The 288,358-nt window shown below is 43.0% G+C and overlaps 6 protein-coding genes, 1 long non-coding RNA gene, 2 other non-coding genes and 4 pseudogenes across 30 annotated transcripts; 6 read left to right on the plus strand and 7 right to left on the minus strand.

The window, feature by feature from the left end:
- Positions 1 to 29,072: 29,072 nt before the first annotated feature.
- Positions 29,073 to 30,074, minus strand: LOC126962652 (signal peptidase complex subunit 2-like; annotated as a pseudogene).
- Positions 30,075 to 35,803: 5,729 nt separating this feature from the next.
- On the minus strand, positions 35,804 to 72,194 carry ERLIN1 (ER lipid raft associated 1). 3 transcript variants are annotated; one of them, XM_050805028.1, is made up of 12 exons: positions 72,125 to 72,194; positions 71,681 to 71,804; positions 69,915 to 69,996; positions 65,159 to 65,205; positions 64,099 to 64,160; positions 61,869 to 61,994; positions 60,142 to 60,215; positions 52,878 to 52,936; positions 49,851 to 49,942; positions 41,640 to 41,729; positions 40,703 to 40,782; positions 35,804 to 38,059 (listed from the first exon to the last, which is right to left on the minus strand). In XM_050805028.1, the coding sequence occupies exons 2-12, from the start codon at positions 71,791 to 71,793 to the stop codon at positions 37,838 to 37,840; spliced, it is 1,047 nt and encodes a 348-aa protein (XP_050660985.1). In that variant the 5' UTR covers positions 71,794 to 71,804; positions 72,125 to 72,194; the 3' UTR covers positions 35,804 to 37,837. The 3 variants fall into 3 exon arrangements, with proteins under 3 accessions (XP_050660985.1, XP_050660986.1, XP_050660987.1); XM_050805029.1 differs by lacking the exon at positions 72,125 to 72,194 and adding an exon at positions 71,966 to 72,056; XM_050805030.1 differs by lacking the exons at positions 69,915 to 69,996; positions 72,125 to 72,194 and having other exon boundaries at positions 71,681 to 71,722.
- Positions 72,195 to 74,527: 2,333 nt separating this feature from the next.
- CHUK (component of inhibitor of nuclear factor kappa B kinase complex) lies at positions 74,528 to 117,635 on the minus strand. 7 transcript variants are annotated; one of them, XM_050804976.1, is made up of 21 exons: positions 117,449 to 117,635; positions 113,952 to 114,046; positions 110,944 to 111,058; positions 110,190 to 110,259; positions 108,346 to 108,434; positions 107,018 to 107,107; positions 106,756 to 106,880; positions 106,461 to 106,568; positions 105,737 to 105,872; positions 97,343 to 97,537; positions 94,967 to 95,069; positions 91,580 to 91,703; positions 91,009 to 91,160; positions 88,308 to 88,369; positions 86,915 to 87,024; positions 86,202 to 86,251; positions 80,593 to 80,689; positions 80,148 to 80,295; positions 79,442 to 79,575; positions 77,026 to 77,125; positions 74,528 to 75,781 (listed from the first exon to the last, which is right to left on the minus strand). In XM_050804976.1, the coding sequence occupies exons 1-21, from the start codon at positions 117,551 to 117,553 to the stop codon at positions 75,752 to 75,754; spliced, it is 2,238 nt and encodes a 745-aa protein (XP_050660933.1). In that variant the 5' UTR covers positions 117,554 to 117,635; the 3' UTR covers positions 74,528 to 75,751. The 7 variants fall into 7 exon arrangements, 4 of the variants coding, with proteins under 4 accessions (XP_050660933.1, XP_050660935.1, XP_050660937.1 ...); XM_050804978.1 differs by lacking the exon at positions 117,449 to 117,635 and adding an exon at positions 116,900 to 117,381; XM_050804980.1 differs by lacking the exon at positions 117,449 to 117,635 and adding an exon at positions 116,280 to 116,299.
- A 2,977-nt stretch (positions 117,636 to 120,612) lies between these two features.
- CWF19L1 (CWF19 like cell cycle control factor 1) lies at positions 120,613 to 206,725 on the minus strand. Of its 9 annotated transcripts, none has more exons than XM_050805006.1 (15): positions 156,573 to 156,663; positions 152,197 to 152,351; positions 150,646 to 150,730; positions 149,649 to 149,727; positions 148,906 to 149,007; positions 145,105 to 145,319; positions 142,283 to 142,401; positions 139,369 to 139,453; positions 135,573 to 135,713; positions 134,542 to 134,653; positions 132,733 to 132,812; positions 126,960 to 127,169; positions 125,459 to 125,578; positions 124,291 to 124,388; positions 120,613 to 122,003 (listed from the first exon to the last, which is right to left on the minus strand). In XM_050805006.1, exons 2-15 carry the CDS (start codon positions 152,262 to 152,264, stop codon positions 121,859 to 121,861), a joined length of 1,659 nt encoding a protein of 552 aa, XP_050660963.1. In that variant the 5' UTR covers positions 152,265 to 152,351; positions 156,573 to 156,663; the 3' UTR covers positions 120,613 to 121,858. The 9 variants fall into 9 exon arrangements, with proteins under 9 accessions (XP_050660963.1, XP_050660967.1, XP_050660970.1 ...); XM_050805010.1 differs by lacking the exon at positions 152,197 to 152,351 and adding an exon at positions 152,935 to 153,028 and having other exon boundaries at positions 149,649 to 149,711; positions 156,573 to 156,645; XM_050805013.1 differs by lacking the exon at positions 152,197 to 152,351 and adding an exon at positions 152,935 to 153,028 and having other exon boundaries at positions 145,236 to 145,319; positions 149,649 to 149,711; positions 156,573 to 156,642.
- LOC126963492 (small nucleolar RNA SNORA12) lies at positions 125,765 to 125,911 on the minus strand. The gene has a single exon (XR_007729121.1). It is a non-coding gene; the product is annotated as a small nucleolar RNA SNORA12 (small nucleolar RNA).
- LOC126963085 (prohibitin 1-like) lies at positions 137,564 to 139,236 on the plus strand (annotated as a pseudogene).
- Positions 147,254 to 147,360, plus strand: LOC126963427 (U6 spliceosomal RNA). The gene has a single exon (XR_007729066.1). It is a non-coding gene; the product is annotated as a U6 spliceosomal RNA (small nuclear RNA).
- On the plus strand, positions 158,291 to 159,140 carry LOC126963082 (40S ribosomal protein S2-like; annotated as a pseudogene). The gene has a single exon (XR_007728923.1). The product of XR_007728923.1 is annotated as a 40S ribosomal protein S2-like (transcript).
- Positions 165,004 to 174,465, minus strand: BLOC1S2 (biogenesis of lysosomal organelles complex 1 subunit 2). Of its 2 annotated transcripts, XM_050805043.1 has the most exons (6): positions 174,354 to 174,465; positions 173,854 to 173,970; positions 168,719 to 168,838; positions 167,910 to 168,014; positions 167,397 to 167,669; positions 165,004 to 165,786 (listed from the first exon to the last, which is right to left on the minus strand). In XM_050805043.1, exons 1-5 carry the CDS (start codon positions 174,406 to 174,408, stop codon positions 167,398 to 167,400), a joined length of 669 nt encoding a protein of 222 aa, XP_050661000.1. In that variant the 5' UTR covers positions 174,409 to 174,465; the 3' UTR covers positions 165,004 to 165,786; position 167,397. The 2 variants fall into 2 exon arrangements, with proteins under 2 accessions (XP_050661000.1, XP_050661001.1); XM_050805044.1 differs by lacking the exon at positions 167,397 to 167,669.
- PKD2L1 (polycystin 2 like 1, transient receptor potential cation channel) lies at positions 175,922 to 220,678 on the minus strand. 2 transcript variants are annotated; one of them, XM_050804971.1, is made up of 16 exons: positions 220,062 to 220,678; positions 219,401 to 219,514; positions 187,229 to 187,356; positions 186,229 to 186,482; positions 185,110 to 185,334; positions 184,711 to 184,939; positions 183,849 to 184,019; positions 182,673 to 182,854; positions 182,256 to 182,376; positions 180,991 to 181,089; positions 180,649 to 180,770; positions 179,073 to 179,199; positions 178,172 to 178,290; positions 177,786 to 177,909; positions 176,751 to 176,835; positions 175,922 to 176,250 (listed from the first exon to the last, which is right to left on the minus strand). In XM_050804971.1, the coding sequence occupies exons 1-16, from the start codon at positions 220,294 to 220,296 to the stop codon at positions 176,219 to 176,221; spliced, it is 2,367 nt and encodes a 788-aa protein (XP_050660928.1). In that variant the 5' UTR covers positions 220,297 to 220,678; the 3' UTR covers positions 175,922 to 176,218. The 2 variants fall into 2 exon arrangements, with proteins under 2 accessions (XP_050660928.1, XP_050660929.1); XM_050804972.1 differs by having other exon boundaries at positions 219,401 to 219,536; positions 220,062 to 220,421.
- Positions 185,526 to 201,173, plus strand: LOC126963094 (uncharacterized). The gene is made up of 3 exons (XR_007728927.1): positions 185,526 to 185,964; positions 199,231 to 199,348; positions 201,028 to 201,173. It is a non-coding gene; the product is annotated as an uncharacterized LOC126963094 (long non-coding RNA).
- A 19,617-nt stretch (positions 220,679 to 240,295) lies between the features above and the next one.
- On the plus strand, positions 240,296 to 258,698 carry SCD (stearoyl-CoA desaturase). 2 transcript variants are annotated; one of them, XM_050805024.1, is made up of 6 exons: positions 240,296 to 240,806; positions 241,330 to 241,612; positions 245,897 to 246,027; positions 247,956 to 248,161; positions 250,373 to 250,605; positions 254,574 to 258,698. In XM_050805024.1, the coding sequence occupies exons 1-6, from the start codon at positions 240,780 to 240,782 to the stop codon at positions 254,771 to 254,773; spliced, it is 1,080 nt and encodes a 359-aa protein (XP_050660981.1). In that variant the 5' UTR covers positions 240,296 to 240,779; the 3' UTR covers positions 254,774 to 258,698. The 2 variants fall into 2 exon arrangements, with proteins under 2 accessions (XP_050660981.1, XP_050660980.1); XM_050805023.1 differs by having other exon boundaries at positions 240,358 to 240,941.
- Positions 256,445 to 258,698, plus strand: LOC126963089 (uncharacterized; annotated as a pseudogene). Its single transcript, XR_007728924.1, has one exon. The product of XR_007728924.1 is annotated as an uncharacterized LOC126963089 (transcript).
- Positions 258,699 to 288,358: the final 29,660 nt, after the last annotated feature.

Consider the following 288,358-nt stretch of genomic DNA (forward strand, 5'->3'; position numbering starts at 1 on the left):
ATACATTTTGACAAATTCTATGTGCTTTACAAAAGTTAACTGTCAGAGGCAGCAATATCCCAAATATCCAAGTACAAGTGATCCTGAGAGGATGGCATTAAGATTAAAGGAGGTGAGAGTTGCCTTGATTACCCTAGAGCTGCAGGTACCATCTCCATCTCTTGCCCCCTTTTTTAGTCCACCATGAAAAATCAGATTTCCGTTCCCATGAGATTCTTATGAATGGAAATCAGGGCTCCCTTCATACATTTGAGATGAGAGTGGGAAGGGACCTTGGAAGCCCCAGGTCAGCCTCCTCCATTCTAGGAAGACAGAGACATGGCCCCAGAGGTGACAGAATGGCCTGAACGTGCACTGCATGACTGTGACAAATTTCAAACTCAGGCACGTCACTCTGGCCTTCTGTTCTTTCTGTGACTCTCAACTGTCTCTCTTGCAGCAACAGAACCGAGAAACTTCCGGACCCCAGCACCTCTTCTATCTCAGTCAGATTTCCCAGACTCATCTCACCTTAGGGATGGTGCACTGTCTGAATAGGACCTGGGCCACAGCATGGGGCAGAGTAGAAGAAAGGAGGGTGATTTATCCTTGTATCTCATGCAGGCTGGCCCAGTTTTGTCTTGTCCTTCATGGAGCGGCTTTGGTTGCATCCAATCACATGATCAATTTCTTTCATGAACTTTGTCTGCAGAGACATGAATCATGAATGTGACCTGGAAATGCTCTGGAAGTGCTCGCAATGTGTGATGGAAAGTGGCCTACAAAGGCTCCCAGGAGGCCGAGGCAGATGGACAACTTGAGCCCAGGAATTCGAGACCAGCCTGTGCAACACAGGGAGACCCCCATATCTACAAAAAACACACAAAAAATTAGCTGGGCATGGTGGCACGCATCTGTAGTCCCAGCTACCAGGGAGACTGAGGTGGGAAGATCACTTGAGCCCAGGGAGGTCAAGGCTGCAGTAAGCCATGATCACGCCACTGCACTCCAGCCTGGGCGAGTGAGACCCCGTCTCAAAATAAAAGACTCCCAAGGTCAAAGACATGTTGTTAAGCAAGCCATTGCTCTGCTCCTGATGGAATTCCTGTTCTCTCTCTTGCTGCAAACACCAAGGACTTTGCTGCAGGAAAAATGAAGGCTGGGTCAGGTGTGTCCTCAGCCTCCTGGCTTAATTGGTTGTTCTCCTGTAGAGGCGAGGAGAGGACCTGGGTAGCGGGGATTCTGACTTATTCCACATTACCTGGCAATGCTGCTGTTGAGGGGAAATGTTTAATCCTCACTCTAGTGGGGCCATCTTCCTTGTCAGCTTCACCCACTCTCCTGCATGTTTTGTGAAAATGGCAAACACCATTTTGTTGAGCAATACAAACACTGGCTTCCTACAGCCGGATCTCTGAGAATGTGCTTGAGATAATCCAGCGACTACAATTTCATTTTTGAATTTCAATTCAAAATTATATCAGAGCTAAAAGTCCCCTTTGGGGAATTTGGTCCATTTTCAAAGTGGGAAAATAGAAGTCTGCAAGATGAAATAACTTGCTTGAGGTCACACAGTCAAGTACTGGCAGGCTGGGGATGAGAAGCCAGCATGGAACCCATGTGTCCTCCATTCCATTAGCGCTCACTCCTGGGCAAGCATCTCATATATAAAATGTGGGGTTCAGAAGCTCCTCTCCATTTTTAAACTGAAATGAAAGCCTTTGAGTTCTTAAAGGCCTCTCTGCTTATCAGCATCATTAGACATAATTCTGACCTATAAAAGCAAAACCACAATGAATGGCCCTTTGCATGATGTTCTACGAAGCAGCCAAGAGAAAACGAAGCATCAGGTGGAAGTTAGACTTGACACGAAACCACATCTATGTCTAACTTTTCCCCCTTCCTGTCCTGTTTCTCTCATCCACATACATACAAGTTTCTCCTGATTGCTTTGCCTTGATAAATCACTCATACAAATGTCTGTTTCAGGCTCTGCAACTAGGAAACTTGCTCTGAATTGACTCCTAGCTGCTCTCTCTGAATCCACAGTTGATGGCTCCAATTCACGTCACAAATATGATCATTATTTACACAAGGCTTAGATCCTGGAAATAATTTACATTGCTACTGGGATAAAAAGGAAACATTGCTATGGCCTCCCAGGTCTTTGGCAGAGGTCTGGCTGCTGACCTCCTGCTGTTCTGGTCTTAGTCACGCTGGCTTTCTTTCTCCCCCTCTTATTCCCAGCTTTCTTCTGCCTTGGGGCCTTTGCACATCTGGTTCCCCTGCTTGGTGTATTTTTCTCTGCCATCTTCACACCACTGATCCCTACTCACTCTTCAGCTCTTAGTTCAATCACTGCCCATGGAGGGATGTACCCAGTGGGCCTTGGGTTAGAAGTCCCTCCTGGCTCACATTAGTTCCTGCCACATCCTTCCATAGCAGCTTGTACTCCCTCTCTTAGCATTTCATTGTTATCGCTTGTTTGAATGATCTTTGCACTAGACTATAAGCTCCATGAAGGCAAGGACTGTATTATCATTAATCTTCTCTTTTATTAGGTTAACATTCTGACGAACTGTATCATTACTAATTAATAAGTAAATTTCTTTTATTGTGCGCCTGTAATGTTCCATGCATGCACTAGTTGTTAGTAATACACACTGTGGGAAATTGACACTGTCCCAGGCCTCTGGGAGTATAGAGTATAGTGGAGAATATAGAAGTAAATTAAATAATATTTCATTGGCTGGGCGCGGTGGCTCAAGCCTGTAATCCCAGCACTTTGGGAGGCCGAGACGGGCGGGTCACGAGGTCAGGAGATCGAGAGACCATCCCGGCTAACACGGTGAAACCCCGTCTCTACTAAAAAATACAAAAAAAACTAGCCAGGCGAGGTGGCGGGCGCCTGTAGTCCCAGCTACTCAGGAGGCTGAGGCAGGAGAATGGCGTAAACCCGGGAGGCGGAGCTTGCAGTGAGCTGAGATCCGGCCACTGCACTCCAGCCTGGGTGACAGAGCAAGACTCCGTCTCAAAAAAAAAAAAAAAAAAAAAAAATAATAATAATAATAATAATAATATTTCATTAAACAGTGACAAGTGCTATGAAAGACAATTGCAAGGTATTATTATTATTATTACTAGTTCTTTTTTGAGACAGAGTCTTGCTCTGTTGCCCAGGCTGGAGTGCAGTGGTGCTGTCATGGCTCACTGTAGCCTCAACCTCCTGGGCTCAAGCAATCCTCCCACCTTAGCCTCCTGTGTAGCTCAGACTACAGGCATGCTCCCCCATGCCTAGATAATTTTTTTTGTACTTTTTGTAGAGACGGGGTTTCGCCATGTTGCCCGGGGTGGTCTCAAACTCCTGGGCTCAAGCAATTTGCCCACCTCAGCTTCCCAAAGTGCTAGGATTACAGGCATGCACCACTGCACCTGGCCAGTATTACTATTTAAAAAAATTTTTTTCATTGCCAGTATTGGGAGATAATTTGTAGGGTATTATCTGACTCATCATTTTATTCCCTTTACCAAGCAAGTCTGATGCACAATGGATGCTAAATAAAAATTGTGAAGGATTAAATAAACAACCTGGCTGTGTTTTGTTTTCTCCTTCCCAGATTCACATCTAGTCTTCTGAGAGTCCATCAGAATGAATAGTACATTTTCATGTACCTCCTCAGTAAGTAGAATGATTTTAAGTGCCTTAACTGATTCCAAGGAAATCTGTGAGAAGTAACTGCAAAATCCTGGCAAGATTCCTGCCTTAGAGTTTCTAAAGGAACCAGCCCTCCGGGAGCTTAAGGTTAAACAGGTTATTATGAATTAAATGTTTGCTATAATTTGCAAATATATGATATAGTTGAGTGGTAGTTTTCTTTCATTTATGTATATTTAGGGGAATTTTATATAAATAATGCTAATTTTACAGAGCTCAAAGTATAATTTTCAGATTCTGAGTTGTTACATGTGTTTATACATTAGCATGTTTTTCTTCTGTCCAGCTGGTGTTTAATGCTCAATTGTATTCTAAGGACCGGTGACTGTGCTATAGTTGTTCGATACATTTAACAACACCTACGATTAATGTATAATGTATTTGCTTTAGAATCCTTTATCCAGGGCCAGTTTCAAACAACAAAATTGTTTCTATGTGAAAACGTAATCAACTTTTTATAATGTATTGATCTATGACATGCTATCTGAGAAGGCATTATGGCTAAAGTGGCTATGGCCTGGCACAGTGGCTCACACCTATAATCCCAGCACTCTGGGAGGCTGAGGTAAAATAATCACTTGTGGCCAGCCTGGGCAACATAGTCAGACCCCATCTCTACAGAAAAATTAGCCAGGTGTAGTTATGTATGCCTATAGTCCCAGCTTCTTCGGAGGCTGAGGTGGGAGGATCGCTTGAGCCCAGGAGTTGAAGGCTAAAGTGAGCTCTAATCATACCACTGCATTCCAGGCTGGGTGCCAGAGCATCACCCTAATTCTAAAAGAAAAGAGAAAAAGAAAAGGAAAAAAATGACTTTTTTTTTTTCTTTTTTTTTTAAGACGGAGTCTCACTCTGTTGCCAGGCTGCTGGAGTGCAGTGGCACCATCTTGGCTCACTGCAACCTCCAACTCCCTGGTTCAAGCTGTTCTCCTGCCTCAGCCTCCTGACTAGCTGGGATTACAGGCACGTGCCACAATGCCCAACTAATTTTTTTTGTATTTTTAGTAGAGACAAGGTTTCACCATGTTGGCCAGGATGGTCTTGATCTCCTGACCTCGTGATCTGCCCACCTCAGCCTCCCAAAGTGCTGGGATTTCAGGCATGAGCCACCGCGCCTGGCAATAAGTGCTATATAAGCGTAAATGATCTATAGAGAAAATGCATGTGTTTTACACACTCCCAGATAAACATATGTTCAGAAACAAATTGTGTATGTGTGTGTGTGTGTATAATATATATCACTCAGCTCATCTGAAATATATATTGAAAATATTTAGGCCAGGCACAGTGGCTCATGCTTGTAATCCTAGCACTTTGGGAGGCCGAGGTGAGTGGATCACCTTAGGTCATGACTTTGAAACCAACCTGGCCAACAAGGTAAAATCTCATCTCTACTAAAAATACAAAAATTAGTTGGGTATGGTGGCGGGCACCTGTAATCCCAACTACTTGGGAGGCTGAGGCAGGAGAATCACTTGAACCCAGGAGGTGGAGGTTGCAGTGAGCCAAGATGGTGCCACTGCACTCCAGCCTGGGTGACAGAGTGAGACCTATCTCAATAAATAAATAAATAAATAAGCAAGCAAGCAAGCCTGGGCATGGTGGCTCTTGCCTATAATCTCAGCACTTTGGGAGGCCAAGGCAGGCAGTGCCTGTAATCCCGGCTACTCAGGAGGCTGAGGAAAGAGAACTGCCTGAAGCCGGGAGGCAGAGGTTGCAGTGAGCTGAGTTCATACACCTGCATTCTAGCCTGGGCAACACAGCAAGACCCCATCTCACACACACACAAAAAAGAGTTTACTTTTTTTTTGGTTGAGATGGAGTCTCGCTCTGTGGCCCAGGTTGGAGTGCAATGTCACGATCTTGGCTCACTGCAACCTCCGCCTCCTGGGTTCAAGTGATTCTCCTGCTTCAGCCTCCCAAGTAGCTGGGATTACAGGCGCCCGGCACTGCGCCTGGCTAATTTTTTGTATTTTTAGTAAAGACTGGGTGTCACTATGTTGGCCAGGCTGGTCTTGAACTCCTGACCTCAGGTGATCCACCCGCCTCGGCTTCCAAAAGTGCTGGGATTATAGGCATGAGCCACCGCGCCTGGCCTTTTTTTTTTTTTTTTTTTTTTTTTTTTTTACACAGCTCCTTGTGGAGCATGGCTAACTCATAAGCAGTATGCCCAGAATTGGCCTTAAAATTTTCATTTAACCCATCAGGGAGAGGAATGTCTCATTCTTGTACTGGAAACACTCCTTGAAGAGGAAGGAGCAGGTAAACTGCAGGGAGCAGAGGCAAGGATGAACGTGGAGTTAAAGGGCTGAGCTGATGTGAGAAAATAGCAGCCCCCACATTTATAATTTAATCATCTTGCATCAGGATTTGAAGACCTGGGCTTCCCTCCTATCAGATTTATATAGAGAGTTCATTTTCCTCTAAACTTCTCCAGTCTAGGATGTAATAATAAATATAGTACTAGTATTATATTATAGCATAGGATATGAATTGCTGTGTAGTATTATACTATACTGCTAATAACATTATTATATGGATGCTATAATCGTAATCATAGCAACAAGTAATATTATGGAGCATTTATGATATGTTGGATACTGTGTAAATGTTTTACATACTGTATTATTTCATCTTCATTCTGAGGTTTGGTTTTTAGCCCCTCATTTTTAGATGAGCAGAATGCATCTTAGAAAAGTTAATTTGGACCGGGCATGGTGGCTCACGCCTGTAATCCCAGTACTTTGGAAGGCCGAGGCAGGGGGATTGCCTGAGGTCAGGAGTTCGAGACCAGCCTGGCTAACATGGTGAAACTCCGTCTCTACTAAAAATATAAAAATTAGCTGGGCATGTTGGCAAGCGCCTGTAGTCCTAGCTACTTGGGAGGCAGGAGAATCGCTTGAACCTGGGAGGCAGAGGTTGTGGTGAGCTGAGATGGCAACACCGCACTCTAGCTTGGTGACAGAGCGAGACTCCACCTCAAAAAAAAAAAAAAAAAAAAAGGAGAGAAGTTAATTTGCCAGGCCGGTTGGCAGTGGCTCACACCTGTAATCCCAGCACTTTGGGAGGGCAAGGCAGGCGGATCACCTGAGGTCAGGAGTCCAAGACCAGCCTGACCAACATGGAGAAACCCCCTCTCTACTAAAAATACAAAATTAGCTGGGTGTGGTGGTGCATGGCAGTAATCCCAGCTACTTGGGAGGCTGAGGCAGGAGAATCGCTTGAACCCGGGAGGCAGAGGTTGTGGTGAGCTGAGATCCCACCATTGCACTCCAGCCTGGGCAACAAGAGTGAAACTCTGTCAAAGAAAGGAAGGGAAAGGAAGGGAAAGGGAGGGGAGGGGAAGAGAGGAGTGGGGAAGGAGGAAGGGAGGGAGGGAGGAAGGAAGGTTAAAATTTGTCCAAAAAAGCAAACAATAAAAATTTTAAAACTTTTAAAAGGTCGAAACAGAAAAGTTAGTTTGTCCAAATTTACACATCTGGTAAGTGCTGAAGTTGGGAAATGAATCCAGACAAAAGGATTCCAGGGTTAGGGTTACGAATAGCTTTGGAGATCATCTTCCTCCCATCCCTTTACTCCTTGCTCCCTCCGTGATTCCGTGATGGAGAGAGCAGATCTTGGGTAATCATAAAGTCACTTCCCAGGGAGGAGTGTGGACGGGGCGGTGTGTGTAATAAGTCCCCGTGTCCCCAAGGGCACGGTCAAGGGAATTCTCCCTCTGCTTTTCTGAGTTCCTCCGCCCGGCCCTGGGCTCCCTCCTGCACCCTCTCCTCTCTCTCTCTCTCTCTCTCTCTCTCTCTCTCTATATATATATATATATATATATTTTTTTTTTTTTTTTTTTTTTTTTTTTTTTTGAGACGAGTCTGGCTCTGTCGCCCAGGCTGGAGTGCAGTGGCGCCTTCTCGGCTCACTGCAAGCTCCGCCTCCCGGGTTCACGCCATTCTCCTGCCTCCAGCCTCCCAAGTAGCTGGGACTACAGGCGCCCACCACTACGCCCGGCTAATTTTTTTTTTTTTTTTTTTTTTTTGTATTTTTAGTAGAGACGGGGTTTCACCGTGTTAGCCAGGATGGTCTCCATCTCTTGACCTTGTGATCCGCCCGCCTTGGCCTCCCAAAGTGCTGGGATTACAAGCTTGAGCCACCGCACCCGGCCTCCTCAATGTTTTTCTTCCCATCCCGGAGTTGCTCAGGATCATAACAGGGAGAAGCGTCGCGATTGTTTCCACTTCTCTCCGTTACTGAAAAGCAGTCCTAGGAGAGAAGCAATGAGCAAAAAAGTACTTTGTATCATAGAACTCAGCTGTCCCTCAAGTTTCCAGTGCCCCTTATCAGGGATTAAGAGCTGGGAATTTAACAGCGGATCTGTGGTTTGGGCTGAAATGTTAGTTATAAAGAAAATAAAATCCAAGTTCTGGTCAAAGGAGGCAGAGAAGGTGGAACTGGACAAGGGGGATGGTTGGCAGGTGGAGAAAATTCCCAAGAATGGAAGGGACCTCTGTCTGGTTTTGTTAAGGAGAAAAAAAAAAAAATGTTGAAAGTGGTATATGATCTCACAAACCCACTTCCTGGGTTTTTTTTTTAACCTTTAATCTCTTTCTAACTTCTGCTTTAGTTCAGTTCTATATGTGATTTTTCTCTATTAGAGGATAAGCAACTTTGAAGCAAATCAATATGGGGTTTTTGTTTCTATAGTCCTCAGAATTTACTATAGCTAATGTTACCCTCATCTGAAAAAGAAGAAACAGTAGAGCAAAGGAATACTTATTTCTTCCTTTGAACAATATATCCTAAATTTCCTATTTCTCTTTTTTTCTTTCTTTTAAAATTGTAAATAAATTTTTTTAAAGTTGTACTTTTTTTGGGAGACAGGGTCTCACTCTGTCACTCAGGCTGGAGTGCAGTGGTGCCATCATGGCTCACTGCAGCCTTGACTTTCTGGGCTCAAATGATCCTCCTGTCTCAGCCTCCCAAGTAACCGGGACTACAGGCACACGCCACCACACCTGGCTAATTTTTGCAGAGACAGGGTCTCACTATTGGCCCATTCTGGTCTCAAAATCCTGGACTCAAGCAATCCTCCTACCTCAGCCTCCCAAAGTGCTGGGATTACAGGTGTGAGCCACTGCAGTGGGGCCTCCTATTTCTCTTAATGCACCATCAATGTCTAGTGCTCCCAAATCCAAATCTTAGGGGCATCTTCTCATCCTTCTTGCCCTTCACCTTACATATCTGCCTTTGCTAAGTTTTATTGATTGATTCCATCTCCAAAATGTCATTCTCATCTTTCCCTTCCTGCCAATCCATACTACACCACTATACTTCAGGTTCTAACATTTTCAGAAATCTAAAAAGTTACACTTGTCTCAGACAGGTTTCCTCTCTCGGCCCTCTAACTCCACAGAGTTGCCAGATTACTCAAAACCAAATTACAGGAACAACACTGATGTCTTTAAAATCTCAGCCTTTCCGCCGTCACTGCATCTCTCTCGACTCCCACTCTGTGCGTGATGGGCCAAGCATAGCTGTTCACTAAACTCATCTGCGCTGTTTTGCGTCCTCATTTTGCTCATTCTTCCCTTGTGCGTACAGTTGTGCTCTTGCTCTTTTTGCTTGAGTTTCTAGCTATCACTTTAAGAGCCATCTCAAAAACCTTCTCTTTGAAGTCTTTCCTGTACTTCTCCACTGGAGGTAATCTCTCCTTTAACTTTACTTTGTAATGCTTTAATGCAATTTATATTTTCTCCCTTGTTTTAATTATTTGTTTACTTGTGCAATTCCTTATTCTAGATTTTGATCTCCTATAACCTAGTATGAGGTTACAGGATTGGCTCACCCCTCCAGATACTTCCTGTGACACATGATAGTCTCTTACCTTCCACATGGAAGATGTTCAATACATAATTTTTAAAATATTCATCCCTAACCCCGTCTCTACTAAAAATAAAAAAAAAAAATTAGCCAGGCATGGTGGTGCATGCCTATAGTGCCAGCTACTCGGGAGGCTGAGGCAGGAGAATTGCTTGAACCTGGGAGGCAGAGGTTGCAGTGAGCTGAGATTGCACCACTGCACTCCAGCCTGGTCAACAGAGTGAGACTCTGTCTCAAAAAAAAAAAAAAAAAAAAAATTCATCCCACATCTACAAAATTGGCAAGCACTTAAAAATTATAGTACCCAGAGAAATCAAGCTTGTGGTAAATTTAATGCATTCATTTGGTCACTTTGCATATCACTATATATTTTGGAAATTAAAGCAACATTTACAGCAAAAACCATTAAAATTATCTTTGATCCATTAATTGCTATCTTAAGAATTTATACAAATAAATAATTCAGGCTGGGCGCAGTGGCTCATGCCTGTAATCCCAGCATTTTGGGAGGCCAAGGTGGGTGGATCACAAGGTCAGGAGATTGAGACCATCCTGGCTAACATGGTGAAACCCCATCTCTACAAAAAATACAAAAAAATTAGGCGGGTGTGGTAGCAGGCATCTGTGGTCCCAGCTACTTGGGAGGCTGAGGCAGGAAAATGGCGTGAACCTGGGAGGCAGAGCTTACAGTGAGTCGAGATTGCGCCTCTGCACACCAGCCTGGGCGACAGAGCAAGACTCCGTCTCAAAAAAAAAAAAAAGAGAAATAATTCAACAAAAGGTATAAGATGTACACTACAATGCTATTATCAATCAAGGAGAATGACTGAGGCAAGTCTCAAATCATTCCAGCAGGTTTATTTGCCCAAGTTAAGGAGGTGTGCGCAGGAGACAGGTCTATGCCTTTCTCCAAAGATGATTTTGAGGGCTTCAGTATTTAAAAGGGAAAGAGCAGTGTATTCGTCTGTTTTCACACTGCTGTAAAGAGCTATCTAAGACTGGGTAATTTATAAAGAAAAGAGATTTAATTGACTCACAGTTCCACACAGCAGGGGAGGCCTCAGGAAACTTACAATCATGGTGGAAGGCAAAGGGGAAGCAAGGCACATCTTACATAGTGGCAGGAGAGAGAGAGCAAAAGCGGAAGTGCCATACTTTTAAACCATCAGTTCTTGTGAGAACTCACTCACTATCACAAGAACAGCAAGGGGGAAATTCGCCCCCGTGATCCAATCACCTCCCATCAGGCCCCTCCCCTGACATGTGTTACAATTTGACATAAGATTTAGGTGGGGACACAGAGCCAAACCATATCAGGTGGGATATTCAGAAATACACAATTTTCATGTGGGGGGAACAGGGGAAAATAGTCATTCATGCCTTCATCTGGCTCAGTGAAACTGTATTTTTATATAAGATAATGTAGACAACAGGTCAGAGGAGACAATCAGATATGCATTTGTCTCAGGTAGGCACAGGGATGTGATGATTTGAGTTCTGTCCTGTGTCTACCATCTGTGAAGATAAGCTATCAGTTTACATTGCCATGGTGAATTTTAACAGAAACGCTTTAGGGTAAAGACCTTGGAACTCATAAGGAATTTCCTCATGGGCAGAATGTGAGGGAGGGATGTAGCTGTTCATCTTTGTAGCCATCTTATTTTAGGAACCAAAATGGGAGGCAGCTCCCAGCTTGACATTTCCCTTTGGCTTAGAGAGTTTGGGGTCCCAGGATTTATTTTCCTTTCACACCATCAATACTAATTTAAGAAATCTGTGAACAATCTAAGTTCTAATAATTGGGTAACAATTTGCATTGTTATAATAAACCAATATTAGGAAAACTTAACCAACTATGAAAATGATAATTATGAAAACTATGTAGAAATATCAGAAATGTTAGTAACATTTTAGAAGAAATCAATATGCAAAAATTTCTGGGCTAGACATGGTGGCTCACACCTATAATTTCAGCAATTTGTGAGGCTGAGGCGGGCAAATTCCTTGAGCCCAGGAGTTTAAGACCAGTCTGAGCAACATAGTGAGACCCTGTCTCTAATCAAAAAACAAAAAAAGGAAGAAAAGAAAAAATGTCTGTATACTATAAATACAACTGTGTAAAATATGCATGTATATGGACAATATCTGGGAGACAGTACATAAAAATAAAAATAAATGTGTTAGTGTGTTGAGGCAATATGCTTAGGGGTATGGGCTCTTGAACTAAGCAAACTACATTCAAATCTTATCTCCAACACTTTCTTCTTTGGGCAAGTTACTTAACTTTTGTTTGTTGGTTTGATTGTTTTTGAGACAGGGTCTCACTCTGTCACCCAGGGTGGAGTGCTACAGTGTGATCTCGGCTCACTGCAGCCTCAACCTCCCGGGTTCAGGTGATTCTCCCATCTCAGCCTCTCAAGTAGCTGAGACTACAGGCACACACCACCACGCCCAGCTATTTATCTATATACTTATTTATTTATTTATTTATTGTAGTTTTTAGTAGAGACAGGGTCTCACCACGTTGACCAGCCTGCCCTCAAACTCCTGGGCTCAAGCCATCTGCCCAAGTCAGCCTCCCAAAGTGCTGGGATTATAGGTGTGAGCCACTGAGCCCGGCCTATTCAACTTTGATTGCCTCAATAACTTCATATGAAGAATGAAAACAAAAAGTAGTATCTTCCTCATGGGACTATTGTGTTGACTAAATATGATAATGCATGCAAAATCCTTAGTAGAATATCTGGCACATAAAAGGTACTCATAAATGTTAGCTGTCATAATAATAATGAGAATTGTTATTTTCTCAAACTCCTGAGATCAAATGATCCCAAATTCCAAAGTGCTGGGATTACAGGTGTGAGCCACCACTCCTGGCCTGAAAATTGTTAGATGTGATTGGAGGAGTATTTTTCTCTTCATTTTCTTTTTTTTTAGAGATGGGGGGCTCACTATCTAGGCCAAGCTAGTCTCGAACTCCTGGCCTCATGTGATCCTTCCACCTCAGCCTGCCAAAGTGCTGGTATTATAGATGTGAGCCACTGTGTAGCCCTACCTCCTTTTTTTTAAGAGATATAGTCTCACTCTGTCGCCCAGGCTGGAGTGCAGTGGTATAACCCTAGCTTACTGCAGCCTTCAGCTCCTGGGCTCAAGCAATCCTCCCACCTTAGCCCCCCGAGTAGCTGGGATACAGGTGCATGGCACCATACCCAGTTATTTTTAAAATGTTTTATAGAGAAAAGGTCTTGCTATGTCACCCAGGCTGGTCTTGAACTCCTGGGGTCAAGCACTCCTCCCATCTCAGCCTCTCAAAGTTCTGAAATTATAGGAGTGAGCCACTGTGCTTGGCCTAAATATTTAAAACCGAGGAAACTCAATCCAGGGAGCTGGCATAAAGGAGATGGAAGCACTGAGAGGCCACATCAGGGGCAGCAAGCCAACCTGGTGATTATTAGCAGCAGAAAGTGGCCACCACCGCCCAGTGGAGGCACGAAAGGAGGAGGTGGCATCCTTGGAGCTCAGGGGCTGGGTTACCTGACAAGAGCTGGAACCAAAGCAGGACAGCCTGAAGGAGCTGGAGCTGCAGGGGATATACAGCCTTGGGGGAGATGCCAGCCCTGGCCTCCTCTCTCCTCCACTCCTCACTCTCTTGCCATTGCCTCCCTTTGGTTGATCCTACCAGAAGACAGCTGTTAAAGGAGTGTAGGAAGTCCAGCCTGCAGCACCCTAAAACTGTTGAAGAAAAAGGGCCCATGTGAGACAGGAGAGAAATGGAGGTCAAGCCCAGAGAAAAATGAATCATCCTTGAGGGAGACGGCATTACCCAAGAGGTCAGATTCTCGGGCAGGTGAGATGCTGCAGGACCTAGGGCACAGATGGAGCTTCTCCCTGTCAGGATAAGGTACACTTTTTCAGTTGCAATTAGAGGAAAAAAGGAGAATATGGGTGTAGAGGCAGCTAGACCTATAAATAAAATGTTGAAGAGGAGAGAAGGTTCCTTGGTGACGCCTCTATTTTTTTTTGAGACAGTCTTTCTCTGTTGCCCAGGTTGGAGTGCAGTGGCGCAATCTTGGCTCACTGCAACATTTGCCTCCCAGGTTCAAGCAGTTTTCCTGCCTCAGCCTCCCGAGTAGCTGGGATTACAGGCATGAGCCACCGTGCCCAGCCCAGACTATAGCTTTCATGCCCTTTGTCCAACCGATTAAGCCTTTTTGCCCCATAGGGCAAGTAGGAGAGACAACTCTGCCTGGAATCGGGGGAGTTCCAGCAGTGGCCACTCTTCTTCCCCAGCAAGCACCACGGCAAGCCTCTCAGGGTTGTCCCTGATCATCCCAGTGGGAGTCTGGTAGTGCGCACAGAGGAAAGGGCTACGAGAGGAGATAAGCCTCTTCCGTTTCCTTAGGTTTGTTCTCCTGCCTAGGGCTTCACATATTCTTGCCAGCCCTCACTTGGCCGTTAGCAATTCATGAAACATTTTTAGCTGAATCACCTTATACTGTGCGAGGGTGCTATTTTTCCCAGGCCAGCACGTGTTCCAGCCCTGTGTCGCCTGTCTTTCCTAGCTTTCAGGTTACACCTTTCCCTGAATCCTCAGTTCTCTGATGAATTCAAGAAAAGTTAATTTACTGTTGAGGTTTTTTTTTTCTTGTATGGGTAGAGCAATGCTCTTCTAGCTTTTTACTTCTCCAAGCTAAAACTGGAAGTCCTCAAATTATATTTATTGTAATACTTATAAATATTAAAGGTTTTCTGCTTGAGCTGGGTGCAGTGGCTCATGCCTGTAATTCCAACACTCTGTGAGGTTGAGGTGGGAGGACAGCCTGAGGCCAGGAGTTTGAGACCAGCCTCAGCAATACAGTGAGACAGCAGCTCTAGAAATAATAATAAAGAATTAGCCAGGTGTGGTGGCACGTGCTTGTAGTCCCAGCTCCTCAGGAGGCTGAGGTGGGAGCATGGCTTGAGGCCAGGAGGCCAGGGCCACAGTGAGCCATGATTGCACCACTGCAGCAGGGGGCAATAAAGCAAGACCCCATCCCAAAAGACAAAAGAAAACAAAGTTTTCTGCCCATGGAAAGAATATTTTATCCAAATGTAATAGTAGTTTCGATGAGAAAGTCATTCCGCCATTCATTGTGCATGGGAGCAGAAGTCCTCCCATTCATTCTTCATCCCACTGCAGCCCAGCTCCGCCCCCGCTCTACTGACATGGCTCCTGCTAAGGATGTGAACACCACCTGCTTGGCCAAATCCACACCTATGGTCCATGAACCCAGCTGACAACTCTTCTTCCTTAGCTTCTGAGTCTCCCCGTCTCCTGGTGTCCTTCCCACCGCTGGGGCTGGTGTTTCCTAGGCTGCTCAGAGGGCCCCTTCATCTGCCTGGCGGCAGTATCCCCTGTCCCTCCTGCTCTCCTGCAGTGTGGACACCACCTACCCATCAAGAGGAGAGGCCTTACTCCTCTCACCGTGAATTTGGGTTGGCTGTTGGGAGTTGCTTGCAATGAATAGACGGTGGCCATACATTCTGAGGTTTGGTAGGCAGAAGCTTCGCAGCCTCTGCCTCGCTCTCTAGATGTCCCCTAGGAGGCTCCCTCCTGGGTTCCAGGCACCAAGCCATGAGGTGGGCAGGCCATGAAAATGCTCGGGTTGATGCTCCCAGCTGACCTCAGCTTTGAGGTCATCCCTGCTCAGAAGCCAGACTTGTAAGTGAAGAAGCCTCAGTAGGATTCCAGCCCTCAGCCATTTGAATCCATGCAGCTGTTCAGGGTGGAAAAAAATTGAATGTCTGCTGAGGCCCCAGGCTTAGTGGATCAGGGAAAAGCCATTTGCAATACCCCGTTTAGACTCCTGATCCACAGAACTTACAAGGACAAAAAATGCCAGTTGCTTTACATCACGGAGTTTGGGGAGGTTTGTCACATAACAAGAGATACCTGGAAGGCTCTCCCGTGTCTCCTCACTCTTTATGGAGAAACTTGTGAATATATATGTATATATTTAAAATATATTTATTTAGCTGGGCTCAGCGGCTCACACCTGTAATCCCAGCACTTTGGGAGGCTGAGGCAGGGGGGCCACTTGAGTCCTGGGGTTCGAGACCAGCGTAGGCAATATGGTGAAACCCCGTCTCTACTAAAAATACAAAAATTTGCTGGGCATGGTGCCTGTAGTCCCAGCTACTCGAGAGTCTGAGGTCGGAGGATCACCTGAGGCATGATGGTGCCACTACACTCCAGCCATGGTGACCCTGTCTCAAAAATAAAATTTATTTATTTATGTAACATATACTTGTATATCCTATATTTATATTATGGTTATTAATATATAATACATATAATATTTATAATATTTATATATTACAAATTGTAAATTTATGCTATATTATGTATTTATGTAAATATATCTATTTTTAAGTATTTTTACTTCTCTCATACCTGCGTCCCTGTAATTCTGGTGCTTTTCGAGGAAGCAATGCCCTCCACACCCCAGTGTGTCTGTGTGAGTCGTGGATGGGATGCATCATTGCATAAAGGGTTGTTCCTATTTATGTAAACCAGATTCTCCCATAGGTCTCTACAATTTATATGTCAATAAATACTACTAGATTCCTTTCCAAAAATGTTATAGTATCTGTGCTCCCTCAGGTAAGGCATGAGGGGCTGTTTATCGGTGCCTCTAAGAACACTAAGTTATTTTAAACTTTGCATTTCAGTGAATGAACAATAGCATTTAATATTGGTATGTGACTCAAATGAATAAAATAAAGTAAGAGTTTGATCTGTTGCCATCTGTCAATGAGATAAAAATGTAAAGATTAAGAAATGAGACCAGGCGCAGTGGCTCACGCCTGAAATCCCAGCATTTTGGGAGGCTGAGGCGGGCGGATCACGAGGTCAGGAGATCGAGACCATCCTGGCTAACATGGTGAAACCCTGTCTCTGCTAAAAATACAAAAAATTAGCCAGGCGTGGTGGCGGGCGCCTGTAGTCCCAGCTACTCCAGAGGCTGAGGCAGGAGAATGGTGTGAACCCAGGAGGCGGAGCTTGCAGTGAGCCAAGATTGCACCACTGCACTCCAGCCTGGGCGACAGAGCGAGACTCCGTCTCAAAAACAAAAAAAAAAAAAAAAAAAAAGAAAAGAAATAAGAGGTCGGGCATAGTGGCTCACACCTGTAATCCCAGCTCTTTGGGAGGCCAAGGTAGGAAGATTGTTTGAGCCCAGGAGTTCAAGACCAGCCTGGGCAACATAGTGAGACCCAATCTCAACTTAAAAAAAAAAGAAATGAGGCAAAATATCGAGTCAATAGTTACCAGGAAAGGTTTCAACAACTTGATTAGTTAGACATACATTCCAGGAATATGGAGCACTATGTTATAGCTGTTTAAAGATGTCAGAAAACAGGGCAGGCATGGTGACTCATGCCTGTAATCCCTGCACTTTGGGAGGCCAAGGCAGCAGGACTGCTTGAGCTCTGGAGTTCAAGAGCAGCCTGGACAACATAGTAAGACCCCATTTCTACAAAAATTAGCCAGGTGTGGTGGCACTTGCCTTTAGTCCCAGCTACTTGGGAGGCTGAGGCAGGAGGATTTCTTGAGCCTAGGACTGTGATACCAGCCTGATCAATATAACAAGAGCCTGTCTCTTAAATAAATAAATAAATAACAAAAAATAATAAAGATCTCAGAAAGCTATTTAGTATTTTAGCAGTTATTCCATTTACTAAGGTATTATTTACTGAATTGTTTCCCCCCAAAATAATGTTGGTGCCCTGACCCCCAGTATCTGTGAATGTGAACTTATTTGGAAACAGGATCTTTACAGAGGTCAGATTGAAACGAGGTCACAGGTGGGCCCTAAGCCAATATGACTGTCCTTATAAAACAGGGACATTTGGGCACAGAGACAGACATGCACACGGAGAGAATGTCACATGAACATGAAAGCAGAGCTCAGGGTGATGCCCCTACAAGCCAAGGAACTCCAAAAATTGCCAGAAAGCCACCAGGAGCTAAGGCAGAGGCATGGAACAGATTCTCCCTCACAGCTCTCAGAAGAAACCAAGGGTGCCGACACCTTGATCTCAGATTTCCAGCCTCCTAAACTGTGACACAATCAGGTTCTGTTGTTCTGAGCTGCCAAATTTTTGATACTTTGTTATGGCTGCCCTAGGGAACTAATAGAGAAGGAAAACTGAAATATCAATGAATGGCACTTTTCTCTGTTATTTTCTAAAATAGAAAGGTTAGTGGAAGGAAGGGCTGAATTATCTATTCCCATTACAGGCTAGTAAGGAGTGGTAACAAGAATTTTATGGAAAGTTTGGAAACCCATTTTTTCAGAGTTACCAAAACTGCAAGTTTTAGACCAACAATTTTCCCCAGCTTCAGCGCAATCCAGCCCCGTGGCCTCCATCTCCAGTTTTAAAATTAATATAAAAGGTCATGCACACCCAATATAATCAACTTGTTTTTCAAAAAGGGAGGTTGTAGAAGGAGAGCTTGGTTACTTCTTCTTTTTTTTATTTCTTTTTCTTTTTTCGTAAACTCAGTGGTAAGAATTGGTTGCTTCTTTAGTAAACAAATGTACCTTGATCTTATGTGAGAGAGACCAAAACTCACTTCTCTTGTAGCACTAAATACACTGCATTGTATTTAACTAATGATTCATAAATATGCTTTGAAAGAATTTAGTTTCTACTTTTCCAGGACTTGCAATTTTATAATTTTAAGTGGTTTGGAGGAGACTTTCAGACTGTCCTAAATTTTTTTTATTGTGTGTTACTTGATACATCTAAAGGAATATATGTAACACATCTAAATTTTGAAGCATAACAACAAAAGGAATTATTTGTAAGCCTATTATCCAACTGAAGAACTAAAACATGGCTGGTACCATTATAGCTCCCTGTGCGTGACACCCCTGATTTGACCCTCCCTCCTCTCCATTCCCCTAGTGCCCAGGCTATCATTGAAAGCACAGTTATTTTTATGTCTAGTCATTGTCTTCTGTTGTGGCCACGATGCCACTGCATCCTGTATGTCGTGGGAAACTATACCCCAAGCATGACTGCTCCAGCTCCCTCAACCCTGAGACCTCTGGGTAACAATTCTTATTTCAAAGGTTATCAGATTGTTTTTATCTCAATTAGATTCACAGCATTAACTTGCAGGATACTTGAGGTCTGTTTCTGATGTTCATCTCAGTGGAGCTACCAGAGCATCTGTTGTCATATAATTAAACAAACAAACATATTATATATATTTTGTTCATAGTTTGTGGGAGCTTCTAAACCCTTGGAATTTCCTGAGTGTTAGAAGTGTCATTGGTAGGCTGGGCGCAGTGGCTCACACCTGTAATCCCAGCACTTTGAGAGGCCAAGGCAGGAGGATCACTTGAGGCCAGGAGTTTGAGACCAGCCTGGCCAACATGGTGAAACTCTGTCTACTAAAAATACAAAAATTAGCATGGGGGCAGATGCCTGTAATCCCAGCTACTTGGGAGGCTGAGGTAGGAGAATCACTTGAACCTGGGAGGTGGAGGTTGCAGTGAGCGAAAGTCCATCTCAAAAAAAAAAGTGTCTTTGGAATATGGTGGATCCCTGGGATCACACCTGAGTATGTGCCAATGAGATGACTCAGGTGGACTCCAGGATAGTTTTAAGATGGAGGCCAGCCATGCCAGAAAGACCAGCCATATGTTTAGAGGGTTTGGGCTTTGAGCCAAGTGATATCAGCCTGAACTCGCAATCTCCATGGAGGAGAGGAGGCTGGAGACTGAGTTCATGAGTTCAATGACATGGCCAATGATTCGATCAATCATGCCCATGTAATGAGGCCCTAGTAAAAACTCTGGGCACTGAGGCTCAGGTGAGCTTCCTGGTTGCTGAATACATTAGTGGGTCACGGGGGTAACACATTATGTTTCCAAGGTGGAGGATACAGAAGCTCTGCATTTGAGAGCCTCCCAGGCCTCACCTTATGGGATTCTTTATTTGTATCCTTTATAGAATAAAACTGTAAGTATAGCACCTTCCTGAGTCCTGTGAGTTGTTCTAGCAAATTATCATACCTGAAAGGGTCATGGGAAACCCTGATTTGTTTTAGTTAGTTGATCAGAAATATGGGTGACCTGGGGACCCTTGAACTTGCAGCTGGCATCTGAGGTGAGGGTAGTCTTTTTGGGGACTGTGTCCTTGATCTGTGGAGTCTATGCTAACTCTGGGTAGTTACTGTCAGAATTGCATTGCAGTATGGTAGCATCTAGTCAGTTGCTTAGTGCAGAACAGACACCGTTGAATTAGTTGATCAAAATTTTTTGCTAAATATTCAGGTGCAAAAGAAAACCTGTATTTTGATTTGAAACATACCGTACCTTTTCTGGGCATCAACAATAATTGGAATATGTCCTCTGCCAAGGGATTTATCACCCTGATCAATCAGAGCTTCCTTCACTGCTTCATATCCATGGAAGACCATGGTGGGCCAGGATCCAAAGTACAGGGTGTAAACAGAGCCGTACTCTGGCCAGCTGGAAAGAGATGCAAGCATCTGTGTAAGTGCTAGTGTGAAATCTGTTGAAGGTTTGGGGAGAAATTAAGTAATAATTATACATGTGGCTTAGCCTTTGCTCCATCAGTTCCATTTTAGGAGTTCAACCTGAGGTATCGACATGCATTCCTTCTTTCCTTCATTCATATATACAATCACTCAGCAAATATTTACTAAGCATCTATGCTATGTCAGACACTGTGCACAGCCCAGGATTCCTCATGGAAAGTCTGGTGAAAGTGACAGGAAATAAACAGCCAAAAAAACTACATTTGCAATACAAATTGAGCATAATTCTATAAAGTGATAAAGAGTATATTGTGTTGGATGACAAAGGGAGAACTTAATAAAATAGAGAGGTAAGAGAAGGCATTCATGAGGAGGTAGTATTTAAGTTAAACCTAAAGATGAGGAGGAAGCAGCCAGGATAAGGGCTTCAGGGAGAGCTCACTATGCAGGTATAAACTCTTTCAAGGATGATATCCATATATTGGCTGGGCACAGTGGCTCACGCCTGTAAACCTAGCGCTTTGGGAGGCCAAGGTGGGAGGACGGCTTGAGCCCAGGAGTTCAAGACCAGCCTGGGTAACATGGTGAGATCTCATCTCTAAAAAAAAGAAAAAAAACCCAACATATATTTATGGTGGTGTTGTTCAAGGAGGAAAATGTAGTATTAAAGTATCCAATAACTAGGGGTTGGTTTTCAAACTTATTTTACATTCATGCAATTAAATTCAAAGCAGCCACTTGAAATTCATTACAGGAGGTTATATAATGTTATGGAAACATGCCCTCCAGCCCAGGTGACAGAGCGAGTCCTTGTCTCAAAAATAAAACATAAAAATGTGCAAAAGATCTGAAGAGACATGTCACCAACAAAAGATCTACAGATGGTACTACAGCTTGAATGTCCCCTCCAAAACTCAGGCTGAAATTTCATTGCTATGGTAATAGTGTTGAGCGGCAGGACCTTTAACACTTGTGATTAGGTCATGAAGGCATTGCCCTCCTGAAGGAATTCATGTTGTTGTGGGCTTGGGTTATCACAGGACTGTACTCCTGATAAAAGGGTGAAGTTCAGTCCTTTTTTGCTGTGTCTCTCATGTGTGCTTCCTGGCTGCGTGTTATGATACAGCAAGAGGCCCTCACCAGATGTGGCCCCTCAATCTTGGATTTCCCAGCCTCCAGAGCCATGAGCCAAAAAAAACCGCTTCATTTCTTTCGAAATTACCCAGTCTGTGGTATTCTATTACCACAGCAGAAAACAGAATAAGACAGATGGCAAATGAGCATATGAAAATATGCTGTACATCATATATCATTAGGAAATTGCAAATCAAAACATCAATGAGATACCACTACACATCTATTAGAATGCCCAAAATCCAAAACATGGACAACTGCAAATGCTGATGAGGATGTGGGGCTACAGGAACTTTCCTTCATTGCTGGTAGGAATACAAAAAATGAAACTGCCATTTTGGAAGACAATTTGGCAGTTTATTTGTTTTGTTTTGTTTTTCAGACAGGGTCTTGCTCTGTTGCCTGGGTTGGAGTGCAGTGACTTGATCACAGCTCACTGCAGCTTCTAACTCCTGGACACAAGTGATCCTCCCGTCTCAGCCTCCCAAGTAGCTGGGACCACAGGCATGTGCCACCACACTTGGCTAATTTTTAAATTTTTTTTGTAGAGATGGGGTTTTACTATATTGCCCAGGCTTTTCTTGAACCTACGGCCTTAAGCAATCCTCCCACCTCGGCCTCCCAAAGTGTTGGGATTACAGGTATAAAGAACCACACCTGGCCCAGTTTGGCATTTCTTACAAAGTAAGCATACTCTCACCATGTGATCTGCAATCACACTCCTACCCAAAAGAGTTGAAAACTTATGTCTGCACAAAAACTTGCACGTGGATGTTCGGAGCAGCTTTTTTACAATTGAAGCAACTAAGATGTTCTTCGGTAAATACATGAATAACTAAACTGTGGTGCATCCAGATAATGGAATAGTATTCAGTGCTAAAAAGAAATGTGCTATCAAATCAAGAAAAGACAGGGAGGAAACTTAAATGCATATTATTAGGTGAAAGAAGCCAATCTGAAAGGGTGATAGATGGTATGATTCCAACTATAGGACATTTTGGAAAAGGCCAAAGTATGGAGACAGCAAAAAAGATCAGTGTTTGCCAGGGCTTGGCAGGAGGGAGGGATAAATAGGCAGAGCACAGGGGATTTTCAAGGCAGGAAACTATTCTGTTTGACACTATAATGGTGGGTACCTGGTCATTACACATTTGTCCAAACTCACAGAATGTACAACATCATGAGAGAACCTAAGTAAACTATTGTCTCTGGATGATGATGACATGTCAATGCAAGTTCATCAGTTGTAACAAATGGACCCTCTGGTGTGAGAGGTCAGTAGTGGGGGACATGTGTACATATGTAGGGGCAGGAGGTACATGAGGACTCTCTGTATTTTCCACTCAGTTTGGGTGTGAACCTCAAACTGCTCTAAAAAGTAAAATCTATTTTTAAAAAAGTTACCTCTGCTCCCCTTCTCTGCATTATTTTTCTATACAGCATTTATAATACTATGATGCTATATATATATATTTATATATATATAACAGGTTGAGTATCCCTAATCCAAAAATCTGAAATCTGAAAAGCTCCAAAAATCAAAACTTTTTGAGTGCCAACATGACGCCACAAGTGGAAATTTCCACACTTTACCTCATGTAATGGATTGCAGTCAAAATGCAATCAAAACTTTGTTTTATGCACAAAATTATTAAAAGCAGTGTATAAAGTTTACCTTCAGGCCCATATAAGATGCATATGAAACATAGATTTCATGTTTAGACCTGGGACCCTTCTCCAAGATATCTCATTATGTAAATGCAAATATTCCAAAATCATGGCCAGGTGCGGTGGCTCACACCTGTAAACCCAGCACTTTGGGAGGCTGAGGCAGGTGGATCACCTGAGGTCAGGAGTTCAAGACCAGCCTGGGCAACATGGTGAAACCCCATCTCTACTAAAAACACAAAAATTAGCCGGATGTGATGGTGCACCTCTGTAATCCCAGCTACTCATGAGGCTGAGGCAGGAGAATCACTTGAACCCAGGAGGCAGAGGTTGCAGTGAGCCAAGATCACATCACTGCACTCCAGCCTGGGTTACAGTGAGACTCTGACACACACACACACACACACACACTCCAAAATCTTAAAAAAATCTGAAATCTGAAACACTTCTGGTCCCAAACATTTTGATAAGGAATACTTAACATGTGTTGACTTGTTTTGGTTTTGTCTGACTCTCCTTATTAGAATTGTTTAAGTTATACAGGGTCAGGGTTTTTTCCCATCTTTTGTTCATGGCAATGCTCCTAGACTCAAAAGGGCACCCTGTCAAACAGTATGGCTCATAGAATGTTTATCTAAGAAATTAGGGCGAAGGCTTACCATCAGATAAATGTCCTATACTGCTTCTTGTGTACTAGATAATATGTTTTTGCAATGAATTTATGGAGATAATATCTTTCCCCCAAACAGCACTTCCAAAGGTATGAATATCAGCCAGGGTAGCCAAGCTGGCTGCATCAGAGCTGGGTGTTGGGGAGAGGAGTGGAGATCACTCTCTAGAGAGGATCACAAAGCCTCCCATGGATCATTTAGTGTAAAATAATAGTAATCATATCCAAGGGCATTTATTACTTTTTTTTTTTTTAAGCAGAGTCTTGCTCTGTTGCCCAGGCTGGAGTGCAGTGGTGCAATCTTGGCTCACTGCAACCTCCACCTCCCAAGTTCAAGCGATTCTCCTGCCTCAGCCTCCTGAGTAGCTAGGACTACAGGCATGTGCCACCACACCCAGTTAATTTTTGTATTTTTAGTAGAGACTGGGTTTTGCCATATTGTCCAGGCTGGTCTCGAACTCCTGACCTCAGGTAATCCAATTTATTGCATTTTTACATTTCCATGTCTTGCTTTTTGGTGTTATATGCTGGGGGCATTGGAAGCCTTCCAATTGAAGTATGTTCTGACCCCAGGATTTTCTCATTCACTAGAATTCAACCAATATCTCAAGTTAGGTCAACATCCTCACTACCTGCTCTGCAGTGCTCCAGTCCTAAAGCAAGAGGATATCTGTCTTGTACGACAGGAATAAACAACCAAAAGTGGCTCCATGATGTGAAGAACTAAGAAAGGCCGAGGAGAGGCTGCTGGCCCGCAGTGGTCTGAGACGCAGAACCTGGCCTAGAGATGGCCAGCCTCGGAATCAAAGCCCCTTATCTTGGAGAGAGATGCAAGGGCGTCCTTGGGGTTTCGTTGCGGCCTATTCCCAATCACGGGAAGGGGAGTTGGGCTGGGAGAAGCCTTCCCCTGTGTGACTTTTCTTCCACACCAAAAAGAAAATCAGGCAAGTGACACATATTGCAAGAGCCAAGCAGCGAGTTCCAGCAACTCCATTTCACTCCTGGGTGTTAGCAACCATCTGGGTCGCTAGTCAGAAAGCAACAGCTGAGAGAGGAGCAGCTGGAACCAGTCTGTCCCTGCCGGACAAAGGCTGCCCCAGGTTCTTGGACTTGGAAAAAAAATGGAAAGAGGTTTTGAGTTTGTTGACTTTGCTGAAACTTGAGATTAAGAAGATTCAGAAGGGTTCATCTCTTTCCTACCTCTTATTCAGAAACTCTGCAACTTTTCTCTTTGAATTTCTAAGCATCCCCATTATATGTACTTTTTCTTTTCAGCATTGATGATTCATTACATTTAAAACTTCATTTTATTCTTCATAGCTGTCTGAAACTGTTCAAATAATTAACTTCACAAATGGGAGAAAACAGGTCATATATTCTGAGATCTGATTTGGAAAGACACAGCTGTCAAAGTCATCCTCCTCAAACATCGTTTTTCTCATTTCTCTCATCAGTTAGAAGTCTACTGTGTTCTTGACAGTGAATTGAGGTATTTGAAAGAAAAGTGCACATGTCCATCAACAGATACATGGATAAATAAAATGTAGTTATATGCACAATGGAATATTATTCACCCTTAAGGAGGGATGACATTGTAACACATGCTACCCATGGATGAACCTTTAAAACACTATACTAAGTGAAATACGCCAGACAAAAAAGGACAAATATTGTATGATCCTGCTTATATGAGGTATCTTCAATAGGCAAATTCACAGAGCCAGAAGGTAGAATAGTGGTAGGTTACTAGGGGCTGGGAGGAGGAGGAAGGTAGGGAGCTATTGTTTAATAGTCACAGAGTTTCCGTTTGGGATGTTGAAAAATTTCTGAAAATTGATAATAGTGATGGTATTTATTGCCACTACTTGTAGAATTTAAACATGGTGGAAATGGTAAATTTTTTTGTTGTTTACATTTTGCCACAGTAAAGACAAAGAAAACATCTACTAACTTGGTAGTTGAGAAATGTTACCTCATTTTTATTTGCATTTAAAATAATGCCGTTATTGATTTATTTTTTGATTTTTAATAATAGCAAATTCTCCAAGATCCTGAGATTTATTCTTTGAGATAAATCTTACTATTAATGTCTCATGGTCTATACATTATTTTATGGGGAATTAAATCGTTACTATAATACATCTTTTAAAAAATCTAAAAAAAAAATCTACTGTGGTTTTCCTACTACTTATTGTAGCAAACACTGAAAATCTCTGCAGCACTAAAATTATTTATTAAATGCTTTCAACTCTGATATTTTTCTCTTATTTCAGAGCCATCCCTCTGTATTTCCCACAGCAGACTATTTACTTCCATTAAGTAGACTTGCTGATTAGCCTGCATTCACGTATCCACTAGCACAAGGACCAGGAGGATTTTTATGTAAAGGGCTTTAGGGCCCATGAGGATAGGGCCAGGGCTGAGGATGAGTTTGTGCATGGAGAAAAACCAAGGTAAAGAGAATCAGCTGGGGACCTCACATATATTTGTCTTACTTTTGGTACCTTCTGTGAAACCAACATCCACTGGTGTTTTTGCTGTTTCTGTGAGTATACACTTGCAGACATTTCAGGGAAGTAAATTATTGACTTTGAAATACTGTGAAAAGTTAGAACTTTAATGTTGATTTGGATGTGGAAAGCAGGTGAATAAATAGAGGGAACTGGTAAACACGTTGGGTAAAGGGTACTTTGACAATGACCAAATCATGTCCATCTTCTGCTCAAAACTCTTGAAAGGTGGTTTTTTTTTTTTTTTTTTTTTCCTTTTTCCCACATCTTCTTTCCTTTTATTGAAAAACATTTTAGAAAATGTCAGTTAATAAAAAGTAGCAATGAATCAACAGGGATATACTAGTGGAAAACACATTATAAAATTAAAAATGCCATTGGCTTCTTCAATTGATTAAGAGCATACAATGTAACAGAAGGTCTGTTTTAAACAAATTTTCTTTTTTGGGGGGGAAATTTGCATTTTTAAAATTATTACACTTTAAGTTCTAGGGTACATGTGCACAACGTGCAGGTTTGTTACATATGTATACATGTGCCATGTTGGTGTGCTGCACCCATTAACTCGTCATTTACATTAGGTATATCTCCTAATGCTATCCGCCCCCCCTGCTCCCGCCACCCCATGACAGGCCCCAGTGTGTGATGTTCCCCTTCCTGTGTCCAAGTGATCTCATTGTTCAAGTCCCACCTATGAGTGAGAACATGCGGTGTTTGGTTTTCTGTCCTTGTGATAGTTTGCTGAGAATGATGGTTTCCAGCTTCATCCATGTCCCTACAAAGGACACGAACTCATCCTTTATTATGGCTGCCTAGTATTCCATGGTGTATATGTGCCACATTTTCTTAATCCAGTCTGTCACTGATGGACATTTGGGTTGGTTCCAAGTCTGCTATTGTGAATAGTGCCACAATAAACATACGTGTGCATGTGTCTTTATAGCAGCATGATTTATAATCCTTTGGGTATATACCCAGTAATGGGATGGCTGGATCAAATGGTATTTCTAGTTCTAGATCCTTGAGGAATCGCCACACTGTTTTCCACAATGGTTGAACTAGTTTACAGTCCCACCAACAGTGTAAAAGTGTTTCTATTTCTCCACATCCTCTCCAGCACCTGTTGTTTCCTGACTTTTTAATGATTGCCATTCTAACTGGTGTGAGATGGTATCTCATTGTGGTTTTGATTTGCATTTCTCTGATGGCCAGTCATGATGAGCATTTTTTCATGTATCTGTTGGCTGCATAAATGTCTTCTTTTGAGAAGTGTCTGTTCATATCCTTTGCCCACTTTTTGATGGGGTTGTTTGATTTTTTCTTGTAAATTTGTTTAAGTTCTTTGTAGATTCTGGATATTAGCCCTTTGTCAGATGGGTAGATTACAAAAATTTTTCTCCCATTCTGTAGGTTGCCTGTTCACTCTGATGGTGGTTTCTTTTGCTGTGCGAAGCTCTTTAGTTTAATTAGATCCCATTTGTCAATTTTGGCTTTTGTTGCCATTGCTTTTGGTGTTTTAGACATGAAGTCCTTGCTCATGCTTATGTCCTGAATGGTACTGCCTAGGTTTTGTTCTAGGGTTTTTATTTTTAGGTCTAACATTTAAGTCTTTAATCCATCTTGAATTAATTTTCGTATAAGGAGTAAGGAAAGGATCCAGTTTCAGCTTTCTGCATATGGTTAGCCAGTTTTCCCAGCACCATTTATTAAATAGAGAATCCTTTCCCCATTTCTTGTTTTTGTCAGGTTTGTCAAAGATCAGATGGTTGTAGATATGTGGTATTATTTCTGAGGGCTCTGTTCTGTTCCATCAGTCTATATCTCTGTTTTGGTACTAGTACCATGCTGTTTTGGTTACTGTAGCCTTGTAGTACAGCGTTTTAAACAAATTTTCTAAAGCGATGTATTTTTAAAATTCTCCCCATCCTCTATGTACACACTCACAAAAACAAAAACAATGTGTGAAGGAAACCTGTCATACACAAGAAGTTGTATCCTGAATTCTTCAGGGAAACAGATATTGAAATAGGAATTAAAAAGAGTCAGCAACAGATTAATTATATATATATAGTATTTATTTATATTTTTATATATTTATATATTTTTATATAAATATATAAAATATATGACTATATTATATACAATGTATATTTATATATAAATATATATTTTGTAATATTTTACAATTATATATTTATATATAATATATTCATATATACATATATTTTTATATATTTATATACATTTATGTATTTATATAATATAAATTTATATACAAATATATAAATATATAAAAATTATATATATTTATGTATTTATATTTATATATAATATATATATTTATATATATATTTTTTTGAGATGGAGTCTCGCTCTGTTGCCCAGGCAGAAGTACAGTGGCACAATCTCAGCTCTGCAGCCTCCGCCTCCTGGATTCAAGCGATTCTCCTGTCTCAGACTCCCAAATAGCTTGGATTACAGGCACCTGCCACCACACCCAGCTAATTTTTGTATTTTTAATAGAGACAGGGTTTCACCATGTTGGCCAGGCTGGTCTTGATCTCCTGACCTTGTGATCCACCCACCTTGGCCTCCCAAAGTGCTGGGATTACAGGCATGAGCCAGCACGCCTAGCCTAATAATATTTTTAAATTGAGTCTTCAAGTGCTGCGTGACACAAAGCTATACTATATACAGTACTGCTAGGTACAAAGGAAAAAATCTGTACCGCTTTTAGCAAAAGTGCTTTTCCAGAAAAGCAAATCAAAACAATGTAATCAGCAGACCAAGGAGGCTACAGCCAGACATCAGGGCTACACCTTCTCATATCTTGCTAGAAGATCCTATTTATCCAGAATAAAATTTCAGGACAAAACAGGGACATTTTAAACATTTCTTACTTCACCCATTTAAAATTTTCTGTATTTTCAGCATGATCCAGCAAAAAGAGGGCTGCTGTGAGAACTGGCTATTTTATTTTCTTTCTGTGGTGAGACTGTCATGGAGCCTGGATATTTTAGGCTCTTATACATCCCTGACCAGTGTCCCACCATGGTCAAAAAACTTAGCGATGAAGTTGGTGAACTCGTATTCCTGCAGCTGCCTTCTTCTCCCATTGAGGAAGGTCAGCTGCCAAATACCAGGATCCACTCCTGCAGGATCCTTCCTGTGCACCACAAGGAAGATGCTCTTCTTATGTGAGCTATAAATGGTCATGGCCGGGCACCGTGGGTCATGCCTGTAATCCCAGTACTTTGGGAGGCCAAGGCGGGCAGATCACTTGAGGCCAGAAGTTCAAGACCAGCCTGGCCAACATGGCGAAACCCCGTCTCTACTAAAAACACAAAAATCAGCCAGGCATGGTGACATGCGCCTATAATCCCAGCTACTCGGGAGGCTGAGGCACAAGAATCACTTGAACCTGGGAGATGGAGGTTGCAGTGAGCCAAGATTGTGGCACTGCACTCCAGCCTGGGTGATACAGCAAGACTCTGACTCAAAAGATAAAAAAAGAACTAAGTGGTCAGAATCCCCATCATCACAAAATAGGATAGGATGCACATGGCCAAAAAGGGCTTGGACTCTGGAAAGGGGTACATAGAATCCCAAATCAAAGCCACTATGGCAAGGAAACAGGAGTACATTCAGATGATGAGGCAAATGTCAATGAGACCAAAATTCTCCCCCTACTGGTATTTTTCCAGAAGTACCTTTCCGGCAGAATCATCCAGAGTTTTTCATAGCGGATCCATCCCACTTGTCAGTTTTTCCACGCTTCTCATCCGTCTTCCACTTAGCCAACAAGCCACTGAGGCTACTGCCTCCGCCACCACTTCTCCTGCCCTGGGCAGCTGCTGCCATCTTGTCACAAAAAGCTTTGTTTGAAAGGTTTTGTTTCCAACCTTTGGGCAAAACCACCAATGGGTAATAAGACTTGGAAGGCCCACCATGCTCTACCTTGCCCTTCCCCTCTTCTCACACCACCTCTTCGGTCTCATGTTTCGGTGCTCCCATTCTCACTAATAATGTTGTGCCTATGTTGAATATTTTTTACCATTTCTGGAAGGTTCTTGAACTGAGGTCTTCATGCTATTACTCAGTCCTTTAAAAAAAAACAACTTGAGATATAATTCATATGCCATACAATTTATAATTTAAAGTATACAGTTCAATAGTTTTTATTATTTTTTTAATTTTTATTTTTTGAGATGGAGTCTTGCTCTGTCGCCCAGGCTGGAGTGCAGTGGCACGATCCTGGCTCACTGTAACCTCTGCTCCTGGGTTCAAATGATTCTCCTGCCTCAGCCTCCCCCAGTAGCTGGAATTACAGGCGGACGCCACCATGCCCAGCTAATTTTTTTGTATTTTCAGTAGAGACAGGATTTCACCATGTTGGCCGGGCTAGCCTCAAGCTCCTGACCTCAAATGATCTGCCCACTTCAGCCTCCCAAAGTGCTGGGATAACAGGCGTGAGCCATCGCACCCAGCCTCAATAGTTTTTAGTGTATACAGAATTATGCAACTACCACCAAAATCAAATTTTAATATCTCTTCAGTACCCCAAGAAGAAACCCCATGCCCAGTAGTAGCCACTCAATTCCCTCTCCTTCCAGCCTCAGGCAACCACCAGTCTTTTTGTCCATATAGATGTGTCTATGATGAACATTTAATATAACTAGGACTTGGCTTCTTCCACTTAGCCTAATGTTTTCAAGGCTTATTCGTGTTGTAGCATGCATCAGTACTTCATTCCTTTTTTATAGAATATTCCATCATATGGATATACCACATTTGATTTATCCATTCATCAGGTGATGGACACTTTGGGGTTGTGTCCACTTTCTGGCTACTATGCATAACACTGCTATGAACATTCATGTGCAAGTCTTCGGGTGGACATGTTCCCATTCTTTTGGGTAGATACCCAGAAGTGAGATTGCTGGATCGTATGTTAACTCTCTGTTTAACATTTTGAGAAACTGTAAAATGTTTTCTAAAGCAGTTCCCTCATTTTACATTCCTACCAGCAAATTATGCAGATTCCAATTGCTTCACTTCCTTGCCCACACTAGTTACTGCCTTATTATAGCCATCCTAGTGGGTGTGAAGTGGCTATCTTGTTGCATTCCGCTAATGACTAAAGATGTTGACCATCTTTTTCATGTTTTTATTGACTATTTGTGTATATTGTCTGGAGAATGTCTGTTGAGATCCTTTGCCCATTTTATTAAGTTGTTATTCCCCGATCTTTAACTGGCTTATTCTCTTTCTCATTCTTTATCTTCTCCCTCTTTTTTCAGACCCTACTAGCACTGCATTCCTCCCACTTTGATAAGTTTCTCAAGTGCTTTGGTTAAGGCCTACTTTCCCACCAGACTGTTTTTTTTTTTTTTTTTTTTTTGAGACAGAGTCTTACTCTGTCCCCCAGGCTGGAGTGCAGTGGCATGATCTCGGCTCACTGCAACTTCCGCCTCCCAGGTTCAAGTGATTCTCCTGCCTCAGCCTGCCAAGTAGCTGGGACTACAGACACACACCACCATGCCCGGCTAATTTTTGTATTTTTAGTAGAGACGGGGTTTCACCATATTGGCCAGGCTGGTCTCAAACTCCTGACCTTGTGATCCGCCCGCCTCTGCCTCTCAAAGTGCTGTGATTACAGGCATGAGCCACCACGTCCAGCCCGAGACTGTTGATTCTAAGAGAGCAGAGACTATGTCTGTCTTACTCACTGTTGTTCATTACTAGCCCATTACTTTATACATTTTAGGTTTCTTGGCACATATCAGGTACTCAACAAACATCTGTCGAATTGTATTTAATGTGATTTTCACAGTTTCTCTTGTGTCAGTAGGGTTGCTGTCTCCATTGAAAAGGTTTTTTTGGGTCACCTCCTCTCTAACCATTTGTGGTCCTGTCTCCTACCAGTGGAAGGTTGTCCCAGAGGCTATTAATTCTTGTGCCTGAGTTGAGCATATGTTTGGACTAACTGCAGCCTCCATAGTGTTGGAGGATCCCTAGGGTGAAAAGCAGTAAGTGCAGCTCATGTGTGAGGTGAGACGCAGTCAGAGGAAAGTGAGTTGATGCCTCATGGAACTGTCTACCATGGCCACAGCTGGAATTAGAGGTGGGGTGGAGCGGAATTGTGATAGGGCGCCAGAGGCATCAGACACACCTAGTGTGTCAGAACCTGCCTTATGTGTCTGAAATCCAGTTACAGTTATTGTGCCTATTAAGATGCACTCTGACAGACTTATATATGGAGAAAACCAAGGCAATTTTGTTTAGGACAAATTGCCTTTCGACCCCTGCATCAACCACTTATGGAATGTGTTTTTAATTCCTGGGAAGGGATGTGACCTTGGCCCGGGGCAGGGGTCTTTAGCTGAGGAAAATTTCTGCAGAGCAACTCTGCTAAAAGCTGTCACCATGAACACTCCCAGCAACTGGGAGAATGAGTGGTTCACATCTGCAAACGGGATCTGGGGGTTGTGCCATCAGCCCTGCACTGTTCACCTCCACTTGCTTTGTAACACAAATAAGGAGAGCTGCTCCCCCAGGCTCCAAAGGGCTGATCTTTCTGGAATCAGCTGTCATACTGCTCAGCTTACTGAGAGCACCTCTGCCAAGCCCTGCAGAGGGCAGAGAAGTCACCCATAGGTCACCACTTCACACATGAACCATCTGATTATCCCTTTTCCTGACCTTGACTGCAGGGCCTACAAATCTCTAAACATCCTCTAAAATCTCCCCTCAATTTAGAGCTTCCATCACCCTAAACGTAATGGCTTCAAAGGCAAATATAAAGGGCTGTGGTAAACTTGGATCTGGAATATGACAGGTTCAAATCCTTTGCCACTCATATTCATGGGATCTTGAGTAATGTAATCTCTCTAGATCTCAGCTACGAAATGAAGTAACAGTAGAGCCTCATAAGGTTTGCAATGGACAGCTCCTCATGCCTCTTGGCACTGCTGAGGCAAGGGGACCCAGTAAACTGCATTTTGAAATGCAATAGTAAGTGCTTCTCCCACTGCCTGGAACATACTCCACCATCACCATTGCTCTCTTCAGCTGGCTGGCTGCCTCCTGTCCATCCTTACAAAAATGTGGCTCTGGTCAGACATTGCTTCCTAGAATCCACAAGGCTGGGCTGATCTTTACCGGTACCCCACAGCACCCAGTGAATACCCTGCTTACTTACCACACTATCACACTTGCCTACTTACTTGCTGTACTGCCCCATCTCTCTCTCTCTCTCTCTCTCTCTCTCACACACACACACACACACACACAAGGCTATATGGCTTTTTGTTTCCTCAGCAACTAGCACACAGTAGATGCTCAATAAATATTTGTAGGAAGACGACTTTTTTTTTTTTTTTTTGGCATTTTTAGTAGAAACAGGGTTTCACCATGTTAGCCAGGCTGGTCTCAAACTCCTGACCTCAGTTGATTCGCCTGCCTCGGCCTCCCAAAGTGCTGGGATTACAGGCGTGAGCCACCAAGCCCCGCCGGAAGGACACTTTTTTTAAAATTAAAAAAAAAAAAAAAAGTAGAAAAACTGATTGGAAAGACAGGTACTAATTCAGAAGAAATATGGTAAGGGAGACAAGTAAAACATTCTGAGTTACGGTCTATGTCAAAATAGACACTAGAAGTGAGTAATGAATGAACAGTAAATTTGTTTGTTTGTTTGTTTTGAGACGGAGTCTTGCTCTTTTGCCCAGGCTGAAGCGCAGTGCCTCGATCTTGGTTCACTACAACCTCCACCTCCCAGGTTCAAGTGATTCTTCTGCCTCAGCCTCCCAAATAGCTGGGATTACAGGCATGTGCCACCACAGCTGGCTAATTTTTGTATTTTTAGTACAGATGAGGTCTCACCATGTTTATCAGGCTGGTCTTGATCTCCTGACCTCACGACCAGCCTGCCACAGCCTCCCAAATGCTGGGATTACAGGCGTGAGCTACTGCGCCTGGCCCAGTAAATTCATTTTAAGTGTTTATACCAGGGCAGAGACCAGGAGAAAGATGAGAAGCTGGCCCAGCTTGTTGGGATGCTCCTGGAGGGCTGTGGTTGGGGTTTAACATCCAGCTAGCTTAGCTCATAGCTGCTGAAGACATTAATCAATGTGTTCTATTATGCAATTGCAGATAGCAGGCACTGTGCTCTCTCCACTATGGGAACTTACAGCTACTCAGAGATAGACACATATATTGACTCCTGTAGACAAGGTGAACTAATGCATCCCAGCAATTACCATGTGCAAATCTTTATGCTAGATGCATCAACATATCCTCCTGAACCCACTGAAGAGTTGCCCTGCAAACATGAGTAAACAGGTTCAGAGATGTTAGGTAACTTCCCATGGTTACACTTAAAGTCCTGACATGGACACTGTAGGCTCACTTCTAAGTTCTTTTTTCCATGACTCACTTGCCTGATTTACCTGCATGTCATATTCAACTTTTTGTTCTTTCATGCAACAAAGCCATCTCATATGGGCCAGACGCCATCTTAGGCATTAGCAACAGAAACAATCCCAAGGGAACAGCACAGCCACAGCCCCCGCCCTCACAGAGATTAGCATTTGTGAAAACAGACATCAAGCACATAATGAGAGACATGACATTATGTGCTTGATGTCTGTTTTCACAAATGCTAATCTCTGTGAGGGCGTAACTATGTGCGCATAACATGTGGGGGGCGGGGGGTGGGGGGGGCATCCAGGATGCTAACCCAGGCCAAGCAGTTCAAAGTGAACTGAAGCTTTTACATCTGAAGAAGTGATGCAGACTCAGGAGTTGGCCAAGGAAAGTCAGCATTACGAGGGAAGGAAAGTGAACCAGGCAGATGGAACAATGTATGAGATGGGACAGAGAGAAGGTGCATTCAGGGACCTTAGAGAAGGGTGGCTGGAGAGGACAGCAGGGGTCAGATCACGAACTTCGTGTGCACACATTTGAGACTTAATCCCAAAGCGATTAGAAGCCAGTTTCCAATTCACAAAATTCTTTTGCCACAGAAGAGGCAGAAATCACTTCATTTTAATACCTACCAATAGCCTATAGGATGGTCAGTTCAAATTATTTTCAGGTCCACAGCAACTGACATAGGATACTATGGGGTTGATCCCATAAGAACAGGAGGAAAGAGCTGCTTTCCCCAAAACTCCCATTACCACTCCCTGCTGGCCCAAGATCACCAGGAAATTGACCCCAGGAGGGAATATAGAACGTTTGGGAAGAGCAGGTCCAACTCTGGCTCTTGCGCCGCTAACATCTTAATAGTGAAGTTGGTTATATTGTGCCATTACACTGCCAGTTATAATTTACACAAATTGTTCTTCCTCTGGCTTGGTCTGTCTCCTCCCCTGCTCGGTGCAGAAGTATTTTTGCTCTCAGGGACGGATCCCAGTAGCCTGATGTTCCATCCTCCCTCCTTGCCCCTCTGTTGCAGGCCCTGTCCCACAAAGAATTAGAAGAACATCCCTTGCTAAATTCCAGGAGTCAGCAAAGAGCGGACACCTTGTTTTAAACATTCTGACAGCAGGTAGGCAGTATTCTGGGAAGAGTATAATAAAAGCCTCTACAGTTAAGTTAAACCAGCAAATAAACTGGCTCCCTAGTTCAAATGTGCAAGACAGCCTTAGGAGCATGTTAAGATGACAGAAAAATGAAGACATGGGAAAAAAAACACAAATCACTGATAGTAAAATAATTTTATTTAGTTTCTTATTTTAAAAAAGGTAGCATTTCAACATATAAATTTAGACTCAAGATTACAGGGTATATTTGCCAAAAGGAACACCCTGAAAGACGGCCAGCCTCAGAGCTGAGAGGGCACAGGGAGGCACACTCCTCACATGTGGAGTTTAAGCAGAAGTGCTTTAAGACTTCACAGCGGCATTTCCCTGTTCCTCAGCCCTGCCTCCAGGGCCATCACTTTGGGGCAACAGCTTTGCTCATGTAACTATAAAACATCTCTAGGAATGAAAGCACAGAGGTCAATGATCCAGATTTTCCACGACAATCATCTGAGGCAACAATTCGACAGGTAAAGAATTTATTTTTATAATTCAAAAGTTCTTTTAAGGAGAACTAAAGAACACAAAATTCATTCATAAAGAGAATTTATAGCATTAAATGAGCAAAAATGAAAAATTATTTTCTCCATATTACAAATGCCTCTATAGGATAAGGCCCAGGGGAATGACCCACTCAAATCTGGGCTTTCCTTTCCCAAATAAAGTGTTTGGCACAACCAACAAGCTGTCATGAGACTGACAGGCCTGACAGCTGAAAGGTTTCTAGAAGTGGTCCCATGACTTTTCTGTGGAGCTTCAATATAGTGTACACAAGAGGTGTCTTAAGCTGCACAAACTCAGGCCAAACTACGCAGCACACTGCTCCAGAGAAGTTAAACTGAAGGAAAAAAAAAAGGTCCACATGAAGTAGGTCTCCTATTGCCACAGGTTAACTCTGTTGTTTCTCATGGAAAATTAAATTCACTGGCTGCCCAGGACGTCAGTGGAATCCTGATCTCCTGGGGGAGGTGAGAGCTGGAGAAACAACTTGGATTTAAGCATCTCTGGGCCAGGTGGGAAGGAGACAATGACCAAGGATGCTTTCCAGGTGACTTTTTGTTCCACACTATGTGGGCTCCAGACAAACAATCTTAGGGAGCATCAGTGTGCTTGTGACCATCGCAGCCCTCGGACTTGGGCCTTTAGACGGAGGTGATGGGGCAAATGAATATACCCCAGATCCAGTTTTAAAAATAAAAACTTCCTGCAATTATGATACACAACTGTGCAGCAAATCACTAGGAATTGTATGCTGCTCCTATTTGTGGTTAAAGCCCTGTCCCACTCTTGGCCAGTCACAGCCGAAAGGTAACACACAAGGAGGTGGCTGTAGCTAAAAACCAGGCACCTTAGTCAAGCATGGCCTGCGGCAGTGATGCTGACAGTCATCACCCAATGGAGGGAATGCAGGGCCCCAGAGCTTTGGTTCAGAGCAAAGGTTTCATCTCACCCCAAACTTCAAACCAAGCCCTCTGTATCTCTGAGCTTATGAATACAAGAAACTAGTGATTAGGAATCTCTATGAGGAATCTCTGGTTGGGTAGCAAAGCTCAGGTCCCTGCAAGCCACCACCATCCTGTAGGAAAACAGAAAGGTGCAAATCGTATCAAGTAAAAGGTTGCTCAAGTGGAAGATCGTTTCCTGGGGAACTTCAGTGGCCTGGATCTTAATCACATGGATGAAGGCTGGAACTGGATCCCAAAGAAAGGGCCTAGGTCCCAAGTGCAATGAGTCTTCTTGAACTTACCATATCCTTCTCAGTCATCTCTTGAATGGCTGAGCACACATTTCCCTGGGGGACCAATGTAAACATTATTCAACTGATCTCCACTTAGGAAAACACAGCTTGTTATATATTTAGTGTTTAACATTCCAGTGCAGGCAGTATCTTAGCATCAGACTTTCCTCACTCATGAGTAGCAGTTTAGAAAGGAACACATATAGGTTACTTGATAAGACTGTGGCTGAAAAGACCATTTGTGTGTCAGACAGCTGGCTCCATCCTCCCATCAGTGGACTACCCAGGACTATCGCAGGAGAGGCAGAACAGATGAAGTGTAAGTTCCGTGTAAATCTGAAGAGTCCGTATAACCATTGTTCCCACTTAACCCCTTGGGCCACATCTTGATATGGAGAACATTTCCACCTCTTGCATCAACCTGTGCTCTCTTTGTTTTGGATGAGGTTCTCTCCAGAGGGTTCAAGAGCCTCCTTAGAGGGGAGTGAGCTTTCTCTTCCAGTCCTAATATCTGAATATTTCAAAGCACATGAGGAGTCCACGAACATGTTAGGGATGTTGCTGCCAAAATAGATCTTACTGTTGGAAGCAATGGCCTGGTACTTTTTGAGCTCCAGATATTCCGGGGTCAATTTGTGCTGTGTGGGAGCAAACAAGAGCAAAGGCATCAGGATACTCTGGTGCAACAGTCTTCTCTCTCTCTACATACATTTCTCCTGTTGCTCTTCTGAGTATCACAAGTCAAGCCTGAATAATTGCCAATGACCCTCTCTCACTTTGGAGAGTGGCTATCACATTAACAGTTGCGTTCCTGACTTAAAATTCCTTCAATAAGCTCTTGACTTAATGCAAGAGAAGCTGTTCACTTTTTAATAAAAGGATGGGGGAGGTTAGAAAACAATTTGTGATAACTAATGATAATAACTAATAATAATAATAATAACTATGGTGACTTTCATTTCATCTAGTTGAATTCAACCTGGAATTGGTCTGGAGTTTCTGTTGATTGTCTTTCTAAAAAACTTATTTTTATTTTTGTAGAGATGGGGTCTATGTTGCCAGGCTGGTCTCAAACTCCTGGCCTCAAGCAATCCTCCTACCTTGGCCTCCCAAAGTGTCGGAATTAAAGATGGGATCCGCTGCACCCAGCCTCTTTTTTTTTGGAGATGAGATCTCACTCTGTTGCCCAGGCTGGAATGCAGTGGTTCAATTATAGCTCACTGCTGCAGCCTCCAACTTCTGGGCTCAAGCGAAACTCTCATCTTAGCCTCCAGGGAGGCTACAGGAATAAGCCATCATGCCTGGTTCTCTGTTGATTCTCTTGAGAGAGATACACAGATCAATGGATGAGAGCAGAACTTCAAAGGAAGGGCTGGTGCTGCTTTTCTTGAACAAATTCTAGAACTAGAATAAAATCTCAAGAGGTCATCTGATCTGGTCTTTTGCCTTTCCCCAGAAGCTGGATGTTTAAGCTGTCTGTGACAGACAGATATTTGTCCACCACCAGATCTCCCTCTGTCACAGAGTTTTGTTTTGTTTACATCAGTGCCAAGATGTATCTATCTAACCAGAATCTCCCTGGGTTTGATTAAAACTCATTGACCACCAGACCTCCCTCTGTCACAGTGTTTTGTCTAAATCAGGATGCCAAGATTATCTAACCAGAATCTATCTGGGTTTGATTAAAACTCGTCGACCACCAGATCTCCCTCGGTCAGAGTTGTTTTTTGTTGTTGTTGTTGTTTTTTTGCCTAAATCAGGATGCCAAGATGTCTATAACCAGAATCTATCTGGGTTTGATTAAAATCCATTTCCACTGTTCCCTGGAACATATGCCTTTCAAAGCCCCTCAGATCCTGCTCTGTGATCCTCTCCTTGAGTCCTGGCCTGTCCCCCAGGCAAAAGTCCATGTTGTCCTTCACAGTCCTACAGCATTTATTTTCTACACTTTGACATCTTTCACTCCCTGGATCTCTATCTTCCCCAGGTGATTCGTATCCTCTGTCAAAACACTCAAATCAAATCTGGTCATAGTGTACAACCACATTTCTTCCTCAAGCCTTTTTAATATAGGTTAGTATATGAGTCACATTTTTCAAAATGGCATAAAACTACTGCCCCTTTCTGAATAAGGTAGACCTCAATGGCAAGATCTTGAAACTTGTGCCGGATGAGCTTCTCCCATTAGATTTGGACTCCTAGCTTCCTCAACTGGAGTTTCCTGTCATGCCTTTCTCTTGGTCAAATTCCATTCTGTGTCTGTAGAATTGTCTTTCAATGTTACGTTCATTTTAAAATGTATATTGGTTTTCAAAGTACTGACAACTCTCATTCTATCATATCTTATCATTTCTTCTAAATACAGATTATGTTGTTCCTTTCTAAATTGAAAGCCCTGTCTATATCTTAAAACTTGACTCTAATCCTTCAAACTGCATCATCCACTTTAGTAATCTCTTTCTCAACCCTTTATCTCTTCCAATCTGCTCCACAATAACCTTCTCAGAATACTAGCAGAGTTCTAGCTGCCTCTTATATAGCCCCTGCTCACTAGCCCTGTACCCGCTAGCCAGCTTACCCCAGTCCTTACACCAAATTATCACCTACAGATCACCCAACCTCCCTTCTCAAGTTATCCCACATGTAATTCCTCATGACTGGAATAGTTTTTTAAATCCAATAAACAAGAAGTACTCAATGAGGGGCATATGGAAATACGTGCATGTGTGTGTGGCAGTTAAAACAACTGGTGACCATTACTGACATTTAGTAGACAAGGGCTAGGGATACAAAATATCCTACAATGCATGAGATGGTCTTCAATGATGAAAAAGTATCTCAACCCCAAATGCCAGGAATGCCTTTGACGAGAAACACTGCTCTAATCAAGCTAAGTATCTACCCAAAAAAACTACCTTATTTGGAAAGCAATTGTAAATAGACTCTACTCTTCTCCTGTCCCTCTTACCTCAGAAGACCTTCAACTTGACTAATTATTGAGCCTTATACAGCAGTACAAATGAATGGATTTATGGCGTTTGGCCTGTGTTTATATACGTTAGCCTTTGTCCTAAGCTTCCCACTTTTATAAGGGACTATATAAAGTTCCCTACCCAATGAATGTGAAATAGTTCTTGCTAACTGACTAATTCTGGAGGATGTCTTGGTCATAACACTTTCTTGACAATGGATAAAATCACTTCTATCATATCAGAGCCCCTGAAAAGAGAAAGCAAAAACCCGACATGCATCATTAGGAAAGTGGCCGGGGAGCCAGTCACCTTGTTTGAGGTGGCATATTTATGTGCAGCATAATATTCAGCATCTGCTTTCGCCTTCTCTCGGGCCAGGAATGCAGCATCTAGCAAATAAAAACAAAGGAAAGGTGTCAATCCATTCCCTCAGCTAGTTAAAAGTCCCTTTCCCCACTGCCTAATATTTTGACTGCTTATTTCACATTGAAAGTTTTAAAAACATATTAGCAGTTTTTGAGTCCCAGTCCCCAGACAGCAACTTCTCCAAGAGGAATACTCTTTTCACTGTCAAAATAACTCTCAGCTCATCTGAGCCCACTTGTTTTCTACTCTAAGTTGCTCCTTCTTTCCTCTACCCACTCTCCCACCTCCTATCACTCAAAGCCTCATACTCCACCCAGGTACTAAGCTTCAAGTAAATTAAGTCCAGACATAAAAGCTCTATTTACTGCATTGTCTCTAGCCCCTCCAAATTTGATCGAGAATCAGTCAACAGAGACAGGAAGCAGTAATATATAAACAAGTGACTTCAAGACTGAGCTAAGAATATCAACATCTCACTATGTGAAATCAAGGAGTGTGAGGCCCTCCATGAAAACTGTTTTTTCCATTTTATTTTTATTTTGGACAGGTGGAAAAGAAACTGGTGGTGATGATGGGGTTTATTATCTTGTATATTCTTTACAGTTGATTATGGGTAATTTTCAGATCTTGTCTGCCTGAAAATAAAGTGGTAGCTAATAAGCCCCAATTTAAGGAAGAAAAGGAAAGCTGAGCTACTCACAGTCACAAACAAACCCAACAGCTGGATATGTGACAGCAATTAAAAAAAACTGATTCATACTATCAGGACAGCTACTTCCTCCAGACCAGATTATTCCATGGCCTTCTCACCCACCACAATCAAAGGCAGAGAGGAGGCAGTTCAGGACAGTCAGAGCTTCATCCTCTCCCCACAATGTACCTTCGATTTCAGAAATGCGCTTTTCAGTTTCTTTTTCCATCACTTTCTGCTGAAACCGAATTTTTGCCACTTGTGCAATCTTCTCTGCTTCTATAATCATATAACATAAGAAGACACATTCAAAACCATTTCTGCAGTACCTGAGGCACTTCGAACCAGCAGCACACAGTCTAACACTTAATTACAGAAAGTTTTATGTGCTAATTGTTTCACTAAGTTTTATCTAATCAGACTGTAAACTACTCAAAGGAAAAAAGGGAATTTATTTCCTAATTTACTGTTCTATTTTGACAGTGCTAGTTTTGTGGGAAGGAGTAAAAAAGGTTAAAGTGCCAGTCCTTCATGCAACTCTGTAGCAATGGTCCACAAGCTAATGGGAAAAAAAGATACTTTATGAAAGTACCAGAGAACAAAAACAGAGCAACATAAATGCATGGCAATACAGGACAATTAACTAATGTGGCAGGAGAAAGAAAGAATGAATGAGATAAGTTAAACCAAGGAAGGCCTTCTGGAAGTAACCTTAAAGGAAATAATGGATATGACCTAAGAAGACATGCCAGGAAGCACAGAGAAAGACAAGAAGCACCAGGCATGGTGATTAACGCCTGTAATCTCAGCACTTTGGGAGGCTGAGGCAGGAGAATTTCTGAAGCCCAAGAGTTCAAGACCAGCTTGAGCAACATAGTGAGACCTCCATCTCTACAAAAAAATTAAAAAATTAGCCAAGCATGATGATGCATGCCTACAGTCCCAGCTACACAGGAGGCTGAGGCATGAGGATCTCTTGAGCCTGGGAGGTCAAGGCTACAGTGAGCCATGATCATGCCACTGCACTCCAGCCAGGGTGACAGAGTGAGGCCCTGCCTTAAAAACAAAAACAAAAACAAAAACAAGAAAGACAAGAAGGCACAAATGAACAAGTCACAATGAAGAAGTGATACGGAGCCAGCCAACAAGACAACAAAAAATAAGAACAGAAAGAGGGCTAGGAGACCTCTGTCGAGTGACAGGCTAAGGAGCTTAGTTTTACTGTACTCAGGATCTACTGTTAAGCTACCATTAGGGAAATGACATGATGAAAATGGTATCAGAAGAGGAGTATTCCAACTGCTGTAGGGAAATAAAGCAGAAAGCAGGGTGATTCATTTGGGAAGGTGAAAACAAGCACTGGGAGTGAACATGTTGGTGCGGCAAGCAAGTACATGCAGGGGAAACTCAACATCTTTAACAAACCTCTGGCCTACCCAAATGACCCAGGACAAGGAAGAAAGACTCAAATTATACTTTACATTCAATCACTGCTATTCGTAAAGAACATTCTCAATTCTCCTTTTCAGTCAAAGAAGATGGGTATTTTAAGACATCTTATCTCTGACCCCTAGAGAAAGTGCATAATGGAAAGAAAACTTCCAAGCGATTTTTTCTTTCCAGAAAACAGTATGCTTTACGAACTACTCCAGGAAATAATTCCCTCTTTCTCCACCAATATAAAATCCATCTATATTACACCATCCAAAAACTAAACTACTGTGTTCAATGGGGCTAGAAATTGAACTGTAAGGAGAAACTCAAGATAAAACATGAATAAAAGGTGAGGGATCTGAAGCCTGCAGCTAGAACCCAGAGAATGCTGCCTCAGCCTAGGGGGACTATTGTGGTAATCTCATTTAACAAAGCTCTCTGTCATGTGGGAATAAAATCAATAAAAAGCACAACCAGACTTCTAGAAAAAATGGTGCAAAAGGCCAGAGAGAAAACCCTTTATATATCTAACAACATCTTAAAATGCTAGATGAAATTTAGCAAATTTGTTTTTCAATGCATGGCTGAGTTGTAAGAAAGAATGAGAGATCCTCAAGTGACTTAAGCCAAGGGGGAGCCAAGAGCCTGTATGGTGGCGTCCCTGGGGTGGTTATTAGACAAGAAGGGAATGGGACCTGGGTTATTACCCACGCAAGACCAGGAGATGAGGCCTTGTGATGGTAGGACTAAGACCCTTGCATAAAACTGAGACCTCTAGAGGGCTGCAACTCTAATGAAAGAGGAACTAAAACACTCTACCAACCAGCCCAGTTAAGAAGTAACCTTTTCTCTACCTAACCGCATCACAGTGAAACTGAAGAACACCCAAATACAGAGAGAAACAAGCTAAAAGCAAAAAGAGAAGAAAGGCTGATTACCCAAAAGGAGCAATTAGACTAACAGCATACGTAGTAAATAGGTACAAGAAGCCAAACAAAATTGAAATAATACTGCCATATTGATAAGGAAAAATTAGCTTGCTTTAGAATTGTAGGCTAAATTACCATTCAAGAATGAAATAAAAGCATTTTCAGACCAAGGAGGACTGAAGATAACTTTCACTCCTTAGTCTTCACTGAAAAACAAATTACTAGAAAAAAAAAAATCACCAGAAGCAATGGAGAGGAAAAAAATTACTCAACACAAGTCCAATCAAAATAAATGTTTACTGCAAGGGTTAATCATAATGATCATAATCAATGGGAGGATAAAGACAACATGAAACTAAAATACTATGCAATAATAAGATGTAAGACTGGAGGACAGTGATAAGAGTTAAAGCATTCTAAGGTACTGTTCAAAAAGAGGACAGAATGATTAACAACCAGTTATACATTCCAGAAATGGAATGTAAAACTTCCAATCAAGTAAAAGGAAGAAAAGAAAAGAAAATTCAATCAATTCAATACCAATCAGAAAAGGGAAAAAGCAGCAGAGAAAAATGCATGGTAAATAGCACATAATCAAATGATACAAACACATCCAAATATAGCAGTAACCACAATAAATATAAAAAGACTAAACTCACCAGTTAAAAGACAGATTCTCACATTGGATAAGATAACAAAATCCAGCTATATGCTGTTTACAAGAGACACACCTAAAACATAATGACATAGAAAAGTTGAAAGTAAAAGAATGGGAAAAGGTACACCAAGAAAATAACTAACCAAGAAAAATCTGGTATAGCTATATTATCAGACAAAATAGCTCTTAAGTTAAAAACATATCTAGGGATAAAGGTTATTACAAAACAGAAGCAATTCTCCATGGAGATATAACAATCCTGAACCAGAATGTTCTTAATGATATAGTCTCAAAATATGTAAAGAAAAAAATTACAAGTCAACAAACCCATGGTCATAGTGGGAGATTTTAACACATCTTTCTCAGTAATTGATAGCTCAAGAAGGCAAAAATTAGAAGAATAGAGAAGATGTGAACAACACAATGCATAAGCCTGACCAAATGGGTGTATAAAGAAACCTGCATCCAACAACCAGAGGACACAGATTCAATCTTTTCAAGCACACAGACATTTACAAAAAAGGACCACGTACAGGTAGGCCACAAAGCAATTTTCAACAAATATTTAAGAATCCATATAACAGGTCTTATTTTCTGACTACAATGTACTAACACTGGAAATCAACAATAAAAAGGTAGCCCCTCAAAACCTGCTAAACCAAAAATTGAAACATATACTTTTAATAATTCATGAGCCAAAGAAGAAATTAGAAGGAAAAGGTTTTTTAAAAAATTAAAACTGAACACCAATAAACAAAGTACATTTCAAAACCTGTGAAACATAGCTAAAGCAGTACTTAGAAGAAAATTTATAATCCTCCATGTTTCCACTAGAAAAGACTGAAACTTAACTATCCAACTCAAGAAGTTAAAAAAGAACAAATGAATAAGCTAAAAAAAAAAAAAAAAGATGGAAGGAAATAATTTTTAAAACGTGTAAATAATTAAAACAAAGTAACAGTCAACAAAACCAAAATCAAAAGCCAATTATCTGAAAAGATGAATGAAATAAAACAGACCTCTGGCAAAACTGATTCAGCAAAAGAAAAGGCACAAGCAAACAGTATTAGCAATGAAAAGGGGCACACAGATTTGGTAGAAGTTTTAAAAATCATGAGAGAATTCTACAAACAAATTTATGCCCCCAAATTTGAAATATCAGATGAAATGAATAATTTTCTATGAAAATATAATTACCAAAACTGGCTTAAAAAGAAACATGTATTTGAATAGACCTATACTCAATACAGAAATTAAATCAATAGGTTAAATATTACCACAAAAACCAAACAAAAATAAAGCAGAAACCTCCCAAGACTAAGATGGCTTTTACAAGTTCCACCAGACCTACAAAGATGAAGTTATACAGATCTGATATATAATGATCTGATTTACAACCGAACACAGAAAAGGAAGCCATGCTCTTCAACTCATCTTGGGGACAGTATAACCATGATACCAAAAAACCTGACACTAAAAGTGTAAGAAAATTATAAGCTGATCTCGTTTATGAAAATAAAGGTAAAAATTCTAAAGAAATTATCAGCAAACTATATAAAAATGTATATAATGACCTATAAAATGACCAAGTGGATGTTTATCCCAGAAACGCAAAGATAAATCTGTTAATATAATTTACCATACTAACAGCTTTAAAAACATCTCAATATATGTAGAAAAAAATTTCAGGCTGGGCACAGTGGCTCACACCTATAATGCCAGCACTTTTGGAAGACTGAGGCAGGTGGATCACTTGAGCTCAGGAATTCAAGACCAGCCTGGGCAACATGGTGAAACCCTGTCTCTACAGAAAATACAAAAATTACCTGGGTGTGGTGGCGTGCACTTGTAGTCCCAGCTACTCGAGAGGCTGAGGTGGGAAGATAACTTAAGCCCAGGAGGCTGAGGCTGCAGTGAACTGTGATTATACCATTGTACTCCAGCCTGGGTGACAAAGCGAGACCCTGCCTCAAAAAAATTCTGAAAGTTTTAACAGCCATTCAAAATAAAAGCTCTCAGCAAGCAACGTACACATTGAAACTTTATTAACCAGTGTTAAATACAGTAAATGCCACTGGGACTATTTAAAGTTAAGGACAAGAATGCTTGTCACTTTCTTTTCTACACTGTACTAGAAGTCATAGCCTAAAGCAGTAAGATAAGAAGAAATAAAAGGTATGTGACTATAAAGAAGAAAAATAAAATTGTACTTCTGTGAAGATAACGACCTATTGTCTGAAGACCATATGATTGTTCATGGGAAATCTAAGTGTCTATTAGAAATAAGAGCATCTTCAGCAATATTGCTAAATAAAAAAATCAACAGCACACTTACACAAAACCAAGTAGAAAATGTGCCTTTAAAAAGTCAATAACAAAAAAACATAAAGGTATATAAGAACAAATCTTTAATAAATGTGCAAGAACTTTAGAAGAAAATTATGACACTTTTTAAAAGACATCTCTCATAAATGGAGAAACAGATTTATAAGACTCAATATCATAATTTTCTCCAAATTGATGTATACATTCAATGCAATTCCAATCAAAATCTCAACACAATATTTCACAAAACTTAAGGAGCTGGTTCTAAAATTCATGTGGATGAATAAAGGGCCTAGAAGAGTCCAGGATAATTTTAAATATAGTTAGGAAGAGTTAACAGGTAAGAGGAATAGTTACACAACTCACTCTCCACATAGCAAGACTTAACATAAAAGCTACAATAATTAAAACAAAGTAGTATTGAGGAAGGAGAGACCAAAAAATTGGAAAATAATAGAGATTCTGGCATCAGAACAAATTATGTATAGTATCTTATTATATGATGGATATGGCATTAGAAATAAGTAGAGGAAATAATAAACTATTCAATAAACAGTCTGAGACAATTGGCTTGCCATTTGAAAAAATTAAACTGAATCCCTATGTCATACTCAACATCAAAATAAATTCCAAATGGGTTAAGACTTAAATATGAAAAGCAAAATTTTAAAACTTTTAGAATAAAAGTATTACTTTGGACTAGGGAAAGAATTCTTAAGATAGGAAAAGCACAAAACATAAAGGAAAAGACTAATGAATTTGCCTATACAAAAACTACACATATATGTATATCGAAGACATTGTAAAGTTCAAAGACAAACCACAAATTGAAAGAAGATGTTGGAAATGCATAAATCTGAAAAAGGATTAGTATCCAGAAGATATAAAAAACTCTTACAAACCAACTCAAAAAAGCAATCAAATAATGGGCTAAGGACAATAGGCAATTCATATAACAACAAAAAAAAGGAAACTTGAATAACCAATAAGCAATATTCAACTTTACTAACAATCAGGGGAATTCAAATTGAAATTATGTGATACCATGTCTTCCATTAAACTGGCATAAATTTTTAAGTCTGATAACTCCAAGGACCGAGAAGGATGTGTGGAAATGGGAATTCAAATATGGCAGCACAGAAACTGGAAATCAAATACTGTTGAAGAGACAGTAAAATCAAAGAAGTACTTGAGAGAGCAATTTGTCAATATGTTGAATGTGAAGACATGCTACTCTATGACCCATCAATTCTACTTTGAGATAGCTATTCCAGAGTAGTGCTTCTCAAACTACCTGTGGAAAAGTACCTTACTTTTTTGTGTGTGTATTTCAATTTATGAGGAACCAATAAATTGTAAACTATAACAAAAACAAATTATAGTACTAGAAAAAAGAAATTAAAAAACAAAAACATAAATATATAAGCTCTGATTTTTTATTTTTGATTCAATAGACATAAAACTGCTGTATTAAAATGCTATAAAAACTTCTAAACACTCATTCTCAATTTCTGTACTCATCTCATTGAGGCTTAGAAACGAAAAGCTGGTGATAGGGCACTGGCCCACAACATACATTGAGTAATGCTACTCTACGGAAACTTGCACATGTACACTGTATCCAGGAGGCACTGGATAAGAATGTTATTGTGAGGCCGGGCGCGGTGGCTCAAGCCTGTAATCCCAGCACTTTGGGAGGCCGAGACGGGCGGATCACGAGGTTAGGAGATCAAGACCATCCTGGCTAACACGGTGAAACCCCGTCTCTACTAAAAAAAAATACAAAAAAAAAACTAGCCGGGCGAGGTGGCGGGCGCCTGTAGTCCCAGCTACTCGGGAGGCTGAGGCAGGAGAATGGCGTGAACCCGGGCGGCGGAGCTTGCAGTGAGCTGAGATCGGGCCACTGCACTCCAGCTTGGGCGACAGAGCGAGACTCCGTCTCAAAAAAAAAAAAAAAAAAAAAAAAAAAAAAAGAATGTTATTGTGGTAGTGTTTGTAATAAGGAAAAACTAGAAGCTACTTTACCCTTCGCTGGTAATTCATTACAATAAAACTAGGTCTGCTCATAGAACGAAAAATATAGCAGCTAAAAAATAAACGATCTACCATCTCACAGAGAATAAGGATAAAATGCCAAAAAAAGAGGAAAAAACCCTAGATCTACATGTATCAATATGGATAAAATTCAAACAATGTTAGTGAAAATAAGGCAAGTTGTAAAATAAGAGTTTGATATCATTTTTGTAGTTTCGAATAGGTAAAACAATTTTACAAACTGTTACACACTTACAGTAAAAGTATAAAAATATGGACAGAAAGGATATACATCAACTTCAGAATAGAAGCTAATCTGAGAAGAAAAGTCAAGGAGTAGGACCAGCGAACATACAAAGGAGGCTTCAAACAGATACTTAATTTTTTTCTTAAAAAAAAAAAAAAGATCTGAAGGGAATAAGGCAAAATCTTAAACTTTCATTATATTGTTCTCTGTACATTCCCGTATAATTGAATTATTTAATTAAAGATGTCTTAAACTTTCAGCATCAACTGAAGGCCAAAGAGGGCAGTCTAATACACAGTGACCTAGAGTGTAAGGGAAGCCATTGTAATCCAAAATGAACTGTAAACAACCCTGCCATGCTTTCATAAACGGCACTATCTATCCAGGTAAAACGAAGTGCACGTCAACAACAAGGATGCATACTACAATCTGAAACTTTGGTCAAAAAACTTCCCTATTCTTAATCTGTACAAATGAAAATGCTATCCACAGGCTCAAGTTGCCTATAAACCCTATCCATTCTCCCTGTTCTTCAAAGAGACAACAGTGGCAGCCAACAACATGATGGAGAGCCACAGCACGTCATTAAGTACTGGTCTCACCTACTTTTAAAGGCATTAGAACATCTGAATGTACAGTGGAGGTTCCAGAATTCCCTACTACCTATGATGCAATCTTACTGAGTCCCATGATACCCAAAATGAGACTGACAAAGAACAGGACAAACAACAAATGTACTTAGAGACAATCATTTCAGAGAGAAATTCAAGTACCTATAACTGCCTTTTTCCTCTCTGTCTCAGCTTCTTTTTCCACAACCTTTTGTTTCTGTGCAGCTATAAGGAGTTTTGTCTTCTCAGCCTCCCTGTGAAGCAAAATGTTATAAAAATTAGAAATGATTCTCTTATGTGCAGTCACAGCCAGTAATTCTGACCCTATAGTGAGTCGGAGAACCGTTTTTTCAACACGAGCTTTTGGACTCATTAAGGTAGGTTAAGAGAGGTGTTACTTTATTTTTACTTATAGTAAATCTGAGGTTGAAAGATTCAATGATTTGCCCAAAGTCACCCAGAGATAGGAAAGAAATTTAGTACATTTGAATTTTAGTTTGGCTTTCTTCTCCTAGTTGTATTGTGTAAAGCCTGTGATTTGCAAGAGAATATATCAATACTTCCTTTGCTGTTAGACCTCCAGCTAGTCCATACAGTAGCTCTGTGCCAATTAGAAAATGGCACCAGCCTCTGGGCAGATGCAGTCCCGCAGGTGCATGGTTTGACATGCAGAATGAAGCTGGGTTTCAGCCCCTGCCCTCCTCAGGCGGGCACCCATGTGCAGTGGCCATATTTGTTGCACAGAAGATGTAACGAGGTCGTAGTTATTAGGTAGTAAACTGGGGCTTAGTGTAAGGAGAATTTTCTAAGGCTTCCAGTGTCTAATACAGGTTAAGCATCTCTGATCTGAAAATTTGAAATCCAAAATGCTCCAAAATCTGAAACTTTTTGAGTGCCCACATTATGACACAAGTGGAAAATTCCACACATAAGCACTTAAGGTGAACTTTGTTTCATGCACAAAATTATTTAAAATATTCTATAAAGTTACCTTCAGACTATAGGTGTATATGGAACATAAATAAATACCTGGAAAAAAAAAAAAAAACTAACCACTATACCAACAAGGAAGAACAAAAATAAATTTTATATTTACACCTGGGTCCCATCCCCAAGATATCTCATTAAGTCTATGCAAATATTCCAAAATCTTTACAAATCCAAAATTTAAAATACTTCTGGTCCCAAGCATTTCGGATAAGGGATACTAAACCCGTAACGGAAACGGCTGGCATTATTACTAAGCATGTACAAGTAGCTACTGGGTAACCACGTGGCAGAAATGGTATAAGAAAACACTACTATCAGGTGCAAGGTTATACTGGATCATCTCAAGGTAGCTTTTAATTCTGGAATTCCAATAGTCTATAAAATTAAGAAAGATCCAGAATCATCTGAAAAGTAACTCCAATAGTTTCCCCAAAACACTTCCCCTCAAAGTTTCCCCTCTTTCCTCTGATAACATTGATACACACATCAAATGACAGTCTGAATACTATGATTTATTTGAGAGCAGAAAATACACAATATTCATTTTTCCATCACAGAAGCAATCATATTTAAAGCCTAAGACATGCTGAGCCTTTAATAAAAATTTTTTTTTGAGATGGAGTTTTGTTCTTGTTGCCCAGGTTGGAGTGCAATGGCGTGGTCTCGGCTCAATGAAACCTCTGCCTCCCAGGTTCAAGCGACTCTCCTGCCTCAGCCTCCCAGGTAGCTGGGATTATAGGTGCCTGCCACCATGTCCGGCTAATTTTTGTATTTTTACTAAAGACAGGGTTTCACCGTGTTGGCCAGGCTGGTCTCAAACTCTTGACCTCAGGTGATCCGCTGGCCTCAGCCTCCAGAAGTGCTATGATTATAGGCATGAGCCACCATGCCCCGCCTATAAATATTTTTTAAATAAGTGGATCACATCCATAATCTACCCAGCCTGGCACTCTACAGTTTTAAAAGAAGAGTGCCTTGTCTACAATGAAAAAGAGAAAACAGGCTGGGTGTGGTGACTCACACCTGTAATCCCAGTACTTTGGGAGGCCAAGGCAGGAGGATTGCTTGAGGCCAGGAGTTTGAGACCAGGCTGGGCAACAGGGCAAAACCCTGCCTCTATGAAAAACACAAAATTTAGCCAGGTGTGGTGGCATGCACTGGTAGTCCCAACTACTCAGGAGGCTGAGGTGGGAGGATTGCTTAATCACTTGAGCCTGGGAGTTTGAGACTGCAGTGAGCCGTGACTGTGCCACTGCACTGCAGCCTGGGCAACAGAGTGAGACTCTGTGTCAAAAAAAAAATTAAGAAAACGAAATAAAACTCTGTATGAGCTCAGAGAGGTATGAGGGAAAAGAAAAATATAAAAGAAGAAACAAACAATAAAAATATGCATGGTAACGAAAAGGATTCAGAAGTAAATAACCTCATAAAGCAGTATTACTGCTCCTTGGACCTCCAGTATTTATACATCTGTGGTATCTTTGACTTGTGCAAATTTATTTTTCCAGCATCTGTCCCTTTAACATAACAGCCAAATTTCCTGAAGACTTTTATTTCTTCTTTTCAGTACCAGTCATACCAAAACAATATTGCCATTTCAAACACAGTAAGTATTCCCCTAAAAGGGATCCTCTTAGAAACTAATTTCATGTCTTCTCATTCCCAGCCAGCCCTGGATACATAAAAGAGAAGACCATCAGGAGTCAACAGAAGCAAGGCTTCCCTAGAGGCACATTATAAAGAACCAGGTCTAATTTTAGATATACAATCACATACAATGGAAAACCAAACTTTATACCAACAAGATATCTACTCCTACCATTACAACACAGAAACAAAATATGAGCACTCTCTTCAACCCTAACACAGGTTCAGGACTCTTTCCTCTATTAAATATTTAATTCAAGGTACTATTCATATAAAATTATAGCTCCTTAAGCTTCCAACAATAGTTTTACAGCAAACTGCATCTTTAGACACTGACACTTCTCCTGAAATATCCACACATACAGAAGAACACTAATAAGAGTCTAGTGGGAATTAAGACACAAGAGTAGCAATATTACTAGAGTAAGAGTAAAGAAGATACACACATACTCCACCCCAGAGTGTATTATCTCACATGTTTCCTCTAGACTGGAGTGTTAATATGCAGACAGCCCTGAACAGAAATATTGGGATCCCATGCATATTACTCACATTAACTCAAAATTTCTTCTTATGGCTTCTGGGATTTTGGGTTTTGTAACACGCACAGCCTAAAAAATAAAAGTGAAAAAGCCAAAGTATATTTGAAAGATAAATCTTCAATTAAATCTTCTACAGAAAAGCACCTCAAATGATACTAATCTAACAAAACAACAGCTATAATATAGCGGCCTACTAACACGTTTGGGGATCCCACTGGAACATTTACTTTTCATGCCATCACACCAAGAATCAAAGACAAGCTGCTTCTTACTTCCTACACAATGCCAGATTACAGGAAAAACTAGTCTACCCACTGAGGAAACAATTGCCTTAGGAAAAAGGTTCTCCCTTAAAAGATGTTTTACAAAGGTCGTTAGATACTTTTGCTTTCTTTTTTAACCCTGAAAACCAAAGAAGCCAGGAAGGCAAATTTCCAAGACTGAAATTGTAAAGTCAGAAACAATTAAGTCAAATACAAAAACAAACAAAAAATCCCAGTTTGGTGCATGCAATTTAATACAGTGAGTAGTGAGTAAATTAATCTATCACTTTCAACCCCTGCAATCACTCGGTATTTGCTATAAGTAAACAGCGCAGTGGCTGAAGGAAAACAAATATCAATTAAAAGCTTATATTCTTTCTTCCTGAATTCCCACTTAGAAGAAAGTCTGTCTTTGTAGAGGCTGTTTACTACACACTTTGTTTCCCTAATCATCGTGTTCTTTGACATAATTAAGATTATCTACCTGGACAGTACTGTTTTTTGAAGGCTGACTTTTCTACATCAAGGACTTGATCTCTCAAAAGCTTTTGATTTTACTAAACATATGATACCCCGCCGCCCCATCTATACTGCAAACACACAAAAAACACTTTGCTGGTCTGAGGAAGTTTTCCTTCTGAAAACTGGCTAACCTTTTAGGTATTATAACAAAGCCTTTAAGCACTTAGTCTTCTTTAAAGGCTTTTAAAACTTTTAAGCAATATAGCATTCCCTACATGAAACAGATGAGTCAAATTTGTAGGTAATTTTGAGGACTATCATAACTAAATATAAGCATTACAGTGGAATGAAACAAGCAGCTGAAGACTGTGTGGAAACACACTGGCAGTGACACATGTGAGGCCTCACGAGACGTCCAGAAGACAAATAAAAATTCAGGACCAGATTTTGTGAGATGTCAGATTTCACCATGTGACTAGCAGACATAAGATCACTTCCAATATGGATTAATATGACTCTGAGGGAAGCACTGTCACACTGCATTTAATTAAGAGACTGGCCACATATCTTTTCAGCCTTATTAAAAGAAGCATAAAGCAGGACTGTCTTTTTTTCTTTCTTTCTTTTTCTTTTTTTTGAGATGGAGTTTTGCTCTTGCTACCCAGGTTGGAGTATGGTGGTGCAATCTCAGTTCACTGCAACCTCCACCTCCCAGGTTCAAGCGATTCTCCTGCCTCAGCCTCCCTAGTTGCTGGGATTTCAGGCATGCGCTACCATGCCTGACTAATTTTTGTATTTTTTAATAGAGGTGGGGTTTCACTATGTTGGTCAGGCTGGTCTCGAACTCCTGACCTCAGGTGATCCACCCACCTCGGCCTCGCAAAGTGCTGGGATTACAGGCATGAGCCACCACACCCGGCCAGGACTGTCTTTTGAAGACTCCTATTTTGCTGAATGAGGCTGAAGAACATACTACATTGTGCTTGCCAATCTTGGGCAATCTCACAGATTTTCAAATATGTGAAAACATAAATACTTACTCTACAGATACCATGAGTAAGTTGCATCATAAGAGATTCTAAAAGTAAAATGACAGGAAAGTCCCACTCGAGTATCCCTCTCCCTCACAGGAGAGACAGCTGTTCTCCTGTTTCTTTTGCCTACTAAACCTCCGCTCTTAACCTCAAATAATAAAATAAATAAAATAAAATAATGCCCCCACACCACTCACATACACAGAGTGAATGGAGGAAAAAAAAATGGCTAATGAAATGAATATATGTGTTGAAACTAACCCCTGGGTTTTAAGCATATATTATAAATCAAAAGTCAGTCTAAAATATTGTCACTCCCTTAAATAACATAGGAAAAAAAATCAAAGATGACCATTTTCATCATTCTAATTTGCCAGAGTAGTTTTTCAAGAGGAAAAATGGGATATAAATATATGGAAAGGAAAAAAATAAAATGACTGTTAACAGAGAATGTTCATTCAACAATAAATATTTATCAGGTACCTACTCTGTGTCAAGTGCTATCTGTTGCAGGAATTGTGGATAGAGCAGTGAACAAGGTAAGGCTGCTCTCATGTAATTTAACCCAAAAATTACTAGAAGGCAGTGAATTCAAGCTGTAGACATACGATAAATCTACCAAGAACCAATCACATTCCTCAATGATTGAACGGCATTAAAATACATTAAATCCATTGGTATTAATTTAACTTAGGATATGAGTTTCTCCCCCAAATCAGAAATTCGTTTATTATTTTTTTTGAGATGGAGTCTCACTCTGTCGCCCAGGCTGGAGTACAGTGGCGCGATGTCGGCTCACTGCAAGCTCCGCCTCCCGGGTTCACGCCATTCTCCTGCCCCAGCCTCCTGAGTAGCTGGGACTACCGGCGCCCGCCACCACACCCGGCTAATTTTTTGTATTTTCGGTAGAGACAGGGTTTCACCGTGTTAGCCAGGATGGTCTCGATCTCCTGACCTCGTGATCCGCCTGCCTTGGCCTTACAAAGTGTTGGGATTACAGGCGTAAGCCACCGCGCCTGGCCCAAATCAGAAATTCTAAAAACCAGAAAGGCTGATATGATAAAGTAAAGCCATAAACTATGTTTCTATTTTTAACTTATATTGGAGGATTGCGTGAAGCCAGGAGTTTGAGACCATCCTGGGCAACACAGCGAGGGCCCATCTCTACAAAAAATTAAAAAATTAGCCAGATGTGGTGGTGTGTGCCTGTACTCCTAGCTACTTGGGAGGCTAAGGCAGGAGGATCACTTGAGCCCAGGAGTTCAAGACTGCAGTGAGCTATGATCATGCCACTGCACTCCAGCCTGGGCAACAGAGGGAGACCCTGTCTCAAAACAAAACAACACAACACAACATGTATATGACTACTTAGGTGCCTGATACAGCTTAAAAATATCGATAATGAAAACTTATCTGGAAGATTAAGCTGGCAGAAACAGCAAAGGCCATTATTTTTTAAAAGATGATGTTTCTTGCCAGATTTTAAAATAAAAAGTTGAACTATCACAACCATATGGTAATGTGTTAAAAATAACAAAGCTCAAACACAGACTTGGAATTCTTAAAATGCATTTCAACTATTGTAAAAAAAAAAAACATTTATAACAAGACAAAAGCAACCAAAGGAGCTCTTCTCTTCTCAGGATATGCTTAAGTTATTGCAAAATATAAAAATTATTAAAAAAATTTTTAAACCCTAAAACAACAAAGATCTTCTCTACCACTTTAAGAATGTATAACAAAACTACATTTTTTCACCCAATAACTTCTTACAAAAACAAATGAATGTAAGTAAATTCAAAAGATCCTTCTGGCTGTTGCGCAGAAAATGAAGTAGACAAAGGTAAAAGTGAAAGTGGGGAAAGAAGACAGGCGGTTACTGCTACTGCACATGTCAACGTAAGAGTTGGTAGCTTGGCTTGAGATGACGGTAAAGATGGAGGTGTGGTCAGTTTTATTAATACATGGATTTTGGTGGTGGAATCTGCATGACACAGGGACTAATTAGATGCTGAGGGTGAGACGATTGTCAAAGATGCCTCCTACACTTCTAGATTGGCTTGAGGGAAAGGAATTACCATTAACTGACAAGATGAAAAAAACAGGAGAAAATCTGATTTGACGAGAAAACACCAAGGACTCAATAACTAATGAAAGAGTAGGAATGGGAAGATCAATGGAACAGAACTAAGTTCAGAAAAAGACTCTAGTATATAATGGAATGTAGTATGTAACATAAAAACTATTTCAAAGAATAAGGAAGATGGAAAAATAAACTATTCAGTAATTACTGCTGTTACCCAATTTGGGGCTGAAGGGATGGAGTTGAAGGCCTTCCTTGCAACTGAGATCAAAATGGGTTCCAGATGAATTAAAAGATTTAAATCTAAGAATACAACTGTAAAAGCAGATACAATTTTTGTAATTTCTAATTTTAATTCCTATACTTTTAAGGTGGTGAAAGGCTTTTAAAACATGCCAGCTCAGCAACACACCATAAAGACAAAATCGCTGAAATTACTATGTAAAAGATGAAAACTTCAACGTTATCAGCAAGGCAAAAACAAAGTTAAACAACAAAGAAAAAACTGGAAGAAAATGTTTCCTATAAATATAAAAAAGAGCTACAATAACTAACATATGAAAAACAGTTTATTTTTAAAAACGAATTCTACCCCTCTCAAAGGGTAAGGTTCAAAAACAAGTTATCTATATACAAATGCTATTTATTTACTTACTTATAGAGAGGGTTTTGCTCTGTTGCCCAGACAACAGTACAGCATGAACACAGCTCACTGCAGCCTCAACCTGCTGTGTTCAAGTCATCCTCCCCCCTCAGCCTCCCAAGTAGCTGGGCCTACAGGCACATGCCACCATATCCACCTAATTTTTTTAAAAAAAATTTTTGTGGAGAAGGGGTTGCCCAGGCTGACCTCAAACTCCTGGGCTCAAGGGAGCTTCCCACCTCAGCCTCCCAAAGTGGTGGGATTACAGATGTGAGCCGCTATGCCCAGTCAAAAGCAGCTTATTAAAAATCAGTTAGAAAAACCTTAACTAAAAAAAAGAGCAAAACCAACAATTTATAAATGAAATAAAAATGGCTGATAACCTAAGGTATTCAACTTCAATAATTAATACAAAATAACAGACTAATTTTCTCCAAAAGGATTAAAAGAGAAAGGGAAAGCTTGCATCTGCTAATTATTTGGGTACAATCATGCAATCAAATGTGTTAAAAACTACAGCTTACCAACACTACTAATGAGAGGGTGGGAGCTGCTAAAATTTTTCTAAAAGGTGATTTGGTAGTACGTATCAATAAGTCCCCAAACAGGGAATACACTTTGATCACCAATCCCACTTCAAGAATTTATTGTAAGACAGGGATTTAAAAAGATGTACAGAATATATAAGCTTGGTCATTTCAACATGTATATAATAGTAAAAAATTTGAAACCATAGAGATTCACTAAATATAACCATTAAAAGTAACGATTTACCAAACCTATATTTTTGTTTTGGAAAGATGTTCATAGACAATGTTAGTGAAAAAAGCAGGTATGGTATGATTCTGCTTTAGTTGACCATGTATGCATTTATATCTACAAACATTTGTTCATATATATGAAGAGTCAGAAAAGATACAACAAATGATGTTATCCCCGCTTAATAAGATTACTGGTGAATTTCATTTTATTCTTTATCATTTTCCTAGTATCTAACTTCTTTCTACAACATATATAACATGTGTGTATAAAAATTCCAAATTTATACAGAACAAATCAGTAAGCAAGAAAACAATCCAACAGAACACTGGGCAAAAGATATGAACAGGCGATCAACAGAAGAGAGTATAAATGACCAATAACTATATCAAAAGATGTTCAATCTCATTAATAACCAAAGGAATGCAAATCAAAGGGAGATATAATTGCCCACCCATCCATATGGTAACGATCAGTATGTCTGATTGCTTCCAATGTTGGTGAGTTCATGGGTCACAATTACTTGCACATATTGCTGTTAAGAATGTAGATTCGTACAGTCAGTTTGAAAGATAATTTGTACATACAGGAACATGTGTCATGAATGTTCATTACACTATTGTTTAATAGCAAAAAACTGGGAACAGAAAAATGGCTAATATAAGGCAAGGAATTCTAAACAGCTGTTGAATAAGCTAGATCTCTGAGTAACACCCTGGGCAGAATCTAAGAAGAGCTGAACTTCACATTCACTATCTTTAAAATCAAAAAGCTACTCCAGCTACAACTGACTTGAACAACTCAGAGGACTTTCCAAAGTTACCTCTGGATATTTCAAACTACCCCTTAACTCTGGTGGCTCACCTTCAGGCGCCTGTCTGAGATAATGACATTGCATGAATGAGGCCATGAGAAAAACCCCACCTATCTTTCGAGTCTGGTTTATGAGGAAGCACAAACACATACAATCACAGTGAGTGCACACTCTCAGTAGCAGTGGCACTGAGTGTAAAGAATTGAGAGACATGTGATAAGCTTTAGTTGCAGTAATGTTCATCACAACAATCAACAATCAACTGGTCTCCTAGAGCCCCTGTAAAAGGACACTAGAGAAGCCTCAATACCACTTCTTAGGTTATCTAGATTCAGAGCAGTGGCTTTCGAATGTTATTGACTGTGGACACAGTGAGAAACACATTTTGCACTGACACCCAATATAAACACCTACCCCCCCAGACTGTGAAACACAAGTTTCACAGAATATTTAATCTTACTACATGCCATTTCTTTTCTTATTCTATTTCATTTTATTTAAAATGCTGTTCATGACTCACTAAAGTTGATTTAAAACCCACAATCTGAAAACACAGTGACTCAAAAAAAAGCAGGGGTAAAACCTCTCACCATTCTATTTCCCAATGTCACCATCACCACTACCACTAAATTCACCTGCTACCTTGGTTTTACTAGGGCTCTCCCTCCCACTTGAAATACCTTTCTCATTCTTCCCCCATTTAAATCCAATTAATTTTTCCAAACCTACTTAAAATCTCAACTCAATCATAGCCCTCTCCTAGACACACTGTCTTCCAATGTTCTCTTACTCTTACAGCAATAATCATTCAATAGATTTATCTGTCAATTAATACTTTGTGATAACTATTCTGTCCAGAATTGTTCAAATCTTACACTTGAACTCCCTTTCCATAATCTTACTGAGGGCAGGGATTATGCTTACACTGATTTATAACCATTACTGTATCTTAGTGCTTCATACATGGCAGAAATATAAATTTGACTTCCTTGTAAGAGCCTCAGCTTATCAGTTCCCGCTAGGAGTTCACAAATGTCACCCATAATAAGCTACGAGAGTATTTTATTTTGGCAGAGATCTGAAGTCAAATTGAGAAAGGTATTCTATAAATCACCACAGCATCCCAAATAATTGCTGAATAAACAATCCAATGAAAGGAGGAACAAACTCAAAACTCTCAAAATCCCCAGAGAACTTCCCTAGGAAAAGAACTTACCTGTATGGTGAGACCTGGGGCCATGAGGTTTAAGTCTTTCTGCAGAGCTTGCTTCAGGTTTTCATCTATTTGATCTGTTTTTTAAGCCAAGAACAACAGATCTCATGATACTCAATTTTTTTTACACTGTATCCACGAAACAAAACTAATCACTATTAGACCTAAAGTTTCCACAGTACTATTCTTTTACAGAGCTTAAACTGCCTTTTCTTCTCTTTTGTGTGGGGAAAAAAATTGTGAGGAATTATTTAATAAATTAAGGAAGATGACAAGCAGATAGTCTGTTTATCCAATAAGTTCACCCACTAAATGTGCTACTTAACTATGGATAAGCTTATTTACTGGGTAACTTACTAGACTTATTTACTGGATAAACAACTACTGGGTAAAATATGTTGATCTAATAAATGGAGAATCTGGATCTCTAGTATCTTAATTCAGGGCTCTTACTCAATATGTATCCTGATTCTCAAAGAAAAGCAAATTTCTACCTTCAGTAAATCTTTACTCGAATTCCCATATAACTAAACTTCATTTCCATGGATCTCAGCCTTACTGTTATTTTGGATTTAAAGAGAGAGAGAAAGAGAGAGACAGAGAGAAAAGCTCATAGAAAAGTATTTGAAGTACACACAGCATGAACACTTGGGCTTGTAACCATGCACTTTCTCTTCACCTCAATGGTACTTCAGCTATTTAAATGATTGCTGGTGAGACAAAGCAGGACCCATCAGTTTTCTCCCATGCCACTGCAGTGGTTGACAATCACCAAAGAGGACTCAATTGATAGATTTTAAATTGATTACTCTTGCTTATTCCTTCATCTTAGAAATTCACTAAAAATTTCAGGAGGGAAAAGTGAGCTACCAACAGCAACAACTCATTGCCTGGTCAGAATTTCCACTATCATAAATGAAAAGCTAAGTTGTACAGAAGTGAGTTAAGAAAGCAGGGCTGATACTGCGATCCTTAGGAAGGCCTTTTGCAAACTGGTCCTTGTTTGGAACCTAGGAACTTGGATTTGTGGAAGGGTCCCACCATCCCCAGAGCTAATACAACTGACTTGCTGTGAACTGTTTATACAATGTGGTTTATGCCAAACACCTGCATTCCTTCTAGGAGTCTGGAATTTTGTTATGTGGTAGGCAGAGGGTGCCTACATAACCAGCCCCCAGTGAAAACCCTAGGCAATGAGTCTCTAATGAGCTTTCCTAGTAGACAACATTTGACATGTGTTGTCATAGCTTGTTGCTGTGGCAATTAGGCACATGTTTGACTCTTGGAAGCCTGCACCTGCTTTCCTCTGCACTTTGCTGATATGCCTTTTCCTCTCGCTGATTTTGCTTTGTACCCTTTGGCTGTAATAAATCTTAGCTGTGACCACAACTATATCCTGAGTCGTGTCAGTCTCCTACCAAATCATCAGAAATGGGAGCCTCAAGACACAGGTTTCTAAATTTTTCAAATTATCTATTAAAATAGTAACAAAGCTATTTTCAGTAAGTTATTACAGCAAAAACAGAATATAGTCTGTGAGTAGTTTTTCCAATCTCTACCAAATTATACAAAAATTTTTAAACTTAAGATAAAAAATATTTTAAAGACAACTGCTCTATGATAAATTCAGAACAAATGCTTAAATAGCACTAAGGTTTACCAATATCTCAATAAGTTGAACTAGATTTCCAGTTGGCTATTTACATATTTAAAAGAATTAAGACACTTACCAAACAATTCAATGTAAACTTCCTGAAGTGTGTGGGCACTGCAGAACTGGTTCAGCTCATGGTGGATTTTATTGAAGATTAAAGTCTTGTCATAATCTGCAGTATAGTTCTTCACGATATCAAACACTGAAGGAGAGGTACAACCCATGTTTGTTTTACCCAACAATGACTCAGGTACCTTCAAATTCAGCCAGGGTCAAAGTCAGGGTGATATACTACACACGAGGAAAAGTGCCAACAAAATAGTGAAACCAAAAACCACAACTAACAAATCTTGATGTGTTGCTTGTGCTCAATTTTCCAAATACCCTTGTATTTGCAATACTAATACCAAACACCTGCTGGTTAGCCCATCAAACAGGGGCTAACTTTAAAGTTCATACTAAAAAGCATACATTAGTTTGGAGGTAATAAGGAACTATCAAAGTTTTCAAGCAAGGGCATGACAGTCAGATTTACACTTTGGCCAGCAGTGTGAAGATGAACTGAGAGGCATAGAGATCAGAGGCAGGGAAAGCATAAGGCAATTACTGCAAAAGTTTAGCTAAGAGGTAAAGAGAGACTAAGCAAACTGAGGAACGGTAGAAATAAAAGAAGAAAGCAGCTGCAAAAGACCATTTTTTAAAAGGCAATTTTTTAAAGCTGTTAAAAAAGACACCAGGCTAGAAGGGAAAGGAGCAAATATTAACTGAGCTGGGCTTTATCTCAGGTAATTTACATAAATTAGCACTGAAGTCTCCTAAATTTGCATATCAGGAAACTAAGAACCAGAGAATTTTAGAAATGCCCCAAAAGGTACATACTAGACCATGTCAGAACCTGTTCTCTATCTATAAAAACATGCTGCTTTCTACTTCTGTCTTCAGATCCAAGAATTTGCTCCACTGGCCTTCCCATGTGGGATATTAGATGCAACTGGATTTCAAATCACAGCCAGGCGCGGCGGCTCATGCCTGTAATCCCAGCACTTTGGGAGACGGAGGCAGGTGGATCATTTGAGTCAGGAGTTCAAGACCATCCTGGCCAACATGGTGAAACCCTGTCTCTACTGAAAATACAAAAATTAGCCTGGTGTGGTGGCGCACACCTGTAGTCCCAGCTACTAGGGAGGCTGAGGCAGGAGAATTGCATGAACCCAAAAGGCAGAGGTTGCACTGAGCTGAGATCATGCCACTGCACTCCAGCACTCCAGCCTGGTGTCAGAGCAAGACTCCATCTCAAAAAAGAAAAAAAATTAATGGACAGGCCATTAATAAATACTTAATACCTAAATCATTTGCTTGATCATTTCCCAAATGAATTATATCTAATAGTTTCCTATTTAATCTCTGGCTAAAGAATCATCAGTCCCTTCCCTTTTTCAATCAAAATCCATTCCATTGATTTGTGATCAAGGAAAGGAGATGAAAAAAAAGACAAGGAAAATGCTTAATATCTGAAAAATATAATCCAAATGCACTTGACAGTAATACACCTGGCTCTCTACTCTGAAATCTTTTCACTATTTGTGCCTGTACTGGTGATGTGAAATTTATTATGACCTTACATCCCAATATATTCTTTTTTAGGTCTGTATTATGTCTTCTCAAGTACAATTAAAACCCCTGAAGGCAAAGGCTCTAACTTCATCTTTTTAAATTGTTCTTGCCAAACACAATATTCTGTATATACTAGACATACCAGTTTTATTAACAAGCATGCATCTAAAACGGCATATCTTTCTTCACAGCTTCTAATTAAGTTTTTGATTACAACAGTATCTACCCACCCCATTTCTGTAGGTTTTCATCTTTTATCAAGAAAATGCTTTCCCCACACTGAAGGCTCTCACACTGCTTTGCAAATTACAGCAAATATCAACTAGAAAATACTTCTCTTTGATGGCAAATCAGTGTGGGCCAAGGAATTATCAGTTACAGATTTCTAACACCTAAGGAAATTATCTCTCATCCTGACTGGATAAAATACTACTTTCCTATTCTAGAAATAACCAATGACCATCTTGCTCTTAGAAACACTAAGCTCAGGGAAAAGTAACTTATACAGTTGCATAAAGTCACCTCTGTCCAGAACTTCTGACCTATTTTTGCCTCTATTCCCCAGAAATTTATTAATCAGTGATCAATGAAGTCATAAAACTTTCAAAGTACCCCTCTATTCCTCAAAGAATCTCTCAGCTATAAAGCCTCTGGCTATAACTATGAAAACCACAGATAGATGGGTAACATACCTGCATAAGGAGCCAACATATTAACCACTTCTATTCGGTCAATATAGATCATGACCCCACCACTAAAAACAAAGAAACAAAAGTGTGAACTACTAAAGGCAATCCATAAAATACAGTTATAGACCTGTGGAGAAGCTGATAATCAAACATATTATTATTCACTTAAACACAGAGAGAATTCACTTCCCTTTTCATAGCATTTCTACCCCTCGATAGGTGTCAATGTCTTCTGTACACTTGTAATAGTCATTTAAAATAAGTAATTTAAAAAATACCTTGAACTTCACATTCTTCTTTTGATACAATTCAATGCAGTGATTATACCCTAGAAATAATTTGGACCCTGCTTGCCTTTCTTTCCCTAAACCTCTTTAGGACAGCAATTCTCAAAGTGAGGTCTTCAGACCAGTAGTATCAGCATCACACAGGAACTTTTATAGTTAGAAATGAAAATTCTCAGGCCTCACTCCAGACCTACTGAATCAGAAACTCTAAATTAGATGGCATTTAACACTACACATGAGAAGAAGGTGGGATGATTAATTTTAAACTATGTTTTATTAAGCATCTATTCTGGGCCAAGTACTGGTTAGGCACTTTCATATACAGTAATTCTAATCCTTACAATAACTCTGCAAGGTCGATTTTACTGCCTTTTATAAATGAGGAAACTAAGCTTTAAAGTGTCAATAAAGGAATCTGTTGGGGAAAGAGGTATATAGAAACTGTCTGTACTTTTTGCTCAATTTCACTATGAACCTAAAACTGCTGTAAAAAATAAAGTCTTTAAAAAATAGTCAATAAAGCAGATGCAGCAGTGCTAATACAGTTAGGTCTACTTGCTCTAAAACTCCAGTTTTTTTTTCAATAATACCCTAACGGTTCTTAAGATGGAAAAGCTCCTATTTGGAGACAGGCCTTTGCTCAAACAATGCTCAAATCAGAAATCCCCTTGGGTTCACTATCATGCCTATTTGAGAGATGTCTAAGTGATCATAGGTGTAGGAACAGAAACTCCATCTGAACTAAAGGGAGGCTGGTAGGCAAAGAGAAAGCTTACCTTGTTCCACAAGGCACATTTTTAACTTCATCAGTTTGTAGTGTCGTCTAGGGAGGAAAAGATATCTCATCAACATTCAAGAAACACATTGTCAAAAAACTACTGGTGCCAGAGGCAAATCTCTGGAGAGCTGCTGACAGTAAGTACAGCAGAGTTCCATCACAATTTCAGTTCCCAAAGATTAGCTTTCAGAATAGTCATTTCTTTCTGTATTCTAGTAGAAATGAAAGACTTGAGACAGAAAATATTTTACAACAATTTTTTTTCTTTTTTTTTTTGAGACAGAGTCTTACTTTGTCACCCAGACTGGAGTGCAGTGGTACAATCTTGGCTCACTGCAACCTCTGCCTCCTGGGTTCAAGCGATTCTTGTGCCTCAGCCTCCCAAGTAGCTGGAATTACAGGCATGCACCATCACGCTCAGCTAATTTTTGTATTTTTAGTAAAGACGACGTTTCACCATGTTGGTCAGGCTGGTCTCGAACTCCTGGCCTCAAATGATCCACCCACCTTGGCCTCCCAAAGTGCTGGGATTACAGGAGTGAGCCACTGTGCCCAGCCTACAGCGAATGTTTGAATCAAGATGCACTGGGAAAGGTTCAATGTTCAATCTGCTAATAAGTAGAAAGGACTCTTCCAGAGTCCCTTATCTGCCTGGAGCTGGCCAGGGGTCGTAAACAACACAGCTTGCTCACATAGATAGTCTGACTAGGACTTGTGCTCTGAACTTTGATTCCACAAGTACTCTAAGACTCAAAGCTGCCCTTGAACCCAACAGCAACCTTTCTTCTCTAAAGCTGTGGTCAACATTTCAGTTTAGTACCTAGTGATCTCTCACATGTCTTATTCAGTTTCCTTTTTAACAGAAGTACTACCACCAGTACTGCTTCCTCCTGGTGAACCAACAATCTGGTACTTAATTGCTTTGCCCATGTCACACCTTTGTTCAGATCCAGAATGAATGACTTCCTGCTGTACTCTAAGGCCTCAAATAGGTCAGCACCTAATGAGCACATTCTAGACACACTGCATCTTATCAAGCACAAAGCAAAGGAAAAAGGAAGCACAGTCCCCGTTCCCAAAGAGTTCACAATCCAGTACAATGCAATCCATCAACACGTACAAAAAAAACAAACCAAAACAAAACCAAAAACACAGATTATAAACTGAACTGTTAAGTGGTAAATTACAGAAAGTTAAAAAAACAGTAGTTTGAAAAGCTCTCTGAGGTGAAGGATTTACAAGCCAGGTCTAGAGTGGGAGAAATAAGAACAGATGAGGCAGAGGAACATCTTAAGCTCAATAAATATCCTACCGAAATACACACAGTTGAAGAAGACAATACATGTATAGGTGAACGAAAGTAGATAGGCTTGCCTGGAGCAGAAGGGGCAACTTGGATGAGAGATGAAATTCTGACAAGAGACCACGGTGATATTAGATAGAGGGCCCTGAATGCTGGCTGGGGAGTTTGGGCTCTCTCTAGTTCACCTTATATACAGTCACAAAACGAACCATTCAAAAATATGTTTCCTTAATTCCTTTTCTCATATGTGATGTATTCTCATTCTCCATCTTATATGGAGGTAAGAAAACCAGCTGGGAGGCTAAATAATTAATTTATTTAGATTAATTGAGTAAAGGCCATGAAATGAAAGCTGTCAATCCAGACATAATAGAGGAGGAATCTGATACTTGGTTGATATAAAATTTCAGGAGGGGAAAAAATAAAAAATAACTCTTGAGAGATTAGAATGATAGTTAACATTGGCGGTAACTCTAGGTAAAGTTAGGGGGATTGATGAAGAGACAAATTCTATTTATTTCCTTTAAAACATTAATTCAGTTTCCATATTCCACACCAACTTTACATACACATTCCTATTTAAACCAAAAGGATATTCTCTAGCCAATTTTCAAACTGAGAAGAACTAGAAAAGAGTTCAAACATTAGCCTGTTTAACACCCTATCTTTATGTACTTTTATATTTCTTTTATGTCCTCTTAAAAATTACTTTCCCAGTATGAAAGAACATTTATTTAAAAAGTGAATCTATGACTACTTTATGAAGGCTGAAGGTTTTCATATAATTTCTCTATTACTTTTTCTTCTTACATCATATATGGAATTTCACATTTATATACATTCCTTTCAATTGCCAAGTTTGTTAAACCATTTATTTGAACTATGTCTTCTAATATGTTCCAAAAATTCCTAAAAATAAATTTATGTCTTACTCTCCTATGAACCTTTTTTTTTTTTTTTTTTTTTTTGAGATGGAGTCTTGCTCTGTCACCCAGGCTGGAGTGCAAGGGTGCAATCTCGGCTCACCGCAACCTCGGTCTCCCAGGTTCAAGCAATCTCCTGCCTCGGCCTCCCAAGCAGCTGGGATTACAGGCACGCACCACCACACCCAGCTAATTTTTGTATTTTTGTAGAGACAGAGTTTGACCGGGTTGGTCAGGCTGGTCTTGAACTCCTGACCTCAAGTGATCTGCCTGCTTCGGCCTCCCAAAGTGCTGGGATTACAGGCATGAGCCGCCACACCCAGCCAAGAACACTTTTAAAATATGGTTTTATTAATATAATTATTTCCTAGAATGTTACTGTTTTACACATAAAGAACATTCCTATTTAGTCACACTGGCTGGCTGTAGCATGTAAAACTTTTTTGTAGATGCAAAGTATTTTAGTTTACACTGAAGTCTGTACTAATTTCATTTACATCTCTTATGATAGTTTATTACTAATATATACACACACACTATATATTTGTTATATATATATACACAATTAAACTCTCAAATCTGTTTACTATTATCTATATCTCCTTTATTTATATTTTTACATCTGTATGACTTAAACATACTAAGCATTAAAGCAGAGACAGATCTACCTGGCTTTGAACAAAATCTATTTGTTAGAGTCTTGATTTTTTTTTTTAAGAGATGGAGTTTCCCCATGTTGCCCAGACAGGTCTCAAACTCCTAGGCTCAAGCAATCCACCTGCTTCAGCCTCCCAAAGTGCTGGCATTACAGGTGTGAGCCACTGTGCCCGGCCTTAGAGTCTTGATTTGTAAGGGTCTAATGCTACCATTGCTAACATTATTATAGATTGTTTGGGCTACTCATGAGGTCCTGTAATTAAAACTCCTCCTTTCACAGAAAGTCTACAACAGTTAACCAATTTTTCCAAAGTCATGCCACCAACTGGTGGCAACGCCACGTCCCCACGTTCACTACACCACATTGCTTCCTGAGAAGTCAGCTCAATTTAACAACTTCCACCATAAATAGAAAGCCAGAAATATAAATGTGTTACAACTCCTGTCTTTAGAAAACTGGAGCCTTTCTGGAAAGAAAACACACAAAAAAACTTAGCAAACAATGCAAAGACAACAATATTAAAGAAAATAAGGCAAAGGGCCAAAATTTACAATACAGACTTTAAGAGCTACAGATCAGAAGAGGAAGAATCTGGGACAAGCCTTCAAAAGCCTGGCAAGATTTAGACAGAAGAGAAGGAATGGAGAGTGAGATGGTAGATAAAGAAGTGATGGCATGAACCAAGGAAAGAATGGGTAAAATAAATATGGAACAACATAAGGAAATCAGTCTGACTAGGGGAAGAATACATTTCACTTCAATAGACACATTTTCTTCCCTAAGCCATCTAAAACAGGTCGGAAGAAAACCTGGGGGATTTAAGAATTTATAATTAAACTCTCACTTAGCAGGAAGCCTAGACATAAGATTACAAGATTAAATAACATAGAATTTTCCTGAGTCCTGAAAAATTAGCAGCAGATGGCAGACAAACTTCTGAATCCAAAGATTTATGATCACACTGGGCTTGCAAAAGTGGTCACAGTCTAATCCTGGTTTTGTCATCTTGTTACATTGAAAGATACTTATTTTATTGTCTCCCATGGCCAAGACACTTTTCAACGATCAGACACTTATTTCAAATATCCTGAGATGCCATCAAAATATAACATTCACTAAGATTCCACATAAAATTGTGCTTAATATACCAGGCAAAAAAACATGAGGCAGAAAAGCTGTGTATAGGGCGGATCACGAGGTCAGGAGATCGAGACCATCCTGGCTAACACAGTGAAACCCCATCTCTACTAAAAAAAAAAAAAAAAAAAAAAAAAAAACAAAAAACTAGCCGGGCGACATGGCGGGCGCCTGTAGTCCCAGCTACTCGGGAGGCTGAGGCAGGAGAATGGCGTAAACCCGGGAGGAGGAGCTTGCAGTGAGCTGAGATCCGGCCACTGCACTCCAGCCTGGGCGACAGAGCCAGACTCCGTCTCAAGGAAAAAAAAAAAAAAAAAAAAAAAAAAATTTTGATCCTCCATGTTAACAGTAGCCCAGGAGCCTGCCTCTGTGGAAACCAAACACTGTTCTAAACCACATAATCAAATCACTGGTTTGTATGTCTAGTTGTGTTCCTAATTCTTACTTTTATTGCGATAGCAGCAACAAAAAATTTGCTACATATCACGATATAGATGGTAGAAGTCAGTCCTTCCAAGCTACCTGGTTCATACCTTTAATTCATTTCAAGTAAGTGAGGTGGTTTAACATAGTAACTTGTGTTGTAACAACTGTACTCTGAACGTTAACTCCTGCATTTAAGTAAATACCACCATCTGCTTAAGCAATAAGGAAATCTATCTCCACCCAGAAGTGTGGTAACTCCTGTCACACCTGTCTATCTGGTATGGGGGCTTCCCTAGGAATCACTCACCTGCACAGATCTGAATGTAGTAATGAAAGGCAACATGATATGATAGCCTGGTCCACTGGGGCTAGTTAGTAAAGCTCCTCCCCTGCAAAAAGATGTTTCAATTTGACAAAATTATAAAAACAAAAATTATCTTTCTAAATCTAAAATGCTATAATAAATACTCACTCTTGCTCATGCTGCTGACCTACCAAAGCCTCACTAATATGAATTACTCATAATGAACAACTGCTTAAAATACCTCCACACCTAAAAAGGCAAAAAGATCAAATTAAACTGCCAATGTTACACCTTGTTTCATAAGCTCAACCAACCGTACCTCTGCATCTCCAGCACTGCTCTCAGGTTCAAAGGATTCTCCTCGGTCTTTAACCTTCTGAGAAATATTTGTTTAAAAAATTTTAATGGCTTTCAGTAGAGGTACATTAACTGTACATAACAAAAGCCAAATCAAAATATATAATACATTTAATCACCAGGTTGAAAAAAGACAATGCAAACTTTGAAGTAAAGAGAAAATTTCTGAGGCTTATAGTTCTTTCAATCTATCTGCAAGGTAATTAAAATACTGGGAACATAAAATTTCTATATAAAAACAAAAAAAAATTAGCATGAAAAGATGAAGAGTGACAAGACTATATAAACAGGTTAAGGGCCTGTTCACCAAATCCTGGAATGCGAAAACTATGAAAGCAAGCCCTGGAAATTATAAAAAAGGAGGCATTTGGAGAGCAAATAAAACAAAGAAGTCCTATTTTGCACCTTGTAAATTCACAGAACTTAGCTTCCTGTCTTGAAAATATAAACACGTTTGCTAAGTCATAATAACAAGAAAAGATGAACTGTTTGAGGTTCATCACTAATTCTTTGAGTCATTCTTTGAAATGTCCTTTCTCTGGTTTTACTGCCAGAAAGACAATGCTAAACTGGAAGGAAACCTGGACTAATCTGTAATTTCTTATGCTAGAGCTCCATCTGCTAAGATATACCATTAAAATTGTTCTTTTTCTAGGATTCAGGATGGATCTGAAAATAGAAATATCAGTTTTGAGGGATAGTGGAAGCAAGCAAAAAGTTGACCCTCTTTTTGAATACACCATTATCCGAATTTCTTCACAAACTGGCCTCTCTCTTACCAGTCTACATCAAAAGGAACTTGTGGTAATTAGGCTGAAGGAAAAGCTATGAGAGCTCAACAAGAAAGCAACAGCTCCCACACCACTCCTGTCCCCAACTTGAACAGAAACAGTAAAGGGGGAGGAGAATGGCCCATCAGTGTTATGCTTATGTCCCTGGATGTCCAGGGATATAACCACTATCATGGTCATCATGGTGTTACAAGACGTAACTAGACACTGGAAGCTTTTAAATGAAAAAGTCTAAGAAACAATCATAAACAGAACCAAATTTTCTATACAGCATAGTCTAAAGTCTGTACAGTTGAACGAACTATAATTTATCCATCTCTTCAGTTAGAGGTAGAATGACTACTTTCTTTCTTCCTTCTTCATTTTTCCACAAATAATTTGAGTTTGCTGTGTATAGGAATAACCGTAGGGAGACTTAATCTCTGCAACAAAACGAACATAGCACTAAAACTGTCCAACATCTGGACGGTGTTCCGTAAAACCCCTCTTCGACCCCCGTGCTTTCCCTACAGATGGGACATGCGTCCCCGAACGCTGCAGAGGGAACAACTTCCCAGACTCCACTCTGGAGTACCCTTTTAACGTTCTCTAGAGCCCTGACTGACTGCACAAGCCGCTCACCTGTAGTACACAGCCAGGTGGCCCTCCTCAATCTTGTGGATGGAGGCGTAGAGCAGGACAACCACCAACCCCACCACTGCAGCCACCAGGACCCGGGCTTGAGTCATATTCATCCTCGTTCCTCCTGGGAGCGGGAGAAAAGCACCCTCAGTCCCGTGAGTGACAGGTCCACCCCCTCCAGCTTCCACCCTCTCCCTTCGGAAGCTTGGCGCTCTCTCGCAGGCTGAGCCGCGGAGTCCAGTGCCCCAGTCCCCTCATTCTTCCCTTCTGGCGGAGCCCGCTGACCCCTTGCCAACTCCTCCGCCCCTGGAGGCCAGTGGGCCGCCCCTGCTCGGTGAGCTTCCTGACACTCTCTCTCCCAAGGGTCTCTCCCAGGTGGAAGGCACTGAGAACGAGCCCAGCCGCAGGCTCGCGAGGAAAGCCGACCCCTCGGCCGCGCCTCACCGATCAGTGACGCATTGCCCCCGCCCGCACGTGCACCCGACTCCCGGGCCAAGCCAACCGCCGCCAACAGCCGGCCCCGCCTACTCGCCCAGTACTGCGGCTGCGCGGGGACGCACACGGCGTAGCCCCGGCCCGCGACTAGTGAGACGGGAAGCGCATGGGACAAAATTATCCTAGCCGCGGACCGCGCAGGGTTTTTGGAGGCAAGTCGCTGTTTTTCGGTACACTGCTGGTTAACTGCTGCGGAAGAGGACAGCCGGGGATCTGGAGTGAGCAGCGAAGCAGAGAAAAGGAAAGGGACTTTCGGACAAGGGACTGGTTGGTTTGTTCTTGTGCAGAGAACCCACTCGGTCATTCTCAAGCGGTAGCTGTTTGGTTTATTTGTCCTTTTGCAGTGTATGAGGAGCCCCACTGTGTAACACGCACGTACTTCCAGCACAGATCCTGCACTTCAGGAGCAACTAAACTTGTTGCAAATAAAGTGCTGTCAAAGTTCAGAAGAGGAAGACACTACGTATAACTGCATCATTCTCTCGTTTTTTAAGTGTTCCTATTATGTGCCAGAATGCTGGTCCAGTGAGGGCTTTATGAAGGCCATCCAGACAACAAGAACAGAATTGCTAAGCACATGGGGCGGGAGGCAGAGGGAATCCTCCAGGGAGACAAAAGTACTTCAGTTTCCTTGAAGGCTTGTGTGATGGAAAGGAGTGCTATGGTAGGGGTCACTACATATTCTGTTCATTTTAAATTCTAAACCATGGGCACATATTGCCAAAAATAAAAAAGGGAAGGAAAAAGGTATAGGTGGGAGATAGATGAATACAAGAGAAATCAAGGGCATTCATGGTTTAAGCCTTGAAAGGCTAGAGGTGGAACTATAACTGGACAAGGTGGACTAGGGTTATAAAGACCTTTACAGTCCCCGTAAAGGGGGTGGGGGTGTGTGTGGGTTGCGGGATGAAACTGTTCCACCTCGGCTCATCAGGCATTCTCACAGGGAGCCCGCAACCCTTGCATGTGCAGTTCACAACAGGGTTCATGTGCCTATGAGAATCTGATGCCACTCGCTAATCTGACAGCAGGCCGAGCTCAAGGCGATAATGCTCACTTGCCCGCCGCTCACCTCCTGCTATCGGGCTGGGTTCCTAACAGGCCACTGTCTGGTACCGGTCCGCGGCCCAGGGCTTGAGGACCCCTGCCCTCTTGGGTAGGGAAGTATGGGAAAGCAGTGCTTTAGGGCCAATGAATCTATAAAAGGCTGAAAGTGGAGACAGACTGTTGGCAAGAAAGTCAAGTGGTTAGGAAACTGCAGGCCCAGGGTTACTTTAGTAGTGGAAGTGAGAAGAGGTAAATAGAATCAATTTGTCTTCATAAAAGGAAGCCTTCCCAGACCACTCTACCCACACCCTTCAATAAATACACTTACCTGTATCATTCATTTGATTTTTATTATCTAGGAATGTCTGGGACCTTATCTGTTCCTAATAAATGATATTTGCAGAGCTTAGGTATTTTAACTTCCAAAAAGCAAAAGGAATGGAAAATAACTTGCTCCATACCCTGTTTTCTATAGACATTCTCTTAAATTTTTCATAATATTGCTTAAAGAATGAAATGTATACAATTCACAACTGCCATTCCCCTCTGAAAAGTTATTACCCACCAAAAAATAGTGGTCCAACTCATGCATCAAAAGCAAGTTTGGGGATCCCACTATAATAGTCTGTTCTGACTCACACCATCTGCCCAAATTATATAGGTCAGGCGGCCCTGACAACCCCAGCCACACACCAGCAGCGGCTCCCACCCTATAGCAAATCTTTCACCAATTATTAAAATATTTAGGAAATGCATGACCATTGAAAAATGATCCTTAACAATAACTGCAATGCTTGGATGACTTGTAACGTTCGGACTCCCAGATAAGCACTTTTACTGTACTACCTATGTTGTTTCTGATCTTGCCATCTAGCTTAATACCCTCCAAGTAATAGGTACCCAATAAATGTTTATTATTAAAATCTTCTAAAAGTAGGGAAACAAGATAGAGACTGCCTATTATAACAGATGACGAATAGTGGTATGTGATGACTAAAAAATTTGGTTGACTAGGAAAATGATACCACTTTAGCAAGAATGGGGATGGTGGGACTGTGACATCAGTTTACAGGGCAAGATGCAAGCATGTTTTTAGATGTAGATAGTGGTGATAGGACATCTCAGAGGAAAACACTATTAAAGAAGTTGTCCAATACTACCTTTACCATACGTCCTAGTATCCCTAAGGAAAGTACATGTATCCTGTGCTCTTCATTCCACTTCATGGAACCTTCATATTTTCCTAAGCCATATTCAACTGTTTTATTATAATCTGATTTTTATAATGAATAGAGATCAAAAAAGTAATTTAAAAACCATTTAATACACAAAGTGAAAAACTGTTAGAATATAAAAGCATTTCACATTTTTTAAGACAAATAATATCTTCTAAATTACTTAACAGATGATAGAGGTCCACAGTCCTTTATCTGAAACCCTTGGGGCAAGATGTTTCAGAATTAAGAAATTTTAGATTTTAGTAAAGTAATTTTGTGCATATACCATACTACATTACCCAGCCCTCATCAGAGTCTGTGGCAGCAGCCCTCCCTCTCATCATCAAGCAGCAAAATAAAGGAATAGTCACACTAAATGGGGTAAAAAGATTCAAAGTCAGTTCAGATTAGATTGCAAGCAAACGAGTTTTGTCACCAAGCTTATGGACACCTTGTTTTCAGAGCTTTTTGGATTTTGGAATTACAATTACAGATAAAGGATTGCAGACCTTTATAAATTTGTGTGACAAGACATGAAAGATTGTTTAAACAAATGACTCATTTTTACAAATGAAAAAACGTAATTTTCAAATACATTATAAATTAACAGGCATCTTCTCTTTGACACTATTAAATGTACATCTTAAATACATATACACAAAACAACATGATTTATGAAAGCCAACTAATATTAGAAGCATACATACACAATCCCTTCAGTGAGAAGGGAATACTGTTAAATTTTCAGTAAAATTTAAAATGATTACACCAACTCCTTATGATGCCAGGAAGAGCACCTGTTCAGTGCAACACAAGGAGGTAGAATTTATTCTTCAAGAAATAAAACTTGTGAGCAGCCCTTTTAGAAAAAACATAGACAACTTTTACTTAAAATGCCTATTAGTGAGGTTTTCTTCTCTGTATACAAAACTACATCTGGCCTTATGCCCAACAGTTAAAAGTGGAAACTAATACATAGAAGGCATTTTTAATCAGTTAAATAATGTTTCACCAAGATTGAAGGCACAAATGTGTCATGATGATGCTCCTAAACAGCTGTGGCATTAAAACAAATATTCAAACAAGTACATTGACTTTTTATGAATTTCTGTCAGTTTAGAGGCTTAAATTACTCAAAAATGTTATACTTGTAAAATCATGTTCTTCTGATCATAGTAGAAATGTAGTTTCTGTTCATAGCCATTTCTTCCATTGACTGATGTCTGAAGAATGGTTTCATGGGGAAAAAACACATTTCCAACATGTATAGCAACAACTTCCATAGGTTTGGGGACGGTGAACAAGTGACAACTCATTCTGTTAACCAACTCCAATCAAGATTCTAAAACCAGGCATGAAAAAGTTATAATTAGATGTTGACTATAAGTAATAAGTATATGGGTGTTCATTTTTGCAAGTTTTCTGTCTGTTTGGACATTTTATAATCAAAAGTTGAAAAATCATTTCATTTACCTTATTTCCTGATTTTAAAAATTTCAGAGTTTTTTTCATAAATATTTGAAGCAAACAATTATTCTTTCCTTTTCGTTTTCTTTTTCTTTTTTTTTTTTTTTTTTAAGAGAGCAGGATCTTGCTATGTTGCCAAGCTGGAGTGCAGTGGCTCTTCATAATGCACTGCAGCCTTGAACTCCTGGGCTCATGCAATCCTTCTGCCTCAGCCTCCCTAGTAACTCGGACTACAGGTACATGTCACTATGGCTGGCCGCCATTATCATCCTCTTTTTTTTTCCTTTTTTTGAGACAGGGTCTCACTCTGTCACCCAGGCTGGAGTGCAGTGGCAGGATTACGGCTCACTGCAGCCTGAAACTCTTGCACTCAAGCGATCCTCCTGCCTCAGCCTCCCAAGTAGCTGGGACCACAGGTGTGTGCCACCACACCCAGCTAATTTTTATATTTTTTGTAAAGACAGGGTTTCGCATGTTGGCCAGGCTGGTCTCAAACTCCTGGGCTCAAGCAATCCATCTGCTTTGGCCTCCCAAAGTGCTAGGATTACAGGCGTGAGCCACCATGCCTGGCCGCTGCTATTTTTCTTAATGAAAGAGGAAATATACAGAACTGACATTAAGACTAAATGCAGCAAAAGTTGATGCAGTAAACATTTTATTGTAATTTCCCCAAGTTTTAACAAATCAGTAGTTTATAGTAACCAAATCTTAGCACACAGTTTTATTATTACAGCTATATAAACATAATTTATTTTCTATTTGGGAGGTACCATATCTGAATTAAAGTACAAGTCCCATCTTAATGAAGAAAATGGATTGCTGAAGCAAAAAGGTACAGAACAAACCATTCAATTTCAATGGTCACATTGTTAAGAAAGCTTACCACTCATTTAATTTGACCAAAAATGCTATTATTGAAGATAATTGATGACATAATCCTAGTATATCCCTGAGTAACAGCAGATAAGGATTTAAGGTTGAGGATATTCCCCAAATGCTCTTTCCTCTTGAGTTCTGTTTCCCATATGCATCCCAAATGCCAGACAGGCTAGCATGGAAAGTTAAACCTTTTGCACCCAACATAGCCAAAGCAGGCACCCATATCCACACAAAACTTACCATCATACTATTGCCCTGTTCCTCATTTGCCTCATGAATAATAGTGCTTAAATGGCCAAGGCAGTTCAAATTTTCTTCTATCATTTGTGCTGAAGTATCCCTGTGAGATGAAAGAACAAAGCCTTTTCAAATTCAGCAAAAGGGCATATGAATTTCCTCTACTTTCTAGTCTTCTAGGTTAGCACAATCACTACCCTTCCTGTAACCCAGTACCCCAGTGCAGTTGACTCCTGTAGTCTTTAGTTTCCTCATCCCTCCCTACAGAGGCAGAGTCCTGTTTAAACCAAGCTTCTGCCTCTACCTCTACCTACCTCTAAGGATAAGAAGTCCACTATAACTCCAATCTGACTTTCCTCTGAAACGTAAGAGGCACTTATGTACAACTTGCTTTTCCCCTGAATATGTAACTAGGGAGGAAAAAATCCTTGTGGCAAAGACAGATGAAATACCTCTTTTTGTTTCTAAAAACTTCTCTTTCCTTAAAAGTAGTAAAAACACCAGCATGCATGCTTCACAGACACAAATGTAGGGGAGAAGAGAAAAAAGTAAAATCTGTTATGTAGAGATCACAGAAAATGAAAAACTCATTAGAAACTACAGATAGCAATGAAACAAAACAAGCAAGCTGATTCCTGAGGACAGCAAAAGAAAACAGTGAACAGTGTGGTGGGGGAGCTACCTAGAACCAAGAAGTATCCCTGGAAGTTCATATTTGAAGGCAATCCTGCTTGTGGTTTCTACCTTCATGCTTTCCTCTTCTACATGGCCTCTCTCTTCTCCCTTTGCCAACTTCAGTCCCCTAACAAGAGTCCGTTTTAGGTCATGGATGATAGTCACTATCAGCTTAGAATGACATTCTGATTCAGCTCTTATCCAACAGATGGAAAAATTGTGGCCAAACAGTTCCCAATCCTTGGTAGTTAAGTACCACAGGTACATAATAATTGAAATCAATTTTCTTATACAGTGTATTCTGACTGGACACGGTGGCTCATGCCTGTAATCCCAGCACTTTTGGAGGCCAAGGCAGGTGGATTACTTGAGATCAGGAGTTCAAGACGAGCCTGGCCAACGTGGTGAAACCCCGTCTTTACTAAAATACAAAAATTAGCCAGGTATGGTGGCACGCGCCTGTAATCCCAGCTACTTGGGAAGCTGAGACAGGAGAATTGCTTGAATCTGGGAGGCGGAGGTTGCAATGAGCCAAGACTGTGCCACTGCACTCCAGCCTAGGCGACAGAGTGAGATTCCGTCTCAAAATAAAATATAATGTGTTCCTTCTAGAAAATACATTGAAAGTATGTCACATATACTTTTGCAAACAACCACACCTCAAATTGGAAATTACCTGTATTGCGGTGACATCTGCAAACATTAGCATCTGCCAAAAAAACCTAAATGCCTTTAATAAAGGCATAAAAGTAAGTAAAGTATTAAATTTTATTTCCTTCAACTCTGATTACTGGAATATTTTGTAAAGTCCATATATTTAATTATAGCCTGTGCTACAGTTGTAGGTGTACTGCATTGGGCCACATGTATAATGACCCCAAGATACATACCCTGGAACTTCCTTTCTTTAAAAAAATAAAATACCTGATATCAGCTTGCCTTCCTGCCATGTGCTTTTCTCTCATAAAAGTAGAGTACAGAATGTGCAACTGCATGACCTCCTGAGCAGTGATGTAACATGGCTGCTCTTCTGCAAAACTAATTATGGGCAGAGTTTCCAGGAAATGCTGGTGCTGTAGAGGTCTCCATGAGTTGTGAGAAAAGCGACAATACACAAGCTAGCAAAGAGCCACTGGCTTTGGATACGGCACATCTTATGCTGAGAAAATAACAGAAATGGATAGTCATTCAGCTTTAGCAAAAGAGTAGGAATTAATAAAATATAGGGCTTGGAATTTGAGTTCTTACTTGCAAAACTGATTTAAAACATTGAAAAAAGTCTAATCTTAGAAATACAAAGTTATAAAATAGATCTCAAAAATTTATTAGAAGGGTAATCAAGGATCCCCAAAATGATAAATGCAAAATGATAGCATAATTTCTTATAAACTGTTAATGAAGGAATAAGGTTTGAGTAAAAGAAAGTAATAAGCCAATAAAAGAAAAGACTTAGAACTTGGACTGAGCTAATAATAAGCAACATTTGCTGAACATTTATTTCCCAAGCACTTTATATACATTGTCTAATCAAATTTCCACAACAGTTCTATGAGACATTCCTGTTTTACAGGTGAGGAAATATGAACATCAAAAAAGTCAAGTAAGTTGCCTAAGATTATTACAAAGGGATAGTCAGGACTCAACCCTGGTCTGAAGGCACAGAAGACTACCTTAACAACTACTGCCTCATTCCTATACCACTGCTATGAAAACACAGCTATCTATTGTTACAAAGTAAACCCACCCATCTTGAGGAGTTACCACACATGACAGAGAATGATCATGTTCTGCTGAAGTCGGGGGCAGCCATACTGACGTCTGAGGGGTTACTGCACCTTCTAGACTGGATCCTACAAGGGACCGGGCAGAACTCTGTGTCTGAAGGAAAAGAAAAAAAATCATCAAAAGATTACAGGCAAGCATCTCTGTTGATTCACACAATTTCTTACCATATTCCTAAGACTTACATTTCCATTACTACTTATATGCACAACCAGAGTATTTCAGTGCAAAACTATTCCCACCTTTACACACTGTTAGTAAACTGTCCTTGGCCCCTTTCTTCATTGACTAAAACCATATGTATCCATTCATCTTATACCATTTTAGTTGAAGAAAGAAAAAAAACCCAGTTGAATAGATGGTCAGTTTCATTATCTAGTCAGGTACATCTATCCCCAAGTTGGGTTGGAATACCACAGTGGTCAAGGGCTAAGAGGAGTATAACAACAGAGAAATTGGAAAGGAGAGATGATAATAAGTCCTGCATCTCAACTGCTAGTCTGGACACCAAGCAAGGAACATGGACGTCATTTCATGCCAGTGCAAAATATATACATGCCAGCACAAAATGTGTTCAAGAGGGCTCACCTCATGCTGATAAAAATCCCCTTTGCAGGGAATAATAGCAACTCAATGTCACATTAAATAATTCATTAATAATTACTTACACAGGCAATTTTAAGGAGATGCCATATTTCTTTCTGCCTTTTTCCCTGCATGAACATGACAGTATTATCAGCTTCTTTGATGTTACTGAGGGCCACTTCCACCTTAGGGAGTAGATCAATAATCTTCTGCTTACAGCCCAACAACTTGCTGGAGAGATTAAATCAGTGTCAGATACTTACATGTTCCCCAAGACTGTATGTATACCATATTCCCAAAACCCAGCTGAGGAAATGAACCACAATCAGCATCAGATTTAATGACTGATCTCCAAAGTAATGCATACAAAAGGACACATAAATGCAGACAGCTATGGCCAAGCTACCCAAGGTACTTTCAGAATCCTTCCTGGGTAAGTATACTTTACCAAAGAGGGCATTTGTACTTTGAGAAGAACAAGATAAACGTATCCTGGTTCTTCAGTAGGAAATGAAGCAATTTTCCTACCTCAAATGACCAAACAGCTCCTTGAGCACACGGTCCTGACTCTGCACAGTGTGCACAATGATTTTCACCATCTCTGTGCTGTCACTGTAGGAGTGATCTATAAAAGACATCAGTCAGTGGGTATAATCTTTCTTCTGCAACATATCAACCTCCAAACAAAAAATTCCTCAAAAATCCCTGAAACTCTGAAACTAATTTTAATTAATAAATATCTCCATTTAAATTAAAAATTGGGTTAAAAGATATAAAGATTACCTATAAATAAAATCTAGTTATATATAAAAAATAAAGTTTGTATGTGTATAATGTATATATAAATTTATCAGTAAGAGGCCTTAGTTGCCTGTGCTTAAGAAGAATAGTCTTGGCTATCTTTAACCCATACTAACCCAAGCCCCAGACACAAATGCAGCCTCTGGCCAAGAGAACAATTTTTCTTGGATGATTAACCACATATTTAGAAACAGTAGGACAATTCATCAAACTTTCATTGCCTAAAGGAAGGAGGTCCTTGAACTAGGTTGCTTGGAATTTCATGTTTTTCCATCTGTTTACAGCCCAGAAAAACTTTGAAAAACGCTCACTGAAACCAACTAGTAAAGGGACCTATAGACAGCCTGAAAGTTCCATTTGAGGGCAGTATGACATCTTAAAGCCTTAACTGGCAGCAGCCACATACCCTCAATTGGGATAGCTGTTGGTCACAATGAGTTCTACAATTTATAATGTGTCCTCGATTTAAAACAAAACAAAACAAAAAAAAACCCCAAAAAACTATCATTAATTGTTGTATTTCAGAAAATGGCTAAAGGAGTTGAAAGTTGCTCATGCATCATGCTGGTATTTTCTTTGGACAATAATTAAGCCTAAATGCAATAATAATAATAATATTTGCTACTCTCTGCTTATAATTTTCCCATTTAATCCTTACAGCAGTCCTGTGAGGACTATTTTTGTTACCCCCATTTTACCAAAAAGGAAATGATGAAAGGAGCATCAAAGAAGGTTTAAAAAATGTTGTGTCCTTTGTTATCACTCCAAATACCTCCCCCATAGCCCAACTTTATTCCCCACACATCTGTGTTGTCTCCTCCTCACCAACAAGCAAATGAAAGGCTCCAAAAAGGTTCTTCTCCAAACAGCATTCCTTCCTAAATACCATGGACCAAGCCAAGAGCCTTCTCATATAACTAGCTCTTTTAGATAGTGAAAGCCCTCAGAACTTTAGCCTTCTCCAAGGCTAAAGGATGAAGAAAGCTGGTTTTAACCATTTTCAGATGAACAAGAGATTCAAGTCAACTCTAAGCTAGAAAAGACAACAGGGCCACAAATCAAGTGTGATTATATAATAGGCCCCAATGACAGACACAATCTTGTTACAGTTTGTCACTCAAGGTGACACTCAAGCTACCTGGATAGCAATTTATTTCTGAGCTTCGTGCTATGTTGACAGGGCTACCTCAAAGTTTTTAAAAATATAACCTAAACAAATGCTATCACTGTGTATCTGCGGAATCTGATTCATTAGCCAGAAGACTGGGAGTCACAATTTTTTTTTTGAGATGGAGTCTAGCTCTGTCGCCCAGGCTGGAGTGCATGCAGTGGCACAATCTTGGCTCACTGCAACCTCCGCCTCCCTGGTTCAAGCGATTCTCCTGCCTCAGCCTCCAGATTAGCTGGGATTACAGGCATGTGCCACCACACCTGGCCCAGAAATATTGATTAAAGAAAAAGAATTGGACTTGCTCTATTTGAAGTCTTAGATTTTAATATTTTACTCTAGCTACAACAACTTCTATTACTTAAATCACTATTTTGTTAACATCTTCAACCTTTTTATCCTCTTATTCCATCAGTAAAATCCTAACCTTGGATTAATCCAACCATCTGCTCTATCAGTTCCTATATCCAAGCTACTAAATTATCAACAAAAAATTAATATTACTGTTCACTATTTGCCACTGCTAATTCACAAGTTTTTCATTTCTGCTCTGGGTACTTTTCTTTTTTTAGAGAAAAAGTCTTGCTCTGTCACCCAGGTTGAAGTGCAATAGTATAATCTTGGCTCACTGCAGCCTCGACCTCCTGGGCCTCAAGCGATCCTGCTACTTCAGCCTCCCGAGTAGCTGGGACTACAGGCATACACTACCACACCCAGCTTTTTAAAATTTTTATTTATTTATTTATTTATTTATTTATTTATTTATTTTTTGTAGAGACGGGGTCTCACTACGTTGCCTAGACTGGTCTCAAACTGTTGGCCTCAAACGATCCTCCCGCCTCGGCCTCCCAAAGCCCCTAGTATCACAGATATGAGCCACCTGGCCTGGATTCTTAATGTATGTTTTGGGTCAGCAACATCTTCCACTGCACACAGTGGCTTTTAGAAGTCTTTAGCACACTATTCAAATCTATGAGGTCATCACCTCTTCCATTTCAGTTAACCTCACTTACCACTGCAGGATAAGAGGCCATAAGGCAGTAAGACCCTGACCTTCCAACCTCTACTCCCAAAAAAGTATCTGTATCCACACTCATTCTCTTTCCAATATCAATAGTATCAAGGCTAATCCCTCCTACTGTTCTTTGGAGCCAATCTCTCAACTTGTTCAGGGACCTCCCTCTCCACAGGGTTTTTTGGCCCCGAGTATATGTTCTGAGAAATGCATCACTGGCCACTTTCGTCACTGTGTGAATACTACAGTGTACTTATGCAAACCCTGATGGTATAGCCTGCTATACACTTAAGCTGTATGGTATAGCCTTTTGACAATAGGCTACATACCTGTTCACCAAGTGACTGTACTGAATACTGTAGGCAACTGTAACACATTGGTAAGCATTTGTGCATGTAAACATAGAAAATACATAATGAAAATACAGTAGTATAATCTCTATGGGACTACCATAGTATGCACAGCTTGTTGTTAACTAAAACATCATCACGTGGCACCTGATGTTTAAGTCTTCCTTCTGAGAAGTGACCTCCCTTGGCTCTACATCTCCTTTTAGCTACTCACCCACCTCTCTTCTTTCCTGAGCAGCCAAGCTTCTGAGAATAGTCTAGATAAGCAGTTCTCCAACTTTTTGGTCTCAGGACACCTTTACACGAGAAAATTCTTGAGAACCCCAAAGGGTTTTCAGGAATTAAACAGAAATTTAAAAATACTCGTGTCTTAATTCATTTAAAAATAACAAACCTATTGCCCACTAACATGTTTTTATTAAAAACAAACATACAAAAAAAAAACCTTTATTTAGGTTTTCTCTCTCTCCTGAAACTCTATACTCCAGTCATACGGCATTTCCTCAGACATGCTAAGTACTATACATACATGTCTTTACACAGAATACTCATATCTACGAGAGCCACCTCCTTTCACCTGGCTACTGCTACCTGAGATACTTGGAAACCTGAAGTGGAAGGATTGCTTGAACCCAGGGAGTCCAAGAGCAGCCTGGTCAACATAGCAAGAGCCCACCTCTAAAAACAAAAACCAAAAAAACATTATTTTCTACATCAAAAAAATTTCAGTGAGAACCCTTGCACTGTTTTACATTTTTGCAAATCTTTCTGATATACCACTGATCTCGTCAGAAAAGTTTTTAAATGCTGAGAAGCTGACAAATTCCAGCTGGTAAATACAAGTTTTCTAAAATTCTTTTTGCTTGAAACATGGAATGTTATCCTTGACAACAAATATTGGTTTTTTTCCCTTAAAGTAGTAAGCGCGCTATACTTTTTATTTTCATTTAATTTCTTAGAAATTATCTCATGTATGCAAATCTGAATAATGATAGTTTGCCTGACAGTTGCTCTTCCAAGTAAAAATGGTGTCTTCCCTGAAAGAGGCCAGACAACTAGCAATGTAAACAATTACTGAAGTGGTTTTCCTTAAGACGACCATCATACTTCACTGTGTAGAAGAAACACTTTTATGAGTACTTCCCATTTCACCACACAAAATATTAAAAACACATACTCAAAGGTTGAGATTTAAATAAAATACTATTTTTACTGCTTTATCAAGAACATTTTTAAGTGAAACTGTCATTTTTAAAAAACTGTGAATACATGGTGATAAAAAATATAACTACTACTAGCATAGTTTGGTGCTAGTGCCTTGATTCATACTAAAGTGCAAGCCATTTTACGTTGCACCATCAGTGAAAATGTCAACATGGTGAAAAACACAAATAACATCTTATTATGAAAATGGTTCTAACCTCACAGACTCTCTGACAAAGTTTCAAGGATTCTCACAGGTCCATATGCTACATTTTGAGAACTGCTGGTCAGACTAAACTGAATACATTTCAGTAAAATAAAAGCAGTATAAGAGGAGATAGTGTTCTTTTTTAAATGTGAAAAGAGTATATGAAATACAATTTCACGTGTATATTAATTTGCATGTGTTGCTATGTGTCGACAAATTTTAAAATGTAAAAGTATATTTTTTTTTAACATATTCATTTAAGTATAATGCACATTAGGGCACAGACTTTATTTCTTCTGTTACCCTTCAAAACAAATTTTTAACTAAATGATAATATCTTGCAGGTACATAACAGTTTATAGTTTTCAAAGCATTTTCACAAACATCCTCTTAAATACATTGTCACAACATACTCACTGAGTAGGAACGCTAGGTTTCCACCCCATTTTGCAGAAGGAAATGGGAAACGGAGATTTGCCTGAGGTAACAGTAGGTAAATTACTCAATCTAGAATTCAAGCCTTCTGATTCCCCATCCAGTACTCTTTCCAGCAGACCTTGCTCAGTATTTAGCAGGTGTTCAACAGGAATTGTTTTACCAACAAAATAAGTCATCAGTGACCAGTGCAGATGAAGGCATTATTTTCAAGGCAATCTGCTTTGGCCTAGAACAGCACAGGCCTTCCCTCTAACCATTCCAAACCTGAACCCATTGCCTCAAATTCTTTCCAACCTCTCTAAGTATTTTTTTGTTTTGTTTTGTTTTGAGACAGAATCTCGCTCTGTCACCCAGGCTGGAGTGCAGTAGTGTGATCTTGGCTCACTGCAACCTCCTCCTCCCAGGTTCAAGCGATTCTCCTGCCTCAGCCTCCCAAGTAGCTGGTATTATAGGCACGTGCCACCACACCCGGCTAACTTTTTTATTTTTAGTAGAGATGGGGTTTCACCACGTTGGCCAAGCTGGTTTTGAACTCCTGACCTCAGGTAATTCACCCACCTTGGCCTCCCAAAGTGCTGGGATAACAGGTGTGAGCCACCACAACCTGCCCAACCTCTCCAATCTTAAGCAACACTTATTTTTTTTCATCTTTCTAAACATTTTCTTGCTGCTTCTTCCTCTTTGAGTTCCTTTTTTCTGTCTTCCATTCTTTCTTTTCACATCCCCTTCTAAAATTTTTCTACCTCATTTTCTCTGTTACTTTCTCTTTTTAATCTCCTAAATTCTCACAAACTTAAAACTTACTATACCATGTCTCAATGGTAATACCAAAACTGGAATTTATTCTGCAGCTTTAAGAAAATTTTTAACGTAAAAATATTTAATCCCCCACATTTGTTAGGCTAGTAATAGTTACCTAAAATGCCTTCAAGCACTGTGATAGAAGTGTCTTACCTGAAGGTCTGTGTTTTAACTGCTTATATAGATCAATAGCACGCTGTTCCCTGTAAAAGAGAAAACATGCTCTGATATGTGAAGGTAATTTAATGACTTCAATAATCTACAACTTGAAATAATATTATTTTATTTGAATAATGAACCCATTTTAAAAGCAAGTTCATATTGCCAACGAGTATTTCACAGAGCATTTTATTGAGTAATAAGAACTACACAAGTTCTTAAAATGCAAAGTTTAATATAGTTCATATCTATTATGATCTACCATGAGGACATCTCTGCACCAGAGACACTTAAACAGACAAAAATTATGACCTATAATTGGAGAAAATATCTGAAGTTTTTAATCCAGAACTTTAATTAAGAAAAAATCTCAAGTTTTAGGGCATTTAAGAGTCAATACCTTGGACCAGAGGTACTATGAGTAGGGAAACAGTTTGTAACTTAGTTATACTTGGAAAATTCTTAACACTCATATGAAATAAATGCTTTTATTCAAAACCAAAAAAGGCCAACCCAAAGAATTATTTCTGAAGTTTCCTGTGACTAAGAAAAAGCTTCCACTTTAAAGATAATCCCAATATATTTGGGGAAAGGAAAACTAGAGAAAAGAACCACATAGAGGTTTAATTTCCCAGATGTAAGCAGAAAGAACAATATGCTACAAAATATAACAAATGTCAAGACCAACAACACAAGTACATCCTTACAGAGATTCCATCAAGTCTCCCTGACGTCTTCCATAGGGGCTCTTCTGTAGCTCCATGATTTCAGCATGCAAAGACATAATCTGATCCTCCAGGTATCCAATGACACCAACCTAAAATATGATGAAAATACAAAGGAAATGAAAGGCTTACCACTACATCATTGGAAACAAAATTCAGATCTTAAGGATACAGAATGACCTGCTGCTTCATTAGAGAACTAAATAATATAATATGAAACACTGATATTGTTAAAGCCTTTCTATTCTTCAGATTCTGACACTTAATCCTTCACATAAGAACACACTTATTCTTAGTCTTCTCTCTTTTCTCTCCTGACAACAGTAAACTACTAGTATTTGCTTTTACCTCTGGAGAAGCAAAAAGGTACAACAGGTGTCAACTAATAAGAAAGACCAAAACCACTGGTATTACTTGTATCTTGGCTCTATGATTTTGATTGCCTCCTGGCCCCCACTGCCTTGAATAGGGACACAAAAAGATAAAGACCTTGGATTTCCCACCCCAGGACACCATGGGTATTCCCACCCACATCCTCAGGGTAAGTACTGACATTAAGGAGTGTAATAACTTAGGACCATGGACAAATGTACAGGATAAGGGGAAGAAAATCTGCCACCTAGAGAATGATCTATACCTAGGGACACCATATAATTTATTGTCCAAACCAGTGTCATTTTGAGAGTGAAAGGGACTACTACTGATAATTATGGCAAGATATTAGGTATAAACTGGGACAGTCCCACTAAACCCAGATGTGCAGCCATCCTATCTAAACCAGTCACAAAAATAAAACTGACTCCCATTTAATCTTCATAACCCTACTAGAAAAGAAATTGTGCCCATAATATGGAAACTAGCTGGATGTGGTGGCTCATGCCTGTAATCCCAGCTCTATGGGAGGCTGAGGTGGGAGGATTGCTTAAGCCCAGGAGTTTGATGCAAGTCTGGGCAATATAGTGAGACCCTGTCACTAATAAAATGTAAAAGTTAGCCAGGCATGGTGGTGCACCTCTTGTCCCAGCTACACAGGAGGCTAAGATGGGAGGACTTGCTTGAGCCTGGGAAGTTGAGGCTGCAGTGAGCTTTGATCATGCCACTGCACTCCAACCTGGGCAACACAGTGACCCTGTCTCAAAAAATAAATAAATAAATAAAGGAAACTGAAGCTTAGTTAGGCACTAGGTAATTTTCAAAAAGCCCTTGTTTTTAATCACTATGATACCTCCCTCTTTATATACAAAGCATCTACTAGAATTTTGTCTGAATTTCGGGAATGACATGAAAAATGCTCTTTATATACCAAAACCAAAGACAGTTTCTAATGGAGACATCAAGAATTAATAAGTACACAGAATGTGGTCAATGATTTTACCTCAGCATAGTGGATGGCCTTTTCTTCCATTTCTTTCCATGCTTTTAGCATTTTTTCTGAAGCTAAAAGAAAAGTCTAAATTGGTTATCTCAGAAATAGCCATATCTTTAATTACTGGCCTGCCTGCCTCCTTGCCATATCAACATCAAAGATGTGTTATGAGTTGAATTGTGGCCCCCCAAAAGATATGTGGAATTCCTAACCCCCAATATCTCAGAATGTGACCTATTTGGAAATAAGGTCATTACAGAAGTAATTAGATAAATTAATACTCATACAGGAATGGTCTGGGCTCTTAATCCAGTATGACCAGTGTACTTAGAAGAGACGAGACACAGGATACAGATACACAGGGGAGAATGCTATGTGACAATGGAGACAGATTAAGGTGCTGCAACTGTAAGCCAAGGAATGCCAGTGATGGCTGGCAGACCATAAGACCATAAGAAGCTAGAGAGAAACAAGGAAAGATTCTTCTCTGCGGATTTCAGAGAAAACATGGCCCTGCCAACACCTCGATTTTGGACTTTTAGCCTCCAGGGCTGTGAGACAATAAGTTTCTATTGCTGAAGCCACACAGGTTATAGAACCCTTAGGAAATGAATACAGATGACTGTTTTCTTTCTTTCTTTTTTTTTTTTTTTGGGAGATGGAGTCTCACTGTCACCCAGGCTGGAGTGCAGTGGTGCAATCTCAGCTCACTGCAAGCTCCGCCTCCCAGGTTCACACCATTCTCCTGCCTCAGCCTCCCAAGTAGCTGGGACTACAGGCGCCCACCACCATGCCCGGCTAATTTTTTGTATTTTTTAGTAGAGATGGGGTTTCACCATGTTAGCCAGGATGGTCTTGATCTCCTGACCTCGTGATCTACCCGCCTCGGCCTCCCAAAGTGCTGGGATTACAGGCGTGAGCCACTGTGCCCGGCCGACTGTTTTCTTAAAAAAAATATGTATATCAGTGTGGAGATAGGTGGATAAAGGAAAAACCAATTTTTTTTTTTTTTTGAGATAGTGTCTCACTCTGTCACCCAGGCTGGAGTGCAGTGGCATGATCTCGGCTCACCGCAACCTCTATCTCCAGGGCTCAAGTGATCCTCCCACCTCAGCCTCCTGAATAGCTGAGGTGTGCACCACCATGCCCGGCTAATTTTTGTATTTTTTGTAGAGATGGGGTTCTACCCCACATTGCCCAGGTTAGTCTTGAACTCCTGAGCTCAAGGGATCCACCAGCTTCGGCCTCCCAAAGTGTTGAGATTACAGGCGTGAGTCACCACACCTGGCCAGAAAAGAAATTTAATACTTGAATGTGATTTTTAAAAATTAAATACTATAAAAGGATATAAACAGAAAAGACTCTGTCTTCCTCCCTTCTACCATCCACCTCAAGGGACCTTACTATGATTATTTGTTACATAGACACATACCCTGCTCCCTCGCAAGTGAAACCACTGGTATACTCTTTATTTTTTCCCACAATTTAAAACTTTTCTGTCAACTAAAGACCCAGGTGATCTTTTAATAAAGCACATACAGATCTACCTGATTCTTCTTTAACAATTGTATAATAAGCCTTTGACAAGTCTAAGGTATTTTAATGAAATAATTATATTTTATCACTTGCCAGAATGTCAATAATATACAAATAGAGATAAAATAACAATATTATTAATAAAACCAGTTCTGGAGAGTAAATTCATTCACCCAACTGGACACTATTGATTGTTTATTCTGAGATACACATACTTTGCTCAGGACAAGTGTACAAGCAGTATTTGTTTCCTAAAAAGGATTTGTTTTATAAAAGAAAACAGAAATGCTGGTAGTGACTCCTTCAATTTACTCATATTTTAACTCTGTCTTTTTACATTTCCTTAGTGCATCTGAAGGAGATAAGCTTGGAGTCAAATATTGAAAATTTGGAGATCGTGTATGCAAAAAATAGGACTCCACGGTAGATGGCTTGAAAAAAATCATAGCCTTAGAATATTTGTGTCATTATTTACAGAAAGGTAAGTAGTTTAAGACTGCCCTGGTTGTCTTAGTCCATTTGGGCTACTATAAAAAAATACCATAGACTAAGTGCCATAAAAACAATAGAAATTTATTTCTTATAGTTCTGAAGGCTGGGAAGTCCAAGAACAAGGCAGATTTGGTATCTGGTGAGGGCCTGCTTTCTGGTTCCTGATGACTATCTTCTTGCTCTGTCCTCACATGCAGAAGGGGTGAGGGATCTCATTCAGGCCTCTTTTGTAAGAGCATTAATCCCAAACACGAAGGCTCCACTCTCATGACCTAGTCACTTCCCAAAGACTCCACCTACCAACACCGTCACCTTCAGGGTCAGAATTTCAACATATGTATTTCATGGGGGACACAAACATTCAGTCCACAGCACTGGCTAAGAAGTCCAGATTTTGTATTTATTTTTAAATTATGTTTGAAATTCAAGATTATTAAATTGCTTCTGTATTTTTTTGGAGCTAAATAATTTTAGCCCAATTGTGAAACTAAATTGCTCAACTAAGCAAATTTTTAAAAAGAGGTAACATTCAAAACAAACATGGTTTCTGGTAATCTAAGTTGTCCTGTCTCCTGTCCTAATGTGAAGGTAAGTAAAACAACTGGCTGAGTTAAGAAGGCAAAACAACAGATGGCTTCAAGAAACCAGATATTCCTTTGAAATATATTACTCAGACACTTACATATCCCATACGTCATCTGCTCGCTGTATCTCTCCAAGTCAAGCTGAATGCTTTTGTGAAAAAACTCCAATTTAGCTTTCAGTTGTTGTGATGCTGAGATCAAAGTGTTCTTCATTTTTGTTAAGTTAGCATTATATCTAAGAAGACTTAACCTAAACCATAGCAAAAAAAAAAGAAAAAAGATATTATCAGCATTCGGCATTCAGAAACATTGAACAATAATTTAAAAACATAAACTGCCACAAGGCCAAAGCCTAAGTTTCTATTATCAATCTATGAGAAATAACTGATCTCTAGAATCTGATCTCTAAAGACTTCCTGCCTATAATATTCTGTGATAAACAATCTTTTTGTACTAGGACCATACGGGAATTATTACCCTCAAGTCATTATAATAGAATGGTCTCAGTCCATTAGTGAGAATTCTACAAGTTTAATCAGAACATTACACTTCAAATTGGCCTAGTATGTTACTATTACATGAAATATTGATTAGTGAAAACCAGCAAGATTAATTCTTGAGTATATGATGCACATTGCATTGTGCTTATAAACAACAGAATCCACTTACATTGCTGCCCTTTGTCCCTGAAAGAGCCTGCTGTAGTCTTCTTTTAGTCCAGACACATAGTGCACTGCTTCAGCCCACACTTTACGCAGCTGTACAATTGGAAGCTGTATTTTGCTGTCCTGTACTATATACAAGAAGATGAGAAAAGGGGCAAGGGAGTTAGTTACTTTTGAGGATTTTAGAGTTGATTTATTGTTCTCTGTGATTTTCTGTCTACAAAACCAGGATTCCCATAGATGCTAGAAACTGATGCTAAAAGAGCCACTTGTTTCCATTTAATTCAGTTCAATATACATTTACAGAGCACCTGCAATACATAAGCCCTGCTCCAGATACAAGGGGGAAAAAAAATGAATGACATAATCACTACACTCACAGAGCCTGAGATTATTCCTGTATCTGTCTTTTTTGTTTGCTTTTCTGCAACCTGGAATACTCTTTTTCTCTCTGCTAATCCAAATTATTTCTTTCAAGTTCTAAATCAAGTCCCATCTCCTCTGGGTCTTTCCTACCTCTAAATAATAAATTTCATATCCTGGACCAACAATCCAGCATTAAGAATACACACAAGAGTCAGGTGTGATGGCTCACGCCTGTAATCCCAGCACTTTGGGAGGCCAAGGCGGGCGGATCCCTTGAGGTCAGGAGTTCAAGACCAGCCTGGCCAACATAGTGAAACCCTGTCTTTACTAAAAATACAAAAATTAGCTGGGTGTAGTGATGCACATCTACAGTCCCAGCTACTCAGGAGGCTGAGGCAAAAGAATCACTTGAACCCAGGAGGTGGATGTTACAGTGAGCCAAGATCGCACCACTGTACTCCAGCCTGGGTGACAGAGTGAGACTCTACCTCAAAAAAAAGAAAAAAAAAGAAAACACAGAGGGTAAATGGCAGTTTAATAAAATATGCTTTCTTCAATGCCAGACTTTAAAAAGTTATCTATTTGTGATTTTTATCTCACCCATTCTTTGGTAAAGGGAATGCTACTTTTCTAAAACCATGTGTTAAGTTCAATGAAATTCTATTTTAACATATGGAATTCTCCAACATTGAAACAGATTCATATTGTAAGGCAGCAAGTATATTCTCTGTTACTTTTTTCTAATGAAAACTTCAGAGAAAGGTTAGGCAAAACTTGCTACACTAGTGTTCCTACGAGAAAACACATCATCTGAAGCAGACTTTAAATAAATTAAGCTATATAAATGGAAAAATATTTGCCTCCCTTAATAATTATTAATATTCTCAATTAACCTTTCTCCTATTGTATACCCAAACTTCCACCTGTGGCTTCCTACAACAGACCAAAAAAAAAAAAAAAAAAAAAAAAAAAAAAATCAAACTTTTTAAACAAAATAAAACAAAAACAACTCATTGATGGGGGCATGTAAAAGAGGTACAGGAGCCCACTGAAAGAGCTCCAAATGGCCAAAGCTGGAACAATCTGGGCAACAGAATAAACTAGTATTGGATTATAATATAAAGTATTTTTAAAAATCCATTAATCCATACTAATATAAATAAATGACTGAAATTAATAAATGGGAGAGCAAGGACAAATCTCCTATGCAGAAGAATTCCAAATAAATTATGTAGATACTCTATCCTAAAAGAGGGGAACATAACTCCCCTTTTTTTTTTTTTTTTTTTTTTTTTTGAGACAGGGTCTCGCTCTGTCACCCTGGCTGGAATGTAGTGGCATGAACTCAATTCACTGCAATCTTACTTCCGTGACCTTTCTCTCAAAAACCCACTGCCCCAGTCTAATCATGAAAAAAAAAAAAAAAAAAAAAAAAAGGCCAGGCATGGTGCCTCATGCCTGTAATCTCAGCACTTTGGGAGACCAAGGCAGGCGGATCACCTGAGGTCAGGAGTTCGAAACCAGCCTGGCCAACATGGCAAAACCCTGTCTCTACTAAAAATACAAAAATTAGCTGGGCATGGTGGTGCATGCCTGTAATCCCAGCTACTCGGGAGGCTGAGATAGGAGAATCGCTTGTACCCGGGAGGTGGAGGTTGCAGTGAGCCAAGATTGTACCACTGTACTCCAGCCTAGGCGACAAGAGCGAAACTCCGTCTCAAAAAAAAAAAAAAAGACAAATTTTAGCAGAGGGACATCTTACAAAATACTTGACTAGTATTCCTTAGAACTGTCAAGGTCATCGAAAACAAGGACTATTTGAAGTCTGAGAAAATGTCACAGCAAACAGGAGCTAAAGAGACATGACAACTAAATATAATGTATCCTAGATGAGATCTTAGAATAGAAAAAGGATATTAGGTAAAAATGAAGGAAATGTGAATAAAGTATGGGTTTCAATTAATAATATATGGGTTCATTAAATGTAACAAATGCATCATACTAATGTAAAATAGATTTTTTTAACTTTTTAATATTTTTTAATATTTTATGTTTTTTATTTATTTTTTTGAGAAAGGGTCTCACTCTGTTGCCCAGGGTGAAATGCAGTGGTGTGACATTGGCTCACTGCAACCTCCACCTCCCAGGTAAAATGTTAACAATAGGAAAAACTACATGCGCGAGTGAGGGGAGTTATATGAAAACTCTGTACTATCTGCCCAATTTTTTGGCAAATCTAAAACCATTCTTTAAAAAAAAAAAGTTCATTAGTAAAATAGTAATAATAAAGTCTGGGGCAAGGGGAGTTGACTGAAAAGAGACATGAGGGAACTTTCTGAGGTGAAGGAAATGATCTACATCATGACTGTGGTGTGGATTACACAAGTATATAAATTTGTCAAAAGTTATCGAAATATATCTGTGAATTTCATGCTACATAAATTTCACTCTATGTAAACTGCCTCAATTTAAAAGAAAATTTCAAAAGAAAACTAATAAAAAGATTTTTTAAAAAGTAAGATTACATATATTTCAGCCCCTCTGCTCAATTTTGTTGTTGATTTTGTAATTTTGTGCTTTATTTTATTTGGGTAGACATACAGTGATCAAACACTTAACTTGTTCAAAAGAAAAGAATAATTTTCACACGATAAATTAAAACATTTGAACATCAAGCAGTATTCACAGGAAAAATGAAATAAATACTTTAACATGCTTAGACAATGAAGAGACAATTAAAAAGTAGGTTTAACTAATAGTGAAGTTTCATTCTCCTGTGAGAGTCCCATCCTCAAGAAAGTAAATCTTCTCTTAAATGAATGATCTGGTGGAGATTTAATATCTACCTTTTCACCTTCCAAACTATATAAATCAATTTTTCAGAATTCTCATATAACTCCATATAGAAATTTCAAGTATGAGATACAGAACACAACATCAAAAGTCCATTTCTACTAATCATACTGAGAGTTAAAGTTAAATTAATTCATGTTTAAAGCTCAGCCGCTAAACGGACTGGACTTACCAATATAATTTACACAATCAGATAAACTTCTGGAAGCAAATGGCCCTTCATACACAGTTTTACTTTTATCAAACAAATAAACCATATAGCTATCACAGCCTCTCTGAAAAAGAAACAAACAATTAAAATCCTGCTCAAGGATCTTTGAAAATCCTAGGTTTTCTAAATACTTATGCACCAGATTTTCTACTTTGAAATGCAAATGATCAAAGTCAATGTGTATTAGCATATCTCTTACAAATAACAGAGTCCATACTTTTGTTGAGGAAAAAGACCCAAACTTTTGTATGGGCTAAAGTAAACAATCACCAAAACCCAAAGAACAAATGTAAAAAGATATATACAGTGAAAAAACTATTCAGTAATCAAAAGGAATGAAGTACTGATACATGCTACAACATGCATGGACTTCAAAAATACAAGGCAAGTAAAAAAAGTCAGACAGGAGACTATATATTACATAATTTCATTTATATGGAATGTTCAGAAAAGGTAAACTTTTGGAGATAAAAAATAGATTCCTGGTTGCCTGGGGTGGGCAGAATGGAGATTAACAGTTAATGGACTGTTAATGGAAACGTTTTTAAGCTGGTTTATGGTGATAGCTGCAAAATTTGGTAAATTTACTTTAAAAAAAAATCACTGCAATTGAGCATCAAGTCAGTGACAAGTTAATAAAAAAGAAACAAAAAAATCACTATATTGTACACCTTAAATGAGAACTAACATGATAATTAATATGCCTCAATAAAGTCATAAAAAGAAAAATGGGGAAAAAAGTCATGACCAGTCGTATTTTACCACCCATCCATCCTTTGGCAGGACCTATAAGACTGCTGGTCTCACAGCAGTTTCAGAGTACTGGACTTCAAATACGAAAAGAAATTTTTTTGTTTGAGACAGGGTCTTGCTCTGTCACCCAGGCTGGAGTGCAGTGGCGTGATCATGGCTCATTGCAGCCTCAACCTCCCTAGACTCAAGTGATTCTCCCACCTCAGCCTCCCAAGTAGCTAAGACTACAGGGGTGCACCATCAAACCCAGCTAATTTTTGTAGTTTTTGTACAGACAGGGCTTCACCATGTTGCTCAGGCAGGTCTCGAACTCCTGAACTCAAGCAATCCACTCACCTTGGGTTCCCAAAGTCCTGGGATTACAGGCATGTGCCACTGCACCAAGCCAAGAAGGAATAATAAGTGGGAGTGTGGCAGGCCAGGTCTCACTAACACAGGCCTCCATAACAACTGTTTCAGCACTGACTGAGTGGTGAAGTTAAATACTAAAAGCTGAAAGAGCAGCCGGGCACAGTGGCTCACGCCTGTAATCCCAGCACTTAGGGAGGCCGAGGTGGGTCGATCACCTAAGGTCGGTCAGGAGTGGTGAAACCCCGTCTCTACCAAAGATACAAAAAACTAGCTGGGCATGGTGTCGGGCGCCTATAATCCCAGCTACTTGGGAGGCTGTGGCAGGGAGAATCACTTGAACCCAGGAGGCGGAGGTTGCAGTGAGCTGAGATTGCGCCATTGCACTTCAGCCTGGGCAACAGGGCAAGACTATCTCAAAAAAAAAAAAAAAAAAAAAAAAAAAAACTGGAAGAGCCAGTGCCCTTACACAAAGGCTGAAATGTAACCAAAGCCTACCAAGAGTTCCACCCAGGCCCTTCCTGGGACTAAAAGCAAAATAATGAAGGAATTCTTAATAGGACCCATTTACGATTAAATGTTTTATTGGGGGTCTGAAGAAACTCCTCAGGCTTCCACAAACAAGTTTATTGGAGGTCTGTAGGAACTCCTCAAACCTCTGTGATTTAATAGGAGACAAGATAAGGGCAATCACCCCAGCACCTGGACCCATTTAGAGTAAATAAATTTACTGAGGCTCCAGAGGAATGTCTTCAAGACTCAGACCTTAGTTACAGATTAATCATTTCTGTTTTTAGATGAATGCAAACTTACACATAGACATATAGCTTAGAGGATATATAAACTCTGGGAAAACTTTGTAATTTTGAGGTGGTCTGGCGATAATTTCCAGGCCTTCTACCTGTAACTGGTTACTGAAATAAAAACTCCCTCCTCTCCCAGTTCATCTGCATCTCGTTATTGGGCCGAGAGAGTAAGCAGCCTGACCCTCAGTTTGGTCTGGGTACAGGAGCAGAAAACTGGCACCAAAGAAAAAGTCTTGCAAAGTTCAAAAAACAAATGTTTCATTTCTATCCTGTTCACCTTGCAAAGCAATGATAAGAGTTGGGAGTAGGACAAAACCAAAACAGAATGTGCTCCCCAGACCAAGGAATTCCAAGTATGCATAAAAATTGCAGGGCATGCAATCCCTCTAGATTTCATATACTCTAGGGATATTATAATTAATTTTCTTACAACTCCATCTAGAACACATTGAGAGGCTGGTTTCCGAGGATCCAGAGAAATTCCTGTCTCTGAAAGAAGTTCTTGAGAACCAGTATTTATTCCAGTTTCACGCTCAATACGAGACTGTAGTGAATGAAGACTTTCATCAGGTGGTAACAGAAAAGAAATTATCTTTGCAGAAGTCATATTTAGGATGTGTACTATCTGTATAAATAAAAAAAAAAGGTAAATTTATTGATCATTTGCTACATAAAAGATTCACTGCCAGATACTAAAAGGTGAATATCAACAACAGGCATTATTTCTACATTAAACAAGGTTCACTCATTCTCCAAAGTGAGATCTCCTTTTATAATTATAAAATGACATTCTGAAAACTGAACAATTGCCTTTTCTACAATAGATGTTAGTTCCAACAATAAAATTTCAAAGTTATAGGGATGCACAAAATGAATAAATAAAAATCTCAATTTGAAAGAACAGTTATTTATTTTGAAAAAAACATTATCATAGACCTAAAAGGAAACATTCCAATTCATGAAGTGCCTAACAGAAGACAACCACTGGGGTAAACCACTTTCTTTATTTATTTTATTTATTTATTTTTTTTGTGACAGAATCTTGCTCTGTCGCCCAGGCTGGAGTGCAGTGGCGCGATCTCGGCTCACTGCAAGCTCTACCTCCTGGGTTCCCGCCATTCTCCCGCCTCAGCCTCCCCAGTAGCTGGGACTACAGGTGCCCGCCACCACACCCAGCTAATATTTTGTATTTTTTAGTGGAGACGGGGTTTCACCGTGTTAGCCAGGATGGTCTCGATCTGACCTCGTGATCCGCCCGCCTCAGCCTCCCAAAGTGGCTGGGATTACAGGCGTGAGCCACCGCACCCCACTGGTAAACCACTTTCACATAACATCCCCAATAATTAGATCTTTTAATCTCCATTTTAAACAGAGAAAGAAACCAGAGTTCTAAGTTACATAACTTGTTAGGGATCACACAGCTAATAACTGGTAGAGCTTGGATCTTAACTCTTTTTGTGTCTGGCTACTTTGTGCTGCCTTAAGAAATCATCTGATAGAAGAACTAGGTCTCTCTTTAAACAGGAAAAAGCATTGTTATGCGTGGTGAGTTACCTTTTTATAAGGCAACCTAACCCCTGAGCAGCAACCTGCCTAAGGGCCCCAAATCAAACAAGAACAGTTTTATCACTCTCTCCTAAAGCCCCAGTAAAAGTAACCTGATACAGGCCAAGTGAGTGTGAGGCTGAGTCAGGTGGGGCTCTGCCCATGTAAGTGCGGACAGCAACAGAGTTGGACTTCAGTCTTTTGAAAAGAACATGATTTTAAATTCTCTTCCTTCCAGTGTCCTTAGAAAAGCCATACAAAATTAATGCCTACATTTCTCCATGCCTTACATTGACTAGTATATGCAAATGATTAAAATTCTCTCAGCTAAAAATCCTTACTACAAAGGTGGACATTAATCCAAGGCCACTATTATTTCTTTTTTTCCCTTTAAAACACAAATTTGAATTGATGTTCAAAGACACAAAACTATAGACAACAGTATAATAAGCCCCCTCCCAACCCTGTGAATGCCTCACCTAGTTTCAACCACCATTTACATAGAGCCTATCTTGTTTCATCTGTCATAGCCCTCTCCTGATTTATTGCTTTATCTTTTAAATATTTTATTTTGTGACAATTTAATTTTTTTGACATATAAAAATGTTATATATTTGAGATATACAACTTGATGTTTTGATATACATTGTGAAATTATCACATTTCAGCTAATTAATATATCTGTCACCTCTTCATAGTTGTCATTTTTGTACTTTTTTCTTTTGCTGCCATGTCTGGACCTTTTGATGAACATCTCTACATACACCTCCCCACTCCCGTCCCTGCAGCCCCTGGCAACTATGATGCTACTGTCTGCTTCTATTAAGTTTAACTATTATAGATTCCACATGTAAGTGAGATCATGCAGTATTTCTCTTTCTGTGTCTTGCTTATTTTACTTAGCATGTCCTCCAGGTTCATCCACATTGTCCTAAATGGCAGAATTTCCTTCTTTTTCTTAAGGCTGAATACTATTCCACTGTGTATATATGCCACCTTTTCCCTATCTATTCATCTGTCAAAGGACATTTAGGCTATTTCCATATCTTGACTATTGTGAATAATGCTGCGATGAACATGGGAGTGCAAATATCTCTTCACAAGCCTGCTTTAAAATCCTTTGGATAGATACCGAGAAGTGAGATTATTAAATCTTACAGTTCTATTTTTTTTTTTTTTGAGACAGAGTCTCGCTGTGTCACGCAGGCTGGTGTGCAGTGGCATGATCTCAGCTCACTACAACTTCCACCTCCTGGGTTCAAGCAATTAACCTGCCTCAGCCTACTGAGTAGCTTGGATTACAGATGTGCACCACCATGCCCAGCTAATTTTTGTAATTTTAGTGGAGACGGGGTTTCCGCATGTTGCCCAGGCTGGTCTCAAACTCCTGACCTCACGTGATCCACCTGTCTCAGCCTCCCAAAGTGCTGGGATTACAGGTGTGAGCCACTACACCTGGCCAGTAGTCCTATTTTTAATTTTGAGGAACTTTTATACTGTTTCCCAAGACAGCTGTAATAATTTACATTCCCACTAACAGTGTAGAAGGGACTTCTTTTTTCCCACATCCTAACTCTTACCTTTTTTCTTTTGCATAATAGCCATCCCAACAGGTGGGGGGTGCTATCTTAGTGTGGTTTTGATTTGCATCTCCCTGATGCTAAGAGTTGTTGAGCACCTTTTCATATGTTTGTTGGCCATCTGAATTTCTTCTTCTGAGAAGTGTCTAATTTAGGTCCTTTGCACATTTTTAAATTGGGTTATTTACATTTTTGGTATTGAGTTGCATGAGTTTCTTATAAATTTAGGGTATTAATTTCTTATTAGATGTATGGTATGTATGTATCTTTTCCCAATCCATGGGTTGCTTTTTCGTTTTGTTAATTGCTTCCTTTGCTGTACAGTTTTTAGTTTAAAGGCCCACTATTATTTCCACTTACAAATCCTAACACAGATGCCCAAATAAGTGGTGCTACAGAAATACTAAACTGAGACTGGGCATGGCGGCTCACGCCTGTAATCCCAGCACTTTGGGATTACAAAACAGGTGGATCACTTGAGGTCAGGAGTTCAAGACCAGCCTGGCCAATATGGTGAAACCTCGTCTCTACTAAAAATACAAAAATTAGCTAGGCTTGGTGGCACAACACCTATAATCCCAGTTACTCAGAAGGCTGAGGCAGGAGAATTGCCTGAACCTGGGAGATCAAGGCTACAGTGAGCTGAGATTGCGCCATTGCACTTCAGGTGACAGAGTGAGACTGGGTCTCAAAAAGAAAAAAAAAAGAAAGAAAAAGAAAAAAGAAAGAAAGGGATACTGAATATTCCCAACACAAAGAAATGATGTTTGAGATGATGGATATGCTAATTACCCTAATCTAATCACTACACAGTATATGTATTGAAACATCACTATTTACCCCATGAATATGTACAATTATTTGTCAATTTAAAAAATTAGGCCAGGCGCAGTGGCTCACACCTGTAATCCCAGCCCTTTGGGAGGCCAAGACAGGTGGATCACTTGAGGACAGGAGTTCGAGACCATCCTGGCCAACATGGCGAAACCCTGTCTCTACCAAAAATACAAAAAAATTAGTTGGCCATGACGGCACACACCTGTAATTCCAACTGTGTGGGAGGCTGAGGCATGAGAGAATCACTTGAGTCTGGGAGGTGAAGGCTGGAGTGAGTGGAGATCGTACCATGGTACTCCAGCCTGGGTGACAGTACAAAACTCTATCTCAAAAAAACAAAACAAACAAAAAAAACTTAAAAGCATATTAACAATTTTGTTTGTTTTTGACACAGAGTCTCTCTCTGTTGCTCAGGCTGGAGTGCAGTGTTGCGATCTCGTCTCACTGCGGCCTCCACCTCCTGGGTTTAAGCAACTCTCCTGCCTCAGCCTCCAGAGTAGCTGGGATTACAGGCATGCACCACCATCCCTGGCTAATTTTTGTATTTTTAGTAGAGATGGGGTTTCACTATGTTGGCCAGGCTAGTCTTGAACTCCTAACCTCAAGTGATCCACCTGACTCCGCCTCCCAAAGTGCTGGGATTATAGGCATGAGCCACCGCACCTGTATTAACAAAATTTTTAAAAAGAAATACCAAACTGTTTTTATAACCGGAAGTTGATCCTTTTCATGTGAATTCCAAATGTCACAACATGATTGCCAGTATTTCTCTTATTAAGAGACTTCTCTTTAATATAAATCTTTTATGCTTAAAAGGGGAGTAGGGAAATCTTCAAAACTGATATGGATTTACAATACAATTATACTACCTGAGAATTTCCATGCCTTCCCAGTTTAGGCATATTTCACACTATGACAGCTGCCATTTATAGCAACAGCAGAAACTTAGGATGAAAAATCCTATAATGGACATCTACTTTTACACAGGATATTAGGATATGTCATCATGGCATCCCACTACCAAAGCTCCAGGCCAGAAGGGAGCAAAAGAAAAAAGAGGAAATACAACCTAAATTTATCTTTTTGTTCACTATAATATTTAATGAGTACCTACTATTGGTAGGTACATATTGTTGGTACATAATATTAAATGTGTTGTGGTGGTAGTAGTGGGTATACAAACTGAGTACCTGATGATCCTTGCCCTCCAAACAGTTATAGTCAAACAGAAGGTATTAAGATATACTAAGAGAACTAAAGTACCAGGCAAAATGTGATAGGTGTTATAATCAGCGTAAAGTATCATACACTTGGCAGTAGGAAGCGGGCACTTCATAAAGGAGGCACTACTTGAGCTAAACTTTGAAATGAAAGAAAGACTGAAATGGGAAAGGACTGAAAAATAAGTTCCTTTAGGCAGAAAACAAGGCGAGCAGAAGCAGTAAAGTAGAAAGGGATGGGCATAATCAGACAATACAGTTAATCCAGTTCAAATGTACCTAAAATGATGCTCTCTCGGGGTATTAGTAAGAGGTAAGTCCGGAAGTATAAATTGATATGAAACCAAGATAGGTTCTGAGTACCAATGAAAGGGTCTGAACTTTATTCAATAAGTGAAAGAGAACTATGCAAGCCTTTCTAAATTGAGAACCTGGCAAGCTCAAAATTATTAAGATATTCAAAAGATAACTTTATAAAATAATTGGATATATCGATTGAAGAGAAAGGAAGAGCCAAGACAGCCAAAGTTTCCCATCTGGGTAACTGAAAAGGTGACAGTGCAAATAAGAGGTGTAGGAAATCTACAGAGGTAGATTTAATGGGGCCAGGTGCAGTGGCTCATGCCTGTAATCCCAGCACTTTGGAAGGCCAAGGTGGGAAGATCACCTGAGGTCAGGGTGTCAAGACCAGCCTGGCCAACATGGTGAAACCCCATCTCTACTAAAAATATAAAAATCAGCCAGACATGGCGGCGGGCGCCTGTAATCCCAGCTACTCAGGAGGCTGAGGCAGGAGAATCGCTTGAACCCAGGAGGTGTAGGTTGCAGTGAGCTGAGATCGTGAGACACAGTGAGGCTCCATCTCAAAAACAAACAAAAAAAAGAAGTAAATTTAATGGATAGAACAAATATGTTCAGTTTTTAATAAATTAAGTCTTAAGTGCTAGTGGAACAACCAGATAGTTATACAGTTATACGACAGTTATAAGTCCTTGGTAGAAACGTCTAAGCTATGGAGAGAAATAACTTTAGGAGTTATCCATGTGCAGTTTATAGGTAAAGCTATACAGCTGAAGAAACTGCCTAATAAAAAGAAGGAAATGTAATGGAAAAAGAACCAAGAAGAGACTCAGAATACAGTTACATTTAGGGGCATGAAAGAGGAGGCAAAGAAAAAAATAATTAAATGTTGCTGTTTCACCATTATTTTTAGTGGTAGGTTCAGTACACTTTTTCCAACTCTTCAACATATTTAAAGATTTTCATAATAAACAGTTGAAAAATATGCATACAATCAGACTTGCTAAGCTGTTTTTTCAAAAGGGAAATAGTAACTGTTTTGTTGCTTCCTTTTTTAAGTGAAATCAAACAGACATCATTCCTTTCTTGTACAATACATATAAACATTTTAGGAAAATGTTCTACAGTAACACCAAGCTGTTTTGTAGTTCATACTTCTGTACTTTTGCTCATGATGCTCTGCTGCCTATAAATCTATCCCACCCCCACCCTTTTCCTAAAAAATCTCATTCTTCAAAATTCAGTCCTATTATCATGTCTAACAAGCATCCTTGAAGCTTCTTGAACTACTATAACTAGTACCTTATATATACCTTATTCTGTATAACCTCATAATAATATTGGTTCTTTGAGGAAGATATTACTGTCCTTGAGATAGACAGACAACATTTGCTCAGGTTCACAGACAGGTAAATAGTGGTGCTGCAAACTGAATTTAAGTCTGTAAACTACAAACTCCATAATGTGGAATCTTTCCCCATGCCCTATAACAAGAGGCTCACAGATGCCCTTCAAAGCAGAAATGATGCTATAATTCCTATGATGAGTATGAAACAAATAAGAGATGTGATTCATTCACAACCGAAATGTTTCAGAGGCAACAAAGAACTAAAGCCCTGCTTTCCTAACGCACTAAGGGATAATTTATTCTTTGGCACAGTAGAAAGAAACCAAATCAAGAAGAAGCTAGGTATCTTTTCAGTGTTAGCCAAGAATGACATCCACATGGCCTCAAGTTTCTATTTAATAAAGTATGCCAAGATCGGGCACGGTGGCTCACATCTGTAATCCCAGCACTTTGGGAAGTCAACGTAGGAGGATCACTTGAGGCCAGGAGTTCAAAACCAGCCTGGACAACACAGCGAGACCCCATTTCTACCAAAAATTTAAAAATTAGGAAGGAGAGCTGGCGCACACCTGCAGTCCCATTTACTCTGGAGGCTGAGGCAGGAGGATCACGTGAGTTCAGGAGTTCCAGACTAAAGTGAACTATCTCGCCATGTACTCCAACATTAAATGATTATAATTTCTCATTTCAATTTTAGAAACCTGTATACTATAAACTATCAATAAAAATGTGAAGACTATTATGAGAGTTGTTTCTGGGTACACTGCCCAACAGAACTATCTATAGCTCTCATTCATATCAATAAATAATTTACTAAGAACCTGATACATGCCCTGCTCTGTACTGACTGCCATGGTTAGGATGGGTGGGGTGGGTGGTTGTTAATAAAAGTAGTAAAACAATCCCAACATTGAAGAAGAAAACAATCTATATGAAGATGCATGAATGGAAGATGAGAAATAGAGAATATAGCCTTTAAATGACAAATTGTGTGGCAGAGACCATTTAAAGAAAAGTTCTTGAAGACATGCCAGTGTAGGTGAGGAGATACACAGAAATGGATATCATACTAGGCAGAAGGATAGCATCTGTCAAAGCATAAAGGTAGATAATGGGTTTGAGGTATAAGGAGCAGTGACAAGCTGGTCTTGTATGAGGTAAAGGTTAAGAGAGGCACGTACAAGGCAAAACTTGGTTAGGGAAAGCCCCCTAAAAAAGCCAAGCAGATCAGTTTACACTTGACTTGTTTAAAAAAAAAAAAAAAAGAAGAACTATGTTAGTTTCTTGGGCAGAAGAATAAAAAAGCATTTTCAGAAGATGAGATAGGTAGTACATATTGAATTAACTATAGGTTAGGGAGTAAGTGCAGAACCATGAAAGGCAGATAGGAACCTTCCTTACCAAATCAAATCCAGTATGACTAGACATAAATGAATGAGGATAATGGCAACAACATGGGAAAAGGTAAATTAAAAAGTTGCTTCAAAGGAGTAATCAACAAAGACCACGGAGAAGCAAACTGAGACAGCTTGCTAAAGAAATTTTTTTAAAAAATCAGCTCTAAGAATATAATTTTCTTTTTTCAAATACGCATCAGCGCTGGACGCAGTGGCTCACACCTGTAATCCCACTTTGGAAGGCCAAGGCGGGCGGATCACCTGAGGTCAGGAGTTCAAGACCAGCCTGGACAAGGTGGTGAAACCCTATCTCTACTAAATATACAAAAATTAGCTGGGTGTGGTGGCATGCACCTGTAGTCCCAGCTACTTGGGAGGCTGAGGCAAAAGAATTGCTTGAACCTGGGAGGTGAAGGTTGCAGTGGGCTTAAAACGTGCCACCGCACTCCAGCCTAGGTGACAGAGCGAGACCCTGTCTCAAAATAAATAAATAAGTAAGCAACAGGAAGAGATTATTAAACTATATTTATGCTAACTTTCCAAATAAACTTGTTAATTTCAATGCTGGTCTTATGCAGTAGACCCATTAAGACTAACCTTCAAATTCAAAATGTGATCCATTAGTACAAAACATCTTGGCTGCTTCAAAGTAAGGTCAACAGGTCCTCCTCTCTGCTGAGGGTCCCAATTCAACATCAACTGTAGCCAGTTTTCCATGGGTTCTACTATTAAACTAGAAAACATACAAAATAGGGTGAAAAGCAAATCATTATGTTCCAATTTCCCTTTATACTGTTAGAAAGGTAATTTTGTAGGTTGTCCACTTTCTTTCCCACATCACTTGTCTATACCATTTCATAACTTACTTTCAAATTCATGAAATGACAGGGAACAAACTTTTTTCCATCAAAAACTACTCAAAACTCCACGTTAGTTACTGACAACTCCAACGGATGAGTCCAAATCCATTCTGCAAAGAACCCATTTCCTTCATTATCCTAAGAACCTTCTTAGGACCTATGTCAATCAGTTAAATGGCAGTTCTTGTTTCCACTAGATCTGTGCTGTCCGATATGGTAGCCACTAGTCAGTCCCAAATGGCTATTTACATTTAGTATTTATTCAAAATTCAGTTACCTAAACAAACTAGCTACCTGTCAAGGAGTCAATAGCCTCATGTGGCGAACAGAGATATAGAAGGTTTCTACATCATCACAGAAAGTTCTACTGGATAATGCAACTTGAAACAGAAAACTACTCTACTGTTCCTTTACAACCCTGGAGAAACTGAGGCAAACTTCCTTAACTAAAATATACTTACCTACAAAGGCTATTTGGTTGAGGTAAATGGCTACTAAACCGAACTTCTCCTGACATCTCTTCACATGCAAATATACACTTTGGATCCTTCTTCTTAATCTTCTCATGCCTATAAAATCAAAAGCTACCTCAGCTGACAAAGTGATTCTCACAAATACTCTTAAGATTTCTTGCCATTTAATTATATTCAATTGTATATTTCAAAGGCAATTAAACAAAGAAAGAAAAAAAAAAGCAGACAAATGAAAATATTTCCATTCCCATTAAGCATGCCCAAGTTCTCATCCATTTCTTACCAGGTAAATGGCTGCAGATGATGCAAAAAAGGCCTATATCCAGCAATACATTCAAATACCATGGTCCCAAAGCTCCAATAATCAACAGTGGCTGTGTAAGGCTTATTCTCAAAGAGCTCTGGGGCCTTCAAAAGAGAAAATGTTTTAAACACCAACACTGTATGGGAAAAACTACTTTATTTTTGAACTACTATATTCATGATCTTCAGAAATAAGAGAATCCTACACACATTTAAATTCAAAGAAACAATACAGGCCTCACCAGATACTGCAGTGTTCCCACAAAAGATGTACACAGACTTCCTTGATCAACATCTTTGGCATATCCCAGATCAATTATTTTATGTATTATCTGAAAAATAATAAGACAGATTAAGTATTAAATGGTAGAGAAATTTAAAAAGGAAAGATAACAATATCCTTATAAGGCTATAGAGAGGGTGGTGGTGAGGAGCTTAGGCTCTGTAATATCACAAAAATATTTCAAGTCTGAGTGCCACCACTTAACTAGGTGTGTGATCTACCAAGTTATTTAACCTCTCTCAGTAATCTAATTGGACGACTAACAGTCCCTACCTCACAGAATTGTTATTAGGATCCAATGAAATAATGAAAGTAAAGAAGGTAATACAGTGCTTGGTACACGGTAAAAATTAAATACAGGTGGGCTATTAATTTTTATTTTGCTATATTCAAAATAAGCTCGATCCATTAAACTGGAAAGTAAAGGCAAGGGTGACTTCCAAACTTGAAGAAGCATCATACCCCCTTAGAGTGGATTAAATGTGAGTAAATACTGAGATCTAACTTCAAGAATGTCCTGAAGTCTTTGGATTAAAAAAAAAAAAAAAAAAAAAAAAGCAGAGATATTTGGTGCCAAGCATACACGAAAGGCTCCTAAGAGAAGAAGCATCACGAAGGTTCCAACACCCCCACGAGACCAACAACTATCTTCACTAACTGAAAAGACAGCACACACAACTCAACCCAAGGCGCAGACTCTTGGCTTTTAAGTCTTTACTGGAATGAAATTTGGACGCTGGAAACAAGAAAACTGCTTAAAAGTTACTAATTAAATGAACATTTTAAGAGTCAATTCACAATTTCTGGTTCTTCTCCAGATAACTCATCTAAATTGGGGGAAGGAAAATAAGTTTTAAAAATATACATACTTTCTTTTTTTCTTAAAGTGAACCCAGGATGTGTGTGTATGTGTTTTGGATGTGCTTCATAAGAATAAAATAGTAAGTGTTAACATATTATGTATTCACTGCCAGTATCTTTGCTAGATACTATGCTGGAAAAACAGACATGAACAAGACAGGTGAAGTCTAGGAGCTGCGTTAAGTATGAAAAAAAAGAAAAAGAAAAAGAAAAAAAAGACAGGTGCAGTTCCTTCTTTAATGGAACCACTGTTTAGCAGAAGGGACAAAAAACTAAACACAAAACTACAGTTCAGTGTGGTAAGGTCTGAAATGGAAAAAGTAAGAGTGTTACGGGCATACAGCAAAGACACCAAAGCTCAAGGACTAACTATATCAGACAGACTATATTCAATAGGCATGAAACATTACTTCAGGTTTCACCTACCTTTCCACCAACGTCCTGAAGAACTATGTTTTCAGGTTTTAGATCTCGATGTATAATTTTGTTTTCATGCAAATATCGAATCCCAGACCCTAAATAAAGTTTAAAATACACTTTGAAGTAACAGAAAGCATTGAGTTAAAAGAAAAATTCACCTCACATTTTGTACAAATCTGCTCTGATGCTCAAGTTTATATGGATCATCGTAACTACACAACTAATATTACAGTAGTTCAGGTTTTCTTCACAGAAAAACGTAACATTAAGCAAATACTACAAAATTATACTATATGTTCATCTAACTCATTAGAATTAACATTAAATAGAAATGCAACAAGCAATTGGGAAAATCCCTGTAATTCTAATAAGCCCCCTTCTCCCACCTAAATCAACCATTTAAATTGGACTTTAGCTCTCATGACCTTGGAAAAGAGGCAAAACCAAAATCTACACGGAAACAAATTTTTGGTTTTTGAGGTTCCTCCAAAAGGTTAGGTACTGGTTATTTTAGGAATTTTTCTGGAGTCATTCTGATTAAGCAGAGATTTTTCACCCCAAGAGTTGACTTGGCCAGGCGCGGTGGCTCACGCTTGCAATCCCAGCACTTTGGGAGGCCGAGGCGGGCGGATCATGAGGTCAGGAGTTTGAGACTAGCCAGGCCAACACAGTGAAACCCAGTCTCTGTTAAAAATACAAAAATTAGCCAGGCATGGTGGCGGGCGCCTGTAATCCCAGCTACTCAGGAGGCTGAGGCAGGAGAATCACTTGAACCTGGGAGGCAGAGCTTGCAGTGAGCTGAGATCGTACCACTGCACTCTAGCCTGGGTGACAGGGCTAGACTCCGTCTCAAAACAAACAAAAAAGAGTTGATTTGAGGACCCATCTCTCAAGGAGATGCAATTCCACTGTAAAAAAAATTACTATGTCAATGGTGTGGGAGGAGTGAAATTGAGTAAGGTCATTTTGCATGATTTTTTTGTCAGCTATTGGAACACCTATTAGATTAAAAAAGGACTCCTAACCAAAAATAAATAAAATATCCTAGTTTGTGTGTGTGTGTGTGTGTGTGTGTGTGTGTGTGTGTGTGTGACAAAAGTCTCACTCTGTTGCCCAAGCCGGAGTGCAGTGGCCCAATCTCGGCTCACTGCAACCTCCACCTCCTGGGTTCAAGCAATTCTCCTGCCTCAGCCTCCCGAGTAGCTGCGACTACAGGCATGTGGCATCATGCCCAGCTAATTTTTCTATTTTTATTTTTATTTTTTTGAGACGGAGTCTCGCTCTGTCGCCTAGGCTAGAGTGCAGTGGCGTGATCTCGGCTCATTGCAAGCTCTGCCTCCTGGGTTCACGCCATTCTCCTGCCTCAGCCTCCCAAATAGCTGGGACTACAGGCGCCTGCAACACACCCAGCTAATTTTTTGGATTTTTTAGTAGAGACGGGATTTCACTGTGTTAGCCAGGATGGTGTCGATCTCCTGACCTTGTCATCTGCCCGCCTCGGCCTCCCAAAGTGCTGGGATTACAGGCATTTTGTATTTTTAGTAGAGATGGAGTTTCACTATGTTGGCCAGGCTGGTCTTGGACTCCTGACCTCGTGATCCGCCCACCTCAGCCTCCCAAAGTGCTGGGATTACAGGCGTGAGCCACCGCACCCTAGGATATAAAAATATCCTGGTTTTAATTTAGCATCAACAGTAACAGATTTATACGATAACTTCTTATAGATGTTGAAATTCTATAGACTTTGTACAGTGTATCAACAATTCTCCTGAATTCCCAAAAAGGTACAGAATCTTTTATGGACCAAAGGGGCATTACATCACAATGGTATTTTAATACTGATTACATACCTATATCACTTAGTAAAGAAAGTATCTGGCTTTCTTTAAGTCCACAACAATTTTCTGGTTTGTTGAGCAGCTAAAAAAAGAAAGAAATCTAAAAATGTGTTCTGCAAATTGCTGGGCTGTAATAGTGACCACACATTAATTACTATACTCTAAGAGAATATTCAATGAGAAAGTAAGTCATAATAAAATACAAGGGAATACAATTACCAAATCCATACTGACGGCATGTAAATTTCATGATAAGGCTCATAAAAGTAAAAAGAAGCAAAAAGCACTTGAAACTGGAAAAGGCTGACAAATCTCAGGGATATATATATAAATGGTCATATGGGCACATTTAAAATTAGGTAGAAAAGAAAGATTGCAATACAGAAAACAACTTTTTACAAGCACCTTAACCACTGAAAATTTCATCTAATACCACTGCTATAGTCCCATCAAACAGCAACAACAAAAATGCATTTTCTAAATCAGGAGTCAACAAACATTTGCTGTAAGGAACCATATGGTAAATACTTTAGGTTTTGCAAGTCACATAGCCTCTGTTAAACTACTCAATTCTGCAGTCATAAGAAAGCAGCCACAGACAATGTGTAAAGAAATGAATGTGGCTGTGTTCCAATAAAACTATTTACAAAACAGGAAGCAGACCATAGTTTTTCCGATTCTTATTCTAGTTTATTATATTTAATATGATTCAAATAATGCTAAAGTTTGTGATTTACTATCTCTCATCTCAAAACATCCACACTACCTTTCGGAGATCTCCTCCAGAACAGTATTCCATTGCTAGAAGAGGCACATCATGAATCAAAATATTCAATTCTTCAGGAACATCACAGGCCTTTACAACGTTGGCATGGTTCAACCTAATAAGAAAGAAAAACATTACAATAAAAAATTTATTTCCAATAAAAAGGGACTGGATTTGAAATGCTACTTAATTGCAGGTGGATGAACAGAGGGGGAAAGATCGGTATTATTTATAATACTCTAATTTCTGATTTGTATAATTAAAAATTAGAATTTTTTAAAAGAAAACATACATAAAAATACCATCACTATTACTACTATTACATTTCTAAGTGCCAAGCAGTAAGCATTTTAAATATATTAACTCAATTACTTGTCACAATAATCCTAATATAGGTAGATTTATTAATACTTTCACCACACAGGAGAAAATTGAAGCACAAATTGGCTAAGTAACACAGTCAGTAGGTAGTCAAGTAAGGATTCAAATCTGGCGTTTTAGGCTGGATGCAGTTGCAACTGTAATCCCAACAATTCGGGAGGCTGAGGTGGGAGGATTGCTTGAGGCCAGGAGTTTGAGATCAGCATGGGTAACACTGAGACCTCATCTCTACAAAAAATTAAAAATTAGCCAGGTGTGGTGGCACATGCCTATAGTCCCAGCTACTCCAGAGGCTGAGATGGGAGGACTAGTTGAGCCCAGGAGTTCAAGTCAAGCCTGGGTAACACAGCAAGACCACATCTCTTTAAGAAAAAAAAAAGAAAAAGAAACAAACAGAATTTCCATGTACATGCAGGGCCTGATAATTTATATTGTTAAGCTTTCCTGGTGATTCTGCCACATAACCAAGTTTGAGAAGCAAAATGAAATTAAGCACAGATATATTAGAGTCAGAAAGTATTTATTTCAAATCCACACTTTACCAACCACCAGCTATGTGACTCTATATGCTTCAACTTCCTCACTTACAAAATAATACCTAAATATAAGATTGCTGTGATAAACTGGAAGAACGATCCGTAAAGCACTTAGCACACTACCTGTGGAAGTTTTAAAATATATCTACTTCTCTTTTCAAAAACTTAACTCTCCTCCCCTTGAATGTAGGCTGTACTTAGTGACTCACCGTAACAAACAGAATGTGGTGGAAAAGGATGGAGTCTTACTTCTGAGGAAAGATCATAAAAGATATGTCAGTTTTCATCTTGCTCGCTCATTTGCTGTGTCTCTCTCTCAGATCACTCACTCTTTCTGGGGAAGCTAGCTTCCATGTCATGAAGACATTCAAGCTTCCCCATGAAGAGGCCCACGCGGTGAAGAACTGATGCTTCTGGCCAACAGTCATATAAGTGAGCATGGAAGCAGATACTCCAGTGCCAGTTAAGCCTTTGGATTACTGAAGCTCCAATCAGTATCTTGAGATGTCTCAGGAAAGACTCTAAGCTAGAATCACCCAGCTAAGCCAATCCTAAATTCCTAAGTCACAGAAACTATAAGATATTAAATGTTTGCTATTTTAAGCCACAAAATGTTGGGGTTATTTATTTATTTATTTATTTTTGAGACAGAGTCGCCCAGGCTGGGGTGCAGTGGCATGATCTCAGTTCACTGCAACCTCCGCCTCCGAGGTTCAAGCAATTCTCCTGCCTCAGCCTCCCAAGTAGCTGGGATTACATACACCTGCCACCACGCCCGGCTAATTTTTGTATTTTTAGTACAGATGGAGTTTTGCCATGTTGACCAGGCTGGTCTCAAACTCCTGACCTCAGGTGATCCACCCACCTTGGCCTCCCAAAGTGCTGGGATTATAGGTGTGAGCCACCATACCCTAACTGACTTTTGTTAACTGAAATGAAATACTTTTTTGATTGTGGTAAAATACACATAGCATAAAATTTACCACCTTAACCATTTTTAAGTGTATGGTTTAGCAGCATCAGATGCTTTCCTTTTTTTTCAGACAGGGTCTTGCTCTTGTCACCCAGGCTGGAGTACAGTGGTGTGATCTCAGCTCACTGTAGCCTCGACCTCCTGGGCTCAAGTAATCTTCCCACCTCAGCCTCCTGAGTAACTGGGACTATAGGCATGTACCACCACACCCGGCTAATTTTTGTATTTTTTGTAGAGATAGGGTTTTGCCAGGTTGCCTAGGCGGGTCTCGAACTCCTGAGCTCAAGCAATCCACTCGCCTCAGCCTCCCAAAGTGTTGGAATTACAGTGTGAGCCAACGTGCCCAGCCTGGCATCAAATACTTCCACATTGTTTTGCTACTATCACTATACTGCACAAAACTGTTGAATTCTGCAAAGCTGAAACTCCGCACCTATTAAAAATTATTCTCTATTTGCTGGTCCCTTCACTGTCTGGCAAACACCATTCTACTTTCTTCCACTGTGAGTTTGACTAGACTAGGTACCACATATAAGTGGAATAACACAGTATTTGTCTTTTTGTGACTGGCTTATTTCATTTAGCATAATCTCCACAAGATTCATCCATGCTGTGGCATGTGTCAGTTTCCTTCCTTTTTAAGGCTGCATGATATTCCATTTCATGAGTACACCACATTTTTTTTATACATGTCTCTGTTGGTAGATACTGGGTTGCTTTTACCTTTAGGCTATTGTGAAAAATAATGCTATGAATATGAGTGTACAAATTACTCTTGAAGTCCCTGCTTTCAATTCATTTTTGTATATACCCAGAAATGGAATTGCTGGATCATATGGTAATTCTATTTTTAACTTTTTAGGAATCACCATACTGCTTTCCATAACAGCTGCACAATTTTACATTCCTACCAACAGTGTGTAAGTGTCCTAGCTGATTTTAACTAAACCTTCTTAATCCTAATGTGATGTTATTTGAAACATAATATATTTAATGAGAGAAAAAAAAACATGTTCCCAAAAAGATCCTGAGAAGAGTGGATTCCTGGTCTCTTTCCCGATGATGACATCTGGTTGGGCTGTAGAACCAGGGGAATATAAGTCAAGGAGTACACTTACTTCTTCATAATCTGGATTTCGTGGCACCATCGTTCTCTGTTTTTGGTACTTAGCTCTAGGCGACAAGACTTAATTGCTATTTTGAGATCAAGTTCCTGCCAAAATAGAAAATCAGCAGAAAAAAAAAAAAATTAGGTTCTTGTGCAGATTTATTTGCTACCAAAGAAATAACCTAAAACAAAACTTTTTAGCTTTACTAATTAAATATATTTATCCACAGCTCTCTTGAAGCAACGCTTTTTTAAAAAGATAAACCATGAGACTATTACACCAATGCTTTAAAACTGACCTTCGAACACATAACAGCACACAAGGGAAAAGTGACTGAAACTGATTTTATAACAGGTCTCTTTGGAACTCTCTCTCATGTGTAATGTCAGAAAAAAAATGATCCTGTCTCCGCAGCAAATTCCATTCAGAGCTTAATCAAGACAACTAACATGGGCCCCAGCTCCCAGCATAACTAGAATGAAGAAGGTAATTCAGGGCTTCCTGGACTCCAAACAGCAAGAGAAAGTTTTAATATAACCAAGCCTAAAGCAAAAAAACTCCAATCTTAATGTATGCATTTCAAATGACATGAAGGAAAAAAATCCTACCAATGAGTGTACTTCTGTTTCCATATCTACACAATGAACCTAACATCTCTGGCCTGTGACTAGTAATTTAGCCAATTTTGACTGAAATTAAACCCATTCTGATGCACATTACAGGAAATAGCCAGATCCCATCATATTCTGGCAACACTAATAATGCAGCTCAGAAACAGCAGCCAGGGCAAAACAGGCTACACTATGTTTCTGATATCACAAAGAGAGTTCAAAAGAATTTCCAACATACGTAATCTCTGACACAAACCAGAGTTGTAATAAAGGCTGTGTATGAATAAAGAGAGAAGAGCCCAGGGGCCAGGACAGAAAAAAATATATTATAGGTGGGGAAGGAAGACACAGCTTGGATAGGGTAGTGTGAATTGGGGGCTGAGAGGAAAAAAAGGCTAGAGATAAGATGATACTTGGTGCATAGAGAAGAAGGAAAATAGGACAGACTACAAGCTAGCCTACCCACAGGTCTCACTCCCTTCAGTCTTCCTTTTGTTATGAGCAGGTGGCCAGTTATATCTATGTCCCATGCAGACCTTTACCACCATGGAGATGAGAATCAGGCACAGCTATGAACAGCACTGAGTCCTAAATGCTCATGTTGATGGAGCAGTAAGTTATCTATTTCAAAAATCCCACTTTGTAAGATCCTTCAACTCCTTAATTTATATTTCATCCACTCTGTGAAATTCTACCTTTTCGCAAAGAATGTTCTACGGGCAGTTTATAGATGTACAACAACAACAAAGTTATGTGCTTAAAAAGCTGGAATATTCTGGGGATAGGGTGATGGCTGTACAACGTCAATATACTTAATGCTACCTAACTGTACACTTAAAAATAAAGTGATAAATGTTGTGTTATGTATACTTTACCATAATAAAACAAAAAGTGACGAATTCATCCATCCCCACCCAGGGACCAAAAAAAGAAGTCACAAAAGCTGCCAGCATGCATCCTTTTTCCTTATGATCAGTCTATAGGCAGGCTTAGGTAACACAGGCAACATGCCACTGGAAGCATTTGGCTCCCACTTTTTTTTTTAGTGTGTTATATTCCCTCTGATGGTGAGAATTATTAAATTTACTACTTATCCTGCTATCATAGGATTTAATGCCTTAGTCCTTCACCTTCCATTCTCTTTCTCCAAGATTTTCTCCCACACCCTATCTAGAAACCTGGTTCACAAAACTTCCTCAGTTCTATCAGTTTCAGTTGTCATTCTAATTACCCTAAACATGCCTATTTCTCCAAAGTAGACACCTATCTCCCCTTTCTCCCACCCCAAATTATGAGCTTTCTCACTACACCCATGTTCCTTTAGATAACAAATTATTACTTTTCCTCTTGAATTCATTTCTCTATTCACAATCCAAGCCCAGGCATTTTAGTAAAATCTTAACTGTTCATCTTGTCCCACATGTTGTTCCACTCAAATTTATCCTTCACAAAACCATTTTCCTAGAACAACACTTTTAATCTTGACATTTCCTTGTTTAAGGCCAATTAATGAGGAGCATTATGATCATAGCAGCAACAACAAAGTAGCAGCAGGTGCTAACAGTTGAGGGCTTTCATGGGTCAGGTACTGTATTTAGCTTTACATACATTATTATTTTATTTAACTCTCAAACCCATGATGCATGCAAGTATTATACTATACCTATTTTATAGGGAACAAAACAAAGCCTGTATTACAGGAAGTGTTAGTCCGGGGTCTATTTACCTAAAATGTCCTTTAGGAAAGCATGAACCTCTCAAATGGCAATGCATGGTTGCGTGGATGTGCATCTGTGCATTTTTCTGGGGAAAGGGTTCACAGCTTTTATTGATTATCATTTTTTATAACAAAAAATACATGTCCCAGGCCTGACGCAGTGGCTCACGCCTATAATCCCTGCACTTTGGGAGGCTGAGACAGGTGGATCACCTGAGGTCAGGAGTTCGAAACCAGCCTGGCCAACATGGTGAAACCCTGTCTCTACTAAAAATACAAAAAATTAGCCCAGCGCGGTGGCGGGCGCCTGTAATCCCAGCTACTCAGGAGGCTGAGGCAGGAGAATCGCTTGAACCCAGGAGGAGGCTACAGTGAGCCGAGATCGCGCCACTACATTCCAGCCTGGGCAACAGAGTGAGACTCCGTCTCGAAAACAAAAACTAACAAACACACAAACATGACCCAAATATTATTTTTTAAACTGCTGTTACAATGGTTAAACATTCTCTATTAAATCAAAGTAAAATTCTTGAGTCTGATGTTAACTGTCCTCCACTGACTGGAGCGCCCCCCATCTCCAATCTATTAATATCGCCTTCCGTTTGAAGCCATGATCTGCACCAACTTACCCTCATACTGTCCCGACCTGGAATACATCCCCAATTCCAAAGCCCATCCATACTTCCAAAGGTTTAACTCTGGACCCATCATGAAGCCTTCCTTGTCTACTGCAGTCCCCACTGATATCACACGGCCTCCAAGCAAGCGCGCGCACACACGGACCCAAACACACGGACGCACACATTCCAACAGGCAGTCTCCTTCAACCCTCTTCTCACACATTCGTGCTCACACATACACACTGTGACGTGCATCTGCCTCACACACCCTGACACTCTACATTCACAGAGACACACGCGCACTGTCACACTCACTAAACACCTGGTCACAGCCTGACAGTCATACCCAAGTTCCCCGCAACAGCTCTATCTATGCCCAGTACCTCAGATACAACTTTGGACACACAGGCAGAGTATCTTTCTCTCTCATACACACACACAAGCCTACTGGCCCACAAATACTGCCCAAGGTCCCACTAACCATCTATCCCACACTGTCAGCCCTGTGTTCCACAGACGCTCAAACCCACCGCCGCTCCCTCTCGCGCCCCGCCTCACCCGATGCTGGTACAGACAGACGTTCCCGAAGCCGCCGGTGCCCAACCGCTCCCGCATCTCCCAGGGCCCGCCCGCGCCCGGCCGCAGCCCCGGGGGCCGCTCCATGGGGCGGGAGGGCAAGCGGCCTCAGGCTCCGCCGCTGTTCCAAGGCCGGTTCCGGGCCGCCGACGCTCGCGCGTCTTCCTTCTCGCGAGAATGAATGCGTCACTTCCGGTAACCGCTGCGAGAACGGCCCTTCCCTACGTTTTCCCAGGGCGCCGCCGGAGCCCTGCCGGCTAAGGGGTGGGGAAACGAACAGGTACTCGGTCCGCTCTTTAAGTCCCCTAGGTATTTTCTGGGAGGGCTGAACGGAACCACAATGTTTTTCAAGTCTTGGAAAACATAAGATCTCTCCAAACCTCGCATTCCCATCAAATCCACTTTTCAAAGCAGTCCAGTCTCTCCTGTATTAAATATATTTCTTTAATTAAGATGGGGTCTTGCTCCGTTGCCCAGGCTGGAGTGCAGTGGCATGATCACGGCTCACTGCTGCCTCGACCTCCCGGAATTGAGCGATCTTCCCACCTCCCGAGTAGTTGGGATTGCAGGCACACACCACCTCGCTTGGTTTTTTTGTTTTTTGTAGAGACATGGTCTTGCTACGTTGCCCAGGCTGGTCCCGAACTCCTGGCCTCAAGCAGTCCTCCCACCTCGGCAACCCAAAGTTCTGGGATTATAGACGTGAGCCACCACGCCCGGCAATTAGTCTTTTCTAAACTTCACATTGTCTCCACTCGTCTACACTTCACCTTTCTTCAGATCCCTGCCATCTATCCTCCAACTCCACCACCCGCTGATCCGGCACGCTAAAGACCACCAATGATTTAAAGGCTGCGGAACTGGAAAAATACTACGCCAGCAGGCCCACTAATGAATTAGCCTTACTGTTCACTGACTTCCCAATACACCTGCTCCATGATATGCCCCGTCATCCCAAATGACTCAATGATGTGACGCTATTCCGGAGTGAAGAATGTTTCTCGGGATTTCGGGAACTTTTTTCCTAGATGCCTCACAGAGCTTGCTGTCCAGCAGTCCAGTTAGGGCTCTGCCAGCACAGCAGTTCATTGTGAGAAGTGTTTCTAATGGGTGCTGCAGGGCTGCAGAGGCAAGCTTTGGGAATGCTGTTGGTGCAGCAAGTGCTTCCGGGTGGCGGATTGACATAGCATAGGAGAACCAGCTTCTGGTCTTCCATTTGAGAGGCTCATACTTTCACTGTACCTGGGGAATCTCAATACTCCAAGTAAAGGAGTCAGCATGGAATCAAATTCTTGAGAAATGTGATGCTGCAACCAGAATGTTGAGCACTGCATGATACAGACCAAGTCGATGTTGTAGGTCATTAGTAACATGTGGTATGGGAGGTTCTGGTTTCTATAAGTGCATGGTTTCCATGGACTTGGAGATGATGGCGCCTCTGAGGACATGTCATTTAGAGCTGGGCAGACCGCACAGAGAATTGTGGTACAGATTGTTATAACAGTATGAAGCCCTCTCATTTGACGTATGTACAGCATGGCCAGTGCTAGTGTGCTCAATTTCCATAGGTGGGGCTGTAATCTCATAATTCCCACTCAAAAGAGGAAGGGATACTGAGGACCCAGGGATACTGATGATTGGGCTGACCCGGAAGTGGCCATCTTTGTGGAAACCAGGTTGGTTACCTTTGTTAACTTTTTAAATGCCCCCATTCCCAGGGCCATGAGTAATTTGAGTTGTTTTTTGTTGTTGAGACAAGAGTTTCACTCCTGTCACCCAGGCTGGAGTGCAATGGCGTGATCTCAGCTCACTGCAACCTCTACTGCCCGGGTTTAAGCAATTCTACTGCCTCAGCCTCCCAAGTAGCTGGCATTACAGGTGCGTGCCACCATGCCTGGCTATTTTTTTCTATTTTAGTAGAGACAGGGTTTCACCATGTTGGTTAAGCTGCTCTCCAACTCCTGATCTCAGCCTCCCAAAGTGCTGTGATTACAGGCGTGAGCCACCTCGACCAGCTTTCAAATTTTTAAAAAGCCTAAGCCTGTTGACCCCAGGCTCCACAATCTTCAATTTTCTGAGTCTCAGTTTTTATTCTTTTTCATGTAAAATAGAGGTAATACCTACCTCACAGAGATTTTGTGAAGATTAAATGAAACAGTGTCTGGACTGTAAGTGCCCAATATAAAGGTAAAAATATTTTTCTTTTTGCTCCTACTATGTAGTATTCTCTTTGCTCCTTCTCCATGTAAATGTTAGATCACTATTTTCAAGCCCTCCTTAAATACTGATATTTCTGGCCAGGCGTGGTGGCTCAAGCCTATAATCCCAGCACTTTGGGAGGCCGAGACAGGCGGATCACAAGATCAGGCGATCAAGACCATCCTGGTTAACACGGTGAAACCCCGTCTCTACTAAAAATACAAAAAATTAGCCAGGCGTGGTGGTGGGCACCTGTAGTCCCAGCTACTCGGGAGGCTGAGGCAGGAGAATGGCGTAAACCCGGGAGGCGGAGCTTGCAGTGAGCTGAGATCTGGCCACTGCACTCCAGTCTGGGCAACAGAGCGAGACTCCGTCTCCAAAAAAAAAACAAAACAAAACACAAACTGATATTTCTTAGGCAATCATCTTCAGCTCAGGACTGTATTTACCCTATCTTAATTTCACCTATGGCCTATACCTTGATGATCTCCAAAGCCCTGTAACCAACCCAGGTACCAATGAGTTTAGAACTGCCCACCAGCACAAAAGACACACATTAGATATATCAAGCACATAAAACAACAATATCCAAAGCAGAATTTATCCTTTTTTTTTTTAAATCTGTCCTTTCTCTTCCCCATTAAACTGTAATCTCTGGGACAACAGGGACCATACTGGGACAAGACTATGGTCCTCGAGCTTAGAAAAATGCCTGGCACATAAGAGTTAAATATCTGAAGGACTAAATGGGCTCTTCTCTATGAATAAGATGAATGCTTTAAGAGAAAAGTAGCAAAAGCCTTGGATCCCTTCTCCACTTTGGGTTGCTCAGGGAGAAACCGCCCTGTGTGATTCTGGAACAGCTGGGCTTAAAGCTCTAGCCCCTCCAATTACACATACTACTTCATTTCAATGGTCATAGGCAACATGAACACAAGACACTTCTCAACCATGGAAAAACATCTGGATTTCATTTGGTAGTTTAAAGGTTTTTGAAAATGTTGATATACACAAGCTGTACTTGAAGCTGGATGACAGACATACTTTTATTCTTTTATTTTTGAGATGGAGTTTCGCTGTCACCTAGGCTGGTGTGCAATGGAGCAATCTCGGCTCACAGCAACCTCCACCTCCCGGGTTCAAGCCATTCTCCTGCCTCAGCCTCCCGAGTGGCTGAGATTACAAGCACCTGGCCCCATACCCAGCTAATTTTTGTAGTTTTAGTAAAGACGGGGTTTCACCATGTTGGCCAAGCTGGTCTCAAACTCCAGTCCTCAGGTGATCCACCTGCCTCGGCCTCCCAAAGTCCTGGGATTACAGGCATTACAGTCCTGGGATTACGCCACCGTGCCTGGCGACTTTTAACATAGGATTTTTTTTTTTTTTTTGGACAGAGTCTCGCTCTGTCACCCAGGCTGGAGTGCAGTGGTGCGACCTTGGCTCACTGCAAACTCCACCTCCCAGGTTCAAGCAATTGTCCTGCCTCAGCCTCCTGAGTAGCTGGGACTATAGGTGCGAGCCACCACACCCAGCTGATTTTTGTACTGTTAGCAGAGACAGGGTTTCACCATGTTGGCCAGGATGGTCTCCATCTCTTGACCTTGTGATCTGCCCGCCTCGGCCTCCCAAAGTGCTGGGATTATAAGCGTGAGCCACCACGCCCAGCCTTAACATAGGATTTTCATCCTAGAATGACTTTTCCCCAAAAAGATTCAATCTTAGGCCTCTTGCTGCAGGCAAGTTCCATGGGACTGCACAAAAGAGGCAGGGAAACAGTCCCCATGGGAGATTGTAGTTTCTTTAAAAATATGCTTCTAGGCCAGGAATGGTGGCTCATGCTTGTAATCCCAGCAGGTTAAGAAGCCAAGGCGAAGGATCCCTTAAGCCTAGGCATTACAGACCAGCCTGGGCAACACAGGGAGACCCCCGTCTCTACCCTCTACCCAAAAATTTAAAAAGTTTGCCAGGCATGGTAGCATGCGCCTGGTGGTCCCAGCTACTCAGGAGGCTGAGGTGGGAAGAACTCTAGAGCCCAGGAGGTTGAGGCTACAGTGAGCCAAAATTGCGCCACTGCAGTCCTGCTTGGGTGACAGAGCGAGACCTTGTCTCAAAAAAAATTCTTCTAATTAAAAAAAAAAAAAGAAAAAGGCTTTACTACTTCCTATGAAGTTCATAAAAAGGTCTTCCCTTTGTTTAGTCATCCAGAGTAAAGTCATAGGGCTCAAAGTCTTTCTGGAAGCGGCGAGCCAGGGTCTCCTCGTCTTCCTTACTGATCTGACACTGCCTCCAGTCAGATTTACCAGGAATATTAAGGATGGCTTCACTGGCCAGGACCTCCCTGCAGAAAGAGCACAAAGAAGTCAAAATGGAAACTAAAAGCCTGAGTTCTCCTCAACATCACCCAAGGAAAGTATGCAGATTTATCTGACTTTGCTCTCCTGCCCTGAGTGCCATCTCTGGCATACTATTGATCAAATCATACCCATTTTAAATGACCAGCTCAGGTACTATTTATTTCCTGATCCTTCAAACCCCACTTGCTTCTCCCTCTCTTAAAAAACTCGGAACTATATTATTGGTACTTAGAGAAGCAACACCACATAGTAGAAAAAGGGCAGGCCCTGGTGTGAGAAAGATCAGAGACTGGATTCCATTTCCAGCTTTGCCGCTTGCTATCTATGATTCAGACAGATGATTTCATCTCTGAGTCTTGATTTCCTCACCTATGAAATGCAAATAAGAATACCCACTATACAGGGTTTTTGTGAGGTACAGAGATAACACAAAGTACCATATTAACTGTGATTACAACCTGCCTTAAACTGTAGTTTTGTCACCTCAACTAGACATGGAGTTTGCAGAGTCAGGAGCCTAGTCGTACCCACTCTGATTTAAAACTCCTCTGCCTCTCCTTCTAGGGGACTCAGGCCCACATAACAGCAGCATAAGCCCAATATCAACAAAACAACTTATCTTGGTTCTTAGGACTAAGGAATAACTACATACACACACACACACACAAGCTGCCTTCTAATTGCCATTGCTTTATATTTTTATTTATTTTGATATATTAGAAATAATTCTATTACACATTTATGTGGTTCATTTTCCACTCTGAAGTTACAATAAATAGAAGAGTTAGAAACAAATCACAAATGCTCTAGAAGTCAAAGAACCTACGCTCTTTTCAATAGGCAAACTTTGAGCCTATTTCAAATGTAAAAAGAAAATAGAACTACCTTTCTTGTACAGCTGAAAAAAAATGCCATTTCAAATATTTTGTTAACTATAAAATGCTATATAAATTAGTATCTTGATAATTACTCAATACTGAAAATACAACTATCATAAGCACAAAACCATTCAGAGAATCTCCTTTTTGTGTGCTTTATACACCTATGTGTATCTGCAATCATGTGCTTATGTTGTCAATGTTCATAACTGCATCTGTTGCTGAGGCAACAACAAAAAATCATGTCAGATGTCTAAAGCTCGTAACACACTTGTTCCCATTTATCTTTCTGAAAAATGCAGACAACTACATTTACTGGACTTATCTAAAGCGGCAGTCTCTTGGAGGCTTTCTGAATTAGTCCAAGACAGGTTCAAGGCTCACTCAAAGCCCATTGTTAACTAGAGGAGAAGAAATAGCTGCAAATCACAGACACCAGCATCAGATACTCTCTTCTACACACTTTCCACTCCCCTTCAAACCGTATCTTCTTGTCAGCAACTTCCCATCTTCAATCTTTGCCTAAGTTATGTTACTCCCTCTATGGTTTTGCGGTCATGTTTTGCCTGATACGAGGAAAGGAACTGAAGCCTCCTCCAGGCCTTTACCATACTGTAGAATACTGAGGTTAAGACCTAAGTTTTGAGGTCCAACAGGCCTGCATTTGAACCTACCACTGTGTGACTACAGACAAGTTACCTAACCTCTCTACAGCCTGCTATCCAGTGGGGTAACCATAAGCCAGGTATGGCTATTTAAATTTAAATTCTAATTACTTAAATAAAATCAAAAATTTAGTTCCTCAGTCACATTAGCCACATTTCAGCACTCAGTGGCCACAAGTGGCTAGTCACTACTGTATTGGACAGTGCATGTATTTGAGCATTTCCATCGTTGTGAAAAGTCTACTGGGCACTACTCTAGAGCCTCATTCTCCACACTGGTAAATCGGGATGACAGTACCTACCTTACAGAGCTGTGAAGATTAAATGAGTCATGTATGTGTAAAGTTCTTGGCACAGTTCTTGGCACAGAGTATGTGCTCAATTAAAGTTCCCTAGCACTTCTGGCTAGAATGCCCTCACCCCAATCTTTGCCCTGTAAATATGACTCTCAGGTTTAACTTTGCCACTTTCATGAAGGTTTTCACCAAGTAGAAATGAGCTGTCCCTTTTCTGAATTTCTACAGCACATTATTCTCCAAAACTCTGTCATGGTACTCTTCACACTCTACATTACATTACTGTCATATATGTAAACATCTGCCCTAAGACCATGGGTCCTTTGGGGCAAGGACTGTTTACAATTTAGCTTTTTATCAATTGTCCCATGTACCCACCACTTTGTTCATACAAAGTCTAGTGAAAATACATTGAAAAGAAGAAAAACATACCTTCCAAACTGCAAAGGAAAATTCTTTTTAATTCTGTGGAAAAGCTTTTCTCCTGTGTCAAGTTCAACATAAAAATATGCTGCTCCTGGCTGTGCAATCTAAAATAAACAGAGTTGTATGAGGATGTCCAATAATGCTTTAAAAATCTATAATCCTTGTTTATCTCTAGGCAAAGAATTCAGTCTAAATGCACAAGAAAAAAGATGTGTATGTTGCTACAGATCCCAAGCCACTTAGTGGAACTAGGGCTTAAAAAGCCTAACTGGAAGATACTACCAATATCCTCCCAGTGGCATCCATCCTTCTAAGTTCCTACCTTAGGAAATTCTAATTTCTTGCTCTTCCCAGGAAAGCACTAAACTTTGGAGTAATGCTCTCTTCACCTCCAGTCTAGTCAATACCCAGTACTCTAGTTCCAAATTGTCCACTGCCTCTTTTGTTTTTTTTTGTTTTTTTTTGAGACAGGGTTTTGCTATGTTGCCCAGGCTGAAGTCCAGTGGTGCAATCATACCTCACTGCATCCTCCAACTCCTAGGCTGAAGTGATCCTCCTGACTCTCAGCCTCCTGAGTAGCTAAGACTACAGGCACATGCCACCATGCACAGCTTATTTTTTAATTTTTTGTAGAGACAAGGTGTCTCACTTTGTTGCCCAGGCTGGTATTGAACTCCTGGCTTCAAGTGCTCCTCCCGCCTTGGCCTCCCAAAATGTTGGATTACAGGTGTGAGCCACCATGCCCGACCCATTGCCTATTTAACAACATTTTTGGAATGCCTTGATAGCACCTTAGGCTCAACATGTCAAAAACCAGATCTTGCCGGGCACGGGTGGCTCATATCTCTAACACCAGCACTTTGGGAGGCCGAGGCGGGCAGGTCACAAGGTCACGAGTTCGAGACCAGCCGGACCAATATGGTGAAACCCCGTCTCTACTGAAAATACAAAAACTAGCCACGTTATGGTGGCACATGCCTGTAGTCCCAACAACTAGGGAGGCTGAGGTGGGAGAATCACTTGAACCTGGAAGATGGAGGTTGCAGTGAGCCAAGATTGTGCCACTGCACTCCAACCTGGGCAACAGAGCGAGACTCTGTCTCAAAAACACAAAGAAACAACAACAGAAAAAACAGATCTTTACTCTTCCCTGAATATCACCATCCCGTTTCACCTGCTTGATGTCAGAGTGCTCTGGGATTTCCAACAGCTCTATCTGCTGCTCCTGGGCCTGGGTAATGAAGGCATCTTTAATGTCATCAGTAGCACAGCAGCTGACTGGGACAGGAATGACCTGGGGGTTGGGGAGAAAGGAGAAATTCTTTGTGCAGGTCCCAGAGAAGTTGTGCCTGCACGGTCTCTGAGAAGTAGCAAATCCATCACAGGAGTAGAGAAACACCCCTCAGCACAGAATCTCCTCAGGCCAGACAAGCCTGTGTCAGCCGGTCTGTAAGGACTTAAACTTATGAGATAGCCTGCCACATGTGGGAGCCATTCTCTGATGCAGGAAAGGCTTAAGAGAGATATCTCTGTCACAAGCCTTTGCCATCTCCGATATTATATATGTGGCAGAGTTAGGCCCATTTGAAAACTTAACAAATGTGCCAAAAAGAAAACCACCACAACTACAAATGATCTACAATCTGATTTTCTGAGCTGCTAGCCCCATGTAGGCTTTGAGACTATTTCCTGCCACTAAGTTTTCCCTCATGCTGGGCCTCCACACAAAATACTCACTTTCTTCTAAATTCTTATCCAACAAGCCGCACATCTTCTTTGGCACTTCCTCGGAACTTCCTCAACTACCCATTCCTTTTCTAAACAAAGAACTTACTATCTATGCTCTTTACATGTACTGACCACACACTTCCCTGTGAAGTCTCTTGGGTTACCACCAGATACTTTTTAAAAACTTTTTAAATGAACGTTATTTAAATATTAATATAAAAATATTAAATACTTTAAATATTAAAGCTAAACATTATTTAAATTTTTTTTTTTTTTTTTTTTTTTTTTTTTTGAGATGGAGTCTCGCGCTGTGTCACCCAGGCTGGAGTGCAGTGGCGCGATCTCGGCTCACTGCAAGCTCCGCCTCCCGGGTTCACGCCATTCTCCTGCCTCAGCCTCCGAGTAGCTGGGACTACAGGCGCCCGCCACCACGCCCGGCTAGTTTTTTGTATTTTTAGTACAGACGGGGTTTCACCATGTTAGCCAGGATGGTCTCGATCTCCTGACCTCGTGATCCACCCGCCTCGGCCTCCCAAAGTGCTGGGATTACAGGCTTGAGCCACCGCGCCCGGCCCTAAATTTTTTTTTTTAAGATGGAGTCTCATTCTGTCACCCAGGCTGGAGTGCAGTGGCACAATCTCGGCTCACTGCAACCTCCGCCTCCCAGGTTCAAACGATTCTCCTGTCTCAGCCTCCGAAGTAGCTGGCATTACAGGCGCCCACCACCATGCCCAGCTAATTTTTTTGTATTTTTAGTAGAGACGGGGTTTCACCATGTTGCCCAGCCTGGTCTCGAACTCCTGAACTCAGGCAATCCAACCACCTTGGCCTCCCAAAGTGCTAGGATTACATGCGTGAGCCACTTCGCCCAGCCTATTTAAATATTTATTTACCAATATCAAGGTCCCCATAGTGCCCTTCCACATTTCTATGAACAGATCACCTACCTGTAGCTGGAGGTGATGGCTCTTATAATTTCTCTCAAATACAACACACCGTTTCCCTCGACTCTTAAAGAACCGTCTCAGTGTGGCCTTATACTTCTCCACCTCTTCTACCACCTCTGCTGAAAGCTCCACCACTGACTGGTAGTGTCCAATGGGCAGGATGAGGACATGGTCATCAGATAAGCCTCCTTTGGCCAGGGCGAGGTAGCACTGAAGAAGCAGCACACAGAATTGAGACATCAATACAGCATGTAGGATTCTCCAGGGAGAAAAGCCTATACAAAGAGTGAGTCTCAGGATGTAGGAGAAGTACTTGAGGTTATTAATAAAAATTCTTTCTTTAAAAACTCTGATTTTAGAGATTGCAGCAACAATGTTCTCAAGTATCCGCTAAAGAATCAAATTAGACATAAAAAATTTCTATACAAGTAGCAAATGAACTAGGAGTAAATGAATTGGGAGAGGCACACAAACAGGCTTTTGGCTTCAAACACACTGAGCTGAGGGAGACCAGAACAAATCGCTGCGTTTTCCCTCCCAGGCTCCAAACTTGAAAACAGTTTTTCAGTTTTTATCACCTTCAACCACAAAAAGATACAACTTCTGATTTCAAAATGACCACTTGCGGCTGGGGTAGTGGCTCACGCCTGTAATCCCAACACTCTGAGAGGCCGAGGCAGGTGGACCACCTGAGGTCAGAAGTTCCAGACCAGGCTGATCAATATGGTGAAACCTCATTTTAACTAAAAATACAAAAACTAGCCAGGCCTGTGATGGCATGTGCCTGCAGTCCCAGCTACTCGAGAGGCTGAGACAGGAGAACTGCTTGAACCCAAGAGGCAGAGGTTCCAGTGAGCCAAGATCATGCCACTATACTCCAGCCTGGGTGACAGAGTGAGACTCCATCTCAAAAAGAAAATGACCACTTTCTGCCTCCCCAGTAACTTTCATTCCCACCCCTCACCCCCAAATATACTCCTTGGGCTCACAAAAAAGGCTAAGATGGCATGCTTAGTATCTAATGTTCCTAAGCCTTAAGCTGCTGACTAAACTCTACAAAACAAAAGCAAACATACAACCTAATGGGGTAGAAGGAAAGTAAAACTTCAAACTCAGATGCATCCAAAGAGGCAGAAAAGAATGGTTTCCAACAATGGATGTCAGCCTTTAATGGTAACTAAAAATATTTCTGTAAAAACCAAAACATGCAAGAATGTTCTACCACTCAGATATTCTCTGATGGGAAGATGCCATGAGTGAGCACAGAAGGGCCCATTGAGTAGCAGTATAGGCAAACATAGATATGTTAGAAAACAATTATTCAGACTGGGCGCACTGGCTCATGCCTGTAATCCCAGCACTTTGGGAGGCCGAGGCGAGTGGATCGTGAGGTCAGGAGTTCAAGACCAGCCTGGCCAACAAGGTGAAACCCCATCTCTACTAAAAATACGAAACTTAGCTGGGCATGGTGGTGCACGCCTATAATCTCAGCTACTTGGGAGGCTGAGGCAGGTGAATTGCTTGAACCTGGAAGACGGAGGTTACAGTGAGCCGAGATCGTGCCGCTGCACTCCAGCCTGGATGACAGAGCAAGACTCTGTCTCGGGGGGGAAAAAAAAAAATTTATCCCAAGTATACTCTTAGTGTGGTGGGCTCAAAGTTAAGGCTGAAGGAGGGAATAATTTCTCATCTAAATAAGAAAGTCCAATAGAATGACAGGATATGTATTGGAAAGATACCAACGCATGATTGTCCTTGACTTGTTTGGCAGAGAGGACCGGGCATGTTGACAAAGTTAATTTTCCAGATGACTAAAGTTGATGAAAACCTCATAGGCACTAAAATTTTTTTTTAATTTTTATAATAACCACTTTATATTGTATTTGTTTAAAAGGTTACTCTAGAAGCCTGAGTCTTCTAGCTTTTTTTGTCAGAAGGTCACTGCCATAAATATCAGCTTTTCTATTATGATACGCATTCTTTAGGTAATGATGTCTAAACTAAATAGCTCCTCTGCACCATCTCTAATCCTGTACTTGCAATTTTTGTGAAGTTTCACACTTGCCTAATCTCCTCTCTCTTTCAAAATCTCGCCTTCTAATCTGTTCTATACTAGAATTATCTCTAACCATGTATAAATAGGACCTGAACTAATGGTTCTCCCCATAAATAAAATGCATTGATTTTGCAATAATTTTTTAGACTGCCAGCAGCCCTTCCACCTTTTAACTAATCTGTGGCTATGGACCATCAGCACAATTCTATGTACTACCTTTGAGGAAGGCACGGCAAAGAGAAAGCCGGGGGAAAAAATTTAACAAACAAAAAAAGGCAATCAAAAAGAAAAGTTGCAGGGATGAGATCCCAAACCCTTCCCCAGACACCCAAAGGTCATTACAGGTTTGTAAGCGGTTTCTACCTAAGGACAGTGTAGACTTGAGGCTGAAATACTCATGTGGCCTACTTGGGATGTTGGGTTGGCCCACAAACAAGACCTTTTTCCCCTCTAGTTTCAGGCCTAGATGAGAAGAAAACAGATTTCCTTGATTGTTGCCCAGGCCCACACCCTGAGTTAGATAACCTGGACAACAGAAAGATGAACGGAAAAGAAAAGTCACTTCTCACTGAGGCCTAGAGCAGCACTGAGCTATGTCACACATTCCAAATCTCTTATCTCCTGCGTGTGATCTTGAACCTACAGAAGCTTCCCAAACAGAAGGCAATTCAAAGCCTGCCTTACTATACAAATTGTGTGGGAGAGAAAAATGGCATAAACTAATCCAAAAAGGAAAAAAGATGCAAAAGAGATCATCCAAAAAGGGCACTGCTGTAAAAGCTAGAGCTTCTCAAGTTTGCTCTTATTCCACCCAAGATGTCATCCAATAGGTTCTGTGGCTCAGCTGAGTTACAGGCCTTGACCCCATTAGTGCTCCCCCTAGAGATAGGAGTGTGCCACTAATTAAGACTTTTTTTTGTTTTTGTGACAAGAGTCTCGCTCTGTCCCCCAGGCTGAAGTGCCGTGGTGCCATCTCGGCCTGCAACCTCCGCCTCCCAGGTTCAAGCAATTCTCTGCCTCAGCCTCCTGAGTAGCTGGGATTACAGGCACCCGCCACCACGCCCGGATACAGGGTTTCACCATCTTGGCCAGGTTGGTCATGAACTCCTGACCTCGTGATCTACCCGCCTCAGCTTCCCAAAGTGCTGGGATTATAGGCGTGAGCCACCACACCCGGCCAAGACATTTTTTAAAATGTAAAAGACTGAGACTCTGCAGGTGGAAACAACACAGGCAGAAGAGTAACCGCCTTAAAGTACAAGATGAAATTGAAACTCTAGTCAGTCTATAGGAAGGAAGACACAAAAAAGAGTCCTCAGATTGTTAGGATAAGTTGAAAGGATCAATCCCGGAAACCAAAAGTAGAACAAATCAATGAGAAATGGATGACAGCACCTGTCTTCAGAAGCACTATACATTTAAGGAATTGTCTTAGTCCATCTTGTGTTGCTATAATAGAATACCACAGACTATAATTTATATGAATAGCAATCTATTTGGCTTGTGGTTCTGTAGACTGGGAAGTCCAAGTGCATAGCACTGACACCTGGCAATGGCCTTTGTGCTGCATCACCCCATGGCAGAAGGGCAAGTAAGGGTAAGAATAAAGGAGCAAAAGGGGACCTGAACTCACTTTAACAAAGCCACTCTCATGATAACCCACTCTTGTGATAACATTAATCCATTCATGAGGGCAGAGTCCTCATGACCTAATCACCACTTATTAGGCCCCACCTCCCAAAACTGTCACAAAACAAAAACAGCTTGTAAATATTTTCCTCAGGAATCCTGGGGAACATCCAGTTCCAGTCATCAGTGACTACAGTGTTAAAAATTAAGCTTTCTTCATTCTAAATGAATGAAAAAGAACAATGGTCTATAGAAAACCCCCAGGGAAATGAGAGTCGAAGACGGGTATTATTTAATATCTAATCCAGCCCTACACAAGCAAAAGTATCTGGGGAAATGTGAAGTAGAATGACTTTCCCATGAGACACACACATTCAAGCTTTCCACCACCTGAATAAAATCATACTCAAGACCATCCCGTTCTCATAGTCTGATTCAATACTTACCAAACAACCTTATCATCATCTTGGGTTCCTAGGTACTCACACCAGGAGTGTGAATATGGGTATTCCTGTCATTAGTAAGCTACACCCTCCACTACTAAGCAAAACTGAAATTTTATCTTTGATGTGATCAGTTACTGTGAATCAGTTTCCAGCATTACATAATTCTAGATAAAAATTAATAGGCCGGGTGTGGCGGCTCACGCCTGTAATCCCAACACTTTGGGAAGCTGAGGTGGGCAAATCACCTGAGATCAGGAGTTCGAGGCCAGCGTGGCCAGCATGGTGAAACCCTGTCTCTACTAAAAATACAAAAATTGGCCGGGCATGATGGTAGGTGCCTATAATCCCAGCTACTTGGGAAGCAAGTGCAAAATCACACACTGACTAAAGTAGCACATAACTGGCAATAGGCTACAACAAAAGAACACTGAACAGGGTGTCAGGAGCCCTAATTATAGCCCCAACTATGCCATTAGCAATGACCCTGGAAAATTTACCCTCCTAAGGTCAGCTTCTTCCGTGAAACATAAAGACGAAGAAAGAGAATCACTTGAACCCGGGACGCAGAGGCTGCAGTGAGCTGAGATCGCGCCATTGCACTCCAGCCTGGGCAACAGAGCAAGACTCCATCTCAAAAAAATATATATATATTCATAAAGCTCTAGCTTCTGAATCTGAAGCTATAAAGAGTATCAACATTTTTAACCCAATACGGGTACATAAGCATCAGAAGACTGCCTTTTTAGGACAAAGAAAATCACTTTAAATGGTAATTAGCAAAAGGAACTCATCACTCTCAAGTAGATGGGCTAAAAAATACAGACAGTCCAAGAAGTATATAAAAGCATCACCCTTGGAGAACCATACCTATTTATGACAGAGGAAAACAGAGACCTATCTTGTAAAACTGGCTATTGCTATAACAAATGTTGGCAGGAATGTGGAAAAGCAGAAGCCTTCATACATTGCTGGTGGGAATATAAGATGGTGCAGTCATTTTGGAAAACAGTTTAGCAGTTTCTTAAAAAGTTAAACATAAATTTACCATATAACCTAGCAAATCCATTCCTAGGTGTATCCAAAATAAAAACATATATTCACACAAAGACTTGCATTCAGATATTTTATGGGAGCATTATTTCTAATAGCCGTAAAGTAGAAACAACCCAAATGTCCATCAATTGATGAACGGATATAGATAAAATGTGTATCTATACACTGGAATATGATTTGGCAATAAAAAGGAATGAAATACTGATACATGCTGCAACATGGATGACCCTCATGAATATGATGCTAAGTAAAAACAGCTAGACACAAAAGACTACATGTTGTATGATTCCATTTATAAGAAATGTCCAAAAAAGGCAAACTATGGAGATAGTAAGTAGACTACTTGCTGCCTGAGGCTAAAGTTGGGAACAGGGATTAACTGTAAATGGGCATAAGAGATCTTACTGCCATGATAAAAATGTTCTAAAACTATACTATGTGATGGTGGCATAACTCAGTAACCTTACGAAAATCACTGAATCGTACACTTAAACATGGGTAAATGTTATATGTAGATTATGCCTCAATAAAGTTACTAAAAAACAAATAGGCATCTCCTTCTCTATAAAGGTCCAAGGAAGTAACTCACATGTGTGCCGATGTTGACCACCAAATGCTTTTCCACTTCAGGGCTAGCAAGGCAAAACCAGCAGGGTCCTGGAGGCTGAGCTTCATGTAAAAGAAAGCCGGGTGTTACTATGGTCCAAGCACAGCATATAATCACCCCACAGAACTTAGCCTTATCTGATTTTTATATCCTGAAAAGACTGGTATACAACACTGCCACAATGGGCTGAGCCTGTGTTCCTCACTATGACCCCCTATGAACATTTTCAATGAAATTAAACTTCCATTCGAATTTGTAACCAATCCACAGGTAGGTAACCCACAAGTGCAAAATCACACACTGACTAAAGTAGCACATAACTGGCAACAGGCTACAACAAAAGAACACTGAACAGGGTGTCAGGAGCCCTAATTATAGCCCCAACTACGCCATTAGCGATGACCCTGGAAAATTTACCCTCCTAAGGTCAGCTTCTTCCATGAAACAAAAAGACGAAGAAAGAGAATCTCAATGAAACACCTTTAAAGTCCTTCCTCTGAGTTTGATCATTCTTTTATGAATCTATATTGGTTTTGGAGGCTCTTTACCTCATCATGTTCTACAGACATAAAGGAAAGATGCTTTTCCCATAGTTCTTGCAGGAAGCGCCTCAGAACAGCCTAAAAGTCAGGCCAGTCTTATTTTATTTTTTTAAGACAGGGCCTTGCTCTGTCACCCAGGCTGGAGTGCAGTGGTGTGATCTTGGCTCACTGCAATCTCCACCTCCTGGGTTCAAGCGATTCTCCTGCCTCAGCCTCCCGAGGAGCTGGGACTGCAGGTGGGTGCCACCACACCCTGCTAAATTTTTGTATTTTTAGTACAGACAGGGTTTCACCATGTTGGCCAGGCTGGTCTCGAACTCCTGGCCTCAAGTGATCCAGCTGTTTGGCCTATCAAAGTGCTGGGATTACACTTAGTGTGAATCAGTTTCCGGCATTACATAAATCTAGATAAAAATTCATATAGCTCTAGTTTCTGAATCTGAAGCTATAAAAAGAGTATCAATTTTTTTTTTTTTTTTTTTTTTTTTGAGATGGAGTCTCACTCTGTTACCCAGGCTACAGTACAATGGCATGGTTTTGGCTCACTGCAACCTCCACCTCCCGGGTTCAAGCAATTCTCCCACTTCAGCCTCCCAAGTAGCTGGGACTACAGGCGCATGCCACCACACCTGGCTAATTTTTGTATTTTTAGTAGAGAAGGAGTTCCACCATGTTGGCCAGGCTGGTCTCGAAATTCTGAACTTGTCATCCGCCTGGCTCAGCCTCCCAAAGTGCTGGGATTACAGGCGTGAGCCACCGCACCTGGCCAAGAATATCAAGATTTTTATCCCAATATGGGTATATAAGCAACAGAAGACTGCCTTTTCAGGACAAAGAAAATCTCTTTAAATGGTAATTAGCAAAAGGAACTCATCTCTCTCAAGTAGATGGGCTAAAAATACAGAGAGTCCAAGAAGTATATAAAAGCATCACCCTTGGAGAACCATACCTGTTTATGAGAGAGGAAAAGAGAGAGCTATCTTGTAAAACTGGCTATTGCTATAACAAATGTTGACAGGGATGTGGAAAAGCAGAAACCTTCATACACTGCTGGTGGGAATGTAAGATGGTGCAGTCACCACACCCAGCCAAGGCCATGTTTATATTTTATTTTTATTGTTGGTCCTAATGACTCATTGCACAATTTTCCCCTGCCAGAAGAGGCTCTCTTAGCAATGCTGCTTTCCAAACAAAAGCCAAAATAACAGTTACTGTTCACAGAGGAGACCTCTGGAATAAAGGTACTTACGAGGTTTGCGAGGTTGCTTTGGGTGAGGAGATTTGCTATCTCTACCTGTGGATGAACGCTTCCTTCCCTGCTTTTCATTTAAATCAAAGAAAAACTGACAGGCTGATTCTTCCTGGAATGGCCAAATGCAGAAGATTAAATATTATTCAACCAACCTTTAGATAAGTAGCCAACCACTCACATACAAGGGAACATTCCTGCCATGCCATATCTTTCTTTCTTCTCAGTCCTTTCTGCATACTCTAAGGAAGCAAAATATCTTCCCAATTCTGATGCCTGAACTCTCAGTCACACATCAATGCTTACCCAAACTACTGCCAAATTCATCTCTTTGGAAAAACAAGTTAAAATGCAAATTATAAAGTAATTCTTGCCTAAAACAGAACAACATGAACCCACCCAAATTCACTCTTCCTTTTTCTCTCAACAGGGACATAGTGTAGTCATACAATTTCACAGGTCAAATAAGCCTAATTCAGCCTTGATTGAGAGATGAGAAGGTTGCTCGGAAAGAAAGAAAAGTCTGAGAAAGCAGACCGTGCATGCTAGTAAGAGAACTTGACCTTCCTTGCTTTAGTGGGGAAAAAATTAATTTGAGAAAACTCTGCTCTTAAGAGAATTTCTTCAGAGTGAATCTTATTTTCCTACTGGCTCCTACTGGCAATCATCATAAAATCAAAAATTACATTGCTATGAAACTGCTAGGGCCTTGCCTAAAGAGCTAAGAACCGATAATCAACTTTAGTCAAAGACTTTACAAATAAAACTGTAACCCCAAACGTATGAATCCAGTTTGGACAAAGAAAGACCTAATCTATGAAACTGTTAACCCCAAACTACAATAAAAAACACTAAGTTTAGTTAAAATCTACTAAGATTTTCTAAACATCATCATGATTTCCCAAGGGGGAAAAAAAAAGATTTAGATTCTAAGGATTAAACTTGTCTTATGTACTAAACTATAACCAGGAAAAGAACACATGTAATGGGCAACCCTGCCCAGAAAATGCCAGCCCTCAATCAGAACATACCACAGGGGCAGGAATTTGCTTTCCTATGGATGCTTCCTGCCCAGATTTTCTGTAAGGGTTTTCAGTGACATCCGGAGGCTGTTTTACCAGTTCTGCTGCATCCATTAGCTTCATGGGAACAATACTGAATGCATAAAGATACTTTAGAGAAAAAGAACATAACGACATTAGGGGATATACTATTTACCCAACTGTAATCAACCTATTTTACTGTGAAGATTTCAGGGAAAACATGTGAAACTAAGTAAAATTAAAAGAACAGCAACCAGCCCATCCATAGCTCAGAGAATAAACAGTAAATCAAATGCCAATTCAGTGGCCTCTGCAGGGGCTCACCAAGGGCTGACAAAGAAATGAACAACAAATCAAAGCCCCAGCCCTCACAAACCAGGAGTTCTCACTCGAATAATGGAATAGTAACAACTGTCCCCTAGAGGGACTTGCTCTATAACACTTGAAGACAAACTGCTTCTGCCTCTGAGTCCCTTATCTTTGTGTACTTTGTCCACAGAATTGTGGCACTGCCATTCATTTTTCCTAAAGAAAATTACAAATGAACTTGGGGTTTCTCTCTCTTGATATTATACAAATTCTGCTATATATGCTAATAAAATTTTCTTAAGAGACTAGCAGCAAAGAAGTAAATATTCATATAAATATCTGGAATCTTGCACTAATGCCACAGATATTGAAAACTTTAGATAAGATATAGATGTTTAAACTTACTACTGATTAGGGAAATGCAACTAAGTAACAATTACATATCATTTATCACATTGGCAAAAACTTTAATAAAACTTTGATGAGGGCCGGGGGTGGTGGCTCATGCCTGTAATCCCAGCACTTTGGGAGGCAGAGGCGGGCGGATCACCTAAGGTCGGAAGATAGAGACCAGCCTGACCAACATGGAGAAATCCCATCTCTACTAAAAATACAAAAGATTAGCCAGGTGTGGTGGCACGTGTCTATAGTCCCAGCTACTCAGGAGGCTGAGGCAGGAGAACCACTTGAACATGCGAGGCGGAGGTTGCAGTGAGCCGAGATCATGCCACTACATTCCAGCCTGGGCAACAGACAGAGACTCCATCTTAAAAAAAAAAAAAAAAAAAAAGAAAGAAAGAAACTTTGATATGATCCAGTGAGAAATATGGAGAGAGAAAAACAAAACAAAACAAAACACACGGCTGGCCGGGCGCGGTGGCTCAAGCCTGTAATCCCAGCACTTTGGGAGGCCGAGACGGGCGGATCACGAGGTCAGGAGATCGAGACCATCCTGGCTAACACGGTGAAACCCCGTCTCTACTAAAAATACAAAAAAAAAACTAGCCGGGCGAGGTGGCGGGCGCCTGTAGTCCCAGCTACTCCGGAGGCTGAGGCAGGAGAATGGCGTAAACCCGGGAGGCGGAGCTTGCAGTGAGCTGAGATCCGGCCACTGCACTCCAGCCCGGGCTACAGAGCAAGACTCCGTCTCAAAAAAAAAAAAAAAAAAAAAAAAAAAAAAAAAAAAAACACACCGCTGGGGTAGGGGTACAAATTGGAACAAAATTTTTAGATGAATTTAATAATGCTTGCCAAATTTTATAATGTGCACACCTTTTGACTAAAGTATAAGTTGCTTATGGCTGAGGCTAACATGTCCCTGAGAATAAAACAGACTGAAAATACTAAGTGTTATTCAGTTTGAAAGGGCAATTAAAAGAAAAATTACAAATCTAGACTTGCTAAGAATTGGGCAAAAAAGCTGAAAATAGGCTGGGAAATTTATGTGGAGGTCAAAGTGGAAGCAGGTATGAGAGGGTCCAGCAGAAGAAAACATAGCTGCCAAAGTGTTATGAGTCCATCAGCAAGTTTGGCCTGGACTTAGCTGTTGCAGGAGACGTGGTGAACTCTGCCCTGTATGACATGGATGCTGGGCAAAGAGCTGTCATCTTTGACCAATTCTGTGGAATACAGAATATTGTGGTAGGGGAAGGGATTCACTTTCTCATTCCATGGGTACAGAAACCAATTATCTTTGACTGCCGTTCTTGACCATGTAATGTGCCAGGCATCACTGATAGCAAAGATATGCAGAATGACATCACGGTGCACATGGGGGCCTGTCACTAGCCAGCTTCCTCGCATCTTGACCAGCATTGAAGAGGATTATGATGAGCGTGTGCTGCTGTCCATCACTACCGAGATCCTCAAGTCAGTGGTGGCTCACTTTGATGCTGGAGAACTAATCACCTAAAGAGAGCTGGTCTCCAGGCAGATGAGCAATGACCTTATGGAGTGAGCAGCCACCTTTGGGCTCATCCTGGATGACAAGTCCTTGACACATCTGACCTTTGGGAAGGAGTTCACAGAAGCAGTGGAAGCCAAACAGGTGGCTCAGCAGGAAGCAGAGAGCGCCAGATTTGTGGTAGAAAAGGCTGAGCAGCAGAAAAAGGCAGCCATCATCTCTGCTGAGGGCGATTCCAAGGCAGCCAAGCTGATCGCCAACTTACTGGCCACCACAGGGAACAGCCTGATCGAGCTGCGCAAGCTGGAAGCTGCAGAGGACATCACATACCAGCTCTCATACTCTGGGAACATCACCTCCCCTCCAGCGGGGCAGTCCATGCTCCTCCAGCTGCCCCTGAGGGGCCACCCTGCCGGCACTTCCTCGGGCCAACTGGGCCACAGCCCTGATGATTCTTAACACTGTCTTCCTTCTGTCCCCACCCTAGAAATCACTGTGAAATTTCATGATTGGCTTAAAGTGAAGGAAATAAAGGTAAAATCACTTCAGATCCGCGCCCCACCCCCAAAAAAAGCTTAAAATATTATGAAAAAAATATATCGATTTGCTTATCTTTTGTATGCTTTGTCTATGGCATGTGATAGTGGAATAATCTTCAGACTCTTTATCTGCCTATTTTCCCACTTCACTAACTGTTCTTATTTTAGCTGTCTCAATCCGTAACAGGTCAGTTTTGGCCCTGGGAAATCAGAAATGCTCTCAGAGAAGTGAGAAAAACAATCTACTTTTCTGGTATATTCTCTTTCATCAACTGCACTGTTTTCCAGTACAAAGATAGATTCCAGGTATCACTAAGATATCCCTCAGGAAATCTTAGCCCTAAGGAGGGCTTAGGTAAGTCCCCTGGGTTTTTTGCTTTTTTGTTTCCTGAGACAGAGTCTCACTTGGTCACCCAGGCTGGAGTGCAGTGGCCCGATCTCAGCTCACTGCAGTCTCCGCCTTCCACATTCAAGCAATTCTCCTGCCTCAGCCTCCTGAGGAGCTGGGATTACAGGTGCCCCCCACCATACCTGCTAATTTTTTTATTTGTTATAGAGATGGGGCTTCACCATGTTGGCCAGGCTGGTCTCAAACTCCTGGCCTCAAGTGATCCGCCCACCTCAGCCTCCCAAAGTGCTGGGATTACAGGCATGGGCCACCATGCCCAGCTCTTTGGGGTTTTTTTATTTCAGCTAAATGAAGTTGCTAAAAGAAGTAAGCAAGCATCTGAGGGCAAATTCACAAATACCCACAAAGACAACCACATAGATGTGAAAGTAAAGGAACACTGTTCATTTGATATTTTGCCTTTATTCCTCTGGGCCTATTTTCCCAAACCCTTCTTTAAACTCTCCTACAAAAAGACCCAAAGAGACTTGACCTTTCATTACCGTATCTTTACAAGGAGTCTCCGAAGCTGCTGGGACCTTGCAGTGAGGGAGAAAAGAAGATCTGAATGCTAAACTGGGCAAGAGATACATTTATCAGGCAGACCGTGAGTATCAACTTTCCACCAAATAGGCGAATCTTTACCTTTTTCTTTTCTGGATTTCCAACATTTGCCAGAGCTATAAACCGGGTGGCATGCTGTGCATTTTCCTGTAGAACGACATGGTTTCTAGAACATATTTGAGAGACAAAATATTACAATTTTACTTTTGATTTGCAATGACAAAACATGTGGACTCCATGGGGCCATAAAAAGAGCAGAGGTCCTCAGTTCATCACAAGTCAAATGATTTCAGATAAGTTACTATCTATCCGTCTAATAGGGCAACGATCCCTACCTCACAAGGCTGTTTTAGGAAGAGATGAGATTATGTCTTCAGAAACCATCAAAACTCCAACTTTTGGCTTTAAAAGAGTTGTAAAATTAGTAAAATGTTGACAATAGTTCAAGCTAAGTGATGGGCACATGAGGGTTCATTTTACTATTGCCTCTTCTTTTGTGTAATAAAGAGTTAAAATAAAATAGGCCAGGCACTTTGGGAGGCTGAGACAAAAGGACTGCTTGAGCCCAGGAGTTTGAGACCACCGTAGGCAACACAGTGAGACTGTCTCTACAAAAAAATTTTTTAATTAACTGGGTATGGTGGTGCATAACTATAGTCCCAGCTACTCAGGAGGCTAAGTTAGGAGAATCACTTGAGCCCACAAGGTTGAGGCTGCAGTGAGCCATGATCGTACCTCAGCACTCTAGCCTGGGATACAGAATGAGATCTTGTCTCAAAAAAAAAAAAAAATGTGTAGTCCTTTGTGTCTGGCTTCATTCACTTAACATGAAGTTTCAAGGTTCAACCATGTTGTAGCACATATCAGTACTTCATTGCTTTTCCTTGCCAAATAACATTTCATCATATATTTACCACTTTTAATTTACCCATTCATCAGGTGATGGACATTTGGGTTGTCTGCACTTTTGAGCTATTATGAATAATGCTATTATGATCATTTGTGTACAAGTTTTTGTGTGGACATATGTTTTCCCTTATCTTGGGACAGGAATAAAATTGCCATTACCATGCTGCTGACTCTTATGTTTAACCTCTCAAGAACTGCTAAACAGTTTTCCAAAGCAGCTGCACCATTTTACACTCTCACCAGCAATGTGTGAGGGTTCCAATTCCTCCACATCCTTGCCAACACTTGTTATTATGTATTTGTCTTTTTGACTACAGCCTTCCTAGTGGGTATTAAGTGGTATATCATTGTGCTTTTGATTTGCATTACCATAATGGCTAATGATACGAGCATCTTTTTATATGTGTATTGGCCTTTTTTTTTTCTTTGACACGGAGTCCCTCTCTGTTGCCCAGACTGGAGTGCAGTGGCGCAATCTCTGCTCACTGCAAGCTCCGCCTCCCGGGTTCACGCCATTCTCCTGCCTCAGCCTCCCGAGTAGCTGGGACTACAGGCGCCCGCCACCATGCCCAGCTAATTTTTTGTATTTTTAGTAAAGACAGGGTTTCACTGTGTTAGCCAGGAAGGTCTCGATCTCCTGACCTCATGATCTGCCTGCCTTGGCCTCCCAAAGTGCCGGGATTACAGGCGTGAGCCACTGCACCCAGCCCTACTGGCCATTTTCATATGTTCTATGAAAAACTGTATTCAGATTCTTAAGAACTGTGTACGTTTTGAGTGGCTTGTTCTCAAAACTTCTGTTTTTGCAGTATATTTTTAGAGAACAAGACATTTTTCTGGAATGCATATATGGAGATTTAACAGAAAAAGCTGTATCACCTATGATTCTGCATTAGGCTGTGGGATTATGGTAAGGGGGGTATTCTCTTCTTGCTCACTTACATTTTTTTTAACTGGCAACAAGTGTATACTACTTTTGTAAAAAAAGAAGGAAAATAAGTTATTTTAAAGATAATCCATGCCCTTTATCAGTGAAGATAATTCTGAGCTTTTACTTAACTCGCTCACTTGTAAAACACTGGTTTTCTTGGCAATATATTCTTTTTTAAAGAATTAACTTGACCTCTATATACCTACTATGTACCCACAAAAATTAAAAAAATTAAAACTCCACTTCTGACTGCTAAATAAAAAAAAGAAAAAAAAATACTTTCTTGGCTGGGCGCAGTGGCTCATGCCTGTAATCCCAGCACTTTGGGAGGCTGAGGTGGGCGGATCAGGAGGTCAAGAGTTCAAGACCAGCCTGAATGACATGGTGAAACTCCATCTCTAATAAAAATACAAAAAGAAATTAGCTGGATGTGGTGGCACGCACCTGTAATCCCAGTTACTCAGGAGGCTGAGGCAGGAGAATCGCTTGAACCCAGGAGGCGGAGGTTTCAGTGAGCCGAGATCATGCCACTGCACTCCAGCCAGGCAACAGAGTAAGACTCTGTCTCAAAAAAAAAAAAGACAAAAAAAAAATTTTTGTTATTTTTCCTTCTCATTTACTTTTAATTAACAACTAAAAATTGTATATATTTATGGTATACAACATGCTGTTTTGAAATGTGTATATATTGTGGGATGGCTAAATCAAGCTAATTAACATATGCATTATCTCATATTTATTTGTGGTACAAAAATTTTTAAAGAAATGGGGCTCCCTATGTTGCCCAGGCTAGAGTGCAGTGGCTATTTACAGGCGTAGTCATTGCACACTATAGCCTAAAACTCCTGGGCTCAAGCGAGCCTCCTGCCTCAGCCTTCCAAGTAGCTGGAATTATAGGCACACACCACCATGCCTGGCCCTGAAAAGGAAAAAACTGATACAAGTTCTTGATTCTGAAACTGAAGGAATTCCAAAGTGATTTCAACTTAGGGAACAAACTCAGGGAAGATGAATGACTTGAGAGTCACTTATTTCACTGTCTGAGTAACCAAATGGAACCAAGACGTTATATGGTTAAAAACGAACAAGAGAAGTTTATATAGAAGATCCATGGCAAATTCTTCAAAAAGCCAAAGAGAATGAAATGCTACTCACCGATATGGAAGCCTCTCATAATAGGTCTTTTCCAAAGCAGCAAAATGATATCTTGGTTTCAAGCCCATGGCAAGACTGGAAACCAAAGCAGAACCACATTTTTTGGTATCCACTTCTCCCTAGTAAACAAAAACTTAGTCATCCATACAGACCAAAAGTTATCAAGAAATGCAAATAAATAATAAGACATTTTGAAATGTCTTTGAAATTTACACATGAATACAAATGCGGGCAGAAGGAATTGCACAGTGAATTTCATACATATGGCAATCAGAGAAAAAAATCTTAAATAAGGAAGCTGAACTATTATGAATGTAGAAATAGGAACAACTGTTGGAAGCCAGAGATTAAAAGGTTACTCCTCTATATTAATGCCCAAAACATAATTAAAACCTTTTTTGGAAAGTAAGCTCTCCCTCTGGAGCCCACAGACTGAGCTTCTAGTTGCTTTTTTTTTTTTTTTTTCTGAGATGGAGTCTTGCTTTGTCGCCCAGGCTGCTGGAGTACAGTGGCATGATCTCGGCTCACTGCAACCTCTGCATCCTGGGTTCAAGAAGCGATTCTCCTTCCTCAGCCTCACTAGTAGCTGGGATTACAGGCACGTGCCACCACACCCAGCTAATTTTTGTATTTTTAGTAGAGATGGGGTTTCACTATGTTGGTCAGGCTGGTCTCAAACTCCTGATCTCGTGATCTGCCCGCCTGGGCCTCCCAAAGTGCTGGGATTACAGGCGTAGGCCACCACACCCAGCCTCTAGTTTGTTTGTACTGCATCTGTAGTTCACAGGTCCAGAGAGTCACAGTCAATTCAGAAAATCAAAGTGAAAAGCTAGGTTTCAGGGCTCCTAGGATCCACAGAATATCTGGTATAGAGTATTCAAGGACTTCATCACGAGCATATAATCTTTTATTTTGCTTGAGTCAAGGAAGTAGCAGTTTCAGGAAGGGCATAACCACACCCTTCTTAAGTAACATGAAGTTTGCCCAAACTTATTCTTGTTCCCAGAACACCTCAGATTCTGTTAACAACCAATTAAGTGATCTCTCACCCACAGCATTATTTATGAACTCTATTCTAAGAGAAGGTATTACTTGGAAATAAGCTAACCAAGTTTGTTTTCCACTACGTAAAGCAGGAATTTTCTTTTGTCTTATGCTTGTTTCCTTCAGGTTTCTGCTGAAGGGCAGGGAATTAGCTTTGAGGTTGGTCCTAGCATCTTAGGGACTGGTGAACTATACTTTTCTCCTCCATAAATATACTGTATGGTTATTTATAAGCCTTGATCAAAATCAATTTTTAGCTCCCTGCAAAACGAAGGGGCCTCATTTTCTCATCCTTCCTTACAGAGCATCACATGTGTCTTTCTTTCTTCCTTCATCACTTTAGCAGCCCTTCTCTAGATCTTCCCTAGCTTTGCTATATCCTTGTGCTCCAACCAGCACTACCCCTTGTATTCTAGGTAAAGAGTAACCATGGGTTTGTCAAAAAAGAAGAGAGCATCCTCGATAATGCCTGGTATCCTGCTGGCCTTTCTGGTCATGGACACATGGTGCTGAAATTGGCAAGGGGTGGTGTACAGGTTCCACTTCTGGATCATCACTGATAATCCTGAATCCATCCATGGAGATTTGTCCCCAAATGCATTCTTACATTTCCCTTCAATGAAGCTCAGCCAATGTTTTCTGCCCTCACATATAACCTTTTCAAAATATTCCTTAGGCTTACCACCACGTGTAGTATTTCACTCCCCATGATAGTTGTCACTCCTGGTGTACCATCCTTTTCAAGATTACTCATAAAATATTAAAATCTGGCCAGGTATGGTGGCTCACACTTGTAATCCCAGCACTTTGGGAGGCCAAGGCAGGTGGATCACTAGAGCCCAGGAGTTCATGATCAGCCTGGGCAACCCCCTCTCTACTAAAAATGCAAAAATTAGGCTGGGCGCGGTGGCTCATGCCTGTAATCCCAGCATTTTGGGAGGCTGAGGTGGGCAAATTACTTGAGGTCAGGAGTTTGAGACCAGCCTGGCCAACATGGTGAAACCCCATCTCTACTAAAAATTCAAAAAATTCTGCCTGTAATCCCAGCACTTTGGGAGGCCAAGGCAGGCAGATGGTCGGAGCTCAGGAGTTCACAACTAGCCTGGGCAACACAGTGAAACCCCGTCTCTACTAAAATACAAAAAATTAGCCAGGCACGGCAGCGTGCACCTGTAGTCCCAGCTACTTCGGAGGCTGAGGCAGGAGAATTGCTTGAACCCAGGAGGCAGAGGTTGTGGTGGGCAGAGATGGCGCCACTGCACTCTAGCCTGGGTGACAGAGTAAAACTCCATCTCAAAAAAAAAAAAAAAAAATTAGCCAGGCACAGTGGCGCATGCCTATCATCTCAGCTACTCAGGAGGCTGAGGCAGGAGAATCGTTTGAACCCGGGAGGAGGAGGTTGCAGTGAGCCAAGATTGCACCACTGCTCTGCAGCCTGGGTGACAGAGTGAGACTCAAAAAAAAAAAAAAAAAAATTTATCAGTGAAGCCTCAAAACATTAAGAGGCTTAGGAAAGGGCACTTGAAGCAGAGAGTATTAAAAAAATTCCTTTATAACTAAGATTTCAGCAGTCTCATCTATGAAGCACACTTTCATGAAATTAACTTTTGCTTTGGTCAGTTGATATAGCTTTTAGAATCCTGAAAATTTTCACAAAAGACTTCTAATAAAAGTACCCAAGAGCTAAAATACTCAATATAAACAGGAAAAGAAAAAAGGCCCAACTCAAGCCAGTGCAATTTGCTTTTAGAAATTCCAACTGAACAAGTACTACTCACAGAAGAATTCCCAAAGTTCCCCACATACTTGGGCCACGGGGATGTGAGCAAGATATCAACACCCTTAAACTGGGAGGTTGTACACAGCATCGTTCTCAGAGAAGACACATCCTTGGGACTAAAATTATAACCTGGTACTGGCTCATTTAAGGACTCTGTGCCACTGAGGTACACAATCTGCAGCCCCGAGCTTCCAGTGAAGATACCTTTACGACCTGGGTTCAAAGAAAAACGAACAAATTTTAGTCAAAATTGCAGAATGAAAAGCCATCAATAGGGGGATGAATCTCCCATGATTCTCCTATGTCCCTGCCATTTTACATATCTGAAGTGTAAACTCTCCAGCAACTCCCTTCTGGCCGCTAGGCATCAATGGTGAATGGCTATAACAATATTCCTGCTCAGTAAATACAAACAGCCCTACATGGAGGCTGCTGAGCCCACAGGCCAGTATGTTTACACCAGGTGCCTTACAAATATTACTAGAAAAAGCTACGAAGAGAAGATTAGAAAAAAGGCTTTCTGCCTTCTAGAGAAGACTCTACATGGACTTAAATGCAGACATCAGGACACAGGAAAAGGCAATGAGAAGAAAAATACAGTTCTAAGGAAGCTACAGTCTAGAAAAGATGCACACGATGAAATCTCGTCTCTACTAAAATACAAAAAATTAGCCAGGCATGGCAGCGTGTGCCCATAGTCCCAGCTTGGGAGCAGGCAGCAACTTCCAAGTGAAGGAAAACATTTGGAAAGAGCAAGTGTTTAGGAAAAATTAAAGACTCTACTCTCTTCTAGGGTTGGTCCTGGCTTGTGGCCTTGTTTCTATTCCCTCCTGTTGCCGTCAAGACCTTGCTCCATCAGTTTTCACCTCCCTTTCATCTACTGAGTCTACACAGCTGGCGCTTTCTGTTCAGAAAAAAACATGCTCAATCATCCCCATCCAAAATGAACACACATACTAAGAAACTTCCTCGTCTTCAGTTCTGAACTTCTGAAGAGCAGTCCATGCTAAGTGCTTTACCTGCTTTTTGTTTTTGTTTTTTTTTTTTGGTTTCTGTTTTTCAGATGGAGTCTTGCTCTGTCGCCAGGTTGGAGTGCAGTGGTGTGATCTTGGCTCACTGCAACCTCCACCTCCGCCTCCCGGGTTCAAGTGATTCTCTTGCCTCAGCCTCCCGAGTAGCTGGGACTCCAGGTGCCCGCCACCATGCCCAGTTAATTTTTGCATTTTTAGTAGAGATGGGGTTTCATCATGTTGGCCAGGATGGTCTCAATCTCTTGACCTCGTGATCTGCCCGCCTCAGCCCCCCAAGTGCTAGGATTACAGGCGTGAGCCACTGCGCCCAGCCTACTTTATTAGTTCCTTAAGCCCCTGCAATCAGTTTCCTTCTCCCATCACTCTCTTAAAGGTCACCCTATATCTGCCAATGTTCTCCTGAAACTATGTTATCTTCACTTAGATTCCTTGAAGTTGACAATATCTTCACCTCTCAAACAGTCCTCTAAGCACTTTTATGTCTTTTTTCCTACCCCCAAGATGAAGATATACCATCCCCACCCACCAAGGTACTATCATCTACGTGCTTCCCTTATGACTGTATTTCTTCCTTGATTTCGAGACCAGCCTGACCAACATGGTGAAACCCTGTCTCTACTAAAAAACACAGAATTAGCCGGCCATGGTGGCACACACCTGTGACCCCAGCTACTGAGGAGGCTGAGGCAGAAGAATCGCTTGAATCCAGGAGGCAGAGGTTGAAGTAAGCCGAGACTACGCCATTGCAATCCAACCTGGGCAACAAGAGCGAAACTCCATCTCAAAAAAATAATAATAATAATTCTCACTTCCAACTATATGTTGGATGTCTTACCAGTACTTCAAGCTCACTATCACATGTTCACTACCAAGCTCTTTGCTTGATCCTCCTACTGGATCCAAAAAACCTATTTCACAGAAGTAACCCAAGTACCTCAGCTGCTCTTTACACTCCTGACACTAAATTCATATAGTAAAATGGCTGCCAAATATCTATAGTAATGCTCTTAATCCAAATCTACAGACTATACCGAGAACTGCGTAAGTCAGACCCATGTTAAAATATACAACAGAATTTCAAAATGTGTATCTGACATGTGTAGTTAAAAAGAAACAGTGCTCACTTCAGCAGCATATATACTAAAACTGGAAAGATAAAGATAATATTAGCACGACACCTGCACAAGGATGACATGCAAATTCATGAGAAGTTCCATATTAAAACAACAAAACAAATAAAGTCCTTCCTTCAATTTTTGCTTAAAGAAGTCTCATAGGATTAGAACAAAATAAGACTGGTAACAGGGGGGCCACAGCCAAACAGAGACAAAAGGCCAAGATGAACTATGATGGGGAAGGAGAGAGAAGACATTTACAGCAAAGGAAATGAAGAAGCTTTCTAGAGAAATAAGACCAACAAAGAGGAAATGTGAAGAACAGTAGAGTCAATTAAAAAAAAAAAAAGTCAGGCACAGTGGCTCATGCCTGTAATCCCAACACTTTGGGAGGCTGAAGCGGGCGGATCACAAGGTCAGGAGATCGAGACCATCCTGGCCAACATGCTGAAATCCCGTTTCTACTAAAAACACAAAAATTAGCTGGGTGTGGTAGCACGTGCCTATAATCCCAGCTACTCAGGAGGCTGAGGCAGGAGAATCACTTGAATCAGGGAGTCAGAGGTTGCAGTGAGCTGAGATCACGCAACTGCACTCCAGCCTGAGCAACAGAGCGAGACACTATCTCAAAAAAAAAAAAAAAGAAAATAAGGAGTTGAATGATCTAAGAGGCAGCAGACTGTCAGCAGGTGGGGGGAAAACAAAAGCAAAATTTGACAGTGCTTTTGAAAATGGCCAGACATTGAAAGAGCCACTAAAAGCAATACAGAGGACTGTGGAGGAAACAACTTTAAGCTGGAACTAAAGAGTGTACCTGGAACCAGAAAAAGGAGAGTAAAAAAAAGTTAAAAATCCCCAAAGAACAGTACTAAAAATGTGAGTTGCCAAAACCTTAGAGTGAAACCTAGAGCGATAAATAGTTGGGAGCCTAATTAACAAGTAAGCTGCATATATCCAGCAAGATTGTATGGTAAGGCCACATACATGAAATTTCCTTTGTGTGAACATAATTTATACCTTAAGTATCCCATATAGTGTAGACAAGGAGTTTATCCCTCTAGTTGGCTAAACAAGTGTGTACTGGGTTGTGGCAACATAACGAGATTAGGGCTAAGTGGCAGAAATAATAAAGGAAAAATGCCACTGTTCTAAGGGCATTGTCCTAAAGGTATAGCAGCACATATACAGACTTTGGGAAAAAACCCTCCAAACTCCATTATCTCAGGCTGTAATCACTGAAAAATCTAGCCAAAAATTTCCTGGGACACTAATTCCTGAGAACACTGTATTATGTTCATTACAAATACAACAAATATCGGCCAGGCACGGTGGCTCACACCTCTAATCCCAGCACTTTGGGAGGCCGAGGCAGGCGAATCACGAGGTCAGGAGATCAAGATGATCCTGGCTAACATGGTGAAACCCCATCTACTCTAAAACTATAAAAAATCAGCCAGGTATGGTGGCACACGCCTGTAATCCAAGCTACTCAGGAGGCTGAGGCAGGAGAATCACTTGAACCTGGGAGGCAGAGGTTACAGTGAGCCAAGATCGCGCCACTGCACTCCGGCCTGGGTGACAGAGCAAGACTCCGTCTCAAAAAAAAAAAAAAAAACACACACACACACACAAATATAACAAGTATCAGCTTACCCAGATAAGTAATGTTTTCAGCTAATTCACATCCATCAGCATCCTGGAAATATTTTACTGTTTCCTGGTTATTAGCACCAAGCACATATGTCTGAATAGGAGCTAGTGAGGGAAACAGACATGACACCATATAGTTACCAGATCTGCTTTAGAACTTGAGATATGCCTCTCTATAGAAAAAATATTTACAGCAAAAGTAAACAGTCCATGCATTCACATTCCCCATATTTAGCAATCCTAAATGTGGAACTGCTATCCACTAAGGATATACTACACCCAACCTTGTAGCTTGACTATTTCTGTTTTGTTTTGTTTTCTGAGACAGAGCCTTGCTCTGTCACCCAGGCTGAAGTGCAGTGGCGCGATCTCGGCTCACTGCAATCTCCGCCTCCTGGTTCAAGCGATTCTCCTGCCTCAGTCTCCCGAGAAGCTGGGATTACAGACATGCGCCACCATGCCCTGCTAATTTTTGTATTTTTAGTAGACACAGGGTTTCACCATGTTGGCCAGGCTGGTCTCGAACTCCTGACCTCAGGTGATCCGCCCGCCTCAGCCACCCAAAGTGCAGGGATTACAGGCATGAGCCACCGCACCAGGATAGTCTCAATAATGAAAAACAACTTAAATTCTTAAATACTGAAAATTATTCTTAAATTCTTAAATAATGAAAAACAACTCAGCAAGAACTGTGGCCCTTGAAATTTTATTAGAAATCGTATGTTAAATAAAAATAATTTCTGTACCTTTCTTGATGCCAGTCTTATACTCCTCCCATTCAGCATCTGGGGTGGAGCCAAAGAAATTTCCTACACACAACAGCAGCTAAAATGAGTTTTTTAAACAGATATATGAGATTTTAAAATATCAAACAGTACATAATTGATAGTAATATTTAACTAGTTATTCAATAGTTTCAAATCAGTTTATTCTTAATCAATTTGCAGATTTCAATATACAATTCTTTAGCAGCAACTGTTAAGTTACTGATTCTATGAATTATTAAGTTTTGGCTTTTGGCTGTCAAATTCATGTTAGAGTCAAGGAACTAAACTTTTAAAAGAAGTTAGAATTCAAGGACTCCTCAAATTCCCAGTCCCACTCTGCCACTCATGGCTCTCTCCACATATCCTTCCCTGGAATATACAGTAATATAAAAATAGATCTCTAAAGATCCCCATGTGAAACAAACAAAAAAAAACTTAAAATATTAGAAACTCTGAGAAATACAGGGCATAAAAAACACATTTCCTGACTGTTGTCTTTACTCAACCTTTAACCCAATGAACAAATTATCCTCATACCTGGAATACTCTCTTCTGTACTCTTAAGAGTTTACAGTCTAGTTGGCAACCATACACAACATTCATATAGAGCTTTTAAGCCTACGATGCATTGGTATATATGTTACCTGACTTAATCCTCACCACATTCATGAAATAGATCTGTGCTTCCCAAACCGGGGGGTCAGAATCACTTAGGGAAGTGTTGCTAGTCTGTTTTCAGTTTTTTGTACAGGGATAAAGTAACAAGATTCAAAGTCAAAAAATATAAAGATCAATAGTATAGTAAATAGGTCTCCCTCCCCTAACCACTCAGTAGCTACTAAGTTCCTATGCTCGTGAAGGGAACTCAATTTAACAAAAATGGTATGTGTTCAATCAAGACCTAAAGGAGTGCAAACTTTATTTTTACGTGTGACTACAAAGGTAAAATTAAATTCAGTAAAAACAAACATCTTACATCAAAGTTTCCACTTTTCTTCTGAATTGCTCGAACTCTATTGAACAAAATATCAAACTTTCCTTCAACATCTCCACAAGCCAAGCTGCAAACAAAGAGATAAACATTATAGCAATTCAGGAAACAAATGGGCCTGCCAGGTTTGGTATATACTAGCCTTTTGGATTAGATAGATACATGATTTAGTCTCTCTGCAGTTACCTTGCAAGGTTCAGAGCACGTAAACCACTGGGTAGATCCACTGAGGGTCTCACCAACACCTCCCACTCGCCATATCTAAAATTTAGCTTATCATTTACTCCACAATTGAGCCAGCTTCTCCTCATTCCTAAGTTTTGTGGACATGTCTATGGCTGACACGGTCAACAAGAGTCAAAAATACCCCATCCAGTCGCCAAGTCCCATCAATCCCTTTTTCCAGACATCTCACATTCATTCTATCCTTTTTATTTTGACTCCTCCTATCTTAGTACAGGGCTTCAGTCATTCATTTGATAAACAGGCTCTGGACAGCTACAATACGCTAAGTACAATATGCCAAGTATACTATGAACATGTTAGCAGTACAAGGTGGAGGAAGACTCAGTTTAAGCCTCAAAGAGTTTATAATCAGGGAAAGGAAAACACTCTAATCTTTATAAATTTGTAAGAAAAGGGCTACAACAGGAGGTATATGTGAAGTGTTATGGGGCAGGAAGTAGAAAATGGCAAGAGCTGACATCGGTAAGGTAAACTGGCCCTAGGTTGTGAAGGGACTTTTACTATCATCTCATTTCTGAGTGTTTCTGATTTATATGGTTTTTCCATGGCTTATATCATTTTCTTAATGTGTTTTAATTCATCTTGAAATATTAAAATTTAATTGTTTTGTGAGTGTGTCTTTCTGGCATGCTTTTATTGTCCACCTTGCCAAACTTTTTTTCTTTTTCTTTTTTTTTTTTTGAGACAGGGTCTCACTCTGTCACCCAGGCTAAAGTGCAGTGGCACGACCTTGGCTCACTGCAACCTCCACTCCACTCCACCCCACCCTACCCCATTCTTATGGTAGAGGAAGAATCAGAGAAAAATACAATGAATCTAGTGTTAGACTCAAAGTAGAGAATACACTTATGTTTCCTCTAATGCCTTCTTTTCTTCCTATCCATCCTACATAAAGTTGTCAGCTTAATGTCCTTTCCTCAAAACATTAAGAGGTTCCCCACTGCCTACAGAACCACAGCTTTCCACAGGCCTTGACCTGTCGTCTTTCTAGTGCTTTCTGCAAGTTTTCTTAACTCAAACCTTACTTACTGGCAATTTGATTACTCTCTGCCTCTGTCATTCCCTAGGGTAGTTCCACCCTACCCATCCTGAATCTAAGCTTTTCCCATCCTTCAAGGTTTAGCACATTTCTGAAGCCTTCCTGGCTGGCTCAGAAGTCATCCCCTTCTCAAAACCTCAGAAAAACATATTACAGCATTTCAGAGCAAGCTCTGTCATAAACTAATAGGACTTTTATTTATATTTTAAGCGCCACCTCCTCTAGGAAGCCTTCTAGTAACTATTAGTTACCAATTTCTAGTGTTCCCATAGGATCCTGCATTTCTTCCATCACAGCAGTTGTCATATGGAATTATCATTGTTTCTGGGCGATCCACTGTCCAGTTTATACATCATGAGGTGCCTCATCTCCTCATCTGGGCCCTTTTCCAGTGTTCTCTATTCCGCTGAATAAAAATAGAAATCTATGACCCAACAGGGCCAACTCCTTTTCACTCACAATTAAACCATCACAAGCCTTGTTGATTTTACTTCCTTAATAAACTTTAATCCCTAAACTTTTCCTCTGTCATCACTCCACCTAATCCCAACTGTTCTCTACTTTGGCTCTGATTTGTTCTCCACATTGCAGACAGAACTGCTTTCCAAAATGAAAATTTGATCATGCCAAGTCATTCTTAAGCATTTCAATAACCCTTTTAGGTTAAAGACAAAAATACAGTTATGTGCACATAACAATGTTTCGGTCAACAAGGGACCACATATATGATGGTGGTCCCATAAGATTATAATGGAACTTAAAAATTCCTATCACCTAGTGATGTCTAGCCATTTGTAACATCACAGTGCAATATATTACTCATTTGTTTGTGGTAATGCTGGTATAAACACCTACTGGGCTGGTGGTTATAAAAAGTGTAGCACATACAGTTAGTACAGTATACAATATTTGATAATGATAATAAACAACTATGTTACTCGTATATATATAATATTTAGTATGCTATTGCCAGGTAAGGTGGCTTATACCTGTAATCCCAGCACTTTGGGAGGCCGAGGTGGGCGGATCACGAGGTCAGGAGATTGAGACCATCCTGATTAACACGGTGAAACTCTGTCTCTACTAAAAATACAAAAAATTAGCCGGGTGTGGTGGCTGGCGCCTGTAGTCCCAGCTACTCAGGAGGGAGGCGGGAGAATGGCGTGAACCCGGGAGGCAGAACTTGCAGTGAGCCGAGATTGCGCCACTGCACTCCAGTCTGGGCAACAGAGTGAGACTACGCCTCAAAAAAAAAAAAAAAAAAAAATTTAGTATGGTATGCTCTTTACTGTTATTTTGCAGAGTATACTCCTACGTATTTAAAAAAAAAAAAAAAGTTAACTGTAAAAAAGCCTCAGGCAGGTCCTTCAGGAAGCATTCCACAGGGCACTGTTATCATAGGAGATGACAGCTTCATGCATGTTATTACTACTGAAGCCTTTCCAGTGGGACAAGATATGGAGGTGAACAGCAGTGATACTGATGATCCTGACCCTGTGTAGGCCTAGACTCGTGTGTGTGTGTGTGTGTGTCTTAGTTTGCAACAAAAAAAGTTTAAAGCCAGGCACAGTGGCTCATGTCTGTAATCCCAGCACTTTGGGAGGCTGAGGCAGGATAACTTGAGCCCAGGAGTTCAAGACCAGCCTGGGTAACATAGCAAAACCCCCTCTCTACAAAAAATACAGAAATTAGCTAGGTGTAGTGGCTTGTGCCTGTAGTCCCAGCTACTCAGGAGGCTGAGGTGGGAGAATCACTTGAGCCCAGGAGGTTGAGGTTGCAGTGAGCCGTGACTGCACAATTGCACTCCAGGCTGGGCAACAGTGAGCCCCTGTCTCCAAAAAAAAAAAAAAAAAAAAAAAAAAGTTTAAAGGGTAAAAAGAAAAAATAATAATAGAAAGCAGCTTGTAGAATAAGGATATAAAGAAAATATTATATATACACAAAGCTGTACAATGTGTTTTGCATCTTAGCTGTGTTATAACACGTCAAAAAGTTTTAAAAAACTTAAAGTTTATAAAGTAAAAGTTACAGTAAACTGAAGTTTATTGTTGAAAACAAATAATGTTTTTATAAATTTAATATAGGTGAAGTGTACAGTATTCATAAAGTCTACAATAGTGTAAAGTAATACATTCACTCACCTCTTACTAACTCAGAGAAACGTTCAGTTCTGCAAATTCCATTCATGATAAGTGTCCTACACGAGTATACCCTTTTTTTTTTCCTGTATACAGTATTTTCTTCTTTTTTTTTTTTTTTTTTTTTTTGAGACGGAGTCTCGCTCTGTCACCCCGGCTGGAGTGCAGTGGCGCAATCTCAGCTCACTGCAAGCTCCGCCTCCCGGGTTCACGCCATTCTCCTGCCTCAGCCTCCCGAGTAGCTGGGACTACAGGCGCCCGCCACCTCGCCTGGCTAGTTTTTTGTGTTTTTAGTAGAGACGGGGTTTCACCGTATTAGCCAGGATGGTCTCGATCTCCTGACCTCGTGATCCACCCGTCTCGGCCTCCCAAAGTGCTGGGATTACAGGCTTGAGCCACCGCGCCCGGCCCAGTATTTTCTTTTTTTGTTTTGAGACAGAGTCTCACTCTGTGGCCCAGGCTGGAGTGCAGTGGCGCGATCTCGGCTCACTGCAACCTCCACCTCCCAGGCTCAAGCCATTCTCCTGGCTCAACCTCTTGAGTAGCTGAGATTACAGGAACCCGCCACCATGCCCGGCTAATTTTTGTATGTTTAGTAGATACAGGGTTTCACCATGCTGGCCAGGCTGGTCTTAAACTTGTGACCTCAGGTGATCCACCCACCTCGGCCTCCCAAAGCATTGGGATTACAGGCGAAAGCCAACACACCGGGACAGGTATTTTCACTGTACCCTTTCTATATTTAAATACAAAAATACTTACCGTTGTGTTACAATTGGCTACAGTATTCAGTACAGTAACATGATGTACAGCTTTGTAGCCTAGGAGCAACAGGCTATATACCATTTAGCCTAGGTGTATAGGAAGCCATACCATCTAGGTCTCTGTAAGTACACCAAAGATGTTCGCACAATGACGAAATCGCCTAACAACTCATTTCTCAGAACATAACCCTGCTGTTAAGCAATGGATTACTCTATTTCCCAAGGCTCAATCCTAACTTTCTCGGGAAGCCTTCTTGACTCCTACCATTAAGCCAAACACGCCTCTTATGCACTCTCCCACAACCATGAATCTTTTCTTCCCAAAATTTACCACTATTGCTTTTTTTTTTTTTTTTTTTTTTTTTTTTTTTGAGACAAGGTTTCAAACTGTCACCCAGCCTGGAGAGCAGCAGCATGATCACAGCTCACTGCAGTCTCGACCTCCCCAGGCTCAGGTGGTCCTCCCGCTTCAGCCTCCCAATTAGCTCGGACCACTACGCCCAGCTAATTTTTTTTTTCTGTATTTTTTTGTAGAGACTGGGCCTTGCTATACTGCCCAGGCTGGTCTTGAATTCCTCCACTCAAGCGATCCTCCTGCCTCGGCCTCCCGAGTCGCTGGGATTACAGGCGTGAGCCACTGCACCTGGCCCTATCACTGTGGTAACTTCACATTTATCTGAATTCCCCCCCTTTTTTTTTTTAGACTGAGTCTCGCTCTGTTACCCAGGCTGGAGTGCAGCGGTGCAATGTCGGCTCACTGTGCAACCTCAGCCTCTGGGTTCAAGCGATTCTCCTGCCTCAGCCTCCTGAGCAGCTGGGATTACAGGCACGCGCCACCACGCCTGGCTAATTTTTTGTGTGTATTAGAACAGACAGGGTTCACCACGTTGGCCAGGCTGGTCTCGAACTCCTGACCTCAAGTGATCCGGCCACCTCAGCCTCACAAAGTGCTAGGATTACAGGCGTAAGCCACCGCGTCCGGCCATTATTTGTTTTGTTTTTTTGTGTTTGGTTTGGTTTTTCTTTTGTTTGTTTTGAGATGGAGTATCTTCTGTCGCCCAGGTTGGAGTGCAGTGGCGCGACCTCGGCTCACTACAACCTCCGCCTCCCGGGTTCAAGCGATTCTCCTGCCTCAGCCACCGCGTCCGGCCCATTATCTGGATTCTTTAGTGCCTGTCCCTCTAGACTATAGGCTTCGTTAAAGCAGAAACTCGATCTGTTGCAACACCTACCACAGCGTCCAGCATACCTGCAATTCTTCAATAAATACTTGCTGAATGAAGCCACCACCCGCGCCCCTCCTCCCCGCAAAAAGAAGTGCGCCAGGGAAGCGTCCCTATCTACTCTGTCCACCACTGCCCAGGGCCCATCAGTGGGCCCAATGGCTAAGAGTATTTGGTGACTAAATATATGGGGACAGGAGAAACGAAGGGGAAAGGATGTGTCAGAGGCCAAGACTGCCCCCTAAGATGGAGGAGGCCTAACTCTGGGAGGTTCCGCCTCTCCCAACGAGCGTCGCCAAGAAAAACCCCTTCAGAAGCGAAAAAAGCCAGGAAAAGAGGCCAGCCCCGGCCAGGAAAAGACATCACCTAAGCTCCCCAGTAGCCCAGTGTCTCTGCGCCTTTTCCTTCTCCCTTCCTGTCACGGGAAAGACTCCCGCCCGTGTCGACACCTACACACACGAAAGAGACAGAAAGAGAGAGGCTTCCATTCACGGTCACTCACAGGCGCAGCGGTTTCTGTGCCATCTGTCCAAATAGTATGAGTTGTGACCGCCACCTAAAATTGGGAATGCGAATCTGCGCTCCTCGGAAAAATGTGACCGCGCAACAATCAGACGTCAGCGCCCTGCAGCCAGTAACGGTTCACTTACTTACGGAGACCGCCGAGGGACAGAAGCCTCTCTCAGGTGGTTGCGCCTCAAGAAAGAATCAGGAGGAAAGGGGAGGAGTGAAGAGAGAAAGAGGAAGTGACCAAAAGAATTCCAATTACAATTTTTTAAATTACATTTCAGAGCACTTGAAGCGAGTGAATGGCTAAGAAGTACAGAGCAGAATGTCGGGTTCTAACCTAACCTAACCTAACCTAACCATATCGGTGTAGTGGGCAAGACACACCCCCTCTATCCACGTTTTTTGTAAGTTTTTAACCTATCAAAAAGTTAAAAAGTTAAAAGTCGGGGCGGCTAATGCCTATAATCCCAGCACTTTGGGAGGCTGGGGCGGGCGGATCACTTGAGGTCAGGCGTTCAACACCAGCCTGGGCAACATGATGAAACTCCGTCTCTACTAAAAATACAAAAATTAGCCGGGCATGGTGGAGAATTGTCTGAACCTGGGAGGCGGAGGTTGCAGTGAGTCAAGATCGTGCCATTGCACTCCAGCCTGGACAAGAGCGAAACTCCGTCTCAAATTAAAAAAAAAAAAAAAAAAGTTAAAAGAATAATGGCTATTACCTTGATTCATAAGTCTCAGCATGTTGCCAAATTTGCTTGTGTTCCCTTTCTCTCAAAGTGCCCAAACCCTTCCATTCTCACTGGATCATTTGAAAGTAAAGTGCAGGCAGGGCGCGGTGGCTCACGCCTATAATCCCAGCGTTTTTGGGAGATTGAGACCATCCTGGCTAACACGGTGAAACCCCGTCTCTACTAAAAATACAAAAGATTAGCCGGGCGGGGTGGCACGTGCCTGTAGTCCCAGCTACTAGGGAGGCTGAGGCAGGAGAATCGCTTGAACCCAGGAGGCGGAAGTTGCAGTGAGCCGAGATCACGCCACTTCACTCCAGCCTGGGAGACAGAGAGAGACTCCGTCTCAAAAATAAAATAAAATAAAGTGCAGACAACAGGAATACATCTGCATGCATCTCCTAAGATTAGGACATCCTCCTACATAACCATCATAGTATTAATACAGCTACGAAAATTAACATTAATTATTCAATATTATCTAATATACATCCATATTTAAAGTTCTCCATTTGTCCCCCCAAATTGATTTTATATTTGGGGCTTGTTTTGATTCAGATCCAATCAAGTTTCACACTTGCATTTGGTTCTGTCTCTAGTTTATTTTAATCAACAAAAGCCCTCCTACCTATTTGGTTTTAGTTTTTGTAATACTGACTTTTTTGAAGGGTTCAGGCCAAGTGGTAGGAAACAAGTGTGTAAGGAAATGGAAACAATAGAGAGATCCTGACGACTGAGGGGAAGGAAAGACTCATCAAGGACATCTAAATAATTCAAAATTAATTAAAACATAAGATTAAAGAAGAACTACAGGCCAGGCACAGTGGCTGATGCCTGTAATCCCAGCACTTTGGGAGGCTAAGGCGGGAGGTTCACTTGAGAACAGGAGTTCAAGGCCAACCTGGGCAACATAGCGAGACCTCGTCTCTACTACAAATTTTGAAAGAGAAAAAAAAGTGCTTCTCCGAGAAAACACCAAATGGTGGATGACGCCGGTGCAGCAGGGGGACCTGGAGGCCCTGGGATGGGGAACGGCGGTGGCTTCTGTAGAGGTTTCGGCAGTGGCATCCGGGGCCGGGGCCGAGGCCGCGGAGCTTGCGGAGGCAAGGCCGAGGATAACGAGTGGATGCCGGTCACCAAGCTGGGCCGCTTGATCAAGGACATGAAGATCAAGTCCCTGGAGGAGATCTACCTCTTCTCCCTGCCCATTAAGGAATCAGAGATCATTGACTTTTTCTTGGGTGCCTCTCTCAAGGACGAGGTTTTGAAGATTATGCCGGTGCAGAAGCAGACCCGTGCTGGCCAGCACACCAGGTTCAAGGCGTTTGTTGCTATCGGGGACTACAATGGCCACGTCGGCCTGGGTGTTAAGTGCTCCAAGGAGGTGGCCACCACCATCCGTGGGGTCATCATCCTGGCCAAACTCTCCATTGTCGCCGTGCGCAGAGGCTGGGGGGGGGAATAAGATGGGCAAGCCCCACACTGTCCCTTGCAAGGTGACAGGCCACTGCGGCTCTGTGCTGGTGTGCCTCATCCCTGCACCCAGGGGCACTGGCATCCTCTCAGCGCCTGTGCCCAAGAAGCTGCTCATGATGGCTGGTATCGATGACTGCTACACCTCAGCCCAGGGCTGCACTGCCACCCTGGGCAACTTCGCCAAGGCCACGTTTGATGCCATCTCTAAGACCTACAGCTACCTGACCCCTGACCTCTGGAAGGAGACTGTATTTACCAAGTCTCCCTATCAGGAAATCACTGACCACCTTGTCAAGACTCACACCAGAGTCTCTGTGCAGTGGACCCAGGCTCTAGCTGTGGCTACAACATAGGGTTTTTATACAAGAAAAATAAAGTGAATGAAACCTGAAAAAAAAAAAAGTTAGCTGGACATGGTGGGTATGCCTATACTCCCAGCTACTCCAGAGGCTGAAGTTGGGGGATCACTTGAGTCCAGGAGATGGAGGCTTCAGTGAGCTATTACCTTGCCACTCCTCTCCAGTCTGGGTGACAGAGCAAGCCCTGTCTCAAAAACCAAACAAAACTACAAAGTTCTGGCTTCTCCCACAGCCTGCAAGCCTTCTTTTTTGTTTCTTCCCTCATAAACACTGACGGCTGTGCTTTGCTGGCACGTAAGCATGCATTTTTTCCTAATCTTTGGATAATACAACACCGCCCAGGAGTGGCACTCAAGACTGAATCTTGAAGAAGAGTAGAAGTTTGCCAAACATGAGCAGGTAATAATTCCCAGAAAAGGATACAAAAGTAAGATATAAAAACTCATCCGTATTGAAAAATCAAAAGACTCCATGAAAGACTGTTAGAAATAATAAACGAATTCAGTAAAAGTTGCAGGATACCAAATCAACATGCAAAAATCAGTAGCATTTATATGCACCAACAGCAAACAATCTGAAAAAGAAATCAAGAAAGCAATCGCATTTACAATAGCTACCAAAGAATATAAACTACGTAGGAATCAATTTAACCAAAGAAGTGAAAGATCTATAAAAGGAAAACTAAAAAACTGATGAAAGCAATTAAAGAGGACACACACACAAAGGAAACATATTCCATGCTTATGGATTAGAATAATTAGGCGGGAAGACCACAAGGTCAGGAGATCGAGACCATCCTGACTAACACGGTGAAAACCCGTCTCTACTAAAAATACAAAAAAAATTAGCCAGGCATGGTGGCGGGCACCTGTAGTCCCAGCTACTCAGGAGGCTGAGGCAGGAGAATGGCGTGAAGCTGGGAGGCGGAGCTTGCAGTGAGCCGAGAGAGCGCCGCTGCCCTCCAGCCTCCAGCCTGGGCAACAGAGGGAGAGTCCGTCTCAAAAAAAAAAAAAAAAGACAACACTACCTAAAGCAATTTACAGATCAATCCAATCCCTATCAAAATACAAATGGCATTCTCTACGGCAAGGATCCCCAACCCCCGGGCTAGGGAACAGTACCCATCTGTAGCCTGTTAGGAACCAGGATGCACAGCAGGAGGTGAGCGGTGGCCAAGTGAGAATAACCGCCTGAGCTCACTTCCTATCAGATCAGTGGTGTTGCCAGATTCTTACAGAGGCTGGAACCCTGTTGTGAACTGCCCATGCAAGGGTTCTAGGGAGCTGAGCACCTTACAAGAATCTGATGCCTGATGATCTGAGGTGGAACAGTTTCATCCCCAAACCATCCTCCATCCCTATATTCAGCTCTCTTTTTCTAATGTAAATGTCATGTACGATAGTTTGTTGTTTTGTTTTGTTTTTGTTTTTGTTTGAGACGGAGTCTAGCTCTGTTGCCCAACCTGGAGTGCAGTGACGCTCTCTCGGCTCACTGCAAGCTCCGCCTCCCGGCTTCGCGCCATTCTCCTGCCTCAGCCTCCAGAGGAGATAGGACTACAGGTGCCCGCCACCACGCCCGGCTAATTTTGTTTTTGTATTTTTAGTGGAAACGGGGTTTCACCGTGTTAGCCAGGATGGTCTTGATCTTCTTGACCTCGTGATCTGCCCGCCTCGGCCTCCCAAAGTGCTGGGATTGCAGGCGTGAATCACCGCGCCCGGCCACGATAGTGACATCAGAACTGTTTTGTAAAGCGAAGTGGGATAGATGTGGCACACACCAGCCACGGTTTCCACCGTCCCCAGAGCGTGGAGAGGCAGCGCCACTGCTCTCAAGGTTAATGACAACTCAGTAAAGCACTGCTCTTATTTTTTGCAGTCTTCAATTTGAAAAAGGCGAGAAATAATGTTTTCAATAAATATGGTTCATACCATTAAAAAAAAAAAAAAATCCCCCCAAGTCCATGGAAAAATTGTCTTCCACAAAAGCGGTCCCAGGTGCCAAAAAGGTTAGGGATTGCTGCTCCAAAGAAATAGAAATAGAAAAAAAATCCTAAAATCTATATGGAACCACAAGAGACCCCAAAGAGCCAAAGCAATCCTGAGCAAAAAGCACAAAGCTGAAGGCATGATGCTACCCAACCTAAAGATCTACTACAAAACTATAGTAACCCAATCAGTATGGTACTGACATAAAAATAGACACATAGACCAATGGAACAGAATAGAAAACTCACATATAAATACATGCATTTACAACCAACTCATTCTAGTAAGTACCGAAAGTACAAAGGTGCCAAGAACATACAATGAGGAAAGGACAATCTCTTCAATAAATGATTCTTGAAGAACTAGATAGCCCTAAACTGAAGAATGAAACTCAACTCTCTCTCTCACCATATACAAAAATCACATCAAAATGGATTAAAGACTTAAATTAAGACCTCAAACTACGAAGCTACCAGAAGAAAACACTGGGGAAATGTTCCAAGACATTGATCTGGGCAAAAATTTTTTTGTATACGACTTCAAAAGTACAGGCAACAAAAGCAAAAATAGACTAATAGGATTATATCAAACTAAAAAGCTCTGCACAGCAAAGGAAACAATCAACAAAGTGAAGAGACAACCCACAGAATGGAAGAAAATATTTGCAAACTATCCATCTGATAAGGGATTAATAACCAGAATAAATAAAACAAGGAGCTCAAACAACTCAATAGCAAAAAAACCCCACAAATAATCCTATCTTAAAATGGGCAAAGCCATATGTGGTGGTGCTTGCCTGTAGTCCCAGCTACTCAGGAGGCTGAAGCAGGCGGTGTTTTTTTTGGGGGGGGGGGGGGGGGGGGGGGGGGGGGGGGGGGGGGGGGGGGGGGGGGGGGGAATGGAATCTCACTCTATCACCCAGGTTGGAGTGCAGTGGTACAATCTCAGCTCACTGCAACCTCCACCTCTGGGATCTAAGTGATTCTCCTGCCTCAGCCTCCCAAGTAGCTGGGATTACAGTGCTCACCATCATGCCCGGCTAATTTTTTGTATTTTTAGTAGAGATAGGGTTTCACTATGTTGGCCAGGCTGGCCTTGAACTCCTGACCTCAGATGGTCCACCTACTCAGCCTCCCAAAGTGCTGGGATTACAGGCCTCAGTCACTAAGCCCAGCCCCAGGAAGACTGTTTGAGTCCAGTTTGATTCCAGCATGCACAACATAATGAGAACTCATGTCTTAAAAAAAAAAGGAGGCGGGGCAAAAGATCAAAATAGACATTTCTCAAGACATACAAATGGCCAACAGCTATAAGAAAAAATGCTCAACATCACTAATCATCAGAGAAACGCAAATCAAAACCACAACAAGGTATCACCTCATCCCACTTAAAATTTCCTATCAAGAAGACAGGAATTCGGGCCGGGCGCGGTGGCTCAAGCCTGTAATCCCAGCACTATGGGAGGCCGAGACGGGCGGATCACGAGGTCAGGAGATCGAGACCATCCTGGCTAACCCGGTGAAACCCCCTCTCTACTAAAAAAAAATACAAAAAACTAGCCGGGCGAGGTGGCGGGCGCCTGTAGTCCCAGCTACTCCGGAGGCTGAGGCAGGAGAATGGCGTAAACCCGGGAGGCGGAGCTTGCAGTGAGCTGAGATCTGGCCATTGCACTCCAGCCTGGGCAACAGAGCGAGACTCCGTCTCAAAAAAAAAAAAAAAAAAAAAGAAGACAGGAATTCACAGATGCTGGCAAGGATGCAGAGAAAGAGGAACTCTTATACACAGTTGGTGGGAATGTAAATTAGCACAGCCACTATGGAAAATTGTATGGAGTTTCCTCCAAAAACTAAAAATAGAACTACAATATGATCCAGCAAATTCCACTATTGGGTATGTGTCCAAAAGAAAGGAAATCAATATTATCAAAGAGATATATGCACTCTTATGTTTATTGCAGCACTACTCACAATAGCTAAAATATGGAATCAACCTAAGTGCCCATCAGTGGAGGAATGGGTAAAGAAAATGTGGTATATATACACAATGGAATATTATTCAGCCATAAAAGGAATGAAATTCTGTCATTCTCAGCAACATGGATGAAACTGGAGGTCATTGTGTTAACTGAACTAAGCCAAGCACAGAAAAGACAAATATTACATGTTCTCACTCACATATGGGAGCTAAAAAAGTGGATCTCATGGAGATGGAGGTAGATTGGTGGTTACCAGAGGCCAGGAAAGGTAGTGGGGATGTGAGGATGAAGAGTTTGATTAGTGGACACAACTACAGAAGAAATAAGACCTATGATAGATCAGAAGAGTGATTATAGCTAATGTTAATCTATTGTACATTTCAAAATAGGTAGAAGAGAATAATTCAAATAATGTTCCTAGCATAAAGACAAAATAAATATTAAGGTGATGGATATCCCAATAACTCTGATTTAATATTTATACATTATATACATGTATTAAATTATCACATGTACTCTGAAAATACATACATTTATTACATATCAATATAAAAACCTCATCCATGAAATTCTGTATTATCTTTGCAACTTTCCTGTAAATCTCAATCTATTCTAAAAAAGTTTATGAAAACTCATCTATGGGAATTTAAGGTGGCTAAAGATAGCTGAACACAGTGTAACAGGAAATAAAAACTTTTAAAAAATAGATCAATATGGCCGGGTGCAGTGGCTCATGCCTGTAATCCCAGCACTTTGGGAGGCCGAGGTGGGTGGATCATTTGAGGTCAGGAGTTCGAGACCAGCCTGGCCAACGTGGTGAAACCCCATCTCTACTGAAAATTCAAAAATTAGCCTGGCGTGGTGGTAGGCACCTGTAATCTCAGCTACCCGGGAGGCTGAGGCAGGAGAATCGCTTGAACCTGGGAGACAGAGGTTGCCGTGAGCTGATATTGCACCAGTGCACCCCAGCCCGGGCAACAGAGCGAGACTTCGTCTAAAAAAACAAAAAAAGATCAATACATGCATGGAAAAGGAAAAGGGTTGGAAGGGGTAAGACTGATTCTATGTTGAGATGGTAGAGTTACAGTTTAATTCCTCTTTTTTTATTTTCTATAATGGGAGAAAATAATATACATATTACAACTTCTAAAAAGATGTTTAAATAGGGCCTTATGTTAGGCATGGTGGCTCATGCCTACAATCCCAGCACTCTGGCAGGCTGTGGTAAGAGAATCACTTGAGGCCAGTTCAAGACCAGCCTGGACAACATAGTGAGACTCCATCTGTATAAAAAATAATTAGCAAGGCATGGTGGAGCATGCTGGTAGTCCTAGCTATTCAGGAGGCTGAGGTGGGAGGATCAGTTGAGCCCAAGAGGTCAAGACTGTAGTGAGCTATTATCACACCACCACACTCCAGCGCGGGTGACAATAGAGACCCTGTCTATAAACAAACGAAAAAACATAAGGGACTTGTATGTGTAATGAAAGTCTAGTTTTTTCAAACAGGCCATGATACGTCACTATAGGGTTCTAAGCAGGAGTAATAGGGCCAGTTTATATTTTTAAGACTGCTCTGGCAGCAGTGTGGAGGGTGGTATGGAGGGACAGTTAAGATGAGAAGAGCCCACAGCAACAGTCCAGAAGAACAGAGGATAAATGATGACCATCTGGAACGGAGGGGAAATGACAGAAACAGAAGTAAGAAACTCTTTGGGATATGTAATTGGGGACCTCAGACACCTTCTCAGCTGCTAATGTTGTGTTCTGGGTAAGGCTGCCTATCTTTCAAATTAGACTGGTCAGTCAGTATGTCCCATTGTCTGATGTCTTTAGTGTGAAAAGAAGTCGATTAGGTCCCTAAGATCCCCCCCGATCCACACACACAGTAGGAAGGCATTTTATAAAATCCTTTATAAGTGGCAATCCTCAACTCCCCACCCAACACATAAACACACATACCCAGCTAGTCTTTGTTTTCATCACATTTCCAAAACTGGCCACATGTCAATCTGACTCACACAGAAAATAAACAAGAGAGGCCCATCACATATGCCAAGTTATCAATACTCCTTTCACCATTTCTGCTCAATCTAGAAGACTCAGCTTGGAATTATTTTAACATTTTATGTTATTTGCAATATTATGGAAAAGTAAGTTACCAACATTCACAAGGTGATAAGCTGCAAAGAACAAGTTTGTTTTCCTTTTTAAATTTAGAATCTTGTTTACAACACATTAGCATCATTAACAGAAAAAACAGCCATTTACATAGTAACTCAAAAACCAGCCACTTAAGAAAATAATGTAGTAATCAACCACTACCAGAGAAAATAGGTCCTCTCATTTTATTTTAGTGGTAAGCCCAGCTGTTTTCTGAACTTTGTGAGAGTCTCTGTCCTGAATATGGTAAAGCATTCAAGTAAAAGGTAGGGAGTTATAAGTGTGAGATTCTGAGGGATTCTGCCTCAAAGAAGGTTCAGGAATAGCCACAGTCCTCCAGTTTACTCTAACGTTGAGATGTTCCTGGGATGACCAGCATAGTTTCCTTTTGAGGAGTTTTCACAATTCATCAGCCTCAGGATTCAGATTTTATAAGACATTCTTCCACATTAAAAAAAAAGACTCTGTCCCATAAAAATAAGTTTCTCATCGCTTCTCCAGCTTCTTGTACTTGGCTTCTGTGAGGGATGAGGGAGAGTTACATATTTTAAAACTGGCTCTTACAAAGACAGTTTTTAGTTAGCATTTCCTGTCAAGTTAAAAAAAATACGTATTATATTGCTAAAAATCTATTAGCTTCTATCTCATCATCTGTCCAAATATACAGATCATTGATCTGTAAAACTTGGAATAAGAATTCAAGCACAGACACTCAGAATCGAGAGCCTAACACAGGTTCACGAAGTCCTAACCCTGTCAATAGCACCTGCTTAGACAGCTCCATCAGGATGGGGCAGATCTGTCACTTGACCTATCGGGAGCCTTACTTAAAAACTGCCTCTCTCAGCACTGTCCCAGGTGCCCTCTGGAACCAGACTGGAACCCTCAGGAAGTATAAATGTACGTTTCCTCTTTTATGTTCTTATCCTTACACCTTACTCCAGGAAAGCAATTTTGAAAGATACAGAGATTTAAAAGGCCATCAAATAAGCCTCTTACTGTGACATCCCATTTTTCTATTAAAACCATGAAAGCACCTGGTTTCACAATTTTAACAGAAAAAGGGACTCTGTCACAAATGGTTACTGTGAACCAAGATACCTTCTACATGGTAAGGTTACCCCTGCCTTGTACACAGTAAGGTTCACAGTAATCATTGGCTAAATGTAACGGTAGAAAATAAAACTGATTGTTAATCACCACCTATATCAAATCCCAGCCTATTACAAACTACTCTCTTGAAGTAGTCAGCCCTTGTTAAATGATGAAAATAAAATAATCTATAAATGTTATCTAGGACAAAAACAAACTCAGGCCAGATGTGATGGCTCAGGCCTGTGATTCCAGCTACTTGAGAGGCTGAGGTGGGAGGACTGCTTGAGGCCATGAGTTTGAGACCAGCCCGGGCAACACAGCAAGGCCTTGTTTCAAGAACAAATTTTTTAAAGTAGCTGGATGCGAAGGTGCACACCTGTAGTCCCAGCTACTCAGGAGGCTGAGGCAGGAGGATCACTAGAGCCCAGGAGTTCAAGGCTACAGTGAGCTATGATCACGCCACTGCACCCTAGCCTGGGTGACACAGCAAGGCCTCATCTCTTATAAAAACAAAACAAAACAAGACAACAACAAAAAAACAAAAAAACACTAAATTATTTACTTTTAACCATGTATGTAAGAGCCAGAGCCAGTTAGTAAGCCACAAGCACTAAAAGTACCAGTTTCTTCCTCAAAGGAAAAGTGATCTTTCAAGAAAATCCTCAACTGACGATTTGTTTAAGACATATTTATCTACATTATTAAAGGTGCTTCTGCCTTCTCAACTATAAATAAGAACTTGAGCTTTGTAAGCAAACAGACCTGCTTAGAAATATGGCTCTTACATGTACTGGCTTTGTGTCCTTAAGCAACTACTCATCCCCTTAAACCAGTTTCCTTGCCTACAAAATAGGGATAAAAATCATGTACTTAAGCCGGACGTGGTGGCTCATGCCTGTAATCCCAGCACTTTGGGAGGCTGAGGCAGGTGTATCACGAGGTCAGGAGTTCAAGACCAGCCTGGCCAACATGGTGAAACCCCGTCTCTACTAAAAATACAAAAAACAAAACAAAACAAAAATCATGTACTCACCTCACAGATTATTGGGAAGATAAAACACACAATACAGGCCAGGTCGAGGTAGGCAGATCACCTGAGCTTGGGAGATCGAGACCAGCCTGACAACATGGAGAAACCCCGTCTCTACTAAAAATACAAAATTAGCCGGGCATGGTGGCACGCCTGTAATCCCAGCTACTCGGCGGGGCTGAGGCAGGAGAATCGCTTGAACCCAGGAGGTGGAGGTTGCGGTAAGCCGAGATCGCACCATTGCACTCCAGCTTCGGTAACAAGAATGAAACCCGTCTCAAAAAAAACAAAACAAAAAATAAACATAATACAGGTAAAGCACTAAGAACAGTGCCTGATATATCATTAAGTAATCAGGAAATGTTGTTTTTATTAATATAATAATAAATTACTAAGGTTTTGTGAAGATTAATAGATCACTGTAGGCACACCATAAATGTTAACTATTACGTTTACTAAGGACATGCTGGCAAGAGGCACTCTTTATTATATCAAAACAAAAATAAAAACAGTTACCCAGTTTTTTTGAATATGCATCCAACTTGTAAGCTGCCTGCTCAAGAGCTGCTACCTGCTCTTCAATGACATTGATCTGATCCAGATAAGGCTGTAGTCCAGCATCTTTAAAAACAAAGAAAAAACTCATGTTTATATGGTTTTATCAACAAGGAATATAGGAAAAGAGTGGAAAAGTAATAATGCTAGTGTCTCTCCAGCTATGCTAAGACAGATTAGGTGGAATGACATGATTCTGACCACTAGCAAGGCAGGTGCTTTAGAAGACAGTAGCTAGTTGATCAGCCTCAACTGTGGCCCAGACTTAGTGTCTCTCATCTACTAATTTTCCATTCTTTTCAATTTCTTGCTCCTCGAGCAATCTTTCCATTACTGATTCTGTTTCTTGGGTACTCCCATACCAAGAAAGAGTACCCTAGAGACAAGGGAACACAAAAATAATAAATCAATGGAAAAAATATATTCGATTACTCTAAATTAGTGTTTTCCATTATAGAGTTTTTGGTTTTCTGCTTATAGAGTAATCCTTTATGGATTTGTAAATCAGTTCATTAGAATCTGGCCACCCCTCCTTCGCCCCCTCCCTTCCAGGAATAAACTGATAAAATCAAGATTTAGAAGCAAAAATAACCATACCAACAAAACATGCTAATCCTCAGAATGGAAGAGATTCATCTTAAATTTGGAATTCATTTTAGAAAACAAGCTCCCACGAGACAAGGATGTCATGTTCCCTCCTCTTCTCCATGGCCCCAAGCACAAAAGAACATTAAATACAAACATGTTTAATTAAAAATATTATTACTTACATTTCTGGTTTAAGTCCTTTAAATTCCTACTAATGTTTATAGCAATATCTTTCATTTCAAGATACTTCAAGCTGGTGAGTTTATTCATATTTTCCAGGAGCTTATAGTCTTCACTGGTGGCTTGAAAATTAAACAGATGTAATGCCTTTAAGATTTGTCTTAGATCATTAGAATGTGGGAGTATAGGCTAAGTGGTAGTTCAAGGCAGGACCAAGGAAGTGTCAATGGAGTGGGCCACTTTTGATCTATGATATTTATAACTCAGCCTATGTACTCTGAAAGTCTCAGTAGAAATTCAGGCAACAATCAGAAAATTATTTAAACCAAACAAGATCCAGAAGGTTCAGGATCATGGTTACAAAGGGAAATAATAAACTCATGTCCTAAGAAAAGGGAGGTAAAATAGTCTTGGTACTTCTACAGCATGAAAACATTTAACATACATACATATAATATACATACTATCAGGCCAGGCGCGGTGGCTCATGCCTGTAATCCCAGCACTTTGGGAGGCCAAGGTGGGTGACCACGAGGTCAGGAGTTCAAGGCCAACCTGGCCAAGATAGTGAAACCCCATCTCTACTAAAAATACAAAAAATTAGCCAGGCGTGGTGGCAGGCACCTGTAATCTCAGCTACTCAGAAGGCTGGGGCAGAGAATTGCTTGAATCCAGGAGGCGACGGTTGCAGTGAGCCAAGATCGCACCACTGCACTCCAGCCTGGGTGAGAGAGTGAGACTCCATCTCAAAAAAAAAAAAAAAAAAAAAATGTATATATATATATATATATATATATATGTATACACACACACACACACACACACAATCAGCTAGGACCTCACTACTTCTTAGTTAACTCATTTATTACCATGTATAATTCTATATTGCATTTTATGCAGTGACATTTCCAAACCATCTGTCTACTTCTCATATCCTCAGTTCTTTCCCTATCCCCATTCAAAGCAAATGGCCTCTACTCTAACTTTCCCAAAGGCCAAGTCTATTAACATAAGCTGCATCAACCTCTCTGCCTTACTTCTTTTGTTTTTTGTTTTTCTCTCTGCCTTACTTCTAAACTTCTCTGGATCTTAATATCTTCCCAAGAGGCAGAAGTGTTCCTATTCTTGTCAAGACAACCCCCTCCTCTTGTGGCCTTGATCCCAAACACTTCTACTTCTTCAGGGCCTCTCTTCAATCATCTCCTTTCACTTGCACTTCCAAATTCTCCCTCTCTCCTGGCACCTTCCTCTCTATATAGCAATATATTCAGATTTCCTCCAGCTCAAAAGCACTCTCTCTATTCTGCTACACCTATATCATTTGCTCAGTAAAGCAAAGGAGCTTCACTGCTAAACAATTTGAAAAAGTAGCTGACACTCACTACATCCTCTTCCTTAACATTTACTTGCATATACCCTTGCAGTCTGGTCTTTGGCCCTACCATCCAGAGATTACATGTTCCAAGGTCATCAGTGCCCTGCTAACCACCAAATCTATGGCATTTGCTCAGTTCTTATCCTCTTAAACCTCTCATTGTCTTGGACATTACTGATCTCTTTCTCTTTGAGAAATGCTCATTTCTTTTGGCTGCTGTAGCATTGTACTATACCGATTTTCTAATCTCTAACTGCTCTTCTTAGATTTCTATGCCAGATCCTTTCTTATCAGACCCCCTTAACTATCAGCGCTCAACTTTTTCTCAGCTGTAACACGTAACTGATGTTTATGTGGGTAGCACATACCTATGGGTATTCCCAGGATTATGCTAGAAACTAGCATAGTTTAAGAGGAAATATCAATTTACTCTTAAATTCAATAAAGCATGTGTGCAAGTAATAACAATCATAGGAAAAGAACAATTTGCTTAAAATTGATTATATAATAAATCATTTGGAAACCTAGGTACGTTAAGTGTTATTAAAAACAAATTAAGTGCACCATATACACATTCCCTGACATTTTAGCCTAGGCTCTCTTACCTACTTCTAAGCTCTTCCTTGGCAATCTCATCCTGCACAGCCTCCAATCGGACCACTATGAAAGTGACTCTGAAATCTGTTTCTTGTGCTCTGATCAGTCTCTGAGCTCTGGAATCCAATGTATAAGTCACCTGAGTTCCCTAGTTACATCAACAAGCAGTCAACCCAAAACTGAAAATATTTTCACACTAAACATGGTTCCTCTTTCCAGCTATTTTGGCTGATGGCACCACCCAGGCTTAAAACCTCAGATACATTTTGGTCTGCTTCCATCCCTCAGTATCTACTTAATCAAGTCCTATACAGTCCAATTCTGTAATGTTCTTGCACCCATGCTCTCCTTTCCATTCCTTTTACCACCACTCTGCCTCAGATCGTCATTACTTTTCTTTTATTATTATTAGATTACTTGGAGCATGTAACCTCTGGATGGTAGGGGACAAGACAAGACTACAAGGATGGAGTCGTGCTATGTTGCCCAGGCTGGTCTTGAACTACTGGCCTCAAGCAATCCTCCTGCCTCCCAAAGTGCTAGGATTACAGGCATGAGCCACAGTGCCTGGTCCTCTATTGCTTTTCATCTGAATTATTGCTCATCTCTCTCTGTTCTCTCTCCCCCATATCTATACTCTCATATTTATACTGCTATCAAATTAGTCTCTCTAAAACAAAGATCACGGCTAGGCATTGCACCTCACACCTGTAATCCCAGCACTTTGGGAGGCCAAGGTCGGCGGATCACTTGAGGTGAGGAGTTCGAGTCCAGCCTGGCCAACATGGAGAAACCCCATCTCTACTAAAAGTACTAAAAAATTAGCCAGGCGTGGTAGCATGTGCCTATAATCCCAGCTACTCGGGAGGCTGGGACAGGAAAATTGCTTGAGCCGGGGAGACAGAGGTTGCAGTGAGCCAGGATTGTGCCACTGCATTCCAGCCTGGGCAACAAGAGTGAAAACTCCATCTAAATAAAATAAAATAAAACAGGGGTGATGTATTCAAACACCTAGAAGCCACCAAGATAATGTAAATGAGTAAAGTAAGCCAAGTGTTTGCACATTAAATGCATAAGAAAATTATTCACTTCCACGAAGAAATATGCTTCCCCTTACTTCTTGGAATATGTGGTCCTCTTTGCCCATCATTTGCTTTACCAGTTTTGACAGAGGCATTGGTATAGAAAACCATTTCTGTACTGCTACTAATAAAAATAACAGTGATCAATGGCAGTTGACACTAGCTCTCAGTAAAGGGGAGAAAACAGGAAGTGGTAAGGACAAATTAGATAGCACTAGTCCTTTTAAAAGAGGCAGCTGCTCAGCTCTAGTCAATTATAGTTGAAAGAATGCAGGGGCTAGTAGGGCCAAATCTTTGGAATTGTTAAAGGGAAGCCAAAGGTCTACATTTTGTTACCTGGTTTCTCTTGCTCAAAATAACAAACAAATAAATAATCAGGCTGATAACTTAGAGAGTCATAGCTGGGCACAGTGGCTCACACCTGTAATCCCAGCATCTTGGGAAGCTGAGGCGTTAGGATCACTTGAGGCCATTAGTTCAAGACGAGCTTGGGCAAAGGAGCAGACCTCGTCTCTATTATTTATTTATTTAGGACACAGTCTCCCTCCATTGCCCAGGCTGGAGCGCAATGGCACGATCACAGCTCACTATAACCTCCACCTCTCCGGTTCAAGTGATTCTCCCGCGTCAGCCTCCCGAGTAGCTGGGATTATAGGCATGCACCACCACACCTGGCTAATTTTTACATTTTTATAGAGGCAGGGTTTCACCATGTTGACTAGGCTGGTCTGGAACTCCTGACCTCAGGTGATCCACCCACCTCGGCCTCCTGAAGTGCTGGATTACAGGCGTGAGCCACCGTGCCTGGTCATATTTTAAAAATAATAATAATAATAAAAGAAAAGTAATGAAGATCTCAGGCAGAGTGGTGGTAAAAGGAATGGAAAGGAGAGCATGGGAGCAAGAACATTACAGAAGTGGAATTTATAGGACTTGTTCAAGTAGATATTGAGGGATGGAAGCAGACTAAGACTGGATACCAGGCTTAAAACCAAAATAGATGGAAAGAGGATCACTTGAGCTCAGGAGTTCAAGACCAGCCCAGGCAATATAGTGAGACCCTGTCTCTTAAAAACAGAAAAAGAAAAAAAATTTACAGATTCACAACCCCTACTATTCTGTATCAAGCCTTTTCTCATAGATTCTCATTCACAAATTTAGCTTACAGTAATTTCCTGGGGGAAGTGAAACAATTTAATAAATGTTTTTGAGATGCTGTACTGGCCCAGACTTCACTTTCTTTCTCTTTTTTCTTTTTTTGAGATGGAGTCTCACTCTGTCACACAGGCTGGAATGCAAGTGGCATGATCTCAGTTCACTGCAACCTGCAACCTCCACCTCCTGGGTTCAAGCGATTCTCCTGCCTCAGCCTCCCCAGTAGCTGGGATTACAGGCGCCTGCCAACACGGCCAGCTAATTTTTGTACTTTTAGTGGAGACACGATTTCGCCATTTTGCCCAGGCTGGTCTCGAACTCCTGACCTCAAGTGATCCACCAGCGGCTTCCCAAATGCTGGGATTAAAGGTGTGAGCCACCGCGCCCGGTCCATATTTCACTTTCTGATCCTCCTCCACACATAGGTCATGTGTCCACTGGGAAACGATCAAACACTAGTCATGTCCCAAAGGGTGGGTTATCAAATCCTCAGACCAACTTAATAGGTCCCTAAATCTACAGGTCATTCCCTGTTCCTCATTTCCCTTTATCCCAGTAAACACATCTTCTGCTTTAGCCAAACACACTGCTTGCACATACCACGTCATTCACTAGTTGTATCATCTCCCCCTTTTCCACCAACAATTCCCTTCACAACCCTGCTCAAAATACACTTTCCCCAAGGAAGCACTTCTTGATTAATGTTGCTGGATATTAATTCTTTTTGTTATTGTTTTCTCATTAGTCTATGTTACAGAGGCCTGCAGAGTTGTATTCTCTTTCTCTCCCATTCATGACGTCCCCAAACTTCCAAGAGGCCTGTCTCAGGGCATGCAGGGTAGGAACGGAGCTGTAGACTGATGCTGTTAACCATCTCCCAGGCCTCTCGGGCCAAACCGCACTCGAATCAACCCAGACCCAGTCTCACCCGTCAGTTCCCCAGTCAGGTAAGTGGCCATTTTGGAGAACATGTCCCGGCAGAGCTCAGTGATGTCAGCTTCAGCAGGCTCCTTTGCTTCCTCAGCTGTCTCCACGGCGGCATCGTCTGGGCCAAGGGAGAATGACTAAGTGTCCCGCCTACACCCGGTGCTAATCCAGCCAAAACTGCCTGTTCCGACATCCCTCCACTTGCCTTCATTCCATCAAGTCGGCTCCATTCTCCATCTGCCATAATTTCAAGTCCTTCACGGCGTCCCTGCCCATCTGACACACCAACTCGCCTCCCTCGCACAGCCCCTCGCCGATACCCGGCACCCCTGCTAAACCATCCGTCACCCTGACAGGACAAACACTCGCGCGCAGAGACAAGTGCACTCCTCCCACCAGCCCGTTCCTGCCAGGTGAGCCAACCACACACTAAACCTCGCCCTCCCGAGATGAAGCCCCAGGCCCCCCACCGGGCGCTTCCTCCTCATCCATTCCGGGTACCTCTAGCGGACTCATCACGCCGGGTAGCCAGTACGCCCTCGGCTGCAGCTGCCATGGCTGACCCTGCACTGTTTCCGGGCCGGGGTGCTGCGCATGCGCACTGGGTGTGCCCCGCCCACCCGGGCGGCCCTGCAGTCCTGTGCCTCGCAGTCCAGTCGAGCCTCAGGTCTATGACACAGCAAAGGGTGATTCCGGAGCCGAAACTGAAGCTACGCCAGGCTGTTATGAATCGATCCACTGCCAACAGTCGCGACGTCGGGAATGAGGGCTAGCTCATCCCTACAGTCACACCCTGGAGGGATCACTCATCTTGTACCACTCATGACCCGTCTGGGAATAGTCAACCCTGTTTGTGGCCTGCTGAACAAAACCACTAAAGACAGGTTGCCCCCTCCCATGACACTCCGCACTGGAGTTAGTCATCAAAAGATGGCTCAGAGAATCCAAAGTTTTACAGGTTGTCTCGTCCACGCTTTGGGGAAACATTCAGGCATTAATCCCTGGTTCTAAATACTCTCCCTCCCAATGTCCTGTGTTAACACCAACTCACTGGCCCCTATTTCTTAAACTGCAGACAGGCATCTACTTCTCTTCAGTTGATACAGCCTTTCTTGAAGAAAGCTTGGACTGTAACATTTTTAGAGCTGAGGATACACTCTGGTTATCTTAACTGCATTTAAACTGTTTCACAAGCCTCCTAGGTGTACAGAGTACTTAATGGGATGGGAGAACAGGAGTGAAAGAGGTAGATGAGAAGAAGTGACTGGGGAGCAATCGAAGGTGCAAAATGAGGAGGGATAAAGGCCACAGAAGAAGGGAGAGGAGATATTCAGCAGGCCTCAGGCAGGCTCCTGGACACCCAAAATCTTGGTGTAGGAGTTTCTTATCTTATCCCTGGTTATCCTCCATCTGCACCCTCTCACCCCACCCCAATGCCAGTACACCATATACATACACACACACACCAGCTACCCCTTATCCCCAGCCCTCCTGCCCTGACTGTCTCCACTCTGAGGACTGAGTCTCACTTGTCACCTGTCCTCACTTTTCCCATGGTGCAACCATAGTAGCCACTATTTCAAGCCATTCCTGTGAACCAGCAGTTCTTTTTTTTGAAACAGAGTCTCGCTCTGTCACCCAGGCTGGAGTAAAGTAGCGCAATCTCGGCTTGGCTCACTGCAACCTCCACCTCCCGTTCGAACAATTCTCATGCCTCAGCCTCCCAAGTAGCTGGGATTAGAGGCACGCGCCACCACACCCAGCTAATTTGTTTGTGTTTTTAGTAAAGACAGGGTTTCAGCATTTTGCCCAGGCTTGTCTGGAACTTCTGGCCTCAAGTGATCCACCCATCTCAGCCTCCCAAAGTGTGGAGATTACAAGCATGAGCCACCGTGCTGGGCCTAGAAGTTCTTATTTCAGGACTCCTGTGGTAGCCCAGCTCCTTCACATCACTGCACCTACTCTATACCTCCTAGAGAGCATGAACTATTCCAGCCCAGGCACATGGACGGCCCACAATTTCAGCCTTTTTTCCCTCTATAATACCAGAAGCAAATGCAAACTCCTAGTTTTCCTAAGGAGTTTTATTGATAGCCACCATGGAAACCCACATGGTCTTATGGAAGAATAATGTCAGAACCCACCACAGATTAATTCAAAGATCTCTGAATCCTGAGGTCATTTCCTTGCCTGATTCCTTTCAGGCTCCATTTTTATCTCCTGGTTGAAGCCCACTCAGTTTCCAGGTTCAGTGGACCAGGAGGCAGCCTCTTGCAGAAGATCCTTCATAGACTTTGCTCCAGGAGTGCCTCACACTTAATTCCTCTGCAACATTGGAATCTCACCACTTGAGCATCTCCTGTCCTCTAAGGCTTCCTCTCTCTTTTATAGGGAACCTCTATAGGGGAAAACGAGAAACCCATGGGTGCTAGCAACAGATCTTGGGATGCACAAAGGATAAGAATACGATTCACTGGGAAGTAGGAAGACATGTAGATACTGCCTACTCTCTTGGTTTCTACCTTTTTCACAAACCATGGCTATCCAGGTGCTTAGGAAGAGCCATTACCCTCCCTCCCTTTATCCTGTTTGCTAATTTTTTTTTTTTTTTTTTTTAATTAACACACAGAGCTAAGTACACAGGGAGTAAAAGGCCCAGTGGAAGATGTTATTTCACAGAGCTATGTGGCAACACACAGAAACACTGAGTCACAAGCCTAAGCATGATGCCCACCACACACACAAACATTGGCTCAAAAGGCCAGATTTTGGGTAGGGCTCAGCAGCAGCCATGACGGGACCTGTTGTCCTAGAAGTGCAGGGGATGTGGTGAGGGGGCCTGTGGGGAGGCAGAAGGAGGAGAGCCTGCTGTCTGATGCTTTAGGCCCCCTTCCTCACCACTCTCCTGCCCACCCTGGACTCCCCAGGGGTCTGGGGTCATAGCTGGGGCTGGCTGCAGGTGCTTCCAAATAGCTTGTTCCTCCTGTTGGAAGAAGAAAGGGACAAATCATTTGAATAAATAGTTTGTGTACCACTTTTCTTTTCTCTGTATCTGATTCCAGAGAACTCAGACTGCTATAGACTATTTGCATCCCTCCCAAATTCATCCGTTGAAATTGTAACCCCCAATGTGATAGTATTAGGAGGTGGGGCCTTTGGGAGGGGATTAGATAGTGAATACGTAGCACATATGAATGGGCTCATGCCTGTAATCCCAGCATTTTGGGAGGCCGAGGTGGGTGGATCACCTGAGGTCAGAAGTTCAAGACCAGCCTGACCAACATGGAGAAACCCCATCTCTCTAAAAATACAAAATTAGCTGGGCGTGGTGGCGCATGCCTGTAATCCCAGCAACTTGGGAGGCTGAGGCAGGAGAATCACTTGAACCCAGGAGGCGGAGGTTGCAGTGAGCCAAGATCGTGCCATTGCACTCCAGCCTGGCCAACAAGAGCAAAACTCCGTCTCAAAAAATGATAATAAATAAAATAAAATAATAAAAGAGACTTCCCTTACTCCTTCTACCATGAAAGGGCACAGCAAGAAGACAGCTGTCTATGAATCAGGAAGTGGGCCCTCAACAAATACTGAATCTACTGGCATCTTGATCTTAGACTTCCCAGCCTCCCAAACTGTGAGGAACAAACCTGTGTTGCTTATAAGCCACCCGATCTATGATAATGTATTATATCAGCCCAAACAGACTGACACAGACCATCTCAGAGTGGCCAAGGCAGCCCTTAGGCCAGGGCAAGCAACTTCCAGGCCTTATCTCCATGACCCATCTCTGCTGATACGCTGACCACTGTAAACATGTTTCCCCAGGAGCCTGAAAACATAGGTCTTTCAAAAATACTCTTGCCCCACCCACTGAGTGGAAAAGATGGCAGAGTTCAGCTGTGAAGAACTAGGAGGACCAGGTGAAGGGCCACTCACCACGCCTGGGGAGGGAACCAGCCACCCCTTCGTCTCCAGCATTTTCAACTTTGAGCCGACAGCATCAACCTGGGACACTACTCCTTCCAGCACAGTCTCCAGCTGCAGAACTCTCCTTGTGAGCCTGTGTGGGATTTGAGAGAGACTAATGGAGCAGAAATCTGTGTCTGGGGACTGAATGTCTAAAGAGGCAGGGTTCACAGAAGGGCTTGTGTCCAGATTGGAACAGGAAGGGAAGACCCAGCCTTGTAGGCAGAATTAAAGGGGAGCAGAGGTTCTCCCTGGGGTAGGACAGAGAATTGGAAAGTTGTGGGAAAAAGTACAAGATAGGGTATCATAATAGAAGTGTTGCCAGCCCTGAGCCAGTCCTTCTTGGCTGCACATACATGTAGAATTCTTCTCCTGAAACCCAGCCTCCTGCTTTGGCAGCCTCTGGACCAGACTCGCCTTGTGGGGTGCTCACAACGGATCGGCCTAGTTTCTCAATCTCAGTGTTGAGGGCCACCTGCTCAGGAAGTCAGAGGTTAGAGGGGAGGAGATAACTCTGGGAAGCCATCAGCTCCTGTTCCATCACCCCCTCTACCAGGATCTCAGGATCAAGCCTCAGGTTCTAGTTCTTGCTATTCCCCTTCCCTCCCAGACTCTGGAGACAATAGGGTCAGGGTGGTGGTGCTGGACCAACCTCTGGAGGAGTCACCTCTCAAAGAAAACACAAGATCCTAGAAGCTTTTATGGATGAGGTGTTTACTAGAGGCCAACTCATTTTAGCAGAGGAGGGACACTACCAGTGTTCTTGGCACTTTCTAGACTGCTGTCACCCTGCCTTTGACTTTTTTTGGTCTACACTGGATTGGGATGGAGCAGGCAGAGTAGGGACAGCCAAGAATCCGAGTTTGAAAATTCCCAGAAGAAGGTAAGTCCTCTGAGGGAATTATCAGTGATTCTTGGGCAATTGGTCATTTTTCTCTGAGCCTGTATTTTAGAGCATGGTTCTCAACCTTGGCTATGTACTGTAATCACCTAGAGAGTTTTTAAAAGTACTGATGTCTGGGCCCCACACCCAGAGATTCTGGTTTAATTGGTCTAGAGTGTGTGTCCTGAGTATGAAGATTTTTAAAGGCCCCCCAGGGTATTCTTATGTGCAGCAGTTTGGGAACTACTATTCTAGAGAGATCTTTACTGTCTATGGGAGAGTTTTCAGGTTGGGTTTGTGTTCTAGGTGTGTTGGGGGAAGGGGAGGGTGAGCTATTTCCTTACACTGTCTCTCCACCCATCAACCCAGCTCACCCTCTCTCCCTCCAGGTCCTGTCGCATTTGTTCCTGTTCCTTCTCATCCAGAATACGATTCCCATCTCTGTCAAACTTGGTGAAGGTGGCTGTGAGCTCAGTGATTTCATGCTCTGCGTGTCCCATTCTGAGAAAAGGATGATGAAATGATTTCTCCCCAGCTGTGGCTGTGACCTCTCAGTTATGGAATTCCACTCTTTTGCTTGACTCTGGCAAAAGTTTTGCTTTCTGGAAAAGAAGGTTCTCCAAAGTCTAGCAATCTTACCCCCAAGAAAACACTTGGTTCTATTTCTTCTTCCTCTCCTGACTCCTGCTCACTAGATTCAGGGCCTCATGAGCTTCTACAGGGATTATTGCAAAATCTGTTTGTCTCTAAATAGCCTGCTATCCCCCAGCTTCCCCTTTACTCCCTACCCGTGAAATCCATCGTCCATAATACAACTAAAATAATTAACCTTTCTAATATACAGGTCTAAAAATGTCCCTTTTTGAAATCCCTTCTGCTACCCTATTCTTTTGGCAGAGTGGTAGTGTGGCCTTTCTCAGTGTGGCCCTTGCCTGTTTCTCTCGTCTCATCTCCTGCTATGACCACCCCCTGTCCCCGCCCCTTGATTTAATACCTTAGCAATGCTCAACTACTTATTCCTCCTGTGTATGTTGCTTGGTTTCAGACCTCTATGCTTTCGTATGTGTTTTCATTTCTTCTTGGAACAGCCTTCCTCTGCTTGTCCATCCTCCAATACCCTATTTAGACATTACCTCTTCCAGGAAGCCTTCCCTTAAGCTCAGAGATAGAATTGATCACCCTCTACTCCTAGTCACTTCTGTTGAACAAAGACTTTGTCCTATTTAATTATGTTGTCTCCTAATCCCAGCACTTTGGGAGGCTGAGGTGGGTGGATCACTTGAGGCCAGAAGTTTGAGACCAGCCTGGCCAACATGGCAAAATCCCATCTCTACTAAAAATACAAAAATTAGCCGGGCGTCCTGGCACATGATTGTAGTCCCAGCTACTCAGGAGGCTGAGGCATGAGAATCGCTTAACCCCAGGGAAGCTGAGGTTGCAGTGAGCCGAGATTGTGCAACTGCACTCCAGCCTGGGCAACAGAGCAAGACTCTGTCTCCAAAAAAAAAAAAAAAATTAGGTTGTCTATTAGTGCCTGATCTGCAGCTGGTGCTCACAATGTATTTGTTCAATGTGTATTAATATGTTTGACTGGGAATCAGGGAGTGAATGGCTAAAGGAATAGATGAGTGTTCGTGGGGAAGCATAGAACAAAAATCAGAGTTTTGTGGGAGTGGGGTGTGTATTCAATGATTAGGGAATTATTACATGGGTTCCTAAGAGTTGTTCAACAAGATCCAGGATGTTATAGAACATGGTCAGAGATCTTTAAACCAAGGGCACAGTTCTGAAGGTCAGGAGCAGAGACCTACGGGCAAATATCTGAAGCCTGCAAGTCAAGATCAGAGGCCCCTAAACCAAAACCAAAGGCTTATAGGCAAATGAAGTATGGTTGAGGGTTGAGGACTCAAGAGATTGGTATTAGAGAAGGCTGGGTCTCTGGTTGCTCACTCCCTTAAGGTGTTGGTGAAATCCTCAAACTGGATCTCCTGCTCCCCACCCTGCAGGACCTTCTGCACATCCGATACCCTCTCCTTCCTCAGACGCAGTCTTAGCAGGGTCTTGTTGTAGCCCTGAAAGGGAAAGGAAGTAGGCACATGTTCTCACAGGCTGCTCACTCATCCCTGGCCCCCAGCCCCACTCATAGTATGCCAAGCTTCCAAGGATAAATTAAATGCACACAAGGGCACAGGCACCTCAGTCAGTCAGGAACAGACCAGGACACAGAGCCTTAGACTGCGGCACTGATGTGTAGCTGCGGAAATGTGTAGCTCAAGGAGACTGAGCAGTCACCTGTTTCAGGAGGTCAGAAAGTTGCAGCTCATCCTTCTGTCCAGCCAGCTCCTCCTTGACCTCTGAATATGTGTCATTGATGATGGCCAGGAACATGTTCTGGAAAATAAAGTGGGGACCTGGGTCCTCACCTCCAGACCCACTGGAAGGATTGAGCCCACTGATCCCATTAATCCAAGACTCGTGTTCCAAAGGGGTCAGCGCTCTCAATCCCAGCTCGGCAGCCCACCAATCCCTGCCTCTCAGGGTCCCCAGAGCCCAGCCTTTCAGCACAGTTCTGTTAGAGATGGATCATGCTTCTTGACCAACCTGGTGTCCTCACTCTCAGTTGCTGCAGTAGCCTTTCTGACCACAGAGATACCCTAACATATGCCACAGACCTCCTTCGTATAAGGGCCCATCAATCATTGGAACTAGAAGCTTTTCAGGGTGAGAGTACAATTATGATCTCTTTACCATCTACCCCCCAATCCATATCTGTATCCCCATCCATTGATCAAATAAAGAAAAATACCAGCCTTGTTAGTAAGAATAAAATCCAAGAGCTGGGCACAGTGGCCTTCACCTGTAATCCAGCACTTTGGGAGGCTAAGGCAGGCAGATTGCTTGAGTCCAGGAGTTAGAGACCAGCCTGGGCAACATAGCAAAACCCTGTCTCTACAAAAAATACAAAAATTAGCTGGGTGTGGTGGCTCCCGACCATGCCAGTGGTCCTATCTACTCAGGAAGCTAAGGTGGGAGGATAGTTTGAGCTCGGGAGGTGGAGGTTGCAGTGAGCTAAGATTGCACTACTGCACTCCAGCCTGGGTGACAGCGTGAGACCCTGTCTAAAATAAATAAATAAGTAAATTAAAATCCAGATTGTTCCTGGTTGGCAGGGAGAGAGAACTACCAAGTAGTGGCAGTAGAAATCAGCATGAGGTCCCCAGAGGAAGGGGAGTCTTGGAGGACAGTCATAGAAGCTTCCACGTGCAGCTACTACTCTTCATGAGGTACTTTTCTCCCCTTTTCATCCTTGGAGAATGAGGTTTTGATTTTACTGAGGGAGTCTGCAGGTTCCCTTATACTCTGCAAACCTGCAAACTGACCATGCTGGCTATACTACATTAACCATCTCTCAGAAGATCCAGACATCTGCCCCCCCGCCCCCACTCACTCTCCATCCTTGATTTAAGAAACTTATCAATCTTGAGTGAGGGACATACTGGGAGAAAAACTCCACCCTGCAGGCTCTCTATGTCCCCACCCCTCAGAGAGACCCTCACCAGGAGCACGAAGAAGACGAAGAAGACATAGGTGACAAAGTAGGCAGGGCCCAGGATGCGGTTGGCATTGTCGATAGCATTGTAGTCAAAGTCCCCGAGGATTATCCGGAACTGAGTGAAACTGAGAGACCAGGTCTGGGCTTTACCCAGAGCCTAATAAATACCCCCTATCCCACTTTCCTAGCCACAGACAGACCCCTCACCACACGTCCACCCCAATCTGATAGACACAGTGCAGGGTGCTTAGATTATTTGAGCACACACACACCAGGGCTTCCGGAGACGCTCGCAGAGATGCTTTAAACGCAGACATGCCCACACGCACATACCCATCTTCCCCAAGGATACATACACCCATGGAGCTGGAGGGTGAGGGGCCAGGGAGGAGTGAAGGAGTGAAGGGGGTAGGACACACACATGCACTTGATGAAAGTGCTAAAGTTTTCCACTTGGGTCCCGAAAAGCAGGTAGCCGAGTTGGGCATAGGCGAAGAAAACAATGAAGAACATGACGGCGAAGCCCAGGATGTCCTTGGCACAGCGGGCCAGCGTGGAGGAGAGCTGGGTCATGGTTTTGTTGAAGCTGATGTACTTGAATATCTGGAAGGACCATGTTGAACCAAGGCATGAAGAAGGAAAAAGGAAAAGTGTTGAAAAGACCATGCCAAGGGCCTATGGAGGCCACAGGAGTTGCCAAGCCAGACAAAGAAAATGAGACACATATTGAAGAAGGGAGAATGACACAAAAATTAGCCGGACGTGGTGGCACACACCTGTAATTCCAGCTACTTGGGAGGCTAAGGCAGAGAATCACTTGAACCTGAGAGGTGGAAGTTGCAGTGAGCTGAGATTGCACCACTGCACTCCAGAGAGACTCTGTCTTAAAAAAAAAAAAAAAAAAGCCCAGTATGGTGGCTCACTCCTGCAATCCCAGCACTTTGGGAGGCTGAGGCAGGTGGATCGCTCAAGGTCAGGAGTTCAAGATCAGCCTGGCCAACGTGGTGAAACCTCGTCTCTACTAAAAATACAAAAAGTTAGCCAGGTATGGTGGCGCATGCCTGTAATCCCAGCTTCTCAGGAAGCTGAAGCAGGAGAATTGCTTGAACCTGGGAGGCAGAGGTTGCGGTGAGCTGAGATCGTGCCATTGTACTCCAGCCAGACAGCAGAGTGAGACTTCGTCTCAAAAAAAAAAAAAAAAAAAAAAAAAAAAAAAAAAAAAAAAAATCGGGAGCTGTGGCTCATGCATGTAATCCCAGAACTTTGAGAGGCTGAGGTTGGCAGATCACCTGAGGTCAGGAGTTCGAGACCAGCCTGGCCAATGAGGTGAAACCTCGTCTCTACAAAAAATACACAAATTAGCCAGGCGTGGTGGTAGGCGCCTGTAGTCCCAGATACTCAGAAGGCTGAGGCAGGAGAATCACTTGAACTCAGGAGGCGGAGGTTGCAGTGAGCCGAGATTGTGCCACTTCACTCCAGCCTGGGCAACAGAGCGAGACTCCATCTCAAAAAGAAAAAAAGAAGAAGAAGAAGAAGGGAAAAAGAAGGGAGAATGAGCACTCCTTGAAGCAAAGCTGGGTGTGGGAGTGTCAGGTACCTTGATCCAGGCGAAGAAGAGGTTGACAGCATTCATGTTGTTGTACTGCGTCTGCCAGAAGGCGAGGAACTCAAAGTCTGCATATGTGTTTGGCTGCTGCAGGAGCTTCCCCATGAGCCGATTCACCTCGAGGGTTCGGAATATGTGGAAGCCCACAGCCACAATGGAGAGCTGTCACACAGGGGTCATGGGGGTGTCAGAGAAGGCAAGGGGATCTCAAGGGAAGTTCCAAGATGAGGCCCCAAGGAACAGCCAGGGTAGGTAAGACAGGTGAGAAAAAAGCCTTCCTTGCTGACTTGTTCACTATCTCAGGTTCAAATAGAACTGGGTAGGATGACTGGGGAGCATCTTAAGTGTTCTAAAGCCCAAGAGAAGGGTTTGGGGCCAGTGGTAAATATTAATATATAGATTGTAAAGGGCTGTAGGGAACTGGAACCAGTCATTTCCTTCCGGTCCCACCACTTCCAAGCTTTGGTCAGGAAATGAATGTGTCCTGTTAATAGGAGGGAGATGAAGATGAAGGGGCAGAATATTTGAATAGAAGACAAAAGGCATGGGTTTCCACACAACAGGTCATAAAAGACAAGGAAGGAACAGCGTATAGTACATTAAAAAAAAAAAAAAAAAAAAAGAGCAGGGCTCAGATAACAAGTGAGGAGGAGAGGAGATGTGAGAGACAGGGTTTCCTAAGGGCTGAGAGAGGGTAACATCTCCATCTCACTTAGGGAGCTGTTAAATGATGATTTAACCAAAAGTCAGAAGGAGGGCTTAGGGCTCCAAAAGGAAGAACTTGGAGCCCCTATCAGGGTGGAACCCCCTCCTCCCCCCAGAATGTCCCAAGTCCTAGATATCTGTCCCTCACCAAGATGACCACCAAGTCCAGTATGTTCCAGATGCTGCTGAGGTAGCGAAGTCGGTGAATGTGGAGCTCCAGGATTTCTTCCACCACATAGTAGAAGATGAAGACGCAGAAGACGACCTCACAGCCAACAATAAAGAAGTCCCAGTTGCTGACATAGCGGATCAGCTTGACCGTGCGGATTTGCCAGGATGGGATGGCACCTCCTGTAGCTGGAAACTCCACCACCAGCCTGTGGGGGGAGGGGGAGACATCTAGTAGAGCCTGGGCTGGGACAGCTCCTCCCACTTCCTGTCCTCTCCACCCCCACCACAGGGTACGAGTTTAGAGAAGGGTCTCATGCACAAGAGACGGGAACCAGGAGCCAGGGACAGGGGAATGAAGTAGGGAAAGGGGGCTCACCTCAGGACACAGAAAAGATTGATGTTGGCATTGTAGACTGAGAAGTCGATGAACACCACCCGAGTGCCTCTGTCCAGCCACAGCCCCTCCTGAAGGTCCCGGAGAGCCTCTGCACTACCCTGTCGGGATCCTGGAAGGTCCAGGTAGTAGCCACCTCCACTGTAGCTTGTGAGCCTGCCCCAGTAGGAGGAGCCCCCCAACTCATCCTGCGAGTGGTATGTCCACCTGCCACAGAAAATGCCGGCTGAGCCAGCCCAAAAGTTCATCTCCCAAGGCAATGACAATGCTTTATCATTGTCTGGGCTTTACAGGTTTACATATTGTGGGTATGTGTATATATATGATATGTGATATATACATATATAGTGTATCATTTATTATTCTGTTTGATACTAACAACCATTTGAGAAGGGAGCGTGAATATTATCCACATTTTGCAGAAGAGAAAACTATGAAAGAGGTTACCGAAATAATGCAGCTATGAATGACAGAACTGAAACTCAAATGCAAATCTGATTTTTCACTATGTCACTCAAAGATTTGGATGACAAAGCCAAGCCCCACTTTTGGCCCACCTTGAATAGTCCCCCTAAGGGAAGCCCCTGGACCAGAAGGAAAAGCTCCTTCCAGCTCTGTGACTGTACATCAGGCTCCTTCACCCCATGTTTCTCCCTTCTATCCACTAAACTTTCTATCCTGAGTGCTTATTTCCTTCTTCCCTAATTCATCATCCATCCTTGACCCCTTGCTGCTCCACGTATCAATCTCAAGCGTTGGGCTTTTCAATTTCACCCATTCTCTATCCCCAACTTCTAGGCAAGAAAGGAAGCTTTCCGTGGAAGAACTGCATGCAAGGTAGGACAAGTGTGATTGCGACCTGTGTGTGGGAACAAGTCTGGAGGCTATGGCTGTGTTTGCTAACCTACCTCCTCTGTTCCTGAGTGACACAGACCAAGGTCCCCAAACAGCCACAGCTGGGATTCAGGGAGATGCCCCCTGAAGTCCCCTGAAGTGCTCTTGAGGCTCTTTAAGCCTCAATGGAAGTGGTTCCCATACCTTGGGATGGTGTCAGGTTTGGAGGGGCAAGCCCTGTGACATTGGTAGGACAGGCTCACTCACGCTGTGCCATTGAGCGGCCCAAAGGGGAGTTGTTCTTCTTTGTCTGGAGAGTAGACATCATAGCAGCTCAGAATGTCCTCCCGGAAGTCTTCATGCACCACGCAGGAGTCATTGCGGACCTTTAGCTGCCGCAGCCTCGGAACCCCCAGCAGCAGGTTCTCATGGTAGATGAAGGAGTGGGAACCATGGCCCAAGCTCTGGTTGTTGTACCATTTGGTCCAATATAAACTGTCCAGTAGTGGGCCCTGGGCAAACTGAACCACAAGCTGGCTTGAACCTTACCCAGCCTCCTCCTGACCCCCTACCCTTAGGATGACCTTTGCACTCATCTTCTGACTCCCCAGCTTGTCTCCAGTCTGCTTTAAAAAAATTATTATTATTATTATTTTAAGGGATGGAGTCTCACTCTGTCACCCAGGCTGGAGTGCAGTGGCACAATCTCGGCTCACTACAACCTCTGCCTCCCGGGTTCAAGCGATTCTCGTGCCTCAGCCTCCCGAGTAGCTGGGATTTCAGGCATGCATCACTACACCCGGCTAATTTTTGTATTTTTAGTAGAGACAGGGTTTCACCATGTTGTCTAGCTGATCTTGAACAACTGACCTCAGGTGATTTGCCTGCTTCAGCCTCCCAAAGTGCTGGGATTACAGGTGTGAGCCATCGTGCCTGGCCTGCTTTTTAAAACTCTTCCATTGACCAATAAACCAGAGTCTGATCTGAAGTGGCCCTGCTCTTTATTTAAAATTCGTTTTGAAGTTCAGCCTTACCTCTGACTCCCGATACTAGTCTAACTCCTGGTTTAATTCCCTGATCGCTGTATTAATCCCTTACCCACCTCCACCTGAACTCTAGCCTAACCCATTAATTCAACCTGGCCCTTTGACTCAGTCTGATCCCTGACTGACCTGATTTCCCAGCATAAGGTCTGATCCATTGTCTAACCTGTGGCCTCAGGCCATTGAGAAAGAGAGGGGAGGGGTAGAAAAGATCTTATACTTACATCCCAGAAGTCTGCCATGCTGCTGATGGCCTGAAAGGAGACTCCAGTGTCTGATGCAGTATGTAAGAAGAGCTCAGACATCACTTTGGTGTAGTAATAAGCACTGGAGCTTGTCATTCCATAGGTCACTGGAAAACAACCCAAGAGGCTATGTCCTTCTCACTGTTCCCCCAGAGGAGACAGGAAAACCCATTGCCCTGGAGCCAGAGATGCTTCCAAGACGGAAGCCCGTCCCCCATCTGGACCCATCCCCTAGACTTGGTTAGGAGCCTAAGGGTGGCATAAGGAAGCCAGGAAATGCATTAGGGAAGGGTTGTAGCTACAGTGTCTCCTCCTCTTCTTCCAACTCACCTCAGAAAAACTGAACTCTGCTCAGTAGTTGTCTCTTACATTGTCATTATGAAAGTACACTTTTCTTTTTCTGAATCAGCTTAGCTTCCCAGCTCTTACTCCCCAGAGCCAAGATATTTCTGCCTTCTGCACTGGGTAGTGATTCCTTTTGTCCTCTTCCAAAAGGTAGTGATGCCTTTTGGAAAATGCCCCCAAATTCTAGAGCACTCCCTCTAGAGTTCAAGGCCTTGGCCAAACACCTTACAATAGAGATGTGGTCTCATGGCCCCTGGTGTCAGTGACTGTAGCCATGGGAGTGGCAGGTAGGCACAGCACCTCTGGCCCTGGCATGACTAGTACAATTGGATGGGCACAGTCATCTCCTGAGAGAGCGACTCAGTGTTCCCAGATCAAAAAAGACCTAGGAACAATCGCCCTGTGATTCTCCCTGTGCATACATTGTGCGCAAGTTAAATTAAAAAAAGAAAACTGGCCTTTACCCTGAAGAACTTGATCTCCCTCATGCACACTAACACATCCATCCAGTCCCATGTGCTGGTGGGGCTGTAGGGAGTTCTAAGTTTTGTTTACAAAGCAGGATTCTAAAAGTATAAGCCATTTATTTAATAGATTGTCCCTTAGTTTAAGATAGTTTAATGTTTTCTCATTTTTTAATTCAGGCTATGCATTTGGGGAGGAATACCATAGAAGTGATACTGTGTCTTTCTCAGGGTATGGTATCAAGAACTACATATTGCCTGTTCATCTCATTACTAGTGAGGTTAACTTTGATCTTTTGTTAAGGTGGTGTCTGCCAGTTTCTTCAACATAAAATTACTGTTTTTCTTTCTGTAATTGTATGTATTTTTGTGGGGAGACCCTTTCAAACTGTGTAAATATTCTGTTACTCATCCATCATTCACTTTCACTGAGCATCAATGAATGCTAGCTTTAGCATCCCTTGATGATTTTTGCCTGATTATTACTAATATTGTCAAATGGTGATTTTTTTTTTTTCACTCTTGTTGCCCAGGCTGGAGTGCAATGGCGCGATCTCGGCTCACCGCAACCTCCACCTCCTGGGTTCAAGCAATTCTCCTGCCTCTGCCTCCAAAGTAGCTGGGATTCAGGCATGTGTCACCATACTCGGCTAATTTTGTATTTTTAGTAGAGATGGGGTTTCTCCATGTTGGTCAGGCTGGTCTTCAACTCCTGATCTCAGGTGATCCGCCCACCTTCGCCTCCCAAAGTGCTGGGATTACAGGTGCGAGCCATTGCGCCAGCCTCAAATGGTGATTTTTTAAAAATTCCACAATTCCTTCTCCATTTATTAGTTGACATTTTCTTCAGAAGAGCTTTCCCTTATTCCTAATTCATGTATTCATGTATGTGTGTGTGTATATATATGTGTGTGTGTATATACACACACATATCAATTTGAACCTATGGATTCTTGGAGGCTTTTTTTCCTATGGGTTATAATTTATTATTTATTTTGTTACTCAAGTTTTTTGGCCAGGTAATAAAAGGCAAAGAAAAACTAAATAATTGTTCCAGGTTTGGCCGGGTGTGGTAGCTCACACTTCTAATCCTAGCACTATGGGTGGTGGAGGTGGGCAGATCACTTGAGCTCAGGAGTTCAAGACTAGCCTGGGCAATATAGCCAAACCCCATCTCTACAAAAAAAAAAAAAAAAAAAAAAAAAAGGTAGACGGGCATGGTGTTGCATGCCTGTAGTGCCAGCTACATGGGAGACTGAGGCAGGAGGATCACTTAAGCCCAGGAGGCAGAGGTTGCAATGAGCCAAGATCGCACCACTGGGTGACAAAGTTAGACTCTGTCTAAAAAAAAAAAAAAAAAAGACTTATTCCAGGTTAAATGATACTAAAGAAATTTGACTTGATGTAAATGTTCTAAAGTAAATAATAATAATAATAAATTGAAAGCTAATCCTGGACCATAATTTTTTTCCATTTGCTATAAAGGCTGTTAGTGGAATAATTGATGAAATTATAATAAGGTCTGTTCGTTAAATGGTAGTACTGGGCTGCTGATAAATTTCTGACTTTGATAAGAGAATATCCTTGTTTTTAGAAAATATGTATTGAAGTATTTAGGAAGAAAAGGGCATTATGTCTATAATTTACTCTCAAACGTGTGTGTGTGTGTGTGTACACGTGTGCACGCTCATATGTGGAGGATGGGGGAAAGAGAATGAGAAAGGAGAAGCATGGTAATATGTTCATATATGGGAAATCTGAGTGAAATGTGTGCAGTGTAGCAATAATTCTTTGTATTTTTCTTGCAAATTTTCTGTAAGTCTATAATTACATCAAACTCTTTTTTTGTTTTTTTTTTTTTATACACAGTTTCACTCTTGTTCCCCAGGCTGGAATACAATGGCATGATCTCAGCTCACCACAACCTCTGCCTCCCAGGTTCAAACGATTCTCCTGCCTCAGCCTCCTGAGTAGCTGGGATTACAGGCATGCACCACCACACCCACACCCAGCTAATTTTATATTTTTAGTAGAGACGGCGTTTCTCCATGTTGGTCTCGAACTCCCGACCTCAGGTGATCTGCCCGCCTCGGCCTCCCAAAGTGCTGGGATTACAGGCATGAGCCACCGCGCCCGGCTACATCAAACATTTTAAAAGTAGAATTTGTCAGCCTCTTGTGAGCAATTCCCTTTAAGAATTTTCCTTTTCAGATCTTGGGCCATATTTTCTCCCATTTCCTCATCTGGAAGGAGAATGATCACGGATTGGTCACTAACATACTTTTTCAGGGGGGAGAAACAGCAAAGAAGGAAACATTATTATTCACATTTCCCCATTCCACACTGTTAAGTCCAAGACATGGCTTTATTTCTAACTCGAATCTGTGATTACTTGTCGTTAGTTATCTGGACTCAGTTTTTCTGGATCTGGAAAATGGGTTCCTGCTGGAAATCAAACTTCTGTGTGCGGAGAGCCCATCACAGTTACAACTGATAGCAAGCTGAACCTTTCCTAATGAAGTAGGTTGGCTAAATTGTCACATCTTCTGAGTAGCCACTAGGTGGTACTCATTGCTATAGCTTTTACTCTTTTCCAGTTCAGAGAATTAACCTTGCTCTGAATGGCCTGTCAACTATCTATGGATGCCTAATATCTTTGATTATTATACAAGGCAGTAAATATTATGTCTTCTGAGAAAAATGGCTTCATCTGGTAAAATGCCTATTGACAGGCAGAAATTGAGTATCCGTTATTTGTAACTTTTTAAATTGAAGTGCATAGGTACAGAAAAGACCAAGAAGCAACCTTAAAAATTTTCTAAATTAGAATCTAAATTGCGTTTAGTACCTGTTCAACACTCTCTCCCCGTACAAACACTCTTTCTCCCTCATTCATTCTTATATCTGTTAATTTTGTACTTCATCCCATGAGATGAGGGGTACTTTCCCACCATCTTATGAAACCCAAACTGAGTATTTCTAATATCCTCGATGTTCATAGTTAGTAACCCATATTATCAGCCTATCAACCTGAATTATTCTAAAAACACATTTTATATTCATTAAACAAACATTATTCAAATTCTACAATGTGTAAAATACCTTGCTAGGTGTCATGGTTTCTTTTATCTTTATCTTTTCTTTTCCTCTTATTTTTTTGAGACAGGGTCTTGCTGTGTTGCGCAGGCTGGAGTGGGGTAGCACTATCATGGCTCACTGCAGCCTCAACCTTCTGGGGTCAAGTGATCCTCCCATCTCAGCCTCCTGAGTAGCTGGGACCACAAGTGCGTGCCACTACTTCTGACTAATTTTTTTATTTTTTGTAGAGACAAGTTCTCACTATGTTGCCCAGGCTGGTCTTGAATTCCTGGGCTCAAGCTGTCCTCATCCTTTAGCCTCCCAAAGTGTTGGAAACATAGGCGTGAGCCAGCATGACCAGCAGTGTCATGGTTTCTATCCTTAAAAAGTTCTATTGAGGAAGACATGCCCCAGAATGAACTTGATGTAGCAGAATGAGCATGAGCACTGGAGTCAGACAGATCTAGGTTCAAATCCCAGCTCTGCCACTTACAATATAGACTTGGGCTCTGAGTCTCAGCTTGCTCATCTGTAAAACTGGGAGTATAATACCACTTAGGCAACTCAACAAGTAGTTGAGTGGGTTCCCAATAAGTGTTTGTTGGCTGAACCAACAGTGAAAAAATTAAAAATAACTATAATACTATAATAAAGGGTAGAAATGAAATAAGTGAATCATTTTTTTTTTTTTTTTTTTTTTTTTGAGATGGAGTCTCACACTGTCACCCAGGCTGGAGTGCAGTGACGTGATCTCAGCTCACTGCAACCTCTGCCTCCCGGGTTCAAGTGATTCTCCTGCCTCAGGCTCCCGAGTAGCTGGGATTACAGGCGCCCGGCACCATGCCTAATTTTTTGTATTTTCAGCAGAGACATGGGGTTTCACTATGTTGGCCAGGCTGGTCTTGAACTCCTGACCTCGTGATCTGCCTGCCTCATCCTCCCAAAGTGCTGGGATTACAGGCGTGAGCCACTGGGTCAGGGTTTTTTTTTGTTTGTTTGTTTGTTTTGAGACAGAATCTCATTCTGTCACCCAGACTGGAGTGCAGTGGCATGATCTCAGCTTACTGCAACCTCTGCCTCCCAGGTTCAAGCAATTCTCCTGCCTCAGCCTCTCAAGTAGCTAGGATTATAGGCACGCACCACCATGCCCAGTTAATTTTTGTATTTTTAGTAGAGACGGGGTTTCACCATGTTGGCCAGGCTGGTCTCAAACTCCTGACCTCAAATGATCCACCCGCCTTGGCCTTCCAAAGTGCTGGGATTACAGGTGTGAGCCACCACACTTGGCCAAGTGAATCATTTTCAAACTGAGTAAAGCACTATTATTCCATATTTGACCCATCACAGCAATGTCATCAAAACAGTCAAGGACAATTTGTATTTAGAAAATGTTGGAAAGAGGCTGGAACATTCTTTAGTCCAAAGAGAATAATATATTCATACAAGTCTTGGGTAAGAGAAATAAAGCCAGTCCTTGGTTGACCTAGCAAGCAAGCACAGTTTACCAGTAACCCCTCCCTACACAGTGTGAGGGTAGAAATGGTGCTGGCAGAACTCAGTCTCTCTAATAAGTCATCCATTGAGAGCATCAGATGGGCATCAAGCATGGAGGCTGCAGGAATCTGAATCTAAAAGCAGGGCAGAGGAAGCCCAGGGTTGTTCATGGGGTGATGATTTGGCTCCTGTGTCTTTCTCCCCTTTTCTTAACCCACTGATGATAAGCAAACTTCAGCATGCATCAGAATCATCTGGAAGGCTTGTTAAAACACATATTGCTGGCCAAGTACAGGGCTCACTCTTGTAATCCCAGCACTCTGAGAGGCTGACATGGGTGTATCACTTGAGTCCAGGAGTTCAATACCAGCCTGGGCAACATGACAAGATCCTGTTTCTACAAAAAATACATAAATCAGCCGGGCATGGTGGTGTGCACCTGGGGTCCCAGCTACTCGGGAGGCTGAGGTGAGAGGTCAAGGCTGCAGTTAGCCAAGAGCATCACAAAAAAACAAAAACCAAAACCAAAAACCCCTAAAACACATGGATTGCTGTAGGTTTGGGTGGGGCTCAACAATTTGCATTTCTTTTTTTTTTTTTTTTTTTTTTTTTTTTTTTTGAGACGGAGTCTCGCTCTGTCGCCCAGGCTGGAGTGCAGTGGCCGGATCTCAGCTCACTGCAAGCTCCGCCTCCCGGGTTTACGCCATTCTCCTGCCTCAGCCTCCCGAGTAGCTGGGACTACAGGCGCCCGCCACCTTGCCTGGCTAGGTTTTTTTTTTATTATTTTTTAGTAGAGACGGGGTTTCACCATGTTAGCCAGGATGGTCTCGATCTCCTGACCTGTGATCCACCCGTCTCGGCCTCCCAAAGTGCTGGGATTACAGGCTTGAGCCACCGCGCCCGGCCAACAATTTGCATTTCTAATAAGTTCCAAAGTGATACTCGTGGTCATGGGACCACACTTTGAGAACTGCTCCCTTGACCTGTTGCAATCAGAAAAGCAATCAATCCCACTTGTCTTCAATAGAGATGTCAAGAAGGCAGGGGGTTTCCCAGTATCTGTTTTGGTGATTCTCAAGATAGAGAGTAGAAAAGAGAAAAAACCTCCCAGAAAAAAACCTCAGAACTTCCCAGGGATTGCAAGATGCTTTTATAAACTACATAGACCACTTAGGACACCTCCTTCCCACTCCAGGGGAAAATCACTGAGTTCACTGCCCACACGAACCACTGGTAGTCATGTAAGGGGATCACATCCCTCGGTGCATTATTGCAGAAGAAAACTGAAAACAACTTGATGCGTCTGGCACGATGGCTCATACCTGTAATCCCAGCACTTTGAGAGGCCAAGGCGAGTGGATTGCTTGAGACAGAAGTTCGACACCAGCCCGGGCAACATGTCTCAACTCTGTCTCTACTGAAAATACAAAAATTAGGTGTGTTGGCACACACCTGTAGTCCCAGCTACGCGGGGCACTGAGGCAGGAAGATCACCTGAGCCTTAGGAGATGGAGGCTGCAGTGAGTCATGATCGTGCCACTGCACTCCAGTATCTGTGACAGAGTGAGACCCTGTCAAAAAAAAAAAAAAAAAAGAAAGAGAGAAAGAAAGAAGAAGAAAAAGAAGAAAAGAAAAAAAAGAGAGAGAGAGAGAGAGAGAGAGAGAGAGAAAGAAAGAAAGAAAGAAAGAAAGAAAGAAAGAAAGAAAGAAAGAAAGAAAGAAAGAAAGAAAGAAAGAAAGAAAGAAAGAAAGAAAGAGAAAGAAAGAAAGGCAGGAAAGAAGGAAGGAAGGAAAGAGAAAGGAAGGAAGGAAAGAAAGAGAAAGGAAGGAAGGAAAGAAAGAAAGAAAAAGAAAGAAAGAAAGAAAGAAAGAAAGAAAGGAAGGAAGGAAGGAAGAAAGAAAGAAGGAAAGAAAGAAAGAAAGAAAAAGAAAGAGAAAATAACTTGATGATATTTCCTGGTGTTTCCCTCCCCCTACATCCCCACTAGTTTCTATTCTCTTCAGGTAATAAGTATCATAGTTTGACTCTACAGTCAAGAACCAGCCTGTTTAACTGGAACACCTGGTTCAAAGATTTCTGAATCAGACAGAGGCTCGATGTATCCATTTCATCATCACCCTTCTCCAAATCAGGAGAAAGAAATGACAAGACTAGACACCTATTGCCTCAAAACACCTATTATGTGTCCTGTGTTAAGTGTTTGACATGCTTATTTCATTTAATCCTACTATAGCCTTATGTGGTGGGTGCCAATATTATCCATGCTTTCCAGTTTTGGAGGGTTTAAGTAACTTGCCCAAAGGAAAACAACTAATGGAGCCAGGATTAAAATGCAAATCTGTCTGCCTCCATAGTAGACCGATTGTGTATCACTCCCAGAATTGTCCCAAGAGATAGAAGTTACAGAGGGTGGCCAGGTGCAGTGGCTCATTTCTGTAATCCTAACACTTTAGGAGGCCAAGACTTGAGGAGCACTTGAGCCCGGGAATTCATACAGCAGCATAGGCAAAACAGGGAGACCTTGTCTCTACAAAAAAATTTTAAAATTAGCCAGGCATGGTGGTGGGCACCTGTGATCCCAGCTACTTGGGAGGCTGAGGTGGGAGGATCGCTTGAGCCCTGGAGGTTGAGGTTGCAGTAAGCAATGATCATGACACTGCATTCCAGCCTGGGCAACAGAGTGAGACCCTGTCTGAAAAAATAAAAAAATAATAAGTTTTAGGGGAGAAACTTAAGCTACATAAAAGGCAGTCCTTCTTCACCACTAGTGCTTTCAATTATGAAATGGGCCACTTCACAAACATCCTTTTCACCACTGGGAGTGTCAGCAAAGGATTGTCAGCTGAGGATCATCTGAGGCTCACATGGAGGGGGTTCTAGGGCTGGCCTTCCCAGCTCCTTCCTGTAAGATACAGTGAAAGAGTGCAATTGCCCTTTGTATTTCATAAGGTGACACTAGACCAGAGGGGGGAATGAGTCAGGATTTGACTCAGTATGTCAAATGCCAGTATGTCAATATGTCACTACCATTTTGAGGCAGAAATGGGCTCATTCCAGGAGATCTTTGGAGACTGGATGATAACTACATGAGAATGTGTGAAGGGGATTCAGAGACTAGGTGATGGTTTCATGTCAAATATAGAGAGTATCCGATTTTTTTTTCTTGGACAGAAATTAAATTCTCCTGCACACACTATATCATGCTTCTTAATCTTGGCCTCAGATCAAATTCACAATTGTTCAATAATAACAACCACCACCATTATTGATACATTATTCACCAGGCTTTATATACATTTTCTCCCAGGATCCTAAAAAATACCAATAAAATAGCAATTACCATCTCCATTTTATGCAGATAACTCAGATTTAGAATGTTGCTTTTTTTTTTTTTTTTTTTTTTGAGATGGAGTCTCACTCTTGTTGCCCAGGCTGGAGTGCAATGACACCATCTCGGCTCACTGCAACCTCCGCCTTCCAGGTTCAAGCAATTCTCCTGCCTCAGCCTCCCAAGTAGCTAGGATTATAGGCATGCACCACTACGCCTGGCTAATTTTTGTATTTTTAGTAGAGATGGGCTTCACCACGTTGACCAGGCTAGTCTCAAACTCCTGACCTCAGGTGATCCACCCACTTTGGCCTCCCAAAGTATGGGATTACAGGCATGAGTCACTGTGCCAGGCCCCAGAGTGGTATTAAATAACTTGTCAAAAGATAATACAGCAAGCAAGTATTAATATAACTTGGATTCAAACTCAAGTCTGCCTTACTCCAAAAACCATGATTTAACCACTATTCTATACTACACTAATATATCATGCTATCACCCTAATGCCCTAAATCCTTCTGATTAAGGATTCTGACTCTCCTTTCAAAATTCCATCCAAATAGTTAGGATTGTGCAAGTCTATAAGATGTCCTTATAAGCAAACTCTGTTTTGAGAGTTTAATATCTGAGTCTGAAGGTGAATTGCAAAAGCACTTGTTAAACTCAAAAGATCGCTGTCTTGGAAGAAGCTTCCATTCTAGTATAAAACGAATAACAGTATCTCAATCTGTATCAGGAACCATATTCTGACGTAGATAAGTCCCAAGGAAGGAAAAAGTCACATGCACAAAAATGATACCTGGGTTATTTATAATGTCAAAAAAAATTGCAAACAACCCAAAAATCTTACAGAGACAATTATTAAGTAAAGTATGAGATCACTGAGTCACTTAATGGAATATGATACAGTCATTAAAATGGTAACAAAAACAATGCTTGGGTAATAACCAAATTTTATCCACTCTTATGTTTACAGTAGAGACTGAATCCATACAATGATTGTATCCATACAATGAAAATTTTTTAAAAACACACTAAGTGTAAAAACTTGAAGGAAAAACCGACTTTTTAAAAACCAGTGGTATAATAGCTGGATTTTCTTTCTTTTCATTCTCATGGAGTTTTTAATGCTATAATAATAGTAAAAGAATATAAAAATTATAAAATCATTAAAAAAATTTTCGTCTGTGTGTTTCCAAGTTGTAGGCTGAAATTTCCAGGTGCTGGATGCTGTACTGACTTTGCTATTACTTCATTAAGATCTGTTCCCTCCTTTCCTGGCTAATACCATGATTTTGTTTGAGGTATCACACCTCTTCGGATCATCTCAGATATGTTGGCAGAAGCTAAATCCAACCCTGGCTATAGGACTTGGACAAGCAGTTCAGGTCAGAGCAAATCCGCAAAGACTCCTCCCTTAGCACAATTACAGGTTCAGGGATGACCTTGTAACCCATTTCAGGCCAAGGAGTCATAAAGAGAGATTTCTGGAACCTTTGGGGATCTTCTCTTTTCTACTAGATGTGAATGAGAAAGCCCCAGAAGAGTCAGCCTTAGGATGAAACTGATTGTGCCCCTAGCAAAACTGAGTAACAGAAACAGACAGATCCTTGACAATGTCATTAAGCCACTAGCTTGATCAGCCCTGAACCCTGCCCTTCTTCGAACTTTCGTTACCCAGACAATAAATCCCATTATGGCTTAAGCCAGTTTTTGTTGGGTTGTCCTTCATTGTAACATAGTCCTTACTTACATGGCAACCATAACATTTCCAAAAAGGTTGCACTATTTCTGAGGAAAAGAGAGCTAGAAAAGAGGGCAGTGAGCCCAGCGCAGTGGCTCACACCTGTACTCTCAGAAATTTGGGAGGCCAAGGTGGAAGGATTGCTTGAGTACAGGAGTTCAACACCACCCTGGGCAACATGGTGAGATCCCATTTCTACAAAAAGAAAAAAAATTAGCTGGATGTGGTGGCACACATCTGTAGCCCCAGCTACTCGGGGAGGCTGAGGCAGGAGGGTGCTTGAGCCCAGGAGGCTGAAGCTGCAATGAGCTGTGTACGTGCCACCGCACTCCAGTCTGGGTGACAGAACAAGACCCTGTCTCAAACAAAAACCAAACAGGAACAACAGCAGCAACAAAAGAGAGCAATGGATGCCAAAGCCTACATTAATTAAAATACATTCTTATCCTGTATTAAAAGGAGCTTGCTGAGCAAGTCAACTGATGATGATATTCTAAAAACATGCCTATCATTAAGTCCTCAGGCTCTTCAAGGTTTATTTCTGGGTAAACCAAGATCTCTAAAATACCATGAAAAATGTATATTATATACACACACACACGCACATATACATTTACATATGTGTGTGCAGGCACACACACACACACACACACCTCACTCCTAAAATTGCCCTTATAAAATGAGTATTTAATGTGAATTTTAAGAAAGGCAGATACAAAAAAAGTCAAATGAAAAGTAGCTCCAATTTTTTTTTTTTTTTTTTTTGGAGACAGAGTCTCACTCTGTCGCACAGGCTGGAGTGCAGTGGCGCAATCTCGGCTCACTGCAGCCTCCACCTCCCAGGTTCAAGCAATTCTCCTGCCTCAGCCTCCCAAACAGTTGGGACTACAGGCATGGGACACCCCTCCCAACTAATTTTTTGTATTTTTAGTAGAGACAGGGTTTCACCATGTTGCCCAGGCTGGTCTCGAACTCCTGAGCTCAGGTAATCTGCCCTCCTTAGCCTCCCAAAGTGCTAGGATTACAGGCGTGAGCCACTGTGCCTTGCCAGAAGCTCCAATTTTTAACATTGCTTTTATCATTTGTGATATTCCATACTCCTTATATAAAAACCAACAAGACCAATTGTTCCCAGAGTTAGCACCTCCTTATTAACCTGGTGTGCTTTTTTCTTACTCAGCAATGAGAACTATGAAACCTATTTGTGTTTTCTTCTTTGCTTTGGCCACTAGGAACCTCAGGCTTTGTTATCATTTGCAGTACTCTTGTTTAATCTTGAGTGTTCTGGTACACGTTTTTTTCCTCTCCTAACTTTTTCCCACTTCTTTTGCTAAGTAGGTTTTATTGTAGTTCTAACAGGCTATATTTCACTGTATCTGCACTTTTTAACATAAGCTCTGATCCCTTTTAGACATAGGTGGGGCATAAATGTATTGTTACTGAAGAAGTATGACTAATAACTATTATTAATCATTAACATCATGAGCTTGGGTAATAACCAAATTTTATCCACTCCTATGTTTACAGTAGAGACTGAATATTTTTGTGCTTTCTTTTGAACTGCTGGAAGACCTGCCCAGCTCAGAGCAGTAAGAAGTCACCAGTGCTGACTTCAGTCGGCAACTTTGTACATCTCCTTTCCCAGGTGATTGCCATATCTAGGCCATCGTATGCTACTGAGCTTCTTCCCTGCCCCTAATATGTGATATGTGATGGAACACAGTTGTCCTTTTCCAACAATACTCTCCTTGGGAAGGAATGGGATCCCTTCCCTCAACTTATTGACAAAGACTATCAGAGGGCTGGGGTGCATCTGCCAGCAAGTGTATATAGTTCCTTTATGTGTCTATACTAGTGGAACACATAAAGGAACTATTATATATACACTTTTTTTGACACTCAAAAGTCAACTGCTCCTTCCTAAGCTGGATAGCTCTGAAGAGAAGCAGTAAGGATGCTTCTCTAGAAATCTGGGGATGTCTTCCACCCATAATCCCTCCCCTGACAGTCATTGTTCAGATAGAGCCTCCACTGTTCCATCAATCCTCCAACTGTTGAAGAGTTGGAAGTTCCTTGGGCCCTTATCAATTCTCTAAATTTGTCCTGCAGCTCCTCTGATGGCCTCTTCTTGAGCCCCTCATCCCATATCTTGCTGAGAAGTTCTCTGAAACATCTCTATCTGTATCTTGGCACACTAGATCCAGCTTGGCTTTGATCATATAAATAATTTGGGGTGAGGAGAGGTCTGTGGTTATCCCTATAGGGTTGTTCACTTTCTTGTGAAATACAATACAATGTCATGAAATGATCCCTTCTTATGCCTTCTCAACAGCCTCTGGTAATAGTTTCACAATAGCTTAGCTATGCACTTTAACATCCACTCCTTTTAGAAAAGAATCACCTCTCATCCAACTCCCTAATGATTTTGTCTCCAGCAGATTTTTCAATTAATGCCTTGATTTCTCCAGGTTCCATTAACTGTTGTTTCCCCCAGCGCCAAACTATGGGCAAGATTCCTCCCCACCTTAACTGGCACAGACTGCTAGTTATTCCCCAAAACCTCTCCCCTCTTTTTACATAATAATGCAATTATATTTGGAGCACGTTGCTGTCCCACTAAACACCACATCACCCAGCCTACCTTAGAAGCTAGGCCTGGTGACCATTTAATTAAGTTCCGGCCAGTGAAATGTGAGTGGAGTGATATACTTCCGCTTACAACTTCCGGCTCATGTCCTTAAAGGAAGGAACATGCCTTCCCTTTTTACTTTCCTCCTTCTTGCTAGCCGAAGCATGGACAGAAGAGCAGCAGCTGAAGCATAAGATAGAAGCCATGCGTTGAAGGCTGGGTACAGTGGCTCGCACCTGTAATCCCAGCACTTTCGGAGGCTCAGGCAGGAGGATCACTCGAGGTCAGGAGTTCGAGATCAGCCTGACCAACATGGTGAAACACCATCTCTACTAAAAATACAAAAATTAGGCCAGGCAGGGTGGCATGAACCTGTAATCCCAGCTACTAAGGAGGCTGAGGGAGGAGAATCGCTTGAGCCCATGAAGCAGAGATCACAGTGAACCGAGATCACACCACTGTACTCAAGCCTGGGCAACAGAGTGAGACTTCATCTCAAAAAACAAACAAACAAACAAAAAAAGGAAGCCATATGTTGAGGATGACAAAGTAGAAAGGTAGAAGGAGTCTGGGCTCCACGTCACTTCCGAAGCTCGACATTAGTCCAGGGCTTCTTATGGCCCAGACTGTTATGTGAGAAAGAAATGGACTTCAATCTTATTTAAGCCACTGTTATTTTGTTCTTGTTCTTGCAGGTAAATCAATATCCCAACATATACTTGTATGAATATACCCATGCCAGATGGATATTTTCCAAAAGAAGTCTTTCCAAGAAAATTAACATAAAAATTTGGGGCTTTTTGCTGTTAGAGGGGAAAAACATAGAGCTGATGTCAACAAACAGCACAAACTTTCTATCCTAATAAAGTCAAGTCTAATCAGATTTCTTGGTTAAAACCATTTACTGGGTACACAGACCCTTATTCCTTTTTGGAGTAGAAAGTTCCCTCCTGAAAAAAAAAAAGTCTTTTATTGTTCTCCTCCTCCTCCTTCTCTCCTCCTTCCTCCTCTTGGGCAATTCCTCCTTCCATTATCTTTGCTACTATCCCACCACACATTCTGGTGAACGTTACTGGGTCATTCCAAGTTGGATTCCAAATACTTCATGTGTCTTAAGACAGAGGGTAGACAGGGGAAAGTAGGAACCTGGAAACGAGGGAAGGGTTAGAACCTCAGGGTATGCACTGAAGGTTGTTGAAACCATGCATTTCATATCAGTGTGTCTACAGAGACTACAACTGAGAGAACTAGATTCAGTCACATCTGCTTCAGTAATGAAGTCTATGAGCATTATTAAGCTTTTTATGGCTTAGGTTCAGAAGATTGTGGTTCTAGAGAACCTATGACACATGGCCAGTTTCTTCTTAGGAAATTAGATTCAGAGCCAAAAGGTTTTATGAGTTGCTGTTGAAGGAAAAACAATCAGACTGAGGATGATTACTCTGGAAAAACGGAAATGAATCCAAGACCTTGTTAGTGATCCCCCTGAAGTTTCTAGTAGCTCTGAGATCTTAGCCCAGCTGGAAGAATAGACCTATACATACTTGTCCATGCTGAATCAATATAATAGATTATCTCAGGGGATGGAACACTGAAATCAGATACCTAGAAGGCTGGAGATAGGAGTAGGGGCCAGGGCATAAGGCGATGAAACAAGGAGGCTGCTGGAACTTCCCTGTTCTATTCCATTCTGAATGCAGAATCAAGGGAAAACAAAGCAATTGATTCTCATGGATTCAGTATGGCTTTAGTTGATGGCTTGTAAGTTCTCATGTGGTGTCAGAACTGTGTAAAGAGTTTACAAAGACAGCAATCAAACCAGGAAGTCAACAGTCCTAAGGAAGATGAAGAGTCTTCTTTAGAGTCATCCTGGAAAAATACTGCCCCCTAGATAGCATTGCCTCTGTGTGGCCCAGAAACCTCCTGACATAGCATGAACTTCAGTTAATGTCATAAGAGATAAGGTAAGACTTCTGTAGCTATGGTCTCTGCGAAGGAGGGCACCCTGTTTCAAAAGAGCTGAAGACACCAACTGTAGTAAAACATAAAAGGCCTGTCTTGATATAGGGATTTTCCTGGCTGATAAGGCAGCGGTGATTCCACATGCTCCTGTAGAAGGTAACAGAGGAAGAGTTGCACTTGCTCTTACAGTGCTTCTTTGAGCTAGTTTGCTCAAGATCTCCCAGAGACTGGTCATTTTGGAAAAACTAAAGCTACAGAGAGTATACTAGTGCTGAGACCCGGAGACTTTTTGCTGCCTAAATCTAGCTGAACCAAAAAAAAAAAAAAAAAATGTATTTAGTGCTAGAAACCACGAGAAGAGTGGCCCTTGTTAAAAGGTGCCCAAGCTGGAGTCTTTGAACACATGGACCCAGAAAAGGTGGCAAACCAGGCAGGAAAAACCTAGTGATTATATATGTAAGGGGTCACCCCAATTGGATTGCCAATTTCATGCACTGTCTTAACAAATGATAAGGGAGCAGTAACTAAGTTAATAGAGTTGGTAACGAGTGATTTTATTACATAGAAGTCCTGGCTTTTACCTGTAATTGTGCAGTATAAGCTACCTGAATCAATAAGATTCTGTAAGGATTACAGGATAATCAATACCATGATCGAACCATATGTTCATCCAACACCAATAATCGGTTCTCTCTAGAGTTACTGGGCCTACCCTCAACATTTTGAGGAGTGCAAACAGTTTTCATTTATTTGAGTTATATCTATCTACCCTCAATAGACCCAGTAACTCCAGAGAGAATTGATTATTGGCATTGGTTCAATAACCAATCAATAACTCATCATTGTTTTTTGAAGTGTTGCAAAATAAAGGCCATCCAAGAAGACTCTATGCAGACAGCGTTGGTCACCCCAGAGAGATAACCACCTTCTTCACCAAGGGCTTTCTCACTCAGTACACCACAGGAGGCTCTCAAACGGTTCCATATAAAGGGAAATCATATTTAAGTAGTTAATAGTTGCTTGATTTATAAACAATTTTTATATATGTAATTTTTTCATGTTAATAATAGAGATAGGGTTTCTATGTTGCCCAGGCTGGTCTTAAACTCCTGGACACAAGCAATCCTCCCACAGACTGCTGGGATTACAGGCATGAACCACCATGCCTTGCCTGTAAATAATTTAAACAGAAACTATGTTATAACCACTTGGAAGGTCATGAACTTCCTGAAACACCTTTATCAAACTTTTCCTGGGGTTCAAGAACCAAAAGTGGAAAATGTGATTCCCTGGAGTTCCCAGCAGGGAGAGCCCTTTAAAAAAAAAATCTCAAGAAGCCATAGGCTTGTGTCTGGAACAGGAAGACATGGAAAAGCCTGTGAGACAGAGGACCAGGGAGAAAACAGGAGGAGTCAAAAGCTGTGGGCAGAGGTAGGGGAGAAGAAAGCAAAGCGGACCAGTGCCTGGGGAGAGAGAAGAGAGACAAGGAAGCAGGCACGGGGAGAGCCAGTCCAGGATCCAGAAGTATCCAGCAAGAAGCACTGTTCCTGATCCTGGGCTTCGCTGCAAGCTGGCAGGGCCTTAGAGTTATTCTGAAGTGTGATTTGTCTTTCACAAAGTGCATCCAGAGCACCTCCTTCACTGACTTTATTGCCATTATAGCCATCAGCACTTTAGGGGAGCCTCTTACACTACATTTATCACAATCAGCGGACATTCCACCTCACAGACTGCATTGCTGTTGACTTTACACATCCTTCTAGTGTAAACCAACAGAAGCTTCTTTATCTAAAATTCATGTATATTTATATGTGTCTAGAAAACAATTGAAATGGGCCGGGTGCACTGGCTCGTCTGTAATCCCAGCACTTCGGGAGGCTGAGGTGGGTGGATCACCCGAGGTCAGGAGTTTGAGACCAGCGTGGCCAACATGGTGAAATCCCATCTCTACTAAAAATACAAAAGTTAGCCAGGCGTGTTGGCGTGAGCCTGTAGTCTCAGCTACTCCGGAGGCTAAGGCAGAAAAGAAAGAAGGAAGGAAGGAAGGAAAGAAGGAAGGAAGGAAGGGAGGGAGGGAGAGAGGGAGGGAGGAAGGAAGGGAGGAAGTAAGGAAGGAACGAACGAACGAACGAAGGAAGGAAAGAGAAGGGAAAGGAAGGGAAGAAGGAAGGAAGGAAGAAAGGAAGGAAGGGAGGGAGAGAGAAAACAGTTGAAATGATTATATACCAAACTAGGAACAGTGATTACTGGGAGGGATTTTTTAGTTTGTTTTATTTTACTTTACTTTAAGCTCTGGGGTACATGTGCAGAACGTGCAGGTTTTTTACATAGGTATACATGTGCCATGGTGGTTTGCTGCACCTATTGACTCGTCATCTAGGTTTTAAGACCCGCGTGCTTTAGATATTTGTCCTAATCCTCTCCCTCCCCTTGTCCCTCACCCTCCTGCCACAGGCCCCAGGGTGTGTGATGTTCCCCTCCGTGTGTCCATGTGTTCTCATTGTTCAACTCCCACTTATGAGTGAGAACATGTGGTGTTTGGTTTTCTGTTCCTGTGTTAGTTTGCTGAGAATGAAGAGGGATTTTTACATTCTCTATGTTATCTGACTTTTTAAAAACAAGGACTATGTATTAAGTAAAAAATTAATAAATATATTCCCAATCTGATTTTCCTTGTAGGGGAAAGGGGGTAGAATTATGTTGTAATGGAATGAGGAGAAATACTGGTTTACACCTTTTTCCTCTTACTTGCCCTTTGAGACTCTGACTATGGCAAAACTCTTGCATATTCATAGCCTGAGGCCTTAGTTGGCTGGTGCTACCTCCTCCATCCCCTGCCTCCTTCAGGCTGACAGCCAGCACTATTAAAACTAACAAGCAAGCAAGCAAATGGCAATGACTTTGGGCCTCCCTGGCAATGACTTAAAAACAGTTAAAAACAGTTTTAGCACTGTTAAAATAAGTAGGCAAGCAAATGGCAATGTCTGGGCTTCCCCAGACATGAATGATACCTGTCTCTGGGACCTTCAAGATTTCCCAGATCTCCCTGCCCACTTTGTCTCCCAGTTCTTACCATGGTCCCAGTGCACCCTCCACTGTAGCGCTCATCACAGTCTATGTCACTGTTTGTTTACATGTCAACCTTCCTTACTCCTTGAAGGCAGAAGATGTGTCTCAGGTATTTCTTTCCTTTTTTTTTTTTTTTTTTTTTTTGAGACGGAGTCTTGCTCTTATTGCTCAGGCTGGCGTGCAATGGCACGATTTCAGCTCATTGCAAACTCTGCCTCCCGGGTTCAAGCAATTCTCCTGCCTCAGCCTCCCAAGTAGCTAGGATTATGGGCATGTGCCACCACGCCTGGCTAATTTTGTATTTTTAGTAGAGATAAGGTTTCTCCACGTTGGTCAGGCTGGTCTCAAACTCCCGACCTCAGGTGATATGCCCGCCTTGGCCTCCCAAAATGCTGAGCCACAGGCGTGAGTCACCTTGCCCGGCCTTGTCTCAGTTATTTCAAAACCCTCAGCACTTGGCCTAGGGCCTGGCACATAGTAGGACTTCATAAATGTTTGAATGAATGAATGTGTAAATATCCAGGATCTCAAACTTAGTTTCAGCATTTTGCTAATGAGCTCTCTTTGTCTCATCTGTTTTTTTCCTCCATGGTATGAAATAATCTAATTCGACCAGCTTAGACTCAGTCTCTGAGCCAGTGGTTTACACACATTTTGTTCTCAGAACCCCTTTGTAACTCTTCAACATTTTGAGGACTGCAAACAGTTTTCATTTATTTGGGTTATATCTATCAATCATTACCTTATAAAAGTTAAAACTGGTCAGACACAGTGGTTCATGCCTGTAATCCCAGCACTTTGGGAAGTCAAGGCAGGTGCATAGCTTGAGCTCGGGAGTTCAAGTCCAGCCTGGGTAACATGGTAAAACCCCATCTCTACAAAAATACAAAAAATTAGCTGGGTGTGGTGGCACGTGCCTATAGTCCCAGCTACTTGGGAGGCTGAGGTGGAAGGATCCCTTGAGCCCGGGAGGCAGTGGCTGCAGTGAGCCAAGATCACCCCAGTACACTCCAGCCTGGGTGACAGAGCAAGATTCCGTCTCAAAAAAATAAAAATAAAATAAAATAAAACTCAGGAAAAATGTAAATATGTATTAATTCATTCATTTGAAAATGATAACAATCCCAATACATGTAAACACAAATAACATATATTTTTTTAATAATATATTTTTTCAAACAAACCCCCCAAAAATTTGGCCGGTCACGGTGGCTCACACCTATAATCCCAGCACTTTGGAAGGATCACTTGCGTTCAGGAGTTCAAGACCAGCCTGGGTTGGCCGGGCGCGGTGGCTCACACCTGTAATCCCAGCACTTTGGGAGGCCGAGGTGGGCGGATCACGAGGTCAGGAGATCGAGACCATCCTGGCTAACACGGTGAAACCCTCTCTCTGCTAAAAATACAAAAAACTAGCCGGGCGAGGTGGCACATGCCTGTAGTCCCAGCTACTCGGGAGGCTGAGACAGGAGAATGGCGTGAACCTGGGAGGCGGAGCTTGCAGTGAGCCGAGATCGCGCCACTGCACTCCAGCCTGGGCGACGAGCGAGACTCCATCTCAAAAAAAAAAAGAAAAAAAAAGACCAGCCTGGGCAACATAATGAGACCCTGTCTTTACAAAAAATCAAAAATGAAGTGGGTGTGGTGGCACATGCCTGTAGTCCCAGTTGCTTGGGAGGCTGAGGTGGAAGGATTGCTTGAGCCCAAGAGGTCAAGGGTACAGTGAGCCCTGATGGCAGCATTGTACTCAGCCTCAGTGACAGGGTGAGACCCTGTCTCAAAACAAACAAAGAAAAATTTTAATGGAATTGTTTTCCATGTTTGCAAGTCTCCTAATGTCTGGCTGTCTGGCTTAATAGAAGACAGCTGTATTCTCATATCTGCTTCTGCACAATCTGTTGCAATATGTTATTTTGGTTGAAATATATGAAGAAAATATGACTTTAAGCAAATATGTTTTGGGGTAAGAGAGAACCTCCCAAGCCCCTTGAAAGGGTCTCAGGAAACCCTAGAGGTCCTCAGAGGACACTTTTGAAAAAGATTGCTCTGGCCGGGCACAGTGCCTCAGGCCTGTAATCCCATCACTTTGGGAGGCTGAGATGGGCGGATCACCTGAGGTCAGGAGTTCGAGACCAGCCTGGCCAACATGATGAAATCCCATCTCTATTAAAAAAAAAAAAAAAAAAAATTAGCCGGACGTGGTGGTGCGCACCTGTAATCCCAGCTACTCCAGAGACTGAGGCAGGAGAATAACTTGAACCCGAGAGGTGGTGGTTGCAGTGAGCCGAGATTGCACCACTGCACTCCAGCCTGGGCGACACAGCAACACTCTGTCTAAAAAAAAAAAAAAAAAAAAAAAAAAAAAAGAAAGAAAAGAAAAAGAAGAAGAAAAGATTGCCCTCATTCCTTATTTTTGTTAGTAGAACCTCTGCCAAGTCTGGAGGTTCTGTCTGAACTTAAAATCTCAGCAATCCTGCTGCCACCACCCAATAACATAATTGTCAATATCCTTATAATCCCCTACCTCCCCTACCTGTGTACCTTATTTCATAGTTTTCAAAGAGTTTTCCTATGTAATGTCTCCCAGTTGCCTATCAGACATGTCTGCTGATTCCATCTTACTCATGAACAAAATTTCCTATGAATCATGAAGTTCAGAGTGTACATGATTTGCTCAGGGCAAGAGGCAGAGGTAGGGCTCAAACTCACACCTTGTAATACGAATTATATGCTCTTTTGCTAGCCACTTACATCAGCAGTACTCCATCCTGGCCTCATCTACAACAATCCAGAGTATTGAGATGTTTTTCTTTTTTTCTCTCTCTCTCTCTTTTTTTTTTTTTTTTTTTTTTTGGAGATGGAATCTCACTCTGTCGCCCAGGCTGAGTACAGTGGTGCGATCTCGGTTCACTGCAACATCCACCTCGGGGGTTCAAGCGATTCTCCTGCCTCAGCCTCCCAAGTAGCTGGGATTACAGGCACACACCGCCGTGCCCAGCTGATTTTTGTCTCTTTAGTAGAGATGGGGTTTCACCATGTTGCCCAGACTGGTCTTGAATTCCTGACCTCAGGTGATCCACCTGTCTCAGCCTCCCAAAGTTTTGGGATTACAGGCGTGAGCCACTAAACCTGGTGAGATGTATTTCAATATTTTCCTAATTTATATCTTGATGGGGAATGAAAACTAATATTTATTAAAAGCCTATTATATTCCAAGCACTGTACTACTAAATACCTAATTTGTTTTCCACCAGCCTCACAAAAGCAGATGTTATTCTCACTTGAGGAATCAAGGTTTAGAAAGATTTAAGTATCTTGACCTATTTGCCAAAGATGCGTGGCTAATAACTGGTAGTACCATCATTTGGATCAGACCACCTTATTCCAGGTCACACACTCTTTCCGTTATACAACTGTGCCTTCACTAAAATTGTGGTTCTATATCACAAAATATCTTCTCACATCATTACAGCCCCCCAGGGACTCAGCCACAGACACTTTCTGAACCTCCAATATATTTCTGCTCCTTTCTTTGTTGATTCTAGAAATACTGTCAAGCTTTCTTGACAAGCTCACTTCAACCTCTCCTATTAGTGCAATTCCACCAATCTACGGATAGAACCTTGAAATCCACTAAAAGAAAGCAGAGTAAAGAGAGGCATGCATTTCTTTAAAACTAGTGATGGATTAAGAGCATCCAATTGATATTAATTGGCATGTAGCCATTAGGCATTAAAGGTTTAGGGTCTCTGCCCTCCTCCCCAGCTCCATGGTGATCAGACCCAGCCATTTCCTGGCTTAGAGCCTCTCCTATACAGGGCCAGTCCCAGGTGCACCTTTGAGATAACAATAATGTCTCCTAAAACAAACAGCCATTATTTCTACACAAAGACCTTCAATGTTTCCTCCATCAACAAAAGGCTACAGCCATCCCTCCAAGAAGACAAAGGGCTGGAAGCCCTTTCATAAATATCATGATGATGGTGTGGGCCCAGTGGGAAGGGCGAGCCAGGAAGATTATTCTCCAGCACTTTCTCTGCTGAGGAATAGCTGGGACAGGACTGACTCCACCCTTCAGAAAGAGCTATGAGTGACTAATCATTCCTGAACTATTCATAATGACAATAATAACATTTCCCTAATCTGCAGAAAGAAAGTAAAAATATTGAGCCATTACAGGATTGCCATCAGGATCAAATGAGACAATACGTGTGAAATCTCTGTGTAAGGTTTCAAGGATTGCACAATTGACATTATTATTATTATCAGACAATTGATGGGTCACCCATATTGCCTGCATGAAAAAGATAGCTGTATTTTAGACAGATGAGATTCCAAATAGTCTTGGTTTCTAGGTCCACCAGTTCCTAGAATAAAGCATAAAGGAGAAGAAACATGGTCAGTATGGCTGACCATGATAGTCTACTAGGGCTTGTCCCCCGTCAAATTGCTGTGCAGGTGATGGCTAAATTTGTTGGCTATTCTTTCCACTCCCAAGAGCCCAGATCCTGGAAATGAGGTCGCTGATGGTTGATTCCCCACCTAGGGTCTAATGGTCCAAGTTCCCCACTTTCCCTTCCCTCCTTTGTCCCCCTGAAAACATCTCTCATGCAACTTACACAAAAATAATTACACATTATAAATTAAAGTGTGAGAAAAGTGTCCAACCTCATTGGTAATAAAAGGCAAGTAAATTAATGTGAGTTGTACCGTCTTATACCTATTTAATAATAAAAATTATAAATGAGAACTTCCAATTTTGATGAGGTTGTGACAAAATTGATGTGACCTTATAGCAGTAGTGGCATAATAAATTTGTATAATCCCTTACAGAGGTAAAATGACAACCATAGCAAATACTAAGGAGATATTTCCATCTTTTGGCCTCGTGGTCATCTCTCTCCTTAGCAATTCAGAAGGAAATAATTTAACAAAAGTGAAAAAAAAAAAAAAACACTGCAGCTGTAGATACATTTACCCATGATAGGCAAATACTGAAACAACCTGAGAAATGTTTTAGATAATTGTAGTGTGACTGTAGTCCTTAAAATAAAAATATAAAAACTGGCTGGGCATGGTGGCTCATGCCTGTAATTCCAGCACTTTGGGAAACCAGGGCAGGGGGATGACTTGAGCTCAGCAGTTGAAGATCAGCCTAGAAAGCATAGCAACACCCCATCTCTACAAAAAATTTAAAAATTAGCAGGGTGTGGTGGTGTCCACCTATAGTCCCAGCTACTTGGGAGGTTGAAGTGGGAGGATTGTTTGAGCCCAGGAGGTTGAGGCTGTAGTAAGCTGAAATCATGCCACTGCACTCTAGCCTGGGCAACAGAGTGAGAACTTGTCTAAAAAAAAAAAAAGGAAAGAAAGAAAGAAGGAAGGATGGAAGGAAGGAAAGAAAGAAGGAAGGATGGAAGGAAGGAAGGAAAGAAGGAAGGAAGGAAGGAAGGAAGGAAGGAAGGAAGGAAGAAAAAGAAAGAAAGAAAAGAAAGAAAGAAAGAAAGAAAAGGAAGGGAAGGGAAGGGAAGAAATATGAAAACTACTTAGAGGCCAGGCACAGTGGCTTACGCCTGTAATCCTAGCCCTTTGGAAGGCTTGAGCCCAGGAGTTCAAGACCAGACTGGGCAACATGGGGAAACCCCGTCTCTATGAAAAATACAAAAATTAGCCAGGTGTGATGGTGCATGCCTGTAGACCCAGTTACTTTTAGGGCTGAGGTGGAAGGCTCACCTGAGCCTGAGAGCTTGAGGCTGGAGTGAGCTGAGATTACACGACTGCACACCAGCCTGAGCAACAGAGCAAGGCCCTGCCTCAAAACAACAACAATAACAACAACAAAAACAAAAACTATGGTGGCTTACGCCTGTAATCTCAACAATTTGGGAGGCCGAGGTGGGCTGATCCCTTGAGGTCAGGAGTTCCAGACCAGCTTGGGCAGCATGGTGAAACCCCGTCTCTACTAAAAACACAAAAATCAGCTGGGCGTGGTGGCGGGCACCTGTAATCCCAGCTATTCGGGAGGCTGAGGCAGGACACTGCACTCCAGCCTGGGTGACAGAACCAGACTCTGTCTCAAAAAAAACAACTACTTAGAAATATGATGAAATGTTATAAATGAAAGTATACAATATAATACAACTAGGTAAGAATGTATGCATAAACACTGGTAATAAGAAAAATGAAAAATTCTTTAATACAGTGGTCACGAACTATATTTTAAAATATTCTTTAATATTTTTATATCATCTTTTAAATACAGCAATAAAAAGAAAGAATAGTAGTTAGCTAGTAGAATTTCTCAATACTCTGATTCTATCAGGGTAGGGCACGGAGTGGTCCTTGCTAAGATGATGATGGGTATTAGTAAATTTATGAGCAATACGTTTCCAGGTGGAGAGACCGTAGTAGATTCCAGTGGTTAAAAGCCTCGGAATTCAAGTCAGGCAACAAATCACTGAGTTGGATTCCTCTTTCTTCACTTGCTTGCATGTGTGGCCTTGAACAAGCTGTTTGACTTTTCTAAATCTTTCTGACTTGTAAAATGGTAGTGATAGGCAGAACCAACTTCACAGAGTCATTGGAAGTAGCCAGTGAGATAAAGTACATAACATAGCGCTAGGTGCATTGAGAAATGATTCAATAAAAGTTTGTTGTTTGTGCTGGTAATAATGATGATGATGGTGGTAGTGGTTGTGATAAACTGAGGGCTTCCAGGGAAAGTACTTTATCTAGGCCGGGCGCGGTGGCTCAAGCCTGTAATCCCAGCACTTTGGGAGGCCGAAACGGGTGGATCACGAGGTCAGGAGATCGAGAACATCCTGGCTAACACGGTGAAACCCCGTCTCTACTAAAAAAATATAAAAAAAATAGCCAGGCGAGGTGGTGGGCGCCTGTAGTCCCAGCTACTCGGGAGGCTGAGGCAGGAGAATGGCGTGAACCCGGGAGGCGGAGCTTGCAGTGAGCTGAGATCTGGCCACTGCACTCCAGCCTGGGCGACAGAGCGAGACTCTGTCTCAAAAAAAAAAAAAAAAAAAAAAAAAAAAAAAAAAAAGAAAGTACTTTATCTTAAAGGTCTGACATCACTTAAAGGATGCTACTCAAATAATACTATCCCTATATGTGGAGCCAACTACAAATTTTGAAAAGTAATTTTATGTTATGTTATTTATTGATTTACTTTTAATTGACAAATGATCACTGCTTTTATTTTATTTTATTTTTGAGATGGATTCTTGCTCTGTCACCCAGGCTGGAGTGCAGTGGCACAATCTCGGCTCACTGCAACCTCCACCTCCCAGGTTCAAGCGATTCTCCTGCCTCAGCCTCCTGAGTAGCTAGGACTACAGGAGCATGCCACCACACCTGGCTAATTTTTGTATTTTTAGTAGAGTCGGGGTTTTGCCATGTTGGCCAGGCTGGTCTCGAACTCCTGATCTCAGGAGATCCACCCGCCTCGGCCTCCCGAAGTGCTGGGATTACAGGCATGAGCCACCGCACCCGGCCCACTCTGTATCTTTATGGGGTGCAATTGTGATGTTTCTTCAGATGTATACATCATGGAATGATCAAATCAGGCTAATTAACATATCCTTCCCCTCAAATATTTCTTTGTGTTGAGAATATTTAAAATCCTCTCTTTTAGCTATTTTGAAAGATATAATACATTATTGTTAACTGTAATCATGGAAGTTATTTTTTCCAAGTTTCCACAAGCAGCACTGAAAAGTTGTTTTTAATGCACTTTTTAAGATAAACTTTAATTATTTATTTATTTATTTATTTATTTATTTATTTATTTTTGAGACAGAGTCTTTCTCTGTCATCCAGGCTGGAGTGCAGTGGCATGATCTTGGCTCACTGCAACCTCCACCTCCCAGGTTCAAGCGATTCTCCTGCCTCAGCCTCCTGAGTAGCTAGGACTACAGGAGCATGCCACCACACCTGGCTAATTTTTGTATTTTTAGTAGAGTCGGGGTTTTGCCATGTTGGCCAGGCTGGTCTCGAACTCCTGATCTCAGGAGATCCACCCGCCTCGGCCTCCCGAAGTGCTGGGATTACAGGCATGAGCCACCGCACCCGGCCCACTCTGTATCTTTATGGGGTGCAATTGTGATGTTTCTTCAGATGTATACATCATGGAATGATCAAATCAGGCTAATTAACATATCCTTCCCCTCAAATATTTCTTTGTGTTGAGAATATTTAAAATCCTCTCTTTTAGCTATTTTGAAAGATATAATACATTATTGTTAACTGTAATCATGGAAGTTATTTTTTCCAAGTTTCCACAAGCAGCACTGAAAAGTTGTTTTTAATGCACTTTTTAAGATAAACTTTAATAATTTATTTATTTATTTATTTATTTATTTATTTATTTTTGAGACAGAGTCTTTCTCTGTCATCCAGGCTGGAGTGCAGTGGCATGATCTTGGCTCACTGCAACCTCCACCTCCCAGGTTCAAGCGATTCTCCTGTCTCAGCCTCCTGAGTAGCTGGGATTACAGGTGCCCGCCATCACACCTGGCTAATTTTTGTGTTTTTAATAGAGATGGGGTTTCACCATATTGGCCAGGCTGGTCTCAAACTCCTGGCCTCAGGCAATCCACCCGGTTCGGTCTCTCAAAGTGCTGGGATTACAGGCATGAGCCACCGAGCCCAGCCCACTTTATTTTTTTAGAGTAATTTTAGGTTCACAGCAAAATTGAATGAAAGGTGCAGAGATTTCCCATAGATCCCCTGCCCTCACATAATTACAGCCTCCCCTGCCATCAACATCCAACACCAGAGTGGTACCTTTATTATACAATGGACCTACATTGACACATCATTGTTAACCAAAGTCCACAGTATATGTTAGGTTTTACTCTTGGTATTGTGCATTCTATGGATTTTACATATAATGACAGGTATTCACTATACAGAGTAGTTTCACTGTCCTAAAAATCCTCTGTGCTGGCCGGGCGCGGTGGCTCAAGCCTGTAATCCCAGCACTTTGGGAGGCCGAGACGGGCGGATCACGAGGTCAGGAGTTCGAGACCATCCTGGCTAACACGGTGAAACCCCGTCTCTACTAAAAAAATACAAAAAAACTAGCCGGGCGAGGTGGCGGGCGCCTGTAGTCCCGGCTACTCGGGAGGCTGAGGCAGGAGAATGGCGTAAAAACCCGGGAGGCAGAGCTTGCAGTGAGCTGAGATCCGGCCACTGCACTCCAGCCTGGGCGACACAGCGAGACTCCGTCTCAAAAAAAAAAAAAAAAAAAAAAAAATCCTCTGTGCTTTACCTATTCATCCTTCTCTTTCCCCAACTCTTGGAAACCACTGACAACTTTTAGTATCTCCATAGTTTTGTCTTTTCCACCATGGTATATAGTTGGAATCACACAGTATGTAGCCTTTTCAGATTGGCTTCTTTCTTGAAAGGTATTTTTTTAATGACCAGTCTAGAAGACCAGCTGAGGGTTTTGAATTTCCACTAGATAATACAAAGATAACTATTACCAGTGATTGTGTTTGGTTCTTTATGCATGTTATCTCCAGAAGACAAATGTTATTATCCTTATTGGTAGAACAAGTGTTCAAGGTCACAAAGCCAGGAAGTAGAGGAGCTAGTATTTGAATCCAGTGCGTCTGACTCCAATGTTTTTATGTTTTCATCATGCCACAGTGCTTACCTAATAATAAACACGGGTTCTGGAGCATTTAAAACCAGTCACGGGAACTGACATGGAAAAGCACACTGGCACAGCTGCATATCCAACTGCATGCCACTCCAATTCTTAGAAAACAGCATACTGATAGAGCAACGCAACAGCCACCCCGCTTGGTGCCAGCTTTCAGTCTTATAACTTGTATTCCCAATCCTTAGGCAGGAGAGCTCAGTCAGCATACTGACTAGCCAAATTAAGTGGATCTGGTTCAGTGTTTCTTTACCTTTTTTACATTATCCGTCTCCCCAGAAGTCTCTTTAGACATTTTCTTCCTAATCACTCCCAATTCCAATACCACAGACAGACTCTACATTTTCTTATGTACCGTGGCTCTTTGGAGGCCCAAAAGCCATTGTAATATCTAAAGGATTGTTTTTGCCCTTGGAGAAACTATTTTTACACACTTGGGGGCTACATCATCCCCACTGAGAACTCTAGATGCAGTTGGCCAGAGCTCAGGGAGGTTAACAGGGAGTTGAGACACCAGGGAGGCAAGGGCAGGACCTTGGAGAGCGCTGAAGTGGCCCTCCTGAGGCCACTCCAAGGCTCCATGTTGCCTGAAAATATGTCTGAAAGGAAGAGGCAGGTAGAGGCAGGGGCTAGGAAACTAGTATTAGTTTTATCTTACTAAATGTTGTAGGAATAATCAGAATGTGAAGGCCTCCTAATTCTGTTTCATAAAAAGTTCTTGTGGGGCCGGCACTTTGCGAGTGTGGACTTTAATTCTCAAGGCCCAAGGCAGTTAAACGGCACATTTTCAGGTAGTCTAACGATTTCAGGGTCTTTATTTAGAGCCCAATTCCATAGGACTTGGAGGTTTTCTGAGATTTAAAGGTATCAGATTAATTCTCCCTCCCTCACCCTCCACTGCTGGCTGGGTTTATGATGCCACATTTATAGTTTTACAGTGCCTGCTGTGACTTGAAGACAGTAGGCACTATTTACCACGTGCCAGACAGACACTGTGCTAAGCATATTAGTGAGCTATTTTATTTAACCTGCATAATAATCTTCTCAGGTAGGTCTGATCATTATCCAAGGATAAGAGAGGTTAGCAAACTTGCTCAGGATCACACAGCTGATAATTGGGGAAGCACCAGACCTTGAACCCACATAGTCAACTTCAGAGCCTCACTGCTTAACCAGCATGCTATACTGCCACCAGATTGACTCAGTGGCCCTTGTAAGGTTTTTGTTTTTAAAAATCCCATTAATATCCTTAGCACAGGACTATTATCTCCCCTACTCAACTTTCCCAGAGATATTTCTGTGACCCAACGTTTATATTTCTGTCCTCTCCTCAGGAGAACTTAAAATTTGTCATGTCACTCCTATGCTTAAAACTCTTCAATAGCTCTCCCTGGACCCCTCAGAATAAAGTCCAAATTCTTTATCATGCCTTATAACGCCCCTCATGATCAGCCCCTTCTTATAAGGCCAGCCTTGTTGTCTTTTACCATTTTGCTTATCAAACTCTCTGCTCCAGCCACGTTGATGCACTTTAACTAAACTGTGCCCTCTGTCCCTTTTGGGCCTTGGCACATGCTGTCCCCTCTTCCCAGGGAATTCCTTTCTATTCACCTCCCTTTCAAGGGGATAAATCCTCCATATCTCTCAGGTTTTAGCTCAGATATCACTTCTTCTGCATTTCCTCACAGATCCCCCAAATCTGGGTACAACAGAAATAATGGCATCGCAGTACTCTGTGCTGGTCAGATTGTCCGTGGCATATTTTGTCCAGTGCCAGACATCACATAGATGAAGTCTGCAGGCAGGCAACCAGTATGGAGAGCGTTCTGAAATTGCTTTTAATACATACCAGGCACTGAGTTAATGATTTCATGGCTATTATCTCACATAATCCTATTGGATTGGGTAAGTACAGATGAGGAAACTGAAATTCAAAGAAGTTAAGCAAATTGCTCGAGGGCCCTCAAATGGTGAATGGCAGTGCATGATATTTGACCAAACCTGTGCAAATTCAGAGCCCATGCCTTCAATCCCTGCATAATACTACCTCTGAAAACCACAGTATCATGACTAGATTAGTGATAAAATAGAAGTTATCTAACCTAGAGAACAGATGACCCAGGGCAAGCTATATTCACTCAAACAGTTGAAAGGTTGTCACTTCAGAGAGTAACAGGGACACATCAGTAGTTAGCTTAATAGAAGAAAGTTCTAAAAAGGAAGTGAGCCACTGAGGGGAAAGGCCCAAGTATCTGTCATCTATATGTTTCTCAGTCCAACATCTGGCTCAGAGGAGGGGGCTCCATAAGAGGAAGGAAACGGAGCTGCCCAGTAGTAGAATGGGTTGCCTCATGAAACAGTGACAGCCCCATTGACACTCCCCCGGTTGGGCTGGTTGGCCGCCTGACAGAGCGCCATGGAAAGGACCACAGAGAAAGGATTCCACGTATTCTGCATCCTAAAATTAGATGACCTCTAAAGCCCGCGTCCACTCAAGGATTCTGTAATTATTGGACTAAGTCTATAACTCAGATTTTGGCAAGTCACAGACCATCTGGCAATGCATCAGTGCACTGAGATCTCAGAAAGCAGAGAACATGAGTGGATTGGACTCCTGGACTTCCAGAACCCAAGCTTCCACTCTTTCCAGCTCCATACAATGGAGTTAGAAATGGTTCACTGTAACTCTGGGGAGCTAGAAACAGTCCTGTTCCAGAGGCTAATCTGGAAAGAGAGATGTTTAAGTCATTTTAGAGAAAGGCTCTGCCTGTGGGTTTCAGCTGCTGTCATGGGATCTGAAAAAGGAGATGACTTCTCCTTGCTAGCAGATGGTTAGGACAAAAAAATCAATACGTCAACAAATGAATTTCTGACAGCCATTTGCTGAAAGGAATTGAAAGGGCTCCACAAAATGTACATTGGGCTAGCCGTTGTTCCTCATGTGCACTGTGTCCTTTCACTCCCTGCTGAGTGGCCAGTGGCAAACACAGAGGACTGTCCCCTCTGTCCAGCATGGAGTGAGTTCCAATAGAGCACAGCCAGAACCAGTGCTTTCTGCCAGCTTTCCCAGAGGGCTCGCACAAATGTGGGTGGCTCAAAAAACAAGAAAACGTTCCATCAACATTGATGTTATGAGACTCTCTGACTCCACTTTCAAAAGATTTGTGCACCCTGACAAGAACAGAGTATTGTGGAGCCTAGAACACCTAATAATGAGGGCACCTTAGTTGTATGGCCCAACCTACAGCTTTAATCAAACCACAACTCCACACACAACTATATTAAACTAGGCAAACATCACTTGTGCAATTTTTGAAAGAAGTAATAAACCAAATACAATGTGCTGTCATTACCTACAGGTCTAACAGCATCTGTTTGGTCCAGTTGTATTATTATTTACAGTTCTTTGATGCTATCTTTCCATAGTCGCCCTCCTATCTTTTCACTTGCTTCTCTCAACTTAGAGATCAAACCTTCTCAGTTTGTGTCTATAGCTAGAGCCTCAATAAGCTTCCTCCGTGGCATGGTGGTCTCTCACATGGGACCATCACCACTCCATGTGTGTCCCTCCCTCTCTTAGCAGGGATCTGAGATCTAAGGTCACCTGAATCTTTTACTTCCTCTCTTTTTTCTTCCATTCTTTTACTGCCTCTAAAGAAACATGAATCAGATATAGTATAATAACTATGTGAAGCCCACCAAACTATTTTTCCAAACAGAAGGGAGTGGTTTTCCACTCTTTTTTTTTGAGACAGAATCTCGCTCTGTCCCCCAGGCTGGAGTGGAGTGTAGTGGCGCGATCTTGGCTCACTGCAACCTCTGCCTCCCGGGTTCAAGCGATTCTCCTGCCTCAGTCTCCTGCGTAACTGGGATTACAGGCACCTGCCACCCAGCTAATTTTTGTATTTTTAATAGAGAGAGGGTTTCACCATGTTGGCCAAGCTGGTCTCAAACTCCTGACCTCAGGTGATGTGCCCACCTCGCCCTCCCAAAGTGCTGGGGTTACAAGCGTGAGCCACCATGCCAGCCCACTCTCTACAGAAGGGTAAAAAATTTTCACCTTTCACCTTTTCAGCCAATAGAAAACAATGGCCGCAAAGTGAACTTAAAAACTGGTTTCCCCTTGTAATTATTGACCAAACTGCCTTCCTCTTCTGATATATTCCTTTTAAACAAAATATCTTAAGCTGCAAAGGTAAATAGATGGGATTGGAATACTGTTATCTAAAGTTCCCGGATATAGCCTGCTTGCACAGATAGATGCTGGCTCCACAGGTGTTACCCACAGGAATGTTTATACAGATGGAGCACACATAGATGTTTCTCACAGACAGAGGTACACAAACACAGATGCTACTCACATAGACAGATGTCCACCAGGAACACAATATATACCAGCAGCTCTCGCAGGGTGGTCTTGACATAAAGTTCCCGGTTCTCAGCTGTGTTCTCAGTCAGGGTTGTTCCCCAAAGTCCTAAGGGGCATGGGAGAGATGCCTGGGATCCTCAGTGGCAGTGTTCCTCCCAGTCATCCCCACCCATCTGTCCATGGACTTTAGCCCCTTTCCACCCCTGCCCTTCCTTGCCCATCACCTTCATCCTTGGCTGAATCTGGCTACTCTACCCACACCCATGCTTGCCCTTCCCATCAACTCCCTGAGGTCGACAGAGGTGAAGGCCCTGGCTCATAGAGAATGAAGGCATGGAAAGGAGGCACCTGTTTCAGGTGGGGTAGTCCAGGGCATCCTCACATCCACATCCTCCCTCAAACCAGCTCCCACATACTCCTCTGGGTCCCCAGGTGATGACCATGCCAGGCTCCCCACAACCGGTAGACCGCTTAGCTGGTCTCTGTGTTCTGGGGCGTGCAGCACTGCCACAAGCAATTCACACACCCCAAAGTGACACTGAAAGGTCACCTCTTCTTCAGATCACATTCCACCCCCACCCCCTGCCCAAAAGCTTTTACGACTCCTTCTCCTGACTCTAATATCCCAGGAGAACCCTCCCTCTATCCAGTACCTCTGATGCCTCGACAGATATGGAGGCAGCAGCTGGACACCTGAGTCCTGTGTGCCGTCTCCTGGGGTTCATCTTCAGGCTTCTTGGGTTGGGGCTGGAGGGGCCCTGAGCTGGCGATGGTGCAGACCCTCAGCGTCCCATGTGGGGAAGGGGGACCACTGTAGGCGGGATTGTCCCAGGCTCCACTCCCCAGCTTTTGCAGCTCCTGCCCCTCAGGAATTTCCACAGCATTCATGGGAAATGAGGTAAGGGGGCCTGGTACCCCAGGTGCCCACTCTCAGCTGGAGGAAGAGGGAGCAGAGGCGCAGCCCAGCCTAGCCAGCAGAGAGCAAAGGGAAGGGCGTCTGAGAGCAGCTGTTTCCACACAGCCTGGGCTCCTGCCTTTTGTAGGGGGATGTCTGTGCCCGCTGGGGAGGGAGCGGATGAGAGGACAGGGTGGGGAAGGACCATCAATCCTGTCAGGAGCTGTCTCTCCCTCTTGCTGCAAGCCCCAGGGACCAGCAGAAAGGGGAGGTGAGGGAACTGGAAGGTGGGGGTCTGAAAAGGGAAGAGAGGGGAATAGGAGGAGGATGTGGAACTGGGAGTGGAAGGAGAAACGGGAGGAAGAGGTGATGCTGGGGATGAAGGGGGCTGCTTGCAGATGTGCCTGGTGGAGAGACGGCTCAGAGGTCGGACAGAAGAGATGATCAAAGAGCAATGGGAGGAGCTGAGACGGGAGGGGAGCCGGGGCCTGTGCTGTGGGTCTGAGCTCATTCCCACTAAAAGCTCCTGAAAGGGCCAACATGGATTGGGGTGGGGACCGAGGCCAGGGAGGAAGGCTGAAGAGCGCTGCCCCCCTCCCAGGCTTTGCCCACCTCCCAGGCTCAGCCAATGGGTCTGAGGCTCCAATCCTGTCTCACCTTGAGCTGTCCCCTGGTGGAGTAGAGACAGGCGGCTCCCCTCCCTCACTTCACCCTCTCAGCTGCGGGGGAAGGACAGTGGCAGGAGGAACCGCAGTGTCACATACTTCAGGGCGCTGAGGGGGCAGAGGAGAGGACTGCAGAGTCCTAGGTTGTCTATATTCCTTGTTCTGAGGCTTGCCTTTCCATGGCTTACGGGTGAGATACACAAAGAGAGGGGGTTCCTTAAGGGTGTGGGGCTTAGTATGGGAAAAAGGGTATAACCTGGTTGGGAGGCTGGATCAGAGAACAAAGGACAAGGACAGTATGATGCGGGACTAAAGGGGAGTGGATATATGGACCCAGCTGAGCTAGGAACATTTTCCCATGGCTCTGCTTAGTCCTGGGCCTAGAATTGTGAGCTTGAGCACAAAATGGAACTATGCCTGATATCAGGATTGATCTGCTTTCTTTATAACCGCAGGTCTCTGAATTAAAACTGTGGCATGGGCCCCCAAGCACATTCCTGCCTATGCCCTGCTCCAGCGTCCGATCACCTGCCCCAGCTCCCCCATAGGCATGCATGATGCCCCAAAATGGGGCTGGTCCCACAGGTGGTGGTGGTCACCCTGCAGTTTCTCCTCCTTGAGGCTAGAGGAGAGACTTTCCTCTCCCAGCTCCTGGCTCCCCACCTAGGGCTACTCACGGGCCTGAAGCTCACCTTCACATTCAGTAAAACATCAGCCTTGTCAAAATAATCAGTCTTGAGTGTCCCTATAAAGAGATCTTGGCTGGGTGTGGTTGCCCACACCTGTAATCCCAGCACTCTGGGGGGCCAGGGCGGGAGGATCACTTGAGTTTAGGAGTTCAAGATCAGCCTGGGCAACATGGTGAAACACCGCCTCTACAAAAAAAATAAATAAATAAATAAATAAATAAATAAATATAAAATTAAAAAAATTAGCCAGGCATGGGGTGTGTGCATGTAGTCCCAGCTACTCAGGTGGCTGGGGTGGTAGAACCACTTGAGCTGGGGAAGCTGAGGCATTGAGGCTGCAGTGAGCTGAAACCACACCACTGCACTCCAGCCTGGGCAACAGAGCAAGACCCTGTCTCAAGATAAAAGAAAGATAACAAGTGTTGGTGAGGCTGTGGAGGAAAGGGGCCCCTTGTACGCTTGGCTATAGTGTAAATTAGTACAGACATCTTGGAAAACAGTATGGAGGTTCCTCAAAAAAACTAAAAATAAAATTACCATATGCTCCAGGAATCTCAAAGGAATTGAAATCAGTGTGTTGAATAGATGTCTCCTTTTCCATGTCCATTGCAGGATTATTAACAATAGCCACTAGCCAAGATACGGAAACTATCTAAGTATCTATCAACAGATGAATGGATTTAAAAGATGTGGTATATATGCACAATATAATATGCTCAGCCTTGAAAAAAAACACAGAAAATTCTGTCATTTACAACAACATAGATAAACCTAGAGAACATTATGTTAAGTGAAATAAGCCAGGCATAATGAGAGAGATGCCCTATGCTCTCACTTATATGTGGAATCTAAAAAAATTGAACTCATAGAAGTAGAGAGTGGAACAGTGGTTAACCAGAGCCTAGGGGTGAAGGGTGGGTGAGAGGGGAAGAGAGTGGTCGATGGATAAAAGCTTTCAGTCAGGCAAGAGGAATACGTTCTGGTATTCTGTTGCACAGTGTGGTGACTACAGTTAATCATGTACTGTGTGCTTCAAAATAGCTAAAAAAGAGGATTTAAAATGTTCTTACTACAAAGAAATGATAAATATTTGAAGTGGTGAATATGCTAATTCACCTGATTTGATCACTCCACAATGTATATATGTATCAAAATGTCACATTGTACCTTATAAGTATATAGAATTATTATTTATCAATTAAAAATAAAATAAAACTTTAAAAAATGGAGCAAATGGGCCAGGCACAGTGGCTCACACCAGCACTTTGGGAGGCCGAGCTTGAGGCAAGGAATTCAAGACCAGCCTGGGCAATAAAGTGAGGCCCTGTCTGTACAAAAATATCAAAAAATTAGCTGGGCATGGTAATGCATGTCCGTGATCCCAGATACACGGGAGGCTGAGGCACGAGGATTGCTTGAGCCTGGTCAGGGCTGCAGTGAGCCGTGTTCATGCCATTGCACTCCAGCCTTGGTGACAGAGAAAGAGCTTGTTTCAAAAAAAAAAAAAAAAAAAAAAAAAAATTCAGCAGCAGCAAATGGAGGCATGAATAATGCGAAGTAGCGTATTTTAATGGTATAGACACTAAACATTATGAAGTTTAGAGGAAAAGGCAGCTTCCTCTGGAGGAAATGAAACAGAAGCTAGATCTTGATGGATGGGTAAGGTTTGGGAAGGAAGAGCCGCATCGGGTTTGGATGGGAAGGTTTGGAAAAGGAGAGGTTCCTTCTAAGCGTAGGAATGATAGGTGGGGTCTTGGGCTCTGAAGATGTCTGTGATGCCCCTAGGGCTGGCGCTCAGTGCATTTGGGAGAAAACAGAGGAGGAGGAAGGCCTGAGGTTGCATAACGAGGGTGAGGCCCTCCTGGTGGTCCCTATTGCCACCGAGGACTGTGGTGTATGTGAATCCCTTCAGAGAGCATGGAAACTACCAGCTATTCAGAGTGGTTGAAGAACAAAAGGAGGTGGCTTCTGACAAAGTCAGTGGGAAGGAAATAACAAAACAAGAAAAAAAGGAATGGTTCTTTTTCATCTGGGGCACTCATCCATGCTAATTTTTCATCCATAAAGAAATGAGTAGTCAATCCTTTCATGCTTCCTTTACCAAAAGGTGATTGAATTTCTTTTATTAATTCATAGCCTATGTTTAAGGGAAATATATTATTTTGAGATTTTTATTTGTAGTTCAAAAGTTTCTTGGTGGGTTGGAGATTTAAGGTAGTTCCAGACTTCTTTTAGATTTTTCCTCCTTATTATAGTTTGTATAAATATTGATCCAATCTAGATATGAGCTCTGGGTAGAAGGAATCTTTTTTTTTTTTAACTATAGAACACAGCGTTCCAGAAAAACCTCATTTCCATTGGTGAATGACTATTGGCGTACACAAACCTGGTATGTGGTTGAGGAGAAGGGATGCAGCTGACGTGAGAAAATCTTGAGAAGAGACGTGAGAAAATCTTGAGAAGAGAGCCATAATCCCCCTTCAAATTCACTTGAGGTTTTGATGTATGAGGAAAGATGAAAAGAATTGCATGTGGGTAGGCCTGGCTGAAGAGCTAAGGAGTGCAGGTGCATGTGTGTGGGATGGGGGCCTGATAGCCATGCGCAGAGAGTTGAAGGCATAAGCCCCAAAGAAGGAGAGGGATTGTGAAGGTGCTCTTTAGGGGATTATCTAAGGGTAATGAATGAACCAAAGGGGAAAAAAAATGTTTCATCAGAAGAACTTTCATAATGGGTAAGATGTAAGAGGCTGTAAAACAACCTCCCATGAGAGATGGTGAAATTCCCATCCCTTGAGTCATTTGGAGGAGACCTAGAAAGTTTTGGAAGTATACAACACTGCCCTGTTAGGGGAACAGATTTGGCAACCAAGACTATCCTCTATTGTGGTGTTTTACAGCTCAATTTCCAAGGTGAGTCCATTGATAAGCAATAAATTTGGAAACTCCCCAGAAAAAAAAGAAAAAGGAGGAGGAACTGTGCCAGAATCAACCATCTTATGTTAGATAAGCTGATGACAAAGGAAAAGGGAGCCACTGCCTCTCACCCACGAGCCTTTTAAATAATTGCAAAATGACCCCTGCCTTGCATAACTGGACCTTAGGATAGGGGTGATGAACAGAAAGCTAACAGTATGGTCCAGAGAAGCAGGAAAAGCAATGGGAGATGGTATCTGATTCCCATTGGGTAATTTTGAATTCTGGAGGAGGCTTGTGATCAGCAGGGGTTTGAATGTGCTACAGGAGGGTCATCATGTGACAAGTCTCATGTCTCTGATTGTTCAAGGCCACCAGTGGACTGCTTTATTCACCTTTGGTCACCTACCTGTGCAAAATCCAATTGCTTTCTCCTGCTTAGTGTTAAGCATTCCCCATGTGTGTGGATCAGCCAGGATTGGCCCCAGGAGCACAACTTATGCAACATGGCTTGAGAAATTTACTCAAAAAAGTTCTCTGCATTCTTATGATGTTTAAACTTGCTCAAGAAATTGCAAATGTGGTAATCAAGTGACATCTCCTGATTATCTTGTGTCCAGTACCTTTCTCCATGTCCTCAAGCTCCTACTGGCACTTGACTTTTCCTGTTGTTGATGCCATTGACAAACCAGTGTCAGCCGGATGCAGTGGCTCATGCCTGTAATCCCAACACTTTGGGAGACCGAGGCGGGCAGATCACCTGAAGTCAGGAGTTCAAGACCAGCCTGGCCAACATGGGGAAACACTGTCTCTACTAAAAATACAAAAATTAGCCAGGCATGGTGGCATGCACCTATAATTCCAGATACTTGGGAGGCAGAGGCAGAAGAATCACTTGTACCTAGGAGGCGGAGGTTGCAGTGAGCCGAGATCATGCCACTGCACTCCAGTCTGGGCAACAGAGTAACTCTGTCTCAAAAAACAAAAAATGTGAATAAAGTCCCTGTGTTTAGCAGTTGGCTCAGCAACTTACTAGTATACAGTTCTGAACAAGTCACTTTTGAGACTCAGTTTACCTATCTACAAATCTCCAAAGTGTTTATAGCAATGCCTGCCCTGCTGACCTTAAGGACTGTTTTAGGATTTAGATAGTGGAATATAGAAGTTTTTATAAACTGTGTACTTTGAAGCACAAAACAAATTTAGTTCTCTTGCTATTGTGTCCGTGCTTGTACATTCCACTCATATACAGCAAATCGTGGGTAATGTAGATACCTTCAGCCAGGACTTTGACATTGTTTCTGAGTGACATGGATCCCAGAACTCTCTGTGTCTACACTATTTCAAGCAGCTGACACCAGTAGAATGGAGTGATACCATTTGGCTTAGAGAGAATTCCAAAGGTAATCTTTGAGTGACAGCACCTATTAGAGGAGTTTTATAACCACATGACAAGCCTTGTGGTCCATCAAAGCCAGAAGCACCTCTTCCTCAGGAGGCTTTTTAACCCACTTGGCGAATTAGTCCCATGGCTTCACTGGGATGTGGTTTTTGGTAATATGCCATCCAAGTGTAGACACCGGGGTGGGGATTACCCCATTTCTGCCACCAGTGCACTCCCTTTTCACAGCATGCCCATCCCAACAAGCTTCTTCAGTGACCCCCGGATCTACTGGACTCCAATTAAGAGTCGGAAATAGCAAAGTCTATAGGAAGAAAACTTGTGGCCCAGGACCTTGTAAGTTCTACTGAAGGAACCCCTGGGGAAAGTCACCTTCCATATTCCAGACAAAAGAATCTTGGGGTGATTCACATTCCAAGTTCTACAAGGAGAGGCAAGCTTCAAACCACCTTCTGTATACTATATACTGATTCTTAACCGTTTCCACCTCAGTAAGTGTAAACCACAGGACACAGCTCATAAATAACCGTGGCTCACTATGACAATGATTCTTAATGGAAACATTGGGAATCACTTACTTATAAGAAAGCATCCTGGACATGAGACCTTAAGCTTCATCAATATCCCACTAGTCATCTGTGTGGGAAAAATAGTAAAATTTGTTTTTTGTTTGTTTTTTGAGACAGAGTCTCACTCTGTTACCCAGGCTGGAGTGTAGAGGTTCAATCGCAGCTCACTGCAACCTCAACATCCCAGGCTTAAGCAATCCTCCTATCTCAGCCTCCCAAATAGCTACGACTACAGGGCATACCACCACACCCGGCTAATTTTTGTGTTTTTTGTAGAGACAGGGTTTCACCATGTTGCCCAGGATGGTCTCAAACTCCTGGCCTCAAGTGATCCTCCCGCCTCAGTCTCCCAAAGTGCTTGGATTACAGGCGTGAGCCACCGCACCCAGCCCCAAGTCTCTAAAGAGATCCTTTTTTGGGGCCAGGTGCGGTGGCTCACCCCTGTAATCTCAGCACTTTGGGAGGCCGAGGTGGGCCGATCACCTTCGGGAGTTCAAGACCAGCCTGACCAACATGGAGTAATCCCGTCTCTACTAAAAATACAAAATTAGCCAGGCGTGGTGGCACACGCCTGTAATCCCAGCTACTCAGGAGGCTGAGGCAGGAGAATAGCTTGAACCCAGGAGGCGGAGGTTGCAGTGAGCCGAGATTCTGCCATTGTACTCCAGCCTGCGCAACAAGAGTGAAAACTCCGTCTCAAAAAAATAAAAAAGTTCAAGGAGGGTTTTGATCGATGAAAAGCTTTTGGATGTTTAGACTAGAAGATCTCAGGTGACCTTGGAAAGTAAGAAGGCTTTAGATGCCTACAGATTTGGGGGAATGAAGGTGTACAGCTTCAAGGGTAAGTAACCAGGCAATGAAAAAAGTGGCTCAAGAAAAAAAAAATTACAAAAAAAAACTGGCTCCGTTTAACAACACTGGTAATTTATTAAAGATTTGTTGAGTACCTACTGTGTGACCATCGTTCATATCGGCTTGGGGATATCCCAAGAAACAGAAACAACCATCCTCATCTTCACATACTAAAAGCCTCACCCACTTCTTATGGTGCTGATTTTAAAACAGCTTTATTGAGATAGAATCACACGCCATAAAATTCACCCACTTAAAACAGACAATGCAATGGTTGTAGTACATTCACAGATATGTGTGACTATGGTGCTAATTTTTTTTTTTTTTTTTTTTTTTTTTTTTTTTTAAGATGGAGTTTTGCTTTTTTACCCAGGCTGTGGTGAAGTGGCACAGTTTTGCTTTTTTACCCAGGCTGTGGTGAAGTGGCACAATCTCGGCTGTTGTTGTTGGCCAGGCTGGTCTCGAACTCCTGACCTCAGGTGATCCACCCGCCTTGGCTTCCCAAAGTGCTAGGATTACAGGCGTGAACCAGTGCACTCACCCGACTATGATGCTAATTTTAAAGGAGGAAAGTTTGGGAATTAAGTTTGGAAGTCGGGATTTTTGTAATTTATGCTGTAAATGAGAGAGGGAGAGGACCCCAACCAGCAGAACAAATTCTCCACTCCTACCCTCACCGGCGGAATCACAGGACCCAGTGGGAGGCCGCAAAGGTGTTTTACCTACCATGGCCACTGGGTGGCAGCAGGACCCCGGCCCCATGTCTGTCAATATGGAGAGGCTGCTCTTTTTCTGGATGTAAAAGAGCGAATAATCCAGTTTGGAGGGCTGAACCCTCAGAGAGGCCCCAATCTAGAGACCACTTCTCTCCCCCAGCTTCTTTCTATACCTTATCTCCCCCCATGCCCTCCGGGTAACTCTGCAGGTTCAGATCTGGGCCTGCGAACAGGTTCTAAACCTATAGGGCTTTATCATTCTAGAGGCCTAGTAATGGCCCCTATTAAACTGGCTCCTCTGAGAAGCAGACACCAAGGCTGAGCAACTATGTGTGGGTTTTTTGCGGGGGAAACATCTGTGAAAGAAAGCAAGTAGCTGAGTGAGGCTGAGAGCGCTGTCAGAGAGTGAGGAAAGTCCTGCCTGAGTGAAGGAGATAGGGTAGGAAGATTGGGAGAGCAGCCGTGGTATAGTCGAAGAGAGGTCCAGTGAAACCTTCTGGGAGCCACAATAGGCCACTGGGGAGTTCTGTGTCCCCCAGGAATGGGCTTGCTTTCGCATCCCTGCCACACTCAACTACTGGTGAGGCTGCTGCAGGTGGCAGCAGGCCTGGGGCAGTGTGGCCCAGGTAAACGTCTTGGTCAGCTGCCCTACCTATAGTCTGCGGTCTCTGAGACCCATTCACACCGCTTCCATGCCTTCCTTTGGAGAAGGGACAGCTTCAGCCCTCCGGGGTCTCTACCAAGTGCCACATCTGCTTCCTACCTCTCAGGGAGACAACTCAACCCTCACCTCTCATCTCATGTGCTGATTTCACTCCCCGATTTCATTTCCCTCTCCCCACACCCCACCCTCCATCATGGTTCCTCCCATGCCCTGGATGAGACTCTGCCTGCTCCTGGATGAGTTCAGGCACACTTACCCTCCCAGGCAAGTCCTACATTTCCATGCCTCCGCGTTTGGCAGCTTCTTGCTTAGAAACCCTAAAACATGAAGGAGGTAATGGGATTACCTTGGTGTTGGCTTCAGCCCGGATCCCAGGTGTCCGCCTGCCCTGGCTGGAAGCTAGCTGACCAGCACCAGGCCCCATCCCTTTCCTGGGGTCCCTGTTTCTCAAGTGACCATCTATTCTCTGGTGCCAGAGTTGGTGGTGAGGTCCCAGACTCAGCTGAGCTTCACAGACCTCCCTGAACTATGCGACAGGCAACCATAGCTTTGCCAGGTGGCTCAGAGAGCCAGGTAGCTCTTGGGGATCAGAAAAAAGACATTGACACTTGTCTGGGGAAAGCAGAGGTTTGGTAAAGTGAATGTTAGGGGGAAAGAATGATGAGTTCTTGGCGTGTCCTGGGGAACGACAGGGTCCACAGCCCCCTTTGGGGCTCTGTGAGTGCTGTTGAGGCTGTAGGATCTGAGGCAGGGCTGAGGGGCCTGCGGTGCATGGGCTCCAGGCTTGGCTCCTCCATCTCCCTGGCTGGTCCTCAACTGCAGGCTTGGGAAGGATGGGATATAAAGGTAGTTGGCTTTCTGGGCTGCTGCCTGAAAGGAGGACATGGGGACACAAAATATTCTGCAAGAACATATCTGGGCCAGATGACATTGCAAATCCAGAGTCCCTTAGGACATGTGAAGGGAATAACTCTGGCCTTTAAAAGGGAATCCAGCGAACCCAGGGTGTGGGAGCAGCAGAAAAACAGCATGGAAATTCACCTTGATGACATTAATTTACACCTTAGATGTTGAAGGTAAAGCTGAGGGCTAGCATGGGATTTTCCCTTTCTCTCCTGGGTAGGGAGAGATGGGGAAGAAAGGTGGAGTTGGGGGCTGGAGTAGAAAGATGAAGCTTTTAGCTGACCTGGGGAGCCTTCCAGACTGTAACTTGCCCAGGGGTCAGGCCTCCTAGGTACCAAGGCTTATGCAGCAGGGAATGTGATCACGGGGAAGTGCTGAGTGGTGGCAGAGCAGGGGAGAAGCAGCGCCCAGCAAGTGTCCTTCTGACTTTCTGCTTAGCATGTTTGTTCTGTCGCTGGAAAGAACGAGTTACTAGACAAAATATATGAAGTACCTAGTACACACCTAGCAGATGTTAGGTTCGGACAATCCCCATCACATCCCCCACCTCAGTGCCCCCAGGCTGGTACAACTTTTCTGAGCCTTGCAAAATACAGGTAAATATGTGGGCAAATATTAGTAGATTGTCAAAGCATCTCTCACAGTGCACATAAATAGATGCTTTAAAAAAATAAATTTAAAAAAAAACCACTAAATGACTCTGTCACCAGCCCATTCTCTTCCCTTACCCGATTCTAGGGGCACCTGTTAAGAAGGGCATCCATCTCTCTTCCCTGAACTCCAACCTGTTTAATATAGTATGTTTACACTCTGCCTTCATGAGATGCTAGCATGCCCAGTTTGCTATTGTGCTTTGTCCTGTTTCTCTTGGAAATCTGTGAGCTCCCCAGGGGTGGGAGCAGAACTTTGGCTCCATTCTCCCCCACACAGAGCAGAGAATTGACTTTCCACTGGGCACACGGGAGGCTCAGTCAACACTCTATCCCCATGTGGCTACGCTGGCTTAGAGGCACAGAATGGGAGAGAAGCAGGCTCTTGGCTGAGGAAAAGCCCTGGGCGAGCACTGAGGGAAGCTTGGCCTCAGACACAGCCAGCTGCCCTCTGGACCTCGCAGCCCTGCTGTGCCCAGCTCAGCTGCTGTGTCAGTGCAAAGCCAGGGTGACATCAGCTGTGGGAGAGGTTACTGTCAGGCAAAGGGAAGGTCGAGGGAGAGCTGGCTGGCTGGGGCACGAGGCTAGATGGACTCAGGAAACGGTTCCCTTGTAGGGGAAGCAGCAGCTTGGGAGGGGCAGTTGGGAGGAGAGAAGCAAAAGGGGTGAAGGGCCAGGAATGGCCAGGGCCTGCCTGTTCCTTTCACCTACAGCAGGGAGAGAGGCATGGGTTCAGAACTCTGCAGAGAGTGTGACCTTTCTTGGAGCACTCTTAGCAACTGCAGGAAGCAAATGGGGGTGTACCGCTCTACGACCAGGAAGGCAACACGGGAGCTGGGCATAGTGACTCACGCCTGTAATCCCAACACTTTGGGAGGCTGAGGTCAACACTTTGGGTAGATCACAAGGTCAGGAGTTTGAGACCAGCCTGGCCAACATGGTGAAACCCCATCTCTACTAAAAATACAAAAATTAGCCAGGTGGGGTGGCATGCACCTGTAATCCCAGCTAATTGGGAGGCTGAGGCAGGAGAATTGCTTGAACCTGGGAGGCAGAGGTTGCAGTGAGCTGAGACCATGCCACTGTACTCCAGCCTGGGTGACAGAGCAAGACACCGTCTCAAAAAAGAAAGAAAGAAAGAAAGAGCCGGGCGCGGTGGCTCACGCCTGTAATCCCAGCACTTTGGGAGGCCGAGGCGGGCGGATCACAAGGTCAGGAGATCGAGACCACGGTGAAACCCCGTCTCTACTAAAAATACAAAAAATTAGCCGGGCGCGGTTGTGGGCGCCTGTAGTCCCAGCTACTCGGGAGGCTGAGGCAGGAGAATGGCGTGAACCCGGGAGGCGGAGCTTGCAGTGAGCCGAGATCGCGCCACTGTACTCCAGCCCGGGTGACAGAGCGAGACTCCGTCTCAAAAAAAAAAAAAAAAAAAAAAAAAAAAAAGAAAGAAAGAAAGAAAGAAAGAGAAAGAGAGAGAGAAAGAGAGGGAGGGAGGGAAGGAAGGAAAGAAGGAAAGGAAGGAAGGAAGGAAGGAAGGAAAGGAAGGAAGGAAGGAAGGAAGGAAGGAAGGAAGGAAGGAAGGACAGAAGGCGATGCAGGGCCAAGCTCCTCTTCTCTCTTAACTTTGGCTCTGAAGCTGAGTCAGGGCAAAGAGACCTTCCCTTCAGCTTGTTGATTTGTTGTTGGAGGCCCTGAGCCTGTGTTTGCTTTTCCTCTCCATGTGTTCATCCTAGACGGCTTGCTCAGAATGGGGTAGCCTTCCAGACTGGGGAAAGATCCCCTATGGGCCTCCAGAGGAGTGAGGGAGTAGTCTGTGGCCTGGGAAAGGCATCTCCGTAAGGTCAGACCACCACCCAAATCTCTGGCCCTGGTCCTGGTCCTAAGACCTTTGTCCCTAGGCCTCATCTGCTGGGACTGTCAGTCCCCATGTCACACTTCTGCCCCTGAGACATAAACTGCTTCCAGTCACACGCACTATCTGATCTGAGGACCTACCCCTGGGCCCCAGGGATAGGTAATAATAAGTTGGTGGAGGCCTCTCCCCTAGTACGCATACTTGTGTGTGCAGACATTGCCGTGTGTGAGAACACACAGAAATGGCTGGAGTGAGAGGAAGGCCATGGCTCTGTGGGTAGTGTGGAGAGACAGATGTCTGCCAACAGAGGGAGGTGCAGGGCTAGTGCACTGGCCTCTTCTCTACCGGGGAAAGACATGCTGCACCATCTCTCTAGCCTGAAGCCCAGGAGGAGCCATATTCCAGGGTCCTCATTCATAGACTATCAGTTCCGTGTTTTCCTCCTCTAGGTCTCTGAACTTGCCAACTGCCATTCTCCACACTTACCCTTAATGGTCCCTTGGGATTCAGCACCACCATCTCCTCCAGGAAGTTTTCTCTCATTCTCCAGAGCTGGTCTGGAGTGTACCTTTCCTCTGGAGCCTATAGCGCAATCATCTAGAGTTATAAAGATCTCCAGCCAGGTGCAGTGGTTCATGCCTGTAATCACAGCACTTTGGGAGGACAAGGCAGGTGGATCACTTGAGGTCAGGAGACCAGCCTGGCCAATATGGCAAAATCTCATCTCTACTAAAAATACAAAAATTAGCCGGGTGTGGTGGTGCATGCCTGTAATCCCAGCTACTTGGGAGGCTGAGGTAGGAGAATTGCTTGAACCCCAGAGGTGGAGGTTGCAGTGAGCTGAGATCATGCCACTGCACTCCAGCTTGGGCAACAGAGCAAACTCTGTCTTAAATAAATAAATAAATAAGATCGTCTCACTGTGGTGAGCTGCCCAAGGTCACCTATGATCTCCTGTGACCTCAGCTCTTACAACTGTGTCTGGGACCATGTGAGTATTCCACAAAAAGTCACTGAATGAGTGAATTAATATGCTCATGGAAGTGTGGGGGCCCCATCTCTTATTTTACACAGTCTCCTCCAGAAGCCAGTGATGGCCAGACAGGCTCCATAAAGGCAGACTAGCCTGAGCCTGGGCAGCAGGAGGAGGAGTGTTCTCTCCCCATCCCCCCTGGCTATCCATCTTGGGCAACTGGACGGGAAAGAGCCCACATCTGGGAAGGGCCCTGCCCCATTCTCTTGGCACAGAGGACTGACTCAGACAACCTCCGGGACAGGAGCTTGCTCCCATCCCTTCCCCACATTGCCCTCTGTCATGGGAAAGGCTGAGAGGACCAGTGTTAGGAGGGAACTTTCTGCAGCTCTGGCCTCTTGCCCAGTGTCATGATGCCACGGGCAGTGTGGATGGTCAGATACGTGAGCCTGGCTGGATGACAATGTGTCTCAGCATGCTTGTTTATTTGAGCAAGCTGACACTTTAATCTCAGGATCTGGAATGGCTGAAGTGACAGTGGCTGGGAGAAGACTTGGGTTCAGCACCAAGCCAGTCATGGGGGGCAGAACATGCCTAGCTTCAGACACTTAAGGGCTAGGGTCTCAGGTCAAGAGAATGGATTATGTTTACTTATGTACACCCAAAGTTTGGCTTAAATTTGTGTTTAAAAAAATAAAAATGTAAAAGGACAAGGAAGAGAAGGAAAGGAACTGAGACCGGAGTCAGCCCTGAGGTGCCTGAGCACTTGTGGGGCTCACAGTCAGTCCACGTGTAAACCTCACCTCTCCAGGTTCAGAGCCCTTATCGCTATTTCTAGCCTTTCCTTGCAAGGAGCTCAGAAAGACGAAAGGAAGGGAATGTTAATGGGCTGTCCAGGTTACACGAAGATCCCCCTCTCTCTGGTTGGCAGCTGGCTGGGGACAGGACAGCCACAGATCCTCCAGCCCCCTCCCCTGAGCTGCAACTCTTATTTCTTTTCTTTCTACTGACAAGTTTACCACAATTCCAGACATGTATCCCTAAGCCTCCTCTCCTAACATGTCAATAATAGAGAAAGGAGAAGTCAACGCTGTCCCCAGGGCTGGGGCTATCCATGTGATAAACGGGCATGCGTGGGAATCACACGGGTTCCAGGGATAAAGTCCACACATGTGCAGAAAGCCTTTCACAAGCACCTTCACCCTTTCCCCAAACCTCGGGGAGGCCAGAGCCGGATGTACCAACTCTCACCTCCAAGGAAAGACATGAGAGTTTCAAGCTGCTTCCTCTCCCCTGACCCCGGCTCACATTAAAAGAGCCAGCCATGGCCAGTGTCTTACCCCTGTAATCAACACTTTGGGAGGCTGAGGCAGGTGGATCACTTGAGCCCACAAGTTCGAGACCAGCCTGGACAACATAGTGAGACTCTATCTCCATTGTATTTTTTACAAAATGTATAATAGAAAAAGAAAGAGCAAGTCAGAGATGAAGCTCAGACTAGAGTTGGAAGAAGAAGAAACAGGTTCTGGAATCCTGTTCTTTGAAATCTCTCCAAGGCTCAGCTTATTTCCTGAGCATGGTTGACTCCTGTGTCACCCCGTCACCCACTGTGAAATAGGGGAAGAAACGGAAACATGCAAAGGTGTGGTCTGGTCAGTCACAGAGCAATTCAGAGTCAGTATAAGAATGCCCAGGACTCCAGAGTCTTCAACATCAATCCAGGGAGCACAGAGACACCAACAAACTATCAGAAAGACCACTGTATGGTGAAACCCCATCTCTGCTAAAAATACAAAAATTAGCCAGGCGTGGTGGCATGTGCCTGTAGTCCCAGCATTTTGGGAGGCCGAGGCAGGTGAACCATTTCAGGTCAGGAGTTCGAGACCAACCTAGCCAATATGGTGAAGCCCTGTCTCTACTGAAAATACAAAAATTAGCCAGGCGTGGTGGTGGGCGCCTGTAATCCCAGCTACTTGGGAGGTTGAGGCACGAGAATTGTTTGAACCTGGGATGTGGAGCTTGCAGTGAGCCAAGATTGTGCCACTGCACTCCAGTCTGGGTGACAAAGCAAGACTCTGTCTCAAAAAAAAAAAAAAAAAAAAAAAAAGGCCGGGCGCGGTGGCTCACGCCTGTAATCCCAGCACTTTGGGAGGCCGAGGCGGGCGGATCACAAGGTCAGGAGATCGAGACCAAAAAAAAAAAAAAAAAAAAGAAGAAGAAAAGAAAAAAGGATGCCCAGGACTCTGGAGTCTTCAAAAAAAAAAAAAAAAAAAAAAAGAAGAAGAAAAGAAAAAAGGATGCCCAGGACTCTGGAGTCTTCAACATGAGTGCATAGAGCAGAGAAACACCAATAAACTCTCAGAAAGACCACCATGCAGAGTGTGCCCATAGATTTCAAAACCCTTGCCCAAGGCCGGGGCAAGGTGGTTCACCCCTGTAGTCCCACCACTTTGGGAGGCCAAGGTGGGTTAATCACTTGAGGCCAGGAATTTGAGACCAGCCTGACCAACATGGTGAAACCCTATATCTACCAAAAATACAAAAATTAGCTGGGCGTGGTGGCATGTGCCTGTAATCCCAGCTACTCGGGACGCTGAGGCAGAAGAATCACTTGAACCCAGGAGGTGGAGGTTACAGTGAGCTGAGATCACATCACTGCACTCCAGCCTGGTGACAGTGAGACTTCATCTCAAAAACAAAACAAAACAAAACAAAAAAACCTTTGCCCAGGCCACATCAGGGTCAACAAGGAGGACTGTCTTCACAGATGTGGCAATCGGCTTTGCAGCCAAGAGTGACTCATAGTCACCAGAGGTGAGAAAGGGAGAAATAACAATTCCCCACATGTCTGCTCCTGCCCCGAAAACTCTGGAAAGCTCTGGGAGTGGGCCACCCTCCCCTTGCCGCCCCCGGAGGACTCCCCTTCCAGGGAGGTCATGATTTCCCAAGGAATTCTACAGCATTGTTATAGGGCTACTTCGACTGGGGAAGCTGAAGCTGTGCTCCAAGTGGTGAGGTGATTCCACAGAGGCCTGCATAGGAGGGGAGGGGAGAGGCCAATGCCACTCTGACAAGCACCTCCACTGTGCAAGAGGCATAGCACTGTCTCATCTCTCTGGACAGTGACCTGCTCAGGGTCATGTCCTTTCTTCGTGGGTGGAGGGAAATTTTGACAGGACAATCGACATCTTTGCCCTCTTAGCAGTGAGAGGGAGGAGAAAATCCTCTGAATTAGCCTCCTTCCCACCAGGTGTTCCTATAAGAAAAAGGTCAGGTAAATACAACAGCTCAGGTGTAGGGATGGTTCAGCTTCCAGGACTCTGATGGGAAGCAAAAATCCAGTAAGAGTGAGGGCGCAGAATTACTCAGAAAGATTCCTGTCCTGGTAGAGGTCAGGCAAGGATGACAGCCTAGATTAAGAGACTTGGGCTCTGCTGGCCAGCGCTGCCCTGGGGCTCTTTCCTGGAGCTATCTATGCTCTTGGAAACAGTCTCATCTGATGGAGAATCTGCCTACACTGATTCTCTGTCTTCCAGATGGCCAGGTCTGGAAACATCCATGATGGCATGTCCTGATTACTGTATTTATACCCTAAACGGGAGCCAGGAAAGTCACAGCCAAGTGTGAATTCAGCTAGGAAAATTATTAGACACAAAGCCTGGAACACTAGGTGTAAAGGGCAAGTGGACAGTGAGTTAAGAAACAAAACCAGGCCGGACACAGTGGCTCACGCTTGTAATTCCAGCACTGTGGGAGGCCGAGGCAGGCAGGTCACTTAAGCCCAGGAGTTTGAGACCAGCGTGAGCAACATGGCAAAATCCCGTTTCTCAAAAAAAAAAAAAAAAAAAAAATTAGCAGGGCATGGTGGCTAGTCTCGGCTACTCGGAGGGCTGAGGTGGGAGAACTGCTTGAGCTGGAAGAGGTTGCAGTGAGCCTGGGAGCCAGAGTGAAACTCTGTCTCAAAAAAAAAAAAGAGCTTTGCTTGGGTTCCTCTTGAGCAAAGATGATGCCCAGAATCTTGAAAGTTCATGCATTTTGTAGAACAACTTACTCTAAATTCCCTTATCATTTTTTCTGCCCCTGGCATTTATCTATTTATTTTGTTGATTGTCTCTCCCACATGGAACTTGGCCACCAGTGTCCCTAGCTCCAACAATAGTGCCTCGTCCATAACAAGAGCTCAATAAATATCTATTGCATTTTGAATAAATGAATGAATGAATGAATGAGGTAAATTTAGGACACCCTTTTCTGGGCTCATACTCTGGTTTCCAACCTTGCTAGTTTTTTTCAGTTGAGATGTAATTACTACACAATAAAATGTGCAGATCACAAGCGCTCAGTTTGATGAATCTTGACAAATTGTACATTCTCAGGCAACTACCACCCAAATCAAGACACAGAACATTTCCTTCATGAGAAACTTAACTCAGGCCCCTTTCCAAATCAATTTCCCTATCCCAAGCAACCATATTTTGTTCTATCACTATGGACTAGACTTTCCTGTTACTGGATTTCATGTAAGGGAATCATTCAGCATTTATCTTCTGTGTCTGCCTTCTTTGGTGAGCATGCTTTTCAGAACCATTCATGTTGCAGCATGTATTTGTAGTCTTCTTTTTTTTTCTTTTTTTTCAAGATGGAGTTTCACTCTTGTTGCCCAGGCTGGAGTGCAGTGGCGCGATCTCGGCTCACCGCAACCTCTGCCTCTCCGATTCAAGTGATTCTCCTGCCTCAGCCTCCAGAGTACCTGGGATTACAGGCGCCTGCCACCATGCCCGGCTAATTTTGTATTTTTACTAGAGACGGGGGTTTCTCCATGTTGGTCAGGCTGGTCTCGAACTCCTGACCTCAGTTGATCCTCCCGCCTCGGCATCCCAAAGTGCTGGGATTACAGGCATGAGCCAGGGCGCCCAGCTGTCTTCTTCTTTTTTAGAACACAAAATTTTCAGAGCAATTTTACGTTCACAACAAAATTGAACAAAAAGTGAAAGGGACAGAGAGAGCCCATACTCTCCCCAACACATGCATAGCCTCCCCTTTTATCAACATCCCCTACCAAAGTGGCAAATTTGTTACAATGATGAACTTACATTGGCACATCATTATCACCCAAAGTCCATTGTTTACATTAGGGTACAACTCTCTATAGGTGTTGGACATTCTATAGTTTTGGACAAATGTGTAATGACATGTATCTACCCCTATAATATCAAACAGCATAGTTTCACTGCTCTAAAAATCCACCTATTCCTCTCTTCCTCCCCCGCAAACCCCTTGCAACCACTAATCTCTTTACTGTCTCCATAATTTTGCTTTTTCCAGAATACAGTTGGAATCATACAGAATGTGGATTTTTCAGATTTGCTTCCTCCATTTAATAAAATAATATGCATTTAAAGCTGGGCACGGTGGCTCATGCCTGTAATCCCAGCACTTTGGGAGGCTAAGGAGGGCGGATCATGAGGTCAGGAATGCAAGACCAGCCTGACCAATAGGGTGAAACCCCGCCTGTACTAAAAATACAAAAAATTAGCTGAGTGTGGTGGCGCATGCCTGTAATCCCAGCTACTTGGGAGGCTGAGGCAGGAGAATTGCTTGAACCCGGGAGGCAGAGGTTGCAGTGAGGCAAGATCACACCACTGCACTCCAGCCTGTGGGACAGAGTGAGACTCCCTCTCAAAAAAACAAAAAACAAAATAATTCAGCAAATTAGACATTGCAAAGAGAACCTGAAGGGGGGCAGACCACGTACAGATTTCTCTGCCACATGCCAAGTACTTCTGAGGCATGACTGGATGAGCTGTCCACATCTGAAATCATCCAATCTTGTTCAGAACTCTTGCACTGGACAGGGAGCCAGGACTGGTATGCAGGCTCCTGGTCACTGGCCAGAGAGTTGGCCTGACCCTGAGACCAGTGGCCAACAAGGGAGCTGATTAGTCTTCCTTCCAGGAAATCCCAGGTGGGATGCGAATCATTAGCGCAGCACTCCGTATTTTCTCCTCTTCCCAGAGGAATGATCCTAGGGCAGAATTTGGGGGAGACATGGGCATGGAAGGAGATGGGGTGAATGCATAGCCTGCCTGTTTCTGAGCTCTCATGGTAAGACTCCTACAGACCCGGAAAAGATGGGGGCACAGGGACAGATCAGTAGGGTCAGAGCATCTCAGGGACCGAGGACAGTATGGTCCTGAACAGGGATTAAGAGCTTGGGCTCTCATATGGCATTTCTGGGCTCAATTGCCAGCTCCATCACTTACTGGTTGCTGTGATCATGGGCAAGTTATTCCATCTCTCTATATATCTTTCCACACTTATAAAATGGAATAATGGCGTACCCACCTCCCAGGGTCACAGTGAGGATTACAGAAAACGATTCTTGTGAATTGGCTGGCAGTAATAATTCAATACCTGCCAGCTATTCTTATTCCACATCCAAGCCCTTTCGCCTGCTGCTGGGTGAAAGCACATATCAGGGTTTCCTGACTGTTTCCACAAAGATTCCAAAATTACAACCTGCCAGTCTGAAGAATCTCCAAAACCTCCCGCACGCATCCTGGAGGCGCGGGCATGGGGATGGGACTGTTTGCCCGGGGCCTGAACAGGATTCGTGCGCGTAGGCACACACACCAGCCAGACTGCGTGCGGCCCGAGTCCGGTGCGGTCCCGGGTGAGCAGCGCGTGGCTGGTGGGCGGGGCAGAGCCATTGTTCGCAGGCGGACTGAGCCCCCAGCGCTCGCCCGGGAGGGAGGCGGGGCTTCCCGCGTCCCCGGAGCTCCCGATCCCGGGGTGGCGGCCTCGTCTCCCTGCCACGCGCCTGGGGGGACGGGAAGACGGGACGGAATTGTGAGTAGTGGGCGTCTCCCGAGGCTTCCCCACTGTTTCCTGAGAAACTTCCCCAGTGCCCACCCAGCCGTTCGCCGTGTGCCCGGGGGCCGGTCCTGGGCTAGACTCCGCGCCCCAGCCCCAAACCGGGTCCCCAGTCCCTTCCAGAGAGAAAGCTCCTAACGCGGGGTGCCGGGCAGAGGCCCAGCGGCGGGTAGAAGAGAAGCGGAGAAGGAGAAAGGGAGGGGAGGGGGAGCGAGGAGCTGGCGGCAGAGGGAACAGCAGATTGCGCCGAGCCAATGGCAACTGCAGGACGAGGTGGCACCAAATTCCCTTCGGCCAATGAAGAGCCGGAGTTTACAGAAGCCTCATTAGCATTTCCCCAGGGGCAGGGGCAGGGGCAGGGGCCGGGTGGTGTGGTGTCGGTGTTGGCAGCATCCCGGCGCCCTGCTGCGGTCGTTGCGAGCCTTGGCCTCTGTCTCCTCCCTCTCCCGCCCTCACCTCCATGCGGGGCCGCCCGCGCCCGTCAACTCCGCGCACTTTGCCCCTGCTTGGCAGCGGATAAAAGGGAGCTGAGGAAATACCGGACACGGTCACCCATTGCCAGCTCTAGCCTTTAAATTCCCGGCTCAGGGACCTCCACGCACCGCGGCTAGGGCCTAGACACCCAGCTAGCGTGCGCGGCGCCGCGGCTCAGCGCGCACCGGCGGGCTTCGAAACCGCAGTCCTCCGGCGCCCCCGAACTCCGCTCCGCGGCCTCAGCCCCTGGAAAGTGATCCCGGCATCCGAGAGCCAAGATGCCGGCCCATTTGCTGCAGGAGGATGTGAGTTTCCCAGCCTGGCCCCGTACCGCAGGGTCGCCGGCGCGGGCTGGGCTTCCAGGGGACGGGTTGGTGGCTGAAGAGAGGGGAGAGCTCCGCAGAGGACTTGGCCATGTTTTTCGAGTTGTGCTGCCTTCAGTGAGTTGGGAATGTGGGTTGTAATTTGCGGACTTGAATCTCCAACTTTTGTTTCTTAAGCTTTAAAGAAAAATCCGGTCGTGCTGGTGCTTTTATGAATTATGCGGGTTTTCCTTTGTGTTCGTGGGGATGTGAGTGCTTTACTTCTCCTTCCTACTGCCGCCTCCCCGTAGGTTTAGCGCCCCTCGTCCCCCGCCCCTAATGTATCGGTATAGTTTCTGGGAACTTCTCTCCGTTGCATCTCGGATACACCCTACCCTCAGTGAACTCTGGCGCTGGGGAAGGGTCTTTGCTGTCCACCCTTCCCCCAGGGTGATTAGAGAGCGGAGTGGCCCCAGCTGCCTCCACGTGTCTCTTCTCCTGACTCTCCTCTTTCTCCCCCTTCCAGATCTCTAGCTCCTATACCACCACCACCACCATCACAGCGCCTCCCTCCAGGGTCCTGCAGAATGGAAGAGATAAGTTGGAGACGACGCCCCTCTACTTGGAAGAAGACGTTCGCCCTGATATCAAAGATGATACATATGACCCCACCTACAAGGATAAGGAAGGCCCAAGCCCCAAGGTTGAATATGTCTGGAGAAACATCATCCTTATGTCTCTGCTACACTTGGGAGCCCTGTATGGGATCACTTTGATTCCTACTTGCAAGCTCTACACCTGTCTTTGGGGTAAGCAGCCTCCCTGTCCTCCTGACCTAGTCCTCCAGGTACTCACTGCTCTTTTAATAAGGTGGGATCTTACACAGAACACCAGCCCCTCCCAGCCTCCCAGCTGGGGTTTTTCTCAGGCATTTTCTTTGGTTGCTTCAGGCCTAGTGGGCTGGGAAGAGCCTGGGGGTACTGAGATGCAGGAATGTCAATGCCTTGGGTTGAGAGCTCTGGGACCTTGTGCTTGTGGACTTTGAAGTGTAGACCTGGGCTGGAGAGTCAGCTTTCCCTGAAAGAGCTTTTCTGTTTGAGTCATTTGCTTGGCTGCCTGTCCCACCCCTGCCAACCACAAAAGAATCAAAGCCCTCTACCTGGGAGGCATGGGAACATGGTACTAAACCATTGGCTTTCTAGGGTCTATGTTGAGCAGTCGTGGGCTAGCGCAATGGGAAACTACTCAGGGAGAGAGTTTATTGGAAAGGCAGGAACAGAGAGGTTATCCACAAAACTATTTTGACCTGACCCCTTGGCCAGACCAGGCTTCTTCGTTACAGAGGAAGATGAAGCTCCCGTGTAACCCGAGTCACAGATGTGTGTTGCTCTGTTACTCTACATTCCAGGGTGCTGCACATACCAGTCAACAAAATGCTCTTAGAATGAAATCAGGTTGAAGATATGTTTCATGTTCCATCCCCCATCCAGCCTGCTTCAGGCCCCCCTCCTGATGCCATGAAATGCCAAGAATTCTGCACCTTCCAACACCAGTCCTACCCATTCCTCCTTGCCAGGGACATCGAGGCCAGGCCAGAAAAGAGCCTTGAGAAAAGAGAGCCTGGTCTTGAGGCTGCTGTAATGAGGGAGACAGTTCCCAGTTTGTCCCTAACCTGCCCTTAGCTCAGCTCTTTCAGGGATCAATTGGTGTGGCCTGATGGCATGGTTCTGCCCCCTGGATGTACACATGCGCTTTGCAGGTTTTTTCACCTCTGCCACTATGAGCCTAAGTTGGGAAGGGAGAGCAGGGAGCTCTGCAGATGCAGGGCCCCTGCATTGCTACTCTCTAAGGGGTGGTGAGCCAGGACTTCTCCTCCAGAAAACAACTTGAGGTTTTTCAGAGCAGCCTCAGGTGTGGGATACTTTCTGACAGCTCGCTCTTGCTCTTGAAGGGTAATTATGCAGAAGAGCTGGGAGGCCAAGTTTTAGCTGTTTCCCTCAGGACCTCTTAGGTCTTCCGAAGATAGTGAGATCTGGTTCATTGAGCTTTGTTTCCAGAAATCCTCCAGGTGCTACAGTGAAATGCAAGTGAGAAAAGCCCCTTTGTCAGAATCTCAGTTTTTCTAGGTACCACCTGTGGGCAACAGTACTTTTTTTAGGATTGGGAAGGTAGCATTCCTTGGGTTACATATGTGTCACAGCTGTGACACAGACAGAACAGGCCAGGTGCAGATCAGTTCATCTGCATACCAGGAAGAGCTCTTGTATTTGTGAGGGGAGGGCAACATCTGTTGTCTGGCCCCTCTGAGGATCCAGCAGAACTTCAGTTGCAACATGAGGGATGAAGAGCAGGGATAGCATTCCCCAAAGAGTCAGTGGATGCCTCTCTCCACCCTTTCTCCCCAAGAGGATAGTCTTCACAAGTAGTTTTCTCACCTGCAAGCTCCTTCCAGCCTCAGCACTCCCTGTAGGTTTTCTGAAGCCCAGAGTTTGACCCAATTGCCTCTGCTTGGTTACCCTCAGTTGCTAGTGCAGGGAGCAGAATTCCATCCCAAAGTCAAGGCTGTGCCTGCTACATTTTTTTGGTGACCTGCCCATCGGTGTGTGCTGTGCCTTTGGGCAGATAAATGTGGCTCACAGAGACTGGATGGTAAACTTATTGTACTGGGCCCTTTGGTGGATGGCTTAGCTGAAAGAGTGACCATCTTGATAAGGGGATATCAGAACTCCTCTGTCTTAAGAAACAAGGAGGATAAGGGGAGGAGGGTCAGAGGTCTCAACCTGGACATCTTCTCTTCCCACCTTCAGAATTTAGGAGCTTCACTTTTCTTGTTTTAATCCCTATGGACAATGTTAAATTAGCAACTGGTTGTGATTCCAGCATTTCTTATGACGGAGCAATTTTGAGAGCCTTAAATCTCTTTCATTTTGTAGTCTCCCAAAGGAGCCCTTAGGGTAGGACTAAGAAGAATGCCTCTGGCAACACTGAGAGCCAGAGGCAAAACCATTCAAGTCTCTTTTTTAAGGCCAGAGCAATGAGATGTTGCTTAACCATCAATTTGGACATTTTCTTCCCCCGGGGAGGAGAGAGGGAATAAATCTCCAACTGATTTAAGCCCTTCTATTTGATAGACTTAGAGGTGTTTCTAGAAAAGGCACCAGAGTGCCTGAGTTCTTTCCCCAATTTTCCTGTTAATATAGGATCTTACATACATTCTGAGTCAACTTGCCCCAGGGTCTTTTGCGGCAAGTAACAAGCCCAGAAGCTCCCTTGCTCATTAGGAAGGGCTCTGGCTCAACTGATGGTTTTCCAAGTAAGGTGCAGGTTAGATACTGTATCTGGGGAGATGTCAATCGCCACCTGACTTGAAGGCAGATCACCTGGGGCCTCAATCCCCACTCTGAGGGAATGTGGAGAGAGCTCTTCTTAGGGCTGACTCTGGCTCTATGGCTCTCCTGGAGATCTTATAGGAGGACTAGAGAAGAAAGGAGGTTGGGGGGAAAAGGAGGTTGTTTAGGAAACAGCTATCAATGGCTGCAAAAGAACACAGGACAATTTGTTACAATGTGTGGTGTCTCCAACTGCAACTAAGTTCTGTGGCCACTGAGGATCTATTGTTTCTAGCTGTTTCCCTAGGAATGAAACATTGTTAACATTCATTCCTAGGAATGAAACATTGTTAACAGTTTCTACCAAGGCCACAGCTTCTGCCTACTAGAGCTACCGAACAGAGGAAGAGATGGGTACACCCAGCAGCCCACTTCCTGCCTTGGCCTCCCAAAATGCTGGGATGACAAAATGGTTCACACTGCACCTGGCCCTCTGCTGTTATTTTAATAACACCCTTGCATATGGGTCCTGAGCTCTGCAGGAGTAGTTTGTGAAGGCCTAGATAGAGGTGAAAGGAAATAGCTAGGCCCTGGGAGAATGCCTTTAAGATGAAGAATGAGTGGTAAGAGCACTATTCTCTCTCCTGCCTTCCCAGTTAGAGATTATATCTGGCACCTCCTGAGCCTGCAGGTCTCCAGGAAGGTGAGGGAAGACAATGGTGGGGTGCTCCACTGACAGCTTGAAGAATATCTCACCATTGTTTAGAATGAGCATTGCCCGGTGAGAGTATGGGCTGACAGGGATGTAGCAAAGGCAAGACAGAGGAACTGTGCGTGTATCTTGGGGGAGGTGGATGGTATAGCTGGAACGTGAAATCTCTGGTAAATCTTAAGATACTGTGCAAATTGGATTTATGCACAAATTGGATTAGGGCTAATTTTTCCCTGATATGGCCACAGTGCCTGCTAGAATATTTAAATGCTTTTTTGTACCAGTTGATAAATGGCCATGGTCTGAATCCCCTAAAAGTCCCCTACAACTAAGTGCTTCTCAAATTGGTCAGTGCCCAGATTGTACTGGCTGTTATTTTATTTTTTGAGATAAGGTCTTTCTCTGTTGATCAGGGCTTGAGTGCAGTGACGCGATCATGGCTCACCACAGCCTCGACTTCCTGGGCTCGAGATCCTCCCACCTCAACCTCTTGAGTAGATTATCTGAAGAGACAAGGTCTCCCTATGTTACCCAGGCTGGTCTCGAACTCCTGGGCTCAAGGGGCTCTTCCTGCCTTGGCCTCCCAAAATGTTGGGATGACAACGTGGTTCACACTGCACTTGGCCCTCTGCTATTATTTTAATAACACCCTTGCTTATGGGTCCTGGGCTCTATAGGAGTAATTTGTGGCCCTTAAAACCTTAGAGAAGGCCTAGATAGAGGTGAAAGGAGATAGCTAGGCCCTGGGAGATTGCCTTTAAGATGAAGAATGAGTGGTAAGAGCACTATTCTCTCTCCTGCCTTTCTGACTCCTTAGTTCCTGGGATTCCTTAGCTTATCTTTTTTTCCTGGGTTGAGAGGCTGTGGGGTGATGATATTTTTTAAGTGGTAAAATCTAAGGGACATGGTTATCCCTAGAGTTCACGGTCAAGCCAATCCTCACCCAAAGCCTGAAGAAGACAGTTTCTGGCATCCAGAGAGTGTCTTTGGCATCCTTTCCCAGATGGAACTCACACTGATTGGTGACTCCCCCCGCTGTCTTCTCCTGGCAGGGTTATTCTACTATGTTGTCAGTGCCCTGGGCATAACAGCAGGAGCTCATCGTCTATGGAGCCACCGATCTTACAAAGCTCGGCTGCCCCTGCGTCTCTTTCTGATCATCGCCAACACAATGGCATTCCAGGTAAGAAGCGTCTCTGCTCAGCTGTGTGTCCTCCGCCCTATCACTGATCCGGGCGCAGAAAGGAGGGATCAGCGCCGGAGAGGAGCCACACCTGGACGGCCGTTTCACTTTCCTCTCTCCTGTGGTCACCTCAAGTGCCAGTTCAGTCCTTAAGTCTGTGAAGAATGAAGAGACTTCTGAGTCTTGGAAAAGGGAACTGGAAAATAAATGGAAAATATTCTTGATGTGTAGGAATATTTTTGATCCTACAGTCCCTCTGTTGTCACACATTCTGGCTGTTGTGGCTCTTCATCATAAGGGGCTTTGGCACATAAGCCAGAGACTGACCTTAGATTCCTGGGCAGACACTGGACAATAAATTCACTATTTAAGGTAAATATCTTAGGGAGGCAGAGCTGGGAGGATCATTGGAGCCCAGGAGTTTGAAGCTGCAGTGAGCCATGATGGTATCAAAACAAACAAAAAAATTGAAAAGTGAATAACTTAGGACTCCACCACAGTGGGATTGAAGCTGATGTTCCCAGACTCATGAACTCTTATTTTCAGATAATGAGAGCAAACACTTTTATTGCACTATGTGCCTGGAACTATTGTAAGCATTTGATATAAAGTCCTCACAACAATCTTAGGAAGTAGGTACTATTATCCCCATTTTACAGATGAGGAAACCAACTTACAGAGAGATTAAATAGACCAACCCAACATTGTGGCCCTTTCTTGGGCTGCCATGGTGGCTAAGTAAAACATTGAGGTTTGTTGAGGCAAAAAGTTTAGAGCAGGCAGGGCATGGTGGCTCACGCCTGTAATCCCAGCACTTTGGGAGGCTGAGGCGGGCGGATCACGAGGTCAGGAGATCGAGACCATCCTGGCTAACATGGTGAAACCCCATCTCTACTAAAAATATAAAAAATTAGCCGGGCGTGGTGGTGGGCACCTGTAGTCCCAGCTACTCAGGAGGCTGAGGCAGGAGAATGGTGTGAACCTGGGAGGCGGAGCTTGCGGTGAGCTGAGATTGCACCACTGCACTCCGGCCTGGGTGACAGAGGCTCTGTCTCAAAAAAAAACTCTGTCTCAAAAAAAAAAAAAAGTTTATAGCAAAGACGGGATGAAGGGAAATGGGGAAAGGGAATGCATCCCTTATAGTCATTAAGCTGTAGCAATGGGCAAATGATAGCACATGGCCTGGGGCTTAGCTTGGAGCAAGAGGAAGAAAGGAAACCAATTTAGTGGCGGCAAAATCGAAAGAACTTACCATCTCTTATGGCAGAGATGATTTGCATAATCATCTCTGCCATAGCAGCTTATACCTTGAGGGCTTCCAAAGTTGTCCTGTGGAGCAAAGGGAAGGAAGAGAGATATTGGTACATTCTTTAAGGGATGGAAAAAGTCATGAAGAAGCCCAGAGGTCATTTGAAAATGCAGTCATGATCATGAGTTGCCTGCCTGGCCTTGTTATTGGGTTGTATGAGCTCTTTTGCAAGGCATCAGAATGGTACACCCTGCAACTTTATCTACTGATTGGGACCCTAGGACACAAGACTGCCTGCCTCATGTTCTCCATGCCCAGGGATTAGGTACCTTGTGAGGATCTTTTCCAACATTCCTTGCTTAAAGAATTGCGATGTTCTCACTTCTTGAAACTCTCTGAGCTCTGTATGATTTATCTCTGTTCCACCCACCATATAACTTTTCAGAAACAGCAGTCCCATTGCTATGGTCCTGGGACTTTGAGTTGCTTTTTCCACTGAAGCTTCAGTGACAAGTTGGGAGAAGAGGGGAGGCAACTCCATGACTCCTTTGGAGCCCAGATTCCTGGATATTTTGTGAGGCTGGGCTGAGCGCCTTGGGCTCTTGATACCTTTCCACTGGGAGGCTCCTAAGAGGGTGTCTATCCTCAAGCCTTACATTCCTCTTCTCTCTCTCCCCAGAATGATGTCTATGAATGGGCTCGTGACCACCGTGCCCACCACAAGTTTTCGGAAACTCATGCTGATCCTCATAATTCCCGACGTGGCTTTTTCTTCTCTCACGTGGGTTGGCTGCTTGTGCGCAAACACCCAGCTGTCAAAGAGAAGGGCGCTACGCTAGACTTGTCTGACCTAGAAGCCGAGAAACTGGTGATGTTCCAGAGGAGGTGAGTGAAGCCCTGATGGAGGTGGGGATACGGCCCTGACATCTGGTCATTAGGGACCCCATTTTTTCTCCTAAGACTTATAAAATATAAGCTGAGAAATTTACTGCGTTTGCATGTTCACAATCATAATTTAAAATCCCAGTTTTTAACATCCCACAGGCCCATAGCCATAGACTATTGCTCCATTTCTTTCTCTCTGAGCTATCTTAATTAAACCCATTACATTCAACAGATGTGTATTGTCCTAGGACAGTCATAGATTCAAAGATGTTTATAGCCTACTTGCCTAGGTTTGTTTGTTTGTTTGTTTGTTTGTTTTTCAACAGAGTCTTTCTCTCTTGCCCAGGCTGGAGTGCAGTGGCACAATCTTGGCTCACTGCAGCCTTGACTTCCCAGGCTCAAGCAATGCTTCCACTTCAGCCTCCTGAGTATCTGGGACTACAGGCACACACCACCATGCCCGGCTAATTTTTTGTAAAGACAAGGTCTCCCTCACTGTATTGCCCAGGCTGGTAGGTTAGTTCTTACCTTCAAACAGTTTGTAGCCTATCATGGGGTGGAGAGGTAAGCCAAGTATCCAGATAACCATGGTATAAGGCAGAATATTTTCTGTACTATGAGAGGTATAAAGGGGAGGGAGATTGCTCAACGGGCAACACCAAGGAAGTGTTTATGAAATAAGTAGTGTTGGAATCCACCGACAGATAGAAATTTTTACAACTGGCCGGGCGCGGTGGCTCAAGCCTGTAATCCCAGCACTTTGGGAGGCCGAGACGGGCGGATCACGAGGTCAGGAGATCGAGACCATCCTGGCTGACACAGTGAAACCCCGTCTCTACTAAAAAAATACAAAAAAACTAGCTGGGTGAGGTGGTGGGCGCCTGTAGTCCCAGCTACTCGGGAGGCTGAGGCAGGAGAATGGCGTGAACCCGGGAGGCGGAGCTTGCAGTGAGCCAAGATCACGCCACTGCACTCCAGCCTGGGCGGCAGAGCGAGACTCTGTCTCAAAAAAAAAAAAAAAAAAAGAAAGAAATTTTTACAACTATGTGTGGGGAGAGACAGTGCAAACAGAAGAAACAGAATGAGCTAAAGCATGAAGCATGTTCTAGCAATCGAGTCCTTTTGCTTGAAGTATAGGGTGTGGGAAGAAGTAAGACTGGAGAGACTAATGCCATCCTTGTTGAGTTCTAAAAGCAGACTTAGGATTTAATTCAATAAGCAATAGGAAGGCATTACATCTTTCGAACTGCAATGTGGCATAGTTAGCGATGTGCTTTAGGAAGGCTGCTTTTAGAACAAGTGTAAGAAACCATTGAGCCAAAGTGAGAGGTAGGGACATAAGTTAGGAAATGAGGACCCCTGCTAGCAAAGCAGTGGCAGAAATGGAAAAAAGAGTTGGGTGCAGGGAATGTCAGTGATGTAAAAGTCAAAGACTTGACTGCTGAAGGAATGTAGGGGATCAGTGCCCTTGGAATGTCAGTGACCTGGTCTACATTGAGAATGAAGATTGAGAAAGGGCTTCCAGAGGGACAGATAGCTGCAGGTGATCAAGGACACTCAATAGGCCTTTGAGGGAAAAGACCAAAGAACTAGGGGGTAGCCAGCAGAAAATGGAGGCATGATACTAAACAGACTGAAAAAGAGTGCTATTGAAAAAGAGAAAGGAGCCCAAAGGCAGATGGGAAAACCAGCCAAGGATGGAGAGACCTCTGTTCATTAGTTTGTAATTTGGACCTCACCTATTTTACCAACGTGGTATTATGCTTGAGTAAAAATCAGCGATGGCTGGGCGTGGTGGCTCATGCCTGTGATCCCAGCACTTTGGGAGGCTGAGACAGGAGGATTGCTTGAAAGTTCAGGCATTCGAGACCAGCCTGGGAAACATAGTGAGCCCTCATCTCTACAAAAAAATTAAAAACTAAATGGGCATGATGGTTCATGCCTGTGGTCCCAGCTACTCAGGAGGCTGAGGTGGGAGGATCTTTTGAGCCCAGGAGTTAAGACTGTGGTGAACTATGGTCATGCCACTGCACTCCAGCCTTGGCAACAGTGTGAGACCCTGTCAAAAAAAAAAAAGTAAAACAATGAACTTAGAGTCAGACAAGCAAATTCAACATGGAGGAAAGAGACAGCCCATCCCAATTCGTGTAGAAGATCCATGTAGGTGTGGAGTCCCCCTCCATTGACCTGGTGTCTGGTCTGTCACTGTAGGTACTACAAACCTGGCTTGCTGCTGATGTGCTTCATCCTGCCCACGCTTGTGCCCTGGTGTTTCTGGGGTGAAACTTTTCAACACAGCGTGTTTGTTGCCACTTTCTTGCGATATGCTATAGTGCTTAATGTCACCTGGCTGGTGAACAGTGCTGCCCACCTCTTCGGATATCGTCCTTATGACAAGAACATCAGTCCCCGGGAGAATATCCTGGTGTCACTTGGAGCTGTGGGTAAGTCAGCTGTCCAAGCAAGACTACATCCAGTGGTCTGCTGATTAGGGGATTAGGCTAGGAGCCAGAAAAACTAGATAAACCTGTTTTTGATGGCTACTTTGTATCTCCGTTTTTCCACTATAAAACTAGGGGGCAGTATACTGGAAAACCCTTTTGAGAGTCACGCAACATGTTTTATGTAAAAATGAAAGGATAAGAAAGAAAACACAAAAAAACCACTGATCTTGATTCCAGGTTCTAAAACAATTTCCAAATGCCATGTATGCTCCAGGCGTGGCGGCTCACGCCTGTAATCCCAGCACTTTGAGAGGCCGAGGCGGGCAGGTCACCTGAGGTCAGGAGTTTGAGACCAGTCTGGCCAACATGGTGAAACCCTGTTTCTACTAAAAAACCAACCAAACAAAAAAACAGAAACCAAATGCCATACAAGATGAGCACCTTGGAGTTTTCCTTTCTTTCATCAACTCTGGGCCAGACTGCAGTCTTGCTTGAGGCAAGGAATGCATAAATAGAACAATGGGGTCATCTGAGTGGCCAGTAAGCCTGGTGTTTTATGAACTTCAAGTATGCCACACAAAGTATTTTTTATCTTTCCACTCTACTCAGATATGCCTTGCTTTAAGTGTGTGCCATGCCTTACTGTTTGGTGATGCCATTATGAAGAGCATCAAAATAACTGCTGGTGGCCCTTTACTACCACCTACCATCTTGTCTCCTCTCATCCTCTGTTTTTCTCTCTTTTTTTCTGGGCTAGGAACATCCCTTCCCCTAACATGCCTTCAGGAATCTCCCAGTAAAGCAGTGTGATCACAAGTTCCTGCTCAATTCTCTAACGTTGATCTTTTCCTTTCTTTTCTAATAAGATGGGGTCTCACCATGGTGCCCAGGCTGGTCTTGAACTCTGGGCTCAAGTGATCTCCTGCCTCAGCCTCCCAACATATCTACATTTTTTTCTCTGTCCCTCTTTCCAACTGAATATAGACTTTGACCAAGGCCCTGAATGAGTTTTCCTTAAATAGATCTGGTGACCTCTTCTCTCCAGTAATTGGTGCTATTGGTCATTCAATAATATCTAGACAACCACACTACTCCACACATTTATGCAGGTCATTGCCTAACACTCATTTTCTTTTTCTCTTTAAAATCTTCCTTTATATTCTCAAAACCATCTTTATTATCTTTTAAATTGTTGTTGTTGAGACAGAGTCTCACTCTGTTGCCCAGGTTTCAGTGCAGTGGTGTGATCACGGCTCACTGCAGCTATGACCTCCTGGGCTCAAGCGATCCTTTCGGCTCAGCCTCCCAAGTAACTGGTACTACAGGTGCATGCCACCACGTTTGGCTAATTTTTCTATTTTTTGTAGAGACAGGGTTTTGCTATGTTGTACAGGCTGGTCTCGAACTCCTGAGCTGAAGTGATCTGTCTGCCTTGGCCTCCCAAAGTGCTGGAATTATAATAGGCATGAGCCACTGTGCCTGGCCTACTATCTTTATTAAAAGGATTTATTTGTCTAGGCGTGGTGGCTCACACCTGTAATCCCAGCACTCTGGGAAGCCGAAGTGGGTGGATCACTTGAGGTCAGGAGTTAGAGATCAGCCAGGTCAATATGGTGAACCTCTATCTCTACTAAAAACAAAAAAAAGAAAGAAAGAAAGAAAAAAAGGAAAGTATTAAAAAATTAGCCAGGCACGGTGGCACGCACCTGTAGTCCCAGCTACTCAGGAGGCTGAGGCAGAAGAATTGCTTGAACCCAGGAGGCGGAGGTTGCAATGAGCCGAGATTGTGCCACTGCACTCCAGCCTTGGTGACAGAGTGAGACTCCATCTCAAAAATATATAATAAAAATAAAAGCTTTTTTTTCTCTCTCTCTCTTTTTAACTTTCACGTATCTCCTTTCAGACACCTTCTTGCCATTGTGCCTATTCTTACTTTAACCATGATTAAAATAAATCACATACACTGTATAAATCTGAGATTATCATAGGAATGGAGTTTCTGGCTTGAGATGTGTCCCATATTGCAAATGGATCTATAATGATCTTCCCCGCCTCCAGCCTCTGGGTGGCCATCAGTTCAAAGTGGCTGCCAATATTTGACCTGTCTTTGTTATCATTCACTCCTCCTTGCCTGCTGTTTGCCTCCCTTCTCACCTCACCCTTTGTTCTCCTCCAGCTCTGTTTCCTGCCACCCTAATCTTTTGTTTCTTGAATTACCTCCCCGACTGTCACATGCTCATCTTCTCTGCCAAATTAACCTTCTCCCTTGAGCCTTTCTTGGGTTCTCTCTTGCTGCCCCAGTTGCAGAGTCCTGTCTTCTTTCTACGCTCTTCCTCTTTTTTTTTTTTTTTTCTCCCTTGTCTCTGTGTGCATCTGATTCCATTTTAAATCTGGTAACTAAAGGCCTGGCTAGTGCTTACACAGAGCCCAGCTGCAAAACCATTAATGGACATTAATAATCCTCAGTACCTTTATTCCTGGCATTCTACCCCCATCCTCCCCAGTTCACACTGCAGATCATCAGGTGTCACAGAGGGAGGACATACCTTGAAATGCCCTAGATGACATCATTTACTTTGCAGGACTTCCTTGCCTTGCTTCTGATTAATGTCATGACTGGTCTGTCTGAGGATATTTTTATCTACAAAGAGCCAAATATTAGCTCTTAGTAGCTATCCTTTACCCATGCCTGATTAGGGTCAGTATTATTTTTGGCTGTGGTTCAGAAAGAAGAGTCCTGCCAAGAGTTGGCAAACTATCTGTTGAGTTTCCAAAGCTTTACACATTAGATAAATTCCCCCGAATCCAGAACGTGTTTGTTTTCCTCCCTCCAGCAAAGTGAAATGCTCATCCCAAGAGTCCTCAAAATCTCAGAGGTTAAAGGGTATCTAAGCATTTCCATTTTTCTTCCCTCAGAGAGCTTCTGTTTTATCAGCACCTCCCCCACACCAGGGTCAAAGCTCAAAAAAGTTGGAGCACCCCTGGCAACTGCAGTGACTGAGGACATTCCAGCCTCTGGGCTGGCCTTTCTTCTGATCTTTGGCTGTAGGGCCCACTCTCTAGGAACCTCCCACCCCTAGAGGTAGTTCCAGTGTGGTGGGGAAAGGTGTGCTTCTTTACTCTTTTTTTTTTTTTTTTTTTTTTGAGACGGAGTCTCACTCAGTTGCGCAGGCTGGAGTGTAGTGGCGCAATCTCAGCTCACTGCAAGCTCCGCCTCCCGGGTTCACACCATTCTCCTGCCTCAGCCTCCGGAGTAGCTGGGACTAAAGATACCCGCCGCCATGTCTGGCTAATGTTTTGTATTTCTTTTAGTAGAAACGGGGTTTCACTGTGCTAGCCAGGATGGTCTCGATCTCCTGACCTCGTGATCCACCCGTCTCGGCCTCCCAAAGAGCTGGGATTACAGGCGTGAGCCACCGTGCCCGGCTTTACTCATTTTTTTAAAAGTCATAGCCACAGTGCTTCATTCTGCAAGCATGTGCACATACACACAGAGCCTTGAGGGCAGGGCCAAGAATGAATTTGGAATTTTCCAATCTGATATCCATTCCCAAAAGTAGGAGCTTCTCTCTAGTCATTTTATCCTCTGAGAAACTCAGTTCTCCTCCCACAGGGCTCCCAGACAGCCATGGGTGACCAGGGTCTCCAATCACTCCTTAAGATGCCTTTGACTGGCCAGGTGCAGTGACTCGTGACTGTAATCCCAGCACTTTGGGTGGTCAAGGTGGGAGGGTTGCTTGCAACATGGCAAGACCCCATCTCTACAAAAAAAGTAAAATAATAAAAGTAAAGATGCTTCTGAGGGGATCTATTTGGTTCGTATTAAAAGAGACTGAATTCATCCATTCATTCAACAATAGTGAGTTTCTCCCAGGTATGAGGTACCCTGCTAGCTAACTGGTATGCACAAATCAAGAAGACCTCAGTGCACCATCACTCCATGACTTCTCTTCCTGCTTTTGTTTCAGGTGAGGGCTTCCACAACTACCACCACTCCTTTCCCTATGACTACTCTGCCAGTGAGTACCGCTGGCACATCAACTTCACCACATTCTTCATTGATTGCATGGCCGCCCTTGGTCTGGCCTATGACCGGAAGAAAGTCTCCAAGGCCGCCGTCTTGGCCAGGATTAAAAGAACCGGAGACGGAAGCTACAAGAGTGGCTGAGTTTGGGGTCCCTCAGGTTCCTTTTTCAAAAGCCAGCCAGGCAGAGGTTTTAATGTCTGTTTATTAACTACTGAATAATGCTACCAGGATGCTAAAGATGATGATGTTAACCCATTCCAGTCCAGTATTTTAAAACACAAAAGTATTCAAAGTCAACAACTCTGCCTTTATGATGCTAAGCTGATATTATTTCTTCTTTTATCCTCTCTCTCTTCTAGGCCCATTGTCCTCCTTTTCACTTTGTTGCTATCGCCCTCCTTTCTCTTATTGCCTCCCAGGCAAGCAGCTGGTCAGTCTTTGTTCAGTGTCCAGCTTCCAAAGCCTAGACAACCTTTCTGTAGCCTAAAACGAATGGTCTTTGCTCCAGATAACTCTCTTTCCTTGAGCTGTTGTGAGCTTTGAAGTAGGTGGCTTGAGCTAGAGATAAAACAGAATCTTCTGGGCAGTCCTCTGTTAATTATCTTCAGCCCAGGCTTTTGCTAGATGGAATGGAAAAGCAACTTCACTTGACACAAAGCTTCTAAAGCAGGTAAATTGTCGGGGGAGAGAGTCAGCATGTATGAATATAAGGATGAGGGAAGCGAAGCAAGAGGAACCTCTTGCCATAATCACACATGCAGCTGCCTACTTAGTGAGGACTTCAAGCCCCACCACACAGCGTGCTTCCTTTCTCTCCTGGCTCGGGGTAAGAAGTGGCTGTGGTGTTTGGCAATGCTAATTCAATGTCACAACATATAGTTTAGGCTAAGGATAAAGAAGAGACGTTTTAAGTTTGTAGTAAAAGTGGTCCCTTCTGGGGAAGGGTTTTCTTTTCTTTTCTTTTCTTTTTTTTTCTTTAATAACAAGGAGATTTCTTAGTTCATGTATCAAGAAGTCTTGAAGTTGGGTGTTTCCAGAATTGGTAAAGACAGCAGCTCATAGAATTTTGAGGATTCCATGAGCTGCTCATCACAGTTCTTTCCTCTTTCTGCTCTGCCATCTTCACGATATTGCTTGCTCCCCTCATAGTAGTAAGATGGCTGTGGCATTTAAACATCCAAAAAAGGGAAGGATTTTAGGAGGTAGAGTCGGGTCAAACATAATATATATATACATATATACATTGGTTAGAACGTTAAACTATTAGAGTATTTCCCTCCCAAAGAGGGATGTTTGAAAAACCTCTAAAGGAGAGGAGGAATTAGTTGGGTTGCCAATTTCCTCTCCACTGCTGGACATGAGATGGAGAGGTTGAGGGACAGGATCTATAGGCAGCTTCTAAGAGCGAACTTCACATAGGAAGGGATCTGAGAACACGTTGCCAGGGGCTTGAGAAGGTTACTGAGTGAGTTATTGGGAGTCTTAATAAAATAAGCTAGATATTGGATCCATTCATTCATTAGTTCCAGTTTCTCCTCGAAGAGAGTAAAAACTAGAATACTTCTCCCCATAGTGTTGTGCCCCTTCACTCTCTTTTTTATTTTTATTTTTTTATTTTGGCTCTGTTAACATCTAGCCTAAAGTGTAGAACTGCCTGGGGGGCAGGGTTAGGAATCTCTCCACTACCCTGATTCTTGATTCCTGGGTCTACCCTGTCTGTCCCTTTTGTTTTCTTTTACCAGATCTTTCTCTTCCCTGAACGTTTTCTTTCCCTGGACAGGCAGCCTCCTTTGTGTGTATTCAGAGGCAGTGATGACTTGCTGTCCAGGCAGCTCCCTCCTGCAGACAATGCTCAGGGTCACTGAACCACTGCTTCTTTTTCGAAAATAGAGCTAGCTGCCACTTTCACATGGCCTTTGGAGTGTCTCCACCTACACCCCTGTGCTCCCCTGCCACACTGATGGCTCAAGGCAAGGCTGGCAAACCCTCCCAGAAACATCTCTGGCCCAGAGAACCTCTCTCTCCCTCTCTCACGAGGCACAGCCAAGCCAAGTGCTCATGTTGAGCCAGTGGGCCAGCCACAGAGCAAAAGAGCATTTATTTTCAGTCCCCTCTGTCTGGGTCAGAACCAGAGAGCATGCTGAATGCCCCTGCTTGCTCGGTAAGGGTGCCCCGCCTGAGTCAGTGCTCTCAGCTGGCAGTGCAATGCTTGTAAAAGTAGGAGGAAACAGTTCTCACTGGGAAGAAGCAAGGGCAAGAACCCAAGTGCCTCACCTCGAAAGGAGGTCCTGTTCCCTGAAGTCAGGGTGAACTGCAAAGCTTTGGCTGAGACCTGGGATTTGAGATACCACAAACCCTGCTGAACAGAGTGTCTGTTCAGCAAACTAACCAGCATTCCCTACAGCCTAGGGCAGACAATAGTATAGAAGTCTGGAAAAACAAACAAAAACAGAACATCAGTGTTTTGAGAACTTTGGACCACTCCTGTCCCTGTAGCTCAGCCATCAAAGCGGAAGCCTGGCTTTGCTCTATTAAGATTGGAAATGTGCACTACCAAACACTCAGTCCACTGTTGAGCCCCAGTGCTGGAAGGGATGAGGGCCTTTCTTCCTGTGTTAATTACATAGAGGCTACAGGGGTTAGCCTGGACTAAAGGCATCCGTGTCTTTTGAGCTATTCACTTCAGTAGAAAAGAATCTAAGGGAAGATCACTGTAGTTTAGTTCTGCTGACCTGTGCGCCTACCCCTTGGAAATATCTGCTGGTACTTCTAATTCCACAGGTCATCAGATGCCTGCTTGATAATATATGAACAATAAAAACAACTTTCACTTCTTCCTATTGTAATCGTGTGCCATGGATCTGATCTGTACCATGACCCTACATAAGGCTAGATGGCACCTCAGGCTGAGGGCCCCAATGTATGTGTGGGTGTGGGTGTGGGCGGGGGTGGGGGTGGGGGTGTGTCTGCTGAGTAAGGAACACTATTTTCAAGATTCTAAAGCTCAATTCAAGTGACACATTAATGATAAACTCAGATCTGATCAAGAGTCTGGATTTCTAACAGTCCTTGCTTTGGGGGTGTGCTGACAACTTAACCCGGGTGCCTTACATCTTTTCTAATCACAGTGTTGCATATGAGCCCGCCCTCACTCCCTCTGTGGAATCCCTTTGCACCTGAGAGCCTACTGAAGTGACTGGTAGAAAAGGGGGCCTGAGTGGAGGATTATCAGTATTGCGATTTGCAGGATTCCCTTCTGGGCTTCATTCTGGAAACTTGTTAGGGCTGCTTTTCTTAAGTGCCCACGTTTGATGGAGGGTGGAAGTAATTTGAATGTATTTGATTTATAATTTTATTTTATTTTTTGTTTTTGTTTTAGGTTAAAAGATGGTTGTAGCATTTAAAATGGAAAATTTTCTCCTTGGTTTGCTAGTATCTTAAGTGTATTCTCTGTAAGCGTAGTTCAAATGGGTCATCATGAAAGGTTAAAAAAACAAGGTGGTCCTGTTTGCTGGTGGTTAAGGCCAGGGCCTTTCCTACCACTGTGCCACTGACTTGCTATGTGACCCTGGGCAAGTCACTGAACTATAATGTGCCTCAGTTTTCCTTCTGCTAAAATGGGGATAATAATACTGACCTACCTCAAAGGGCAGTTTTGAGGCATAACTAATGCTTTTTATAAAGCATTTTGGGACCCTTCGGCACAGGAATTCTCAAGACCTGAGTGGTTTTTATAATAGCAATGTCCACCATGAACTTGATATGTCCATGTGCCCCAGATGCTGTCATTAGTCTATATGGTTCTCCAAGAGATTGAATGACTCCATTGGAGAAGTGGTGGATAACTAGCCAGAAAAAATTTGAGAATGCATAAACAACTCATTGCCATGGAAACATACAGAGGATACCTTTTCTTTGATTGGGTGGGATTTTTCCCTTTTTATGTGGGATAGTAGTTACTTGTGACAAGAATAATTTTGGAATAATTTCTATTAATATCAACTCTGAAGCTAATTGTACTAATCTGAGATTGTGTTTGTTCATAATAAAAGTGAAGTGAATCTGATTGCACTGGGTCTGGGAGTTTTTTTTTTGGCTGTGATTCAAAGTCTTGGGATTTATCTCTGGCTCATATCTATGTCTGTACCTTTAAGATTATAAAAGAAGTAGAAGTTACAATGGTTGACTCATACCCCAGTAACCTGGCCTGCTGTCCTAAAGGTAACTTTAGGTTAAACTCTGGGAAGCAGGAAGCCAGGAGTCTGCTGCCATTAAATCAAACACATTAACACCAGCTGGCAACTTGGCCCTGGGGAAGTGCCAGGGTTCTCAGGTGTGTCATGTGGTCAGTTACATAGACCTAAGATAAAGATACTGGGAGAGGAAGAGACCAGCAAGAGAAGCACTCCCTGGGAAAGCAGTTTTTGGCTCTTGCTGCCCAGGCTGGAGTGCGATGACATGATCTGGGCTCGCTGCAGACTCTACCTCTTAGATTCAAGCATTCTCCTGACTCAGCCTTCCAAGTAGCTGGGACGATTACAGGCATATGTCACCATGCCCAGCTAATTTTGTATTTTTAGTAGAGACAGGGTTTCACCATTTTGGTCAGGCTGGCCTCGAACTCCTGATCTCAGGTGATCCACCAGCCTTGGCCTCCCAAAGTGCTGAGATTACAGGTGTGTGCCACCGCACCCAGCTGAAAGCAGTTCTTTACCTTGCAACCCCGGCTGGGCAGTACAGCTCTTTCCTGTTTCTGAAATGTAGTCACCTCTAGGGAATAAAAATGGCTTCTTGAGAATGCTGATATGCACAGCAGCAGGAAGAAAGGAAAACCAGTCCAAGAGAAGACTTGTATGTTCCTGGAGCAGAGGACTTCAGGCTCACAGGTGCACAAAGTGGAAACGGTTTTGGTTTTTGGTTTTTCCTTTTAGCTTTTAATACTTTTATTAATTTATTCATTTATTTATTTTTTGAGACGGAGTCTCGCTCTGTCTCCCAGGTTGGAGTGTAGTGGTGTGATCTCGGCTCACTGCAACCTCTGCCTCCCAGGTTCAAGCAATTCTCCTGCCTCAGCCTCCCATGTAGCTGGGACTACAGGTGCCGGCCACCATGCATGGCTAATTTTTGTATTTTTATTAAAGACAGGGTTTCACCATGTTTGTCAGGCTGGTCTCGAACTCCCAACCTCAGGTGATCCGCCCGCCTCAGCCTCCCAAAGTGCTGGGATTACAGGCGTGAGCCACCGTGCCCGGCTAGCTTTTAATACTTTTAAAATTATTTTTCTTGAGACAGGGTCTTGCTCTGTTGCCCAGGTTGGAGTGCAGTGGTGTAATCGTAGCTCACTGTAGCCTCAAACTCCTGGGCACAAGTGATCCTTCTGTCTCAGCCTCCCGAGTAGCTGAGACTACAGGTATGTATCACCATGCCTGGCTAATTTATTTTTTAGTTTTATTTTTTTATTTTATTTTATTTTTTTTTGAGACGGAGTCCTGCTCTGTCGCCCAGGCTGGGGTGCAGTGGCCGGATCTCAGCTCACTGCAAGCTCCACCTCCCGGGTTTACGCCATTCTCCTGCCTCAGCCTCCTGAGTAGCTGGGACTACAGGCGCCCGCCACCTCGCCCGGCTAGTTTTTTGTATTTTTTAGTAGAGATGGGGTTTCACCGTGTTAGCCAGGATGGTCTCGATCTCCTGACCTCGTGATCCACCCGTCTCGGCCTCCCAAAGTGCTGGGATTACAGGCTTGAGCCACCGCGCCCGGCCTAGTTTTATTTTTGAAGAGGCAGGTCTCACTATGTTGGTCAGGGTGGTCTCAAACTCCTGGGCTCAAGCGATCCAAAATGCTGAGATTACAGGCGTGAGCCACCACACCCAGCCTAGCTTTTACTATATTTTATCTGATAATCCTCTTACGGAAAAGAGAAGGGCAGACTCTTTCACAGTTTGAAGAATCTCCATATTCCATCAGGAGCCACCTTGAGCAATACCTGGGTGTTTTTTTTTTTTTTTTTTTTTTTTTTTTTGAGACGGAGTCTCGCTCTGTCGCCCAGGCTGGAGTGCAGTGGCCGGATCTCAGCTCACTGCAAGCTCCGCCTCCCGGGTTCCCGCCATTCTCCTGCCTCAGCCTCCCGAGTAGCTGGGACTACAGGTGCCCGCCACCTCGCCCGGCTAGATTTTTGTATTTTTTAGTAGAGACGGGGTTTCACCGTGTTAGCCAGGATGGTCTCGATCTCCTGACCTAGTGATCCGCCCGTCTCGGCCTCCCAAAGTGCTGGGATTACAGGCTTGAGCCACCGCGCCCGGCCTAATACCTGGGTTTTTAAGAGCTCCTCAGAGCCAGTTCTCCAGCTCACCTTGCTTTCTAATCTAAGGTTGCCTTCACCTTGGACAAGAAGCATGAGTCTCTCAGAGTAATTCAGAGTATGCAAACTCAAAAGTCTACGTACATGGAGTCCTTGCTAGACCTTAATGGTGACATTTTCATCAATATCTGGTTTTCTACCATGAGTCCCTTTCCCTCTTTATTTTTCTTAACATGTTCAAGCCAGAATATTTTTTCAGCCGTTCTGTAACTGCACAGTTTCTTCCAAGTCTCTATTTTGTTTCCTATTAACTGGGATCCAATTTATTTATTTATTTATTTATTTATTTATTTATTTATTTTTGAGATGGAGTCTCCCTCTGTCACCCAGCCTGGAGTGCAGTGATGCGACCTCACCTCACTGCAACCTTTGCCTCCCGTGTTCAGGCGAGTCTTGTGTCTCAGCCTCCCAAGTAGCTGAGATTACAGGCCTGTGCCACCACCACACCCAGCTAATTTTTGTATTTTTAGTAGAGACAGAGTTTCGCCATGTTGGCCAGGCTGGTCTGGAACTCCTGACCTCAGGTGATCCACCCATCTCAGCCTCCCAAAGTGCTGGGATTATAGGCGTGAGCCACTGCACCCAGCCTCAATTTATACAATTTATCCTCACTGTTCTCTTTGCTGCTGTCTGAACCCTGATTTTGATATGTTTCATGTGGGAAGGTATAAGGACGTTAAGGTTCTGTTTAGGAATCAAGATTAACCATGGGGCAAAAGGACAAAAAAATAGATTAAGATAATAATGGAGAAGAGCATAGAAATGAAATTCCCAATGCCCAAATGGCCACCAGATTTTTCACTTTCCCTAGAAGAACCACGATAGTTCCTAAAGATGTCTACCAGGATAGAAAAGGAAGAGGCGTCTAGATTGGAAAGGAAGAACTATCTCTATTTGCAGATGACATGACTTTGTATACAGAAAATCCTAAAGAATACACACGCATACACATATTAAAGCTAATGAATGAGCTCAGCAAGGTTGCAGGATATATTAATATCAATATGCAAAAATCAAGTGTATTTCTAAACTAGCAATGAATAATTTGAAAACGAAATTAAAGAATTCCACTTATAACAACACCAAAAAGAATAAAACAAATAGGAATACATTTAACAAAAAAAGTACATAAGTGTGGTACATTGAAAACTACAAAATGCTGTTGAAAGAAATTAAAGAAGACCTGCTAAATAAACAAAAAGAAATCCCATGTTCATGGATTAAAAGACAATATTGTTAAGATGTTCATACTCCCCAAATTTATCTACAGATTCAAGGCAATCCTTATCAAATTCCAGCTCCTTTTTTTTTTTTTTTTTTTAGAGAAATTGACAAGCTGATGTTAGAGACTGGGGGAGGGTTGCCAATGCACACGGGTTCTGTGGGAAGTAATGAAAATGTTCTAAAGTTAGATTTTGGTAAGGGTTGCATGTCTCTGTGAATATACTAAAAATGTCTGAATCATACACTAAAAGAGTAATTTTATGGTATATAAATTATATCTTGATAAAAAATTATATGAGAACAAAGCCTTCTATTTTAATGTTTTACCACTAGTTGTAGCTGATATGCAAACCCAAATATATTATGGAAGCACTGATTAAAATAAATTTTTTGATTAAAAGAAGTGCTCCATATTCTCTCTCTCTCTTTTTTTTTTTTTTTTTTTTTTGTTTTTTGAGATGGAATCTCACTCTGTTGCCCAGGCTGGAGTGCAGTGGCACATTCTCTGCTCACTGCAACCTCTGCCTCCCAGGTTCAAGCGAGTCTCCTGCCTCAGCCTCCCAAGTCGCTGAGATTACAGGCACCTGCCTGGCTAATTTTTGTATTTTTAGTAGAGATGGAGTTTCACCACGTTGGCCAGGGTGGTCTCGAGCTCCTGACCTCAAGTGATCTGCCCACCTCGGCCTCCCAAAGTGCTGGGATTACAGGCGTGAGACACCACCCCCAGTCTATGTTCTCTTAATTATGCAGTGATGTGGTCTCTAGTCTCAAACTTCAAGGGGACAAAGACTAGCCACATGAGAAAAGGCAAGCTGCTATAAACTAGAGTATAATATGACAATTTGGCGGTACCAAGTTACTTGGAAAAATCCAGATACCATGTTCTACATTTAGTTAAAGGGGTTTAGGCAACGGCATAAACACAGACTTAACTTCCTTTTGAGTGGGAAATTAAAGTTCTGAGTCCGTCAGACTTGTGGATACAATCATAATAACAATAACAATATTTACTAGAGCTGGGCACTGCACTGAATGCTTGGCCGTGTGTTATCACACTGCATCAGAAGCGGGTGTTATTATTACCTGGATTTTACTGATGAAGTAACTGAGTTCGCTTGGAGGAAAAGCTGTGAGAAAATGTGTAATGGTGCTATGATCTGGTTCAGGACCTATGGTCTTAACTACTGGCTCTACTGAGTATGGAGTAGATGACAAACTAGATATGTCATAATCTGTCATATGTCCAACTGTATGCCTGGCAATATTCAGTTATGCTTAGAGGCAAAGCCTGGTGATGTGGCCCTCCTCCCTGGGTAGCAGTGGCAGGGAGCTTAACTTTTGCACAAACAGCAGATGCATCCACTGTTCCAGAAGAACCCAACTCACTCCACCTCCTGACCCATCTTAACATTCAGTCACACTTGGGTTTTAAGCTTTCCTCTCAAGCCATAGATATGTACCCAACATTTCCTGTCTACTTTTCCCAAACCACACTTCACCCTCCTATAAGGTTTTGAGCTCCTCAAAAGCATCTTCCTCTTTCAGAAATGTCTCCCTGCCCCTAAACAGCACTGGAAACAACAGAATGAGCTCAGGTCTTACTCTAAATTCTGTCACTGCTACAAACTGTGTGAAATGTCACAGGGAGTAGGAGTCATATTTTGTGACCTATAGTTAACTTTCTGTGCAGCAGGCAAAGCGCCGATTCTTGTACACTGACTGGAACAAATGCCACAGGCCCTAATTGCAGACTCCAAGGAGCTGAGATTCCATACTGGAGTTGCTGGAGGCAAGAAGCCTTCCCACTTTCAGGACCCAGACCTGCCCTTCCCCCACCCAGTCCCGCCCAGCCAGCTACACCCTGGCCACAGAGCGCTCACAAAGGCTCAGTGTGTGTATGCCCGGTTGACTCACAGTGGTTCTGGGCCCAGGCGAGGACCTTCTCAGAAGGGCCAAAGGGGCCCTCTCTCTCCTGGCCATTTTCCAGGGGGAGCACTCAGTAACCAGGACCACACCAGACTTCAAAAAACAGAAAGGAAAGTGGAAGTGAAAGGCAGCAGAGGACTCAGAATTGCTGTTTCTTATTTCTTAGAGAATTATAGACAGCAGGAAAGACTCACCTTTTAGTCTGTCAGTTTGTTTGAGAGAGAGACAAAGAGATACATTTTAATTGAGAGACAATTCACATAACATAAAACTAACCACTTTATTTATTGAGATGGAGGTCTCACTATATTGCCCAGGCTGGTCTCAAACTCCTGGGCTCAAGTGATCCTCCTCACTTGGCCTCCCAAAGTGCTGGGATTACAGGCGTGAGCCACCGCGCCCAGCTAAACTAACTATTTTTTTATTTTATTTTATTTCATTTCATTTCATTTCATTTATTTTGAGACAGAGTTTTGCTCTTGTCGCCCGGGCTGGAGTGCAATAGGATGATCTCGGATCACCACTGCAACCTTCGCCTCCCGGGTTCAAACGATTCTCCTGCCTCAGCCTCCTGAGTAGCTGGGATTACAGGCACCTGCAACCATGCCCAGCTTTTTTTTTTTTTTTTTTAAAGTAGAGACGGGATTTCACCATGTTGGCCAGGCTAGTCTCAAACTCCTGACCTCAGGTGATCCACCTGCCCCAGCCTCCCAAAGTGCTGGGATTACAGGTGTGAGCCACCGTGCCAGGCCAAACTAACCATTTTAAATTCACCAGCTCTGTGGCACTTAGGGCATTCACAATATTGTGCAAACACTACCTTTGGTTCTAAAACATTTACACCCCAAAAGAAAACTCGAACCCATTCAACAGTGATTCCCCATCTTCCCACCCACACTTGGCCCCTGGTGACCATCAGTCTGCTTTCTGTCTCTGTGGATTTGCCAATTCAGGATATTTCATATATCTGGAATCATACAATATGTGACCTTCTGTGTCTGGCTTCCTTCTCTTGGCATAATCTTTCAGCGTTCATCCCCACTGGAGCATATATCAGTACTTCATTCCTGTTTATTACCTATTCATATTCCATTGTATGAATATATCACAGTTGGTTTATGGATTTATCAATTGATGAACACTGGAGTTGCTTCCACCTTTTGGTTATTGTGAATAGCACTGCCATGAACATTTGGGTGCAAATAAGAGTACTCGTTTATAATTTATTAGGGTTTATATCTAGGAGTGGAGTTGCTGGGTCACATGCTAATTTTATATTTAACTTTTTGTGGCACCATCAAACTGTTTCCCCAGTGGTTGCACCATTTTACATTTTCTCCAGCAATGTATGAGAGTCACCCTCTTCTTAACGTGTACCCATTTGTCCCTTTCCTCTTCCCTACTGTTTAAGAAAGCCAGTTCCCCCACAGACTTCTCTTTTCCCTGGAGTAGAGGGTGGGAGAAGTTGCATCGCTAGTAGAAAGACTATTCCAAGCCTCCATTCTTACCTTTTCCGCAAATAGAATACGGTGACCAGGAGGAGGCGAGGACAGGCTGCCACCTCCCTGTGGTCACTAAGGTACACCCACTACAGCCGTTAACGCGACGCCATAAAACTACCCTCCTAGCGACCTCCAACGCCTCGGTCCTCGCCCAGAACATCACATTAAACTTTTAAACAGTCAAAGCTGAGCGCAGATAGGAAGGGGCTCGGTGTGGAAGGTGCCAGCTTTGGCTCAGCCCTGCAGGTGACTATTTAACTCTCAGCCCAAGCTTAAGATCTCCGAAGACACCCATTGCCTCGTCCTGCCCAGTCCCCTCCGCTAAAGGGCCGGCTTGCCCGGGCCTGGCTGGCAGCTGACATGAATGGAGAGGAAGGGCCTCCCTCTCCACCCACTCTCGCCGGGGTTACTGCCGGTCACAGACCCGGGCCTTCAAGAGCTATTTACATTTACAACAGCCCACCAGCGCCTGACCACGCCGGAGCCAATCAGCGGCCCCCAAGCTTGTCTGATTCTGTCTGCTCCAATCAGGAGGCGCGGTCCTTCCAGGCTCTTGCTCCTGTGAATCACAGGTCGGCGGGAGCCTTTTCCTTTTTTTTTTTTCCCGGGGAGTCGGCCTTGGGGCTCTGCTCTCCTACCTCAGTCTGCCCTACCCTGGAATGGGGAAAATGCGGACATGCCACTCAGTCCGGCCGCGAACAGTGCTCCAAACTCAGAGAGTTTTCCAGAAGGGTGGAGATCGCGATCCCTGCCCGCCGAGGTCCCATAGCTTCCCTGCTGGGAAGACAAACGAGGCACTTTGGCCGTCTTCATGGCCAGCCCCTCCCTCATAACCCGAGATTCCTTGTGGGCTCTTAGTCCATAGCTGCCTTTGAGGTGGTGTAGACCTTGCTAACCAGGACGGCCCAGTAGGCAGAGCTCATTTTTATTCCTGTCTGCAATCGTGAAAAACGCCTCTCATGGAAGAGGCAGAGCGCCAGGAGTCAGCAAAACACACTAAAGATTGGGCAGTCACTGGGGAGAACGTGAGTAAAAGCACAGGAACAACAAAGCGTTCAGGAACGTTCGAGGCTGACGCAACCGGCGCAGGAAGGTGGTGTGTGGTGGGAGAGTGGGAGGGGACAGTGGAAAGTTTAGACTTGCTTCTGTGAGTGATAAGCAGTCATCAGATATTTTCAAGCAGAAGAGGAAAATAATCTCTGTTTCGCAAAGTTAACTCTCATGGCAACAGGGCAGAGTAGCGGGGGTTGGGAACTGGGAGAAGTTGGGAGGCTATTGTCACCATTCCGTTGAGGAGTCGTGGGACCTCACAAGCTGGGATAGTCACGGTGAGAATGGAAAGGGCACAAGCTGAGAGGCATTTGGGAGGAGAATCAATAGCACTTTATTGACTGGATGTGTGAGATGAGTGAGGACAGCAATCAGAAGAGGACTTTGAGGTTTCTAGCCTGAATGGTTGGGAGGACAGCACTTCCCCTACCTGAAATAGGTAGCAAAAATGAGAAAGAGAGAAGCAGAGAGATTTTGAAAAGGGAATAGGAGTTCAGTTGTTGACATGTGGAGTTTGAATTGCAAGAAGTATATCCCTGTGGATATAATACCCAGTAGACATTTGGAAATTAGGATCTGGTGTCGAGAAGAAAAGTAGAGATGAGATCCAAAGGGTTTATAGTGGAGCTGGAGAGAAATTGATGACCTAAAGAGAAATTATAGAATAAGAAGATTCGGGCAGGGCACAGTGGCTCATGACTGTAATCCCAGCATTTTGGGAGACCAAGGTAGGAGGATTGCTTGAGCCCAGGAGTTCGAGACCAGCCTGGGCATACTGACTCTACAAAAAAATGCAAAAATTAGCCGGGTGTGGTGACATGTGCCTGTAATCCCAGCTACGTGGGAGGCTGAGGTGGGAGGATCACCTGAGCCTGGGGAGGTCTAGGCTGCAGTGAGCCGAGATAGCACCGCTGCACTCCAGCCTGGGCAACAGGGCAAGAGCAAAACCCTGTCTCAAAAGAAAAAGAAGATTCAAGTACAGAATCTTGGGAAGGTAGAAAGAGGACACAGAGGCCAGGTGTGGTGGCTCATGCCTGTAATCCCAGCACTTTGGAGGCCTAGGTGGGTTGATCACCTGAGGTCAGGAGTTCAAGACCAGCCTAGCCAACATGGTGAAACCCTGTCTCTATTAAAAATTAGCTAGGCGTGGTGGCGGGCGCCCGTAATCCCAGCTTCTGGAGAGGCTGAGGTAGGAGAATGGCTTGAACATGGGAGGCAGAGGTTGCAGTAAGCTGAGGTTGTGTCACTGCACTCCAGCCTGGGCAACAGAGACTCCATCCCAAAAAAAAAACAGAAAAACAAGCAAACAAACAAACAAAAAAAACAGGGCACAGAGCTAGCAAAACAAACAAAGAAGTATCAGAAAGATATGAAAAATTTTTTAAAAAGCAAACTACAATACTATCATAGAAATAAGAAAATAATTACAGGAAGAGGAAGCAGGACATTGTTTATATATGTACATAAAAATAGGACATTGATTAAATAAATTATAAAGCATTCGTTTGATAGAATACAGCCATTAAAATTATGTTGTAAAACTATATAAAGAGATGTTCAATGCATCTTTTTTCCCCCAATGCATCTTAGAAACACTCAGGTTAAAAAATAGTATATATGCTGGGCATGGTGGCTCACGTCTATAATCCCAGCACTTTGGGAGGCTGAGGTGGGTGGATCACAAGGTCAGGGGTTTGAGACCAGCCTGGCCAACATAGTGAAACCCTGTCTGTACCAAAAATATAAAATTAGCCCAGTGTGGTGACGGGTGCCTGTAATCCCAGCTACTCGGGAAGCTGAGGGAGGAGAATCACTTGAACCTGGGAAGCAGAGGCTGCAGTGAGCAGAGATCGTGCCACCGCACTCCAGCCCCCGTGACAATGCGAGACTCCATCTCAAAAAAAAAAAAAAGTATACATACCTACATATATATATAATTGTCCCAGTTTTTAAAATTACATATGTGACTGCAAAAAGGCATGAGAAGGATGGGTGGCTCACACCTGTAATCCCAGCACTTTGGGAGGCCAAGGCAGGCAGATCACCTGAGGTCAGGAGTTTGAGACCAGCCTAGCCAACAATTGTTATACAAAATACAACAGTTTTTGTATTTTGTGAAAATACAAAAATTAGCCGGGTGTGGTAGCACATGCCTGTAGTCCCACCTACTCAGGAGACTGAGGCAGGAGAACCCCTTGAACCCAGGAAGCAGAGGTTGCCGTGAACTGAGATTGCACCACAGTACTACAACCTGGGTGACACAGTGAGACTTCGTCTCAAAAAAAAAAAAAAAAAAAAAAAAGAAAAAGGCAAGGATGAGGGAGCTGTTCTATATCTTCATTGAGGTAATGTTTACACAGGTCTGTACAATTATCTAAACTCCTCATAAGGGAGGAGACCACCCCTCATAATGTCTTATGCCCAATTTCTGCCTCCAAAGAAAGAAGAAGTGAAAACTAAAAGACAGAAATGAAATCCACAGGCAGACAGCCCAGCGCCACACCCTGGGCCTGGTAGTTAAAAGATCGACCCCTGACCTAATTGGTTATGTTATCTATAAATTACAGACATTGTATGGAAAAGTACTGTGAAAATCCCTGTCCTGTTCTCTTCCCTTCTAATTACCAGTGCATGCAGCCCCCAGTCACGTACCCCTTGCTTGCTCAATCGATCTCGACCCTCTCACGTGGACCCCCTTGGAGTCATAAGATGCGGACCCCCTTAGAGTTGTAAACCCTTAAGAGAGACAGGAATTGCTCACTTGGGGAGCTCGGTTTTTTGAGACGTGAGTCTTGCAGATGCTCCCGGCGGAAAAAAGCCCTTCCTTCTTATATTTTTTTGAGATGGAGTCTCGCTCTGTCGCCCAGGCTGGAGTGCAGTGGCGCGATCTCGGCTCACTGCAAGCTCCGCCTCCGGGATTCACGCCATTCTCCTGCTTCAGCCACTGGAGTAGCTGGGACTACAGGCGCCGGCCACCACGCCCAGCTAAATTTTTTGTATTTTTAGTAGAGACGGGGTTTCACTGTATTAGCCAGGATGGCCTTGATCTCTTGACCTTGTGACCTCATGATCCACCCGCCTCGGCCTCCCAAAGTGCTGGGATTACAGGCGTGAGCCACGCTCCTGGCCAGCCCTTCCTTCTTTAACTTGGTGTCTGTGGGGTTTTGTCTGTGGCTTATCCTGCTACACTCCAGCTAGAATTCCTTCCTTAATTTTTTTCTTTTTTTTTAAGAGACAAGAGTCTCACTCTGTCATCCAGGCTGGAGTGCAGTGGCATGATCTCATGATCTCGGCTCACTGCAACCTCCACCTCCCAGGTTCAAGGGATTTTCCTGCCTCAGCCCCTGGAGTAGCTGGGATTACAGGTGTGCAGCACCATGCCTGGCTAATTTTTGTATTTTCAGTAGAGATGGGATTTCACCATTTGGCCAGGCTGGTCTCGAACTCCTGACCTCAGGTGATTCGCTCGCCTCGGCCTCCCAAAATGCTGGGATTACAGGCATGAGCCACCGCACCTGGCCGAATACCTTAATTTTAACAAGAGTTAAATTGAAGTTGGCCAGGTGTGGTGGCTCATGCCTGTAATCCCAGCACTTTGGGAGGCTGAGGCGGGCGAATCATGAGGTCAGGAGATCAAGACCATCCTGGCTAACATGGTGAAAACCCATCTCTACTAAAAATACAAAAAATTAGCTGGGTGTGGTGGCGGGCACCTGTAGTCCCAGCTACTGGGAAGCCTGAGGCAGGAGAATGGCGTGAACCCGGGAGATGGAGCTTGCAGTGAGCCGAGATCGCACCACCATACTCCAGCCTGGGTGACAGAGACTCTGCCTCAAAAAAAAAAAAAAAAAAAAAATTGAAGTTGATGGTACCCACTTCACAGGGTTGTCCTGGGGATTAAATGGCAGACCAGAGCACACTGTCTGGAATACAAGAAGGGCTCAGTCATTAAAGAAGGGAAGGATGACCCAGGACCACAGCACAGAGGAGGCGAGACTGGGAGCAAGGTCTGGAGTATGGGTAAAGGCCACACCTGGGCCTCTAAAACAAAACCACCAACAAATAAAAGACCCTGGAATGGGTCCAGACAGAAAGCAAAGTTGAAAAACTGAAAACTTTAAGACTGAAAAAGGGTGCTGGGCATGGTGACTCATGCCTATAATCCCAACAGTTTGAGAGGCCAACATAGGAGAATTGCTTGAGGCCAGGAGATCAAGACCAGCCTTGACAACATAGGGAAACCCTGTCTCTACAAAAAAAAAAAAAAATAAGTAGTGGGATGTGGTGGTACACATCTGTGGTCCCAGATACTTGGGAGGCTGAGGTGGGAGGACTGCTTGAGCCTGAGAGGCTGCTGCTTTGGTGAGCCTCAATCACACCACTGTAGTCCAGCCTGGGTGACAGAGCAAGACCCTGTCTCAAAAAAAAAAAAAAAAAAAAGGAGGGGGGAAGGTTTATGAGGGGCCTTAGTAGCTGACTTAGAATATAACACAGACAAGGAAATAGACCTATTCCTCATTGTCCAGAGGGTTGAATAAAGGAATAAGACTAAGTGGGAATGAGAGCAAGCGTGGCTATGGACGGGAGGGCAGCTCAAATAACTTGAGCTGTTCTACAGTGTCTTGGGAGGAGTAAGCTGCTTCTCCCACCATATTTGTTCAACTCGTCCAAGATTCTGTAAGCAGGTTCCTGAATGGGATGAGATAATGGATTAGATACCTCTTAGGTTCCACCTAGGTTTTTTTTTTTTTTGAGACGGAGTCTTGCTCTATCGCCCAGGCTGGAGTGCAGTAGGGCCATCTCAGTTCACTGCAAGCTCCGCCTCCTGAGTTCACGCCATTCTCCTGCCTCAGCCTCCCGAGTAGCTGGGACTACAGGCGCCCGCCACCACACCCGGCTAATTTTTTGTATTTTTAGTAGAGACGGGGTTTCACCATGTTAGCCAGGATGGTCTTGATCTCCTGACCTCGTGATCCACATGCCTCAGCCTCCCAAAGTGCTGGGATTACAAGCGTGAGCCACCGTGCCCGGCCCCACCTAGTTTTAAGACTATGATATAAAGCACATCTAAGCTCTTCAACCAAACATAAGGTAATAGGAGTTATGTTATTTTCAGTCTAGGGAATGGATGTCAATCTCATCTCTTTTGATTGTCAAGCTAGTTCCCATTTCTTCATGGTTTTGACCAAATCTGTTTAAGCTCTCTTTATGATCTGGACTAGGTGAGCTTAAAGTGATCATACCTGGCTGATAAACACTAATTGCATTTCTAAGTAGGCCTCTGGTAGAAATTTAATTATTTGGTTTTAATGTGAGTTTTTTTGTTTTGTTTTGTTTTTTGAGACAGAGTGTCGCTTTGTTGCCAGGCTGGAGTGCAGTGGCATGATCTTGGCTAACTGCAACCTCTGCCTCCTGGGTTCAAGCAATTCTCCTGCCTCAGCCTCCTTAGTAGCTGGGACTACATGTGTACTCCCCGCACCCGGCTAATTTTTTATTTTTAGTAGAGATAGGGTTTCACCATGTTGACCAGGATGGTCTTGATCTCCTGACCTCATGATCTGCCCCTCTTGGCCTCCCAAAGTGCTGGGATTTTAGGCGTGAGCCACCATGCCCGGCCCTTAATGTGAGTTCTTATTATACTTCATATCTGTATCATTCATTTTGCATACTATGGTGCAATAGAGAAACCATTAGGCTAGGAGTCAATATGACCCAGTTTCAAGTACTGGTTCTACTACTTAATAGATGTGTGGCTTTGGGGAAAGGCATTTATGCAGAGGTTTTCAATGTGTAGTCTATGGACCCCTGAGGGTACCCCAAATAATTTTCAGGGCATCCATAAGGCTAAAATGATGTCCATGGTGATATTAAGCCTTTATTTGCCTTTTTTCACCATCACGTTGACATTTCTTCTGATGGTGGGAAATTCTTTGCACCTTGATAGCAATCACGGTAGTAGCACCAAACTGTACCAGTGGGCATTACATTCCTCACTGCCCTGCACTTGGAGGGGAATTCAGTCCCCCAGGCTAGAATGCAATTATCTTGGCTCACTGCAACCTCTGCCTCCTGGGTTCAAACGATTCTCCTGCCTCAGCTTCCCAAGTAATTAGGATTACAGGTGCCTGCCACCACGCCTGGCTAATTTTTTTTTTTTTTTGAGACAGAGTCTCGCTCTGTTGCCCATTCTGGAGTGCAGTGGTGCAATCTCAGCTCACTGCAAGCTCTGCCTCCTGGGTTCACGCCATTCTCCTGCCTCAGCCTCCAGAGTAGCTGGGACTACAGGCGCCCGCCACCATGTCTGGCTAATTTTTTTGTATTTTTAGTAGAGACGGGGTTTCACCGTGCTAGCCAGGATGGTCTCGATCTCCTGACCTCGTGATCTGTCCGCCTCAGCCTCCCAAAGTGCTGGGATTACAGGCGTGAGCCACTGCGCCCGGCCAATTTTTGTATTTTTAGTAGTTTCACCATGTTCACCAGGCTGGTCTCGAACTCCTGACCTCAGGTGATCCACCTACCTCAGCCTTCCAAAGTGCTGGGATTACGGGTGTGAGCCACCACACCCAGCCAAGATGTTCTTGATAAAATAAAAATTATTAATTTATTAAATTTTGATCCTTAAGAACATCTTTTAAAAATTCTGGGGCATGAAATGGGACTGCTACATGTCAAAGAACAGTGGTTGTCTTGAGGAAAAACATTAGTGTAATCATTGTAGCTGTGAGCTGAATTAGCCCCTTTATTCATGTAGTATCATTCTTTTTGAAAGAATGACAAACTGGTTGTTCAGACTTTGGTATTTTGCAGTTTCAAGAATATTAGTAAAGTAAAATTGTTACCTTGCAATATTTGTTCCAATAATAAATTTGAGGTTTTGGCAGTGGCTCATTCCTAATCCCAGCACTTAGGGAGGCTGAGGTGGGAGGAGCACTTGAGCTCAGGAGTTTGAGACCAGCCTGGGCAGTCTCTCCAAAAAGAAAAAAAAAAATTAGCCAGGCATGATGGCATGCACCAGCAGAAGTGGAAGGAGCACTTGAGCCTGGGAGGCCAAGGCTGCAGTGAGCCATCATTGTGCCACTGCACTCCAGCCCAGACAACAGAGCAAGACCTTGTCAGGAGAGGAGAGGAGGGGAGGGGAGGGGAGGGGAGGGGAGGGGAGGGGAGGGGAGGGGAGGGGAGGGGAGGGGAGGGGAGGGGAGGGGAGGGGAGGGGAGGGGGGAGGGGAGGGGAGGCTTTCAAGCAAAACTCAGAATTTTGGAAATCTTGCATGTGGTACTAAGCTTGACAGCTTCCCAATAATTAAAGACTAATCTGATGATATCAGTGGTGATGTTAACAAATGTGAATTTTTAAATATTATAGAATAAAATGTGTTGGCCGGGCGCGGTGGCTCACGCCTGTAATCCCAGCACTTTGGGAGGCCGAGGCGGGCGGATCACAAGGTCAGGAGATCGAGACCACGGTGAAACCCCGTCTCTACTAAAAATACAAAAAATTAGCCGGGCGCGGTGGCGGGCGCCTGTAGTCCCAGCTACTCAGGAGGCTGAGGCAGGAGAATGGCGTAAACCCAGGAGGCGGAGCTTGCAGTGAGCAGAGATCGCGCCACTGCACTCCAGCCTGGGCGACAGAGCGAGACTCCGTCTCAAAACAAAAACAAAAACAAAAACAAAAACAAAAACAAAAATAAAATAAAATGTGTCAACATTTTAGAAGATTTGCATAACTCAGTGAACCGGTACTTTTCTTTTTTTTTTTTTTTTTTTTTTTTTTTTTTTTTGAGACGGAGTCTCGCTCTGTAGCCCAGGCTGGAGTGCAGTGGCCGGATCTCAGCTCACTGCAAGCTCCGCCTCCCGGGTTCACGCCATTCTCCAGCCTCAGCCTCCCGAGTAGCTGGGACTACAGGCGCCCGCCACCTCGCCCGGCTATTTTTTTTGTATTTCTTAGTAGAGACGGGGTTTCACCGTGTTAGCCAGGATGGTCTCGATCTCCTGACCTCGTGATCCGCCCGTCTCGGCCTCCCAAAGTGCTGGGATTACAGGCTTGAGCCACCGCGCCCGGCGAACCGGTACTTTTCAAATGACCAAAACATAATGTTACAAAATCATGCATGGATAAAAGATGTTTTGAAAAGGCAAATGAATCCAGGTGTGGTGGCTCATGCCTCGAATCCCAGCATTCTGGGAGGCAGAGGCTGGAGGATCACTTGAGGCCAGGTGTTTGAGACCAGCCTGGCCAACATAGCAAGATCCTATCTCCAAAAATAATAAAAGTAAAAAAATTAGCCAGGCATGGTGGCATGCGTGTGAAGTCTTATCTACTTGGGAGGCTAAGGTGGGAGGATGGCTTGAGCTTAGGAGTTCAAGGTTACAGGAAGCTATGATTGTGCCACTGCCCTCCAGCCTGGGTGATGGAGTAAGACCATGTTTCAAAAACAAATAAAAAAAAAAATTGCAAGTTAGACCAATGAACTATAATGTAATGAAATACAAAAAATTCATTGATATGGTTTCAAATTCCCAGTGCAATTAACCTTTAGGATACTACTTGTCAGGCCTCTGAGCCCAAGCTAAGCCATCATATCCCCTGTGACCTGCATGTGTACATCCAGATGGCCTGAAGCAACTGAAGATCCACAAAAGAAGTGAAACTAGCCATAACTGATGACATTCCACCATTGTGATTTGTTCCTGCCCCACCCTAACCAATATGATATATTCTCCCCTGCCCTTGAGAAGGTACTTTGCAATATTCTTCCCTGCCCTTTGAGAATGTACTTTGTGCGCCTATCCCAAACCTGTAAGAACTAATGATAATCCCACCACCCTTTGCTGACTCCGTTTTCGGACATAGCCTGCCTGCACCCAGGTGAAATATACAGTTGGGTACTTGAGATTAGAGAGTGGTGATGACTTTTAACAAGCATACTGCCTTCAAGCACTTGTTTAACAAAGCACATCCTGCATAGCCCTAAATCCATTAAGCCTTGAGTAAACACAGCACGTGTCTCTGCAAGCCCAGGGTTGGGGGTAGGGTTACAGATTAACAGCATCTCAAGGCAGAAGAATTTTTCCTAGTACAGAGCAAAATGGAGTCTCTTGTGTCTACTTCTTTCTACATAGACACAGTAACAGTCTAATCTCTTTCTTTTCCCCACACATTTTCTGACTCAGACTGCCTGCACCCAGGTGAAATACACAGCCTTGTTGCTCACACAAAGCCTGTTTGGTCGTTTCTACACAAGGATGCGTCTGACATTTGGTGCCAAAGACCCAGGACAGGAGGACTCCTTCGGGAGACCAGTCTGCTGTCCTCGCCCTCACTCATGAGGCGATCCACCTACAACCTCAGGTCCTCAGACCAACCAGCCCAAGGAACATCTCACCAATTTCAAATCGGATAAGTAGTCTTTTCACTCTTCTCCAGCCTCTCTTGCTACCCTTCAATCTTCCTCTCTCGCTACCCTTCAATCTCCCTGTTCTTCCAATTCCAGTTCTTTTTCCTCTCTAGTAGAGACAAGGAGACATATTTTATCCGTGGACTCAAAACTCCGGTGCCAGTCATGGACTCGGGAAGACAGTCTTCTCTTGGTGTTCAATCACTGTGGGGACGCCTGCCTGATTATTCACCCACACTCCATTGGTGTCTGATCACCGTGGGGATGCCTGCCTTGGTCATTCACCCACATTCCCTTGGTGGCAAGTCACTTGCGGGGATGCCTGCTTTGGCTGCTCACCCGCATTGCAGCTCAGGGCTGCTCAACGCCCCCTGCCACCCCATCTGCCTTCTCCGTGTCTCTACCCTCTCTTTTCTCTGGGCTTGCCTCCTTCACTATGGGCAACCTTCCACCCTTCATTCCTCCTTCTCCCTTAGCCTGTGTTCTCAAAAACTGAAAACCTCTTCATCTCACACCTGACCTAAAATCTAAGTGTCTTATTTTCTTCTGCAACGCTGCTTGGCCCCAATACAAACTCGAAAATGATTCCAAAAAGCCAGAAAATGGCACTTTCGATTTCTCCATCCTACAAGATCTAGATATTTCTTGTCATAAAATGGGCAAATGGTCTGAGGTGCCTGACGTCCAGGCATTCTTTTACACGTCGGTCCCTCCCTAGTCTCTGCTCCCAATGCGACTCGTCCCACATCTTTCTTCTTTCTCTCCTGTCTGTTCCTTCAGTCTCCACCCCAGGTTCTGAGTCCTTTGAATCCTTCTTTTCTATGGACCCATCTGACCTCTCCCCTTCTCCCCAGGCTGCTCCTCGCCAGGTGGAGCCAGGTCCCAATTCTTCCTCCCCCTCCTCTCCCCCACTCTATAATCCTTTTATCACCTCTCCTCCTCACACTCAGTGCTGCTTGCAGTTTCATTCCGTGACTAACCCTCTCCCACCTGCCCAACAATTTCCTCTGAAAGAGGTGGCTGACCATCCTGACCTTCATCAGAGCTAGCTGGGGCCTGGCATTCCTGGCACGAGTGGGTGTTCTGAGAGGCCCTCAGTTTGTCCCATCTGCACCACTGAGAGGTCTCCAGGTGGCCAGAAGGGCAAAGCTGCCTTCCAAGTGCCTGTCCGTGCCTGGGAAAACAGAGCAGGAACGTTGTGTGGCCCACAGCGCAGTGCTGGGCGATTCCAGGCGCTGAACAACTCCCCCTTGACCCTTGGGCCTGCATCTGACTCCTGGCTGCAGAATCAGAAGTTGAGTCCAGGCAACTGCTCGGCCACTCCCAGTCGCTCCTCCCTAGACACCCAGTTACCAAAGTCAGCAAAGAAGATGCGGTAATCACCATCTGATCTCCACATGGTGAACACAACACTCTCACCAACACCTCCTTGACTGGTCTGTCTTCAGCACTGGAGGTAGGCAGGCAGATTTTCTGTGTTTACGAGAACCGCACAGGCTAAGCACAAACATGGAACCAGAGTTCCAGTTGAGGAAACCTCACTCACAGAAGCCCAGGCTGCACCCCACCAGGTGATGCAGCGTGCCTGGGCTGTGGGTGCCAGGAGCCTAGTGCTAGGGACGCGTCTTGAGTGGGAATCCCCACGTTCCTGTCACTGCTGTCAAACAGAAGGTAAACAGTCTTATGAATGTATTTCCTTAGGAAAACTTGTGCAAACTTTTATTAGGATGTCTATTTATTTAATACTGAACTTCAGCCTACTTTGTGATAGACCATAAACAAATTGAGGAAATCACTATTTCTCACTTCTGTATTTTCTCAAAAATAATTTACAGAATTCAATATACTGTGTACTATTGATCTGCTATTGTGAAAGCAAAGAATTTCATCAAAACAAAATATTTTAAATTATGAGTGAAAATTATGTATGTTAATTTTGCAGCTGTAATATTAATCAAACTTTGTGTAATTCTAATCACAAATGATGTGCCTTAAATGCCCCTCCAGCTGTGGGCTGACAGTGTCCAGACAGGGAGGGCCCATCACCGAAATCCTGAAAGATTGCTAGACCAATTCTATTCCAAACACTTCAAGGCAAAAAAAAAAAAAAAAAAAAAAAAAAAAAGAGGCGGCTGGAGCTGAAGGCATAGTGAAGGTTAATGCTCCTTTTTCTTCATCTGACCTCTCCCAAATCAGTTAGCATTTAGGCTCTTTTTCATCAAGTATAAAAACTCAGCCCAGTTCATGGCCCGTTTGGCAACAACCCTTAGACGTTTTACTGCCCTAGACTCAAAGGGGCCAGAAGGCCGTCTTATTCTCAATATGCATTTTATTACTAAATCCACTCCCGACATTAGAAAAAGCTCCAAAAATTAGATTCCGGCCTTCAAACCCCAAAACAGGACTTAATTAACCTCGCCTTCAAGGTGTACAATAATAGAGTAGAGGCAACATATTTCTGAGTTGCAACTACTTGCCTCCACTGTGAGAGAAACCCCAGCCACATCTCCAGCACACAAGAACTTCAAAACGCCTGAACTGCAGTGGCCAGGTGTTCCTCCAGGACCGCCTCCCCAAGGATCTTTCTTCAAGTGTCGGAAATCTGGTCATTGGGCCAAGGAATGCCCACAGCCCGAAATTCCTCCTAAGTCATGTCCCATTTGTGCAGGGCCCCACTGGAAATTGGACTGTCCAACTCACCCAGCAGCCACTCCCAGAGCCACTGGAACTCTGGCCCAAGACTCTCTGACTGACTCCTTCCCAGATCTTCTCGGCTTAGTGGCTGAAGACTGATGCTGCCGGATTGCCTCAAAAGCCTCCTGGACCATCACAGACTCTTTGGGTAACTCATACAGTGGAGGGTAAGTCCGTCCCCTTCTTAATCAATATGGAGGCTACCAACTCCACATTACCTTCTTTTCAAGGGCCTGTTTCCCTTGCCTCCATAACTGTTGTGGGTATTGATGGCCAGGCTGCTAAACCTGTTAAAACTCCCCAAATCTGGTGACAATTTGGACAACATTCTTTTATGCACTGTTTTTTAGTTATCCCCACCTGCCCAGCTCCCTTATTAGGTCAAGACATTTTAACCAAATTATCTGCTTCCCTGACTATTCCTGGGCTACAGCCACACCTCATTGCCGCTGTTTTCCCCAGTTCAAAGCCTCCTTTGCATTCTCCCCTTGTATCTCCCCACCTTAATCCACAAGTATGGGATACCTCTACTCCCTCCTTGGCAACTGATCATGCACCCCTTACCATCCCATTAAAACCTAATCACCCTTACCCCCACTCAATGCCAATACCCCATCCCACAGCACGCTTTAAAAGGATTAAAGCCTGTTATCACTCACCTGCTATAGCATGGCCTTCTAAAGCCTATAAACTCTCCTTACAATTTCCGCATTTTACCTGTCCTAAAACCAGACAAGTCTTACAGGTTAGTTCAGGATCTGTGCCTTATCAACCAAATTGTCTTGCCTATCCACCCCGTAGTGCCAAACCCATATACTCTCCTATCCTCATTACCTCCCTCCACGACCCATTATTCTGTTCTAGATAAACCTAGCTGACCCCATAAATCCTAAATCCTTTCCCCACTCCACTTTCCATTCCTTAAAAACAGCCCTAAAAACTGCTCCCACACTAGCTCTCCCTAACTCATCCCAACTTTTTCATTACACACAGCCAAAGTGCAGGGCTATGTGGTCAGAATTCTTACACAAGAGCCGGGACTATGCCCTCTAGCCTTTCTGTCCAAACACCTTGACCTTACTGTTTTATCCTAGCCCTCATGTCTGCATGTGGTGGCTGCCACTGCGTTGATACTTTTAGAGGCCCTCAAAATCACATTATGCTCAACTCACTCTCGATAGTTCTCATAACTTCCAAAATCTATTTTCTTCTTCATACCTGACACATATACTTTCTACTCCCCAGCTCCTTCAGCTATACTCACTCTTTTTTGAGATGGAGTCTCACTCTGTCCCCCAGGCTGGTGTGTAGTGGTGCAATCTCAGCTCACTGCAATCTCCGCTTCCCAGGTTCCAGCAATTCTCCCGCCTCAGCTTCTGGAGTAGCTGGGATTACAGGTGTGCGCCCCATGCCCAGCTAATTTTTTGTATTTTTAGTAGAGATGGGGTTTCACCATGTTGGCCAGGCTGGTCTTGAACTCCTGACCTGAAGTGATCCGCCAACCTTGGCCTCCCAAAGTGCTGGGATTACAGGTGTGAGCCACTGCACCCGGCCTATACTCACTCTTTTTTGAGTCTCCCACAATTACCATTGTTCCTGGTCCGGACTTCAATCCGCCCTCCCACATTATTCCTGATACCACACTTGACCCCCATGACTGTATCTCTCTGATCCACCTGGCATTCACTCCATTTCCCCATATTTCCTTCTTTCCTGTTCCTCACCCTGATCACACTTGGTTTATTGATGGCAGTTCCATCAGGCCTAATCGCCACTCACCAGCAAAGGCAGGCTATGCTATAGTATCTTCCACATCTATCCTTGAGGCCACCGCTCGGCCCCACTCCACTACCTCTCAGGAAGCCAAACTCATTGCCTTAACTCGGGCCCTCACTCTTGCAAAGGGACTATGCGTCAATATTTATAGTGACTCTAAATATGCCTTCCACATCCTGCACTACCATGCTGTTATATGGGCTGAAAGAGGTTTCCTCACCACGCAAGGGTCCTCCATCATTAACGCCTCTTTAATAAAAACTCTTCTCAAGGCCGCTTTACTTCCAAAGGAAGCTGGAGTCATTCACTGCAAGGGCCATCAAAAGGCATCAAATCCCATTGCTCAGGGCAATGCTTATGCTGATAAGGTAACTAAAGAAGCAGCTAGTGTTCCAACTTCTGCCCCTCAGGGAGTTTTTCTCCTTCTCATCTATCACTCCCACCTACTCCCTCTCTGAAACTTCCACCTATCAATCTCTTCCCACAAAAGGCAAATGGTTCTTGGACAAAGGAAAATATCTCCTTCCAACCTCACAGGCCCATTCTATTCTGTTGTCATTTCATAACCTCTTCCATGTAGGTTACAAGCTGCTAGCTCATCACTTAGAACCTCTCATTTCCTTTCCGTCATGAAAATCTGTCCTCAAGAAAATCACTTCTCAGTGTTCCATCTACTATTCTACTACCCCTCAGGGATTGTTCAGGCTCCCTCCCTTCCCTATACATCAAGCTCGGGGATTTGCCCCTGTGACTTTACTCACATGCCCCGAGTCAGGAAACTAAAATACCTCTTGGTCTGGATAGACACTTTCACTGGATGGGTAGATGTCTTTCCCACAGGGTCTGAGAAGGCCACGGGGATCATTTCTTCCCTTCTGTCAGACATAATTCCTCGGTTTGGCCTTCCCACCTCTATACAGCCTGATAACGGACCAGCCTTTATTAGTCAAATCACCCAAGCAGTTTCTCAGGTTCTTGGTATTTAGTGGCTCCTGGTTTTACCTCAAATTGCCACCCTTAAGTCTCTCTTGAAGTGGATAGAAGATCTTCAGTGGCAAGGTACCCTCCAATACTTTCACCCTGATGAAGTCCTATTCTTTACTTTTATGCTCACTCTTATTCTGGTTCCCGTTCTTATGCCACCCTCTACCTCTCCCCAGCTATCTCCGCTACACTATCAATCTCACTCTCTCCCAGGCATTTCTCCATTTCTAATCCTTCTTTAACAAACAATTGCTGGCTGTGCATTTCTCTTTCCTCCAAAATCACAGAGGCCTCGACTTACTCACTGCTAAAAAAAGAGGACTCTGGGCCAGGCGCGGTGGCTCACACCTGTAATCCCAGCACTCTGGGAGGCCGAGGTGGGCGGATCACAAGGTCAGGGGATCGAGACCATCCTGGCTAACACAGCGAAACCCCGTCTCTACTAAAAATACAAAAAATTAGCCAGTCGTGGTGGCGGGCGCCTGTAGTCCCAGCTACTGGGGAAGCCGAGGCAGGAGAATGGCGTGAACCCGAGAGGTGGAGCTTGCAGTGAGCCGAGATCACGCCACTGCACTCCAGCCTGGGTGACACAGCAAGACTCCGTCTCAAAAAAAAAAAAAAAAAAAAAGACTCTCTCTCTCTCTCTATATATATATATATATATATTTTTTTGAGACGGAGTCTCACGCTGTTGCCCAGGCTGGAGTGCAGTGGCGCGATCTCGGCTCACTGCAAGCTCCGCCTCCTGGGTTCACGCCATTCTCCTGCCTCAGCCTCCTGAGTAGCTAGGACTACAGGCGCCCGCCACCGTGCCCGGCTAATTTTTTGTATTTTTAGTAGAGACGGGGTTTCACTGTGGTCTCGATCTCCTGACCTTGTGATCCGCCCGCCTCGGCCTCCCAAAGTGCTGGGATTACAGGCTTGAGCCACCACGCCCGGCCAAAGACTCTATATTTTTAAATGAAGAGTGTTGTTTTTACCTAAACCAATCTGGTCTGGTATATGACAACTAAAAAAACTCAAGGATAAAGCCCAAAAATTTGCCAACCTAGCAAATAATTATGCTGATCCCCCTTGGGCACTCCCTAATTGGATGTCCTGGGTCCTCCCAATTCTTAGTCCTTTAATACCTATTTTTCTCCTCTTATTCAGTAGGACTTTGTGTCTTCCTTCCGTTTAGTTTCTCAATTCATACAAAACTGCATCCAGGCCATCACCAATCATTCTATATGACAAATACTTCTAACAGGCCCACAGTATCACCCCTTACCCCCAATCTTTCTTCAGTTTAATCTCTCCCACTCTAGGTTCCCACACCATCCCTAATCCCGCTTGAAGCAACCCTGAGAAACATCACCCATTATCTCTCCATACCACCCCCAAAAATTTTTGCCACCTTAACATTTCACCGCTATTTTGTTTTGTTTTTCTTATTAATATAAGAAGATAGGAATGTCAGGCCTCTGAGTCCAAGCTAAGCCATCATATCCCCTGTGACCTGCATGTATACATCCAGATGGCCTGAAGCAATTGAAGATCCACAAAAGAAGTGAAACTAGCCATAACTGACGACATTCCACCATTGTGATTTGTTCCTGCCCCACTCTAACTGATATATATTCTCCCCCACCCTTGAGAATGTACTTTGTATGCCTATCCCAAACCTATAAGAACTAATGAAAGTCCCACCACCTTTTGCTGACTCTCTTTTTGGACTCAGCCCACCTGCACCCAGGTAAAATAAACAGCCTTGTTGCTCACACAAACTTGTTTGGTGGTCTCTTCACATGGATGCATGTGACACTACACTTGTTGAGTTTTAGTGTAGTATCAAAGAAGAATATCCACAATTATCTATTGAAATCCTCCTCCCTGTGGTGGCTTACGCCTATAATCCCAGCACTTTGGGAGGTCAAAGTGGACGAATCACTTGAGTCCAGGAATTCAAGACCAGCCTAGACAACATGGCAAAACTTTGTGTTTACCAAAATACAAAAATGAATTGAGCGTGGTGGCATGTGCATGTATTCCCAGCTACTTGGGAGGCTGAAGTGGGAGGATCACTTGAGCCTGGGAGGCGGAGCTTGCAGTAAGCCGAGATTGGCCCACTGCACTCCAGCCTGGGTGACAGAGTGAGACCCCATCTCAAAAAAAAAAAAAATTCCTCCTCCCTTTTCCAACTACATATTTGAATGAGATTACATTTTCTTCAAACAACGTATGGCAATAGATAGGAGAATCCAGCTGTCTTCTATTACGTCAGACATTAATGAGATTAGTAAAAATGTAAAATAACTCTCATCTCACTAAATATTTGTTTGCTTTGGAAAATAGTTATTTTCCTTAAAAAATTGTTGTAATGTAATAGTAATAGGTTTTTGTTGTTATTTTATCTGGTTTTTTTTTTGGAGACAATATCACATTCTGTTGCTCAGGCTTGAATGGAGTGGCCTGAACACAACTCACTGAAGCCTCGACTTCCCAGGCCCCAGCAATCCTCCCGCCTCAGCCTCCCAAGTAGCTGGGACCACAGGTGTGTGCCACCACCCCTGGCTAATTTTTTAAATTTTTTTTGTAGATATGAGATCTCACTATGTTGCCCAGGCTGGTCTCGAACTCCTGGGCTCAGGCGATCCTCCCACCTCAGCCTCCTGAAGTGCTGGGATTACAGGTGTGAGCCACCACACCTGGCTGCTAGTATCTTTTGAAGCGTTAAACTTTTTAATTTTGATGCAGTCCAGTTATCTATTTTTCACTTTGTTGCTTGTGCTTTTGGTGTCACATTAAAGATGCCATTGTCTGTTTCAAGGTCACAAATATTTACACTTAGTTTTCTTTTAAGAGTTTTATAATTACAGCTCTTACACTTAGGTCTTTGATCCCTTTTGATTTCATTTTTGTGCGTAGTGTGAGGTACCTAAATAGTTTTAAGGGTATAAAGGGGTTGAGAGCTAAACGTTTGAGAATCACTGCTTTAACTTCTCCCAGCCTCAGTTTTCTCATCTTTAAAATGATAACTGGTCGGGCTTGGTGGCTTATGCCTGTAATCCCAGCACTTTGGGAGGCCGAGGCAGGCGGATCATTTGAGGCCAGGAGTTCACAACCAGCCTGGCCAACACAGTGAAACCCCCATCTCTACTAAAAATACGGAAATTAGCCAGGCGGGGTGGCACGCGCCTGTAGTCCCAGCTACTTGGGAGGCTGAGGCAGGAGAATCACTTGAATCCAGGAGGCAGAGGTTGCAGTGAGCCAAGATCGTGCCACTGCACTCCAGCCTGTGTGACGGAGTGAGATTCTGTCTCAAAAATTAAAACATAAAATAAATAAATAAATAAAATGATAACTGTATTTGACTTACCACCTCATAGGGCAGCTATGAAGTACAAAGAGGTGGTATAAATGAAAGACATAATAAATTAAAGCACTATTAAAATGTAAGTGATCATTACTGCTATCATTTTTATGTATATGTTGTCTGTCCAACCTGTTCAAAGATCCTTGGGTTTTTCCTTTCATTCTACTGCCACAGCCCTTTCCTCATACTAGACACACATCAGATCCTCAGTAAATATTTATTTGTGAACTGATAGATGCACTCAAACAATCTGGCCTGTGTTGTCAGAAGTAAAAAGAGAAGTATTTACATTTTGGTAGTCACTCCCTAGCTACTTCCTACTCTCAACTTGTTAAGCCTAAAAAACTAATACTAATAATAAAAAAATTAAAAAACAGTTTGTTAAGTTTGTAGTCAGCCAAGACTCATAGCCTTTTTCACTTGAACTGTTAAGCTAAGTCTTCTTCATCCTATGTTTGTGAAATTAATATTTTGAACATAAGCGTGGGACTTTAAATATATCCCTGGTTGGCCAGGTGCGGTGGTTCATGCCTGTAATCCCAGCACTTTGGGAGGCCGAGGTGGGTGGATCATGAGGTCAGGAGATCGAGACCATCCTGGCTAACACAGTGAAACCCCGTCTCTACTAAAAATACAAAAAATTAGCTGGGCAGGGTGGCACATGCCTATAGTCCCAGCTACTCAGGAGGCTGAGGCAGGAGAATGGCGTGAACCCAGGAGGCGGACATTGCAGTGAGCCGAGATCGCGCCACTACACTCCAGCCTGGGCGACAGAGCGAGACTCTACCTCAAAAAAAAAAAAAAAAAAAAAAAAAAAATATATATATATATATATACACACACACACACACACACACACACACACACATATATATATATATATATATAAAATCTCCCTGGTAAATTTCATTTATTTGTTAATTCTAACTTTGGAACTTATTGAGAGCTTTATGAATCCCAGTTCAGTCTTCCAAGATATTAAATATCCCTTCTAGCTTTATTTAGTGGAAAACAGCATAAGCATGCCTTCTTTATCACAGAGAAGCGGGTTGTCTAGGTCAGAGACAAGGACAAAGTGAAATGTTTTGTTTTGAACCCATCTGAAATGAGACATTCTTTTCCCTTGAGTACTATGCAGTGAGTGGATGAGCACACTCGGTTTACCAAGGTCATTCTAGCTTTGTTTCCCAAACAGTTCCTTATTTATGTCATGGACCAGCCTTAGAATCAGAGCCAGTAGAATAGTCAGTGAAGAAAAAGGAAAAATATTGTAGAATTTGTTAGGTAAAGGTAATATTCTGTACAAAAAAAAAAAAAAAAAAAAAAAAGCACAGCTGATAGTACCTCTGCATTTTATCCTCGGTGAAGGCAAGAAAGTGAGGTGAAAGGGTAACAAAAATAGTTCGTTACCCAAGCGTTAAAAGACTTGGCAAATGTGAGTGCTACCAAAGGCAGGTGGACCCCAACGCCATTCTAGCAATGAGTGGAGGAAAACCTAGAGAAAGGAGTAGAAGGTGTGTTTAGAATCATGGGTTTTGGAACCAAGATGTTCAGTGGAATATAAGGAAGAAGAAACACACTAGGATTGAGTCAGTCTGTTTTTTCTTCTTTTTTTTTTTTTTGAGATGGAGTCTCGCTCTGTCACCCAGGCTGGAGTGCAGTGGTGTGATCTCAGCTCACTGCAACCTCTGCCTCCTGGATTCAAGGAATTCTCTTGCCTCAGCCTCCCGAGTAGCTGGGATTACAGGCATGTGCCACCACGCCTGGCTAATTTTTTTTGTTTTTTTATTTTAGTAGAGATGGGGTTTCACCATATTGGCCAGCCTGGTCTTGAACTCCTGACCTTGTAATCCATCTGCCTTGACCTCCCAAAGTGCTGGGATTACAGGCGTGAGCAACCGCGACTGGGACAGCCTGGTTTTGATATTTGTAATTTCAGCAGAAAAATCTTTAACTTGACTGGAGAGAAGTAATCTAGTGTTAATGGGCTGCTGACTTGGGCTTCTAACAAGAGCCTGACAGGGCAGATCCAGACTCAACCAATGTCTCCCTTTTAGTCTTGTTAGCACCCTTGTTTGAGTACTAGGCTGGGGGAAGATTGGTGAGATATCACATAAGACAATGTCATAGAAATAGATTGGGGGTGGGGGCCTCCCAATGGGCTCTGTTCACTTGAAAAGTGAACATATAGTCTCTTTGTATTTTGTTCTTATTTTATATCTAAGTTATACTTGTACATGATTTAAAGAGTTAAATGGCCTTATAAGGCTTGTCCACATCCCCCCAACTTCCCCATCCCTGCCATAAGGCTTGTTTTGAAACAGTAGTACCCCAGCCTCCACTCCCCACCATTTTCAGCTCCTCAAAGGTAACCATTTTCAACTCCTCTTAATGGAACCTTCTGGCATTTACCTCTGTATCGCTAAATGACTTATCTCTAAAGGCTTATATGACTATGTGTTAATTTAAGCATTATTACATTATTTATGAACTTCTCACCAAAGATGAGAATTTTATCTTTTTCACCATCACCAGTGCCACCACTACCACATCCTCACTCATTCACATGGTATCTGCATGCTTCACTTTTTCTGTCCTCTCAATACACTTGTGTTGTAAAAAAGTCAGTTAATTAAATAGTGTCGGCTGGGCGCGGTGGCTCACAGCTGTAATCCCAGCACTTTCGGAGGCTGAGGCAGGTGGATCACGGTGGTCAAGAACTCAAGACCAGCCTGGCCAAGATGGTGAAAGCCTATCTCTACTAAAAATACAAAAATTAGCCAGGCATGGTGGCGGTGCCTGTAATCCCAGCTACTAGGGAGGCTGAGGCAGAGAATTGCTTGAACTCGGGGGGCGGAGGTTGCAGTGAGCCGAGATCACGCCACTGCACTCCAGCCTGGGAGTCAGAGCAAGATTCTGTCTCAAAAAAAAAAAAAAAAAAAAAAAAGTCAGTGTTTATACTGCTGTGACTATGCAAATATTGTTCACAAATAAGCCAAGTAATGTACCCAAGTAACCAAGTAATGTTTCTCTCTTGCATAACTTTTTGTTTTTTTTTGGACCTAATAGTTGTATTTTTCTATGTACTTACTATATTAATTTAACTCAACTTCAGCCCCAGTTGTCTACATCTCTTCTCAATACATTTGGTCACATCAGATATTTTTTCAATTTCATTTTCTTGAAGAAATATCTGCTGGAGCCCCCTCACATGCTCCAATCTGGACTGCTTACTCTCTCAACCTATTGCTTACACAATTTTTGTCCTGGGAATTCTCTTCAGCATTGTTCTCCCCTGTGTTAGATCCCCTGTTCCTGGATCCTTTGTGTTCCTCTTTCTTGGTTTACTCTCTTGCTTTGGATAAACCCATTCTTTTTTTTTTTTTTTTTTTTTTTGAGACAGAGTCTCACTATATTGCCCAGGCTGAAGTGTGCTGGCATGATCTCGGCTCACTGTAACCT

The sequence above is a fragment of the Macaca thibetana genome, chromosome 9 (assembly GCF_024542745.1).
Source record: "Macaca thibetana thibetana isolate TM-01 chromosome 9, ASM2454274v1, whole genome shotgun sequence".
Taxonomy (NCBI): Eukaryota; Metazoa; Chordata; class Mammalia; order Primates; family Cercopithecidae; genus Macaca; species Macaca thibetana.

Excerpts from the sequence above, each read along its gene's own strand:
- CHUK (XM_050804976.1), bottom strand. The coding sequence starts at position 117,553 with ATGGAGCGGCCCCCGGGGCTGCGGCCGGGCGCGGGCGGGCCCTGGGAG. Across the intron at positions 106,569-106,755 it reads CATCTGCAGCCATTTACCTG|GCATGAGAAGATTAAGAAGA; the intron begins GTAAGAAATGGA and ends TTGATTTTATAG. Across the intron at positions 77,126-79,441 it reads GTGGTAACTCCTCAAGATGG|GGATACTTCAGCACAAATGA; the intron begins GTGGGTTTACTT and ends TTCATCTCACAG.
- ERLIN1 (XM_050805028.1), bottom strand. The coding sequence starts at position 71,793 with ATGAATATGACTCAAGCCCGGGTCCTGGTGGCTGCAGTGGTGGGGTTG. Across the intron at positions 52,937-60,141 it reads CCCCAGGTCTCACCATACAG|GCTGTGCGTGTTACAAAACC; the intron begins GTAAGTTCTTTT and ends TTTATTTTTTAG. Across the intron at positions 41,730-49,850 it reads GAGGAAAAAGGCAGTTATAG|AAGCAGAGAAGATTGCACAA; the intron begins GTACTTGAATTT and ends ATATGATTATAG.
- BLOC1S2 (XM_050805043.1), bottom strand. The coding sequence starts at position 174,408 with ATGGCAGCTGCAGCCGAGGGCGTACTGGCTACCCGGCGTGATGAGTCC. Across the intron at positions 173,971-174,353 it reads GCGTGATGAGTCCGCTAGAG|ACGATGCCGCCGTGGAGACA; the intron begins GTACCCGGAATG and ends CCCTTGGCCCAG. Across the intron at positions 167,670-167,909 it reads TGCATATTCAAAAAAACTGG|ACGGGTTTCATTCTTGTTAC; the intron begins GTAACTGTTTTT and ends GTTTTTTTTGAG.
- CWF19L1 (XM_050805006.1), bottom strand. The coding sequence starts at position 152,264 with ATGATAATTCCATATGACAACTGCTGTGATGGAAGAAATGCAGGATCC. Across the intron at positions 149,728-150,645 it reads AGAAAAGTGGAAACTTTGAT|CTGCTGTTGTGTGTAGGAAA; the intron begins GTAAGATGTTTG and ends AACTCATTTTAG. Across the intron at positions 139,454-142,282 it reads TATGAGAGGCTTCCATATCG|AAACCATGTCGTTCTACAGG; the intron begins GTGAGTAGCATT and ends AATATGTTCTAG.
- SCD (XM_050805023.1), top strand. The coding sequence starts at position 240,780 with ATGCCGGCCCATTTGCTGCAGGAGGATGTGAGTTTCCCAGCCTGGCCC. Across the intron at positions 246,028-247,955 it reads CCAACACAATGGCATTCCAG|AATGATGTCTATGAATGGGC; the intron begins GTAAGAAGCGTC and ends CTCTCTCCCCAG. Across the intron at positions 250,606-254,573 it reads GGTGTCACTTGGAGCTGTGG|GTGAGGGCTTCCACAACTAC; the intron begins GTAAGTCAGCTG and ends CTTTTGTTTCAG.
- PKD2L1 (XM_050804971.1), bottom strand. The coding sequence starts at position 220,296 with ATGAATGCTGTGGAAATTCCTGAGGGGCAGGAGCTGCAAAAGCTGGGG. Across the intron at positions 182,855-183,848 it reads TCTTCTTCGCCTGGATCAAG|ATATTCAAGTACATCAGCTT; the intron begins GTACCTGACACT and ends TGGTCCTTCCAG. Across the intron at positions 182,377-182,672 it reads AGCACTTTCATCAAGTGCAT|TTTCACTCAGTTCCGGATAA; the intron begins GTGTGTGTCCTA and ends CTGGTCTCTCAG.